Source organism: Dermacentor variabilis, chromosome 2 (genome assembly GCF_050947875.1).
Source record: "Dermacentor variabilis isolate Ectoservices chromosome 2, ASM5094787v1, whole genome shotgun sequence".
NCBI classification, from domain to species: domain Eukaryota; kingdom Metazoa; phylum Arthropoda; class Arachnida; order Ixodida; family Ixodidae; genus Dermacentor; species Dermacentor variabilis.
The window spans coordinates 213,505,950-213,794,307 of record NC_134569.1 but is presented as its reverse complement, the minus strand read 5'-3'; the positions used below and the strand labels follow the sequence as shown (position 1 = coordinate 213,794,307).

Here is a 288,358-nt window from a genome sequence, read left to right as displayed (position 1 = left end):
TGTGAGACGTGACACTGTGTGACGCAATGATTGCACCGTGACACTGCGTAACACTAGGAACGCCTTTGCAGACTGCGTGACAGTGCCTACAGAAACATTTCGTGTGTGCGTGTGTGTGCGTGTGTGTGTGTGTGTGTTTTCATTTTTAATCCTTTTCTCTCTCTCACCTATCGCATCCCTTTGCCCCTCCCCCGGTGCAGGGTAGCCAACCGGGACAATCTCTGGTTAGCCTCCTTGTCTTTCCTTTGCCTTTCTCTCTCTCTCTCTCTCTACTGGATCTGCAATGGATGCCTGCCATATACTTGGATGCGCCCTGTGGCAAAGACAGCCCGCGAAAGTGTACTTATATGCGTGAAATTGGACAATGACCAACCCGAATACTATGGATGATGGATTATAGACAACTACGTTCTGTGAGTCATTGTTGCAGTAGCTGCGTTAAACGGGCCTGGAAGCCTATATTTAGTTTCATACCAAAGTGATGCCATTTGGAAACCAAAGCGACCCCCTCTTCCCCACCCCCCTTCAAAAAACAATGTAAGAATTTTTTTTATTGCGAAGTTTCCTTTCTGAAAAATCCGTGTGGATTTAATCGTAGCTTCGTGCTAGATGAGCATTTTTTTTCATAACCCTTTACCGTGTAGCAGGGTTACAGCAGAGCTGATCTGATTCATATGGCCATGGCAAAATCATTCCGCCACCTTTACGCGGCTCGTCGCCGAGGAAAGAGCAGCCAGAATTGCTAGGATCGCAACTCAAGCCTCATTTTACTAAATCCCCATTGTGGTGGTGTAGCTGGTACACATTGTTTTCCACGTATGCATGAGGTCGCAGGTTTGGTTGGCAGTTTGAGCGAGAACATTCCAATGGAAGGCCGGCGACCAAAAAAAAAAAGAAACAGAGAGAGAGAGAGAGAGAGAGAGAGAGAGAGAGAGAAAAGTAGCTGAAGCGCGAAGCTTTTGGAGCGCGGTAAAGGATCTCTGGTGGTCAAAATTAATCCGGATCTTTTTACTACGGCGTCTATCGAAGCCAGATTGCAATGTTGGAACGCAAAGCCCTTTTAATCCTTCTAATCCGAAAAGACTTCGAAAAGAATTGCACTAGACTGTAAGTTGTTGCGTGGCAGGAAGGCGCGCAAATGCTGCATGCATGGCGAGTCGTTGTACACCTGTGTGTAGTCGAATTGCTCTATATGTAGTTTTTTTCTTGTTATGTTCTGCGTCACTTGTATAGGTTAACGTGGAGATTGCTTCACTGCAGCCTCAACTAGCGCTATACACTCGTTCGTTTATCAAGCGCACTTCACCCAACACCATATCTCGACGAGATATGCGGCTCGCGAGATGGCTTCCAACTTTTGCGCAATAAGACATCGTTTGTCTCCTGATAGCATAGCGCTACTCTCTAATTTGCATATATCGTCGTGCTCTTCGCGCCACACTGCTCACGGCTATCATTCACTTGCGCGCGGCGCGGACAGCCGGTTTCGCGAGACTGTAGCGTAGTTGCATAAGGCGTCTACCGTTTTTCCGCTATTGTTGCGTCAAATCAATGGCGACGAGATCGGGCTGTAAACTCGGTGTGAGTTAAAATGCGACGTCAGTTATTTAGCTGATAACCATTGCTTGTTATTCTACTTTTGTTGGCAAGAAGAGAGTGGCATCCTTTACAATTACGGGAAAAGAAGGCACCCAAAATAATTTTCTGCACGACTGCAGCAGGACGCCACTTACAGGGTGCTCTACTTGCTTTATCGCCGTGGACCGTGGCCGATGCAGCTTCGACATGAAAACACGCACAGCTGGAATAATACTGCTTAACTGGCTTAACAATATCCTCAAAGTTAACTAACAATAATTTTAACAAAAACGCTACGCTAGCTGCTCTAATAATCTGCTTGCCCAGGTGGTTGATGCGCTTTGGCGGATAGAATTTTCGAAATAAATTAGAGTCATCAAGCACTTGATTAACGAAGGCGCGTTAATTAATTTTCTTGCCATCGGAATTGTGGTATACGTTTATGCTTCAAACTTTAAGATGGTCGTATTTGAAGACAACGCCACTCTTTCTATTCTAGAGCAGAGAGCTCGACACAACGTCAAGCCCCCATTGTGACATAGCTCACTGCGCGCGCCATATCGTTTGCAAGCTGGGCGAAGGAGATAACGAGTGCGCTCTTGCTATCGGCTGGCGAAAAGAAGCAGCGACTGACTTTTCTCTCTTTGCGAAATTTGCCGACGGACTGTCAAATTTGATGAATATCTCGGGAGAAAAGCAATCCAGGAGAATCAAAGCGAAGTTGTCTTTAAATAGAATTATCTTGACGTTTCAAATATAAACATTTTACCATAATTGTAATCATAAAAAAGAGAATTAAGATGTCTTTTTGTCAAGTACGCGTTTGACGACGCTAGCTGTTTGCGAGAATTGCGTCCGCCAAAGCGCATAAGCCTCCTGTGCAATGAGAGTAAGCGTAGCTAGCATCGCGTTCTTATTAAAATTGCGATTAGTTTAGCTTTGAAGACCCTTATATGCGACCGTAGACGATTTATGTTAAACTACTCTGGAGTGTGGAAAGAATTAGGCGGGAGCATTGCGAAACACAATTGAAGCCATATATGCTAGTCGGCCCAACACGTGATCGTCACGGCAGAGCCCGCGGTAGGTTTTAGTGCTGCCGCTGTGGAGGCCGGGCAGCCGAACAAGTTCGCATGCATTGAAAACTACCGGGAATCAAACACACTCGGCCAATGCGCCGAGACTTAGAGGTCGCGCGTTGGGCCGACACTCCAAGGAAAAAAAAAAGCGAAGGGAGAGGAGGCTGGTTGCGTGACGCAGTGGTGCGTCCTAATTTACTTCCCCCACGGAAACTACATACTGTCTGGCATGAATTGGCATAAGCATTGGTGCCGTATGTGCCTCCTGCTTCTAGGCAGACCCCCAGTTGTAGGTAAGCTCCATTGAACGGAAGTCATCATTATAATCAACACGTGGCGACCATCTGACAGAGCTAGTTGGTGTTGGCACGAAAGAAATGCACGTGTAGTTGTGGCCTAAGGGTTTGAGCATCGGGGGCTGGGGTGCTGAGGTTCGAATCACGCTGCTTGACGCGCTTCAATTTTTATTTCACGTGAATGCGAATCCACTCGGCGAGAACCCGACCAACGACCGACAGTTAGACCGACCGACATACCGATCGAGGCGAAACCGTAGAATGGTAGACAAAGCAAGCTACGCTTAAAAAATAAGAGACACAAACAAGCGTTCTTTATATTATTATCATTAGTAGTAGCACTAGTAGTAGCAGCAGTTATGTAAACATTGTTAAACAGCAGCCAGAGAGAACGAGAAGGGGGCTTACAAATGTCGCTTAATGCGCATGCAATCACACGCAGAAAAGGAACGAGTTCTTCATGTCCGAGGCTTGAACGAAAACGAAACAACAATGGCTCAAACTGAGCAGTAGCAGCATATGCAATAACTCAAGCACACGCAAATGAACATTCACCCATGCGCACACACATACACACTGACTTCGCTTTTTTCTTCTTCTTTCCTTCTCTATGCTCCGGCGCAGAGCACCAGGCTAAAGCAGTCTGCGCCCTGAGATGGAACTTTCTGTCGTTTGAAAAAAAAAATCTTCCTTATACACATGCTCAGCCCATACACAGATATAGCTATAAAAGTAACAGCGAGAAATCTGCCATCCTTCTTTTAAAAGACGTGGAAGCAAGCTCGAAGTTTCAGAGTCCGTTTGGCAACTTTCTTCGCAATTGACTTGCCCTGAAGTTGGCGAGAGTGTTGATCGTCATTGACGTTCCTTGCTGTTTTCTTCGAGCCCCGATCCTGCACGCCATCGAGCCACCCAGGTGGGGCTCACCGTAAGCCCCCACCGCGATCATGGCGCTGCCCTGGCAGCACGACCCACGTGGCACGCTCGGTCGTCGCAGGGCAACCCGTATACAGTGCACGCACAAACTCTATCGTTCGCCTCCGTTCTGAGCTTCCACACTGAGTACTTAGGTACGTAGCACTTCCAACAACAATTGGTCAAGCCTTCGCTTTCCACCTACTGGCGCTGAATCGAAATGACAGAGCGGTCTTCTGCTACGGAGTGCGAAAAAAAAACGACAAAAAAGCATACGAAGGAACACACAAACACGCTACTCTTAAATATTAACCGATTAGAATCGACGGAGCGAACCCCTGTCGTAGTGACTGCCATCTCGCGGGCGCGGCAGCCACGCCATGATAGGCGGCGTGACACAGTTATCGTTTCCAGCAGAAAACCGATGGCGAACTGAAAGAAAGAAGCGATTCGGCTGCGTCTCGCCGGACAAAGCGTTGTTCGTTCGGCATCGGCTGCAGCTGTCTGGTTTTTGCAACTGCTTCGCGTGGCGGCCACACGCCCGCCGGTAGAGCTGCGCGCGCTCTCGACGCGCCTGCCCGGCCTGTGCGGGCTCTAAATTAAAAATGCGCGACGCGACGCCAGCGCCTGCCAACTTGCGCCCCTGCGTGCCTCGCTACTCTCCTCCTGCTCCTCCTCTCGCTCGAAGCTGCTGCGCGCACAGCACGCCAAGCCCTCGGATCCATACTTTATGAATTGATGATGGCGCAGCGCCGCCGCGACACCCGATTCTGTCTCGGAGAGCCTTCTCTTGGACAGCTTCCCGAACGCCGTCCCTCCGACAAGCGTCTCTCTCTCTGTCCTTCCCTCCCCTCTCTCTAGCTTGGATTGTACGAAGCGAGTAGTGAGTTCTTTTGCGCAGCCATGACGTCACGTCTGTTCTCCGCACGATGTCATCCGCTATGGTGGCTCGAGGGTATCGGAAAAATCTCGCATGCACAGGAAAAAAAAAAAAAAAAAGAGAGAGAGAGAAAAACGCAAAGTCACAGTACGCATTTCTGGCATCTTCTCTTTCGCACGCCTGCGCTCTACTTATAACGATGCAGTAACAACAGGCGCAGTCCTCCACACTTGTAACTTATGAGGGTCACGCTGTTAAATGCTGCTGAGCGCATGTCTGATAAATGGCGGCGCGTGCGTGTGCCACCCAATCTCGGAGACCACGGCACGAAAGCACAGTTCCACTCCCGACTACCACAGCCGCATTCCTATCGGAAGCAAAGCGCATCTGCGTACTCAGGCTTGCGTTGTTCATGCACAACCAAAGACGGTCGAAATTGTTTCTCAGACTTTCACTATTACGTGCCTCTGATCCCAGGTCTAACCCTGAAAGGTCTAAAACAATTGATTGTTGTTATCGTGTTATTAAACGCTCCCGTGCTGTCTCGTCCTTCGCAGTAATGGGCGAAAATCCGTTAATTGTTATGCGTTCATCTACGTGGTGGTACAATGAAGCTTTTTTTTTAAATTGTGAAACTGCCAGCTGTAACCCGGGCTAATGAAATCGGGGGACGAGAGGCACAGTTGACAGCTGTCAATCGTCGTAAACTGTTTTTGCGACTTGTTTCGCTGCGCACGCGACATCGGCAAGGCGTTCTCTTGATCACCAATGAGGCTGGGTGATTCTGTACACGCTCTTCTCCGTCGCGACAGAGATACGGGGTGGAAGGAAATGCAGAGAGAGGTTAACAATCAATTAATCAAGCAATCTTGGTTTTCGCCCTATCCAATCAGCATACAGCGAAAGAAAGTGGCAGGAGAACAAGCTGCTCTACTGCAGCTTGACGGAGCTCCTGTCACGCTTACAGTTGCATTCATTCAGTTAATTAAAACACTCGCATTTTGAACTGCAGTACTTGCAGTAACCGTGCTTGCGATGTTCATTGATCAACAAATATTCAAATAACTATATTCCTGTTATGCATAAAATAAAGATATTTCACTAAAATGGTAGAGAAGCCTAATTACACAAGACATAAAAAATGTGTAATTAACACAGTCACTTCTGCATATGAAACAATGTTGTGATCGGCCGTTCACCCTGCGACAACCTCCGGTCACGGCTAGCGCGATTATCGGGAACGGGACGACGGCCTCGTCAAAATGATTCTCAAAACGAATGATTTATGGCCAACACGGGAGTAGCTCGGTCAGGAGAGGTTGGGGCAAATAGTGCAAGGATACGGTCCATAACCTGTCAGCCAGCCGCCCAAATTGGCACGTCCACGCCGGGGACGGAGTCAGTGTACGAGCGGAGTCAGTGTACGATCCCCCTTCCCCTGTTTGTGCCTAGTGATGTGCGTGTGTTTCCGACAAAGCTCCCTGCCGAGGGAAAGGGCAACAGACCTCCGGATTGGTGGGACCTGATGTCATCGGTATCCTGACGCCGGATTGGGGGAAGGGACTGAACAATGACCACACAGGGCATAAAAAGAGCAACGGACGACGGGAGTGATCGGCTGCTACAACTTCTTGTTGAACTTTTTCTGTGCTACATTGAATTTCCTTGTAAATATGCAAAAATAAGCTTGTTTGTAAAACGCCCTGGATATTGGGCCGAGCCCCACGTTCCCTTACTCCTCCACGAGAAAAGTACATTCGACGTCGTCGCACTCCCAGTCGCAACAACATGTACATTGCACAATGATTCAGTGCGATAGCTATACAGAGCTCCAAGAGCATAGTATACATAAAGCCATAAGGCTGAAAAATAAATAGAATCATGTAAATGGATAAAGAAACATAAACTGCATTCATTTTTCAAATTCAGTTTAGCGCTCTTAGCATCCAAACTCAGATATATGTCTTTTTTAGTGTAAGTATATCTAAACCTCGCTGGTCATATTTATTGAGTACAGATGACACTTTCTGTCACACCCTCTATCTTCCGTAATGTGTACGGGAGAAAGGGATTCGGTGGGGTGTGTTGGAATATTCGGTACTTTCAAATGACGAATCTAATAGTGTCCTATTCGAGTCGGTCCCTGAATCGAATAGTCACTATTTGTAAATGCGAATATTTTTCTAATACTTTTCGAATATTTCGAACGTCATTTGCGCCCAACAAAACATAAAATTGGAGCAAAAGTAACGTAAATTTTTACCCTCACGAGCATAGCATAGACATAGCTAGAACATATGAAGAAAAAAAAAAAGTCGTGCAGGCTACGTCACTTAGGCAGCCATACTCTACAAGCTATACAGAGATCATTGGCATTCTCTGAATAGTCCTGCGCATGGGAAGAAACTACTTGTTTTCTCAGCCGGCCGCGGTGACTTAGCGGCTATATGCTGGTGCGGTTCTAATCACGAGGTCGCGGGATTTAATCCCGGCTGCGGCGGCCGCATTTCGATGGAGGTGAAGCCAAAACGCCCGTGTCCTGTGCGTTGGGGGCACGTTAAAGAACCCCAGGTGGTCAAAATCAGTTAGGAGCCCCGCATTACGGCGTGCCTCAGGATCAAATCGTGGTTTCGGCCCGTAAAACGCCATAAGTTAATTTTTGTTTACTTGTTGGCACCTTGTGCTCCGCTTGCGCTTTTAATAAACAACGCTTCATAACGTACTATGACATCACAGGGACTGGCTAACTTGAAGAATACTAAGATGTGAACATCGTGTTATATTAACTGTGATAACGACTGTCCGTTACTCGAAAACTATTCGATATTCGTTTCGGCCTCAAACATCCCTATTCGCACACTCCTTGATTCGGTATGGCAGCTGGTACGTACAAGGATAACACGCAATATCTAATTTTAAATTTGTTAAATCTAACATTTCAATTTTGCCTTACGTACCGTAAACTTTGTCAGGTTAGTAAATCGGCAGGGGAGGAGGGGAGATTACAAGGAGTGTAAGAGAGAGAGAGAATATTTATGCACGTGCACTGGTTGAGGCATACCGTCAGCCAACGGCCACCATGTCTGAGGCACCTTATAGCCCTGTTCTTGCGACATATATATCACGATCTGGCGGGGCCGCAATCTCGGCTTTGTGTTTCTAGTGTCGGGCATTCGAGTCTTGCCTACAAAAACTGAAAAAAGTGAAGGCGTGCGTTTTTTCCTGGAGAACGAAGGATCAATCGTGAAGAACCATGGATCCGCTTCAGGCAGGTAGCGGTTACCAACTTAGAGCCCCCTTAGGAAACGCTTATTAACACAGTATTAAAATTGCGACTACTGTATTTATGGAACATTCGTGTAAGCGACTACCGTTGTACACAGGACAGATAAAGACAAGAACACCACCAGAGAAACGAGTATCATAAATTTGCTCTGGGCATGAGGTTCAGGGCTTGCTTCGATCCTGCCCATGCCAGCCAAATTCCGACGGAGGCGACATTTAAAAAGAAAAGGACGGAGAAACATCGTGTGGTGTATTTAAAGTTAGGCACGTATATATACAAAAAAAAATCCTCGTTTTCAGAATTCATCCAGAGCATGAACATTCCACGACAGCGCTCGTCAGAGCCACCTGTATAAGTCAGGGAGGTGAAACCCTGTAAGGCAATCACAATATCACTAAATATTGCGCGCAGTCTCACGCTGAGTGAGCAATTTTACTAAAACAGTGAGGGAGGCGAACGTTGGTGCCGATATTGTGATTCGTCACATGTGACGCTGCCGCTCGCGAGACGTACGTCAACTCGAAATGAGACCCACGGATGAGTAAGCTGTCGCGCTAGCTTTAAATCTACCAGCCATACACGAATGCCTCGGCGTACTCGTTCACAGAATGGTGCAGGGTAAAAAAAACTACACTTCCTGCTGTTCGCGGCACTCGTGGAAATCGGCCCAATATCAGCCCACGTTTCATTGACGCCGAGGCTACATTTCCTTCGCAGCTTTACTAAGGTATCTCTAGGGACGGCAGCAAGAGAAACGTATCTCCAAGTCTGTAAATCTCTTACAGCCACGCCGCGTCTGTTGCAGCTCTTGCGTCAGGCTCGAACGTGAAACCGCGAAACCCATTACTAGTCCGTGACGTGACCGCTCCCCCCCCCCTCCACCCCTTTCTTTTTCTTGCTCGCTTCCCTCCCAGAACGAAACCTCGGAACTCAACACAGAAAGAGCTAACGTCAGAGATGCGGATGCTCGACGAAACGAAGACTACCGCGACCCCTTTGCTCGCGCGCTATCCAACGCGCGTTTGGATGAAGGGCCGGTGAAAAAAAAACTGCGATGGCAACCGCGCGTCCTCCGGCGACCGGAGCTGCTAGTCAAGAAGGGGGCAGAAAGACGGAATGGAAAAGAAATAAAGAAGAAAAGCCCCCTCTGTCGCATCATCCCCTGGGAGCAGGCGAGAAGAATAAAGAAATAAGCGAGGAGGAGATAAACTGCCACGAGAAAGAAGAGAAGAAGGTAAAAGGAGAGCAAAGGAGTCGACGACGCGGGACGGCTTCTAGCAGCGGGCAAACATCACGAGCGCGCGGCCCCTTTTCGTATCGTCGTTCTCAGCGCCACCGTGGCGACGCACTCGCTGGGCTGCGCGGGAGGGACAAGACGCGAGACGTCGGACGGGCGGACGCATTTCACGCTCGAGCTTGCAAGCCACCGCCGCTGTCAGCAGCCGCAGGCGCGCGAGAGAGCCGAGAAGCACCGCGCTGTCTCACTCCCCCCCTCCATCACCGCATTACTCCCGCGAGAGGCCGGTGTCCCGCTCCATATCCTGCCTCGCTAATTGAGTGCAGCGCTGCCGAAGCTAAAGCAACGATTTAGGGAACAGGGAGGCGAATTTGAGGACATGGGTCGGCGTACTCTCTCTCGCGACTACACCGACTTACAGTTGCTCCGCACTCATTTCGTGACCGAGGGTGTGACCGGACGTGAGTAGGAATGTGAACGAGTGCCGGCGGATTTCAGTGGCCGTGAGTAGGGAAGGAGTGAGTGCCGGTTAACGTGTGTACGAACGAAGTCGATGACGCTGATTTTGCGTGAGCCTGAGGGAGAGCGTGAGTTTGCGGGTGCGACTGCTGGATGTGAGTTAGTGAGTGCCGGTGAGTTGGAGTGGACGACGCGAGTATGAGCATGATGTAATCAAGGAAGAATGACTCAAAATCTCCGAAAATTCTTCAGTGCATTAGCATTAGGAGTGTCAAATTGACAGTGCGGGAAGCCGGTCACACACACACACACACACACACACACACACACACACACACACACACACACACACACACACACACACACACACACACACATATATTATATAATATATATATATATATATATATATATATATATATATATATATATATATATGGGCGGCGTTTTCCCATCTACTTTCCGGGATGTTTATGCTTATCTGCTAGAACTAACGCTGGGAGTGTTAGGTAGCACCACCATTCACGGTCTTGGCGGCGGCAGGCGTCCCCTCTACGGGAACGTTTTAGCTTAAGGAAATTGGTCAATAAACCCACACATGCTCTCTGAAAGCATAAAAAAAAAGCTGTCGGATTCGAGACCGTCCCTTGTAATGAACGAGAAAAAAGAAGTTATTGCTTGTTGGCTTCTTATGAAATGATTAATAAAGAATCGGTCCCATCGGTTTCCTTTCTTCTTGTTCGTATATATATATACATAGAGCAGACCAACTGACGGTGGCCTGGCCCAGACCACTATCAGTTACGCTTCGCTCCTCGAAAAGGCAGGGGGTGTGTTGATTGAGCTCCTCAACAACCCTTTGCAATGTAGTGAACGCCGTTTAAGTCATACACCCGGGATCGCAAATACGCTAACGCTAACGCATTCATCTAGTACCTACTGCTAAATGGCCATTACTGTTTAATTTTTTTCCCCGCTGTGTTGCGTAGCTAGCCGTTGGGATTGGTCAGCGGCAGCGCAGTTTCGCCGATCGGTCCTTCAAGCTTTCTCAAGTGAGAACACCTCTGCGCGTTTGATTCCCAATGGCTTTGCGTGGTCTAGGCGTCACAACGCTGCACCCTTTTAGTGGGAGAAAGTGCAGCGTTTCTTTTCCTCCATCGGCGCCCCGAGGCGTCGAGAAATAAGGCAGCGGCGCACGCGCGCGGAAGAAAGGAAAAGTTGGGGCTCGGAGTGAACGGCGAAAGGGAAGAAAAAAAAAGTAGGGAAAGAGGGAGACTTGCGAAGTGCGAGGAAAAGAAAAAGAGGACAAAAGTGGTGTGACAACAGCGCGCGCGACGCCGTGGAAGGAAGCTGTTTGGTGGCTCCTTCGTTATTTTTTTTTCTCACAGTGGCGCTCAGCTTCGAGTTGCACCGCTGGAACCTGCGGTAGAGCGACTTCACGAAGGAGACAGTGCGTTGGTGACAAAAGGGAGGAAATAGAGAGGCAAGGGCGCACTTACAACGGAGCGATTTATTTCGGAAAGAAGAATATGGAAATCTCCTTAAAAAAAGAAAAGAAAGAAAACACATATTCGATGAACGATAAAGAAATAGGCAAACTTAAGTTAAAAACAAAGAACTGCGTTCATTTGCAAGTGAGCGCTCGTGTGTCTTTTCTTTCTTTTTCTTTCCGTCCGTAACGTTCCTGCGCGATTTTATTTCACGGCGTATTGTCAACATATGGTAGGTTGCAGCTGAGTTATGGCAGGATGGTTGAGTGCCGTTCTCGGCTCAACGCAGTGATGGGTTCGCAACCCGCTTACAAAAGCTTTTTCGTTGGCGGTTTGCTAAAGCTTCCTGAAAACGCTTCTCAATGGTACAAACGAAAAGTTCACAGGAGCGCCTCTGCCAGCTGTTTAGTGCGAAGGAGGCAATGAATCGGTTCACGCTCTCGATGCATGCAATACACCAGCAACGTTACACCAAGAAAAATGAAGCGCATTTTTCGTTTCTTTTTTTTTTGCTTTATCCAAATCTGAGCGTTGTTAGGAATCTGTCGATCCCAGTGTTGGCCTCAACTGTCGAGAATTGGAAGGTTTTTGACACTCAGGCCGCCTCGACGTCTGGCTGCCACAGTTTCCTTAAGTCCCATGTTGATGTCGCACAACAAGATGGTGAGACGCTTGAGTTGAACTCAAATGATAAGGCGAATACTAAAAGTTAGAAACAACACAACAGGCAAGCTCAGATTCAATCAGTAGGTGAGTGAAGAAAAGTAGGTGCGTTGTTTAGACTAGTCGCGTCACTTCATAGCTGTCTCCTATTATTGTTTCGACGACTTCTTCACGCGCTTTCTTCGCTTCGACGAGCTTCTCTACCGTGAGACCATCATGTGATCAGTGCTTCATTCTCTCTGGTGGGACCAATGCTTCCTTCTTTCCCGCGACGCCATTATGTGACCAATGTCAATAAAAAGTGCTGCTCTCACCATGAAATCACAAGTGAGGGTGCCGTGCTTTCACCGTGAGCATGCCTTTCCTCCAATGCACATGCCTCACTCATTGTGGCACACATCACATAGGGCACTGCGAACCCACAGAATTTTCAGAATTTATTTGCTAAAGGAACACGCAGAGAGAGAGAGAGAGAGAACAACTCGACACACATATATTCACTAAAATCAGACGCTAAGTGACAACATTGGTGATCCCGGCAATGTCAGGTCGTCAATCGCATTTCTTTTCTTTTATATAAACCGTAGTCTGGCTGACGATAACTGTAAAAAATTGCAACTTAGATGAACTTAGATTACACTTGGAGGGCTTCTTTCGAGATTTCTCTGTGTCAAAAAGAATTGGCCAGCTTTCCGCGCTCAGCTATCCACTGCGCATTCTTTGCGCTCTACGATCATTAGCGAACCACGAATTGGACCACGTGTGCCCTTTGGTTTGTGAAGTAGAAACTGCGCCATCATCCTCACTGGCTTCTCTGGTTGTCCTCGAGAGCATCCGTAAACTTTTCAAGTGAAATCACTCTGCGGCACTGACCAACGCTGACCAACGCATGCGTGCGTATAATACTCGCTAAAGGGCGATCGTCCAATCTGGCTTCTCCGCAATAGGAGTCCTTGTGGGGGGAAGCCAACTCACGTGATTATCCTTATCATATAACGGACAGTAGCTTGTACGTATACTTATGAAATTAATGGACAATTTTAGAAAATCGTTTGTTGTCCTACGTAAGCTAAACGCAAGCATCTTTGCGGGACGTTACGGCGCGCGTCCGTTTAAGGCATTTAGATTCACGTACGGGAAATGCAAATGTAAAGAAGACGTTACAAGACAGGGTGCCATCTGGTGCCTCGTGCCAAACATATCCGAGTCAAGGCAATCCATCAGCAACCACCCTGTCGTTTCTATACCGACGCGTCTCGTAAGGGCTATAGAACACCAGAATTACCGAACGATCTCATAGAACACCAGAATCACCGAACGATCTCAAAAATTGACCGCGCTTTGGGCTCATAACTAATATTTCAGGCGAGTTTAAAGGAAGCGAAAGCTCATTTCAGCAGTTACTGGCATTAAACAATAGCGACATTACAAAAACTTAAAGCGTTATAGACACGCAGGACGTAGAAAAAGAAAGACAGCACACGTGTGTTTTTTTTTCTACGTCCTATGTGTTTATAGCGCTCTAAGCTTTTATAATATAGCATTAATCAACCAGCCCATCTATGCAGCCTTTCTATAGCGACTGCGCAGCCATAACGAGAATTCACGCTAAAGCAGGAGCCATAGGTGCCGCCAGTCTCCCACTACAGTGTGCCTCATAATCAGATCGTGGTTTTGGCACGTAAACCACCAGGATTAATTTTTTCTGTACTTGCTTGCTCTTTACGCTTCATTTGCGCTTCTATAAATAACGCTTCATAACGTACTAATTTAATAAAGGGAAAATGAGACATCCACCCAAACGTAACTAAGGGCTACAAAGGAAACCTATATGGGTTCCTCGAAAGAAAAGCTTCGCAGTTGAGGGAAAATTCGTCCTGGCCCGGGACTCGAACCCGGGACCACCGCCTTCCCTGGGCAGCCGCTCTACCGTCTGAGCTAACCAGACAGCTAGCAGATGGCAGGAGAAGTCGAATTTATCAACAACTCAGAAGCAAAGGCAAGAGCTTGACGTAATAGTTCTACGGAAACCAGCAAGGTGGAGAGAAGTAACTTTCTTCAACTGCGAAGCTTTTCTATCGAGGAACCCGCATGGGTTTCCTTTGTAGCACTTAGCTACATTTGGGTGGATGTCTCATTTTCCCTTTATTAATTACTTCATACGTCGGAATCGCCGAAAATGAAGACGCTGATCGGCTCGCTTCAACTTGCGCTCATAACAACTGTGACTGCTCAGAAATTTTTCGCAAGCTTGATGACGTTCGTCTGCTGATTCGTCGCCACCTACTCAAGCAGCATCCAGACCAGCACGTCACAAATGGAACGTTCCCGCCCCGTGTTCGCGGTCGAGGCTTGCTTCGTCGTGCTAGAACCCAACTACTCAAGCTGAGGGTTGACTGCGTGAACGTGCACGAACGTTTATACAGACAAGGACATGTAGCAGGTCCATCGTGTACGTCTTGTGGCTGCTGCGAGACACTGCAGCACCTTATATTTGAGTGTCCCGCTTTCAGTGCACAGAGCATGTAGCTAGCGAGAGACTATCATCTCCTTGGCCTGCGGTGTACGGCACTCGACGAATGTTTGTACCCCAGTGGTTGTGCGTCTAATCATGATTAAGCTCATCGCGCTCTACTTACTTTTCTAGAGTTAACTAACTTCGGTTCACTTTTGTAGCTTCGAAACTATTCTATTCAACATTCTGTAGTAGCATGACCTTTAGTGACTGGCCCTACTGTGTGCGATCTGTACTGTGTTCTACTTTATTCTTTAGATTTGTCTTGTTCCTCTTCCTTTCCTCTTTCCTCCTCTCCTTCCTATCTTCAATTTATGCGTTGCTGTCACCTCCCTTCTGACGAGTAGGCAGGCGTTGTGCCCCTTCCGGTGGCAGTTGCCAGCCTGCTCCTCGCTTTTCCTTTCATGTTAATTATATATGTGTGTTCAAATCAAGTAATAATAATAATAATAATTACTTCTCTCCACCTTGCGGGTTTCCGCAGAACTATTACGTCATAACGTACTATGTAATGACAGAAACTGGCCAACATTGAAAATACTAAGTTTGGAACATCGTTTTTATATAACTTGGCATAACAGCTGTTCGTTATTAGAAAACTATTCGATTCCATTCCCTTTTGGCACTATTCGATTCATATTCAAGTCGGTTTCAAAAATCCGTATTCGAAAACCCCTACTTATTCATAACTTTCCTGCTACGTTATCATCATCATCATCATCATCATCATCATCATCATCATCATCATCATCATCATCATCATCATCATCCTAGTTATGCCCACTGCAGGGCAAAGGCCTCTCCCATACTTCTCCAACTACCCCGGTCATGTACTAATTGTGGCCATGTTGTCCCTGCAAACGTCTTAATGTCATCCGCCCACCTAACTTTCTGCCGCCCCCTGCTACGCATCCCTTCCCTTGGAATCCAGTCCGTAGCCCTTAGTGACCATCGGTTATCTTCCCTCCTCATTACATGTCCTGCCCATGCCCATTTCTTTTTCTTGATTTCAACTAAGATGTCGTTTACCCGCGTTTGTTGCCTCACCCAATCTGCTCTTTTCTTATTCCTTAACGTCACACCCATCATTCTTCTTTCCATAGCTCGTTGCGTCGTCCTCAATTTCAGCAGAACCCTTTTCGTAAGCCTCCAGGTTTCTGCCCCATATGTGAGTACTGGTAACACACAGCTGATATACACTTTCCTTTTGAGGGATAGTGGCAACCTGCTGTTCATGATTTGAGAATGCCTGCCAAACGCACCCCAGCCCATTCTTATTCTTCTGGTTATTTCAGTCTCATGATCCGGATCCGTGGTCACTACCTGCCCTAAGTAGATGTATTCCCTTACCACTTCCAGTGCTTCGCTACCTATCGTAAACTGCTGTTCTCTTCCGAGCCTGTTAAACAATACTTTAGTTTTCTGCAGATTAATTTTCAGACCCACCCTTCTGCTTTGCCTCTCCAGGTCAGTGAGCATGCATTGCAATTGGTCTCCTGAGTTATTAAGTAAGGCAATATCATCAGCGAATCGCAAGTTGCTAAGGTATTCTCCATCAACTTTTATCCCCAATTCTTCCCACTCCAGGCCTCTGAATACCTCCTGTAAACATGCTGTGAATAGCATTGGAGATATCGTATCTACCTGTCTGACGCCTTTCTTTATAGGGATTTTGTTGCTTTCTTTATGGAGGACTACGGTGGCTGTGGATCCGCTATAGATATCTTCCAGTATCTTTACATATGGCTCATCTACACCCTGATTCCGTAATGCCTCCATGACTGCTGAGGTTTCGACTGAATCAAACGCTTTCTCGTAATCAATGAAAGCTATATATAAGGGTTGGTTATATTCTGCACATTTCTCTATCCCTTGATTGATAGTGTGAATATGGTCTATTGTTGAGTAGCCTTTACGGAATCCTGCCTGGTCCTTTGGTTGACAGAAGTCTAAGGTGTTCCTGATTCTATTTGCGATTACCTTAGTAAATACTTTGTAGGCAACGGACAGTAAGCTGATCGGTCTATAGTTTTTCAAGTCTTTGGCGTCCCCTTTCTTATGGATTAGGATTATGTTAGCGTTCTTCCAAGATTCCGGTACGCTCGAGGTTATGAGGCATTGCGTATACAGGGTGGCCAGTTTCTCTAGAACAATCTGACCACCATCCTTCAACAAATCTGCTGTTACCTGATCCTCCCCAGCTGCCTTCCCCCTTTGCACAGCTCCTAAGGCTTTCTTTACTTCTTCTGGCGTTACCTGTGGGATTTCGAATTCCTCTAGGCTATTCTCTCTTCCACTATCGTCGTGGGTGCCACTGGTACTGTATAAATCTCTATAGAACTCCTCAGCCACTTGAACTATCTCATCCATATTAGTAACGATATTGCCGGCTTTGTCTCTTAACGCACACATCTGATTCTTGCCTATTCCTAGTTTCTTCTTCACTGTTTTTAGGCTTCCTCCGTTCCTGAGAGCCTGTTCAATTCTATCCATATTATAGTTCCTGATGTCCGCTGTCTTACGCTTGTTGATTAACTTAGAAAGTTCTGCCAGTTCTATTCTAGCTGTAGGGTTAGAGGCTTTCATACATTGGCGTTTCTTGATCAGATCTTTCGTCTCCTGCGATAGCTTACTGGTTTCCTGTCTAACGGCGTTACCACCGACTTCTATTGCGCACTCCTTAATGATGCCCATGAGATAGTCGTTCATTGCTTCAACACTAAGGTCCTCTTCCTGAGTTAAAGCCGAATACCTGTTCTGTAGCTTGATCCGGAATTCCTCTAGTTTCCCTCTTACCGCTAACTCATTGATTGGCTTCTTGTGTACCAGTTTCTTCCGTTCCTCCTCAAGTCTAGGTCAATTCGAGTTCTTACCATCCTATGGTCACTGCAGCGTACCTTGCCGAGCGCGTCTACATCTTGTATGATGCCAGGGTTCGCGCAGAGTATGAAGTCGATTTCATTTCTAGTCTCACCATTCGGGCTCCTCCACGTCCACCTTCGACTAACCCGCTTGCGGAAAAAGGTGTTCATTATCCGCATATTATTCTGTTCTGAAAACTCTACTAATAATTCTCCTCTGCTATTCCGAGAGCCTATGCCATATTCCCCCACTGACTTGTCTCCAGCCTGCTTCTTGCCTACCCTGGCATTGAAGTCGCCCATCAGTATAGTGTATTTTGTTTTGACTTTACCCATCGTCGATTCCACGTCTTCATAAAAGCTTTCGACTTCCTGGTCATCATGACTGCATGTAGGGGCATAGACTTGTACCACCTTCAATTTGTACCTCTTATTAAGTTTCACAACAAGACCTGCCACCCTCTCGTTAATGCTATAGAATTCCTGTATGTTACCAGCTATTTCCTTATTAATCAGGAATCCGACTCCTAGTTCTCGTCTCTCCGCTAAGCCCCGGTAACACAGTACATGCCCGCTTTTTAGCTCTGTATATGCTTCTTTTGTCCTCCTAACCTCACTGAGCCCTATTATATCCCATTTACTACCCTCTAATTCCTCCAATAACACTGCTAGACTCGCCTCACTAGATAGCGTTCTAACGTTAAACGTTGCCAGGTTCAGATTCCAATGGCGGCCTGCTACGTTATAGCAGTGTTTTAATACTACCGAAACACTGCTATAGCAACGAATACTTTACGACTAAGTACCGTAAATACACACGGTAATAAAATGGCATACACTCTGAGCATTGCTGCATGGAAGTTCTTGAATTTCGGTTAGCCTTCTGAAATATCTCTTTTTTCAAATTCTGCCCATTGAGTTACGTTGGTGCACTGCGGTGAAGTTCGGCAGAAAGCCGAAGGGGCAGTGTTCAAAATTCTTGGGTATAATTACGCATCACTGCCGAAAAGATTAAAAAAACATCTCAAGTGTTGCTACATCAATGAATTCCTTATGTGGCTTTGCTAGATACGTCCAGCAAAAAGGCAGGAGAATATCAAATGTAAGTGGGTCTGTTACACGACGGCGGGTTTATTCTACTCAAAAAGCTTGCAAACTTTGTGATTTGAAATGTACCAGACACTTGGAAGAATGCTAGCCTAACATTAGTCTACAAGAAAGGAATGGCTAAGGACTTTTTGAATATTATGGACCAGTTCGCTTACTGATAGTATCGTAAAAAAATAACTAAGGTTTTTACCAACAGAATTGCGGCTGCCCATGACTTCAATCGGAGCAGAGGACAAGCTGGCATAAGGAAGGAATGCTCAAGAAACGATCACTCATACTCCTGCCAATAGTTACCAAATTGAAAAGTCCGCAGAATACAAACAGCCCATTTCTTACCTTTAAGAACTACGAAAAGTGAGCTACTAGCCCTTAAGGATACGCAAGTAAGTGAAGGAGGGAAGGAAGCATATATATGTTATCTTAAGTGATATTCATACACATTCCAGAGCTATAAAGATGTTTCGCAAGTGGCAGAATACGGATTGAGAAGGATGCCAGGTTAGCAGACACAATGACCGCATTGTTATGGTCACTATATGCCTACAAGAAGTACTGAGTAGCCTCGAATAGAAATAATCAACAGTATTCATCAGCTGGGAATATCCAAATTCCTGCCGTTTTCAAAGTACATTTCCTGTACAGTAACACTACAGGACTTATAACGAATGATTCGGAAGTTGAACCCGCAATGTCTAAGGATGGGGTTGGTTTAGGAATAATACATCATGGTAAGGAAAAAAAAGGAAATGAAGGCAGTTATTTTCATGGTTCCTGTTCCGAAATAAAAAAAGATCCTTCCATGAGGAGCTTTATTCAATGCAAGAACTACACAGGATGATCATATTTAAGTGTTATGGAATTTTTCTGATCGCCTGTGGCGGATAGCACAGTTCTTGTCGTTGAGCTTTATTATTCGAAGAGGTGGTCGTTACTAGTACAAGAAATCGAAACACGTGCCGAACTACTAAATGGAAATGAACTAAATAACATCGTAATTAATTGCTTTACGGCACATACAGAAATATTACCAATTGTAGCCGGTGAGCTTCTAAGACGTATCCTCCTGAAATGAATTTCCAGGATAACGCCAGTTTCAGGATATTATTTCCCAAAGTGTGGAAGAAAATACGTGGCGTTACGTTTCGCCTACAACGCGCGGTATAGACGTCAGACTCTGGAGTTTTGCAAGACGCGTAGCGCCACCTGCCGCTGCGAAGAGAGAGTAATTGAGTAGTGCGAAGCCCGACTCTTTTGCTAAGTTGCCTATGCAGCTAGCGACTGCGAAACAACGATTTAACTAGATTTTGGTCCATATGGGGAGTTTTTTGGTCGTTTAACACCCAGACAGAGAGCTATGAATTTCTACTCTAGTCGGACGTACCGCCGAACTGGCATCAAGCGCTTGCTGGCTCACTCATCAGACTGATGACGGAAACAACGGCAACCGCGATAGCTCCGCGCGCTACGAAGAAACGCCTCAATCGACGCTACTGTTGTGTTGTAAATTGCCATGAACGTGAAGGACGGAATAACAACGTTCAGTTTGACCGATTTCCATCGCGATCGTATGAAGGGGAAAGGCGAGAGCGCTGGAAACGGGCCGTTCAACCTGTTGGGTAATCGGATTACTTGCATTGCCTACAACACAGCGGCTCGCATGAGAAAGTGCGACAACTTTGTTCTTCTGTAATTGTGTTGCGTAGCCCTGACGGAGGACCGTGGTAACCAAGCGAAAACTCAAGAATCTGCAGCCGCCACTTCGTTGGTAACATAAAAACGACGTTGCGAACCATCCTGCTTATATGCCATCGATATCTCTGCCTTTTACCAGACGTCCGCTTCCGCTTGATTCAACAAGTGGAACGGAGAGATTTGGTAGGTAAGCTTAACCAAACATTTTGGTTCGTTTATGAATTCAAGATCCTGCTCTGGAGCATCGTTGTATCGCGAGCTCACTTCTATTTCGGTATTTTGTATGTCCTGCACCGATACAACAAGCACGCTTCGCAATGTGCTGAGCCTTCTCGACTGCGTTTTTCAAATGTGAGCTATAAAGTTGCTGCAGGAGCACTGGATGAGTAATTGCGAAATAACGCACGTGTGTAAAGAAAAAAAAAATGTTGCGTTTATTTACATTTATGCGTGCGCGCTTGCTGCTCGAAGCGTCTGCAAAAAGTTCAAATTAAGGTACTGAGCGATGCTGTAGCTACTGCGAGAAAGAAAGATGCAGCGCGTAGGCACTGAAGGAAGCTTACTTTCGTTATGACCGCACGCTGTTTGCTGCCTTGGAAAACGTTTTCTGTTTGCTGCCCTGGAAAAGGCTATGAAAGGATTTACGCTCTGTAAATAATTGCGAGACAGAACGTTACGATAAAATACATAAAAATATAGGAGATACTTAATAAGTCTTGTGTTCAAGACATATTCAATATGAACCAATTTGAAATGCTTATATTTTTATGCTGATATGCCTATAGACAAACCTGATGCTCTCTCTACTTGCGAGTTGCAGCATGCCGAAATAACACTTGAGACTTTATTTTATATTCTACACGTACTTCGCCCTGTTGAGCTTCCTTTCCGAAGCGTGGATGGGCGGAAGCAGCTTTCCAGGTCCTTGATTTTTAGGAAACCGTGCCTCAACACAAACGAAAGAGAAGGGTCCATTGTGGCCTATGCACCTTCGCTTGCGGACAGCTCTCCTTGCACTACTCAGTTCGCGCCAAGGCTCCGATGGGGGCGCTGGTGACGGGCTTTTTCGCAGCGCCGCCTGGGCAGAGTCTGAGGTCTATAGCCGGCGCGGACGCAACGGACGCCGGGGCTTCGTTCAAAGCGGCGGACATTTTGGCCCGTTCGGCGCCGCTGCTACGCCTCCCCGCCAAGCGCGTCCAGGCATGTTCCAATGCCACGTGTCTTCGTGTGTGCGTGTGTGTGTGTGTGTGCATGTTGGTGCCCACGCTTGTCAAAGCGCGGCAGCCGGGGAGAGGAGCTCCCCCAACTGTGAAGCGAGGAGGTCTGAATGGCGCCGGCCCGGCGGATACGTCACCTACTCGTCTCAACGTGCCCGAGCAGCGCATCACGTGCCCCTCTGACGAGGCGTTCCTTCTTGCCCTCAACTGCGAGAGTATAAAAGCAGCTCCCCCGGACGCCAAGAGAGAGGCTCCGATTTCTTCTGTTGAGTTACGTGCTCTCCCGTCTCTCCACTTCGGTCGACCTGACCGCCCGCTTTTATGCGATGCTAGAATAAACAAGTTGTTCTGTTACCAGTCGACTCATGCTTTGGCGGGACCTACGGATGCTTCCAGTTGTGCCCCAGGCCGCCAGGCCAACGCTACCCTTGGGGCTTGCGACCCATTTGCAACAACGGGTGTCAGCGCCGAGATTACAACAACTGTCTGCCAGCGGTGAGATCGCGACAACGGAGGCCAGCAGCGAAAATATGCGGTTCACTGTATGCTGAGCAGCACAACGACCATCCGGGAGCAGTGCAACGAGCCCTGTGTGATGACTGATTGCCTGCAGCGGAACGACTGCGCTGAATTCTTGGCTGCGAGGTTTGGTGAATGCGGGACTTTCTTCTTCTGAGTTTTGCCAGGCTTTTGTTAGTGTCAGAAACAGAGCTGGTAATTGTGGTTGTCGTTGCTGCCGGGTTAGTTTGCGGCAAGACAATAGTAGGCAGTAGAGAAAGCAGCATTCAGAGCAGCCATGGATTGGAAGTCGTTGCGCAAACCGAAATTGCTGGAGCTTGCAAGAGAGTTGGGTCTGGATGTCTCAGACAAACTCAGAAAACCAGAACTGCTAATGGCTATTCTTGAGTTAGAAGCTGAGGATGACGAGCTGTCGGAATGCCTTGAGACCATTGAGGAGAGGGAGACGGCAAAAAGACAGGAGCGCGAACTTCAAGAGCAAAAAGAGAAACAGGAGCGCGAACTTAAAGAACAGAAAGAGAAAGATGAGCGCGAACGAAAAGAACAGAAAGAGAAAGATGAGCGCGAACGAAAAGAACAAAAAGAGAAAGAAAGAGAGGAGCGCGACCGTCAACACGCTTTGGAAATGAAGCGTCTCGAGGTAGAGATGGAACGCGCTCGTAATGGAAGTCAGGCACACGGTGCAGGAGAACGAGTATCGTTCGAAATGACTTACCTGATGCGGCCGTTTAAGCTTGGAGAGGCCATTGGTTTGTTCCTGGTTAACATTGAGCGAACGTGCGAGAAGCAGGGGTTCTCTCGGGAAACGTGGCCACAGCGCTTGCTCACTTTGTTACCCGGCGAGGCGGCCGACGTAGTCGCTCGCTTGAAGAGAGAGGAGGCAGAGGATTTCGACAAAGTGAAATCGAGTCTGCTAAAAAAGTACAGGCTGTCAGCGGAGGCGTTCCGTCGGAAGTTTCGGGAAAATGAGAAAGGCAGAAGTGAGTCATATACAGAGTTTGCGTACAGGCTTATGTCAAACATGCAGGAGTGGCTCAAAGAAGAGAAAGCGTTTGGTGACCGCGAGAAAGTTCTGCAGTGTTTCGGGCTAGAACAGTTTTATAGTCGGTTACCTGAGAACGTGCGGTACTGGGTCTTGGATAGGCCAGACGTTAGTACAGTGGCTAAAGCCGCTGAGCTAGCCGAGGAGTTTGTGACGCGTCGGGCTCGCGGAGCTAAGGACGGTCAAAAGGGTGAATATGGCTCCAAGTTTGAGAGGCCGAAGTTGACACCCATGAGAGCAAAGGGGAACACACGTAGTGCGGATGCGAGTGAAAGCAGTCCGACCGAACCTATAGAGACGGCGGCAGCCGAAGCCGAACGCAGAAAGCGGTTCGAGACGAGGCAAGCGCGCGTGTGTTATACGTGCCAGAAGCCGGGTCACTTTTCGGCGCAGTGTCCAGAAAGGAAAACAAAAGTCGTGTTTTTGTCATTATGCAGGACTGACGAGAACATGAAGCTTCTCGAGCCTTACATGCGAGACCTCCTCGTTAACGGGAAAGAGTGCCAAGTGCTTCGTGATTCCGCAGCTACAATGGATGTAGTTCACCCCTCTTACGTAGAAACCGATATGTTCACGGGCGAGTGCGCATGGATCAAGCAAGCCGCGGAAGCTCATAGCGTGTGTCTGCCCGTAGCAAAAGTGCTTATTGAAGGACCTTTCGGAGCACTTGAGACGGAGGCCGCAGAGTCATCTATGCTGCCCCCCCAGTACCCGTACCTATTTTCGATCAGGTCCGATCACCTCCTGCGCGAGAAGGGGCTTTTGTTTGGTGAGGCTAGCGTTCAGGCCTTAACCAGATCGAAGGTTCGGGAGCTCGCTGCAAAGGCGGTACTTGCGGGGCCGACGTTGTCGAACACTGAGAAAGGGTCAGAGGCGCAGCAAGCTGATATTCAGAGCACGTCCGAACTGAAAAAAATTGAGCCTGTAGCGTTGAAGGCACCAGATACTGGAGAGGAAATGCCCGATAAGGGAAAGTTAGAAGAGCTATCTGCAGATTTGCTCATCGCGCCTACGTCAGACGGACTTAATAGGTTGCTAAAAGTCAGCCGGTCGGCTTTGATAGCCGAGCAACAAAAGGATGGCAGCCTAGAAAACATACGCTGCATTGTCAAGGAAGGTATCGCCAAGAAAAATGCTCGCTTTGTGGAAAGAGGTGGGGTCCTGTACGGGAAGTATCTAGACCGCAGGGGAGTGGAGTTCGATCAGCTGATCGTTCCTCAGTGCTACCGTCAGGATCTGTTGCGCTTGTCGCACGGGGGTTCGTGGTCCGGACACCTAGGAGTTAAGAAAACTAAGGACCGTCTCTTGCAAGAGTACTATTGGCCAGGGTGTTTGCGGGACGCAGACCACTTTGTGAGGACATGTGACACCTGTCAGCGGGTGGGCAAACCAGAGGACAAATCGAGGGCGCCGTTGAAGTTGGTACCTATCATTACGGAGCCTTTTAGACGACTCGTTATTGATACAATGGGACCTCTGCCGGTAACAGCCACGGGGTACAAACACATTTTGACTGTGATCTGCCCAGCGACAAAGTTCCCTGAAGCAGTGCCGCTTAAAGAACTCAGCTCAGTTGAGACAGTCAATGCACTACTGTCCATATTTGCGCGAGTTGGTTTTCCTGCGGAAATCCAATCAGATCAGGGCACAGTGTTTACTAGCGCTTTGATGACAACTTTTCTCGAAAGGTGTGGGGTAAAGCTGTTACACAGCTCGGTGTACCACCCACAGTCGAATTCCGTTGAGAAGCTCCACTGCGTCATGAAGCGCGTGTTGAGAGCATTGTGGTTTGAACAACAAACTGACTGGGAGCTGTTTCTGCCTGGGGTGAAGTTTACATTAAGGACCGCGCCGCATGCGGCAACGGTGTTTTCGCCAGCTGAGCTAGTGTACGGTCGCTCGCTGCGATCTCCGCTTCGCATGCTTCGAGACGGATCACTGCCCTCTCCAATGGCTGCAGACCATCTCTTCCACAAATGGCCGCCTCCTGCGCTGGAGCCTCGCTTTGCAACAACATTCCTTTGAGGTGCGTTACAAAAAGGGGAGTCTCAACGGTAACGCCGATGGCTTAAGTCGAAGCCCCTAACGTAGGAATCAGCCTCAGAGTTGTTTGTTACTGATGTTTTTCTTCCTGAGGCAGGATTTTTAACATATTGCTTTTGTTTAGTGTTTCAAAATGATGACGTGCTTTCTAGTGCAATTTTCCAATTTGTGGACGCGTTCTGAGTGCTGCTAGACTACTGTAAGGAACTAGGCAGTGGTATAAAAGGGGAAAGAGCCTGGCATGGCTTAGTGAGGGTTGTGCCGTGCTTGCTGACTGAGCGGTTGAGTTTCGGCGTAGTTCTAACGCTAGCTGGGAACGAGAAACAAAAATGGCAACTCTCCCGAAGTCACTTTGCAGTGTCCTGTGTGAACCTGAACGTGAGAATGAGGCCTTCTCGGTGCGCTGCGCTCAAGAAACGCCGAGGGACGACCGACTTTGGTTGCGAGCATCGTCGAGCGACATCCCTCCGGACAGCGGATGCAGTCCCCTGACCATCGGGATCTTCTTCCCCCGGCGGGGCGGTCTGTTACGTTTCGCCTACAACGCGCGGTATAGCCGGCGCGGATGCAACGGACGCCGGGGCTTCGTTCAAAGCGGCGGACATTTTGGCCCGTTCGGCGCCGCTGCTACGCCTCCCCGCCAAGCGCGTCCAGGCATGTTCCAATGCCACGTGTCTTCGTGTGTGCGTGTGTGTGTGTGTGCATGTTGGTGCCCACGCTTGTCAAAGCGCGGCAGCCGGAAAGAGGAGCTCCCCCAACTGTGAAGCGAGGAGGTCTGAACGGCGCCGGCCCGGCGGATGCGTCACCTACTCGTCTCAACGTGCCCGAGCAGCGCATCACGTGCCCCTCTGACGAGGCGTTCCTTCTTGCCCTCAACTGCGAGAGTATAAAAGCAGCTCCCCCGGACGCCAAGAGAGAGGCTCCGATTTCTTCTGTTGTGTTACGTGCTCTCCCGTCTCTCCACTTCGGTCGACCTGACCGCCCGCTCTTATGCGATGCTAGAATAAACAAGTTGTTCTGTTAGCAGTCGACTCATGCTTTGCCGGGACCTTCGGATGCTTCCAGTTGTGCCCCAGGCCGCCAGGCCAACGCTACCCTTGGGGATTGCGACCCATTTGCATCAACGGGTGTCAGCGCCGAGATTACAACAGTGGGCGCTCGAGTTACTTTAGTGCTTCAATGCATAAAAGCGCGGTTTGTTGAAAAAACGTAAGTGGAACAACTCTGCATTTTTACGGAAAGTTTGATGACGCATAGCTCCAAAATGGCGTCATTGTTTTGCCGAGTGCGCCAGCACCAAGACCCACGAGATTGTTCCTGGGCACTTCAATAAACCCCTTTGATTGATTGATTTAATTGATTCTGGAAATTCATTTCAAGTGAATACGCCTTGCAAACTCACCGGCTGCAGTTCGTAAATTGCAATATGTGCGGTAAGGTAACTAAATCAAAAGATGATTCATCATCATCATCATCATCAGCCTGGTTACGCCCACTGCAGGGCAAAGGCCTCTCCCATACTTCTCCAACAACCCCGGTCATGTACTAATTGTGGCCATGCCGTCCCTGCAAACTTCTTAATCTCATCCGCCCACCTAAATTTCTGCCGCCCCCTGCTACGCTTCCCTTCCCTTGGGATCCAGTCCGTAACCCTTAATGACCATCGGTTATCTTCCCTCCTCATTACATGTCCTGCCCATGCCCATTTCTTTTTCTTGATTTCAACTCAGATGTCATTAACTCGCGTTTGTTCCCTCACCCAATCTGCTCTTTTCTTATCCCTTAACGTTACACCTATCATTCTTCTTTCCATAGCTCGTTGTGTCGGCCTCAATTTGAGTAGAACCCTTTTAGTAAGCCTCCAGGTTTCTGCCCCGTAGGTGAGTACTGGTAAGACACAGCTATTATATACTTTTCTCTTGAGGGATAATGGCAACCTGCTGTTCATGATTTGGGAATGCCTGCCAAACGCACCCCAGCCCATTCTTATTCTTCTGATTATTTCCGTCTCATGATCTGGATCCGCCGTCACTACCTGCCCTAAGTATATGTATTCCCTTACGACTTCCAGTGCCTCACTGCCTATTGTAAATTGCTGTTCTCTCCAGAGACTGTTAAGCATTACTTTAGTTCAACACACTAATCAAAAGATGATTAGTGTGTTGTAAATTAGTTGAATATGTATTTGGATTTCTCGTGCAAGTGATCTCCACTTCTCTGAATAATCCAGCTCGAGGACTGGAATTGTGTTATTTGCAACAGGCTATCGTTAAACATTCCATAAAACTTAAAAATGGTCACTCTTTATAGCTAAATAGCAGTGTGTGCACTGCTCACATGTTTGCCAGGATATCTTGTTTCAACAGAAATTACGTGGTCCCTTTTATATCCACCGATAATGTTCTTGATTTATATACAGTTTCTTGACGAGATGGTTAATCGCTGTCTTGAAGATCAGTGAAAGAGAAATCAACGAGGTCTGCCCGGTTATTTAATACGGAAGTCTACCATGCGGCTTAAAAAAGGACGTAAAAGGCAGAATTAAAAATGTGCTTGGATCACCGGCTCCTAAATACAGTGCCGGAAAGAACGGTGCTGCGGTCGGTGTGTGCAGCAATGGAAACCTTGCTGCTGAGCATACACTGTGCAAAGTCGAAAAACGCAACACTAGAGAATACACACAAAAGTAGTTAGAACGCAGAACTACCAACTGTTTTATTGGCAGTTATCGAAGGTTATTGAAGCTTGCAGTCACAATATATCTGTGCAATGGAAAATCACCTGCGCGTGTATCGAAGGATATGAAACCACCGGGCAAAGTTCGCCGAATTTACCGCAGCGACAATCGGCCTATCCTGACGGCCTCCGAGCCCGAGTGTATGGTCGTCCCAACATAACTCGCTTCTCTCCTATAGTGACCGGGATACTTCTATGTTCTCGCAGATAGAGCAGAAGGCAGGCCCGATAAGGCCCACTTTTGGACAAAGACATCAAGGCAACCACAGCCAGAGCGACACACGTTGTCATCCATGAAAGTTACGTCGCCTCTGAGCAGCGAAATGGAAATGCTGCTCGCGCAGGCATTCCCTCTTTCTAACACCTCACAGGCGCAGGTGTTTCTACTCGTTACTCCTTCTAACTTGAATGTTGGTTGATCAGCGTGGAGACAGGGCTGCACGAAGGGGGTAGGACTGCATGCCTGAAGGACAAGACACGTCGTTTGCAAACGACGGAGAGTACGCGTTGAGAGCGGCGGAATACGGAGTATAGTTGGGCGCCCTGTAATGCATAGCCCCTGAAGGTACCAGTGCTTGACTATAGTAACAAGATTCGCACTGTTACATTCCATGTTTCACGCTCATAATGTTACAATTGACGGAGTGACCAGACTGGTTTCCCAGAGAGAAAGATTCGCATTTGTATAAAAATTGGTGCTGGCACGGAGCATTGAACCCGTCTTTCCGGGGCGGGCGCTCTACCGTATATGAGCTTACGGTAGCATATCCCAGCGCGAGGGCGAATTAATAGACAACTCTAAGCGCAGGCGCACTGAAAATGGCAGATCGGTTCTGCGGAAGCTGGTAAGGTGGAGGTGGACCTTGCGGAGTCTGTTTTCTAAATGAAGACAAATATTTATTAATATCATCTTATACATGTAGCGGCGCTGACAAATGGACTTCCAGTCAACCGAGGAGCTTGTAAATGATAAACTACCGACAGGTGATCGCAGTTGGCACGTACACCACGAAAATGACAGTAACAAAATAGAGGAAGATCACGTCAACAGATATTGAAGACGCGATGAGTCATACCACAGCACGGAACACCGTTTTAAAGGGAAACTCACAGGATCGGAAAATTAAGCTAGTTGGTTTACGCTGACCAACCATAACTGAGCAACCTGTTGCAAACGTGGTGCGATTGTCTGAATAATAAATTGTCTTGGCTAAATAAAGGAAACAATTTGTAGGCTGACTAGAGGCGATGCATGCTCATTGCATGTCGGAAAATAGCTGAGCAGAAGTTGGCTGCTCCACGCGCTGGTCCAGCAACTGATGCTTGTCCGCAGCAGCCGCTTCTTGTGTGCAGCTGAATCATTTGGAACTGTCGCCATTTGTACCTGGTTTCTCCGCGTAGACACCAATAAGGGTTCTTATCCCTTTTTATTCGCATGAAAAAGTGCGCTCAACAACTTCGAATAGCAAATTCTCGAATCGAACAGCAAAAGCTTTTCGATTCGCATATGAAATTTAGAATATTTGCGCATTCCCATTGTAATATGTGCAGTGTCATGATTGGCTGACATCTATTCTCGTAATGAACGGCTCAGGAACGTTTTGGTGAACAGCGGACCTAAGCCTTTGCACATCATTAAGGCATATGTTTACCTTCGAACCGACCGTTTCAAAGCCATTGTTGGAAAAACATGGGGACCATCGATGTGTACTATGCTTCAACTGTACAAAGCGGTGTTCATGGATTTCTTGCGTAACAACACTCCGACACTGTCAAGCACCCGCAGGACAAATCTTAGAGTGCTTGAGCGCATGCAAGCTCAAGCACTTAGAAGATGTCTGAGTCTACCGCGATGCGCAATTCAACAGCCGCAACAATTGCCATCGCCAAGGAGCATGCCATCAGTGCCTATATCGTACACAAACACCCTTAGAAATAATCTTCGTCACCTTTCCCGACTACAGTCTGAACGCCTCGCTTCTCTCCCAGAAAGTGGACTAGAGGCAACTTTTTCGGGCACTGTAGCCTCGTACCGATCCTCTCTTCCATCCTATTTCAGGCCTGCAGCAAGATCAGCTTGTCCTTTGTGGTGTCTCACGCAGCCACAAGTGCTGCTTTCCATTCCAGGAGTTGGAAAGAAGTCCGACTTGCCAACTTGTGCCCTGATTCAAGCCGCTCTGCATCTACTGCAGGATTCATACTCCAATCGAGTTCCCGTTTATACAGATGGCTCTTTGACTCTAACCACCTCTACTGGTGCGGTAGTCATCCCGTCGATGTTAGTCTGCAAGAAGTTCAAGATCAGCCACGTCACAACATCGACAGGATCCGAACTTTCCGCCCTCTGAAGCGCAGTGCTATATGTGCAGCAACAATCACTAAATCACTGGGCTATATTCTTTGACTCAGAGACAGCCATCTCCGCGCCGCAGTTCACACGAACGATTGGTAGCAGAGATACGATTACGCTACCCTCAAGCGGGGGACGGAGGCTACGACATTGTATTTCAGTGGCTACCTGGGCATTACAACATTACTGGCAATGGGAGTGCCGACCATTGTCGAGAACGGATGTAACGTGGCACCTCAGCGGTCTTACCCATATTATTACTGTAAGGAAATGCAACACACCGGAGTTCACCAACTGGCGCCTATATGACATGGACCCGTATGCGATATTGCAACTTTACCTGGTGTTACGTTTCGCCTACGACGCGCGGTTTAGCCGGCGCGACTGCAACAAAGCGGCAGACATTTTGGCCCGTTCGGCGTCGCCGCTACGCTCCCCGCCAAACGCGTCCAGGCATGTTCCGATGCCACGTGCCTTCATGTGCGTGTGTGAGTGTATGTGCCATTGTGCCCGACCGGAGGCGCTACGAGAGTAGAAGTCACCTTCTCCTCCCAGCCATTGTGCCCGTCCGGAGGCGCTACGACAGTAGGAGTTACCTTCTCCTCCCAGCCATTGTGCCCGACCAGAGGCGATACGACAGTAGGAGTTACCTTCTCCACCCAGTCTTTGTGCCCGACCGGCGGCGCTACGACAGTATGCGTCACCTTATCCCATTGTACAATCACGTGCTCGTCTATAGAGGGGTTCCTTCTTGCCCTCAACTGCGAGAGTATAAAAACAGCTGCCCCCGGACGCCAAAAGGAGGGCTCCGATTTCTTCTGTTGAGTAAAGTGCTCTCCCGTCTCTCTACTTCGGTCAACTTGACCGCCAACTCTTTGCGATGTTAAAATAAACAAGTTGTTTTGTTGTTACCAGTCGACTCATGCTTTGCCGGGACCTTCGGATGCTTCCAGTTGTACCCCAGGCCGCCAGGCCAACGCTACCCTTGGGGCTTGCGACCCAGGTGCAACAACGGGAGTCAGCGCCGAGTTCCCAACTGGTCGTACCATCGGTGCGACCACAACAACCGTTGCCATCGGTGGGATTCAAACAACTGTCTGCCAGCGGTGAGATCGCGACAACGGAGCCCAGCAGCGAAGATATGCAGATGACTGTATGCTGAGCAGCTCAACGACGATCCGGGAGCAGTGCAACGAGCCCTGTGTGATGACTGGTTGCCTGCAGCGGAACGACTGCGCTGGACTCTTGGCTGCGAGGTTTGGTGAGTGCGGGACTTTCTCCTTCTGAGCTTTGCCAGGCTTTTGTTAGTGTCAGAAACAGAGCTGGTAATTGTGGTTGTCGTTGCTGCCGGGTTAGTTTGCGGCAAGACAATAGTAAGCAGTAGAGAAAGCAGCATTCAGAGCAGCCATGGATTTGAAGTCGTTGCGCAAACCGAAATTGCTGGAGCTTGCAAGAGAGTTGGGTCTGGATGTCTCAGACAAACTCAGAAAACCTGAACTGCTAAAGGCTATTCTTGAGTTAGAAGCTGAGGATGACGAGCTGTCGGAATGCCTTGAGACCACTGAGGAGAGGGAGACTGCAAAAAGACAGGAGCGCGAACTTAAAGAACAAAAAGAGAAAGAAAAAGAAGAGCGCGACCACGCTTTGGAAATGAAGCGTCTCGAGGTAGAGATGGAACGCGCTCGTAATGGAAGTCAGGCACACGGTGCAGGAGAACGCGTATTGTTCAAAATGACTGACCTGATGCGGCCGTTTAAGCTTGGAGAGGACATTGGTTTGTTCCTGGTTAACTTTGAGCGAACGTGCGAGAAGCAGGGGTTCTCTCGGGAAACGTGGCCACAGCGCTTGCTCACTTTGTTACCCGGCGAGGCGGCCGACGTAGTCGCTCGCTTGGATAGAGAGGAGGCAGAGGATTTCGACAAAGTAAAATCGAGTCTGCTAAAAAAGTACAGCCTGTCAGCGGAGGCTTTCCGTCGGAAGTTTCGGGAAAATGAGAAAGGCAAAAGTGAGTCATATACAGAGTTTGCGTACAGGCTTATGTCAAACATGCAGGAGTGGCTCAAAGAAGAGAAAGCGTTTGGTGACCACGATAAAGTTCTGCAGTGTTTCGGGCTAGAACAGTTTTATAGTCGGTTACCTGAGAACGTGCGGTACTGGGTCTTGGATAGGCCAGACGTTTGTACGGTGGCTAAAGCCGCTGAGCTAGCCGAGGAGTTTGTGACGCGTCGGGCTCGCGGAGCTAAGGACGGTCAAAAGGGTGAATTTGGCTCGAAGTTTGAGAGGCCGAAGTTCACACCCATGAGATTAAAGGGGGACACGCGTAGTGAGGATGCGAGTGAAAGCAGTCCGACCAAACGTAAAGAGACGGCGGCAGCCAAACGCAGAAAGCGGTTCGAGATGAGGCGAGCGCGCGTTTGTTATACGTGCCAGAAGCCGGGTCACTTTTCGGCGCAGTGTCCGGAAACAACACCAAAAGTTGTGCTTTTTCATTATGCAGCACTGACGAGAACATGAAGCTTCTCGAGCCTTACATGCGAGACCTCCTCGTGAACGGGAAAGAGTGCCGAGTGCTTCGCGATTCCGCAGCTACGATGGATGTAGTTCACCCCTCTTACGTAGAACCCCATATGTTCACGGGCGAGTGCGCATGGATCAAGCAAGCCGTGGAAGCTCATAGCGTGTGTCTGCCAGTAGCAAAGGTGCTTATTGAAGGACCTTTCGGAGCGCTTGAGACGGAGGCGGCAGTGTCATCTATGCTGCCCCCCCAGTACCCGTACCTATTTTCAAACAGGTCCGATCACCTCCTGCGCGAGAAGGGGCTTTTGTTTGGTGAGGCTAGCGTTCAGGCCTTAACCAGGTCGAAGGTTCGGGAGCTCGCTGCAAAGGCGGTAGTTGCGGGGCCGACGTTATCAAACAATGAAAAAGGGTCAGAGGCGCAGCAAGCCGATATTCAGAGCACGCCCGAACTGAATAAAATTGAGCCGGTAGCGTTGAAGGCGCCAGATACTGGAGAGGAAATGCCCGATAAGGGAAAGTTAGAAGAGCTATCTGCAGATTTGCTCATCGCGCCTACGTCAGACGGACTTGATAGGTTGCTAAAAGTCAGCCGGTCGGCTTTGATAGCCGAGCAAAAGAAGGATGGTAGCCTAGAAAACATACGCTGCAATGTCAAGGAAGGTATCGCCAGGAAAAATGCGCGTTTTGTGGAAAGAGGTGGAGTCCTGTACCGGAAGTATCTAGACCGCAGAGGAGTGGAGTTCGATCAGCTGATCGTTCCTCAATGCTATCGTCAGGATCTGTTGCGCTTGTCGCATGGGGGTTCGTGGTCCGGACACCTTGGAGTTAAGAAAACTAAGGACCGTCTCTTGCAAGAGTACTATTGGCCAGGGTGTTTTCGGGACGCAGACCATTTCGTGAGGACATGTGACACCTGTCAGCGGGTGGGCCAACCAGGGGACAAATCAAGGGCGCCGTTGAAATTGGTACCTATCATTACGGAGCCTTTTAGACGGCTCGTTATTGATACAGTGGGACCTCTGCCGGTAACAGCCACGGGGTACAGACACATTTTGACTGTGATCTGCCCAGCGACAAAGTTCCCTGAAGCAGTGCCGCTTAAAGAACTCAGCTCAGTTGAGATAGTCAATGCACTACTGTCCATATTTGCGCGAGTTGGTTTTCCTGCGGAAATCCAATCAGATCAGGGCACAGTGTTTACTAGCGCTTTGACGACAACTTTTCTCGAAAGGTGTGGGATAAAGCTGCTACACAGCTCAGTGTACCGCCCACAGTCGAATTCCGTTGAGAAGCTCCACTCCGTCATGAAGCGCGTGTTGAGAGCCTTGTGTTTTGAACATCAAACTGACTGGGAGCTGTGTCTGCCTGGGGTGATGTTTGCATTAAGGACCGCGCCGCATGCGGCTACGGGGTTTTCGCCAGCTGAGCTGGTGTACGGTCGCTCGCTTCGGTCTCCGCTTCGCATGCTTCGAGAATCGTGGGAAGGCAGGGGCGACGACCCAGTCGTGGTGGAGTACGTGCTTAAGCTCCTCGAACGCTTAAGAAGGGCACAGGAGTTGTCAGGTGAAGCAATGACAAAGGCCCAGCAGAGGGCCAAGGTTTATTATGATCGGACAGCCAGGGCCCGTCGTTTTGAGGTGGGCGATGAGGTCATGATATTGCGCACATCGCTAAACAACAAACTAGACGTGCAGTGGGAGGGCCCAGCACGAATTGTTCAGAAACTGTCGGACGTTAACTACGTGGTGAGTCTGCCAGGAAAGCGGAAAGCACAGCAAGTTTACCACTGTAATCTGCTCAAACCTTATAGACAAAGGGAAGCAGTGGTGTGCATGATGGTAAACGTTCCTGAAGAGCTTCCGGTCGAGCTTCCGGGACTAGGCTCAGTGACGAACAGGGAAGACACCGGTCAAGTCATTAGTGACTTAGTCAGTGGAGCATCGCTGTCGCGTGAGCAGAAAACCGAACTACACCAGCTATTACAAGAGTTTCAAGGTCTGTTCTCTGAGAGGCCTGGTAGGACTTCTGTCCTTACTCATGACATAGAACTTACCTCCCCAGAGCCAGTACGATCCAAGGCGTACCGGGTGTCACCCCGCCAGAACGATATTATGGAGGCTGAGGTAAAGAAAATGCTACAGCTCGGTGTTATTGAGGCAGGTGAGAGTGATTATACCTCCCCTTTGATTTTAGTTGAGGTACCGGGCAAGGAACCTCGTCCTTGCGTCGACTACCGCAGGCTTAATTCCATCACTAAGGATCAAATTTATCCGATCCCTAACATCGAGGAGCGCCTCGAGAAAGTTAGTAGCGCTCAGTTTATTTCCACCCTCGATCTTGTCAGGGGTTATTGGTAGGTTCCACTTACAGAAGAGGCTAGTAGGTATGCGGCGTTCATTTCACCAATGGGAACATTCCGTCCTAAAGTGTTGAGTTTTGGTTTGAAGAACGCGCCATACTGTTTTTCAAGCCTCATGGATAAAGTGTTGCGGGGACAGCAAGAATTCGCTTTACCGTATCTAGACGACGTAGCGATATTCTCCGCATCCTGGTCTGAGCATATGGCACACTTGCGGGCAGTGCTAACCCGCCTGCGCGAAGCGGGCTTGACAGTCAAGGCTCCTAAGTGCCAGTTAGCACAGGCCGAGGTTGTCTACCTCGGTCACGTGATTCGTCAGGGTCGTCGCCGCCCCTCTGAAATAAAAGTGGCCGCTGTGCGAGACTTTCCGCAACCGCGCACGAAGACCGATATTCGGTCGTTCTTAGGTGTCGCCGGCTACTATTCGAGGTACATCCCCAGGTACTCTGATATCGCGGCTCCCCTGACGGATGCTCTAAGAAAAACAGAGCCTCAAACAGTCGTCTGGGACGAGACAAAGGAAAGAGCTTTTAGCGCCCTAAAGAGTGCCCTAACAAGCCAGCCTGTGCTACGATCGCCAGACTATACAAAAGGGTTCATTGTTCAGTGCGATGCTAGTGAGCGAGGCATGGGCGTTGTACTGTGCCAACGGGAAAATGGAGAAGTAGAACACCCCGTCCTGTATGCTAGTCGTAAGCTGACCAGTCGTGAGCAGGCGTATAGCGCCACCGAGAAAGAGTGTGCATGTCTCGTGTGGGCCGTTCAGAAATTGTCATGCTATCTAGCCGGCTCGAGGTTTATCATTGAGACGGATCACTGCCCTCTCCAATGGCTGCAGACCATCTCTCCCAAAAATGGCCGCCTCCTGCGCTGGAGCCTCGCTTTGCAACAATATTCCTTTGAGGTGCGTTACAAAAAGGGGAGTCTCAACGGTAACGCCGATGGCTTAAGTCGAAGCCCCTAACGTAGGAATCAGCCTCAAAATTGTTTGTTACTGATGTTTTTCTTCCTGAGGCAGGATTTTTTAACATATTGCTTTTGTTTAGTGTTTCAAAGTGATGATATGCTTTCTAGTGCAATTTTCCAATTTGTGGACGCGTTCTGAGTGATGCTAGACTACTGTAAGGAACTAGGCAGGGGTAAAAAAGGGGAAAGAGCCTGGCAGGGCTTAGTGAGGGTTGTGCCGTGCTTGCTGACTGAGCGGTTGAGTTTCAGCGTAGTTCTAACGCTTGCCGGGAACGAGAACAAAGATGTGAACTTTCCCGAAGTCACTTTGCAGTGTCCCGTGCGAACCTGAACGAGAGAACGAGGCCTTCTCTGTGCGCTGCGCTCAAGAAACGTCGAGGGACGCCCGACTTCGGTTATGAGCATCATCGAGCGACATCCCTCCGGACAGCGGATGCAGTCCCCTGTCCATCGGGATCTCCTTCCCGCGGCGGGGCGGTCTGTTACGTTTCGCCTACGACGCGCGGTTTAGCCGGCGCGACTGCAACAAAGCGGCAGACATTTTGGCCCGTTCGGCGTCGCCGCTACGCGCCCCGCCAAGCGCGTCCAGGCATGTTCCGATGCCACGTGCCTTCATGTGCGTGTGTGAGTGTATGTGCCATTGTGCCCGACCGGAGGCGCTACGAGAGTAGAAGTCACCTTCTCCTCCCAGCCATTGTGCCCGTCCGGAGGCGATACGACAGTAGGAGTTACCTTCTCCACCCAGTCTTTGTGCCCGACCGGCGGCGCTACGACAGTATGCGTCACCTTATCCCATTGTACAATCACGTGCTCGTCTATAGAGGGGTTCCTTCTTGCCCTCAACTGCGAGAGTATAAAAACAGCTGCCCCCGGACGCCAAAAGGAGGGCTCCGATTTCTTCTGTTGAGTAAAGTGCTCTCCCGTCCCTCTACTTCGGTCAACTTGACCGCCAACTCTTTGCGATGTTAAAATAAACAAGTTGTTTTGTTGTTACCAGTCGACTCATGCTTTGCCGGGACCTTCGGATGCTTCCAGTTGTACCCCAGGCCGCCAGGCCAACGCTACCCTTGGGGCTTGCGACCCAAGTGCAACAACGGGCGTCAGCGCCGAGTTCCCAACAGGTCGTACCATCGGTGCGACCACAACAACCGTTGCCATCGGTGGGATTCAAACACTGGTTATAACCGACGGGTAGAAACATTACTGTGCCGCTTGCGAGTGGGAGTTTCTTTCACAAACGGCTACTTATTCCTTATTGGAATGGCAGACAGTCCCAATAACAGCCGATGTGGTTTCGAAGAAACGACCAAACATCTCCTGTGTGACTGCCCTACACATGAAGACGAGAGGAGTGCCCTTCGAACAGCTTTGGAGCACTTAGACGACCGTCCGTTCCCAGAGGAGATCTTGGGCCCGTCGTCTCGTGCGTCTGCTATGTGCAAGGCCACAAACGCGCTGGTGCGTTTCTTGGAATGCCCCAGCCTGTACGACTGCCTGTGTCTGACTCAGTGATGAACGCTTGTGTGCGTAGCAGTGCAGACTGTAAACTTCTTTCTTCCTTCTCCTATTTCAATCCCCTTTCCCGATTCCCCAGTTAAGGGTAGCCTATCTGGCTCAGCCTGGTTAACTTCCCTGCCTTTCCCTTATGACTTTCCATCTCTCTCTCTTTCTCTTTCTGCGCGTAGGCTCGCGAGCATGGATCCGCCGCGCTATGACAACTCGACAAACGCACCTACGTTTATGCCTTTATTTTTTCTTATCTTTAATAAAGACGACTGCCGTTTGCACAAAGGGTGCGGCGTGCTATATAGGGTTCGCATGGCAAGCAGGAACGGCTGCGCCGACGACTTTCGGATTCATGCCGAGACCGAGAGCACGAAAAGAAAAAGAACGCAAGAACAGCGTCCGGTTTTTCTAGAAGAGCGGCGCAGTCGAAGGAAGGCGCGCTGAGAACCAAAGAGAGGCTGAGAGAGGAGGAGCAGGAGGAGGAGGGCAACGACGAGTCGGGAGGGCAGCAGAGCCTAGCACTCGGCTGAGAGAGGAGGAGCAGGAGAAGGGTAACGACGAGTCGGGAGGGCAGCAGAGCCTAGCACTCGCGCCGCGCATGCATAAGCGATGCCTCCCGCCGCAAAGTGACGGCTCCGGGGCGCGCTGTCTGTTACTCGCGGCGGGGCCTCGTTACGTGCCCCAGGCGGTGTGTACGCGCCTCGGCGCATGCGAGCCGGCGCTTTCACAGCGCAGCTTTCTCTCCTCCTCGCTGCCATCTCTCGAGATGATGACGAGATGACGAGGGCGTGCGCATCGCCGGCTGCCTGCGAGGGGACTCCGGAGGAACGAATTCTTTGCTAGCGCCGCGGCTGCCCGAAACCCTCCCAGACTCCCGCCAGGTCTGCGGCGGGGAGCCGGCGACGAGGCGCTTCAGATTCCGCACGTGTTGCTGCTCCGTTGAGTCAGCCCGTTGCCTGCGCCCCTGCGCTCTGCCTCTCTCTTCTCCCACCTCTCTCCTCCTGCTCCCTGTTGGTGCACTGTATGCCAGTGTCCACCCAATACTCCGGGGTTTGGAACCTAGCCGCATTGAGTTCGTTCCGCAGAACGTGAATTCGCACGTGCGCGACAGAGGTCCTTGTCACCGCGCGCCGTGCAACGCCAGGCGACGGTGTTCCGGTTCCCTACTTTCCCCTACGGCTCCTTCGACGTCAAGCGTGGGCACAAGGGACTCGAGCGGTCTTTCTCCCTCTAACGTATGCACGCGCCTAGAAGTGCTGCTCGCTGCGGTCGCCTAGTCCTCGTGATTTGCGAAAGGTCACAAAGAGAAGGGACAGGAAAATGTGCTCGCCGCCCGTAGTGTGACCGTCGAGTCAGGGCTGGATTAACGGAATGGAGGGGGCGGGGGCTGGGCGAAGGAGGTTGCAGCCCAGGGGTGGCTTGCACGAACATTTAATAACGAAAATAAAACTCTGGAGGACGCTTACGCTTGGCCTTTCAGAGTGGAACGCGATAGCATTCAAAGTTCGCCAATTGCTTCTCACGCTTCCCGGCAACTGCAGCTTATGTAGCCGTAGTGTTTACCGGGAAACGCTGGCGGCGAACGCTATGCACGAAGGTGAGCTTTCTGGTAGAAACGCGTCATCTTGCGTGGACCATCTGGATGGAGTTGCAAGTCACCGAGCTCGGCGGGCCGTTCTATGAATGGTAGAAACAATGGAAATGGGGTTCATGTTTGAGTTTCCGCGTAACAAAATTATGTTTTCTAGTATATTCAAACTGCAATCCTACGCTACCATGTGTGTAGCTTGTGTCTAAGTCGTGTTTTACGATTTTTTGACGCATTTTACTTTCATAATTTCAATTAGTCCAGTGAAGTCTCTGCGCTATACGGATGACCTGCGTGTTTGGGCATGCGTTGTTCAGGATTAAATATATTTCGCTCTAAGGTGGTCGATGCTGGACGCGGGACGCCGGCGCCTGGTGTTTTTCCGATACGGGGCCATTAACGCTATCCTGTTAACAGGAATATTAATTATGCCTAATTAAACGCTCCCTAGAGGTCAACGTCAAGGTGCATATGAATGAGTCTGTGAAATGGTTTCGCATATGTTGCAATACATTAGGACCTTGCCCTGGTCACAGTACTTTTCATCCATTGAAGCATGTTTTGTTTGGTCAGTTATATTGGGTGAATTATTCTAGACGAATAAAAGTGAAGTCGCTTATGAAACCTCTGTGGCATTGTCATTTGCTTCTATCCTGTTCACTCACCTTCCTATGGAACCTACAGGAGCAGTTGCCCTCAATAACAACGTAATTATTTTCGCTTTAAGAGATACGGCAATCCCATAGTTTAATGACAGGCTGGCACTTCAGCTGAGGCACGTCGCAAGCTAGCTTCAGGCTCAAAATAAAAATAACTGCTGGCGTAGCGGTCGAAATGCCGGACGCTAAAGAAATTCAAACATTCGCTGCAAGCACCATAATATCTTGACGCCACTGCCATTTGCGGTTGGGACGTGACTTATTTAAAATTTTTGCTTGCTGTTAGTTGTTTCCGCGGTACTTAGATGGCGACGGTTGCAAGGAGCCGACCTTTCCTTGATATGTGGGCTTCTATGGAAGCTTCGATACCAGTTTGTATACACCTTGTCAACACCGCTTTGCACCTAGCCAACAGTTCAATATAAAGTTACTGATCGGTAAACTTCACTTAAAAAGGCCGCCTCTTAATGCAGAATATAGCAGAACAAGCTCGGGCAACAAACTTAGAACCAGCCGAGTGAGAATTAAAATAAAACATAAACAAAGCATATTTTGGCGTAAAAAAAATCATTTTAACAATATTTCGGCAGCACATGGTGCGTTTTAATTGCTTCGATAAAGAAACGTCGTTCTTTAGGTGTTATTCGCCTGCGCGGCATTTTTCGACTAGTCAAACAGTACGGTTCTTTCCGAGGCCAGTGACGCTGGGGAATAGCTGGCCCTGTTAACATGAGCGTCAATCGCCGCAATTTGTTCTGTGCCTCGGCGTCCGTTCGCTACACTTGAAGCCCCTACACCGCCGTGAAAAGAAGCGTGAGCTGATCGAGGGGCTTTTGCTACGCTGATGCCAACTGAAAGGCATTCTTTCTATGAACAAAGACTCTGGGATGCTTTCGTAGGACATCATCTCCTTCACGAGAAATTTTCAGGAGAGAAGGACCTTTCCATGCGGCACAGTCGTCGGGTCGCTGAATGTAAACAGAGCGGACGAGAGCTAGACGCGGCGATTCTGTGCGCGGTTTCAGCCTCGTTAGGTGCAAAGGTGACCTGTGAGAAATAAAATTGCAGTGGTGTGTCCATATGTTTATCGCACTGTTCTGACCGGTGACGTGAAGAGTGTTTGAGTTGAAAAGCACCGACAAAACAGCTCAGTGCTACGGTGTTAGCGATAGGCCTACACATTGTGCTTAACGCAGTCGATTGCTTCAAAGTGACTGTGTCGGCTGTATAGACTGACGGAGTTTAATGGGTTCGAGGTCGTGTTACGGTAACGTATAATTCATCTTTACGCTGCAGCGTTCACATACGTGCGGTGCGCGTAAGTATAACTGCATAGTGTATTGCATAAGAGTTGGATGTCGGACACGTGGAATACTTTCTTACGACCCGCGCATTTTACGTTTAAGTGTGTAAAAAACTGTCGACGCGTAACTATACCGTGCATACTCCTCTAAGTAAAAACGTTTGTGCACCGGATTCCCGTCTGCGTCCTTTGCGGCCAAATAAAGACAGCATAGCGAAGATCGCCCACTGTGTTAAGTGGGTGCCTAATATACGGCACTCTTACTTTCTGCAATATTGCTCGTTCAAACAAACAAACAAACAAAAAGCCATTTCGTGGTACATGCACTTTGTTACATTTGGATGCACTGTTGCTTGTCCCGTTCAGATTAAACCGGAATACGCGTCACCCACTTCTTTGCCAAGTAGAACGTGTAGAAATTGCGGGAAGGGAACCACAGTGCCGTCTGTCGTTATAGCAAAAAAAAAAAAAAAAAAGGAATCCCGCATGCCTTGTTACGCACATAGCATACGGTTTTACTATCACAGTGCCAGACGGAGCCATTGATAGCAAATTGCGCACGTTCTGCTATAGGCGCAGCGGTAAGCTATCACCTACAAGCGAGTAATAGACTCGACCGCAGTATCAAAACATGTCCACTACGAAATAATACTGCGAACGATCCATCGGTGTAGCCAGAAGAGACATACGTACCTCGCGTTCCGATTGCCATTTCGATCGAGAGGTCACAGCACTGGTCTACGAAGTGGCCGTCGAGGTGAAGTTGGGGGCTCTGGTCCCTGAAGCCTAGATGCAAGGTTGGAACACTCTAGGGAGCATTTAATAACGCATTATTGAAATCCTTATTATTTTCGTTATTAAACGTTCGTGCAAGCCGCCCCTGTGACTCATTCCGAGAGCAGCGGCAATGAGGCTCATTTATTCTAACTTGCTTAATATTGGAACCACAGATAATGGAACTTGCAGCGACACGTACCTATGAAGCCAGAAAAGCAGAAGTGTGTGTAACTAGTGTAACAACTCTAACGCCTAGTATAACTTCGTTTAGGCCCATCGGCCAGAGGCCGTTTTCCGAGCGGTCAGGTGCCAAGATTGCCACGCGAAGTCATCGCGGTACCACGCTGCGGCCGCTGTATCTAGCTGGCCAGCACTGGAGTGCGCGAATCTCGGAGGTCATGGCAACACTTGGCCTCTAAAACACAAACTGACCTAAACTTACCTTCATATAGCTCCCATAATGCTATTGGCGCCACAGCTGTTCCAAACAGTGGTCCAAACCGTAGTGGTCCGAACAAAGCCAGGTGTTTTCAGAAAAAAAAAAAAAAACAGAATCCAGAAGACTTGAACGCACAAATCAAACATAGTTGTTGGTGTTTACAACAACAAACGTTTGGATCAAATTTTGTTATTTTCCTTATATCAATAATGTTGGTAATTTTTCTTCTTTTTTTACTGTATCACGTTTTTAAAAAAGCAGGCTCTTTGGGTGCTCTGGTGGCCGCTAGGAATCGGAAACACTAGTTACTTAGTTAATAAAGTAATTAACCTAACTTTAATAACCTTCTAATCCTGAACTTTTGGGGCATAATGGAATAGCAGAATTGAAGACCTGCCACCACATACTCACTCGCAACCAAAAAAGAAGAAGAAAGAAACGGGTGAAAGACATCTCACGGGACACTGAAAGCTGATGAAACCCACGTCTTGCAGAGTTTCAGAGCGAAGAGCGTAATGCGGAGCAAATAGGGAAAGAAAAGAAAAAAAAAAGAAATGCAGATTTCTTCTGCCTCCAGGAGCACTGCAATTTGTGTAGCTCGGTTTCTTTCTTTTTCTTGGGATTGATTACGTAGAGCCAAGTCTTAAATTCTGCTATTACAATGTGCCCCAAAAGGGCAGCATATAATGATAATAATATTGACCTTATTAGATTAATGACTTCTTAAAAAGTATTTCTTTTTAATAGTAATCAGGAAGCTATAGCTCAGACTTTTCTAACCTTACAACGGTCATGCAATGAAAAACCCGACTGTCAGTTTGTGTATACGGTGCTAATGAAAGAGCGGAGGTCGGTGCTCGGCCACGTTCGCTCGGCCCACGTGTGCTCCCCCTGACGCTCGGTGCCTGGCCGTGGAACGGACACGTTACTGGCTGCGTCTGTGTCCTGTGTGCGGAAAAAAATAATGCTAACGCATTGCTGTCGCATGAATCACATTGATGGCACTTTATTCTTTTTTTGATTCGGTGCCGTTGAAATGAAGCCTGGGGTTATATTCCAGTAGCGTAGCAGCGCAGTGCAGTAACCGCGTGGAGAGGAACAGGGAGATGGGGCCTACATGAGCATTAGCCCAGGGACCCCATTTTTTTCTTAATCCGGTCCTGCGTCCATTCACAATATGTAGAATGCACGTGCGCCTTACTCCTGAAGAAAGGATTTTGCGAATCAACAAGAGTCACTTCGTAACTTCTTGGGAAAAGCAGGTAAGAAAAACTACAAGTAAGCACGTGGCCAAGGGACACATGGTGCGTAACACACTCGCTGTCTTCTTTTCGGCAGTGTGAACGTCTGCGAAGGAGGTTCTTTCCAAGCATGTGCCTCAGTCCTTTATTGGTTGAAGAGCCTAATTGCCCTAAAGATGGAAGGACAGCGGGGGATGATGTAAATCTGCTGTGTCGAGGCATCGTGGAAATGAAGCAGGTTCATGGTTGCATGCCGAGAGCGGCGCATGCAAAGGACGCACGCTGATGGCTTGAGCTCCCTTGAGGGCATACCGGCCGATCTTTAGATTACACGTCGTCTCTGACAGGTAGGCAATGAAGCCAAGTGTCGCCTGTTATCATCTTCAGTTTTGTTGCGTATCTAGCGTCATGCGTGGAGAACAAGCAGGTAGCGGGTGCAGATAAGGAATACTTGAAGACTTGCAACCACCACCGCTGTGGGTTCGAACTTGTTTTTCTCCCTCCTTGTTTCTCGGTCGTGTGTTCAAGGCGTACAATCTCCTCCTAGAAAACTTATTCGCCTTACAGTTGGTGTTCTACGGCGCAGTAGGGACCATGCGTCAGAGGCTTACGGAAGCAGAGATTTGTCACTAAGAAAAAAAAATGCGTTTAAACAAGATGCCTTCAACTTGGGGGCTTTCGGAGAGTCAAATATTCTCGTACGGATTCAGTAGCGTCGTGCACCGAATACTTTAGTCGGTGTCGACATAAGAATTACAAACAAGCTCCACCCACAAAAACGCAGTGGGCCTGCTTTTCACCTCTGAAAGAGAGCCGTGCCACTTGGAGTCCGCTCGCAGCTTGACGGCTTTAGCTCAGCTAATGTAAATGCCAGGCTAATTGGAAAATAAAAGCTAGTAGTGCAATGCTAAAATGCTGTCCTCAGCTGAGCAGGTCGATGAGGAACCTCCGTGAAATTTGCCTAGACGTATATGTTTCATCCTGAAACCAGTGACACAATGGAAGATCTGTACGGGCGAACACAGCTGTTTTAAACACGCAATAACGCTTGACGTCAGGAAAATAAGCGAACCTTATTGGTTGTATATTGTGTATAATTGGGAGTGGACTCCTGCTTGCGCAGCATTGTTTCATAGGTGAAGGATAGGTACACTGCATTTTTGTGGCCGGAGCTCGTTTGTAATTCTTAGGATGTCGCCGACTATAATGGGGCGAAACAAACACCGTCTCTCTTCAGGCCGCTGGGCCCTGGGACTGAGGCGCCTCTTGCGACTCGGTCAACCTGTGACGTGCGAATACATGGCGGTACTGGGGTTCTGGTGGAAGGAAGCTCAGCCCTCTAAGAACAGGTATGAAAACAAGGAAAGACCGTGTTCGATATTACCTAAACATTGTGATTTGTCTGTTTGTGAAGGCAGAATCGTTTTAACTGGACCTCCCATAAGTTCCCTGTTTTCTCTGACACGATACTCACGCCGCAGCACAGGGACTCATAAGATTCAATTAGGAAGGTTTAAAGAAGTAAGCAAGCATCACGAGGAGTATTAATTTGAGTGCGTTGGTAAGAGCGAACCTTTAATCGCAGCAAGGGCACCACCCACTGGGACACCGGCACACAGCATGCTCTTTCTACATTGCTTTCAGTGTCCTCGTGGATAGTGCCGCGTCTGCGCTGGCTGCCTGCCATGGATTCCGCATGCGTTGCGGAGCCGCCGGTGACGGCAGTAATGGGTGCCCGTTGGTGCGCGTCTGTAGTCTGTGCATAGCGCGAAGGAACACGGACAAAAGATGGAAGGGATGATTGTGTGCGCTCCTCCTAGTTAGCGGGCGATCTTGAATCTTGCTGCTCGTTCTTGTAAGAAGAAGCAAGAACCGAAGCGAGAAACTCCGAAGCTTTCCCTCAGTAGTACCGTCTTTCAGGCTGTTGCTGCAGTGTCCTAACAAAAAGCCGGCGGATATTCTCCCTCATATGCTCTTCGTTTCTTACGTCTGTTACTTAGCAACTCCCAATTCACTTTAATGTTTATGTCGTTTCTTGCTTTACCAAATGTGTCCTGTTTCCACGTTCTTAGTTTGTAAAACCTAACAGTCCTGACCTCATTTCGTTGCTCGTAACAACGTCTACTGCTGCCGTGGCAATGTTCAGCCGTAAGCGAAGGCAGTCTGCCTCATTCCGCTCCGACTGAGCTTCTCGAAGCCGTCTACCACAAATAAAATGCCTCGGGACAGGCGATATCGAGACTGCGCGCTGGCCAGCGACGATGACCGGTGACTCACTTTCGAAGCAATGGACAATCAGGATCCGTTCTCCTTGCAATGGTGTATCGAAATGGCCTAAAAACCTTCTCAATGTTGGATGCTCTAGTCCTCCACAATATTATCATCCATACTCAATTCATATCAAGTACTTTCATCATGTGGTTCATTATCTATATTGTATTCCTAGCCCTTGCGGCTTTAGAAGGCATACAGGAATATTCTTAAGGTAGCTTACGTTTGCTGGCATCGAATACTGGAAAAAAGGAATGTTTCTTTCTTCAATGTCGAGTATGTCGCAAACCAGAGGCGAGGTCGTTACGAGGTCATGTACCAAGCCGAGCTTCCAGGGTCTCAGCGCGAACATTGTCTTCTCTGAGAAAACAATTCCTTACTCAGCAGGTATCTCGTTCTGTAACCACGTCTTACGTATATAGCGTGCAACTTCATCAATTTCATCCTACGGCTCGCATCACAGGCGGTCGTATGCGTAAGGAATCGTTGTTACAGTCACCCATGTACGACAGTGAAGACCTCGGCAAGAGAGGGGGCACTTCTTGCGAACGAAAAAGCGAAGCCGATCCAAGACGCTTGGAGCACGATCCCGTGCGCAATTTCAGGAAAACGGAAGAACCGCACGTATTTAATTCCGTAGGCACGAGGCGCCATCTATCGACTACACTGGCAACTAGTGTTTGCTCTCTTCCTTTCCTTGTCCTCTCTCCGCCAGCTTCCCATTCATAACGACCCGTTCATTCATTGCGATTACTTCGTCGGTCTCCGCTGCACCAAAGGCGAGAAACGGAGCTACGCTCTTATCCGGGCGCTAATGACGCGCCCGGATAAGGTGGGCAACTACTCCAGCTTCACCGCTTGTATCCCAGTGGACCATTGTCGCTGACGTGAGAAGCACACTGCCTCGAGCGGCCAGTCGCGCGGCTGTTTTGCTTGTATTCGCGGGCTTCTTTCAGGCTCGGAAAAACACTTTTACGTAGCACGTATTAAGTAACATAAAGCTGTATATAATAGATTCTGTCAACCTTCTGTCCTTCTGTCGTTCTGGCCAACCTGGTCCTTCTGTCAACCAAAGGACCAGGCAGGATTTCGTAAAGGCAACTCAACAATAAACCATACTTACACTATCAATCAGGTGAAAGGGAAATGTGCGGAATATAACCAACCCTTATATATAGATTTCATTGATTACGAGAAAGCGTTTGCTTCAGCCGAAATCTGACGGAAATTCAGACGGAATCAGGGTGTGGACGAGCCGTATGTAAAAAATACTGGAGGATATCTATAGCGGCTCTACATCCACCGTAGTCCTCCATAGAGAAAGCAACAAAATCCCAATAAAGAAGGTTGTCAGGCAAGGCGATACGATCTCTCCAATGCTATTCACAGCGTGTTTACAGGAGGTATTCATAGACCTGGATTGGGAAGAATTGGGGATAAGAGTTAATGGAGAATACCTTAGTAACTTGCGATTCGCTGATGGTATTGCCTTGCTTAGTATCTCATGGGACCAATTGCAATGCATGCTCACTGACCTGGACAGGCAAAGCAGAAGGGTGGGTCTAAAAAGTAATCTGCAGAAAACTAAAGTAAAGTTTAACAGTCTCGGAAGAGAACAGCAGTTTACGATAGGTAGCGAGGCACTGGAAGTGGTAAGGGAATACATCTACTTAGGACAGGTAGTGACTGCGGATCCGGATCATGAGACTGAAATAATCAGAAGAATAAGAATGGGCTAGGGTGCGTTTGGCAGGCATTCTCAGATCATGAAAAGCAGGTTGCCATTATCCCTCAAGAGAAAAGTGTATAACAGCTGTGTCTTACTAGTACTCACCTACGGGGCCGAAACCTGGAGGCTTACGGAAAGGGTTCTGCTTAAATTGAGGACGACACAACGAGCAATGGAAAGAAGAATGATAGGTGTAAAGTTAAAGGATAAGAAAAGAGCAGATTTGGTGAGGGAACAAACGTGAGTTAAGGACATCTTAGTTGAAATCAAGAAAAAGAAATGGACAGGGCATGTAATGCGGAGAGAAGGTAGCCGATGGTCATTAAGGGTTGCTTACTGATTCCAAGAGAAGGGAAGCGTAGCAGGGGCGGCAGAAAGTTAGGTGGGCGGATGAGATTTAAGAAGTTTGCAGGTCATGGCCCCAATTAGCACATGACCGGGGTAGTTGGAGAAGTACGGGAAAGGCCATTGCCATGCAGTGGTCGTAGCCAGGCTTCTGCTGCTGATGATGATGATGTATATAATATCTCAGAAGTTGATTAACTAAATTATGCTAATTACGTGATTATTCGGAATGAAAGCAAAATACAATCTGAGTATCTCCAAGCGACGGCAAGCAAGATCATCTTGGTTCCATCCAGATTTGTGGCATTTGCATATGTTTAAAACTTGGTGCATGATACTGGGGACACCCCGTATATCACGACCGTATAAAGCCAACATACAATGAAGCCAAGGAAAGCGTAGCGGTTATTAGCTGTGGTTGAAACTGAAATGCAGAAAAAAAAATTGGAAGCTTATCAAGGTTAAGCCCAGTGGATGCGAAGCATCCACTGGGCTTAACCTTAGCGTATCCTTAGCGTTTGGAGGCATCTTGACCGCATACACGCCCGGCGCAAAGACGCTGGCGCGGTTGCGGGCACAGAGACTGACGCGACGGCGGGCGCGCGCGGCTTCATCCCTGGCGTGACGTCACATATCACGTGATGCAGCGATGGTGGCGCCGCCGCCGCGTCGCGCGCGACGGCGCGAACCGAAGCGTGGAGGCCTCCGCCGGGCGACGTCCGACGGCGCGATATGAGGCCCCATCTGCAGCCGGTGTAACGTCATCACGTGACGTCACATCATGTGATCTCACTTCAGGGTCAATGGTGGCCACTGCCGGGAGGCGACCGACGGCGCGATATGAGGCCCCATCTGCAGCCGGTGTGACGTCATCACGTGACGTCATGTCACGTGACCTACTTGAAGGTCACTTGAAGGTCAATGGTGGCCACCGCCGGGAGGCGACCGACGGCGCGATATGAGGCCCCATCTGCAGCCTGTGTGACGTCATCACGTGACGTCATGTCACGTGACCCCCCTTCAGGGTCAATGGTGGCCACCGCCGGGCGTCGCGCGAAGGCCCGAAACCTACGTTAATATGCTTCGCATAAAAAAGGAAATGAATTGGACGGAAAGATAACTTGCAGCCGGTGGGAGCCTAACCCACAATCTCCACCTTATACGCGTGCGTTGCACGTGCAAGGCGGAAGAATCTGTGAACGAACTTGGGTGTTTATTATTACGTTTGTTACGTGACCTAGCCATATATATATATATAAGAGATGAGAGGTAAGCAAGGGGCATGCTCTTTCTATTAATCATATCATGACAAGACAACAAAGACACCAAGGAGAACATGGCGAAAAGTACTTGTACTGACTAATTGAATTAAAGAAATGATAAACAATAGAAATGAAAGTGTGGCTGAAAAGAACACTGGCCGCAGGTGGGATCCAAACCCACGTCTTCGCACTACGTGTCCGATGCTCTTATATATATTGTTATGTTTCGCCTACGACGCGCGGTATAGCCGGCGCGGGTGCAACGGACGCCGGGGCTTCATTTGGCCCGTTCAGCGCTGCCGCAACGCCTCCCCGCCAAGCGCGTCCAGGCATGTTTCAATGCCACGTGTATTCGTGTGTGCGTGTGTGTGTGTATGTTGGTGCCCACGCTTGTCAAAGCGCGGCAGCCGGGGAGAGGAGCTCCCCAAGTGTGAAGCGAGGAGGTCAGAGCGGCGCCAGCCCGGCGGATGCGTCACTACACTCGTCTCAACATGTCTCTCAGCGTGTCCGTGCCCCGCCGTCACGTGCGCCTCTGACGAGGCGTTCCTTCTTGCCCTCGACTCCGAGAGTATAAAATCAGCTGCCCCCGGACGCCAAGAGAGAGGCTCCGATTTCTTCTGTCGAGTAACGTGCTCTCCCGTCTCTCCACTTCGGTCGACCTGACCGGCCGCTCTTTTGCGATGCTAGAATAAACAAGTTGTTCTGTTAGCAGTCGACTCATGCTTTGCCAGGACCTTCGGATGCTTCCAGTTGTGCCCCAGGCCGCCAGGCCAACGCTACCCTTGGGGCTTGCGACCCATTTGCAACAATATATCTTCTTATATGCTCTCTCTCTCTCTCTCTATATATATATATATATATATATATATATATATATATATATATATATATATATATATATATATATATGCGAAATGTACTTGCCCCTAAAGTGAATATGATGAATTTTATTGTACTAAGCAACTAATTTGTACATCGGCGATGGAATGTTAAATAATGATTAAGGTGGTGGTTCGTGAAGTTGGCAGAATGTCGCAGTTCCCACGTACCTTAAATTGCTCTGCGAGGAAAGTGCTGAGGAAAGTGGGCCGGTGCCAGGGTTCGTGCAGTCTCACGCGGCCCCTCAAAGCGCGAGCTGTCACGACAAAATGGGACGAGGAGGTGGCACATGACACACGCGTCGAGTGTTTAAAAGAGCTGGATGCCTTTGAATAAGTATTGCGTGCCTAGCAGTAACGAGAGAAAAAAAGTGCGACGGCAGCCTGGCGATTTTTTCCCTCTATTGCCTGTTTGTGACATGTCACAGGTAAAATATTCTAACGATATCTTTAACACTATCATCGTCCGCGTTAAAGAGCACCAGCCCATCTGGTGCCAATGCGTACATTCTAGACGTGTTCTAGAAGTGTTTATCTCTAAGAGGAGCTCTAAACGAGCTAACTAGTCTGGATCCACTTGGAGCAAGTTTCCTGTTCAACAAAACGTGCCACACTCTCTTCCAAGTATTGACGCCCCGAACGGGCATCCACATCGTCGTGGCGAACGGCCGTCCTGCACCTCCATATGATATGGAGTACGACAAACATTATTAGTTCAAAAGGTGTCCCGTCCTCACTATCTAGAGGGAGATACCAAATACCCGGGGGATCCAAGGGTAATTCTTTTTTAATGGAACGCTGCAGAATGTCGCACAGAAAGAGGGCGTCCCACCAATCGAAGAACACATCCTCTATCGTTTCCTCTTTTCTACATACTCGCGTTTCCCATGGCACGAACGTGCCCTTTTCTGCCAGCCAAGCTTTCACAGCAAGCATACATGTATGTCGTTCGACAAATAATGCTTTCATTGCTGTAGGTACCATCATTTTCTTCACCCTTTCTAGCACATCTTTCCCTCTTCCTACAGGGCACATTGACCTCTACAGAGGTATAGGAAATACAACATTACACAGGTCCTCGTGCAATTTTTTTCGTGTGTCAGCAACCATATAATCAAGGGAGAACAGAGCGGTCAGAAAGTTACAGGTTAAAGCTACTTTTAGAAAGCCATGTATGCCTCCTGGAAAATTATTCGCGGATATGACAATGCACGGCAGCAGTTTGGTTAGACGACGCTACACACTGTGCGTAGAAAAGGATCTTTTACATCAAGTAAGAGAAAAAATGCGAGGACACCACTTCTTACGAGTTGTGAATGCGAAAGCATTAATGTCCAATTGGAACGCCGCTGAGCGGCCCTTCGAGTATAATGAACACCTCGCGAGCGCGTTGAGACGCTTGGCAAGGAAACAGGGCTATTGCATCGGACAACGAATACCAGGTCGTACTGCCTACTTTCCCTACAGGCCGTCTTGTCTTAAACACCGTTTTCCTGCACGGGGACATTATCGCCTTATCGTTATAAGTTATCGCCTTAGGCGCGTACCGCATGAGTCATGTGTGGGCGGTTACATTCAAGGATGCCGACGCCGCGAAGAAGATTCTCAACATCGGCGAGTTGAAAGTAAAAAATGCGAGATATCTCCTGATCGACCCTGCAAACCGGGATGTTCGAATGAAGCTGCACTGGCTCCTTCACAGCGTACCAGACGAGGACGTGCGTCTTGCCTTCTCGCCATTTGGGAAGGTGACGGACGTCTCAAGAGAGCTGTGGCGCGCTCACGGAGTGTCTGATAAGGGGTCAACTAAGAGGATGGTGACCTTGAAGTTGAACGCTGGCGTGAAGCTCGACGACCTGCCGCACCAGGTGAACGTTGCCGGAGAGCTGGCGCTTGTTGTCATATCGGGCAGGCCACCCCTGTGCCTTCGCTGCCGTGGCACAGGTCATATTCGGCGTGACTGTCAAATTCCACGGTGTGGTTCGTGCCGTCGCTTTGGACACGACGAGGGCCACTGCGCACGGACGTACGCCAGCGTCGCCGGGCCAGTGAGCAGTGATGAGACGTCAGCACTTCTCATGGATGAGGCTGACGCGGAGGAGGCATCGAAAGAAGCTAGCGGATCAACGGTGCAGGAGACAACGTTGGCTGCTCCTAGGGCGCATCAGTTGGACACGCAATCCAAGGCTCGCGCATCTCCTGGACAGACGCCTCTACCTCCGGCACAGGACGCCGTGGCGGCGTCAAAGAACGCAGCGGAAACGCCTGACGCGTCTTCGGAGAACGCCACCCAACCGGTGGCGGAGCCCATGGACATTTCCCCTCAGGGGTCCAGCCACATGGCCGGAAAGCGGTCGCACGATGAGGCCGTGAGCAAGGCGTCGCAACCGGATGAAATAGGCGGTGATGAGCCTCCTTTTAAAGCAGCAGGTATGAGGCGAGCGTCCTGGAAACTGCGGCCGAATATTCCGGCCGAATCACGGCAGGCGGGGAAACTGCCTCCGTAGTTTCGTGCTGTAGATACCGAAATGGGGTATGGGGGCGTGCGATGTTGTCGTGAGGGTAGACACCATAAGATAGGGTTTTAACGCGACAGCTTTAAGGAGCTCGTGTCGCAGAAAAGCCGGTGTCGTCGGCGTTGGCCGTGAGCGATAAATCCTAGCAGGCACTTCATGAATAAAAAACAACTTGCAAGATGGGCTGGGTGGGAATCGAACCAGGGTCTCCAGAGTGTGAGACGGAGACGTTGCCACTGAGCCACGAGTTTTTTTTTTCTTTTACACTGAGCCACGAGTTCGATGCTTCAAAGCGGTACAAAAGCGCCTCTAGTGAACGCGGTGTTGCCTTAGAAACGAGCTGTTTCTGAGGCTCAGGCGTGCGTCGCTTGCTCAGGCGCACATTTCGTTGTCGCGCCGAACGCTGCGTTGCTCGACGCTCACCGCGTCCGATGCGGGGCGCGTAGTCGCTGCGCCGTAGCCCATTGTCTTACACCCCTTGGCGGGTCGACGGGAACGCTGTCGCGTTCCACTCTTGAAGGCGAAGCTTAAGCGTCCTCCAATTTTCTTTTCTCTCGATATGACGATCCACCTTCCTGAAGCACTACGTGTAGCGACTCTGAATGTACGAGGTCTTGGAGCAAGAAGGCGACAGTGTCAACTTAGTCGTCTTCTCTTAGAAAACAATCTACACGTGGTGGCAATCCAAGAAACCAAAATTGATAGCCAGGAAGCGACTGATCGAATGGTGTCCACTTTCCGTCAGCATCACGATGTTTGTGTGTGTCATTCTGTCGGTGCCTCTGGTGGTTGTGCCCTTTTCATCCGCAATAGTGTCGGTATAACTGTGCAATCGCTCTTTTCGTGCCAAAGTGGACGCCTCCTGGTTGTCGATTTTTTCCAATACGGTCTGAATTTCCGTCTCATTTGTGCTTACGCTCCAAATGTAGAGGCGGAGAGAAAAGAGTTTTTTTAGCGTTTTCAGATGTATCTCGATTGTAAAAAAGTACTAGTTTTGTTGGGTGACTTCAATTCTGTTTGTCGTTCGGTAGACCGTGTAAAAGGTTTGCCAGTGCGAGATAAGAGTGCAGCGGTCTTGAATGTTGTAGTTCATGACCACAACTTAGAAGATATCGGAAGTGTTGTCACAAATGGTGCGCGTCCGCAATTCACACATTTTCAAGGCGATAGCCATGCACGATTGGACAGGCTGTATGTGTCGCTTGAACTTGTGCCACTATGCACATCGTACGAGGTTAAGCCAGTGTCTTTCAGTGACCATTGGCTAGTTATTGCAACCTTTGGTAAAAAAGAAAACAAAAAGTACTGCAAGTGGGAACTTTGGAAACTTAATGCGAAATTGATGGAGGATCAGGGTTTCGTTAAGGATGTAGATGATAAGCTAAAGAAGCTACTCGCAGTGCAATCTTTAAGTATTGGTGTAGCGTGGGAGGAGTTTAAGCAATTAGTAAAAATGAAAGCCATCGAAAGAAGTAGCACATTGCCTTATGAAGACAAACGAAACGAAACACTGCTTCGTGAGCAACTTGAATTTCTTACGGGTATAGAATGCTCCCAACCAGGTACTTACACCAACGAATTAAGAAACATAAAAATTCAGTTAGAGGGAATTGATGCAGAAAAGTACAGAGCGGCGGTTATCCGTACACGGGCCGAGAAGCTGTGGGCCGCTGAAACGCCCACAAAACGTTCGTTATCGGACGAAAAACAATACGCTTGCAATAAGGAAATACGGCAAATAAGAAACGGTAATGACGTTTCAGAGGACCGCAATGTAATCAAACGCGTCGTCGCTGATCATTTCAAAGAATTGCTCGGTCAACCGCGCACCATTATAGGGGGCTTTAAAGCGGAATTTCTGTCGTTACTGCCAAAGCTGGAAGAAGAAGAAAGAACGCGTTTGGAGCAGCCAATTTCCATGAAAGAAATAGAGGATGCAATAGATGCACTACCTGTCGGCAGGGCACTCGGCCCTGATGGCCTAGGAGTAGCATTTTATAAAACATTCAAACCAATTATAGCCCAGATTCTACTCAAAGTTATCGCCGAATCGTATCAGCAAAAACATATACCACTGTCCTTCACAACTTCGCACATCGTTCTCATCCCGAAAACTGAGGCACCTGAAAAACGTCAGTTGGTGGGGTCTTATCGCCCGATAAGCCTTACCAACGTCGACTACAAGATATTTATGAATTAAGGTATTGGCCAAACGATTGCAGGGTGTGATAACGAGGCTGGTTGGCACGCATCAGACCTGTGGTATAAAGGGTAGAAGCATCGCCACGAACATACACGTGGCTCGAAGTGTGCTAGAATGTTGCGATGTTTTTGGCGATCGAGTGGCTATGATGCAACTAGATCTCGCTAAAGCCTTCGACCGTGTGAACTTTGGAAACTTAATGCGAAATTGATGGAGGATCAGGGTTTCGTTAAGGATGTAGATGAGAAGCTAAAGAAGCTACTCGCAGTGCAATCTTTAAGTATTGGTGTAGAGTGGGAGGAGTTTAAGCAATTAGTAAAAATGAAAGCCATCGAAAGAAGTAGCACATTGCCTTATGAAGACAAACGAAACGAGACACTGCTTCGTGAGCAACTTGAATTGCTTACGGGTATAGAATGCGACCTAGTATCTTCTGTTCAACAGGAAAAGAGACGCCGTCGTCTGGTATGCGCAATATTTCTGGACATCAAAAGTGCCTACGACAACGTCTTCCACCATTCGATTCTTCAGGCGCTTGAGGATATTGGAGTTGGTGGCCGGATGTATGCATGGCTGCAGAGTTACCTCAGTGGCCGCACCATTTTCATGTCCACTTCGGATGGCGAGACTGATAGACATGAAGTTCGCAGGGGTGTTCCGCAGGGTGGTGTCCTTAGCCCAGTATTGTTCAATATGATGCTGGTGGGCCTTGCAGACGAGCTACCTGAAACAGCGCGTATCAGTACGTACGCGGATGATATCTGTATTTGGTAATCCGGGGTCATACGTCCACAAGTGCGTGCAAGGCTTCAACGTGCGGTTACCATAACGGCGAAGTACTTGCGCCGTAGAGGCCTGCAACTCTCAGCAACTAAGTGTGCAGTCATGGCATTTACGCGCAAATCGATGTCAAATTATCCAATCTTTGTCGACGGAACGGCGCTTCCTTTAGTCACCCACCACAGATTTCTTGGCGTGATAATAGACCGCAGTCTTTCTTGGACCAAACATGTTACTGCGCTTAGGGCTAAACTGACTAACTTCATACACGTTCTTCGTGTAATATCAGGACTGAGATGGGGCCCCTCTGAGCGAAGTTTGCTCCAAGTGTACCAGGCACTTTTTGTGGGCTACATACGCTACAGCATGCCTGTGTTATCTAACATGGGGTCATCTTGTATACGCACGCTGGAGAGCCTTCAGGCTCAAGCACTACGGATATGTCTTGGCTTGCCACGCTGCACGTCAACTAAGGGCACAATAGCGGAAGCACGGGCTTGTCCTATCGACATATACAGGTGTTGTGAACCTGTGCGTACCTATCTTCGCCTGCTAACCAGACACTCACACCATCCACTGTCAACGCTTCCAAGCATTAACCTTGACTGTGCTTTTTCTAAAGCTATTTCATGTCACGCAAGCATTGTACCTGCAAGATCCCAGGCAACCGCCATCCCCGCGACACCTCCATGGACATTGCCAAGACCACTAGTGAGGCTTCAGATACCCGGAATTAGGAAGAAATCTCACGTTTCCTCCATTGGCTTGAAGCAGCTCACCCTGTCCCATATATTTACTTTATATAGTGGGACTGTACAAGTATATGCCGATGGTTCGGTCACGCCATGTGCCACAACGGCCGCATTTGTCATCCCACAACTTGGAATTACTCAACGATTTCTATTAGACCACAAATCGACATCTACGGCTGCGGAACTTGCGGGAATACGGGAGGCTGTCCGTTTTATGAGAACGCAGACACCCCATAAATGGACAATATTGTGCGATGCCAAATCAGCGCTACAGGCCCTAAAATACTTTTTAAACAAAGGACCATACTATCTGCTCGTGCTGGAAATCGTCGAACTTTATCACAGTGCCGAGTTAAGTGGCCACGTGATCACCTTTCAATGGGTGCCTAGCCATTGTGGTGTTTTTGGTAATGAACTCGCTGACAGTGAGGCAAGATCGGCCTCCTCTTCCTCTGATGAAGTACGGATTGCCTACTCGCGACCTGACACCAACTCCATGATCAAAGCACTCATGCAGGACCTTACAAAGGCTTACAGAGCCCACTCTGATAACATTCACAGACGTCTACATATGATTGACCCAGACGGTAAATTCTGTTTGCCCCCGAAGCTTACACGGAGCAAAACATCATTGCTACACAGGATTCGGCTCGGCGTTGCTTTCACCCGTCGCTACGCACACCTCATCGGCCAATCGAACAGCCCTGATTGTGTACACTGCCAGATGCCCGAAACACTGCAACACGTACTGTGCGACTGCCCAGCATATATGCTGGAGCGAAGGGCGTTAGACAGTTTCTTAGCCAGCGTTGGCAGGCAACTACTGTCGGAGGAAGCTATCCTCGGCCCATGGCCTAACACTGCAATTTCAATGCCTGCAACAAAAGTATTGTTGGAGTTTCTGCAGGACACCAAGCTCGACAAGCGGCTCTAGCGAGGCAACTGTCTCATGTACATATGCACTCACCACTTCTCTTATCATCATCATCCACTCCAATACTTTCACTCCCCTTCCCTCTTCCCCAGTGCAGAGTAGCAGACTAGAGCGCACTAGCTCAGGTCGACCTCTCTGTCTTTCCTATCAATAAATTCTATTCGTTCATTCGACCGTGTTTCCAACGATGTTCTCTTCGCCATATTAGAGCATTCCAACGTGGGAAGCGTAATAACAGACTGTGTCAAGATGGCGTATGCTAACTGCTCAACTCGGGTCATTGTAAACGGGGACCTGACAGACAGCGTGCAAGTGCTGTCTTCTGTGAGGCAGGGATGTCCGCTGTCGCCCCTGCTATTCGCGGCTTACCTTGAGCCTTTGTGCAAGGCCATCCAAAACAATGAACGGATAACTGGCTTCAGGTTACAGTCCACACAGGTGAAAATATTGGCGTATGCCGATGACATCGCCATATTCAAACTTAACTCAGATAAATCTGTGCTTCTACGTATAACAAACAAAAAACTACCCCTAAAATTTTCTTATTCTATTGGCCAAGATCCCTTGGCCGAAGTGAGCGAGTACAAGTATCTTGGAATTACAATTACTAACAACCTAAATTGGAATAGCCACATTGCTGCTACCGCCTCCGCTGCTTTCAGAAAGTTATGTCTACTTCGCCATAAGCTTAAACATGCATCCCATGAAGTAAAATCCTTAGCCTACACCACACTTATTCGACCCAAATTGGAATACTCGTGCGTTATTTGGGACCCGTTTACCAAAATCAACATTTACGCCCTTGAAAGGATACAGAGAAGAGCCATAAGTTTTATTTTTTCCAAATATGGCCGCGAAGAGTCTGTTTCTGAAATACTGCGGACAAATGGCTTTCACACCCTTCAAACGAGGAGAAAAATAATGCGCCTGCAGTTCCTCTACTCCTTGATAAACCGTAAATTTTCTTTAGATCCTAGTTCATACATAACACTTTCCGCATCCAGGAAAACCCGTCATTCCCACCCCCTCGCTCTCTCCCCTTACGTTGCCAGGACAAACCTCTTTAAGTTTTCATTCTTTCCTCGAACCATAGAAGAATGGAACCTCATCCCTTTCCATCATCTGAACTCACCTGAATCAATTCAAACTCATATTATTAGTATTTCTTAACTAACATTGCTGTTTCGTGTTATATTGTTTCATTTCTTGAATTTCATATTTTTGCAATTCTGCCTTTTATACATGTACTTTTATTTGTTACCATGCCCCTCCTGCTTGGGCCACACGGCCTGCAGTATGCTGTAAATAAATAAATAAATAAAAAAATAGAAATAGTATTTGTGAGGCCGTGGCGGTAGTTGAATCCTTCTGCAAGTGCACCGGGGCGCAAATAAACTGGGAGAAGAGTTATGGGTTTTGGCATGGTGAATGGGAAGAAACGCCAGACTGCTTCGCTCGACTTCGGTGGTCAACCACTGCAACAGCCTACCTAGGCGTGCCTCTCGACTCTTATCGCGACCCTGAGCCGTACTGGAATGAACAAGTGGCGAGAGCCAAGGAAAAGACTAACGCGTGGCAGGGGCGACAGCTGTCAATGTTCTCGCGCGCCACGGTCTGTAACCTATTTCTTACGTCCAAGATATGGTATGTCATGAATGTGCTGTGTGCTTCGCGGATAAACATCCAAAAAATCCACCGTATCTTCGCCGTTTTCATATGGGCATCGACTTGGGAAATGACCAGCCGCACAAACTTGTTCTTGCCAGTAAAGAAAGGGGGCCTTGGGTTGGCACATTTATTTGTGCGACAAGTTGTGTCGCGCTTTATGTACCTTCGCGATCAGAATGATGTGTTCCTTCGCACAGTCATCCAAGTGCTTTTATGTCGTCACCTTCCAGGATTTGTTGTATGCTCGTGTGAAGCAATGCATGGTGCCGTTAAAGGTTACTTGCGAGAAGTCGTACTTGCGTACAGAATGTTGAATGTGCGGTTCTCTGTGCAGTATCTCGCCAATATTACTAGGAAAAAACTGTATAAGGACCTAATTGACACTATGCTCCCTGTACCGATTTACCGTATGTCAAACCGTGGAGGCCCAGGAGATGTCCTCAAAAGGGTTAAAAGAATGCCAGTACCCCCTTCGGTAAAAACTTTTTTCTTTAAACTACACACTAACACCTTATCAGTTAAAACATGGATGCATAACAGGGGTATTTTTGTCCCGTGGTCCATTAACTGCTTCTTATGCAGGAAACCTGAAACGATAGAGCATGCGTTTCTAGATTGCTGGGATCCTATCTTTTTCTGGGATGTGCTACAAAGGACTTTAAAGAAAGAGTTACCTATAGATCCACATGGAATAAGATTCTTACCGCTAGGAAAGGAGGCTTTTCCGTACGACGCTATAATGCTCCTGGTCCACCACAGTTTGTGGAGAGCTAGAACGCAGTTCAACAATGCTGATGTCAATTCGCGACCTACACGTGATCACTTCATTGATTCTGTAGTACGGTTCAGGGATGTCCATCGGGCACTCCCTGAACAGCCAACATAGATTGACATGCTAGATAAACTTGTAGCATTGAAAAAATTTTGATATGTTGTGCCAGCAAAATCCTTGTTGACATGTTTTTCCTTTTTCTGTATTGTTTGTGTATGTCAAAGCCGGCAATAAAGAAAAAAAAAAGGTTTAGCCCAGTGGGTAAGACCCTCGGCTTCTGAGCTTGGAGTAGTAGGTTCGAAACTCCATGCAGCCAACGTTTTTTCTTTCGAATTTATTCTACTTGTTATACATTAATTTTTTCATCCCGATTATCAAAGCGAAGTTGGAACGCAGGCGAGAGATTGCGAGAACAAGGAACGGGCAGATAACACAGCCTTCCGAGAGTGAGAGAAGTGGTTTTTGTGGGGAAGGAGGAAAGGCTAGCGCTATTTTCTGCAACCCATGCGGGAGCACGGCTCAGCGTCAGTAGGGTGGAGGGGATGGGGTTAAAAGAGAGAGAGGGTAGGAGGGAGAAAGGTAGAGGGTCGTTGAGATGGAAGCGAAGTAGTGGCCGATCAGGAAGCCCGAGGTGACGGCCATCCGTCTTTGTAGAGTGAGCGTGACGTGGCGTCACGGCGATGCCCTCTCCCCTGACGCAACACTAGCACGGCAGCAAGTGTTCCCTTCCGCTCACTCTGCTCGGTCGAGGCGCGCACGTGACTTGACGTCACAGCCAGCACTACTCGGCGCTTTTTTTTTCTTGTTTTCTGCTTCTGTTGCTCAATCACGCGCGGTCTTACTGCGGAATCTTTTATTTAATTAAAATGACTTCGAACAATCGTTACACACCTCCATCGAATCTGTGCCACGTGCAATTTCATAAAGTAGACTCAAAGCGCCTTGCAAAATAGGGAATGTTTATTTCGCTTTATATAAATGCTCGTTCAGGGCTTTTTGTGTGTTCATCGAACGTTGTGGCACCAGGTAAGCAGCAACAGCGCCCGTACGAAGCTCCATCGGACGGCATCAGCTGAAAAAAGTAAATTACAAGCATGTGTCATTTAGGTATTTAGACCTTATAGGACTACTGCGTGTAGAGGGGAAACGTGCGAAAGTGGTGAATGGGCGACATTACAAACAAAAGCAATCTGCTTTTACATACATGGCGTCAAAAGCACCCGATACATTCCAAGACGTATTAGAAAGTATGAAGAAATTATGAAGCCGGCGCAAGCAACACACTCCAGTGCTATCACTCTTGGCAATCGCTCGTCGCGTCTTCGACAAGCATGAGTACCGAAAGAAGGTATATGTTGCGGGGCCATAGAAAGCGTCACAAACTTGTCTCACTAAGATTCAAGTACACACCAAACTGTCACCACGGCCGGCTTGCTTTTTTCCTAACTGCGTCACAACGACAGGAGCGGTGAGCGCGCCCCATAAGTATCCCCAAAAGTAATGAATTATAATAATTTTGGGGGTCAGAGGATGCGTCACGAACTTGTCCGAGTAAGATTCAGTACACGTGAAACTAACTGCAGCACACGGCCTAGCTGCTTTTCGCTCTCCGTCACAAAGCCAGGTGCGGCTAGCGTGCCCAAAAGCTACTGAAATAAGTTATAATAATGTTGGGACTCATAGAAACATCTCCCAGTATGAGTCATTAATTCAAATTAACTACGCTAGGACGGCCGAGCTGTTTTTCGCTAACTGCGTCGCAAGTCTTGGTTCCGTGCCGCAAAAGCCAAAATTGCTTGAAATGCGTCGCAGACTGTCAAACAAACTTTCTCACCTTGCCGTAGTCGATTAGTGCAGTGGTGCCGCGTCGAAGTGCAGAAGCAACGCAAGAGTACGCCGGGAGCCCGACAAACACGCTACATCCAAAAGAGACGGGTCGCCGTACAGGCGAACTTCCCGTGCGCAACCGGCCTCGCTGGCTTCGGTGGTCTGTCCGGCGCATGACGCATGCATTTGTTGCGACTGGCGTGCCGTTAGCTTGTCGCTAGGTGACGCAAGAGAAATAAGTCTTAAAGTACAATTTCGTTTATGCGCAAAAATTTTTAGTTTTAGCGGGAAAGAATAAAAAAAATAAAACGTTGTCTGTAAGTTCATCTCACATTCTTTTTTTTCCGATGCTCGCGCCAATTAACGGATGGGATTAACACTAGGCATGACGTGTTTCCTGTTGCCGCTTTTTCGCCGAGTGTCCCCTCTCGTTGAATTTCTTTCTCTATGGCCACGCTATCACCAAAGGTATACATACATACATATCCACTGACAAGGACGCACGTCATCGTTGCCGCTGATACGCTATCTCGCTGTCACTACTCACTCGTTTGCAGTTTTCCTTCCTTAGTTTATCTGTGCTATAGGCTAGAAGTGCATCTTCGCGTTACGAAGGACAGCGGACTTGTGCTACCTCGCAGAATAACAAACCAATTTGCAATATATATATATATATATATATATATATATATATATATATATATATATATATATATATATATATATATATATATATCGCGCAAGGATGAAGCCCGAAACCCGTGAGAGCCGTCTTGCGCGCGACGGCGAAGACCGCCGGCGTCGACCGACCAAACTGCAGACGTAGCGCGAACAGAACGCTCGCTCTCTTCGCTCGTCTGCCGGAAGTGCTATGAACTGAATAGCCAATAGCGCGAAGCCGGAAATGCATGTATGTTAGCCACGTACTTCCGATTATCTCAGGAAACGAAGCTAATTTTGACACATTCAAGGGTGAGAACCTACTGCAAGACCTTCAAAAATATCTAATACTGTTATTTACGGCAAAACACATCAACTCAAATGAAAGAAGCACGCATCACACCAGTCTCGGTGCGTATTTGCTGCCCTCATGCCGACAACACCCGGGAGACGACTTTCAAGGTCGTTGCTCGCGTGGTGTTCGACTTGTAGGCGAGGAGTGAACGCGACAGCGATCTCCATCGCGTCGCTTGTCTCAGTCGCGCGAGAGATCGCTTACATTAGGTTCCCACTGAAGTCAGTGCCGCGCGAGCCAACGTTTACAGCATCTATAAACGTTGGCGCGAGCGACAGCAAATGACGTTTCTTCCAACCTTGGATCTCGCGGGATCTCTCAAAAACCGTCGTCTCAGCAGCTGCTTTAGTGAACAATTATCACGCTGGCACTAGTAAGGGTTCTTCAAGTGAACAAAAAGAATTAGTAGCAAAAAAAAATGAAACATGGCCTGCGCAGGGATCGAACCTACGACCTTCGCGTTATTAGCACGACGCTCTAACCGACTGAGCTAGCAGGCCGACGCGTACGGCATACCGAATACTGCCAATTTATATATATGCTTTAATGAGCACGGGTTTACTGCGTTCAATTGACAGACGGCGTCGGAAGGCCCCTTTCCAGATGACGACATCAGCGCCACTGTAGGTGTGTAGTCGGCAAAGCGACTCAGCGACGGAGAAGTAATCGCACTCCCATCCACTAAAGATTGCTCTGTTATGTTAATGCATGAGGGGCTTCGGAACTGATATTGAAGTACAAGGTATATCGACTGCTACGTTACTCTAAATAATAATAATAACAATAATAATAATAATAATAATCTTTATTGCGAGATTTTAAGTACATGTATTTCTTGCCGGGTCTGCCAAAGTCTTCGGAGGGCTTATATGGCAGGGACCGGACAGTCACGGCAAAATCACATTGACAGGGTCTCAAGCATAACTAATGTTCCAAAATATAAATTGAACCTCTTCATATTCAAGAGCACATACAAAACCAGTTACCAAGAAGTGCAAAAATTCGAGTGACAGAGGTGCTACATGTGAACTTCAAACACGACTGGCCACACTACTACAAAAATATGCACTGAATTGGCCGATGTTTTAAAGAAAAGCCGCGAAATGGACACAGGCACAATGTACAAACCATTCGCAATGCTCACATAAAGACAAATAATAGCTTGATACAAGTGACATGTTTCTTTTTATTTTAATGTCCATTGTTTTAAGGCATTATTTAAGCCCGATAAACTTCGCTGTTCAAGTATTGAGGTGGGAAGAGTATTAAACAAATTAGGAACATAATATTGCCTTTGCCCTTTGCCATAATTAGTTCTTGTTCGAGGAACAACATATTTGGAGGGATTGCGTAGATTCAGGGGCTTTATTGCGGGTATGCGAAAATCCTTCGTTTAATAAATATCGCGGCACAACAACGGAGAGAAACACTGAATCGAAGTCTGGAATTCTCAGAGACTTGAATGCGTTATCTATATTAATGTTTGTGAAATGTTCTGAAACTTTTTGAAATGTTGTGTAATAAACTGTTTACGTTGGATTTCGATAAGCGGCTGCACTTAAAAAAAGAACAGCAGATGCCATATCTTACATGCGACTATGCTAACGCATGCACGATCATTTTCTTTATTTTAACAGGAGCACAGCTTCGAATGCGGTAGAGCAAGCACGCAGCGCGTCGAAGTTTAGCACAACTGGAAGCCATCTGAACATTCCATGATAAATTATTGTTTAAGTGCACTGCTAGATATTTAACAATGTCTACATATTCAATCGGTGTACAGTCGTAATTCAAGCAATCAGAGCCGTGCAATAGGACAAGTAGTGTGGCATCAAAAACTTTTAGAGGATTTCTAAAACAGACTTATTGCATTTTTCGGGCATTAACTCTTATTTGATTACTTTTACACCAGTATGACTTTAACTGCGTCAATTCGAATCAGACCAACAACTCTATCCTATTCCACGTGCCTTGAAACAAGCAACGCATCGCCCGCATAATATAAAACGGTGCTTGTGTCAATTACCTGTCCCATGTCACATACGCGTAAGTTGAATAAAAGCGGTGACAGCACTGAACCTTGCGGCACTCTTGCTGTGAAGTACCGCAGGGTGCTGTGTACATCATTTAGGAAAACAATATGAGACCGATTCATTAAGTAACTATATTGTGCCATAATACCTGGGCACAAAAGGCCTAGGGTGTGTTTTGTGAAAAATGTGAGCTGATGTGCCCACGCCTATTTCTTTCTCTTAAATATTAGCACAGTCCATCGGGTATACTTAACGTGCTAGGGCATCGCATTCAAACACGTGCTGAAGAAAACCAGATTGAACTGGCGTTTTCTCTTATGCGAGGATCGACGACGACCATGATAAACCTTGAAGCATTAACAAAAATTCATTATTCGATACGTTGGTAATCTTCTTTCCCGCAAGTCCTACTCCAAGAAGACATGAAATATAACCAAAAGAATGTTGTCTAAAGCACTGATTATGCCTTGAACCCGTCAGAAAGAGGCATGTACGTATATGTCATAGCTATAATTATCCATTACAGCAAAAAAAGTAGTGCTTAAACGTTGCCAGCCGTGAAATGTAATTGGTCAATTAAAAAATAATGAATAAACAGACTTGATTTTTTAGTTGGCTTTGAGTTCATGTAATGCAACAACATTTACTTTTCGGTGTCTCCTCAGTGGAGCTGCGGCTTAGTACCAAACTTTTGCAATGCTCTGCGACAGAATGAAATCAAATATAATTACGCAGGCAAGTTTTATGCAGATGCTGCGGGAGTGACTTATAAGATGTGACGTCCATAAGCCTTCGGTAATATGACCATGACCGACACGCCTAAGGGCGTGGGTGATTCAGAAAAAGGACAGTGCAGGCTCGTCCACGTGCTTCGAGGCAAGCATTTTTCTTTTCTTCTGCCCACATTCCTCTGGGGCCTTTCTTCTTTTTCATCCCATTCCCTGCATAGCAGCATGTAGGCGTAGATGCGCTGGCTAGACACGCCGCATTTTCGATAAAGAGCTGCAAACTAGCCCAGTTTTAAGCTCTGCGATTGCAAACAGGTTGGTCGGCTCTTAACGTAACAGTCACGAATTTCTTCGCACGTATATCCTCCTTGTCACAGGGCATGTCCAAAGCGTGGCCGACGCGCGTCGGCAGCCGTTGCATGAGCACAGGAGCAATTCGGGCATTCGACATGGTCTTTCACTGGCCGGCACTACTTCCAAATGACGGAAGTAGTGAAGGCGTCCTCAGCACAACGTATCCAGACAGACAGAGAGAGAGAGAGAGAGAGAGAGAGAGAGAGAGAGAGAGAGAGAGAGAGAGGGACTACCTGTATGTCACAGAAAGATTTTGGGGAAAGCAGCAGACCCATTCGCGGACAGAGCATGCGTGTCTCAAAAGGGAGGAGAGATGTTTAACCCATGCGAACTGAACCCTATGAATGCTCTTTTCTTTTTTCTGTCAATGAGGTGTCAGAATTTGCTCGCGTGCTGGCAAACCACTTTCGTAGCTTATTATAGAGCAAGGGGCTGGGAGTGGCGGTACCGGAGAGTACGAACATCTCGCGTCAAACTTGATTGATGAAAGCGGCTAAGAGACAAAATTCGCTCTGTGGTGAGCCGACTCAGTTACAGACGGTACTCGCCGTAATGGTTACTTATATGCGACTCTCGGACACAGACGCTAGTTTTTCATGAGTCGGGTAAAGTGTTATACCTGACGCCCAGTTTGATGCCCAGTGAAATGCCAAAGTGAAAGCGAGCTAGTATTGCGGTTTTACTGCATGATACAGTAAACACTCCGAGGAGTCAAAAGTGATTCCCGATGACACCTCTCTTAGCCAGTGTAGTGTCCATCACCCATCTCCTAGCCTCTCAAACCTTCTTCAAGGCTGGAAAAAAATTTCCCTTGACTACGTCGTTGTACTTGACTGTCAGCTCATATCGGTCGCATCACACTGTGCGCGGGCGACGTGGAGCGGATGCCGAGTGGGCGAGGTGCGAATGTCCCGCAACACCGGCTCTGGTGGAGATCTCGAGCCAGCTGAAATAATCATCGTTCCCTTCGAACGCGTGCCTCGCTTTTACCAATCTTATACTGGATTGAGTCTTCCAGCTTTCAGGGTCCCAATACCGCAAGAAAATAAATTTACAGTGACAGCGAAAGCAATTGTTCATGTACTAATAAAATTAAATTGAGCGTTGCAGTGTTAAATTCTTATTTCTATTTATTTCAGGAGTCCGTTATGTCAAGAAGCAATCGACAATCGCTTTATAATTGTTGTTTACTCGGCAGGATGTTGTGTAAATTGGCTGATCGCACTTGCTGGTGGCGTTAGGGCATTAAGGAACAAGAACAGGTGCACAAACGGCACACTGCTTCTGCACTGCTGAGGCGATGTTGATCCGGCGCTCGCTCTAGGCCCCAAAATGTAGCTGTATCGACGCTGGGATCTCGCCTTCGATAGATCACTTTTACGTGTTTCAAATCAGTGTAAGTGTATGTGACAAAAGTGCCAACACCTCACCCTCATATGTTATTTGCGAGAGAGGTAGGAAGGATGGGCAGGCTTGTCAGTTACATGGATTTCATTAAGACCTGTAAGAAAGAAAAAAAAACACAGCATATGAACATGTATACAGTTGCATGTGTAAACATATGTGCTTCGTTTTGTCCGAGAACACATAAAGAAGTTGACACTTTCACATACAGGTGCACACGTCGTATGTATGCCCATACATAACACATTACTTAAAGATTTGACAACCAAACAAGCATTGACCTACATCGTACAAGTGCCGCTGTCGGCCTTGGGCCAAGTATTTCTCTTTCTTTTAGGCTAAGTCATCGTCGATCTAATAGCATTAAGCCTGCCTTCGAATTTCACCCTCAGTTTCGTGCTTTGTGCAGTCGAGAAGTAGGTGCTGCGCATGCTCGTCTGGGTGTCCAGGGGAGCACTGCTGACTAAGGACACGTTTAATCCTGCACAAGAAATTGCGGTGCATATGCTTTCCCGAATCTTAGGCGGAACAGTAAGGTATAATTTTTTTCTATCTCCGAGTTTTGGCAGAATCGACAATTTTATACATGGGTCTATACTGTTGCGTTCTCCGCCCACGGTTAACTTCTGTCAATGGTTAAAGAAAGATCACTGATCTGTACTTTCCAAAATATACGTAAAGTCAAGTGATATCTTAGTGAAGAAAAGCCGTGCGCTCACCATATGCAGTCATGAATCCTGACACCTTCCTTGCGAACGTTGTCACCAGGACGAAGCGGCCACGATCTCTTAGATGTCGCCCATAGTTGGGGTCTTCAGGGTAGTGTATCCCACCGCTGCCACCAGTTATTGTGTTCGCCAGGGTAGCGTATCCCACGGCAGCTGATTGTTGTTGCGACGCCTGTTTCTCGCAGCTCGACAGGGGTTGTTACTATTGGGTAGCGTGGCGTTGTCGGCGGGCTGCAGGCGTCCGGTAGACCATGGCGATCAGACAGGGGCGAGACAATTTCTAGTACGAAACTTGCACGGTTTATTCAATGGTTGGTGAAAGATGAGAAGAAGAGAATGAAGTGAAAAAAGTTCATTGTGGGGCCCTTTAAATAGGCCCGTCTCGTGACAGGCACCGAGTCTGGTTGTGGATGGGCGGCGGATCCCTTCTACCCGGTGAGCTCGCATCGGCCCGCCTCCGCAGGTGGCAACCCGAAGATCCATGATCGTAGGCGGTTGATTCCTTCTCCCAGGTGACCTTTCACGAGCCCGCCTCCGCAGGTGGCAACCCACGGAGACTTGATCGGGGACAGACGGCGCATCCCTTCTCTTTCGCGCGTCGTTGGTTCACGGAAAGGGCGTCTGGTTGTGGATGGGTGACTGATGCCCTCTCCTAGGTGAGTTTTCGCGAGCTAGCCTCTGCTGGTGGCAACCCGCGGGTACTGAGAATCGATAGCGCTTATCCTTTCTTCTAGGCGACGTTGCTTCGTGGAAGGCGTCTCCCCTAGAATTTGAACAGTTCGTGGAAAGGGTTCTTCTAAAGTCACACACACACGAATGGGCCTGTAAGTACTGCAGGGCACCTGCCAGACCAGTAACCACTCTAGACAACCACAGAAAATTAGGAATACATCCTCCGTTTCTGTGGAGCAGGTCTTTCGAGCATCCTTTTTGCGCGGGGTGGTACACGCCAACCGTAGCAATACATGGGACTCGCAACTCTTAGGCTGTTGATCAAACCATGCATATTTGCTGACACGACCAGATAACAGCCCCAGGAGCCAACAGACTTCACTACGTCAAAGATTTAATATTTCATCGTTATTGTGCGCTCAATTCGCAGTTGCATCCACTGCAGTGTTTTAGCAGGGGCCTGGTATCTACTAAAACATTATAACGCGATTATTCGCACTGGAATTTGTGAGATTTTTCACCGTTTCGTAAATAAATACGTATTCAACAAATATTTGTCTACGATTTTTAGTGATGCGAGTGTGGCTTGATAATAACTAAAAATTACGCATTTTGCTCATGCTCTGTTGATGCTATGAAGCCCAACACCGACAACATGCACGAAATTCAACGACGGTGGAAGGTATCCGTCGGGACAACTTAAGCGTCGTTTGCTTCTATGCCAAATGTAGTATGACGATACTGATGCAGATGAAATATTATGGCACGATCTGTCTGTATACACGTGCATATACTGAGTATAAAAGGTGTAAATCTGGTATTGTGCCAGTTACGCCGTCATGATGAGTATGTCTCTCTTAGCTATTATTCAGTCAACTGATAGTTCAATTTTGGGTGTTGTTAACATCCAAGGAAAATAAGTAATATATGTTTTACAGAATTCAAAGCTAGGTAATAACGTTTTATGTTCCTCAACAACCCTGTGAATGTTGCTTGTGCCTCTTTCCCTGAGGGCCGGGCTTAATGGATGCATCTCAAGTTGCGTTAAAACGCAGTAAGCGTGTCGACAAGTTTAAGCTGCACGTATATGTGTAAAGGGTAGATGACAAGTTTAAACGATAACTAGAGGCCTCCAGGTTGCTTGGGTGACGCCGAGACACACCTAAGTCCTCTCGCAAGTAAACATTGAAGCCGCTCCACATAAGTTTGTGACAAGCCATTAAGGTGCTGTACAAGCAAACTTTTGCTTTATGAGTGCATTACGTACTTGCAATGGTAATAATAAAGCGACTGCCCCCCCCCCCTCAGGTCGCGCCGGCCTGTCATTGAAGTACGCTTATAACAGTGCTGACTTGTTTTTCAATTGCGCATATGTGCAAGGCCTAAGACTGTTATCGCTCGAGAATTACTCCTAAATATTTATGTTCCTTCACGCGCATCTTCAACTGTCGCCAACTGATAGTCAATACAGTTTTCTTAGCGTATTAAATGCCCATGCTCCTTTCCTTCAAGAAGTTGTCGATAACATCAAGACCTTCTCGCAACTTCGTTTGAATCGGACTTATACATGGTCCGTATGCAGGCGTCACCTGCGTGAAGTAAATACTGTAGGTCAGGAGGTAGTTTTCATGGTAATGCCGTCGTTAAAAAATTAATAAGAAACGGGCTAAGAAGCTTGCCCTTGGGGCGTCTTGTGTAACGCTGTGGTAACTGCTTCGCCCTTGGTTTGTTTGCATAAATACTTTCCTTTCAGTCAAAACTTTTGTAATCCATCGCTGTGATCGGTCACATACGCCAAGCTCTCGCATATTAGCAAGCACATATATGTAACTTGCAGTGTCGAATGCTCCCTGAATGTCTCAGAATACTGCGATTGTTATATTAGTACGCAGGCGCTCAGGCTCGACGCATGTAACAATGTCAAACAACGCATCCATAGTACAACGCCGTTGTCGAAACCCTGTCATGTAGTCGGAAAGCACCCCCGTATGTTCACACCACCATTGCAGTCTACTGCCCACCACCTTCTCCATAATCTTACAAAGACAGCTTGTGAGGCTTAGCGTTTGGAAGGAGTCCAGACATGGAGGGGACTTACCAGGTTTAAGGGCTGGAATAACACGGACGGCTTTCCATCAATCCGGAAGAGTCTCTTTCATCCAGATATCATTAAGTTACTCGAGAAGAGGATTTTCGCCTGCTGGTCCGATGTTTTTTAACATAACATACGTAACGTAATCTTGGCCTCCAGCGGTTTTCGTACGGCATACTGCAAGAGCATATTACAGCTTGTCTAAAGGGAACTCACAATGAAGTTGAGGGTGCTGTTACGAAATGCACACTCCAACTTTCTGGTTTGCGGTTGCTACTGAACTTGCAAGCTGTTGGGAATCGATTAATACTCCTGGCCGGTTTGTAGGCCGACCAAAATTCGTCAGCAACGGCTGCTTCTGATACGCTGCGAGCTGTACCAATGGTTCGGAACCATTGAACAATGAACTACATTCGCGGAAATGGTGTGAAAGGAAACAATGTTGCTAAATGTTCCCGCCATAGTCTTCTACTCAATTTCTGCAGGCGGGTACGTGGGCGAGATCTGATGAACTTTTCGCGCATCCTTGTATTCCTCGAGTCGTCCGCTGCGGCGGTACGCTCGTTCCGCCCGCCTTCTAATGGCTCCTAGACGTACGCATTCCCCGTCAAGTGCATCGATTTCATTTGGAGCAGGTACTTGTTCCCGAAAAGAGTCACTCTGGATATTTGCAAAACATTCAAAGTCAGTAATTTTGTCCACCATGCTAGTTATCCAACGAAGAAAATTCTGCCAGTTCGTATAATATGAGTAGCGCCGAGCCTCTGTGTCTTATTGTCTTCTGCATTTAGAAAAATTATAAGTTGCTTCTAAATTTAGGTCAGTAAAGGCAGACAAAGCGTAGTGAATAAAACGACAAGAATGTCTAAAGCTACAATACAAAAATCAGACATATCCATATACTAACCATCATTCCTAAGATGTCTGTATGATCGCAGCACCAGAGTTTTCACTAGTAATTTTAGTAGAAAACTATTGTGCTCGACGCAAGCAAGCCCGTCATTCCAGGGAGGCATTGCGCGGGATGTTAATCTACCTAAAAGTGAAAGCCTTCTTAAGAGTGATCAATAGATAATGTAGCCCTCGGCATGAAAAGCGCGTGTCTGTTATCATAGCATTATGAAAAACAGTGCTTGATATACAGGACCACAGGCAGGCGAACACAGGCGGTCCCCATTGACTGGTGGTTTATTAACAGAAGGGACGTTTATGCCTGTAAAACGCAGGAAGCTGCGTAAGAAATAAAGCCTACACACCAAATAAAATTGCACCCTCAAGAGTGTTTTCTCGTGTCTATAACTCATCCACTTACACCTATCGGAAAGGGTGTTTCGGCGAACTAATGCACCCATTTGAAATGGTTATATTTTGGAATTGACCTCTCCCCCAATGTGTGTGCTGCTAAAATGCGAACTGCATTTTATTTTTGCCAGCGATATCTTTTATTCTGTCACTACCCTAGTCATTCAGACTTCGATCGAAGAAATCCCGAGGTGTTTTCCGATACGTTAATAAAAAGAATAAAGAAAATAAAAGAGCCGCGCTGCCTGCTTACCAACTGCGGTTTTACAGATTGCGAGATGAAACTGTTACCTTTAGACCACTTATTTTTGTGCTTTCATGATATTTATTACAGTGCGCACAGTGTCATGAAGAAGATCAACAGATAAACTATTGACACTGATAATTACAGACGCTATGCCGCAACGATGTCAACACGGCGCATGTGAACTAGTGACATTAACCAGGCACTATTGCACACCCTCAACAGTCACTACAATACACGCAGTTCACATTTACCGGGGGATCCTCAAAATAAAACTTTTCACTAGAAGTTGACAAAGTTAAACACCCCCCTAAGATAGGGTACCAGTTTGGTGTAATGTCACATTCATTATAAATGTATTTTAGAGGGATAGCCATTCGAGCAAAATAAATTCTTAACTATATGATTGGCTCTGCGTTAGGATCTTGCGTACGTTTTTTTTTTCACAACTGGGCATTCTCTTTAGAAAAAAGCATACTCTGCCATCTTGGCACCGAATCACGACGTCTTCTCCTATCTTTTTATAATGCGACGTGGGAGAAAGGAAATGTTCCAGATGGTTGGAAATGCAGTCGCGTTGTAGCGCTGCTTAAACCGGGAAAGCGCCCCAACGAGCTTTCCTCCTACAGACCGATCGCCTTAGCCAGTTGCGTCGGCAAAGTAATGGAAAGAATGGTTTTGTCAAGACTGGAATGGTATCTAGAGAGAAATAATTGCTTTCCTGATTTTATGCACGGATTTAGAAGAGGCCGTTCTTCGATTGACGGAGTTATCGATTTGGTCTCCACTGTTGAACAGGAAAGAAGTCGACGTCGGTTAGTTGGAGCTGTCTTTCTGGATATTAAGGGTGCATACGACAATGTACTCCATTATGCAATCCTTGATGCACTGGAAGATTTAGACATCGGTGGCCGACTATATACATGGGTTGTTAGCTACCTCAGTGGCCGCACGGTGTATATGTCGACAAGTGATGGCGACACCGGACAGTACCATATACATCGAGGTGTTCCACAAGGGGGAGTTCTCAGTCCAACTCTTTTCAATGTTGCATTGATTGGCCTTGCATCCGAACTTCCTAGCACGGTAAAGATTAGCACATATGCCGACGACATATGCATATGGGCATCTGGAGCCACCCGTCCCCAAATGCGTGCTAGGCTTCAACGTGCAGTGACAATCGCAGCTAAGTATCTTCGGCGTCAAGGCCTCCGACTCTCAACTGAAAAATGTTCTGTGATTACGTTCACGCGAAAACGAATGAGCATGTATCCGATCATTGTTGACGGCGTAGCGATACCTACGGTTACACACCACAGATTCCTTGGCTTAGTCATAGACCGGGGATTATCTTGGTCAAGACACGTCGCCGCACTGAAGTCAAAGCTGAAGAGTTTTGTTCACGTCCTTCGCGTCGTGGCAGCAACAAGATGGGGCCCTTCGGAGTCGTCATTACTCCAATTGTACCGAGCACTATTCGTAGGGTATATACGGTACAGCATGCCGGCGCTCTCAAGCATGGGACTTAGTTGTGTGCGCGCGCTGGAGAGCATTCAAGCTCAAGCATTGCGCACATGTTTGGGCCTCCCACGATGCACGTCAACCAATGGAACAATAGCGGAAGCTCGTGCTTGTCCTATTCGGGTGTACTTGCTCTGCGAGCCTCTTCGAATGTACCTCCGCGTGTTGACCCGACACAGGCACCATCCTCTGTCATCGCTCCCTACCACACACCCAGATTCCAGCTTTTCAACGACTATAACGCGGCATCAGAGTGTTTTGCCGACAAGATTCTCTCCCGACTGTATTCCGAGAACACCCCCGTGGGTTCTGCCTAAACCTGTCGTTACATTGCAGATCCCTGGAATTACTAAAAAGTCTTTCGTTCCATCTATTGGCCTCAGGCAACTCACCCTGTTGCACATTTCTACAGAGTACGGAGATACTGTACATGTGTATACCGATGGCTCTGTCACACCATATGCCTCCACTGCGGCCTTCGTCATTCCACATATGATCATCGCTCGCCGGTTTAAACTAGACCATAGCTCAACATCAACTGCCGCAGAACTTGTTGCTATCCGGGAAGCACTTCGATTTCTCTCCGAGGAGCGTCCTCGCGCATGGACGATATTCTGCGATTGCAAGCCAGCTCTGCAAACGATTGACTGTGTCCTCAGACGGGGCCCGTATTATTCTATGGCTATAGAAATTACAGAGTATCTCGACCACGCAACAAGAAATGGCCACAATGTCACCTTTCAGTGGATACCATCACACTGTGGCGTGATAGGGAACGAACAGGCAGACGCTGAAGCAAAAACTGCTTTAGATAATGCTTGTGAAGTACGCATTCCGTTCTCACGAACAGACACAAACGCCCTACTTCGTCGCGTAAACCGCAACTCTACGTTGGAACACTGGGCCCAACCAGATCGACGACACAAGCGATTACGCAAATGGGACCAAGAAATGAGATTTCGTATGCCTCACAAGTTCAATAGAAACCACACGAGCATGGTGCACCGGATTCGCCTTGGTGTCGCATTCACCAACCGTTATAGAAATATGATAGGTGCCAGTGATACTAGCCCAAACTGTGAATGCTGTGAGGTGCCAGAAACACTTGAACATATATTTTGCGTGTGTCCCGCGTACGCGCAAGAACGACAGCAACTTGTCTCTTCCATAGCAAACATCCATGAGAGACCGCTATCGGACGAGTTTCTTTTAGGCCCTTGGCCTAATGGAACCAGCGCAGCCCTGGTAACAAGAGCCGCTGTAGCTTTTCTCCAAGCCACTGGGCTGGACGCACGCCTTTAGAGATACCACAACTCTGTGAATTTGTATATACGCATCTCTTCCTTATACCATCATCATTCATCAGCCCTTTCCCTCCCCGTCCCTTTTCCCCAGAGTAGAGTAGCAGGCCAGAGCAAGTTATAGCTCAGGCCGACCTCTCTGCCTTTCTGTAAATAAATTTCTCTCTCTCTATAATATGGTTCATAATCACAAGAAGTTGGAAACGGGTATCGCACAGTGTGAGGGTTGATGTTGATGTTCTTCTTCAGAGTTCGCTGAAATATATCTTTTAGATTACATTTCTTTCGACCACTCCACGGACATAACTATACAGAATAATACAGGATCTGTTTGCAACTCCGTCTTCCACCAGGGTCACCCCGAGCGGAAGCAACACTTCTGTGCCGCCTGTGCTTCGGCGTGGCATTCACGAACGCCTAGTACTTCGCATTGAAATGGCTGATAGCCCTGCTTGCGACAACTGTGGCTGTGAGGCGACGATCAAGCACCTCCTCTGCGACTGCCCCTGCTACAATGTGGCAAGAAAAGTGCTCGCAACCACGCTCCAAAAACTGGACAATCGCCCCTTTACAGAGGAAGAAGTTCTAGGATACTGGTTCAGACGGGTTCCAGGATTCAAGTTCTTAAGGGCGTGCGAATTGTGCGACCGGCTTCGAAAGTTGTAGCGCGTATCATCGCGCTATTGTTTGAATTTTTCTCACTTTATTTTAACAGCGGAGCGGTTTAAGCTTTTAGTTCCGCCGTAGAGCGTTACCAGAAAACTCAGCCCAGCTGTGCGCCGCCTCGCGTTGCCTAGCCTGCGAGAGCACCGAGCCACGTAACCTCCTCTCACCCCACACGCGTAGGGCGGAGTCGTGACGTCACAGCCTAGTAAAAGTTCGGAACAGCCGGTGCGGCGACACACCTCTCGCCTCCTCTACTCCGTGCGTACGTGCTGTGCTGCTGCCACAGGAAGACCGAAGAAAGTTCGGACGCACGAAGAAGAAGCGACTTACCAGGAAGAGCACCGTACTGCCAAGCGAGAAGCGATGCGTCGCCCCCGACCTGATCCGGAACATCGCGTCGAAGCTGCGGCTGAGAAGAGGCGACGCCGAGTCGGGGATCCCGAGTTTCAGTCCAGGGAACGCGAGAGTCGGCGCCTGAACGCTCGACGTCACCGAGAAAGCGATCCCGACCTGCGACTGCTCGAAAACTTCCAGTGTCAAGCCCGAGAGATAACCTAGCATAACCTCGCGAAACCTAGAAACAATTTCGACCCCCCACCCCAAGCCTACCATAACCTCGCTAAACCTAGAAACGAGTTAGCCAAGCCTACCAACAACTTAGCAAAACCTAGCATAACCTCGCAAAACCTACAAACAACTTAGGCAAGCCACGTAAAAGCTACATGATCACAAGCTCCGCTGTTGACTCCAGCCTTGCGGCACTAGTGCAAGCCGCGCACGTTTTGTTATTTGTTTCTTATTTCACTTTTTATTCCACTTACCCTTTTGCCCAGCACAGTGTAGCCATCCGGTACATACAGCGGCTCACCTCCCTGTCTTTCCTTCCCTTTTGTCTCTCTCTTAAGAGTGCAGTAGTGCCTCTAGCTGCTCTGATAGGCTGACGACACGCTTTTCAGTGCTTCGGTTTATCTATAAAGCAGCACCCAGGTGAAACAATTTAGGCGAAGCTAGAAGCAAGATGTGAAAGGCATGAAGAAGGGAAAAATTTGTCTTTCCACCTCACCACCGGGACGCGCCGCCTGCCCAATAAATGTTTTGTCTTTAGCGGCAGAAGATTGATCCGCCTGCATCTGCGAATATTTATCCTAACCGATACTGCATGAAACAATGCAAGACTCACCGTGCATGATAAAGTGCCAGCCCTGATGCTGAACTACAAAGAACATGCGCCTGAAAGGCTATGATTGGCTAACGCACTGCGATTTGCTTTCGATTAGTAGCTGATCTATAAAACCACACCCAGCTGAAACAATCCAAACGAATCAAGTGGTAAAAACGGAAAGGCGGCGTATGAAATAAAAGAAAAGGCTGTGTGTTTCGCTTCACCACCGGAGACGCCATGTACAGCACAGGAAGTAGCAGGCTGACATCCATATTCTATGGTGACCATTTGACGTGCTAGAACAACGACTTGTGGAAAGAAGATGGAAAATACACACTTATGGCTTTTGACTTGCTTCAAATGTTGACGTGCCCTAGCACCCTTAAATTCTGAAAGGTGTATGTTTTCTTTAACACACCCTTTTAGCCCCACAAAATTAATGAAAGGGTGCACTAACGGTGTTCTGTTGACGAATGCACCCATTTTCGAAAGTTTCAGAGAGTAAGGGTGCAAAATGGTGTTCCGACCTTCAATCCCCCCTCGAAGGTGCAATTTTCCTTAGAAAGTACGCCACACTTTCCTCATTGGCGCACCATTAAGGAAAAGAACGAATCGCGTGATGACGCGCTGGTTATAGTATTGTGACGTACGTAGACTGTCCTTGTTACCCCTAAGGCTTCTTTCCCTTCGTTGTCGTGGTATAAGAAGGATGATATGAGATATGATATGAGATGCGAATAGCTTGGATGCCGGCTCTCCGTTAAAACACCGCTCAGGCGCCCTCCTGAACATTTTTGTTAGTGCTTTCTAAGTGAGAAAAGTTATTCAGGGCGAAATAATTGGTCATCAGAAAATAGAAAGCACAGAACACTTTACAGACGCTGCCTCTTCCCAAAATACAATAAACGGTCACTTTGTTCGTATGTCGTAACATGGTCTGCCAAACCGGTCTCTTGCGCGAAAGAAACAGTTGTTGATAGGATAAAACAATAAATAACGTCGTTTTGTATACCGTTTCTACAACCGTATTCAGCGATGTCAACGAAGTCAACTGCAACTGCCCGTTCTTGTTGCATCGCAGTGCAAGAACTGCACTGCGGCACTTCTTGCACGACGCGGGGTTGGGAGCTTTTATTTAGCTTTATTTTATTCTTTATGACTTGCAACAAATAATCCCGCAAGAAAAACGCGTCTGTGCATGCAAGGCAATGCGCGATGTTTCTATTTTCCTGCTGTCAGTACTGGCTAAGTGTTTGCTTCTATATTTATTTATTTATTTATTTATTTATTTATTTATTTATTTATTTATTTCAAGATCACTGCCAGACTCTGATTAGAGGCCTTAAGCAGGAGTGGTTACATACATGACGAACAATACATTGAGTACAAGGTGCGAAGCGTGAGCAAAATGAAATAGCACTGAACTTGAAAATATGAACAGCGTGTCATTTGCGAAAACATAGCATTTAGTGCTAACAATGTGAAACCATTCCTGAAGAAGAAGATGCAAACTGCTCTTAGCGCTAAGTTGACGAACATTTAAGAGACAGAAAAACAAAACTAGAAGAATATATGTTTACAACGCGTGGCAAACGATTTCAGAACATACATCTTGTCAGACAAACATAATGTAGTAGTGTGTGTCAAAAATATGTAGCAGTGGCAGACGCATCGGAAAGCACGTGCGTTCAATTACGTGGAAGGATAGGCCGAAAGTAAAAAAGAACAAAAAGGAAACGAGGGCAGTCATGTACCCCGCTAACTTATACAATTTCTTTAAGCAGTTTTAAGAATGATTCAATGGTGTCGCAGGCAACCAGCGCAGCAGGAAGTACATTCCATTCTGTTTGGATCCCACCGATGGCATCGGTTGTTGGGAACTCGGCGCTGACGCCCGTGGTTGTACCTGGGTCGCAAGCCCCAAGGGTAGCGTTGGCCTGGCGGCCTGGGGTACAACTGGAAGCATCCGAAGGTCCCGGCAAAGCATGAGTCGACTGGTAACAACAAAACAACTTGTTTATTTTAACATCGCAAAGAGTTGGCGGTCAGGTTGACCGAAGTAGAGAGACGGGAGAGCACTTTACTCAACAGAAGAAATCGGAGCCCTCCTTTTGGCGTCCGGGGGCAGCTGTTTTTATACTCTCGCAGTTGAGGGCAAGAAGGAACCCCTCAATAGACGAGCACGTGATTGTACAATGGGCTAATGGTGACGCACACTGTCGTAGCGCCGCCGGTCGGGCACAAAGACTGGGAGGAGAGGGTGACCCCTGCTGTCGCATCGCCTGGTTCGGGCACAATGACTGGAAGGAGAGGGTGACCCCTGCTGTCGCATCGCCTGGTTCGGGCACAATGACTGGAAGGAGAGGGTGACCCCTGCTGTCGCATCGCCTGGTTCGGGCACAATGGCACATACACTCACACACGCACATGAAGACACGTGGCATCGGAACATGCCTGGAAACGCCTGGCGGGGAGCGTTGCGGCGACGCCGAACGGGCCAAAATGTCTGCCGCCCCGCCGCAGTCGCGCCGGCAAAACCGCGTGTCGCAGGCGAAACGCAACAGACCGCCCCGCCGGGGGAAGGAGATCCCGATGGACAGGGGACTCCATCCGCTGTCCGGAGGGATGTCGCTCGATGATGCTCATAACCGAAGTCGGGCGTCCCTCGACGTTTCTTGAGCGCAGCGCACAGAGAAGGCCTCGTTCTCTCGTTCAGGTTCGCACGGGACACTGCAAAGTGACTTCGGGAGAGTTCACATTTTTGTTCTCGTTCCCGGCAAGCGTTAGAACTACGCTGAAACTCAACCGCTCAGTCAGCAAGCACGGCACAACCCTCACTAAGCCCTGCCAGGCTCTTTCCCCTTTTTATACCACTGCCTAGTTCCTTACAGTAGTCTAGCATCACTCAGAACGCGTCCACAAATTGGAAAATTGCACTAGAAAGCATATCATCACTTTGAAACACTAAACAAAAGCAATATGTTAAAAAAAAATCCTGCCTCAGGAAGAAAAACATCAGTAACCAACAATTTTGAGGCTGATTCCTACGTTAGGGGCTTCGACTTAAGCCATCGGCGTTACCGCTGAGACTCCCCTTTTTGTAACGCACCTCAAAGGAATATTGTTGTAAAGCGAGGCTCCAGCGCAGGAGGCGGCCATTTTTGGGAGAGATGGTCTGCAGCCATTGGAGAGGGCAGTGATCCGTCTCAATGATAAACCTCGAGCCGGCTAGATAGCATGACAATTTCTGAACGGCCCACACGAGACATGCACACTCTTTCTCGGTGGCGCTATACGCCTGCTCACGACTGGTCAGCTTACGACTAGCATACAGGACGGGGTGTTCTACTTCTACCTTTTCCCGTTGGCACAGTACAACGCCCATGCCTCGCTCACTAGCATCGCACTGAACAATGAACCCTTTTGTATAGTCTGGCGATCGTAGCACAGGCTGGTTTGTTAGGGCACTCTTTAGGGCGCTAAAAGCTCTTTCCTTTGTCTCGTCCCAGACGACTGTTTGAGGCTCTGTTTTTCTTAGAGCATCCGTCAGGGGAGCCGCGATATCAGAGTACCTGGGGATGTACCTCTGATAGTAGCCGGCGACACCTAAGAACGACCGAATATCGGTCTTTGTGCGCGGTTGCGGAAAGTCTCGCACAGCGGCCACTTTTATTTCAGAGGGGCGGCGACGACCCTGACCAATCACGTGACCGAGGTAGACAACCTCGGCCTGTGCTAACTGGCACTTAGGAGCCTTTACTGTCAAGCCCGCTTCGCGCAGGCGGGTTAGCACTGCCCGCAAGTGTGCCATATGCTCAGACCAGGATGCGGAGAATATCGCTACGTCGTCTAGATACGGTAAAGCGAATTCTTGCTGTCCCCGCAACACTTTATCCATGAGGCTTGAAAAACAGTATGGCGCGTTCTTCAAACCAAAACTCAACACTTTAGGACGGAATGTTCCCATTGGTGAAATGAACGCCGCATACCTACTAGCCTCTTCGGTAAGTGGAACCTGCCAATAACCCCTGACAAGATCTAGGGTGGAAATAAACTGAGCGCTACTAACTTTCTCAAGGCGCTCCTCGATGTTAGGGATCGGATAAATTTGATCCTTAGTGATGGAATTAAGCCTGCGGTAGTCGACGCAAGGACGAGGTTCCTTGCCCGGTACCTCAACTAAAATCAAAGGGGAGGTATAATCACTCTCACCTGCCTCAATAACACCGAGCTGTAGCATTTTCTTTACCTCAGCCTCCATAATATCGCTCTGGCGGGGTGACACCCGATACGCCTTGGATCGTACTGGCTCTGGGGAGGTAAGTTCTATATCATGAGTAAGTACAGAAGTCCTACCAGGCCTCTCAGAGAACAGACCTTGAAACTCTTGTAATAGCTGGTGTAGTTCGGTTTTCTGCTCGGGCGACAGCGGTGCTTTACTGATAAGGTCACTAATGACTTGACCGGTGTCTTCCCTGTTCGTCACTGAGCCTAGTCCCGGAAGCTCGACCGGAAGCTCTTCAGGAACGTTTACCATCATGCACACCACTGCTTCCCTTTGTCTATAAGGTTTGAGCAGATTACAGTGGTAAACTTGCTGTGCTTTCCGCTTTCCTGGCAGACTTACCACGTAGTTAACGTCCGACAGTTTCTGAACAATTCGTGCTGGGCCCTCCCACTGCACGTCTAGTTTGTTGTTTAGCGATGTGCGCAATATCATGACCTCATCGCCCACCTCAAAACGACGGGCCCTGGCTGTCCGATCATAATAAACCTTGGCCCTCTGCTGGGCCTTTGTCATTGCTTCACCTGACAACTCCTGTGCCCTTCTTAAGCGTTCGAGGAGCTTAAGTACGTACTCCACCACGACTGGGTCGTCGCCCCTACCTTTCCACGATTCTCGAAGCATGCGAAGCGGAGACCGAAGCGAGCGACCGTACACCAGCTCAGCTGGCGAAAACCCGGTAGCCGCATGCGGCGCGGTCCTTAAAGCAAACATCACCCCAGGCAGACACAGCTCCCAGTCAGTTCGATGTTCAAAACACAACGCTCTCAACACGCGCTTCATGACGGAGTGGAGCTTCTCAACGGAATTCGACTGTGGGTGGTACACTGAGCTGTGTAGCAGCTTTACCCCACACCTTTCGAGAAAAGTTGTCGTCAAAGCGCTAGTAAACACTGTGCCCTGATCTGATTGGATTTCCGCAGGAAAACCAACTCGCGCAAATATGGACAGTAGTGCATTAACTATCTCAACTGAGCTGAGTTCTTTAAGCGGCACTGCTTCAGGGAACTTTGTCGCTGGGCAGATCACAGTCAAAATGTGTCTGTACCCCGTGGCTGTTACCGGCAGAGGTCCCACTGTATCAATAACGAGCCGTCTAAAAGGCTCCGTAATGATAGGTACCAATTTCAACGGCGCCCTTGATTTGTCCCCTGGTTTGCCCACCCGCTGACAAGTGTCACATGTCCTCACGAAATGGTCTGCGTCCCGAAAACACCCTGGCCAATAGTACTCTTGCAAGAGACGGTCCTTAGTTTTCTTAACTCCTAGGTGTCCGGACCACGAACCCCCGTGCGACAAGCGCAACAGATCCTGACGATAGCATTGAGGAACGATCAGCTGATCGAGCTCCACTCCTCTGCGGTCTAGATACTTCCGGTACAGGACTCCACCTCTTTCCACAAAACGCGCATTTTTCCTGGCGATACCTTCCTTGACATTGCAGCGTATGTTTTCTAGGCTACCATCCTTCTTTTGCTCGGCTATCAAAGCCGACTGGCTGACTTTTAGCAACCTATCAAGTCCGTCTGACGTAGGCGCGATGAGCAAATCAGTAGATAGCTCTTCTAACTTTCCCGTGTCGGGCGTTTCCTCTCCAGTATCTGGCGCCTTTAACGTTACAGACTCAAGTTTATTCAGTTCGGGCGTGCTCTGAATATCAGCTTGCTGCGCCTCTGACCCTTTTTCGTTGTTTGATAACGTCGGCCCCGCAACTACCGCCTTTGCAGCGAGCTCCCGAACCTTCGATCTGGTTAAGGCCTGAACACTAGCTTCACCAAACAAAAGCCCCTTCTCGCGCAGGAGGTGATCGGACCTGTTTGAAAATAGGTACGGGTACTGGGGGGGCAGCATAGATGACACTGCCGCCTCCGTCTCAAGCGCTCCGAAAGGTCCTTCAATAAGCACTTTTGCTACCGGCAGACACACGCTATGAGCTTCCACGGCTTGCTTGATCCATGCGCACTCGCCCGTGAACATATGGGGTTCTACGTAAGACGGGTGAACTACATCCATCGTAGCTGCGGAATCGCGAAGCACTCGGCACTCTTTCCCGTTCACGAGGAGGTCTCGCATGTAAGGCTCGAGAAGCTTCATGTTCTCGTCAGTGCTGCCTATTGAAAAAAACACAACTTTTGGTGTTGTTTCCGGACACTGCGCCGAAAAGTGACCCGGCTTCTGGCACGTATAACAAACGCGCGCTTGCCTCATCTCGAACCGCTTTCTGCGTTCGGCTTCGGCTGCCGCCGTCTCCTTAGGTTCGGTCGCACTGCTTCCACTCGCATCCGCACTACGTGTGTCCCCCTTTAATCTCATGGGCGTGAACTTCGGCCTCTCAAACTTCAAGCCAAATTCACCCTTTTGACCGTCCTTAGCTCCGCGAGCCCGACGCGTCACAAACTCCTCGGCTAGTTCAGCGGCTTTAGCCACCGTACAAACGTCTGGCCTATCCAAGACCCAGTATCGCACGTTCTCCGGTAACCGACTATAAAACTGTTCTAGCCCGAAGCACTGCAGAACTTTATCGTGGTCACCAAACGCTTTCTCTTCTTTGAGCCACTCCTGCATGTTCGACATAAGCCTATACGCAAACTCTGTATATAACTCACTTTTGCCTTTCTCATTTTCCCGAAACTTCCGACGGAACGCCTCCGCAGACAGCCGGTACTTTTTTAGCAGACTCGATTTCACTTTGTCGAAATCCTCTGCCTCCTCTCTATCCAAGCGAGCGACTACGTCGGCCGCCTCGCCGGGTAACAAAGTGAGCAAGCGCTGTGGCCACGTTTCCCGAGAGAACCCCTGCTTCTCGCATGTTCGCTCAAAGTTAACCAGGAACAAACCAATGTCCTCTCCAAGCTTAAACGGCCGCATCAGGTCAGTCATTTTGAACAATACGCGTTCTCCTGCACCGTGTGCCTGACTTCCATTACGAGCGCGTTCCATCTCTATCTCGAGACGCTTCATTTCCAACGCGTGTTGACGGTCGCGCTCTTCTTTTTTCTCTTGTTGCTCTCGCTCTTTCTGTTCTTTAATTTCGCGCTCCTGTCTTTTTGCAGTCTCCCTTTCCTTAATGGTCTCAAGGCATTCCGACAGCTCGTCATCCTCAGCTTCTAACTCAAGAATAGCCTTTAGCAGTTCCGGTTTTCTGAGTTTGTCTGAGACATCCAGACCCAACTCTCTTGCAAGCTCCAACAATTTCGGTTTGCGCAACGACTTCAAATCCATGGCTGCTCTGAATGCTGCTTTCTCTACTGCTTACTATTGTCTTGCCGCAAACTAACCCGGCAGCAACGACAACCACAAATACCAGCTCTGTTTCTAACACTAACAAAAGCCTGGCAAAGCTCAGAAGAAGAAAGTCCCGCACTCACCAAACCTCGCAGCCAAGAGTCCAGCGCAGTCGTTCCGCTGCAGGCAACCAGTCATCACACAGGGCTCGTTGCACTGCTCCCGGATCGTCGTTGAGCTGCTCAGCATACAGTCAACTGCATCTCTTCGCTGCTGGCCTCCGTTGTCGCGATCTCACCGCTGGCAGACAGTTGTTTGAAGTCGGAGGCGATCCCACCGCTGCCACCAGTTGTTTGGATCCCACCGATGGCATCGGTTGTTGGGAACTCGGCGCTGACGCCCGTGGTTGTACCTGGGTCGCAAGCCCCAAGGTTAGCGTTGGCCTGGCGGCCTGGGGTACAACTGGAAGCATCCGAAGGTCCCGGCAAAGCATGAGTCGACTGGTAACAACAAAACAACTTGTTTATTTTAACATCGCAAAGAGTTGGCGGTCAGGTTGACCGAAGTAGAGAGACGGGAGAGCACTTTACTCAACAGAAGAAATCGGAGCCCTCCTTTTGGCGTCCGGGGGCAGCTGTTTTTATACTCTCGCAGTTGAGGGCAAGAAGGAACCCCTCAATAGACGAGCACGTGATTGTACAATGGGCTAATGGTGACGCACACTGTCGTAGCGCCGCCGGTCGGGCACAAAGACTGGGAGGAGAGGGTGACCCCTGCTGTCGCATCGCCTGGTTCGGGCACAATGACTGGAAGGAGAGGGTGACCCCTGCTGTCGCATCGCCTGGTTCGGGCACAATGACTGGAAGGAGAGGGTGACCCCTGCTGTCGCATCGCCTGGTTCGGGCACAATGGCACATACACTCACACACGCACATGAAGACACGTGGCATCGGAACATGCCTGGAAACGCCTGGCGGGGAGCGTTGCGGCGACGCCGAACGGGCCAAAATGTCTGCCGCCCCGCCGCAGTCGCGCCGGCAAAACCGCGTGTCGCAGGCGAAACGCAACAATTCCCTTATGTTTCGGGGCCTTTTGTTGCCTTTTGTTGTTTCGAACAAATTTTCTCGTATTTCACGTGTGAAAATTAACGCAATTAGGCCTGTTCAGGTGCAATGCATGAAGCCGTATGCATTAATTTAACGAGAATTATGATCTTCATGAATGTAATCAAAATGATCCGTTAATAAACGTTTAAAACTATTAATTTGCTGAAATTGCAAAAATTCAACCGATTGCTTTAGCAGTCATATCTACTCAGCAGAAATCCAAGAATAGCATCATTTTCGATGTATTTGTTTCCAAAATGTGCAATAATATGCATCCGCATTGCAGAAATGTTCCGTACTGTTCGAGGGAGGTTTAACAGGAACGCCAATAAATTTCGTGACACATATTGAACATAGATATAACACAAGTGGCGCTAGTCTAGCTAAGCAGGCCTGACTTCATCGTTACACGTAACATAAACTGAACAATTAAAAAAATAATTAGCCAATATTTTTAATTAGCTACATGGACAATGCGATTTACTGTGGAATTTATTTCAGCATCTTCATAGCATCAAGCTGAAGAAACTGAATGCCCTTTCACAGGCAATACCGAGAAAGAAAGTATTTTATCTGTAGAAAGGAACAAAATATGGTATAACTCAAAAGCGTTTGAACTTGATGTCACTGAAGCAACTTGATGTCGGTAAATCAGCGACAGAAGTTGCAAAATCAAAAGCTGGTAGGACCGAGCACAGTTCTGTCCGCTCTTGTCTCATGTGTTACGCCGTTGTCTTTATTCTTTTTTTTTTTTTGCCATGAACGGGCAGCATGATATATATTTACACCACGCTGTGTGCTTTAGGTGACAACATATGTGTATTTGACAGGAGATAAGAAATTTTTGTTCAGCGAACGTCCTGGGGAGCTGTTGGAAAATATTTTCGTTATGCAGCTATAGAAACGTCGTCGCGCACGGGGCCGTACAAGAGCCCCTCGCAACAAGCCACAATTTCAGGGACTCCTTCGACGCATCAATATTTATCGCAGCTGCACGGCGGACCACAGCGTGGCCATGGCTCAGATGCTCCGTCCACAAAATCCCCCCCCCCCCCCCCATTCCCAGTTTCGCTTCTCGGCTCCCGACGCCGCCAACACGGTCAGCGCGTCGCTGGGCCCACGTGGTCCTTCATACAAAGCCACGGCGACGGCAGCGCCAGCCGTTCGAGTGGTGGCGTTAGACCCCAATAGCTAGTGTTGTTTTAGAGCGAAACTGTTAGTGAGGCTTGATTGAAGCTCTCAGAAACGTTATACGCCTGTTTTCCCTGTTTTCGAAAAGAAAACTATATCACTCACAAAGTTTATATTTTAAAGATACATGTAAAACATTGGGGTAATCTGCAGGAAAAATTTATGTGGGTCAATTAGGGGCTAAATAAAAATTGCTAAACCCTCGTTTTCGGCCGGTTAGAGACGTTATATGAAACGCGCACAAAGTTACCCCGCTGCTCTGGGAGGATCGAAGATGGCAGCAATTTCATATTAAGAGAAACTATGGAGATCATGCTATAAGTGACGTGTACCGAAAATTTTAAGTGAGTAGGTTAATTATTTGCTTTAGAAATAATTGCTGAACACTCATTTCCTTCGCGTTTTCATGCGTTATACGAGGTGCGTAGTTGATCATCCCGGTGACCTTGGTAAACTATGCGAGGCACGTTGTTTATATTTCGCTAAAACAGGAACCCCGTTGTGGAAGACGTACGATAAATCTTTAATATGTGTACCTTAATTACAGCTTTAGTAAAAAAATACCTATTCAAGCATTCCATAGTCTCATACTACCATTACCCGCAGTGTTTACCATAGTCATAAGAGAGAGAGAGAGATTTTATTGAAGGAAAGCCAGAAAGGTCGGCCTGAGCTAGCCTGCTCTCGCCTGCAACTCTGTACAGGGAGAACAGGCGGAAGGGGAAGCGAAGACGGGATGAATGATGATGACGACATTTTAGAGGGGATGCTGTCAATAGCAGTGCGCGATCTCGCAGCACTGCTAATCGCGCAGGCCCACGGCGATGTTGCGGAAATGTTCCATAACATCCCTCAATGAACATTGTTAGATATCTTGTCAAGCGACCACTGACGCTAGGGAAGAAGACCTACCGGAAATCTATGTGCACCAAAAGAATTAACTGCGCGTTGAATGGCAATAACTCACTGGCGCACTAAGGCGCATGAAGCCCGAGCTTCGTAAGCTCTTACAGAAAAGCTGCCATGAGCGGCTCCAGTACTGCAATACCTGCAGAGCAAAGATAGTTGCTCGCGTTTGCGAATCGGAAGGGGAACCACGCGCACAGAGTTCAGAAGACTTTTCAGGATGCTTTAAATCGCCTTTTCGTTGTTATTTTCAGTCCATTTCTGGCTCAGAGCGCCACTAGATTCGTCAGGTTGTTTGTTTTCTTCCTTGCGCAAAGGAGCGATGCGGAGTGGGTTAGTGTGGCGAGTCTGGAAGGCAGCGAAAGCCATTGGCACTTCCGAAGCGGCCGGTTGCGAAGTATGACCACCTTGCTTTGTCGTTGTATAAGGCGGTTTAGGTTTATCTTTTTAACCTCATGGAGGACGGTGGTTGTTGTTCTGCAAGTTAGCACAATAGCCTACTGTCTTTTTCGTAATGTTGGTGCTCACCCGGGAGGAAGACGAAGTGATTCTTTGATAGAACGCTTGTACTTTTGTCTCCGTTTTTTCGCTTTGTTTCCCTGCATTTCTGGGAGCTGCCGCTCCCTCCTTGCGGCAATGGATGAAGAAATATCCGAGGACTTTCCTGATGTGCAGCCGTCAGGTCGGCTAGCGTCCAGGAAACGTGGAAGTGCGTCAAGCGATACAGACAGCGAGGCCACTGATATACGTTCGGACAGCTACGACTCGTCGGACGATGACTTCCAGGTCGTGATGAGTAGATCAGCGAAAAGAAGACTACTGCAGGCATCTTCGTCGCCAAGTGCTTCTACCGTGAAGAGTGCACCGCTGCGCTGGCCGCACACTGTGCTCTTTATGCCCGTGGACCCGGCGACCAATTTGCGGCTCCTCAACAGGCAGGTCCTCTCTTCCTTACTCGAGAGAATCGCACCAAATGAGATTAAAGACGTGCGAATAAACTCGCGGAAAAATGTCCTGGCAGTTGATGTGTTACATCGCAGCGCCCTACAACACCTACGTAATATAACTGATATCGACAATGTAAAGGTGCGATCAATGATCCCTACAGGCGGCGATGGTACTGCGGGCGTCATTTATGACGTCGACGTTGCCATTCCTAATGACGACTTGCCAATGCTGATAAAGCCAACGACAGAAGGCAATTTCATTACAAGGATTTCCAGATTGGGAAACACACGCTGTGTGAAGATTTTGTTTGAAGGATACAGCCTTCCTTCCCACGTCAAAGTAGGACGTGTCCGCCATCCAGTACGACCATTCGTACCGAAGCCCCTCCAGTGTTTCAAGTGTTGCAAGATTGGCCACGTGAAGGGTGTCTGCGTGAACAACGTCGTGTGCTCGCGGTGCTCTGAGTCCCATTCAGAAGACGCCTGCAGCGCACATGTTCTAAAGTGCCCTAACTGCAGTGGTCCTCACAAGGCCTCATCAAAGGATTGCCCGCGGATTCGGAAGGAATTCACGATTCGAAAACGAATGGTGCGGGACAATTCAACGCATCGAGAGCCTGCTACCGCTTTACGGCGACGTCGGCATCGACACAGAAAACGTTCGCGAAATTCCGCAACTGCAGATAGGTACACGCCAGCTACCGTCAGAAGGACTGCCGCATCACCACACTGCGCCACCAAGACAGATACAAGGAAAGCAAACAAAGCGGAGAGGCTCGCCCGTCCTGAAGAATGGCCTGAGCTACCGAGGGCACAACTCCCTGCTAAGTTACCTCAAAACGCACCGACTTCTACGACTTCTGCAACTGTTGAAGCGACGCTGGCTGATGATCTCCAGGTCATCAACATTCTGCAGTCGCTCATGAGTGCCATTCGCGTCATACTCACCAACATGAAGTCTTCATCTGCGCAAAGCGCACTACAGGTGCTGGACACTTTGAGTCCAGTACTTGCAGCTCTTGGTTAAAAATCATGGCTCTCCAAAAGCTGTCGTTTCGGGACGAAGTCCGAAACGCGTGGATATTTCAGTGGAACGCCAGAGGACTGAAGTCACGCATGTCGGACTTTCGACAGTTTGTATTCACGAATAAGTTCCCAGTCATCGTCATCTGCGAGCCCCTATCAGATAACATCAGACTGTCCGGGTATGAGTGTTTCATGTCCGCCACCCACGGAGAATGCAGCAAGATCATCGTATTCATGCGACGTGATCTTACGTATGTCCATCATCCAGTGTCTCCTGACCAAGAAAACCAATACGTATGTCTGACAGTGAAGAAAGGCAAGCTCACTTTCACATTAACTGGAGCCTACATATCGCCCCCAAGTCGGTTGGACTGCGAGAGATTACGGCGAATCACGACAGCGACTCCGCAGCCTTTGGTGATTACTGGAGATTTTAATGCCCACCACCATCTCTGGGGAAGTTCTCAGATAAACTCGAGAGGCAGAAGATTAGTGTCATTTGCCTCCGAACAAGAACTATGCTTGTTAAAGGATGAAAGCCCCACCTTTCTACGTGGAACTGTCTACTGTAGCTGCCTGGACCTGACCTTTGTTTCACACTCCTTCACTAGAAAGGTCAGGTGGTTTCCGGATATTGAAACGCGGGGAAGTGACCACCTACCCACTTATCTTAGGGTTGAAGGGTTGACGGACTCCAAGTTAGCCGCCGTCACACAATGTATAGACTGGACTATGTTCAAGTCAATTGTCGAAGACGGCTGTCGTGATGACTTGTCCTCTAGCCTAGAGGACATAATAAAAGGTGCCCTAGAGGCTGCGAAACATTCGCTTCTGAGAACGTATACACGCACCGAATACGACATTGAGCTAGAGAAGCTTCGTGCAATTCGTCGTCGTGCAGAGCGAAGATACAGGCGCACGAAGTCTGTACATGACTTGAGGTTGGCCAGAAGAGCTCAAAAGGAAATTCAGCGTCGCATGGACGAACTTGCATCGCAAAGATGGAAATCATTCTGCGAATCTTTGGATCCACGAAAACCTTTGTCTCACATATGGAGAACTGTTCGTGGTCTCCGTGGAACCCCTCAGCAGCGCCACCCTTTTAACTCTTTGGCCCTTCACCAACAATGCAGCGAGATTGACGTAGCGGAAGCTTTCTGCAGGAGGATTGCTGGCGAAACTAGTTCCGCTGGAACATCGACGCTACGCCACTCACCGATTTCACGCGACCCCCGCATGGATAGTCACTTCTCCACGGACGATCTCGAAGCTGCACTGGCCTTGTGCAAGCGTTCATCTTCACCAGGACCCGACGGTATAACCTACCGTGCCCTGTGTAATCTTGGCAAAGAGGCTCGAAAAGTGCTCCTGCTCTTGTTCAACAGCTCCTGGCAGACAGGTACGGTTCCCCAGGAATGGAAGACGAGTCACCTAATTCCAGTGCTCAATCCTGGCAAGTCACCTGTAGACATTGCATCATACCGACCAATTGCGCTTGCCAGTTGCATCGGAAAACTAATGGAGAGTATGGTTCTAGCACGGCTAGAATGGTACCTCGAGTATTACCATGTATATCCATATGCAGTGGCCGGTTTCAGGCGTGGCCGTTCTTCCATAGACAACGTTATCGACTTGGTGACGTACGTCGAGCACCAGAAGTCCTGCAAAAGATTATCTGCTGCCCTGTTTCTGGATGTTAAAGGAGCGTACGATAACGTAACGCACGAAGCGATTTTCAACGCGTTATAGGCAGTAGGACTTGGCGGCAAAGTCTATTTCTGGATAAGTAGCTATCTACACAAGAGATCCTTTTTCGTACTTACCGAGGACAGCCCGACCTCCCAGTTATAGTAACCTAACACTCATTGGACTCACCGACATCCTGCCAGGCAACGTTAGGCTCTCCATCTATGCCGACGACATTTGCATTTGGACGTCGACTGTGACGCGACTGCAGCTTCGCGCGCGGCTTCAAAAGTCAGCCACTTTAACATCATCCTACCTTCGAGAACAAGGACTTCGTATATCACACGAAAAGTGCGCAGCAGTGGCATTTACCAGGAAATCAATGTCTCCATACGTGATATCTGTCGACAGACACATGATCTCGTACAGCACGAGTCACATATTTTTAGGGGTGGTCCTTGACAAAAATCTCTCCTGGACCCCTCATGTGACTTATGTGAAAAAACGCCTGACAGGAATTTGCCATATGTTTAAGTTCCTTGCAGGAAAGACCTGGGGAGTGCCAATACACTCTGTGCTGCAACTGTACAGGGTCCTCTTTATTGGATTCCTGCGGTACAGCCTACCAGTCATGTCCAACGCCTGTAGAACTAACCTGAATATAATCCAAAGCATCCAAGCCCAAGCCCTCAAGATATGTCTCGGTCTACCGCGGAGTGCGTCAACGAATGAAGTTATTGCAGTTGCTCAAGATTTCACTATTAGAACGCACATTAGCATTGAAACAATGCGTGTGTACATAAGACACTTCGCCCGGACCCCTACCCACCATGAAACATCGTTCCAGCGCACAATTGAACACGGACGAGAAGAGAAAGACAACACGAACGCCGGACTTCAACTGAATTTTATTCATGGAAAAGAGCGCTTTATGTACACAGGGGGAGGGGGTGGGGGGCTGCTAGTGCGCAGGACCACTCAAAAATATTTCCTTGGTCTAGGGAACAGTCATCAGAGGTGCCAAACCAAAATAAGAAAGAAAGAAAAAAGGAAAAACCTTTCCCTCTCTTTTTTACATCACTCAGTACAATCTTGCTCATCTCCCGCCCTACCTAGCTGATTCGACACACCCGTTTGCTAGGTAGGGCGGGAGATGAGCAAGATTGTACTGAGTGATGTAAAAAAGAGAGGGAAAGGTTTTTCCTTTTTTCTTTCTTTCTTATTTTGGTTTGACACCTCTGATGACTGTTGCCTAGACCAAGGAAATATTTTTGAGTGGTCCTGCGCACTAGCAGCCCCCCACTCCCTCCCCCTGTGTACATAAAGCGCTGTTTTCCATGAATAAAATTCAGTTGAAGTCCGGCGTTCGTGTTGTCTTTCTCTTCTCGTCCGTGTTCAATTGTGCGCTGGAACATTGTTTCATAATGCTAATCATAACCAACTAGCCCAGCTGTCCATCCTTACCCCTACCCACCACCTAGCAAGTCTCCCAGTAGATAGGCCCCACACGACATTCAGTGCGACTGTCTTCGCGCACCGTGCCTCTTTCAGGTCAGGTTACACACCTGCGGCAAGGCCTTCCACTCCTCCATGGTGTATGCGCCGTACTCAAGTGAACCTTACAATCCCAGGACTTCAGAAAAAGTCGGACTTGCCATCATCAGCGCTCAAGCAACTAACTTTACCTCTCTTGTACGAGAAATACAGCGACTGCACACACGTCTACACTGATGGATCAACTACATCAACAAGTTTTGGCGGCGCTGTAGTTATACCAGCAATGAGAATAACCAAGCGGTTCAAGACTTCCCATGTCACTACGTCTACAGCTGCAGAGCTCGCGGCTCTCCGCGACGCGCTTCAAGTGATAAATGCTGAAAGTCCTAGAAAATGGTCAGTCTTCTGCTATTCAAGGCCGGCCTTGCAATGTGTGCTGTCATTTCTCCGACATGGAACTCACGATCAGCTCACGCGCGAAATCGCGGAACTTGTCCATCACTTAAGAGAAAAAGGCCATGATATCTTTTTTCAGTGGATACCAGGTCATTGCGGTATCATTGGAAATGATGACGCCGACAAGGCAGCTCAAACGTCAAACCAATAAGACCGCTGCGTCCCCATTCCTCTCTCAAGGACCGACGCCGCGAGGCAACTTGGCATTCTAGCACTCACGATCTCCTTAGCAGAGTGGAATACCGTACATACAAGGCGCACAAGATTGCACAGACTAAACCCGTCACTTCAACTCAGACCTCCAGCCGGTCTGCACCGGCGTGAAGCGTCTCTTCTGTGTCGGTTATGGCTTGGAGTGGCCTTCACGAATGCCTACTCAGCGCTAATTGGAACGGCTGATAGTCCTGCATGCGATGTTTGCGGATGCGAGGAAAGTATTGACCACTTATTGTGCCATTGTCCTCAATTTCAAGCACAAAGACAGTATTTGTCCAACACATTGAGGAAACTAGATGATCGTCCTCCGAGTGAACAGACAATATTAGAGCACCGTCCCGACCGATCATCGGCTCAGAAGGCAGTGAAGGCACTTTCGTGTTTTCTCAGAACTTCTGGTTTGCTCGAGCGACTTTAACTGAAGTGCTGTCCGTACACGTACCTACACCTCTCTCCCTTCTTTCTCTTCCCCTTCTCCCGTCCCCCAGTGTAGGGTAGCCAACCAGACTACTGACTGGTTAACATCCCTGCTTTCCTGTATTCTTCTCTCTCTCTCTCTCTCTCTCTCTCTCTCTTGGTGCTCACCCAACTAGCATCGTTGGAACTCTTGTATTTTTGCTACATATCGTAAATGAAAGCGCAGACCGCCTTTTCGCCTCTTCGGCGCCATTGAGCTCCTCACCGGTCCGTTCCTTTCGCAAAAGCACGCTGTGTCTTCCTAACTCACCGTCCGTTTGAGACTTCACGGAACTGCAGACTCGCATCGCGTGTGTGTTTTGCTAGCATGACGGAGAACCGTTGCTTCCCCGCCTCGCTTTTACCCTGAGGGTCTCTTTCGGCATGAGCCGCGCGCGAGGTCCCTAAAACAAACACTGCTCGGACGAGGGACCGCCGTTCACTCCATCAACTCCTCAAGACTCGATCGCGCGCTTCGCGAGCGCAGCGGGGCGCCGGGACACCTCGCGATATTGAACGGTATGTGCCTCCAAGCGCCGAGACAAACGCCGACAAAAACAAATAACATCGCAGCAGTATTTCTCGGGGGGGCACAAGCAAAACGGCTTCCAATTATCTCCCGCGCCGCCTTCAAGACGAGTAAGCAACGAGTTTCTGCATTTTGCCGCCCCATAGTTCGCGTTCGTACAACACGTGTGCATCCCTGCGGTCCTTCTGATCTGCGCCGTGCGCGTATAGCCTCCGGAGTTGGAACTCTGTGACCAGGCCGCGATCACTTTGCCGGCCGCGTAGACAATGCTCTTCGGTGTTTCTCTTTCTTTCTTTCTTTCTTTCTTTCTTTCTTTCTTTCTTTCTTTCTTTCTTTCTTTCTTTCCTTCTTTCTTTCTTTCTTTATTTCTTTCACTATTTAAGCAGGCCCCGAGGTCACAGCGCGCACCTTCTCCTCCGCGCCTGTTTGCGCTGGGGCTCAGACCACGAGCGACAGTCGCCGTCACAGCGGGGACGTGGACTTAGGACGGAATTAGGAGCAATGGAGATTAAAGAAAAAAAAAACTAAACGAAACATAAAAGCATCCCCCCAAATAAAGATTCAGATACGAAGCGATCGCAAACACGACGACGGGAAGTCGTCGCGCAAAGGCACGCCGAGGCGCGCAGCGCAGCTTAAGTATAGGAGTAGTGGTGACGTCAGCGCGGAAGCCCTTCGGCGCCAGAATCTTCGCTGCTGCTAACCGTGATTAGCGTCGTTCTCAAGGGTTGCGTGGGCGCGGTCGCGCTTTTACTCGCGCACGGCCCGTGTTGTTTGTCGCACTCTGAAAAGAGAGAGAGAGAAGGAAGGACAAGGATAAAGGCAGCAACGTACAGCAGTTCTGTGCGTCACCAACGCGCGGAACTGCGACCCCTTTTGGCCTTCCCTTGAGAGGCACCAGGGTTACTGCGAGTAATGGAACCAGTATGGGAGATCAAAGGCATCAATACGTAGATTGACTCGAAATCCCGTCCCATCGGAAGTAGATGCTCAGCGAAGCTGTTCCAAAACCACCGCTACGACTGTTATGTAATGAAGTGTGGCGGCCTCACGGTCGCACAGCAGCTGCCAGACACCCTTCCCCTTTTGACTCGATAAAATATTATCGCGGAGTGTGCGGGAAATGGAAGTGGTGCGAGGGTGTACAACCGAGCCGTAGAGGCTGGACCAACACAAAAATAAAGTCAGTTGTTGCTTGTTCTTCAGGGACGCCTCACTCGCTTCTTTCTGCTGATTTCCAGCCGCGCTCGCGTCCCGCCCAACAGAGGTAAGGCATGTTGTTGGGCTAGTCGGTTCATAGATTCAGCAAAATGTTTGCACTGCGCGAAGACGTAAACAAAAACACAGACGCACACACGGCGCTGTCTCTGTGCGTCTGTCTCTGTTCGCGTCTTTTCTTCGCGCAGTGCAAAAGTCTTCCTGAAGGTATGCTTTGCCGTATTGATGGTTCAGATGCTTGTATTAAGTTTGTTATTTATCGAAGCGTATGCTGTTCTGGGACCGTTTCTATTCTTCCAGGAGGGGTGGCAGACCAGCTTTTCGAAACACACACACACACACACACACACACACACACACACACACACACACACACACTATATATATATATATATATATATATATATATATATATATATATATATATATATATATATATATATTGTCACGTATACTTTATTTCTTTTCGGTTGCTTTGGTTCGCTTCCGGCATTCCTTCGGTCACGTCATATTTTCTGTAGCTCACAACGCGACCTTGAAACGGAGATTTAAGGCTTTCGCTTAATAAATCCCACACAAAGGGATGTGCCACAAGCAATACTAGATCACACGCACAAAGCAAAGCACCTTATCATGTGGCAGAAAGATTCTTTGGAGTACATAACTCGCCTCAAAGCAGCTTTTACATCAGTATACCCCGTTGACACGGCTTTAAGAAAATACCAACCTCCTCCTAAACGTTGCCTTCAGCATTATCGATGCTCTTATCAGCATTTCTCAAAATTTTCAGCACCACTGGGTCGCGCAACTGCCCCTAAATTACCAGCCTCCATAGAATGCTGCGGTCCGTCCGCGGGAGCCCAGGAGAAAAATGGTGCCGTGCGCAGCCGGCGGGCGAGGAGAATCGAGGAGGAAAGCGCCGCGAGGAGGAGAGTGTCACTACATTAAAATTATCGGGCTGCAACAGCCCAGGGATCCACCGACCTTCCGTGGATCATCATTTCAAGACCCAGATAACCGGCTGGAAACATATAAAAGGGTCGCTGCATTCAACAACTGGAAGTCCGACGACAAGCTCCAGCATATGTACTTCGCCTTAGCAGGCGTCACCAGGACCTGTTTTGAGAACCGAGAATCAACCCTGACTACATGAGACCTCTTCCGCAATGGCTGCCTGCAGACGTTCCCGAGCGTCCTGCACCAAGAGCGAGCCCAAGCTCTACTGGAAGCCCGCATGCAGCTGCCGAACGAGAACATCGCGATCTTTACGGAGGAGATGAGCCGTCTATTCCTCCACGCCAACCTGGAAATGTCTGAGGAGAAGAACGTGCACCAATTCATGCGTGGTGTGAAAGAGGAACCTCTCGCCGGAATGATATGAAGCCCACCGAAGAGCGCCGACAAGTTTCTTCGCGAGGCCACCAGCATCGAGAAGACACTGGAAATGCAGAACCGGCAATTCAACCGACTCACGAACTAAAAAATTATGGGGTTTTACGTGCCAAATCCACTTTCTGATTATGAGGCACGCCGTAGTGGAGGACTCCGGAAATTTGCACCATCTGGGGTTCTTTAACGTGCACCTAAATCTAAGTACACGGATGTTTTCGCAATTCGCCCCCATCGAAATGCGGCCGCTGTGGCCGGCATTCGATCCCGCGACCTCGTGCTCAGCAGCCCAACACCATAGCCACTGAGCAACCACGGCGAGTCCTCACGAACTCAACAAACTACACCGGAGTTCAATCACTGGTCACCGACGATCTGCGCGAGACTATCAGAGCGGTCGGGCGGGAGGAGCTTCAGTAGCTATTCCCTTCATCACAGCATCAAGTGGCTTCGATTGCCGACGTCGTACGCGGAGAGCTCCAACAATCACTTGGAGTACCTCAATCGTCGCAGTCTCAGCCGGAAACGCTGACGTACGCCGCGGTAGCCCCCCGTCACGTTCCCCCTCCGCGCCTGTGCCAGGACGCAATAACGACGCAGTTGCGCCGTCCGTCACCGCCGCCAACTCGCCCGCCTGTCGTCCAGCGCAGCTACACAAGGAAGACGGACATTTGGCGTGCCCCCGACCACCGTCCTGTCTGCTATCACTGCGGGGAAGCCGGACATGTCTACCGCCGATGCCCATACCGTGAAATGCAACTACGAGGGTTCGCCGTCCACGCTCCGCGCCCTCAGCAAGGTGAACGCCCTCGTGATATCGCTCACTACCTCGCCGCTACTCAGTGGAGCCCTCGACGACCGTCCCGTTCGCCGTCACCCCGCCACTACTTGTCGCCGCAGCGCCGTCCATACACTGGCCCAGCCCGGGGCCGGTCCGTCAGCCCATATCTGTAAAACTAAAAGCAACAACCGAAGTAGGTATGGTTGCTGTTCGTCGAACTGACGAAGATCTTCCGCTACCGACGAAGATGCCGAAGAGACTCTCACGACGGCATAACGACACGCCGCCATTCCGACGAAGCCTCCAAGCAAACAATGCACCGGCTAAAGACCTGACCACACGACGTACCAGCCACACGTAAACACGACCCAGCCGTGATCCGACGCCAAGACGTAACTGCAGCGCAAGATAAAAAGCAAGCGACCTCGATGTGCTTCTCGACGGCAACGCATTCACCGCCTTAGTGGACACAGGAGCCGACTACTCCGTCATCAGTGGATTATTCGCCGCTAAGCTGAAGAAAGTCATGACTGCATGGGACGGACTTCAAATTCGGACAGCTTGAGGACACCTCATAATGCCGACGGGAATCTGCACGGCAAGAAAACAGTTCATGACCGGACCTACCCTGCAACGCTCGTTTTAATCGAACAGCGCTCGTGAGACGTAATTCTTGGCATGGACTTCCTGAACCAACACGGCACCATCATCGACCAGAGGTAGAAGTCGATAACGCTGTCCACAGAGCAACCGATACCGACGGAGAGGCCTTCCAGTCAGCGTGCCTTGAGTGTATTTGAGGACCAAGTCAGCATACCGCGCCTTGCTACAGCATTGTCATTTCCGTCGGCAGCGAAACACCCGCATAAGTTGAAGGCGTCATCCAGGGCGACCAACGTCTACTGCTAGACTGTGAAATGTGCGTCACAAGAGGGATCGATCGACTTCACGGAGGGAAGTCGGAAGTGATGTTAACCAACATCAGCCAGGAGTTCAAGCACATCAACAAAGGCACGACAATCGCGTATATCGAGGAACCTGTGGAAACCAGCAATGCGTTTGTCCTCTCCGATTCTACCGCATCTCAGGAGTCTTCTCCGACGATACAAGGACTGCTTTTCGACGTCATCGAGGATTCGACAAACGCCAGTCGCAAAGCCTCGCATAATAACCGAAGAGTGTGCTCGACCACTCTGCCAGAGCCCATACCGAGTTTCGACGGGAGAACGTGAAGCTATAAGACAAGTTGACGAAATGCTGCGCTACGACATCATCCAGCCGTCTAAAAGCCCATGGCATCTCCTCTTGTCTTGGGGAAGAAAAAGGACGGAACCCTACGTTTCTGCGCTCATTATCGTCAACAGAACAAAATCACTAAAAAGGGCGTATACCCCCTCCCACGGATAGACGTCGCATTGGATCGGCTCTGAACGCTAAATACTTCTCGTCGATGGACCTCAAGTCTGGCTGCTCGCAAATAGAAGTTGACGAAAGAGATCGCGAAAAGACCGCCTTCGTCACGACAGACGGCCTCTACGAGTTCAAGGTCATGCCATTCGGGCTCCTCTCAGCGCCTGCAATGTTCCATCCGTGATGGACACGCTGTTAGCAGGATTGAAGTGCCAGACCTGTCTTGTTTATTTGGATGACGTCGTCGTTTTCGCCGGAAATTTCGACGATCGCCTTTCGACAGTACCAGAGACCATCAAGTCATCAGGGCTCACTCTGAAACCGGAAAAGTGCCGCTTCGCTTACGATGAGCTTCGTTTCCTGAGTCACGTCATCGGCAAATCTGGAGTTCACCCCGATCCCCAGAAGACTGTTGCCATCGCAATGTTCCCGCAGCCCATCGACAAGAAGGCAGTGCGTAGATTCCTTGGCATGTGTGCCTACTGCAAGCGTTTTGTCAAGGACTTTTCACGCATCGCTGAGCCGCTGACACATCTAACTAAATGTGATGTCGAGTTCAAGTGAGAAACGCCGCAGACCGACGCATTTCAGGAACTCAAACTACGCATGTAGTCGCTACCGATACTTGCGCGCTTCGACGAGGACACCGATACAGAAATCCACACTGACGCCAGTAGCCTAGGCCTCGGTGCCGTCCTAGTCCAGACGAAGGACAGACTTGAACAGGTGATAGCTTACGCTAGCCGGTCGCTCTCAAAAGCGGAAGGCAATTATTCTACGACCGAAAAGGAATGCCTCGCCATCATTTGGGCTGCGGTGAAATTCCGCCCTTACCTATGTGGCAGGCCGTTCACAGTCGTCAGCGACCATCGCGCGTTGGATTGGCTAGCTAAATTAGAGGACGCTTCAGGATGCCTGGCCAGGTGGAGCCTCAGACTGCAAGAATATATGACATTACTGCAATCTACAAGTACGGGCGAGAACACTCTGATGCTGATTGCCTATCACGCGCCGCCATTGAGCCGCCGCCGCAAGATGACGAGGATGACGACGCTATTTGGATCCGACCGCTGGTACGATCTGTTGGGAACTCGGCGCTGACGCCCGTGGTTGTACCTGGGTCGCAAGCCCCAAGGGTAGCGTTGGCCTGGCGGCCTGGGGTACAACTCGAAGCATCCGAAGGTCCCGGCAAAGCATGAGTCGACTGGTAACAACGAAACAACTTGTTTATTTTAACATCGCAAAGAGTTGGCGGTCAGGTTTGACCGAAGTAGAGAGACGGGAGAGCACTTCACTCAACTGAAGAAATCGGAGCCCTCCTTTTGGCGTCCGGGGGCAGCTGTTTTTATACTCTCGCAGTTGAGGGCAAGAAGGAACCCCTCAAAAGACGAGCACGTGAATGTACAATGGGCTAATGGTGACGCACACTGTCGTGGCGCTGCGCACGATCTCGTAGCACCCTGTCGTGGCGCTGCGCACGATCTCGTAGCACCCCGTCGTGGCGCTGCGCACGATCTCGTAGCACCCTGTCGTGGCGCTGCCGGTCGGACACAATGACTGTAACGAGAAGATGGTCCCTGCTTTGGCATCGCCTGTTTCGGGCACAATGACTGGAACGAGATCCCTGCTTTGGCATCGCCTGTTTCGGGCCCAATAACTGGAATGAGATCCCTGCTTTGGCATCGCCTGTTTCGGGCACAATGACTGGAACGAGATCCCTAGGCGGTCGCATCGCCGCAGTCGCGCCTGGAAACACCTGGCGATGAGTGTTGCGGCGACGACGATCGGGCCAAAATGTCTGCCGCCCCGCCGCAGTCGCGCCGGCAAAACCACGTGTCGCAGGCGAAACGCAACAGACCGCCCCGCCGGGGGAAGGAGATCCCGATGGACAGGGGACTGCATCCGCTGTCCGGAGGGATGTCGCTCGATGATGCTCATAACCGAAGTCGGGCGTCCCTTGACGTTTCTTGAGCGCAGCGCACAGAGAAGGCCTCGTTCTCTCGTTCAGGTTCGCACGGGACACTGCAAAGTGACTTCGGGAGAGTTCACATTTTTGTTCTCGTTCCCGGCAAGCGTTAGAACTACGCTGAAAACTCAACCGCTCAGTCAGCAAGCACGGCACAACCCTCACTAAGCCCTGCCAGGCTCTTTCCCCTTTTTATACCACTGCCTAGTTCCTTACAGTAGTCTAGCATCACTCAGAACGCGTCCACAAATTGAAAAATTGCACTAGAAAGCATATCATCACTTTGAAACACTAAACAAAAGCAATATGTTAAAAAAAAAAATCCTGCCTCAGGAAGAAAAACATCAGTAACAAACAATTTTGAGGCTGATTCCTACGTTAGGGGCTTCGACTTAAGCCATCGGCGTTACCGTTGAGACTCCCCTTTTTGTAACGCACCTCAAAGGAATATTGTTGTAAAGCGAGGCTCCAGCGCAGGAGGCGGCCATTTTTGGGAGAGATGGTCTGCAGCCATTGGAGAGGGCAGTGATCCGTCTCAATGATAAACCTCGAGCCGGCTAGATAGCATGACAATTTCTGAACGGCCCACACGAGACATGCACACTCTTTCTCGGTGGCGCTATACGCCTGCTCACGACTGGTCAGCTTACGACTAGCATACAGGACGGGGTGTTCTACTTCTCCATTTTCCCGTTGGCACAGTACAACGCCCATGCCTCGCTCACTAGCATCGCACTGAACAATGAACCCTTTTGTATAGTCTGGCGATCGTAGCACAGGCTGGCTTGTTAGGGCACTCTTTAGGGCGCTAAAAGCTCTTTCCTTGGTCTCGTCCCAGACGACTGTTTGAGGCTCTGTCTTTCTTAGAGCATCCGTCAGGGGAGCCGCGATATCAGAGTACCTAGGGATGTACCTCTGATAGTAGCCGGCGACACCCAAGAACGACCGAATATCGGTCTTTGTGCGCGGTTGCGGAAAGTCTCGCACAGCGGCCACTTTTATTTCAGAGGGGCGGCGACGACCCTGACCAATCACGTGACCGAGGTAGACAACCTCGGCCTGTGCTAACTGGCACTTAGGAGCCTTGACTGTCAAGCCCGCTTCGCGCAGGCGGGTTAGCACTGCCCGCAAGTGTGTCATATACTCAGACCAGGATGCGGAGAATATCGCTACGTCGTCTAGATACGGTAAAGCGAATTCTTGCTGTCCCCGCAACACTTTATCCATGAGGCTTGAAAAACAGTATGGCGCGTTCTTCAAACCAAAACTCAACACTTTAGGACGGAATGTTCCCATTGGTGAAATGAACGCCGCATACCTACTAGCCTCTTCTGTAAGTGGAACCTGCCAATAACCCCTGACAAGATCTAGGGTGGAAATAAACTGAGCGCTACTAACTTTCTCAAGGCGCTCCTCGATGTTAGGGATCGGATAAATTTGATCCTTAGTGATGGAATTAAGCCTGCGGTAGTCGACGCAAGGACGAGGTTCCTTGCCCGGTACCTCAACTAAAATCAAAGGGGAGGTATAATCACTCTCACCTTCCTCAATAACACCGAGCTGTAGCATTTTCTTTACCTCAGCCTCCATAATATCGCTCTGGCGGGGTGACACCCGATACGCCTTGGATCGTACTGGCTCTGGGGAGGTAAGTTCAATATCATGAGTAAGTACAGAAGTCCTACCAGGCCTCTCAGAGAACAGACCTTGAAACTCTTGTAATAGCTGGTGTAGTTCGGTTTTCTGCTCAGGCGACAGCGGTGCTTTACTGATAAGGTCACTAATGACTTGACCGGTGTCTTCCCTGTTCGTCACTGAGCCTAGTCCCGGAAGCTCGACTGGAAGCTCTTCAGGAACGTTTACCATCATGCACACCACTGCTTCCCTTTGTCTATAAGGTTTGAGCAGATTACAGTGGTAAACTTGCTGTGCTTTCCGCTTTCCTGGCAGACTTACCACGTAGTTAACGTCCGACAGTTTCTGAACAATTCGTGCTGGGCCCTCCCACTGCACGTCTAGTTTGTTGTTTAGCGATGTGCGCAATATCATGACCTCATCGCCAACCTCAAAACGACGGGCCCTGGCTGTCCGATCATAATAAACCTTGGCCCTCTGCTGGGCCTTTGTCATTGCTTCACCTGACAACTCCTGTGCCCTTCTTAAGCGTTCGAGGAGCTTAAGCACGTACTCCACCACGACTGGGTCGTCGCCCCTACCTTCCCACGATTCCCGAAGCATGCGAAGCGGAGATCGAAGCGAGCGACCGTACACCAGTTCAGCTGGCGAAAACCCCGTAGCCGCATGCGGCGCGGTCCTTAAAGCAAACATCACCCCAGGCAGACACAGCTCCCAGTCAGTTCGATGTTCAAAACACAACGCTCTCAACACGCGCTTCATGACGGAGTGGAGCTTCTCAACGGAATTCGACTGTGGGTGGTACACTGAGCTGTGTAACAGCTTTACCCCACACCTTTCGAGAAAAGTTGTCGTCAAAGCGCTAGTAAACACTGTGCCCTGATCTGATTGGATTTCCGCAGGAAAACCAACTCGCGCAAATATGGACAGTAGTGCATTAACTATCTCAACTGAGCTGAGTTCTTTAAGCGGCACTGCTTCAGGGAACTTTGTCGCTGGGCAGATCACAGTCAAAATGTGTCTGTACCCCGTGGCTGTTACCGGCAGAGGTCCCACAGTATCAATAACGAGCCGTCTAAAAGGCTCCGTTATGATAGGTACCAATTTCAACGGCGCCCTTGATTTGTCCCCTGGTTTGCCCACCCGCTGACAAGTGTCACATGTCCTCACGAAATGGTCTGCGTCCCGAAAACACCCTGGCCAATAGTACTCTTGCAAGAGACGGTCCTTAGTTTTCTTAACTCCTAGGTGTCCGGACCACGAACCCCCATGTGACAAGCGCAACAGATCCTGACGATAGCATTGAGGCACGACCAGCTGATCGAACTCCACTCCTCTTCGGTCTAGATACTTCCGGTACAGGACTCCACCTCTTTCCACAAAACGCGCAGTTTTCCTGGCGATACCTTCTTTGACATTGCAGCGCACGTTTTCCAGGCTGCCATCCTTTTCTTGCTCGGCTATCAAAGCCGTCCGGCTGACTTTTAGCAACCTATCAAGTCCGTCTGACGTAGGCGCGATGAGCAAATCAGTAGATAGCTCTTCTAACTTTCCCGAATCGGGATTTTCCTCTCCAGTATCTGGCGCCTTCAACGCTACAGACTCAATTTTATTCTGTTCGGGCGTGCTCTGAATATCAGCTTGCTGCGCCTCTGACCCTTTTTCGTTGTTTGATAACGTCGGCCCCGCAACTACCGCCTTTGCAGCGAGCTCCCGAACCTTCGATCTGGTTAAGGCCTGAACACTAGCTTCACCAAACAAAAGCCCCTTCTCGCGCAGGAGGTGATCGGACCTGTTTGAAAATAGGTACGGGTACTGGGGTGGCAGCATAGATGACACTGCCGCCTCTGTCTCAAGCGCTCCGAAAGGTCCTTCAATAAGCACCTTTGCTACCGGCAGACACACGCTATGAGCTTCCACGGCTTGCTTGATCCACGCGCACTCGCCCGTGAACATATGGGGTTCTACGTAAGATGGGTGAACTACATCCATCGTAGCTGCGGAATCGCGAAGCACTCGGCACTCTTTCCCGTTCACGAGGAGGTCTCGCATGTAAGGCTCGAGAAGCTTCATGTTCTCGTCAGTGCTGCCTAATGAAAAAAACACAACTTTTGGTGTTGTTTCCGGACACTGCGCCGAAAAGTGACCCGGCTTCTGGCACGTATAACACAAGCGCGCTCGCCTCATCTCGAACCGCTTTCTGCGTTTGGCTGCCGCCGTCTCTTTACGTTTGGTCGGACTGCTTTCGCTCGCATCCGCACTACGCGTGTCCCCCTTTAATCTCATGGGTGTGAACTTTGGCCTCTCAAACTTCGAGCCAAATTCACCCTTTTGACCGTCCTTAGCTCCGCGAGCTCGACGCGTCACAAACTCCTCGGCTAGCTCAGCGGCTCTAGCCACCGTACTCACGTCTGGCCTATCCAAGACCCAGTATCGCACGTTCTCCGGTAACCGACTATAAAACTGTTCTAGCCCGAAACACTGCAGAACTTTATCGTGGTCACCAAACGCTTTCTCTTCTTTGAGCCACTCCTGCATGTTCGACATAAGCCTATACGCAAACTCTGTATATGACTCACTTCTGCCTTTCTCATTTTCCCGAAACTTCCGACGGAACGCCTCCGCAGACAGCCGGTACTTTTTTAGAAGACTCGATTTCACTGTGTCGAAATCCTCTGCCTCCTCTCTATCCAAGCGAGCGACTACGTCGGCCGCCTCGCCGGGTAACAAAGTGAGCAAGCGCTGTGGCCACGTTTCCCGAGAGAACCCCTGCTTCTCGCACGTTCGCTCAAAGTTAACCAGGAACAAACCAATGTCCTCTCCAAGCTTAAACGGCCGCATCAGGTCAGTCATTTTGAACAATACGCGTTCTCCTGCACCGTGTGCCTGACTTCCATTACGAGCGCGTTCCATCTCTACCTCAAGACGCTTCATTTCCAAAGCGTGTTGACGGTCACGCTCTTGTTGCTCTCGCTCTTTCTGTTCTTTACGTTCACGCTCTTCTTTTTCTTTCTGTTCTTTACGTTCACGCTCTTCTTTTTCTTTTTGCTCTTTAAGTTCGCGCTCCTGTCTTTTTGCAGTCTCCCTCTCCTCCATGGTCTCAAGGCATTCCGACAGCTCGTCATCCTCAGCCTCTAACTCAAGAATAGCCTTTAGCAGTTCAGGTTTTCTTAGTTTGTCTGAGACATCCAGACCCAACTCTCTTGCAAGCTCCAACAATTTCGGTTTGCGCAACGACTTCAAATCCATGGCTGCTCTGAATGCTGCTTTCTCTACTGCTTACTATTGTCTTGCCGCAACTAACCCGGCAGCAACGACAACCACAATTACCAGCTCTGTTTCTAACACTAACAAAAGCCTGGCAAAGCTCAGAAGAAGAAAGTCCCGCACTCACCAAACCTCGCAGGCAGGAATTCCGCGCAGTCGTTCCGCTGCAGGCAACCAGTCGTCACACAGGGCTCGTTGCACTGCTCCCGGATCGTCGTTGAGCTGCTCAGCATACTGTCAACTGCATCTCTTTGCTGCTGGCCTCCGTTGTCGCGATCTCGCCGCTGGCAGACCGTTGTTTGAAGTCGTAGGCGATCTCACCGCTGGCAACCAGATATTTGAAGTCGTAGGCGATCTCACCGCTGCCAACCAGATGTTTGGATCCGACCGCTGGTACGATCTGTTGGGAACTCGGCGCTGACGCCCGTGGTTGTACCTGGGTCGCAAGCCCCAAGGGTAGCGTTGGCCTGGCGGCCTGGGGTACAACTCGAAGCATCCGAAGGTCCCGGCAAAGCATGAGTCGACTGGTAACAACGAAATAACTTGTTTATTTTAACATCGCAAAGAGTTGGCGGTCAGGTTTGACCGAAGTAGAGAGACGGGAGAGCACTTCACTCAACTGAAGAAATCGGAGCCCTCCTTTTGGCGTCCGGGGGCAGCTGTTTTTATACTCTCGCAGTTGAGGGCAAGAAGGAACCCCTCAAAAGACGAGCACGTGAATGTACAATGGGCTAATGGTGACGCACACTGTCGTGGCGCTGCGCACGATCTCGTAGCACCCTGTCGTGGCGCTGCGCACGATCTCGTAGCACCCCGTCGTGGCGCTGCGCACGATCTCGTAGCACCCTGTCGTGGCGCTGCCGGTCGGACACAATGACTGTAACGAGAAGATGGTCCCTGCTTTGGCATCGCCTGTTTCGGGCACAATGACTGGAACGAGATCCCTGCTTTGGCATCGCCTGTTTCGGGCCCAATAACTGGAATGAGATCCCTGCTTTGGCATCGCCTGTTTCGGGCACAATGACTGGAACGAGATCCCTAGGCGGTCGCATCGCCGCAGTCGCGCCTGGAAACACCTGGCGATGAGTGTTGCGGCGACGACGATCGGGCCAAAATGTCTGCCGCCCCGCCGCAGTCGCGCCGGCAAAACCACGTGTCGCAGGCGAAACGCAGCAACGCCTTCATTGGAATAATAAGCGCGGATGACTTCGCTGAACAGCAACAAGCAGACCCGTACCTAAAAAGCCTCGTCGAATATTTGGAAGGTGTTGCAAATGGGTCGCAAGCCCCAAGGGTAGCGTTGGCCTGGCGGCCTGGAGCACAGCTGGAAGCATCCGAAGGTCCTGGCAAAGGATGAGTCGACTGCTAGCAGAACAACTTGTTTATTCTAGCATCGCAAAAGAGCGGCCGGTCAGGTCGACCGAAGTGGAGAAACAGGAGACCACGTTACTCGACTGAAGAAATCGAAGCTTCTCTCTTGGCATCCGGGGGGCAGCTGCTTTTACACTCTCGGAGGCGAGGGCAAGAACGAACGGCGCGCAAGAGGCGCACGTGAGGGCGGTGCACGGACACGCTGTGACAAGAAGTGACGTATCCGCCGGGCCGGCGCCGGTCAGACCTCCTCGTTTCACAGTGCATGCGCCTCGTATGGGCTCCGTATATTTCAAACTCTTGTGGCTAAACAATCATAGCTGGACTCAAACTAACGTCGGAACCAGTTTCCGGAAGTGGTCAGCTACCGATCCAGACCAGTCCCGACGCCAGGGACCCAGGACAAGGGTTTCTACGACCACAAGATTGCTAACCCTAACAAGATCTTCAGCTGATCCGTCTGGCCGAGAAACAGGTGCGCCGCAGCTACGAAGGTGCGCGGCGTCGCTGCCGCAGTCCCGGCTCCCGAGGACTTCGCCCAACGACTCGCATCCCCGTGAGATCAAGTAAGCGCAGCCCCTCCCCTCATTATGGAGGTAGTAGAGGTTGAGGGCACGGAAATAGCCCCCGAAGAAGTTACCGTTGAGGCAGGGTGGCTTGTCAGCCACCGTAAGTAACGACAGACTACGCAGGCATCATCCCTACCCATACATGGCTCCCTCCGTGCAACAGCAAGCGCACGCACCAAGAGTACCCAGCAGTCTGCACTACGCCCACGCGCACCACGGCAACCACGACTTCCGAAGAACGATATCAAGATCGTCATACGCCCAAGAGACGGTTTCAACGTGTCCAAACTAGGAGACGCCCAGATACGCGACTCAATACTACAGATCACGGGCATTACAACCAAAGAAGCAGAGGACGACATTTACCGCTCATGCACGGATAATAACGTCATTGTAGTTAGCACGCCAATCATGTCTAACGCCAAAAAATACTGCCGCATCCGCTGCCTCCCCATCGGAGCAGTCCGCTACGCAGCCACAGCATACGTCACACCGCCGGAGGACACAGCCAAAGGAGTCATACATAACATCCCTGCATATGACACAGAAGAAGACATTACCAACAGTCTCGTTTACAAGAAGAACCCTACGATTCTGCAGGCCCGACGAATGGGCAGTACTAATTCAGTGCTCATCGTATTCGACGGAAAGCAAGTACCGTACCATGTCTACTACCGCGGAGCAGAATACAAATGCTATCTACATAAGAAGCGCATCGAGGTCTGCGACATCTGCGGGACCGTCGGCCACAGGGCCGATGTATGCCCCACTCTAACCCAGAAGAAATGCAATAGCTGTGACACAGTAAATCCACCGGCTGATCACCCCTGTCACCCTTGCTGCGCGCTCTGCGGCAAAGGCCACCCGACTGGTGATAAGTCCTGCCATCGCCGCTTCCAGACACCACACCTCCTACTCCAACGACGATGGCAACGCCTACGACTGGGACAGCAAGGAGCGGACCAGGAGACGGGGTCATCGACTTCAGCAAATGGAGACTCAGCTCTGCCAACACCGAAGCCGACACCACAACCGCAGGCTCCCGAACGCAGCAACTCACGCGGACGCAGTCGGTCTCGTGGACGCAGCCGCTCCCGAGGTCGCAGTCAGTCACAAGGACGCAGTCACTCCCGGAGCGGACCGGATTCAACACCACCGCAGCAGCAAGGAAACGCAAGCCCTCGAACGACAACAGTTAAAGTGCAAGACACACCCCCCCAGGGAAGCTGGGCCAGCATTGTCTCCCACACAGGTCACACCTCACAACCTATAGCAACCCCAGTGAACACAGTTAGTGACGGTACCATGCACAGCTTCATGCATGAGCTCCGATCCTTACGTGCTGAGATACAAGACCTCAAGACAGAAAACGCTAAGCTCAAATCACAACTTGCAGACACACAACCCAAACACTTACCATCAAATGCAGACAACCTTCCTGTCCCTGCAGTAGATTGCCGGCAAACCACCCAACAACCAACCCCGCACAAGCGCAAAGCTCTCGAACCAATCGCAACAGCGGCACCACCAGCATACACTTCAGAAGGAAATGTCAACTGTGAGGCCCTCACTGAGCTGCAACAGCGGATAGAACGCAACCTCAACGAAGCAATAGACTGTAAGCTTGCCACGTTGCTCGACGCCTCCATTGCAAATGCTCTCGAACGCGCAATGGACAACCTCCTTACTGCGAAACTAGAAACGCTACTACTGCCCAGAATTGAGCAAGCCTTTGCGGCAAGAGAACAACAGCGACAGGAAAACATGGACGACACGCGCAAAGTGTTTCAAGACATGGTCGCGACTCTGGCTCAAAATCACAACACCCGTTTGACAGAATTGGAAAACACCCTACTCCGTCCCAGAGCAGGTCCCCTAAAGAAGCCGTACTCGCGTCCCGACAAAGATGGCTGCGAGTAATCCAGAACGTGCTACCTACTGCATTTGGCAGTGGAACTGCCGGGGCTTCCGGCGAAAACGAGCACACTTAGAGCAATATATTACCTCTCTCCAACCACATACTGCCCCCGATGTTATCGCATTACAAGAGACCGGAGTAGCGGCTAAGCTGTCGGGATACGCGGCATACACCGCAGTTTGCGATGACAACCGCAGGCCCCAGGTAACCACACTAGTTAAGCGAAACATTCCGGTTAGACAGCATCACACAGGCATTGATACAGCAGCCCACATTTTCCTGGAGATCATCCCGTCTGCAAGGCGCAAGCAGCAGAGTCTCTTCATCCTCAATGTGTACAGCAGCCCCAAACAACAACATAGGTTTCTACGACTTTTCACCAAAGCAGATCAAGTAGCTAGGGGAGCCCCCCTGCTCATCGTAGGGGACCTAAACGCCCCTGCGGTGGCATGGGGATACCCAATGGACCGCCGAAAGGGAAGACAACTATGGCTTGACGGACAGAATCTAGGTCTTACTCTTGTCACGGATCCAACTTGTCCCACCCGTATGGGAAACAGCGTTAGCAGAGACACTACTCCGGACTTAACATTCGCAAAACGAATTCCACAAGCAGACTGGATCAACACACAAGACAACTTGGGCAGCGATCACTATTTAATCCAAACAAAAGTTCGAGCGGGCCCGCGAAAGCCTAAGGGCCGTCAACTCCGCATAGCGAACTGGGACGCTTTCCGGCAGGCCAGAGCCCTCACCTCTTTCTCGGGTACCCAACCCCCTTTCGAAGATTGGGTCGCATCCTTGCTGCAAGACGCGAGCGAAGCCACTAAATTGGTGCCTGAGGAAGCTAATCTGCAGGAGGCAGATAGCAAGTTACTGCATATGTGGGAAGCCCTCGCCAGTCTGCAACGCAGATACAAACACAACAAGCTCAACCGAACGCTCAGGAAACGTATTAGTACTCTCACCCTTCACATCGAAGACTACGCACGACAACTTACTCGTCAAAATTGGCACAGCACATGCGACAGCATGGAGCGGCAACCAAACCTGCCCAAAACGTGGAATATCCTCCGTTACCTCCTCGATCCGGCCAACAGCAAGAACACACAACAGCACAACTTGCAAAAAATTATTCACACCCATCCGGGCACGGACGCACAAGTTCTTCAAGAGCTGATAGACCGATACATAGGACCTCAACCTACTACACCCGCTCCAGCATACACAGGCACCGCTAACGACCACCTGGACGCGCCCATACAAGCAGCAGAAGTGCGGGAAGCCATCCTCGCACTCCGCCCTAACTCGGCCCCGGGACCTGATGGCATTACTAATAAAATGCTTCGCAACCTAGATGAGGATTCTATACTAGCCCTCACAGCTTATTTTAACGCATACTGGGAAACTGGAAACCTCCCCTCACAATGGAAAGAAGCCAAAATTATTATGATTCCCAAACTCGGGAAGCGCCTCCTACTCGAAAACCTACGCCCTATCTCCCTCACTTCATGTGTCGGAAAGGTCCTCGAACACGTCATCCTCACACGCTTACACAGAGATATGAACGACAACGACCTCTTCCCCAATACCATGATTGGCTTCCGCCCGAAACTTTCTCCTCAAGATATCATGATTCAGCTCAAGCACCAAATTATCGATGGCGACAAAAGCTCCAGGCTGGACACCAAAGCCATCTTGGGACTCGACCTAACCAAGGCATTCGATAACGTCACGCATGAGGCCATACTGAACCAACTGGCACAACTTCAGGTTGGCCATCGAGCATATAACTACGTGAAGAATTTTCTTACAGCTCGCACGGCCACCATTACCATCGGAGGGTTGCAGTCGCCAATTATTAACTTCGGCAGCAAAGGCACGCCGCAAGGATCGGTTCTATCCCCTTTTCTGTTCAACGTGGCCTTGCTCGGACTACCGCCTGCATTAGCTAGCATCCCCAACCTGAAGCATAGCCTCTACGCAGACGATATCACCCTGTGGGTCACCGGGGGCAGCGACGGGGACATCCAAAACACGCTGCAGCAAGCCATCAACGAGGTCGTTGCATACGTAGAACCGCGCGGCCTGGCGTGCTCCCCACAGAAATCGGAGCTCCTTCTGTACAAGCCTACTTGGGGAGGTCGACGCCCAGACTCTCACCCGCCCGAGATAGAACTCCACGTGCACCAGCAACGCATACCTACTGTACCTAGCATTCGTATCCTTGGCTTACGCATCCAACATAACGGCAGAAACACGGAGATACTCAAGCAATTAGATAATCATGTACACCAAACCACTCGCCTCATTGCACGCATCGGAAATCGACATCACGGCATGAAAGAAAGCAACCTTATACGCCTGGTAACCGCCTACGCCCTGAGCAGGATCACCTATGTCGCCCCGTACCTTACCCTCAATGCAACTGACAAGCTCAAACTCAACACCATGATCAAGAGGGCCTATAAACAAGCCCTACATCTTCCCATCACCACCTCTAACGAGAAACTGGACGCCCTCGGCATCCATAACACCATAGACGAGCTTATTGAAGCGCAGCGTATTAGCCAATACGAACGACTCGCCAATTCCACCACGGGCAGGCACATTCTAGGCACCCTAGGCGTAACCTACACCACCCAATTCGGACCAAAAGTGCCCATCCCTCCAAACATTCGTGCTCAACTAGTTATCCCACCCATACCTCGCAATATGCACCCTGCACACAATCCGGAGCGACGTGCAGAACGAGCTAAACGACTACAAAAGCGCTACGACCAAGCCGCTGACGTAACCTACGTCGACGCAGCAGAATACCCCAACCAAAATACCATGGCGGTCGTCGCAGTCGCGGGTTCGCAGTACCGCCTCGCCGCGGCCGCATCAATATTCACCACGCAACCCGAAGTAGGAGAAGAAACGGCCATCGCTTTGGCTTACGCGGCTACCAATGCACACTGCATCATAAGCGATTCAAAAACGGCCATTCGTAACTACACAAGAGGACTGATAGCACCCCAAGCACAGAAGATTCTCTCTGGCACTCCTCCCTCAAGGCAACGCCGCGTGCAGATCATCTGGGCCCCTGGTCACTCGGGTCTGGCTGGAAACGAAGCCGCCCACGATGCCGCCCGAGCTCTCGCACACCGGGCGCATCATCCTTCTCCTGCGTCTTCCGATCCCGACCAGCCCTCTGTTCTGCATCGCGGGCACGCGCGGGACCGAATGGTCACGTTGAGAGAAATTCTCCTGCACTACCGCAGGGAGCGGTTACGCTACCCCCCAGCACACAAAACACTGAATAAGTCTCAATCTACCACTTGGCGACTCCTTCAGACACGAACCTTTCCGAACCCCGTGCTTTACAACCGCATGTACCCCGATGCATACTCTCCACTCTGCAAAGCGTGCGAGGCCCGCGCTGACCTCGATCATATTATCTGGCAATGCCCCAAAGCCTCACCCACCAACACCTCCCACACTAACACACGCATAACTACGGCCGGGCAGTGGGAGACATTGCTGCTCAGCTTGGACCCAGAGGAGCAGCTCTGGGCCGTCCGGATGGCCGAAGACGCCGCCAGAAAGCAAGGACTGGCCGCCGTCTGAGGAAGGGGGGACTGGGGGTTAGTCTCCCGACCCCCGCCACCCCTGAACCCCATCAAGGACATAACAAAGTTTTATCTCTCTCTCTCCTCCCCCCGGCTGCCGCGCTTTGACAAGCGTGGGCACCAACATGCACACACACACACACACACACACACACACGAAGACACGTGGCATTGAAACATGCCTGGACGCGCACAGCAGGAGGCGTTCGAACAGCGCTGAACTGGCCAAAATGTCCGCCGCTGTAAACGAAGCCCCGGCGTCCGTTGCATCCGCGCCGGCTATACCACACGTCGGAGGCGAAACGTAACAAAGGGCACACAGACGTTCTCCATAGGGCATTTAAGCGAGGATTGTCGTCGTTCTCGCTTCAGTACAAGCCTACTTGTAAAGAATGACTTATCACAAGTCCGCGCCAACTACCTTCTTGTTGTACCGCGCTGCCTCCAGAAGTACTGCACGCTCTACATGACGATCCGACCGCTGGACACCTCGGATTTTGCCGGACGCTGTCGAGGATGCAGGAAAAGTATTACTGGCCGTGCCTGACCGCCGACATCGCCCGTTACGTCAAGAAATGCCGAAGGTGTCAGCGACTCAAGACACCACCGACAAGGCCAGCACGATTACTACAGCCGATCGAGCCTCTTTGCCGACCATTTCAGCAGGTCGGGATGGATTTGTTGAGACCCTTTCGACGTCAACATCTAAAAATAAGTGGATCGTCGTGGCGACGGACTACCTGACCCGCTTCGCTGAAACGAAAGCACTGCCGAAAGGTAGCGCAGCCGAAGTGGCGAAATTCTTTGTCGAGAACATCCTGCTGCGACATGGCGCCCCAAAAGACCTCCTCACCTACAGAGGAACGGCCTTTACAGTGGAGCTCACCCAAGCCATTCTGCAATACAGTCAGACAAGCCAAAGGAGGATAACTGCCTACCACCCGCAGACGAATGGTCTTACGGAGCGCCTGAATAAGACCTTCGCCGAAATGCTAGCAATGTACGTCGGCGTCAAACATAAGACCTGGGGTGCCGTCCTGTCGTACGTAACGTTCGCTTACAGCACGGCGGTGCAAGAAACAACACAGATCACGCCGTTCAAGCTGGTTTACGGCAGGAGCCCGGCAACGACTCTCGACGCCATGTTGCCGCACGTCTCCGACGAAGAGAATCTTGACGTCACCACCTATCTCCAGCGCGCCGAAGAAGTCCGACGACTCGCCCGTCTGCGGATCAAGAACCAGCAGAGGACCGACAGCCGACACTGCAACTTTCGACGACGCTACGTCGAGTACCATACCGGCGACCGTGTTTTGGTTTGGACCCCAAACGCTGACGAGGCCTTAGCGAGAAGCTTTAACGCCGCAGTTTCGGACCCTACAGGACCATCCGACGCATTGGCGCACTCGACTATGACGTCGTACCAGACGGCATTTCGCTATCACAGCGGAGCCGCTCGCGATCTGAAATAGTCCACGTTGTGTGACTTAAGCCGTTGTACCAGCGCTAATGAACTTTGGCACTTTGCGTAGCTGACCCTTGTAGCATCGGGATGATGCTTTTCTAGAGGGGGGCATCGACATGCGGACTTGTTTATCTTTTTTTGGGTGAGAACTTTTCACCGTCTAACAAATGTTATCGCTCAGCGTGGGACGTGCCTGCATGTATCAGAAGTTTCTGGAATGTTATCGATGGTTCTATCCGCTGTCTGTTGTCACCGAACTTTTTGTAATCCGATTGCATGTATGCGCGACGCGAATGGTGTAGAACTTTCTGGAAGACACGCGGGCACCAGCGGTTACTCTGGACCGTTCGATGGCTCGTCTATAAAAGCCGACGCGCTTGTTCGGGAGATCAGATTTCGACGATCACCGACTGTGTTTGCCGCTATCATTGTACTTCAAGTGTAGCCTGTTTTTGTTGGCACAGGTTTGCCCAATAAAAGTTAGTTTCGTCATTCATAGTATTGCTACTGTGTTCTTTACCATTAATACGTAACATATTTATATATGTATATATGGGGACTCTGACAGGGGCCCTGACATTTTCGGCGGCGCGGAGGACACCGACGTGGAGGACTGGCTGACGACATATGAAAGGGTAAGCGCCCACAACAAATGGGACGATCGCGTAAAGCTATGGAACGGCTGTCGTCAGTCTCTGCTACAACAGCCATGAGACCGATTTTTCGACGTGGTCCTCGTTTAAGATGTATTTAAGAAAGTCAACGTGACGATGTCGGAGTGTGACAAAATCGGAAATGTCATGAAAGGGACAGAGGACGATGCTTTCAACATGATACTTGCCACGAATCCTCAGCCAGTAGCTGACATTGGCACTCTCTTCGAAATCTACGAGGAGCTACGCAGGCAGCGCTCGTTGACACGTCGCCCTTCATGGCGCGACGAACACATTGCTGGTTTGGCTACCATCTCCGACCAGTGGGCATCACACAGGGCTACAGCACCGTTTTCGTTCGTAAAACATTCCCATTCCCTGTGATGCTGCTCTGAGGGGACTGTCTTGGTGATGTAGAAGCCATCGAAGACGTGCAAGTTATGGACGTGCCCGATGACCATTACTGCGCTAGTTCCAGTGCGCTCAGTGCTGTTTCTACGTCTGAGCTGTCGCCCAGTGATGTGTTCGGTTCTTCTATTGTCTGTTACGTTACAGCGGTTCAATCGCCTCAGCTTTTGTGCCTTTTAGGACAATTTCGTTCTTCTTTTGATGTAGGGCAATCTTCCCTGGGCCAGACGTCAACTGTTAGACATTGCATCGAGACTGGCTCACAACCACCATTGCGGCAACGTCCGTATCGTGTACCTTCGCTTCATTCGCAATTTCATCGTCATATCGCCATGACGAAGCTACTTAGAAGCGACAGGTCTCTCACTTCGTGGTCATCCGAGTACGACGAGGCCTTCACAAAGCTCCGTCATTTGCTAACGTCTCCGCCAATCTTACGCCATTACGACCCGACAGCCTCTACCGAGATGTCAGCGGTGTTGGCCTCGGCGCCATTCTTGCCCAGCGCAAACAAGGGTTTCCTGAATATGTCGTGGCTTATGCAAGTCGTACACTTACGAAAGCTGAGACAAATTACACTTGGACAGAAAAACAATGCCTGGGCATCATCTGGACTCTTACTAAGTTCCGGCTTTATTTGTATAACCGTCCATTTGATGTAGTCACGAACCACCATGCACAATAGTGGCTTTCGCCCTTGAAAGATCCCTAAGGCCGTCTTGCGCGATGGGCACTTCGCCTGCAGGACTACGACATCCGCGCGTTGTACCGCTGTGGACGCCAACATTCTGACGGTGACACCCGCTCGTCCTTTCCCTTGCCTGACGACAATGCCCGCTGCCCACTGTTACGGTTGGCGTGTAACACCCCGTGCTGAAAGGATGATCGAAAGACCATGCCTAATCGAAACGGAGGATGGTTCCCTAATTTGCTATTGGTGGCTCGAGTGGTTGCCTGTCTGGCGGGCGAACCGCAGTGATTACGGGCCCCTTTGTGCGTGTGCGTGACAAGAGGGAGGGCCGCCTTCCGCGAACTGTGCGACTCAAGGGGAGACACCTTTCCGGGAACCAAACTGGTCCCACGAGTTGACGCCAGCCAAGGCTACACTTGCAACGTCGCCTAGGAGAGAGGGAGCAGCCGCCCATCACCGACCAGACTCAGTATATGTAACGTGACGTGGACGTGAGCAAAATCCCGCCTACGATTTTAGCGGGCCTATTTAAGCGGCCCCGCAAAGTATTTTTATTATTCTCTTCTTTTATATCCTCCACCTTCGCCCCTGCCTAGTCGCCTTGCTCTACCGATCGCCTGCAGCCTGCCGACAACGCCACGCCACCCAGCAGTAACGTCGGTCGAGGTTCGAGTAACCGGCGTCGCAACAACTGGTTGGGAGCGATGGGATACGCTACCCCAGAGGCCGCAACTTTGGATGACATCTAGGAGATCGTCTCCTCTTTGTCCTAGTGACAACTTTGGAACGAAGGTGTCAGGATTCATGGCTGCATATGGTGAGTGCACGGTTTTTCTTCACTGAGATATCACTTGGCTTTACGTATATTTGGGGGGAAGTACAAAGGAGTGATTTTTCTTTAACCGTTGACGGAAGTTTTAAGTACGTCGAGGTTGTTATAGAGTGAAGATTTAGCAGCACTAAAGGTAGCCATGAACTTGAAGGCACTAAAGAAGCCGGAGTTGTTTAACTTGGCCAGAGAGTTGGGTCTCCAAATTGACAAATCGAAGAGAAAGCCGGAGATCACTTAGGCGATCGAAGCGATCGTGGCAGAGGACGATGAACTGAAGGAATGCCTAGAGAGAAATACGCATAAGGAGGAAGAGTGTAAGCGCCTAGAAGAAAAAGAAGAGCGCGAGCGGGCAGCACGTGAGGCAAAAGAAGAGCGCGACTTCGAAATGAAGCGCCTAGAGATTGAGCTCCTGAAAGCTCAAAATGCTGAAAGACCTAGCACAGAGGCACGAGAAAGCGAGCGCAGAATGACAGTCTTAATGGCATCCTAAGCAGCAGGAGGGCAGGTAGGTCTTTTTCTAGTGCAGTTTGAGCGCGCGTGTGAGAAGGCAAGATTCGCGAGAAACACGTGGCCGCAACGCTTGCTTACGTTGCTGCCACGTGGGGTAGCTGATATCATTGCCCGCATAGGGAAAGAAGAAGCAGAGGACTTCGATAAAGTCAAAGCGAGTCTGCTTAAAAACTATAAATTATCAGCAGAAGCATTCAGGCGAAATTTCAGGGAGGTCGAGAAGACCAAAAGTGAGTCATACTTAGGTTTCGCATACACCTTGGAGGTAAACCTTAAAGAATGGCTCAGAGAAGAGGGTGCACTCGGCGACGCAGAAAAGACAATGCAGTGCGTTGCTTTAGGACAATTCTACCGCCGGCTGCCTGAAAATATCAAGTATTGGGTTCAGGATAGGCAAGGCGTGGACACTATCACGAGAGCGGCCGATCTCCCTCAGGAGTGCGTAACTCGCCGTGAGTTCGAAGGCAAAGAAGATCTTAAGAATGAGATGAATAAATACAGACCCGACAAGCCAGAGCGATGGTCACAGTCGAGTCATTATAAATCCAAGGAAATGTCAGATTCGGTGCAAAATAGGGACGAGAACAGCAAGGGAAAGGAGCAGTCACCCAAACAGAGGGCAGAAAGGCAAAAAAAAAGGCTTTCGAGGAGAAGAAACCAGTAGTTTGCTATAACTGCCAGCAAACGGTGCATATCACCGTGGGGTGCAAAAATCCCAAACTAGTGTTGATGTCACTAACTAATAACGAGGAAAATCTGAAATTGCTAAAACCCTACCTTCGAGACCGCGAGGTAAACGGCAAACAATGTCGGGTGCTTCGCGACTCGGCAGCCACAATGGACGTGGTGCACTCGTCGTACGTGGAGGAATGCCATTTCAGGGGAGAATGTGCTTGGATAAAGCAAGCCGTAGAGCCCTCCAGTGTTTGTCTCCATATGGCAAAGATTCGCATCGAAGACCTTTTCGGACTACTGGACACTGAAGCCGCCGTCTCGGCACATCTCCCGACGTAGTATCCCCATTTATTTTCTAAGAAATCCGATGATTTGCTGCGACGCCGGAGAATCGGGTTCAATGAGAGAATAGTACAAGCCCTAGCTCGTTGCAAGGCAAGGGAGCTCGCGGCAGAGACAGTGTACGAATGTCCAGTGGTGGACGAAACAGGTTGGCGAATCCTCCGTCAACCAGCACCAAACAGAACAGCCCTTGTCTCGACGCCTGTTTCTAGAACCTCGACCGGCGTTACTATTGGGTCGGCGGTTGTCGGCGGGCTGCAGGCGTCCGGTAGACAATGGCGACCGGAAGGGGCGAGACGATTTCTAGTGCGAAACTTGGACTGTTTATTCAATGGTTGGTTAAGGATAAGAAGAAGGGAATGAATGAATTAAAAAGTACATTTCGGGGCCCCTTAAATAGGCCCACAAAAATCTTAGGCGGGATCTTGCTCACGTCAACTTCACGTGGCATGCACTAAGTCGCTTCGGTGCTTGGCGGCTGCTCCGACTTTCCTAGGCAACGTTGCACTTGCTCGCCTCCGCTGGCGACAACCTGCTGGTAGGGGATCGTAGGCGGCTGATCCTTTCTTCTAGGTGACGTTGTTCGGGCTTGCTTCCTCTGGTGGCAATCCGCGCGTCCGGGATCGTAGGCGGCTGATCGCTTCTCTCAGGTGACGTTGCACACACTTGCCTCCTCTGGCGGCAGCCCACATATCTGGTCGTGGATGGGCGGCTGATCCTTTCTTCTAGGCGACCTTGGTTAGTGGAAAGGGCCTCCCCTAGAGTCGGACAGCTCGCGGAAAGGGTCTCTTCTGCATTCGCATACACATAGGGGCCTGTCATCACTGCGGGGCGCCTGCCAGACCGGCAACCACTCGATACAACCATAGCAAATTATGAATCCATCCTCCATTTCGGTTAAGCAGGGTCTTTCGAGGATACTGCAGTTGGTAAAAAATGTTCGGTATTTCTCCTTATTCATCTAAGGAGATGCAATTATTTGAGACGGAAATCAACGAATACTTTTAAACATGAAAGGCTTGTAGATTCCCGCCCCGTTGGTTCTCGCAGAAATTTCGCGACCTAGAATATGCGAAATAATACTGCCAATCATCACATAATCATTTTACCCGCACGTACACCTGACTTCGTCGCCGACGCAGCCTATGCAGAGCCAAGGGCCTTATAGACGTCCGCACGCCAAGTTTCATCCTAGACGACAGTGCTCGTTTCTCACCTGGCCAAACGATTTCACCTCCCACGGGTGTACGTTTCCGCCGCTTTCCTGCCGGCGTTTAGCCATTACCCCCATGAACAGCTTTCAGGCCAGCGCGTCACGTGATGTGACGTCAACGACGTCACTACGCACCGGCTGGGAGGGCCGCGAGCGCTTGCTGCGCGCTCGCCTCGCGAGAACTGATGTCACATACAGGGTCCTCGACCGCCAGGTACTCATGATTTATCTGGGTAATTGCAATAATTAATACTACGAAGGGAATTATACATATTTATTGATCACAGCAGACGCTGTCTGGGAACATATTTGCCACTACACAATGTTCGCGGCTGAAACGGATGACAGCAAACGATATCGCGCTGTAATATAGACACATGTTGTCTTTATGCTGTGTACTATAATATCATAACTGAGAGCCAAAAGAAGTCATTGCACTGATAAGAGGTACGCATAGTAAGTAAACCCGAAAGTGGCCATTTGTTTATTAATATACGCACTAGGAGCTTCAGTATAATGACAGAAAGCAGAACATAGCACACTGCAATGCCAAAGTCATGTCAAAAGTTCGGACACGAAAACCATACTGCCATTTTAATTGTTGGTTAGACAAAAATATTATTTCACTAATTTCTCAGATTGAAAAATGCTGCACTTCAAAGGCATCAAGCACAAGGCATTGCATTTCAGAGTAAAAGACATGCGAAAAACCTTCTGTCCATTAAGCACACTGGTGGCCAAATTGTGTACTATAGTAGGATAAATAAGTGACGCAAAGAACCACTTATTGCACTGCTACAGGTAGAGGCATCCACAAGAAACCCCGACGCACAAACCAAATTGCACAAAATCTCCGTATGCACTCTGCACAAGAAAAGCACACACAGTCACAAGTTATCACAAATAAGTCATTAATCAACCACAGCAAGAACTGTCTAAGGTTTAGTTCAATGAGAAAAAAAAAGAAACATATCGCACTGAGATGTCGAAAACAGTACAATTTCAAATTACAAAACAGCGAACTGAAAGGGGGTTAACCGAGGGGCACAATTTTTATTAGTCATATCATAAGAAGCCAACAAACACTGACACCAAGGACAACATAGGGGAAATTACTTGTGCTTAATAAATGAAATAAAAAAAGATAAATTAATGGAAATTGAAGTGGATGAAAAAACAACTTGCCGAAGTTGGGAACCGAACACACAACCTTCGCATTTCGCGTGCGATGCTCTACCAATTGATCTTCAGCAGCGCCGTTTACCCGTTTACTTTCTTGGGTATTTGTGTGCCCTAGTAGAACCTTGGGAGTGTTAGCCAGCGCCACCCCTCACAGACCTAGGCGGCGGACGTGGAACGTCCCTTATGCCGCAGGCGTCACGAGAACGTGAGTTCTCGTGACGCCTGCTGTGGGTTCGGTTCCCACCTGCGGCAAGTTGTTTTTTCATCCACTTCAATTTCCATTAATTTATCTTTTCTTTATTTCATTTATTACGCGCAAGTAATTTCCCCTATGTTGTCCTTGGTGTCAGTGTTTGTTGGCTTCTTATGATAAAACAACGAACTGCCGTTTAAATCTGGGCAAGAAAATATGCACGACACAAACAAGAAGGCTCAAATTTTTTCCAGTGACTCTAGGCGTGAGTAAGAGTCACTGGAAGAAATTTCAGAGTACCGCAAAGGTCGGGATTGGACTGGCAACACTGAGCGGCCACCGCCATATACCTTCCAAGCCGACTGCGTCGCGGGAAGGCCGCCGTGTTGGAAGAGCTTGATATTCGGTGACACATCGGGTTGAGTGTTTACTGAAGGAGAAATACTTTGTGCCCGGAGATAATGGTTGCTAAGGACGAAAATAAAATGTTATGTTGTGCGAAGTAATGCAGCCGGTGGTTGTTTTGCACGCCGATCGTGTTTACTGCTGGAACTGGGCTACGATTGTGGGCAGCAGCTTAGCGCTGCTATCGGGAGCTTATGCTCGCGGTTTTTTTCCGCTTCCGCGGAGCGAGCTGCGAAGGAAACATTTCGTCACTTCGAGCCGGAATTAGGCAAGCTTGTGCTTTTGGGCATGAACATCTTGGACCACCACCGGCTTCTATTGAATGTTTCCAAGCAGGACGAAACTAACACCTGACAGTGTCACATGTACGTACGTTCATTGCATAATTTCGCAAGCTAAATCGGATACATTTAATTTAGCTTGTAATCGGATACCGCGCGTTCTCGACTCTGCCGGGCGACTTCGTCCGCCGTATACGAACGACACACTGCGACTGCCGTGTGCGCACCGGTGTTTGGCCGTGACCGTAGGACGATCTGTGAATCAACTTCGCTGACCATTTTGCGCACTAACTCTTGTGGAAGGTCAATATGAGCCATTTGCGTGATTACAGTAACGTATATGTACTTCTGTACACTGATAATGAGCGAGAGTTTGCTACATTGCGATTTATGAACGCGGCTGTCTAGTGCGTTCATGAGCGGCTACTCTTCTCAACTTATTTATGACTGTTTTCTTAAACTGCCAAGATTTGCTGCCTGTGTAAAAAAAAAGGCAGGAACGCTCGCTGGTGACGCAGCACTTCTTTTTCTAAGTTACATAGGCGATGTATAAAATTCTGGTGCTTTTAGAGCGGTTTATGTAACATGCATAGTGACAGAGTGAAACTAAAGCTAATGGGTGTTCTGTATTTTTGTATTTCTTGTTATGCATCAAGCACAACATTATTTGGGTATGCATCGTAGCATTTCAACATAAAACATATATGTATGCTGACTTCAGTTCATTGCATGTGCTCGGCTTACAAGCTCAAAATATGAAGCATGTGTTGTGAATATCACCTGGCTGTTGGTTTCAACCTCAAAATGCGTATGTATAAATGAGCAAAGGATAAGTGGAATGCCCATCCACTCTAGGCTTCTCAATGTCTTCAGCACAAAAGTGGCCCTTCAAATGTTTGTTGTATGGTTAGAAGTGTGATGTTGGTCACCCTAACGCTGGGCTGCCCAAGGAGGCTCCCAGGGCTTTTTTGAATGAAGCCCTGTTTCAGACATGTGAAACAAGAAAACACATGGAAGGCAGCTGTAATAATAAGTTGAAAGACCCAACTAAAGAGAGGAAGAATACGTTATAAAGGTTTAGAAGTTCACGCAGTGAGACAATTAAAATAGCTCAGTTGAGATGTAAACGCACATGTGGCCGAAAACACACAGCTTCAAGGATTGGTAACATTTAACCCATTTCTATTTTTAACCAGTGCCAATACAACTGCACAGAAAGTGGCCGTTATGTGGACGCACGACATGCACTGACCATGTTTTTATTGACTGCGATCGTCACAGTCTGTGAAAAACAAGTGCCATATGGGTCGAGTGACTCAAGGCGAGAGCGCGCTCACGTGCGCGGAGAAATCATGCGAGTACCTGGTGCACGTGAGGACGCAGAATTCTCGCGCGACAAGTGAACCTTCGCGTGCCACGAGCACGGAATAACAGCGTGTGTTGAGCAACAAACGAGTACACGTGTACCCGCGTCAAGCGTGCACGACGCGAACGATTCCTGCAATGAAATCCTATTTTCATAGCATCGCTAACATGGCGTGCACTTCGCTTAAATAGAGAGGTTTAGCTTGTCCGGAAAGCCGCCCCGTTAGCGTTGGGGCGTTTTACCGGGTGCGAACTGCGCATGCGCATGACTTTACCGGATACCGTATTGCGTTACCGGATTGCCGGATTCCGGTACCGTCCGCTCCGACCCAGGTGGCCAGATTACCGCGTCTACACCGACGACCAAATAAGCCGAGTCAAGACAAGCCAAAAAAACAAAACAAAGAACTACAAAATGGCTGTCCCTCCTGTCGTTCGGTCGCGTAGGCGATTTATGCCGAGCGATGATATTATTATATTACAAGAAGTGCTAAAACATAACCCGTTCGACGATCCCACGATGTGGGTGAAGATCAGCGAGAAACTTAGCGAACTCACGCAAGTGGTTCGCAATCTCCGCAGCGTGAGAGAACGGCTGGACCTCCTCCTGGCACAGTTCTTGCGGGACGACATAAAAAACAGGAAAAAGTAAGTGTTCCAGACGTTTATTACTCGTCGATATCCTAAGCTAACACGTTTCGGCCAAATTTTCTAAATGCGCCTGTTTGCTTTTCTAGATCAGGGACGGAGGAAGTTTATGAGGTAGTGCACAGGCTGCTACAGCAGGTAGCAGACCTGGCACGCGAGTACAGCTACCGACCACCAAGATCAGCGGTGCGGAGCCACTGCGGCACTAATAAGGGTAGGCCTGTCTGCGCTGCTGCGAGCGCCGCAGGTGCAAAGCAGCGCCAGCCCAGCACCCGCAAGACAGCTGCCATGGAGTGCTTCGCTGCCTCGTCTACTGATTGTGGTAGGAGACTTAATACTTCACTTTTTCTTTTATTCTTCTTTGGGGGGAGGGGGGGGGGGTTGACGTGCATGAGTTGAGATGTTAGCACTCAACTCGATTGCTAAATACAATGCTGCATGCCCTTGTGCCATACCATATGCATTGCTATCATTATTCATTTCACACCTAAGATTGGTCGCTATGTGGCTTCCTGAAAGCTTGCATTCAAGTATGCATACCATGTTCATTTTATTTAGCCGTGTAGCTGCAGTTTTGAATCATGAGAGCCAAGTAATTACTGTAATTACCGTAATCTAAATGCCTCAAGCCTGCAATTTTTATGGGACCGCGTTTTAAAATGTGTAAATTATGTAGAACCGTGCTGCTGCTTCCTCTTGAAAGTGCAGTTTTCTCCCACAAATTCTTTAGGCAAACATTTCACCACGCGCGCCTCCCTATGATTGAACTGTTGGGAACCAGTACAAGGAACCTGCCCTAAGTGTTAGCAAAGCTACTGGTTTTGTTTTAAATTTCATGAAATTTTGTGCTCTTTTCTATCTGTAGGGGAGAACAGCGACGTGCACGTATTCATACCAGAGCCAGAAGAGGAGCCTGACGACCCAGGCAGGTGGGCCTCAAGTGGGTGGCCTGCATCGCCTGAGCCATGTTGTCGTATGTAAAAGTACCTTATTCTCAGTGCATATGATGAAAGCTCAGTAAAATAGTGCCGCTTGTACTCGATTCTTCAAGTAATCTGTTACCTGTTGTCTTGAGGAAGACATTGTTAATGTGCTCATATAATAGGCGCCACTTCGTGGGTTACCGCAGAACTCGTTTACTCTATCAGTATCCTGGTGCTTTGAATTGTCAATTAATTCTTCCTCATCTTGTCTTCTGGTTAGCTCAGGCGGTGGAGGAACTCTCCTGGAAAGGCATTAGTCCAAGATTGAATCCCAAGGCCAGGATGAATTTTCTTGGAACTGTGCAGCTTTCTTTAAAGAAAAAAAAGGAGGGGGGGGGGGTTTCCTAGTCGCTGTAGGCTACTTTCAGATGGATAACACAACTCTTTCCTTTCATGAAACTTCCCCCACATTGCTGATTTCCACAGAACAGTGCATTTGCTCATACTGTGTTCCGAGTTCGTTGGATAGCAGCATTTCTTGAAGCTAGTCTGGATAATCTCCAGACTGACTTTATGGCCTGCGCGTCGAAGGAACTCCATTAGCTCATAAATATTGTTAGCTTTTTCACGAATGTAGATCAAAATTTTTTGCAATGAGTATGAGGCAATAGGTCATTTTGCATACCATTCCAGAAAATAAAGGGTGACCTATATTGAAATAAATACGGTAGTCCTGCATAAATGAGAAAATATTGCCAGACACTGCAATTATTAGCTGTCAGTCAGTAACATAAAACTGCTGATGTGAGTGGCAGATTTAGGACTTCTGAAATATCAGGGAACAATTTTTTTTAGATCCTTAAACATGCAGATAACATTAAAATGTTAAAACACTAAACAATAGAAACAAATAACATCGATTATATTCCTGAATCTATGGAAGCCACATAGAGAGTTTGATTGTACTCTGCAGATTTGTCAATGACCTGATTCGTGTGCAAATCTTATACTCCATTTTTTTTACACCTCAAGGGCAGCCGGCAAGTCCCAGTGACTTCGCACACGAAAACCCCACACAGAGGTCGCCAGTGGGGACAGGTGGTAATGACGCCCGTTTGCCATTGCAAGGTAACTATCTTATTCGTTTCACTCCCTCTTGCACCATAAATAAGGTATATACAGTATATATATACTGTATATACAACTGCTTGTATGTATATACAAGCAGTTGTGTATACAGACTCCCTAAGTGTCGTGAAAGCCTTGTTGTCAATCTGTAAGCATAAAAATCCCGTACTTATTTAGCTCTATTCCGAGCTGTGTAAAGCTTATCTTGCTAACCATCATATCATTATATGCTGTGTACCCAGCCATAGGGGAACCAAGGGTAACATTCTGGCGGACCAGATGGCCACATCAATTGCATAACATGCTGTTAATCCTACCGCTGCTGTCCCTGTCACAGATCCGAAGCCTTTCTTACGAAGGAAACTGCGAAACCACTGGCAATGCATGTGGAACATAGAAACAAATAATAAACTGCAGGTGATAAAGCCACAATTAGGTTCTTGGCCCTCTGCAACAAAAACAGATTTCCTATTCGAACAGATTTCCTATTCTGTCATCTCAGAATAGGACCCACATTTGGAACTCCCCCCCCCCCCCCATAATGTTATACTTTCTAGAAATGAACCTTCAACCTGTTGTAGATGCTGGGAGAGGGTGACCGTCCTCCACATCTTACTTGAGTGTCGGGAAGCCGAAGCTGAGAGAAATAAACATTTTCCTCTGGCATAGCGGTATTGTATCCCGCTTCACCCGGCTATGTTTCTTGGCAAAGTACCGCATTTTAACGCCAAAGCAGTCCTCAGTTTCTTCAATGATGTTGTCCTACATGTTATTAGTCCCATACATTCGTAGCGCTCCCTCTCTTCAGAGGATGCCGCTGTGATAGCAGCATTGCATAACACATGCCTCCAGGACCTTGTGTCTCAAGGGCTCTGGTGAGGCCATAGTGCTGTGGCCAGTCTTTGATTCTGACATGCTTTGTATATCATCATTTTCGAAATGTACTTTAAGGCTGATAGTACACGTCGTTAGCCATCACCATAACCTTACTACATGTAGATTTTACAGCCTTTAGAGCGACTATTTTTTAGGCCCCTTTACAGCCACGTCACATCAACTTAATAGAATGTATCACTCCACTGCGAAATCACTAAACACTGGCATGGCACTCTTTGGCCATACCTGGCCCTTGCGCCAATAAAAACCACACATTCATTCATTCATTTCCCTCTGGCACCACAGACACGCTGTATACATTGTGGTACTAGCAGTGCAGCCAGTAATAGTAAGGCCAGTATTTTATGCTTCAATAATATAACTGATTGGATGCTGCCAACTGCCTACTTAACACATTCCGAATGCTTTCTGTCAGCACTTGCATAAATAATAATCATCAAGTGAGGCCACATTGGTAATGATGGCAGTTTTTAAACACACTATTGGTGTATGTCATATAACTGTCCCCTTGCCTATAAAAGTATTGTCACACCTATATGGTCATACTGTTTGTAGTATGTACAATTCAGCAAAGCTGCATTAGTCCAGTGAATACTGCATGTCTGAAATTCAAGTGAAAAGCCAATTTTCAGCACTGCTTTACTGCAGTTAGTGCCAGTACTGCCTGATGTTACAGAATTCCTAAATGCACACTCAGGCAATATTAAATTTTGCATTTTAAGAGCTTCCTGCAAATGCAACGGGCACCTGCCATGGGACCGTGCATGGCAACAGCAGCAGCAGCAACCGACCATTGCCACCTGCTGCCCCTATACAAGCGACCCCTCGTGTACGAAGGACACCACTGAGAGGTAAATAACTTTCTTCACAAAGAACCTGGTGTCACAAGCGCTTGTCTGCCTTACTGACCAAGTCTGGCAGTAGGGTGCAGTGGAATGCAGTGGAGTGCTTCGTGTTACGCTCATGTATGTTTTGCGCACTGTTGTTACCACAGTCTTCGGTTCCGGTGGTCACTGCAAACTCGTCAGTTGAATTGGCGCATAGCATAGGCTCGTGAATTGCGCAGTTCGGCACTTGTTTGCAGACAGTTGCATATTCCGACCATGGTCGAGCTTGTGGTTCTGCAGTGTTACACCGGGTGCGAACTGCGTGGTGCTTTCTTTTGCTTTCATTGTAGCAAGTGTGAAGTGTTATTCATGTATGAGTGGACAATTCTGAAAATTAGTGTGAATGGTTTGAGGATTGGGCCAGTTCCATGACATGACTGTTTGGTTTTCTGCATGCTGTGCAAGGAGCTGTCACCAAAAAAATTGGGAAGGAGAGCAGGACCGAGCCATGCAGCAAGCAAGGAACATAGAATTACCACGTAGTTAACTTTTGCGACCTTAAGAGGAAGGTTTAGCTCAGGAGCTTCAATCTAAATCCACAGAAAATGAGATATCATTTTTATTAGCAACCATTGCACCGAATTTGATGAAATTTGTTGCATCTCAAAGAAAAAGATTAAATCTAATGACTGTTGGTAGCAAATTTTTTATTTACGCTGTCAATTTTAAAAATAAAAATGGCTTAAAATCCGAAATTTTCTGAAAAGGTTACTGTGAAGTTTACAGCGATGTAGCACAATAAGGAAAAATAATATAACTCCGTGAATTGCATCTAACTGTACATTTAAAGCGGACATAGTTGACATGGTTTGCATGGTTCTGAAATAGACCACTAACATGTGAGTAGGACTTTCGCAATACTCTTATAAACAGTGTAGCAAATCCACGCACAATATAAATTGATGTCGAATTTGTTTTGAGTGCAGTAATGGGCGTAGCTTACAGAACTGCGCATCTGTTCTTGGTGCAGAGCTACAAAGTTGTAAACTTCGTGCTTTTATTTTTTTGCAAACTTACGAAGTTCTCGAAAAAAAAGATTCAGGCCTTAAATCATAGTTTCGCTTCAAACAGTCGCTAGACTTTTTTTCTCTCAAGTGCAACTAACTTCATAAAAATTGGCCTAGTGGCCGATTGTAATACATGGTTTCAATAAGCGTTTCTGCGTTTCACGTTCTGCAATCACGCTAAAACTTCTACTTTACATTTTTGGGTGAGCTAAACAGTGGTTACTGGCCCGTTGTGGCTTCTGATGCATTCAGAAAGGGGTGTTGTATTTAGCATGCGACAGAAGGAGGGTGGTGGGGGTTTGTACACCCAGATCAGGCTGTTCTATTATTTTTTTCGATACGGCCATTTATTTGTTTTTAATGGTACCTTCAACAATGTTGCACGTTGACCCCTTAACGAACTGTACACGAGGCATCAATGTATCTGTTGTGCAGGTGCCAGTATGTTGTGAATATGTCGCACGGGGTACCTGTCGGGCATTGTGACACTGTTCAGTGCTCGATAATACCCGCAAGGACGCCAGTCACCGGATGATTGCTTAGGAACCATGTGAAGGGGAGATGCCCAAGGACTGGAAGATGGTTGGATGACACCCAACTCCAACATATGGTCGAATTCCTGTCGTGCCACCACCAGTTTCTCGGGCGACAATCGACATAGTCGAGCGTAAACCGGTGGTCCAGTAGTGGTGATGTGGTGAAACACGTCGTGTATTACTGGGGATCCCACTTGGCGCTGGTGTGTCTGGTCAGAAAATTGGCTCAGTATGGAAGTGAAACGAAGAGGGCCTGCTGGCTTGATCAGCATAGGGCTGAGCAGCGTATGTCTTGAAGGCTTGCCTTTTACATCGCTTTGTGACACAGGGTCCTGTAACTTCCGGTTATGCACGTCGACTAACAGTCCGAAGTGGCGCAGAAAATCCTCCCTGAGAATGACGAATTTCACATCGGCTACTATGAAAATCCATTGTAGCGTTCTCTGCAGGCCCAGACTGACAGGTAGGGCCTGCCAGACTGACAGATGCACGTTGCAGCAGTCAGTAACCTACTGGAGCAAAGCTTCTTTGAGCTGGGGATAAGCTGCGGTTCGCAACCGCTTTCTCGATGCTTGAAGAATCTGTTCATTTTCACGTATGTTCCCAACGTGCTCTGCTTCACGTTGTACTTGGTCATCATGTGCTGTCGCAATTCGCCATTCTTCAAAGCCTGCAAAATTTCCACCTTAGTCGCCAAGTTGTTGGCTTCGTACTTCTCCCGCTTTGCCGGCGTTGCCATCACCGTAGCACAGGATGGTGGTGGCATGCAAAACATGGTCACAACGAAAAGAGACAACTCCGCAAGAAGAGATGATGCCGACTCGACAACACAAGGAAAAATGGCATCGAAGGCGCAGTGGAGCAAAGAAAGAAGACACTGACATTCGGCGACGCTGCGCTGCTTTACCACACTTTCGTGTAGCGGCAACCGTCAGCATTTGTCTGAATTAAGCTGTGTGGGGCCGAACTCTGACAAATTAACGAAGGTTTGGGCCCATAGACTACCATGCACTTTGGCCGGGACCAATAGAGCCATCCGAATTACCCAAATTTCCAAATTAACGGGTGTCGCATTAATGAGCTTTTACTGTAGTGTCCCTGAGTACAAGACACACGTGTGTGTCCTTGTACTCAATGCTGCGTTTGTCGCCTTCAAAAAAGCACTGCTTGTGCTTCAAAGCATGAAGTTCAGAAACGCTTCATAACATTTCTTATGTTCCTTGTTTGATTTGTGCAGGCACACGAGGGCATAATGAAGCCACCCTGGCGTATCTGGAGGCCCGGTCAGACCAAGAAATGCAGATGCGCATGCTCGGTCATGAACTTGACCGGGAGAGACTGGCCCTCCAGATACGCCAGCACGACGACAAGATGCAGCTCCACATCCACCAGCATGACGACAACGTGAGGCTGAGGGAGCAGGAGCTTGAGCTGCGAAAAACTGAGCTGGCCGCACTTCTTGAGGAACGGCGGAGCAGCCAAGTGTACCAGACTGCCCAGCTGGAGCTGATCAAAGCTTTAACGGAAAAGCTCCAAAAATAGTGTTAATTGTACCTGATGCTCCAGTTTCTTGTTCAGTGCTCTTTTTTCTCTCTTTTCTTACTCTCAATTCACATGCATGATGCTCCCATTTCTTGTTCACTGCTCTTTTTCTTTCTTTTCTTAATCTCGGTACATACAGATCATGGTGCACTATTTTAAAACAATTAAATTAGGGGGTTTTACGTACCAGAATCAATATTTGATAGCGAGGCACGCCGTAGTGTGGGACTCCATAAATTTGCACCACCTGGGATTTTTTAATGTGTACCTAAATTTAAGTACACAGTGTTTTCACATTATGCGCACTGTTTTAGCATGCTCTGATGGGATAGTGAAGGGTACACTACCTTGCACAAGTTGAGGTGTATCTTTGCTGTGAAGTTTTTAAGCCATGAGAATGAATGCTCGGATTTTGTGTTTAATTCATGTGTTCCTCATCAGCAACACTAATTCTGCTTATTTAGCGATTATTTATTAAGTTGCCATAAGTGTTCAATGTTTTGCTCACGCATAGAGGATGCCTTGTCTTCAGAATGCACGATGCCCCAATTTTTATTCAATATTTATTTTCTTTTTCTTTTGTTAGTCAGTTCGTACAGATCATGGTGCACTGCTTTAACTGGTTTAGTTTTAATAGAAATTGTTGATGCGCCACTTTGTCAGACACTTTTCCATAATCTAAGAAAATGGCATCAGTTCGTATGTTGGTGTCAAAGTTCACATGCAAATCATGAATGAAAATGGACAGTTGTCTCGCATAAGAAACCCCTTTTGAAAGCCACGCTGGGATGAATGAAAAGTATTTTTATCGAGAAATTCCACGATATGAGAGTAAATGACATGCTGAATGATTTTGCACGGGACACTTAATGACAATCACCACCATCAATCAGCCTATTTGATGTCCAATACAGGACAAAGGCTTCTTCCTGTGATCTCCAATGACCCCTGTCCTGTGCCAATAGATTCCAGCTATCACCTGCGAATTTCTTTTCATCACCCCACATAGTCTTCTGCCGGCCTCGGCTGCGCTTTCTTTCTCTTGGTGCCCATTCTGTAACCCTAATGGTCCACTGATTACCTAACCAACTCATTATATGGCCTGCCCAGCTCCATTTTTTCTCTTAATGCCAATTAGAGTATTGGCTACCCGTTTGCTCTCTTCCTGTCTCGTAACGTTACACCTAACATTCTTCATTCCATAGCTCTTTGTGCGGTCCTTAACTTGTTTTTGAGCTTCTTTGTCAGTCTCAAGTTTCTGCCTCATATGTCAGCACTGGCAGAATGCACTGATTGTACACCTTTCTTTTTAATGATAATGGTAAGCTTCTAGTCAGTATCTGACAATGCGTGCTGAATGCGCTCCAGCCCATTTTTATTCTTCTATGAATTTCCTTCTCATGATCAGTGTGCCCTGAGTAATTGACCTAGGTGACCATACTCCTTCAGAGACTCGAGAGGCTGACTGGCGATCCTGAACTCTTGTTCCCTTGCCCAACTATTTATGATCATCTTTGTCTTCTGCATATTAATCTTCAGCCCCACTCTTATACTTTCTCTGTTGAGGTCCTAAATTATTTCTTATAACTCGTCCCCAGTGTTGCTGAATGGGACAATGTCATCTGCAAATCGAAGGTTGCTGAGATATTTACCATTGATCCTTGCTTCTAAGCCTTCCTACTTTAATAGGTTGAATACTTCTTCCAAGCACGCAGAAAATAGCAATGGAGAGATTGTGTCTCCTTGTGTGACCCCACTCTTTATAGGTATCTTCCTACTTGTGTAGGATAAGGTAGCTGTGGAATCTCAGTAGATGTTTTCCAAGATATTTACATAAGCGGTCTGTACTCCTTGATTAGGTAATGCCTCTACGACTGCTGGTATCTCTATGGGATCAAACGCCTTTTCTTAATCTATGAAAGCCATATAGAGAAGCTGATAGTGCTCTGCGGATTTAACCTGATTGATGGCATGGATACGATCCAATGTTGAGTATCCTTTCATGGAACCTGCCTGTTCCCTTGGTTGACTGAAGTCCAGTGTTGCCCTTATTCAATTGGAGATTATCTTGGCGATTACAAAATACTGGAAGTAAGCTAATGGGCCTATAATTTTTCAATTCTTTAATGTCTTGTTTTGTGGATTAGTATAACATTGCCATTCCTTCAGTTCTCTGGGACTCTTGAAGTCCATAGACAGTCAGATAAAGGGCCGCTAGTTTTTCAAGCATTATGTCTCCTTTATCGTTGATTAAATCGACTGGTAGTCCATCTTCTGCCGCTTTTCCCTGTTTTATGTCTTGCAAAGGCCTTTTTAACTTCTAATGATATAGGGCAGTACTTTAGTGGGCAATCTTCTTTTGCCAGATTTGAAGATAGGATCGACCTACTGCACTTTCCAATCGTTTGGCATGTGACCTACAGAGAGTGAATGATAAAATAAAATACACAGATATGTAGTAATGGTATGTCTGGTGTCCTTTAACAGCTTGGAATTAATATCAATGGCGCTTGTCGATGAAGAAAGCTTAGTGTTATATAACAAAGATAAATTTCCATCATGAAATATTGTGATAGCAGGCATAGTAGACGGAGTTCTGGCCGGTGGCGTAGGCAAATATGTGCTAAAAACGATGTTAAAGGTGTTATCACATTCGAGATCTCCAGTGGTTTCTCCGAATTCGTTAGAGTGACAACGTGATTCAATAGGGTTGACGACCTTCCAAAATTTCCTCGGTTTATCATTTAACAATTTTGTCAAATCGCAGTCGAAAACTTTGTGCTTATCATTGCGCAGGGCAATCAGGCAGGAATTCTCAGCAGTATAATATCACTGCCACGCATTAGACAAGGCTCTCAGCTTAGCAGCACAAAACAAGCGCTGTTTTTCTGCCTTCTTATCTCTTTAGTGCCTTAGTGTACCGTAGCTTTTGGTGGTTTTCATAGAAAATAAATTGCGGAATGAATTTGTTGGATGCTCACGTGTTGTTAAGGATGCCTAGTCCTCAGAATGCACGATGCCCCAATTTCTTGTTCAATTTTTTTTTCTGAGTCTCAATTCATACGGATCATGATGCACACTTTCAGAATGCATGGACAGGGCAGCAAAGTGTACACTACCTTGCACAGGTTGAGGTACAGTATCATTGCTGTGATGTTTTCAAGCCATGAGAATCAATAGCCACATTTTGTTTAATTCACGTGTTCCTCGTCGACCATGCTATTGTAATTCTGCTTATTTAAAGATTATTTATGAGTCATCGCAAGTGTTCAGTTCTTTGCTCACGTGTTGAGGATGCCTAGTCTTCGGAATGCACGATGCATCAATTTTTCATTCCCTGCTTATTTTTTTCCCCTCTCTTTTTGTAATCTCAGTTCACGCAGATCGTGGTGCACTGCGTTAGAATGTTATGGCAGGTAAGTGCACAATGTGTTGCACAGGTTGAAGTACAATATCTTTGCTGTGATTTTTTCAAGCCATGAGAATGAATAGTCACATTTTATGGTCAATTTCATGTTCATCAACTGTTATTCTAGTTCTGTTTATTTAAGAATTGTTTATTGTGCCGTGTGTCCAGTGCTTTGTCCATGCAAATCATGGTACAATTCTTTAGAAGGCAGGGCAGTGAAGTGTACACTGCATTGCAGTTTGAAGTGCAATATTTTCACTGTTAATTACATCTCTATTAAAATATTTGTCTGAGTATTCTTGTCCGTTGTCGTGCTGCCATGTTGCCAGGAGGCTTAGTTTTCATGATATGCGAAGTCCATCTCTTGTTCTCTGGTTTTTCCCTTTATTTTCAGTTTGTACAACTAAATGTAAAACACTCTAACTTGTAGTCCTTGCATGTCACAGATGTTACTAACATGTGGGGCACAAACGAAGTAGCTCATTAGCGAAAGTCATGTTGGAATCAGTCGTTATATTTTCCTCTGCAGATTAACATGTTACTATGCAGCCTTCTCTGTGTTAACACGCCTGTGAACCTTAATTCTAATCAATTTCTGTGGACACAATACAAGCAACATACGGCATTCAGAACTTTCTTGCTACTTTTGTGTTGCAGATTATGAATGTTTCAGTAACTTGCCGATATTCACTCACCTAAATTCAATTTAGCTTTATTTTCATTTGAGACAAAGGTTTCTGGACTAAAAGCTGCTTTTTAGCAGCTTCACTAGATCCAGAAACACAGGCAATGCACAACACAAACGTCCAAAGAAAAGCCACACAGCAAACAGAGTAACACAAGAAAACATAATACGCAAAGGGTCTCGTGCTATACATGCCGAAGTACATCATACACAAACAACAAAGAAAAAATTGTGCATATTGTTACGAGGTTAAAAGTAGTCAGACGTATGTTTACAGGATATTTACGATAATCGTAGCGGCTGACAAGACGGTAGACAGCGCGCGAAGTCCAGAGCATCGTCTTCCGACCAAGCTGACATCATCATCTTCGTCAGCATGTCACAATATGTATGGTAAACGAACGTATTGACACTTTTCATGGAGCAGTTTGTTGTAGAGAAATGAGATGGCGCACCGCACGTCTCCTCAGTGACAGCACACGAATATGAAACCATTACCGCTTCCACCTTGCTTCTGTACAATCAGCTCTTGGAAATAGAACTGAGTTTTCGCTAGTGCACTGTGCTCCAATCATGTGGATTGAAGACGTACAGTAGTTGGCTGCAAAAGTGGTGGCTGGCATACTAAGGAATGGAATGAATCTGTGCAGCAAAATTAGTGGACTGTTTCTGCAATTGTCCGCACATGTTACCGGCACTTCAAGATGTACGGCTTTCTTCGAGGATACAGAAATTTGCTCATCCACCAGCGTTGTATCGTTAACCTTCAAAGAAAGTGCTTAAGCCCCGGGATGACGGCAAGAGTCAGTATCGCTCGTTAAACACAGACAAAGAGAGTAGCGCCGCTTCGTGTCATAGTACGTTCCTGCACAGTATCTACAAACATCTAACCCAACTGGCACACAATCTTACACCCACTCTATTGCCAACGTGTTAATAAGTGAATGGGCACACACTTGAATATGCATGCCATATACGCACAATAAATAAGGGACTGCAATTATAACACACGAATGGTCGAAGCCGAATGCTTTGTGACGGTCCACAAGAGTAAGCGAGCTGCTAACAATAAGACACCTTTGCTACAAGATATTACAATGTACAAAATGGCCACGTTTCAAGCCTCGCGCGCAGCAAGAACAAATTTGTCGCAAGTGAGCACACCCACAAGTGTTTAGGCAGAAATAATCAGATGGTGGACCGCACCAAGGAAATTTGAGTCAGAAATGTGACAAGCCGCTGGTTCAAAAATTTGCCATATAAAGAACGAAGAGCAAAACACTTATCCTGATTCAATTCATGAACGGAAAGTTTGGATAGCTTGGAATATGTATTTAGCCTTGCTTTTAAAACAAGCACCATATACGCTGTTTGGACATAGCATAATCTACTTCCAAAGCACTTTTGCATGTTCTCCGAAACTGGAGTCAAAGCTTCGTGTCATCCACCCAGTTACCATCTACGACACCTTCCAAAAAAGAGGTTTGCTAAGCCACACCAGCGTCATACACACCCACTGTAAACGCGGAGGCAATGGACGCAGTTGAGGCAAGCAATGGATGCGTCGCCACATGATCAAAACATGGCAGCGGCCACAGGACTGTCATGAAAAGGGTCAATAAAGGAAAGTTGCATCATTTAACATGCGAGCAATGCAACAATGGCAGGCACGTTACGTTTTCAAATTTACAAATATACTGCAGCAGTCATTCATTTGTGAAAACTATTGTGTGATCATACCCAGTCAGAATAAAGGAATATTATGTTTTAGTGACTGAAATTTGCAACTAATTCGAAAGTGGTGAATGAAACACGTTCCTTGTTTATGTGTTCACAATTTACTGCTGTGGTGTTAAATTCAATATGGAAGCTAGGAATTCTATAAATTTGAGTCGCAAAAGAAAAAGTTCGCACAATACGAGAATAGAGAGGTTTAGCTTGTCCGGTATTTGGGTAAATCCATGTGGGCGTTGGGGCGGAGGCGTAAACGTGAGCGGCCTGGACAGTGCAGAGCTCAAACAGACAAAACAGCTAATATTGCCTTAACCAAGTGTATTCCACTTTGCTGCTGGTGTAAATTTTGGGCACTGGCATAACCGTGTTGCTGCCAAAAATTTACACCCGCAACAATGTAAAATACACTTGGTTGCTGCAATATTAACCATTTTCGTCTGTTCGAGCTCTACGCTACCAGGTGGCTACATCATGTAGGCCACTCCTGTTCCCGCCTCCTCGCCAACACTCCGTCCACCTGCGTTTACCCGAATACCAGACAAGCTAAACCTCTCTAATAATATCACTGTTCTATTTTTGTAGAAAAAGAATAATTGTGCACCGACTAAACATGTGGGTAAAAAAAGAAAGGGCGTTGTAAACGCAAGGGAAAATGGCTCGGTGTCTGACTTCTTGTGTCAGCTCAGTTTCCTTATATTTTTGCGGCCGAATACCCCATGCACGACACTACGTTCCTTCACACGATTCAAGGGACCTTACACTCGACCACTTCACACTGTGGGTGAGAGGATCAAGAGACCGACGAACACTCCCAAGCATCACCAAGGAATCCGGACGTCTGTGTACTCACAGCTGAAGAGTTTCACTGATGGACCATCTAAAGAACAAGCGGGCAGCTTGACATGCCCAGAACAGCAAGCAGCTGCAAGGGGGTCCAAGTGCTGCTCAACAACTGCAACACTGACATTGCCAATCTCACACGTATTCTTGACTGCCTGAGTTGCAGCAATCTTGAAATTCAAGTCTTAATGCCAGTATTCAAGGGTACGTTCCAGACGACGAGCTTGAGGCAGAATACAGCACTGCAGCAGATTATGACAATCGGGTCATGGTACGCTGGCCGAATTGCTCTGCCAGACCGCCACTTTGGAACGACTTGAATGCGACCCGCAGTGCAGTTTCTGCTCAACCTTATCTGGCCGCAACTAACATGGCATTGTCGCATTTAGGATTATGACTGCTTAAGCTTAGCATTCCAATTTTTAGAGGAGACGTTCCCCAATTAGCAGAATTTTGGGAACAGTCTGAAGAAAACTGCCCAACGCAGTGCGACACTATTGCACAAGACCAAGCTCCACTACTTGAGGAATTGCCTTGTAGATAAGGCAGCAGCGTCGATTGCTGGTTTACTGACCACAGAATGTTATGTGGATGCCGTCGAGTTTCTTACGTAAAGGTTCGGTGACCAAAAGAAGACTGAACAGTGTCACTTGTCAACCCAAGAAACTTTCCGCATGTCATGTCGGGAACACGATGCAAGGTCTCCAGAAGTTGTATGATGCCACGTAACTGCATATTCATTGCCTTTCTGCATCGAACCTACCAGCCCTTAGTTTTTCGGGAATGCTGGCAGACGTCATGCGGAACGCCTTGTCATGTAACATGTACTTGATCTTGTGCAAGAGAAGTGCAGAGAGGCGCTAAGGGGACTTAGCATTGCCAACCCTCTGGGAAATGTTTCGGGACAAATGGTAGCAGCCAAGTTGAAAGAGCTGCTCAACTTTACCAGGGTAGAATTAGAAAGCCAGGTGAAGTGCTTCACATAAGCGGCATGCGTTCGGAAGGTGTACATACATCGAAAAGTCACGAGACCACAGCACCGCTTTTGCATAATGCGCCTTTGGTGAGAAGTGCATTTCTTCTGCTAATCAAAGAACCATTCCACACGAACCTGTGATGCTAAGCTCTCTCTGGCTGAGAAAAAGGAACAGCTAGATTAGGACAATTGTTGCTTCAGATGTATGTCACGAGTTCACCAGTCAAGATCTTGTCATGTAAAGCTCACTTAGTCTCGCAATAAGGTTACGACCAAAGGTTGTTGGTGAGACAAGAATCGCTTTCAACACAGGTCCGTGCGTTTCAGCACTCCATCAGGCACTGAAAGGCGTAGAATCGTGAAAGTTGCTTTGCATAACTAGTACAATGCCCAAGTCTTCACAGTGCAAGCAATCATGGTGCCATATGCCGCTACATTTCTGCACCATCCATCGACAACAACTTTGTGGGACAAGTAAGACTTAAAGGCAAATTTCTTGCAGATTAGCGGCGTTTCTTTGAAGCAAATGCCAAATCCGGACTTTGTTTGGTCATCGGGTGAGAACATCTCTGGAAGGTATTGACTGGAGAACTTGAATGGAGCACAGATATCTAAGGATTAGTCGCAGTAAATTCCATCATTGGATGGACACTCCAAGGACCAAGTCAAAGCAAAGCATTAATCGAACGCAATACGAACTTGATGGTCTGTGCACTGTAAGTGGCAAGTCTTTCTGATCACAAAATGTTACAGATTTTGCAGCCCTTTTGGTGACTGACTCAAAGCAATGGGTAGCGCTCAGCAAAGCGACTCAATCACTTACAAGTCTCTAGAGCGATTTGAAGAGACTAACAGCAAATCTAATGGCAAATGTATTGTCACGCTACTGTGGGAAGAGGGCAAGCATTTATTCAGAGATAACTGTGATACAGCTCTCACTTGCCTTAGTAAGCTGGTTAAAATGCTAACGCAACGTGACACAACTACAGCTTGGACAAGACCTCACATTGAAGAAAGCAGTACTTTGCGGCAAGCAGTTTGAGGAAGTCCTTAAGCAGCAACCGCACATTCATGCTGCCGGCTCATCGGAAACCATCGATCTTTGCATACAACTCGCCAAACGCGACGTGTCGACAGGAAACGCAACACAGTTGAGCAACCTCAGACAAAGCATTCCTGTCACTGGTGCGGTAGACAAGGAACACACCCCAAATAAGAGTCCAGCATCAAAAGTGCTGCAAAAAGGGACGTTTCACCACTGTATGCTGATCATCACGCATGCTTCATCATCTGAAATTAAAGGGACACTAAAGTTTAGTATTAAGTCAACGTGGACTGTTGAAATACCATCTCAGAAACCTCGAAACGCTTGTTTCGTGCCAAGGAGAAACTTATTTTAAGAGAAAATACGTTCTGAAGCGTCCGCGTACCTCTAGCGCAGTTCAAGTCGCCCGCCCTCCGATCGAGGAGTACTGACATCATGGTCTCTCAGTGACATTGCGCCGTCGGTGAGTAGAACGGCGTCCACAGACGGTGCTACGGCTTTTCTGCGCAAAACGCAAACGCGCGGCCAGAAACAGAGCCAAGGCAGAGCCGACAGCAGAGCGAAAGCGGGAGTATGGCGGCTGGCGGAAGGAGAAACGCGCGACCATAAGCTGGTACTTCATTTTATGACGCAAACTTCGACGCTCGTCGCAATGGACCCTGACAACGACAGATTGTCTCGCGATGCTGGGCTCAACTTCAGCGATTTGAGCACAGACGAGCGCGACCTGCTGCTGAGGGCTCGTGCTGCCAGCGTCGTTGCGTACTACGACGGCGGCCTCGACACCGGCTCTCCGGAGCGGGAAAATAACGAGGGCTTCCCACGACATCACATGGATGTGGCATTCTCGCTGCTTGTTCCAAATGAAAGTTTCGCAAGCCAGCAGAACCCGCACAGCACGACGCGATAACGAAACTACTGAAACTCCAAAGCGTGCGCGGCGCAGAGTCGAGCGAAAACGAAACCTTTCGACCACCCATACTACTGAAGGGCGTCAAAATGTTATTTTTTCTTAGAATCGAATAGACGTAGACAAGTAGCATTTTCTTCCGTCTTATAATCGAATGAAATATTTTTAATACGAGTAGTTGAGTATTAGTAACACAAATTATGAGGAGTGCTTCCGTCATCGGGCTAGTACCGGAATGTCGCTGGGGGTCTCAAATCGCGTCATGCATTTACCTCAATTTCTCGGTTACTAAAGCTCTGTTTGCCATTATAGTGATGCCTTATGCCCCAACCACTGGCACGCGCCGAAAGCTTCGGCGCGCGCTGGCAAGCGAACGCGTCGCTTCGCTTCGGCTGGAGGGAAAGGGCGCGCAACCACTGGAGAAAAGCTCCGACGCGCGCCGAAGCTCGCTCCTCGGCTGCGGCGCACTGTTGCTGGACTATTCCGTCTTCATCCGTCAAAGTCCGGCCTAAAACAGCCTGCTGTAAACTAAGCTTGAAACAATAAGTTAGTGATCTGTATGTGCTTTTAGATATAAAAAACACGTTTGAATAATGAATATACACCTGCCGCAACAGTTTGTTTTTATTTTTGAAGGAACAATAGTGTACAAAATATCGACTTCAGCGCTCGCGCGTCGTCTGTCTGCAAGATCGCTTTGCAAACACCTGCACGACGATGCCATTTCATTCTTTGGTAGCTTATTGCACAGCCAACTATGTAAGAATTAGGCGTGCAATGTATAACTGAAAAAATCTGTGTTGGAAATATTGCCACGTAGTAGTGACGGTAAAAAAATAGTGCCGGCGCAATCGCAACGATAGCGGCGAGCAATGTCGGCAATCGTAGAAAATCTCATCTGCGGGTCAAGCGCGTCGGTTTGCATACGTCAGTCGTCGAAAGTTACAGCCTATTCGCTGGTGCCCGCGCGCCTTCCAGAAACTACAACACAATTCGTGTCGCGTATGCAATCAGATTAGCAAGGTTCGTCGACAACAGACAGAACCATCGATAACATTCGCGAAACTTCCGATACGTTCAGGCGCATCCTGCACCGAGCGATAACATTTAAGATTTTTTAGCCGGTGAAATACGGTAACCGGATACAGATAAAGCATCCGTGTCAATATAATTATGCTTGTTGGTGCATGAGAGAAACGTGAAAAAGTGGGTTCTGAGAAAATCAGCACAACAGAATTGAAACACCTGTAGCACTCACAAAAAAAAAAAAAAAAAACTAGAATAGCTAAAATGTATGTAATTCGTATCTTGTCTCCCCTCAATTCTTGATTCTGCCAAATTTAGCCCATGGAGCACCTCTATTATTCTAGGTTGTTTTGATGCATCAACACCGCATCCGGAGGCCTTCACATTGAGTGTATTGCTACAAAACATTTTCACAGTGTAAGGACCATGTTCTATTGTAACTGGTTTCTACATATCAAGTTTGCCTTTCTTTACATTAATGAAATGACATACCGTCAGATAAGACAAGCTTGAGAATTAGAGGGTTTTAATAGGAGTCTTTCGTTGCCCTTTGCCAAGTCGTACTATTGAAGCACTTATTCGAATGTATGGGAGCAGCTCATTTGCATAGTATAAGAAATATATAAACAGGTTATTTTCACAATTTATACACTTCGTCACCACAAAAAGAAAAATTGCAGTTTATTGTTTTCAGCCTGCAATGATGTTTTGACTGAGAAAGATATATTCAATTTTTTCTGCGAGGCACGGAATAATTGCTGTGGCATATTATTTTATTGCACAACACTGCATACAGTAGCCAGCCATTATTAAAACTCAGAAGAAATCAATAGCACAATGCATATGATCAGGCACATAGCATATTATTGCACTTTCTTAATTCATGCCAGAACGACGACCACAGGCGTCCTTCTCCAACAAGGTCAGCATCCATCGTGCCTCCTTACCATCGGGCTTCACACCCTCAGCACGTTCAACCTCAGCTTTGTGGTTTTTAAAGCAACCTCAAGTGCGTCTTACGGTTCCAGGGATAAGAAAGAAGACTGTCCTGCCTACCTTGGCCTTGAAGCAAGCAGCTCTGGATTGTTTGCACACTTTCTATTTTGATCGAGTCCACATATATACGGATGGTTCTTCCACTCAGACCAGCTCCACCAGCGCAGTGGTTATACCATCATGATCACTAAGCATCCAATACAAGATTTGTCACTTGACAACATCGACCGGTTGGGAGCTTGTTGCCCTCCAAGGTGCCGTTGATTATATTAATAACCAACCGGCTAATCGGTGGGCTATATTCTGCGATTCGAAGGCGGCCTTACAATGTCTTCTGTCATCTCTTCGTCGCGGGTCATGTGAACAACTCGTGTCGGAGATACGAGAAATGCACCATCACGTGATCAAGAAAGGACACGACGTCTTGTTTCAGTGGCTGCCTGGTCATTGCGGTATCTCCGGCAATGACCTCGCTGACGAAGCTGCTAGGAAAGCCCACGAAGGAGCAACCCTTGTTTCTATACCTTTATCGCGGACCGACGCAGCCCAACACTTAGGCAAGCTAGCGCACTTTTTTGACATTGGAGTAGTGGCACACACGTGAATTCACTCAACATCGATTGCATTCCCTCAATCCCTCTATGCAACTGCGGCTGTTACCAGGTCTTCTGCGAAATGAGGAAACAGTGCTGTGCCGCTTACGTTTGGGCGTCGCATTCACCAGTGCCTATGCATTTTTGATTGGAATGGCTGATAGCGCCGAGTGCAATGCCTGCGGTGTCGAGGAAACCATAGAACACCTAATGTGCTACTGCCCATCTTTTGAAGATGAAAGACAAGACCTCTGCAGAGCTCTCAATCAGCTAGATGGAAAGCCGTTCACCTTGAACAAGATCTTGGGAACATGGCCTCGCATATCGCAGCTACAAAAGGCCACAAAAGCGCTGCTGCGATATTTGAAAGATACCGGATTGAGTCAGCGTCTGTGATCCAGACTGAGTGACTGACTGATAACCCCAGTGGACTTCTCTTCTTTTAATCTTTCCATCCCCCTTTCCCTTTCCCCAGTGTAGGGCAGCCAACCGGGCTCAGTCCTGGTTAACCTCCCTACCTTTCATCTATCATTTTCTCACTCTCTTCTTAATTCATGCCCTTTTTTTAATTGCACGAAAGCTACTGCACTAAAATAGTACACTAGTACATACTTAAAAAGCACAATTTTATACTACGATAATAATCAATCATTCAAATGTTTATTGTAGTGCCCAGGAACAGCTAGGAGCCTTTGTACTGGTGCACATAACGAGCACTATGTGAGACAAAATGTAGAGAAAACATGAATGTAGTAGACAAAAAAATGGAAGATAGAGAAACAAATAGGGAAAAACGGAAATGTGGAAAAGTAAAAGGAAGTTAATCCTACGTGAGTATCTACAGATACACAATACACAGGAAATGAACTCTGAAGTATGTTTTGGAGTCGAGTCTTATTAGCACAATCATGTAACAAGCCCAGGCAACGAATGTGGAATGCTACCTGGTATACTGTTGCGGCACAAACAAATGCATATGATCAAGAAGCTTTAAGGAATGTATAATGTCATGGACCACCTTATACAGGAACAAAAGGTGCGATTAATTAAGACTTGAATCTAGAGGTGCGAGTTGAAGTATATTTGAGAAGGCTCAACTGTGGTCGCCAGAATGGCAAAAGTGGTGCTTGAAGATAGACATCAATTTATTCTGGATGCGTTCAATGAGGTCAGAATTAGATTTGCTCATTGCACCCCCCTTCTACAGAGGCATACTCTAGTTGTTGGAGGCACACGGCAGAATTTCAAAAACACAACAGGTAAGTGGAAATCATGCAATATACGGCATGCAATTCCAAGAGCGTGAAGGGCATCTTGTGTAATTATCTATGTGAAGAGAAGCTTAGCATTTTGTCGAAGTACGCACCAAGATCTTTCATTTCATCGACCCTAAGGAGTGGAGCATCATGTAGGGTGTATCAAAATTTCACATGGTGCGTTTTGTGCATATAACTTAATGCCATAGTGTTGGAAGCATTTAAGAGTCCTGCTGTGCCCAATTGTGTAGACAGCGTCTCAAAGGGTTAAGCTCTGTGGAGGAAATACCATCAACACCACAAGAAAGGGAAAGTTTAAGGCACTTCATATACTTGGAAACGAGGTTTTCATTGACTGTTAGCATACACTGCGCCAGACTGAGAAGGAAGGTTACTTGAAGCATAGTTCACACCATATAGCAAACAGAAATGTTCTGCAAAGGCATCAGCAGTGTTCGAGACAACACCACTATGTTCATGAAGAAGACGTACATCTTTGGCACTCCTTTTAGAAGAGAGAGCCCACAAAGCTCCAGAAATATTTTGAATTATGTGTCACGCTGGCTTCAACACAATCAATGTGGTCAAAGTGATGATTCTAATAATAATAACAATAATAATAATAATAATATTAGTGGTAACTTGGCACACTAGACTAAAAAGAAGGCTGATGCCTGTATGTTAGAGCATCTGATAACCACCCATCTAAAGCAGGAATTTGCAGGATGCAGAAGACACTTCCTTCCCCTCCACGTGCACACACACTTGTTCAATAACACAGCACGGCACACACGCACACATTCGACAGGTGCACAACACACAGGAGTGCCAATGAAGTCTGGTTCCAAGGAAGGAGAATCCAAATCGCCAGGGGGGTGGAGAGAAAGCTCTGCATGCCAGATATAATCATGGAGTTGTGGTGTCGGGCCATAGAGGCGTGATGAGGGCTCAGGCTGTGCTGACCACTTGTTCAGACAAACTGAAGAAAGATTAGTGCTGTCCAGAGAGACGTCAAACACCCTGCAGTATAGACTAGTGCAATGTTGCGTTGGTGTTGCAGGGTGTGCTACTTGAGGGGTTTGAGGCAATCCTCGAAGGCTGGCATGAGCTTGTGACAACCGAAAACACGGGAGTAAAGGGTGCGTATTGTCCGGCGCTGAACAAGCTTAAGCTTGTTAGCGTCACGAGTTTGGTACGGGAACTATACTGATGAGCAGTACTCAAGTCGTGACAGAATGATAGAAGTGTAGAGTGCTCGGAAAACCTTAGGTCATCAGGGAAGGGAGACACGGGACACAAACCCAAGAAAGGGCCGGTGCTTACATACAGTGCTGGTGACATATGCGGAAAAGTTGGGAGAACAGCTAAATGCTACACCCAGAATGGGAAGGGCCCGAACAGTCTTTATAGAAGTGCCTCCAAGGAAGAAGGTTGGACGTGCAGCACTTTCGTTGTAGCTGATACGCATGGCAGCCCTTTTTACAGTGCTACTACAAAGTTTGATATTGTAGGCCCAGTCGTTCACCTTTACGGAATGTATTTATTGTAAGCACATATGCTGTGCATCGGCATATTGTTGTTGTGGAAGCGTTAACTTGTTCATCAAACACATTCTCCGCAGATGCATTAGTAACTTGGCTTTGAGTAGATCTTTGTCCTGACTACAATTTATAGTATCGCAGCAAGAAACATTTTAGTAGAGGCTGAAGGGATTCCAGCAGTTTAAGCATACTGACTGCACAAAACACTGATGACACCTTTTCACCTTCCCCACAATGCACTCACACCATCTACACTTTCCATAAGCAAAAAGTGAGATAAAAAATCAATTACAGTTTCATTGACTCAGTACTTGCTGCTTCTGAAGAGGGCATCGAAGCAATCGTGGTATACGCTGCTACATGCATAGGTCTTGCATGATGCAGGTCCTGCTATGCACTGCACACAGGGCACACATTGCAAACAGATAATTTCTTTTTGCAGTGCTCAACTATAACGACACACTGACTCAAACATGACTGCGTTGTCACGTATGCTTCAGTGCGTCAGTGTTCTTGATTGCTTCACGAGCGATTTATGCCCGACTAGCCCAAAAGATGGACGCACTAGAAAGAAGTGAGTGAATGAGTACAGTGAACTTGTACTGAACTGGATTCACATGCCGAATAGAAGAGCGCAGTGTCAGCTGAAACAGGCGGCACGGCTGATTATGTAAGTACTTCCAATAGTTCGGCTACTAGTGTATTTCGCTTTCGGAAGTTATCTTTACCACTGGAAACAGCGCAGAGCTTGCCCGTTAAACTTGAGTCAACCGACACCTCACGAAACACGCCGCGGTTGACCGACCCAACTTCGACACGGTTCATTCACCACATCACAGGTCACACGAAGTCAAGAGTGCCATATTTTAAATCACTGCAGCACCAAACAGACCTGAAAATTCATTTCCTTCGACAGAGTTTCTCAGGTGAGTTCGTTCACTCGCCAGTTACGAACTCGATGGACGCGCTAGGCCTACGCGTAACGTAAACAACATCGGCGATAGGCGAGTGTTGATTATCCAGACTTCGGAGCTCGTAAACGTGTTTCCATTCGTTTTGAGCACAACAATATGCACATACAACAAGCACAGACGTTGCGGCAATCGTGATTCGGTTGGCTGTTTTAGCAGACGATCGTACCGAGCCCGGCGGAACCCAGAGGGCAGGTTGGATTAGTCGGCGTCGTTCGAAGTCGCTTCGGATCCACGTCGCACTGCCACAACCCACGGTCGTCGGTCGGTTGATCGTGTCGTTGTCGGCCTACTATTACAACACTCTTTCAGGAACACTGTCGCGCGCGTCGTGTGTCCAAAAAACTCGGACGATCGTTGGTGCCGGCGTCTCCGCACGGTCGGCCATTACAGGCCTAGCAGCCGGAGGCTCCGCAGCCTCCGATTGGTTGACGCCTGCGAGGCGTCGCAGCCTCTCATTGGTGCACGCTGGCGCAGCTTCGCCGCGCGTCGGCAAACTTCTAGCATCGGTAGTAGACATAATCGCTGCGCGACGTTCCGCTTCACCGAGTTCCCGACCGACGCTTTGACGCATTTGACCCTTCGGCGCGCGCCGAAGCTTTCCGGCGCGTGCCCTTAGACGTTCTAGAACATTGCTCTACCACTTTAACTTGACTTTCTGGTAACCTTTAGTGTCCCTTTAAGCACATCTCCGGAAAGTACAAGCTTCCTGGGAGCGATCACAGACGGCGCAACAACTCCGTGGACATAGAAGCCATCGCTAAAATGACATGAAATGATAGAGCTCAAGCACTTCCAGAGGAGGACCGACTTCGTATTGGTTCATTCCAAACTTCTGTGACACCGCACACCCGCTGATGGAGCGCTTGCATAAATCCAACTCGCATTTCATTTGGGATGCCACTCAAAAGCAGGCTTTTCAACAAATTAAGAAAGCCTTGACTTCACAACCTGTCTTAGCTCTCTATGACTCAAGGTGTTAACTAGACTAGACTTTGCAGGACCGCTCCACATAAAGCAAACAGATCATCAGCGCAAAGGATGACACACACTACAGAGCGCTACTTGTAACTATTGTTTTATTCCCTTGTCAATGGAATAAATGGGGCAAGATACTGGGGGGAGGTGGGGTAGTGACTAAAAACAAATAAACAAAAAAATTTTACAAACATGGCCATCTACCAATGCCAAGCCGGCTTTGTCATGTGATAATTTTTTCTGCAGTCAACATCCCAATAAAGGAACCAGGATACAAAATTTCAGATTAGCGCGTGAGGAAATCTATTTCCTTTGCGCTAAGGGAGGCTGATGGCATGCTCACGCACATACTTCCCAAACGCACAATCTCAGCAGCTTTGATTATCTCTTGCGTCATTTGGCTGCCATCTTTGCTCACAATCTTGCATTTCTTAAAGAATGGCCGACATCCGCAGTCTCTACAATGTATCCCAAGGTGTCTGGCGACTGCTTTTGAACGAAAGATTAAAAGAGCATGATTATAACTTTTCAAAAGCAGTCGCCAGACACCTTGGGATACATTGTAGAGACTGCGGATGTCGGCCATTCTTTAAGAAATGCAAGATTGTGAGCAAAGATGGCAGCCAAATGACGCAAAAGATAATCAAAGCTGCTGACATTGTGCGTTTGGGAAGTATGTGCGTGAGCATGCCATCAGCCTCCCTTAGTGCTAAGGAAATAGATTTCCTCACGCGCTAATCTGAAATTTTGTATCCTGGTTCCTTTATTGGGATGTTGACTGCAGAAAAAATTATCACATGACAAAGCCGGCTTGGCATTGGTAGATGGCCATGTTTGTAAAATTTTTTTGTTTATCTGTTTTTAGTCGCTACCCCACCTCCCCCCAGTATCTTGCCCCATTTATTCCATTGACAAGGGAATAAAACAACAGGTGCAAGTAGCGCTCTGTAGTGTGTTTCTCTTCTGTGTGTGCCGTCAAAATGTTGCGCAATAGAACCTGTAATACACTACCTCGGGCAACTTATTCGGAAGGTACCAGATATTCTCTGAAAGAGGGTGGTGCGATGCCAAAGTATGTAGACACTTGACTGCCATACATTCAAGTACGGCAGTTGGACAGCAGTGTTGCAACTTTATACATTCGCCCCACCCTCTGCTGAGTCATTTTTTTATTTTTGTGGAAATCAACGAATGCGAAGTCCGCTGCCACCTTGCCAAACCCCCATTCCACAGCCTGCCGCACAGTGCTCATGCGCTTGTTGAAATGAGCCTCGTAGGGCTGCAATGATGCACCTCCAAAAGGCTTAAGGAGCAGGGGCCGGAGTGGATAGGCTGGGTCGCCATAGATAACATATTCATGGCCTTGGGCGACTTTCTCCAAGTTCCTGTAGAGGGCCGTCTTCTTCAAAATTCCTGAAATAAAGTTACAGATCTTGTGAGAGTAGAAGAAAAAGACTCATGCAAATGCACTTGTTTTGCACAAACAGAAGCAGTGCGTGAGATAAAGAAAAGTTAAGGGACCTTATTAGGGTATACATTTTCACCATTAAGCATGCAAGGTGCTGGTAGCTTTGAAATGGGTGAGCAGAAGGCCTCTGTTCGAAAACAATTTGTTTGTGAAAAAGGTAACCTTGCAACCTTGTGAACTTCATGCGTCGTCCATGACTGAAAAATTTAGCTGAAATGTTCAGAGGAGTGTATGCTATCCGCTGAATGTGTTTTTTTCACAATGCGCGAGGGGTGGTTCACGACCTCTTTAATTCTCGGTCAGACATACCTAAGTAAGCAAGAAAATCAAACAACACAAACATGTATAGTTTGATATTTGGTGGAAGTCGTCCTGTAAGTGTAAAGTGGTTCTGAAAATATGGAACACGCCAGGGCAGGACATGCATAGGCAGCTTGGTAGCAATTATAACATTGAATATTGCCATACTAGATTAGGTATTTGAGTTATTGAAGCTAATCGCCATGGCGCATTAGAGAAGCATTTAGAGGCAACCTCACGCACCAGCATCGTGGCGCCGACCATGAAATGGTCCATCCATTTTGGCATATCAAGCCATTGGGGCACATCACGGCTTGATATTTTTGCACGTGATGCCGTTTGTGGCCAGAGAAGTGATCCTGCTGTCCAACTGATGGCCTGCAAATTCGGCGCGCTGTGCCATCAACGAAACCCCAGCAGTTCTTCAGTGGAGCGCCTTTCCTGTGAATGGCCTGATAAAAAAAGAAAAAGAAACAGCGGTAAACAGCTATCTATAGCAAGAAACTCTTAACGTATTGAGAAAAAGATCATAATAGGATTAGACTACAGTGTATGATACACTCTTTAGGTGTGGACATCGTGCCTTGCAGGAAGAGCTAATTATGTCCCTGTTTCGAAATCGTGCCAGAAGATGTATCTCTGACTGTACGTGTGTCACGTCGGAGGTGGCAATTCTTGTATAGTAGAAATGTCCGCTGTTGTGGCGTCGTTTCATGCATGCACTTGTGTGCAACAAACAAATTTACTTGACTGTTCTTTTGCCAAATCTTCGTCATCTGCACATGGTTACGTGCGAAGTACAAAAAGAACTATTTTAGAAGGTAATGAAACGACACACTTCTTCATAACTATTACACACAGCGTGCACTAAAAAACACGGATGAAGAATAGACAAACATGAGCGCTGACTCACAACTAAAAGTTTGTTGCATTTAAACACGTGAATATCTTCTTGGCTCACTATTTTGTTTTCCACAAGTAATGAATGCCACCCTGCCACTGACCAGGCAGAAATATCCACGTTGGTCCTGTGCGTGATAAGAGAGCGGACTGTGTACCAGTTACCATGGCAACAAGACCATTTCCTTTCATTCTTCTTTTTGCTTGTGCAATGTACCGGTTTCTCCCCGGATGATGCTTTGACCGGTATGCACAAGCGCAACATGAAGGTACATTAGCTGGGAGCGCTCGTGACTACATTCCTTGTCATGTGCACACACCTAAAGAGTGTACATATGCCTTACAGCATGGATTAGACTTCATTGCTCAGCCAGCCCTGCTGCTCAAGATGCAACAAGCATACCTCACTGCCTGCACTTTTGACATGACTTAAAACTCTAGCACCACTACAACAGAATAAAGCAAGGTTCTCCCTCGCTCTCTAAGACACAAACCCATACAAGCACACAACATAGGTGAAAAAGCATGCATATCCCACATGCTATGGCAATCAGTTGAAGCAAAGCTTCCTTTAATTCGGGCACTGCCTGACCATTAATTAGTGCCGAATTTTTATGTTCACAGTTTTGTGAAGTATGACAGTGTTGAAATGATATTAACCATTATCTTGGGTGCAAAATGTGTTTGTCTACGCAGTACAAAGAATACACATTGGGATGTTTTATTACGGTTTGTCCTGCACAATTTTTATTCAGTGGGAAGTTGTGTACTGTCACCACCTCACACAGCGCACTGCATCGTGGCACAACTGTTTATGTGCTGGACTGCACCTTGCACATTAGTGTCACCTTGATATCACGGTCTGGTTGTGAGCAAGGGCTGTGTAATGGAAAAGTATGGAAGATACTGTGTGAGGTTTAGCATTTAAGTACCCTTTGTGAAAACAATGATCGTTACCACCACTAGCTCTGAATTTAGGCAAAGGCATGTTCAAGTGTCAGCGCACAATGTTTACACCAGTGGCCTCGTCCATAAAATTCGGCAGCCAGGACATTTCGGCTTTCCTTAAATACAATTTCCTTGCCGTACATTAAGTTAGCACTGCCCAGTGCGCATCTTAAAATTAATACTCTCACAGCTCTCATTTCCGATGAAATGAGAGCTGCGTCGAATTCTGAAATTCCATAAAGCACCTCCAGATAACACCCACATTCACTTGCTTTGAAGCATTCATACATTTGTAGTTTCGCCTTGCAAACTGCCATGAGCAAAGAGCAAAGAGGCTGTTCACTCATTTCATTACTACATAGTTGAAAGTGAGGACCACACTGATTACGTGGTGTGCCTGTTCGCGCCATAGTACGACACGTGTTAGCAACGGTGACAGGACAAGCGTAAGACACACACTGTTCACCTGCAGCGGTCTCATACGGCTGGTTAAATCCTGTATGGAGGCAAAAGCTGTAGTGCAATGTTCTTTGGGATTACTACAGCGAAATTTAGAACAAGGCTTTCCTTTACATCTATAAGCTATCAGGTTCCTTCTGAGAAAGAACATGGCATACCTTATGAAGCTGTAATTTTTCTAGTTCTATATGGCATGTGGACAAGCCGCATTGTGCACTGGCACGACGACGTCGACTCGCGATGTATGCAGGCATACTTCTGCTCGTCGACAGCGAATTCGTCAAACCATAAAGCCTTCAGCCATATGTTCCCGAGTTGCTTGCTTCGAGAAGCTACCGCGTTGCATTTTCCAATGTTGTTGATTAGGTCATTTCGTTACCCGTTTTCAGAGAGTAAAAAAAAAAATGCGTCGCTGGCTTAACTGAACATGCATTTTTCCCCCCCCCTTTAACTGAAGAGACCCCAAACAGGGCATGCTTCCTGGCGTCGCCTTTGCCCCTCTAGCCTGCTGCTCATGTGTAGTCTGCACGCTCTCGGCTATCCCCGCGGGAATGTCGAAGGAAGAGCAAAGGTGGTTTCGCTTAAATGAAAAGAAAAAAGTACGCACAAAGGAAAGTGGGGGTGGGGGAACAGGATGGATGTGTATTTTACACTTCTGCTGAAAGCGTGCTCTTACCTGGGAAAACAGCTCCAGGTTTTGTAGGTTGAGCCACCTGTGCTTCGTGAGGTCCGCTAGGAGGTGTCCAAAGTAGTATTCAATGTGAGACAAAACTTTAGACACCACACTCGATATCACCGAACTGTGGCGGCTGAAGAACACTTCAAGATCACACAAGCGGTTCGGATAGGCGAGACGCCGCAGTGTCATGCACAGTGCCTCGCGGCCTGGAACTCGAACCCGTTGAGCGCTCTCTACCTCTTCTGGAATCAGGAGGCCGGTCAGAAGATCGTCGAGGTCCGATTTCTCGAACCTGAACGACCGGTAGAACAACGTGCTGTCCATGGCATCCAAATTAAGCAGGCCATGCTTCCGAAGATCGCGCCGTGGTTCCACTGGGAGCAAGTGCACATCTTCTAATTCGTCCCAGTGCAGAGATCGCAGCAGCAGTTCGTCGTGAAGCACGCTATACGGCATCGCTGATGAACGCAGACACAATTGTGCGCACAATTCAAAGGCAAATTACTGAGAGTGCTTGCTTATAGCCTGCGTAAGTCACAAAGGAGCGATCAGCGTCCAGACGTGGCTCAGGCTTGTCTTGGCAAGGCTTCATGTTGGCTACTTTGGCGCGTAGCAAACGCTAGACAAATGTTTGTTTATTGCTTCGTTCAAATAATAAAGCAAGCAAATTACTTACTTCATAAAGAAAAAAAAACACGACTTAGCATGGCTCATTGAGTGTCAGTTTTTGGCAGTAAATGTGAGCTAGGAACGTAGCTACGCGGGCGTTGGGGGCGTGCGGGCGTACGGAAAGCATGCTAAAACTCGATTGCTCGCTTTCATCCGGCAACCCGGTAAAACGGTAACCGGGAATCCGGTAATACGCCCACGGGGCGGCTTTCCGGACAAGCTAAACCTCTCTAATATCTTCTAAAGCAGTGCCGAAAAGCACAAGCGAGATGTACTTATAACTCGTACACGCGGGTGTTTTTTGTAGGCTTGAAGTTCTCCCGGCCGATTCTGTGTAACCACACAGAACGACGCTCTCGGTCATTTATCCCGGTCGGAATCGAATAAAATTAGGGACTTTTAGCGGTGCTACGGAAAGTACGGCATAGGGTACGGTAAATGCGTAATACCGTACCGGTCGAGGACTGCGCATGCGCGAACTTTACCGTACGGAATGACTTTCCGTACGGCATACCAGACGGTAAGGATTCGGTAAGGCTCGGCTAGCACCGTGTGTCGCGAGCCGAGCTGCACCAAGCCAAAACAGTGAGAAGCTGATGTCGGCCACAGAGTCCACGTCTCGCGTGCTTTTTTTTTTTACCATGATAATACCAAGGCAAGAGTTTACTTTAAACCACCTTCTTCGGAGCGACGAAGTAACAACAAGTAAACAGTGATATAAAAAAAAAACAGGTAGGTGGCGCCATCTAGTGATGCAGAGTTTACTTAGAGGGGACGCAGAGTTTTTATTGCAGTATAACTATATTCTACTTATCTGCTGGTGTAAATTGTCAGAAGCGGTGCAATTTACAAGAAACAAACCCTTTTTTATGTATTGATTAGATAAGAACACCTATGTAACAAAAGGTTTCACGTGTTGCAGGACGAAGTGTCACAAGATGTCGCTACCGGCCCTGTGAATGGCATCTAAGTTAGCCGTAGCCGGGCCCTTCTGTAAATAATAGAGAGTTTTAAAATAGGGGCCCCAAACGTTTTGGGGCCCCAAAGAAATAGCGTCGAAGCCACTGCGCATGCGCAAGACGCAAACTGCCTTTGGGTTTTGCGTTGGGAACGCTATTTCACCGATTTAGCGGGAGCCCAAATAGAGGCCCCAAAAGTTTTGCGTCGGCAAACATGGCGGCACCCATCGAAGCGACGGCTCTAACCTAGCACCAAACTGGGTTCGATTCGCGGTAACGCGTGAAGTTCGCAAGCTAGGATAAGTGACTGAGGTTATCGCTTTCTCTCAACTAGCGTGTGTTATGAAGATTGACTCATTAGACGCCGCTGATATTGAATTCGATTGTGGATTTTATGGCTCGTAGGCCTAACACGGCTAAGCTTGGCTGGTGAAGGCTAGTAAAGTTGGTTTGCTCAAAACTAAGCGCAACTAATTGTTTGCTGCTAACAGAATAACCTCTAAATTGTAATTAAAGGCGAAGACACGAAACCCAAAATTTTTATTCCTATCATAAAATCGTATACTTTATTTAATTATTTCTAATAGCTTTTCTTTGACGCCGTAGTGGCGCTGTCAGCGCAAGACGCTATCCGCAAACGCAAAACCCTATTCTAAAACTCTTCACACCTACGTGCTCCAACGCTAACACCCGCAAAGCTCTTTGGGGCCCCAAACCATTGGGGCCCCTATTCTAAAACTCCCTAATGTATGGACAAGCTAAAGCTTTCTAGTATTCGAAATGAAATGAATATTTCGCGCTCAGCGCATAGTTATTGAATTCTGCAAAGCCACAATGTTAGCCGCTATCATCATTATCACATTGCCGTACGCATCGAGCGGCACACGCAGCTAAAACGTCTTCGGTCATCGCGGTAAGTTAGTACGGAGCGGTAATACCGTACCGTATACCGCACTTACCGTACCGTAATACGGCACTGCTAAAACTCTCTAATGTCTTTCCAGACTCGGTTCGGTTGCTGCATCCAAAGGCGCAACAGCCAGGCATAATTTCCTTGCAGTCAAAAGCGAGCGCGACAATCGGAACAAAAAAAAAATAAATAAATACAGCAACGTAGGGAACCTGCGCTGCCTGCGCTCTAACTCAGCCGGCGCGCCCGGCGCTTGGAAGGTATATGGCACCCCAATGTCACTTGGTACGGTTGGGCCAATGAACGCGCCGGCGGCGCGGGGAAAGCGAATGCGGTACTCTGAATTTTTTTCCAGTGACTCTACTCACACCTGCGCGACAGCGTCACTCGGCTGTGCCGTTCTTGTCTATGTGTGTTGCATTTCGGTCGTTTTTTTTTTTTTAAAGTCAGCTTCGGCGCAGTATAATAATGTTATGCAGTAAATCATACACAAAGTTTTGCGGTGAAGCATATTGTAAAATGAAGCATAGCAAGAGTGGAACGGGGGCACTCTCACGGGGACTATAGTACGTATTTCTTAATTATACGCGCGAGCGTTCGCGTCAACTCCGCTAACAGTACGAGCACAGAGATGTCTAATAAGTGTACTGGTACGTCTTCGGAGCTGTTTCTTATTCGGCGGTGGCGATCTAAGGCCTTGTTTTTGGCCGATAGCTCGCCCCTATATCCAAGGTGCGAACATTGAGAAATCGCGGTCGGACACTATGGCACGAACTTAAAAAATAGAGAGAGGAAACAAATGGAAACGAGTGGCAGTGGTGACGCGTGCAAAGTCTTCATACGGGGTTCTTCCGTGAAATGGCTTCAGGAAGGCGGATCGCGGCATCGTTCATGAATCTTAATCAACAGCCACCAGATCCAAGTGAGGTGTGATTCCAGTAGCATTTCGGACACTTTCTGACCATTTCTCAGAACACGAAGTTCCATTTTCTATCAACAGCTTTGTCTATCCTGGGTGTGGGAGCCCAGAATATTGAAAGAAGAAGCATGCGCGTGTGTATAATAAAGGAACGCGTTCCAGTAGCGGTTATATTCCGTTTTTTCTACGCACGAAATGTTTAAGTTTCATAAATTTGCAAAAAAAGGGGGAAAGCATCATAAAGCAACCGTATAGTAGCTGACAAAGAAGAAGACTAGAATAAGCACCAAGTGGTATAGGAAACCGCGGGAGAAAACAAAAACGGCAGAAAACACTACGTTTCTGTCCTGCCCAGCATCCTTCAGTCCCTTTCATTTTTTTTTGTTTTAGCTTATCTTTGCACAATCGATCACTCTTAGCGACTACGCATGCGACGGATACGAACCAGTATGTCACTGCTTCATTCCATTGCAATCAGGAACTGATTCAATGCCTTCAGTTATTTACACGTTGCGCGCGCACTCATCTGTTGTTTAAATCGGTATCATAAGTCGCGTTACTAATGCTGATCCAGCGTTGCGACGTATGCACTGGCGTCGTGCACACAAGCCCGTTGCGCGTTACGGTCCGCTGTGCATCAAGCGCTTTTTCCCGTTACGAAAACGCTCTCACGCTGCCAGCGGCGCTTACGTGAGCGACACGAAAGCGCCGACAGGATTTTTCCATCAAGGCTAAGGCAATCGAACTCGTCGTTCTATAGAGGTTCTCTCTCTCTCTCTCTCTCTCTCTCTCTCTCTCTCTCTCTCTGTCTGACCTGCCTTTTGGTCTCGCTTTCCCGCACACCCCGAACTAGTGCTGCGTTTACGTAAACGTAGTCTATGTAACGCGAAGACGCCGCACGCTGCATGGAGCCGGGAAGGAAAGAAGCGCACACAGACATAAAATGACCGTGCGACGGCCCTCCTGCCCGACCGCGTGCGCACGCACGAACCTCGCAGTACGGAACACAATGCGAGGCGCGGAGTTTGCGCGCGAGGCCCCACCGGAAGGAAGTAGGAGCGGCGTACGGGCGGAACTCCGGGGCGAGGTCGGCTGAGGACGAAGCGAAGCCACGTGGGAATGCGAAGGGGAGAGGGGGCTCCGCGCAACGCGCACGGTCTCTCGCGAGTCCCCCGCCGGCGCGACGTGCTCGGGCGATAATCGAATCTGCCTAGCCCCGAACCGTCGCCCGAGGCCGGAGTCCGGCGGGCGAGTGTAACCACCCTTTTTCTCCCCGCTGCTTCCTTTCGGCCTACGCCGCGGCTGCTACTTCCCGGCGGCCGCGCGCGCGCGGAGGCGGAGCGCGTGCGGATGCTAGGGGAGCATCTGCGCTGGCGCTTCCTCGTACCGCTCGCTCATCCTCCCAACACAAGCGCGCCGCTAGCCGAGGAACGCGCGCGCCCGCTTGCGCGGGACCTCCTAGCGAGTCCTGACGGGAGGGGAAAAACGTGGAACTCGCGCGCTTGGCATCGGCGAGCCGGCGATTCGTGGCGCGTGCGGTTCGGGAGCGTCACGTTCGGGCCACAGCGTACGCGAGTGAGAGATCGATGGGTTGCCCTCGAGAGGCGTCTTTCCTCTGCTTGAAAAACCATTCTCGAGCACGCGCGCGTTCCCGTTTGGGAGACGGGTCCGCCGTGTTGCGCCCAGCGGCAGCGGATGCGCTTATGCAGATTAGGAAACGGGCCGGAGCGCTTTACATGTGCTTTACAGAAAAAGAAAAGAAACGTGAGCGAAGAAAATATTGAGAAGGGCTATAAAGAAAGAAATGAAGAGGGTTGGAAGGCAAACAAGAACAAACGGGGCAATGTGTTTCTAGCTTGTGGTTGTTGCAGGGCACACTGTTTGACGGCATTCCAGCTCTTCCAGGAGACAGAAATGGTCTCAAGGAAGCGGTGCCCAGTTACGTTGAAAATGCCAAAGTGGAGTCATTGCGTTGGTTCGGCTCGACAGCTAAAGGTCTACCACCAGCGAAGGCGCTGGCACTGCCTTGTTTGTGATGTGCGACATGACAAATGCGCTGATGAGAGTATAGCCTGCATACAAAGACGTAATTACCGGGCAGGGTGATGGCAGAGGCTGCACTTGACCCCTCCCCCCCCCCACACACACTTTTGAAGCAAGGTGTGAGACCTGGCTAGTTGGTATTCAATGATAATATAACTAACGCCAGAGTTGACACGGAGCACACTTCTCACGGCAGGATTCCTTGTTCGAATCCTGCCATCGGGAAATTTTAATGATGGTTATTTAATTGTTCATTAAGCAGCACACTGTTGAAAATGACGAGTTTACAAAGTCGCAAAACCGCTTGAAGCCAAAAACACGAAGTTTAGGCAAATCCATGTACTTCCCATAATTCCCATGCTGGGACAACCGCTCCCATTGCAGCTCCCGTAGACACTAGCGCCAGAGTTCCCTCCAGTACTTTTTGTAGGAAACTCTTACAGCGACAATCCGCCTCTTTCATGTTCCTGTGCTGCCCTCTGACCCACGCCGCTAGAAACGCTTTGGAAGGGTGTCGGCGATTTCGCCGGTTGATTTGTGTACCTGCGCCCATGTTGAGTGTGCGTCGGTTGTGCGGTTCGTGGATCGCGATTAATTATTCATCGTTTCTCCGGGGCAGCATGTCGTTCACCCATCGAGTATAGTTGGGGAACAAGCCCGAGTGTGCTGTTGGGGTAACAGCGCGGCCGATAAAGGCACGCTGAGTTCCATGTGCCGACGTGGCTGCCTTGAGTTCGTTGTCGCTGATGTCTGCGATTGCACATCGCTTTTTGTATTCCTTTTACACATTCACTAAACATTTAGCCTATTCAAGAAGGCTTCGAGCGCAGCCTTCCACGTGGGATTTGCCAAAGCGGTGCATTTCTTTACCTCTACAGTTTCAGATCGCTGTTAGCTTCGGTTATTGTAGAAACGGCGCATCGCTGATGTGAAGTAATCTCAAAACGCAGTAAAACATACAGACGAGTCAGTATGAGCGGCCGAGTCCCTTAAATTGCAACTGTGATCCAGACACATATATATTACGGGCTGTTACTACTGATTCTCGCTTTTGTTTAACTTCATCGTACTTACACTTTGCGCGTGCTATAAAGCACTATCAGAGACAACTGTGCTCGGCATAAGTCCCCACTTATATGCCGTGTAGTTCTCTCGCGAAAAGGCGGATGCCATCGCTGACACCGTTGGCAACTGAGCGAGTTTATGCTGCTGTGTCGAATTCACTGTCTCTTTTTTCCCGTTTGACGCAGAGGTAAACAATGATTCTTTGGAATTAAGAAATGTCAGCAGAACAACACGCGCAGACCCACCATCTACGGGAATGCGAGCGGCAGCGTTCGGGAACGGTGACGCAGCGCTGTGTCGCCGCTTACCGCTTATTATGTGCGTGCCATGCGAAGTGAAGCGTAGTTATCAAATCGCTATAGGGCCGCAACCTAACTGTATGAGTGGTTTCCTTCGTCCCGACTGCTTATTTTTTAAGTCCAGCTCCATCGGCAGCGGGTGCACGAACTCGACGGGGTCAGGCCTAACTCAAACTTCGCTACACAGGATCAACATTGACTCAAACTTGACGTGCACGGCTTGAGATGGCTGAAGCTCGTGCATTTCAACTTCGAAGGCGTGTCGATGCATCTTGAGCGCGAATGATTATATTTACAAGTGAATGAGCTGCAGCTATCGCGTTGTCGGTTGGACGGCTGATCACGTAGGGTTCGGTCAAGCTATCGCGGTCGGCACGCTGATTTTGTCGGTGCTGTCGACACGAGAACCCGTCGTGCTATATGACAACTCGCACCCGTCGGTTGCGTCGTTGTCGGTCTATTACGATCAAATGATCTCAGCGACACTTGCTGAATAGTCGGCCAATCGTCGGCATCAGCGTCTTGTCGGTCTCGTATATCGACCAAATGTTACCACGCCTTAAAACAGTACATGAAGTCAGGCACGCGCTGCCACCACCGATAACAGTGGGCCAACGCTGCAAGAAGACTGCTTCAGCAACGTGTTTTTGAGTGTCGCCCAAGTGTAACGCAGGGTTTTATCGATAAATTTGACAGCCGTCAATGCAAGGCGGCAATTACGTGGTTCACGGCGCAGTCCGGACCAAGCCCTGGCCCTTTTCTGTTTTAAAGTGGAGTTGCAGTCTTACGCACATTTTCGGCACCGCACCGACGTCGAGCTACCAGTAGAGTTTCAACGCGGTACATGGCACGAGCGTTTGCAACAGCGCGCGTCCGGGCTACTAGTACACTTTACCCGGGCACTTTTTTTTTTTCCGGGGTACCTTTCCCCGATATCTGGCCGCGCTGCCGCGCGCGCGTCCCTTCCAAAACGTTTTGCGACTAAACCACTAGGGCAGGGCGCATGCGCCGTGAAGCCGCGAAAGAGGCGGATTAACAATTCGACCGGTACGAAGTGGTGAAGTGACCAGGTGTGTGCAAATGAGTACAAATGGTCGGGCTCATTCGATGACAATTCGCTACTCCACTACGAGCTGCACAGGTTAAGAGAGTTAAATGCACTCTTCCTTGATCTCAAGCCAGCACGTTGTGGCAGCGCAGCAAGGTAGTATTGATTGCAGCACATCGATGTTCGAGCGCTGTCGTTAAAAGCTACATCAAGCGATCAGGGCAGGAGCTTCGCGCTGCAGCGCGATTCACACGTACGTTACTGGGAGCTCATATGCATAGCATCAGTTATTTATCAGTTGCTAAAGGGACAGATGACCGCTACTACAGTGCAGGTATAACTACTTGTCTAGCGGCATGCAGTCAACAAAGATTGCAGGAGGCCCGCCGTTTCGCGGCATGTCGAAAGACCGCTGCCGTCGCGGCGCGTACGATCGTGCGCTCGAGCAGTTCGTACACATGATGTCTGCTTATCGCTGCTGTGAATTCATTTATAGCAAGCATTTCCTCGCGATTGTGCTCCTGAATCTAGCAGCGTGCAAACCTTAGCTGAAGGTCAACTTCGTACGCGACTCGCTTCACTTGACACCGCGCTAAAACTTCGCCGCTTATTTCTTGAACGACATACACGTATTCGGCGTTGCATAATTTATTGCCTTTACGCAGCGTGCCACTCCTGAAAAAATTTTCGGCGCCCGATATTCGCTGCAAGCCGTGGTACAACAAAACCGAAAGTGGCGGGTCCATATTGTAAACGTGCTTTCCGAAGCAGACGACCGAGCTTGGTACTACCCAGTTCAAGACAGAGGGCGCTTTTTAGCGCCATTTTCGCAGCGCCCCCTGGGCAATGCAAGAGCCCCATTGAGCTATGGGCGTCTTGCGCTGGAGTTTGAGGTATTGGCCTCGAGCTCCACCAATGGAAAAGCTGGCGCCACCGTCGGCGTGACGTGCTAGGAGGGATCACGTGGACATAGCGGCCGCGTCGGCTGCTTCGGGCGCGCCGAAGCGAGCTGAAAACGAGAGTTTAAATTCCCTCGTACGCTGCGGTCCTCATTTAGTGGCGAGATTTGCCCGCTTCGAGTGTCTCCTTTACAACGCTTGAAATCACTACAATAGGTAGTGGCTGCCTTTGAAGGCGCACAACATGGTAGGCTACTGCTCGGTGCCGCAATGCCGGACGCACGCAACGGAGCACGGTGTCAGCGTTATTCACACGTAGCCGCAGGACAAGAAGCTGTGTGAAGCTTGGCTCGCGAAACATAAAACCGGCAAACAGTCATCGGCTACAACTCGGGTATGCAGCAAGCACAGACGCGAGGAAGATTTCTGCTACGGCGCCCCGTCTGCAATGTCCTGAAAACGCGCACTGAGACGCTCGCCCGAGTCCGCTGCCCGACTAATGTCATGACAGTTTGGTCTATGAACTTGTCGATGCTATAGATACTGGCAAGTTCAGTGGAGTGGAAAGGCAGCGGTAAGAAGCACATTTAAAAAAAGCATGGCATATGGTCATGTTTGTGTTATGAATTAATGCACTGGATTACAAAAAAGGAGCAGCGGGGAATTACACGCTGAGAACACCGATAAACATACAGTGCGACGCAACTCGAGAAATAGTATTGAAAGGTCAAAGAATTTAGTAGAACAAAAAGATTGAATCGTCGCGACGGCACATCACAGTCCCCGTAGGCGTCGAAGTCTCTACACTGAAATTATTTTTGAACAGCTCTGATAGCGCCCACGCAACAATGGTTGCTTGTATACTGTCGAATGCTCATATTCTGCGGCCTAAAGCTCATGGCACGGTGCGAAAACGCGCGCGCGGACAAGCATGCAGACGCGCAGTCGGTCGCTGCGAATCTGCGCGATCGCTTCATTGAGGCTTCATTCTATTACGCTCCATTTAGTTATACAAACACTATAAGAACATATTTCAGATAGTTAGCTCTCAGCGTTTACCTACCTTTCACGCAAGAAGCCGGTTCGGGAGACTCCATCGCGGCGACCGCGCGCAGTGGCGTTCACTGTACGTATTCGGTAAAGAGATAGCGTCTGTAAACGATTGTGTGCTTTCAGTTTGCCCAAGATTATTATTTAGACAGTAAGAAACTTCTCTCGTTTCGAAAGTACTTACAGAAATGTCCGGGAGAGCTCGCGCGTGGTGTTTTCAGTGAGCGCTGACAGGAAAACCTATGAGGAGCGCGCCACGTGATCCCTCATACTACGCCAGCGAGGCGCTTCCGATAGATGGCGACTCCGTAACTCCTCGCAGCCAATAGTAGCGGCGCCTGGTGGCGGCGCGGAAAACGACATCTGGCTCGTACCAGCTTGGGTCGTATTGAGCCATGGCTGTGGCGAAGCCCGTTTCTGACGTTTCTAGGCAGAGTTTTGCGTCGTTTCGCATTTTTTTCTGCCCTGTTGCAAGTGCGAAAAGGCTCGTCACTTCTCACAGACCATGCCGACCACGCTGGGAGCTCGCCGCAGCCCATACTTTAACGAAAACGGACTCTCCGTGTGCCGTGGGACGTAATGCTGGGAGCAGAAGGAATCGGTGACGCCGATCCGGAGAGACCTAGCCCAACCTCGAAAAGGCGTCACCGTCATTACTTCTGCGTCTTGGGCTGCCACGAACAAGAAGGCCTGAATCCCAACATCGGATTCTACCGTTTTCCTTCAAGGCCTCACGAAGTGGAGCGTCGGGCGCAGTTCGTCGCGCTGAGTAAGCGAAACTTCGCGCCATGCTGACTGCTTCGCCTGTCTTGAAGCTTGCTTGGTTATCTGCGTTCTAAATTTCGGACTTTTGCACCAGCAAACCGACATAGCAGCAGGCATGGCTGGTAATTCACGATTCGAGACCCGGCCACAGCGACAATTAACAATTGGACCGATGCGAAGTGGTGAAGTGACCAGACATGTGCAAATGACCACAAATGGCCGGGCTGATTCGGTGACAATTCACTACCACACTACGAGCAGCACAGGTTAGAGAGTTAAATGTGCTCATACTTGACCTCAAGCCAGCATGTTGAGGCAGCGCAGCAAGGTAGTATTGCTTACAGCAGATCGATGGTCGAGCGCTGTCATTAAAAGCTACGTCAAGCGAGTAGCGCACGAACTCGCGCTGCAGCGCGATTCGCACGTACGTGCGAGCTCATGTGCATTGCATCAGTTATTACCAGTTACTAAAAGGGACAGATGGCCGCTACTGCAACGCAGGCATAACTACATGTTTAGCGGCATGCCGTCAACAAAGATTGCAGGAGGCCCGCCGTTTCGCGGCATGTCGAAAGACCGCTGCCGTCACGGCGCGTACGATCGTGCGCTCGAGCAGTTCGTACATCGCGGCGCGTACCGTCGTGGGCTCGAGCAGTTGCGTACACATGATGTCTGCTTATCGCTGCTGTGGATTCATTTATAGCAAGCATTTCCTCGCGTTTGTGCGCCTTAATCTAGCAGCGTGCAAACCTTACCTGAAGTTCCACTTCGTACGCGACTCGCTTCAGTTGCGATTGACACCGCGCTAAAACTTCGCCGCTTAATTATTGAACGGCGTACAGGTATTCGGCACTGCATAATTTCTTGCCTTCACGCAGCGTGCCACCCCTGAACAAAATCTTCGGCGCCCGATATTCGCTGCAGGCCGTGATACAACACAACCGAAAGTGGCGGGTCCATAGTGTAAGAGTGCTTTCCGAAGCAGACGACCGAGCTTGGTACGACCCATTTTAGGACAGAGGGCGCTTTTTAGCACCTTTTTCTAGGGGCTTTACCTTTTTCGCAACGCCCCCTGGGCAGTGCAAGAGCCCCATTGACTGCGCTCAAGATACGCAAGTTGGAAGTGGCACGAGCACATCGAAATTGGATTTCACCGCTCTTTCTGCGCACGCGCGAGGAGCAGTAGTTGCGAGAGAGAAATGTGGGGACTTTTGGTGCTCAAAATTTCTCTTCGCCTAGGTACTACGGGGAAGAAAACAGTTTGCTCCGTTTGTCCCTAGCCGAGCTTGCAGCACAGAATCGACAGGATGCGTGGGCGGCAAGACCAGAAAGCCGCGTCCGAGGTGAGTTTGTTGCTATTTTGTTGCAACGGCAGCATATTAAATTTTGTAGTCGCAGGGGATACGTTTGGAAGTGAGGTGTCTTCTCGAATGACTTTAGTGGCAAAGTATTACGTCGTGCCGATGCATTGTTCATTAGTGTCGTTGATCAAGGTCAGCATACCACGCACTTCAGGGGAATCGCGGGAACGGAAACAGTTTATGAATTAACTGCCGTGCCGATGCATTAGTTCTTAATGTAACTGAGCATACAACACACTTGGAGATTCGTGGGAATGGAAATTTTGTACTCTGTATGTGTATGTGTGTACTTGCGTCGCCATGCGATCGAGCCGTAGATCGTTGTGAGAGCTGTACAGCCACACTGGCAAAACACTACGCCCTGCGGATGAATACGGAAGAAATGTATGCTAAAGAAAAATGGTCGTCATGCAACTTCATAGCAGTAGACCTTTGTGAAAGCTGTACAGTAACACTGATATTGGCTAGTACATAATCCAGGCTGTTACAATGTCTAGCTCATATAAGGGGCGCTCTATGTCGACGAAACAAGGGCTCAGATCGCTACAACCGCATGCGAAATACTCTGAATGCCTGCCAGTACACTTGTTCGGCGTCTCCGTGCTTGTACTGCGGCAGGAGACGTGACGGCAAGTGGGCGCGTATATCACAGTGGCCGCTTTCCACTCTTGGTATACTTTGCCGCAATACAATGCGCATGCTTCATTGCGCGACACTGGTGCCCTGCAGCGAAGCTGGCTTTAGGCAAACGGCATTATGCAACGCTCGAGCCATCTTGTCCGTCACTGCGGATAGAAAACGCATACACGTTCAACCTATTTGAGCTGCATCATTTTGTCGATGTTTACCCCTCTATACTAAATGAAGAGGATAACGTACGCCAGTGTGGGTGATTTAAAAGATTAATAAAAAGCCCGGTAACATATGTGCTGTCAGTGAAAAAACACTATTAATGCAGGTCTCCACGCTCCTGTAAAGAAAAAAAAAGATGCAATTCAGTGGTGACCCTCTGGAGGTGGATCCGTACCTATCTAAGCCCAGCCGGCTCATTAGTCACAAAGTAGGAGCTGAAGAGAACTTTTTAATGCTCATTAGACTACATTGACAGCGATTATTTGTGGTCGGCAGTGACAAATGCATTGCACCAAACAGTGAGACTTCGTCTTAATCCGCAATGCTTACGTGGCGAACAGGAGAGCAAAAGGTGAAAACAATGTTTTCATACAAGGCAAGTCATCCATGTAGTGGAATTGCATTTATCGTTGGTGTAGTGTTGATGCACTTTCTGAAGTCCAACCTTTAATGCAGCTTAGTTTCCGTTGGTGCAAGTGCTTCTACTGGAAACATCCAAAATATGATTTATCAAATCAGGTTGCCGTCTTGTAATTTTTGAAATTTTCCTCTGGTCTTAAGTCTTTTCTGAATCTGGAAGAGCTGGCTGATTGTACATTTCATCTCGAGATAGTTTACACACTTCCAGCAACACAGGTTACCACACTTTGTTGAGTGCAGATGAGCACTGCAAATTCTATCATTTTGATGAGGCACCGATCTAATGCCACTCACTCTTGCCACAACGCTTTCTCAACTTGTACTGTACTTGTTTCTTCCACCTTCCATTTGCAGCACCAGGGCTAAGGCACAACAGCAATAACATTTCTAGCAGAAAATGCTTGCTCCTTGGCATCTGATCCCCCGTTCATTTGCTACTTTCTTCCAATTTTTTTTAATGTGATGCTCCTGCCTTCACACACTGTCAGACTGTTCTCCTTCATGCGTTTCCTTGTACTCTTTCTGTCCGCTTCTTGCTCAACATACCGTGCATGCCTTCAGTCTTGTCCTTTTCTATCTCTCCTCCAGAACCTGCAACTTTCAACAACCTGGCATTATTTTGCTTCTTTTTGTGATAGTGCCTGGCTATCTGTTGCTGATGCCACACATTCACTTTGCAATGGTTTATTAGACCACATACATAAATTAATAGCTGTATAAAACCTTGACCCTCCAGCACTTCCACAAAATTCATGCAGAAGTGGAAACAAAGATTACTTAATTCCTCACCACACGTTACTATGTCTGCATCAAAGCTTGATATTACCAACATGTGTGCAGTGTCGTTGCCCATGCTTCCTGGACAGGAAAGCCAGTTGCTCCAGTTCACAAGGCTAGAACAACTGCGAAGTGATTGAGCTATCTGCTTGTGCTGCATTTTTTTGCCACAAGCTGTACAAGGTCATGGCTTGTGCTGCAGAAACCGCATCTTTTTGCCTGCTGCATTCCTTTGTGATGCATTGAATGTGTCTGCTTCTGTTTCCCCTGCTATTTTTACAGAGAAGCTGTATATGGCTAGGTTCTGACCATGACCAATAGTGCATACATCGACAGGGTGTGTAGAAAAAAGTTGCGTCGACAAAATTGAATCCACAGTAGCCTGCTGTGCGCCAGCAGTGCTCAGTGGCTCCGGAGTGCATGGCAGAATAATAAAACGTCATTGTGTACCCACCAATGTCTGTGCCTCGTTTTCTTGTGAAGTCGACATCGCTCTAGCGACGTTATCAGCAGTTTTACTTTGGTCCTGCTATGGCCAGGACGCGTCTAGTTCGTACTGAAGAACAACAATGTGCATGTTAAGAGCACCGGTGTGAGCAACAGCGTGAAGGCAACGGGCAGTTGCTATAGCCAGACCCGCCTTGTCTGCAGATCCGTAATGTCGGCTAGCTGCTCTGTGACCGATGAAGAACAGCGTGCCCGTGAGGATCACCTTTGCAAACAGAAGCGGGAGTGGGCACGAAAGCATCGGCGACCAATTGCAGTATATCACAGTGACCACAAAGCAATGGTTACCATGGTGACAAAGTAAATAGAAGATCAAAGATAACGAAGTTGTGTGTATGTTTCTTTATTTAATCAATATAGCAATTAACCATATATAACTCAATATACTTGTCAACAAGTACAGCTTCAGCTGGTCTTCCATCTTCACATAGTGGAAGGGCTCTGAATTGTATTTTTTTTTATCATTTGTCATCAAACTTGTGCATTTTCTTTTTGTAATGCTACAGCCTGTTTCGTGCCTACTGTTTTCTCTGCTTTTGCCTATTCTGCAGCAGTTGCTGGCATTGTCTCTTGCCTAGGTGTTGGTCCGCACAACATGCTAGAGATGCCATAGACAGTTTAATCACAGGGTGTTCAATGTAAGAGAAGGTCAAAATTACTGGTGTTTCTAATTTTTTAAGCAGCGATTTTTGAACTCTTGTGTGATAAAATCTCGCTTTGTTGATAAACAAGTGATTATCTTTGACAAGTTGTTTCCTATGACAACATTTTTTCTGCGTCGAAAGTTCACACATTTGCCAACAAGGTGCACACACGAGTCAAAGAACTTTGAAACTTTATAGGTCTTGCTTCATGCTTTGTCACTTGGTTTGACATTTTATTCTCATTTTTGATCTCATTAACCTGGCTGCTGTGTGGGAATACTGAACTTGCTACTTAGTACTCAGCATGAAACAATGCTTTAAAACCACTGTGTTGTCCACTGGCCTCACCATGCCACTGTGTGGTTTTGATCAGAATTTTCCATCATAAGTACACCGTTACAAACTTGCACATGACAAGTATGTTACCCTATATGCAAGCAATGCACTGTTTAAAGCCGAGCTAAATACTTCACCAAAAGAACTGCTTTCACCTCCAGTCCACTCTTTTTAGTCTGTTGTCTAAACATCCTGCCAAATACTGTCATTGCTATTGCGTCCTGCTGCAAATGTTCATTGTCAGTATACCTTAATTGTGTTGCCTGCTAGCGCAAGTAATATGCCTGAAAATGTACTATGGTGGTGTCCTGTCCTCTTAAGGATGACCAATTTTCCTGGAAACCATAGTAGCCAGAAGAATGGTATTTAAAATGTGCATCACCAAGCTCTGCAGAAGAGCAGAGCTCAGTGTTTGAGCTTTGACATCACTCCATAGAATACCTGCATATAATTTGTGCTCAATTAACCTTGCTGCAAGACTTTTTCCAAGGGCAAGGCCTAGAATTTTAGTCAATTTTTGATGCTCTGACCTAGTTTGATGTGATTTTCTGTGACATTTTTCTCTATTCCTTTCTTGATTATCTTGGATAGTGGCCTTCTTAGGAGCTATTGCTTCATTAGATGTTTCCTAGGAAGGAAAATCTTGGAAGCCATTATACCACACTAGTGCGCATCATCTGTAAGGAAACAAAGCACTGCATGAGCAGAGGTCTGTCTGCGGCAGCTGCTGTGAATTGCGCCCACGCATCACCCATGTGCTGCTCTCGTGGTCTTCCAATTAGCAACGCAGTTGCACCACACCTTGCTTTGTTTGCGAAGTGCCACACGAGATAGATTGTCCATGCTAGCCAATATATTGCGAAATGGAAACCTGTATAGAGCTGCACTCAAATTTCGCATTAGGCAGTAGGCGAAATATTTTGTAAAAGTAACAATTATATAAATACCATGCAATGAAACCAATCAATATGTACTGAACCAAACTTGTCACCTAATCGCACTGCAGGGAACCCCTGATCATTCTAAGTTACACCAAAGGCTTGTCATATTTAAATAGTCTCTTGTGCACGCAGTGTATGAATGGGATATCATTGAAAAATATGTGAATGCCTAACGGAGTGTAATCAGGACTGGCACTTTTTCACTGTAACTGTCAGTTCCCTATATGTTGCTTTGCTATAGGGAGGTTATGCTCTAATAGAAACAGTTGGAAGACGGTTCTGTCCACATTGTCACTTCCATCTATATTTGTGCATTCGTTTAAGACCCATCAACTAGCCCAAATTAATTTACATATCTCATAAAAGCAAGTGCACTGCAGTTGGAGCTTTGGAAATAGGCCTGTGTTTAAAACAGATTCGAGTGGTCGACACATGAAGTGGGCTCGTTCATGCGAGTACCCATGTCAGTGCTGTATTGTCTTTTTTTGAAGAGGATCGATCTATTGTTCCTGCTTTAGATAAAGTCTACTGATCTAGAGAGCATATTTTAAAAGGCTGATGAAAAGGGGAACACTTTTGGATTTTGCGTGCTAACTACTATCTTGTCAGCTGCTACAGTTTTTGTAAATATTCAGTAAATATATTTGGTGCATCTCTTTTCCTCTGTAACACTTTCATGGAGGTTGCGGACGCTTCCAGACGCAAGACTGATTTATGCAGCAGGTGCTCCTTGGCTGCATCTGCAATGCTAGCTCAAGGCGAGAATGCTTTGGCCACGTTGCCATCTGCATCCACAGTCATCCTGGCACAACCGCCATGGTATGTTGGCCACAGAAACGTCACGTGGGTTGACAATATGTGTAGGCTGCTGTGAACACAGTTGGCAGGTGGGCTTTGCTTGCCTTGCATGGTTTAGATTCCAGCTTATGATCTTGAAAATCTCACCTTGTGCTTCTATTGAAGCATTACAAGCAATGGTGTCTGTCCTTTGGCATCATTATCTAAAACTTTTCACCTGTGTTGCCATCTGTTTACAGCAATGTTTCTCTAACTTATCTTATGTTCAAGTGCCATTGTAAGTTAATTCTGGTTCACACATTTGACCCATCCTGTCATGTCTCGGCACCAAATGTTACGGAACCTGTATCTGTGAAAATAGAGGGTTTTCACACCATTTTCTCCTCTAACACAGGATACTGATGATGTTTATAGCATCAGCAAATGTCGATAGCGTCTTGTTTCTGCAGAGAAATCGGCAAGGAAATGCTCTGTCCTGACAGACGCATGTACCGTGATGGGGCCGATAACACCTGTGTGAATCAGGCCTTTGTGAGGAACATAGTTGTCAATTTACCTTTTGACTAGTCTGGCCATGTCAAGAATTGCTGGATAAAACATACTTCTCTCTTTCAGAAAGATAATTGAAGTGTTTTGGAGGTTTTCCTAATTTCCTGCCTCTGGCTTGAGCAGGTGTGCAAGATGCAAGCATTAGGTCCATAGAATTGACTGCACCATTTGAAGGTGCACCACTGTAAATGTTCGGTTTGCCTGCGAGACTGTGAAACATGCTTTGTTAAGAGTCTTGTGGCTTTGGTAAATATTACATCTCAATGTGCAGAAATACGTCTCAAGATGTTGAACTTTAAAGGGGTACTTACATGATATTTTTGACTATTCATTTCTTGCGTTAAATCAAGGTCCTAGACTTCTAAACTCTAGAAAAAATTGTGACAAGCTTCAGAGCGCAGTTAGTAATTAGTAGTACTGACTTTTCTACAGCCAATTTCAGTGTCGTTTTTTTATACAGTGGAACCTCGATACGATTCTGCTTAATACGTTTTTCGAAATGTTGTTTTTTTTTTTTCTTGAAAATCCGATTTGGTTGAATATGTTGGATGATATGATTTTCCTATGGTACACTTTATTTTCCAGTTCCTGTGAAGATCGTATCAATGAGGTTCTACTGTATTTCAGTTTTTAATTTATTTCTCATTAACCCTTATTGACAATTGTTGCCTACAGGCAACATACCAGAAAAAAGAATGTTTGTCTTGCGTAGTTTCATTATTCAGTACCAAGTTTCTGGCTAGGTGTCTTTGGCCAACACTGAATGAGAGGCAACAACTGTCATTTGTTAGTTCAGAGCAGACGAGGAAGAAGTTTGGCATGTGACTCACTGTCTTTAAAAAGTAAGGTCAGAGGATACAGGCCGATGTAAGATATCCAACTGCGGTGGTGTCACACATCTGAAGTAAAGCAAAAGAAATGTACACCTATGGTTCATATGTGACGAGAGCTGTCTATACAAATTGAAAACAAAGCCTCAGGTGACTTGGGGTGAGGCCCACTTCCAGATTCCTGCCTGGGGCTATTGTATTATTATCATAAATATTTACCCCTTCATATCAGTAAAATCATAAAACTTTCCACATATTTATTCATGAGGTGGAAATGTGCACATCAGCTGCTGTGAAATATAACCTCACCGAGCATTCGACCTCAGTCAACCTCAAATTTGTCCATGAGGTTGCCACTGCCATAGCTAAAAAATTTTAACAGCCAACCAATGTCGCATCACTTAGGGAGGTTGAGATCAGCTTAGGTTGACTTCATTACGTCAGCCGTGTGAACCTTGTGAGGTTGGCCATCTTTGCATGGAAGCCTACATTCTATGGCCCCCTGTAGAATCCTGGGATGCTATAACATAAAATGATTCCAAACTTTTCTATTCCAATTCTGCAATCAGCCCACCACGATTGGTCAAAACTTTTTCAGGCCACTCCAAACTTCACCCGTCTGTCACGAAAACCGTGATGGCTCTCCATCTGCTATACATGTACACACTGAGTATGAATGATTAAACTGCACAAAAGAAAAATAATTATTCCTGATTCAACGCCTTTTCACCATTGGCCCTCTGCTATTGGTTCAATGTTTTTGGGTAACACCCACCTCGCCTGTCTGTCACGCGACCTCACAAAACCACAAAAACTGACTGCATCAAAGTGACGTGTACGTGGAAAAAAAATGCATTAATATGCTGAACAAAACTGAAAATTTTTCTGAATAGCCAGAGACTGCCCCGTTCTGAAAGGAATAGAAGATGGCTGCCCGCCGATTGCTCAGGCCCTCGCTACTCACACCTGCCGGTCAGCATGTATTTGCACATTATAAACCTTTTTGCACGGCAGTAAAACGTTATCGAGCCCTTGCGGCATGTATACAGCATCGCTCTGCCAACTCTTCCTTGCTGAGGATTTGTTTTAGCGGCATTCTTATCCTTCTGTTGCAAGCCGCCGCGATTTTCGACCAGCCACCGCAAGCTAAATAAGGTGAAGCGGACCATTCGGAGAAGCCAGCACCACCCTCTTCATGCGGTTATCTATTTTCACTGTGCTGGCTCGGCCCCATCGAAACCCTCTCCACTAGACCGTACACCTCGCCTCTTGTCAGCTAATTAGATAAGAAAAACCGCTGAGTGTAGGCAATGTTATTGGTTTTGGAAGTGAACAAAGGTGACCTCCTATAAACGAGGAGAGTGTTTGGTTGGGTTGCTCAGACAACGCTGCAAGTCACTGCCCGATGCTTGCGCCGGTGGTTACATAAATTTGATGTCAGGAGATTGGAATCAAAACAGTTTGAAATCATTTTATGTTATAGCACCCCTGAATGTGCTTTACTTTAGGTGCGTTCAATTCGCCTGCACCGCCTGAACCAGTTCACAAGGTGTTGCACCCTGCCATTCGTTCCAGTGGTGCAGCAATGGCACCCGCTGAACCACTCCGTTCGTTTCAAAAGGTGCAGGGCTGGTTCATGATTTTGCTGCACCTACTCCGCTGTCGGTGCCGACTTGGTGCAGGCGTACAGGTGCGACGCAGCAGTGCAGCAGACAATCCAGCACATGGGTGCAAGCACCATTAAAAGCCCGCTTACACACGTCTGATGTGTCTACAAGTGTGGTTTGTAGTTAGGCCCACAAGCTGATAATTCTTGTAGTTCACAATCTTTCAAATGTACGCACTCTGTGCACATTAATCGGGCATAACATAACACCTGCACCGCATCTGCACCTTGGCATTTGTTTCGAGTGTTGCGCTGTGCCTGCACCGCAGAAACAAGCTGCACAATTTCTGAACTTCTCGTGAACCTCCGTTAACTGGTTCACAGTTGTGCAGGTGAATTGAGCAGACCTTTTAAGTGCTTCCACATGAAGCTCTTATTTGCCCTTACGTTGCTTGGTGGCCTGATGGCTGCTTCAGGTATTGTACAAAATGTTCGATTCAACATTGAAAGAAAATTCAAGGATATGAATGCTCATGAAGGCCAAAATTCAGTGACATACAAATGCATTAATTCTGCACATAAACTAAAAATTGTCAAATTTCCTTCTTCCTAGCTGCATTCAGTTAAGCATGCTACTAAGTTGGAATTGCTGGAAAAGTGTAAAAAAAGGCAATTCTCTTTTATAGTGTAGAGTGTCGACTGATAACTGGCCTTACGGCCAGAAATGATGTGCTTACCTTGAGGAGGATGCTCTAGTTCAGTGCCAACTCTAATCTCTTCATTCAAATACATGTAAAATGCAGAAATGCTTTTGAGACTACTGGAATAATTTCAATGAAATTTGTTGCATTTGAGAGAAAAAGTTAAATTTTAGTCATTCTAGGCTGCATAATTTTGATTTAGGACCTTGAATATTTAGGAAAAATTGCTGAGAGTCAGTAAGCTTACAAATATAAGCACAAAGTTTACAATTTCATAGCTTTTGTATCAAGTTGTAAACTTCATACGGAAGTCTTTTTAATTTCACAATTTTCAAAATTTCCTGCCACAGAAAATTGCCCCCTAAAACAGTCTCTACATTTCAGCTTTTTTTTTTTTTACATGTAACCAACCTCATCGAATTCTGCTGCTGGCTTCAGAGAAAAACTATTTCTCTGTTCCCATGTATTCAGATAGGAGCTCCCAAGATAAAACTGCCTCCAAGTCAGGTAAACCATTGTATTAAAGAATATTATAAGGAAGAGGAGGAGAAGGAAAAACATTTATTAAAAGAAAGAAAGGAAAAGCAGGTGTCTTTCTGCTTGTGTGGGAGGCGCCCTTAGTCCAGGACTCCTGCGGCTCTTGCTGTCTCCCGGGCTTGCCACACCTGGTGTAACAAGAATTGTGTTCTCATTTGAATTACTGGAGTATACTTTTTCCTTTGTCATAGGTGGAAAAGTAAAGTATCAGCAACGTTCTCACACCTACACTGTCCTTATTGGTATGTAGTGTGACTAAATTCTGCTTTTGCATTAGTTGTGTTGATAGCATGCTTGTTCCAAATTCTTATTTGTTCCTTTTGCAAATTTTCATTTTGTTCAAGGAACTTTCCAAAAGGGGAACGTATCCAATAAAATAAAGCACTATTTTACTTTCATGCTGAAGATTCATAACTCTTACAAATTGATGTGGTTTCTACCTGGTGATCTTCACTAAAGAGTTATGAGCTAGGTACTAGGGTATCCCAGCAACATCATGAGCAAGCAACACCATCTTCTCTCATCTCTTAGAGAAAAAAAAAAAATCGTTATAACTTTACTTCACTCTGCAAAATATCACTCGTTTTTTTTATTTTTACATGTTATAGTACACAAGCGCCTATTAAACAATGAACAGTACACCTCATTGTCTTCTCCCATCCAGTCATCCCTGGCCCAAGACTAAGCGACTGCCAGGTCAGCAAGCCAAATTAAAGAAAGTGTACCACACATGAAATAGGACGCTGAAAAACTTTTAGATAAATTGTGTTGTAGTTTAACCTAACCCCTCCTCCTACATGACAAAAACTTGTTTGCATGTCAAGGTAGCATCAGAAAATACTAAATTTCTTTTCTGATTGAAATTAAACCTGGAAAGTATTCTATCAAGTGCAGAGGGCAGAAGGGCATTAGCAAATAGCATAGCTTTCAAGATTTTTCACGCAGTGCCTATAGGTTGCCTTGATGCTGCCTCCAATCTCCCTTGTACTGAAGCATGCACACACACATTATACCTCCATTGATACCGAAGTCCCACTCAAAAGTCTCTGGCCAACGCAAATCATCCTGCATGTACCGCTGACGAGGTGTACATCTTTGGCGAAGTTATTTCCGATTCAAACATCTGATGGGCCAGAAAACTATAAATTTCGTTATGTCACCATTAACCAAAACACGAATTAATATTCCTGCTTGCAGGGACACAAACTGACTGCTGTTACTGAACAGCGCTCCGTGGCATTCAAGTGAAGAATGATCTTGATCGTCACTTATACGAATAATCATTCGGTTTTATGGCTGGGATTCCTAGGTCATGTGAATTGTAGTGGAGCTGCTTAGTGTAGTGACTGATTTGGGGCTGCTCAATATTTTTTTTTTTTTTTTGATGCCACTCTAATGTCCGCCAAATAAAAGAAAATGTTTCTTTCTACATTGTGTCTTATCATTGCTTTGCAATTTGCAAGCACAGTACAGCAAAAAAGGGGCTTTGCCTTACATTGGTTCTATTTGAAATAGGCTGTTTATTTCGGCATACATGCTGCAGCTTGTGCTCTCCAGGTCTCCAAGCATGAGTACCTGCTTCTGAGAAGATGACAGCTGTAAGAAACAAATGACTCTGTGTCACACAATTACAAAAACATGAAAGTGCCTGCTTTATGATAGATACAAAAAAATGACAACTCAGGCAGACTGGCAGAGCAGTCATCAATAATAAAACAAGACATTGCACAGTTTATTTGCCTAAGAAATGAGGTCTGCACATCAAGCTTAGCAATTCTCGGCAGCTTGCTCGCTTTATACAATCAGTCCACATTGTTAGCTCAACATATCCGTTTGATGGATTTCACAGTTCTCTTTAACACTCTGCCTGTCCCTTACTTCACCAAATCTGTTGTTGCTGTGAGCACCGCTGAAATTACAGCGGAATCTCATTGATAAGTGTCCAGGAAATTGTAGCTGTCATTCGTTTTAACATCTATTTCAACAAACCAGTTGGGCAAGGGCCTAAAAACCAGCAATTTGGAACCATCAAGTTACAGTGCACAGGGCTGGGCAAACACTTTGAAATTGGGTGCCAACAGCACAGAAGGTTGCACTACCCGCCGTGGTTGCTCAGTGGCTATGGTGTTAAGCTGCTGAGCACGAGGTAGCGGGATCGAATCCCGGCCACGGCGGCCGCATTTCGATGGGGGCGAAATGCGAAAACACCCGTGTACTTAGATTTAGGTGCACGTTAAAGAACCCCAGGTGGTCGAAATTTCCAAAGTCCTCCACTACGGCATGCCTCATAATCAGAAAGTGGTTTTGGCACGTAAAACCCCACAATTTAATTTAATTTTAATGTTTGCACTAACTTTCCAAATGCAGGCAGATTTAGGTGAACAATCACATTTAAGGTGGAGGTTATGTGCTGCTGATCTATGGTGTAAAAACACACATCTTGCTTTTACGTTGGCCTTGTTAATCAAAGAAACATATGTGCCATAGAATCTTGACTGTGGGTAATATTAGTGATAGCCACATTAGACAACTGCACCCGTCCTTCTGGGGAGCTTCTTTGCATTCTTATGAGAGGAACTTTTGAAGTTTAACCATGTTATAGTGCTGCACAGCGAGGGCAATTTCGTTTCAAGGCCAATGAACCAGGAATGCAAAACATTTCTCTATGGAGTGAACAGCGTACCCTACTTTTTTAAACTTACCAAGCTGATTGAGCGTATTTTTTCTGTCCATATCACCAACAGAAATCTGCCAATATCCAGAACGAAGATCAATAGAAGAGAAATAGCTGGAACCATGGAGGCAGTGAAGGACATCGTCTATATTTGGGAGCAGGTAGACTTCCTTCTTAGTAATTTTGTTCAGATGACGGTAGTCTACACAGAAGCGCCACGTGGCGTCCTTCTTAACCAAAACCACAGGTGACGCCCAGGGACTTGAAGAAAGCTTAACGATGTTTTTATCTAGCATTTTGTTCACTTCACTTAGAATTACTCGGCGTTCCGATGCAGAAATTTGATATGGTCATCGGTGAGTAGGCGTAGCATCGCCAGTAGAAATCCGATGCTGGACCGCGAGCGTCTGGCCTAAAGGGTGATCCTTTGAAGTAAAAAATATCTCGGTAGGAGGATAATACGTGGCAAAGGTTGTCAGCCTGCGCAGAGAACAGGTCCACCGCAACCATTTTCTTTATGTTGGCATCGGTGCCCGAGGCTGGTGCAACGGGCTTGCTAAGCTCAGAAGAACCATCGGTTGATAAAGCTGCTACGTGATAGTCGCCGAGACAATCAACGTTGACAAGGCAAATACCTTGCAGTAGGATTTGCTTTCCCAATCAAAAGTTAAAGATAGGCATGCGAGTATGGTTAGCAGTAACAGTCAGAATGCTGTGAGGCACGGTGATGTCATACTGTGGTGGAATGTTGGGCAGAGGAGTGACGAGGTACTCGCCATCAAGAACAGGTGGGCAACACAACAGTTTAATATAGGCTATTGACTTCGGTGGCAGGCGAATAAAGCAGGTGAGGCGTAAGCGACACTGGGGTGCGTTAGAAGGTTCTACGAGAATCGGCAACTCAAGGCAAAGGGTACTGGCAGAGCAGTCAATAAGAGCAGAATGCGCAGAGAGAAAATAGAGTCCGAGAATTAGGCCATGGGGCAATGAGCAATCACGGTGAAGAGGGCAGGAGTGTGGCGGCCGGCGATGCTCACACATGCCGTACATATGCTGATGATAGGCAGAGTACCGCCATCCGCAACGCAACCAACGTGTGCAGACACTGGGGTGAAGTGCTTTTTCAGTCGTCGTCGGAAGGCAGCACTCATAATAGAAAGATGTGCTCCTGCATCGATGAGTGCAGTGACAGGTGTAATGGTTGGAGTCGGGCATGAAATAGATGGTAGCTGGCCCATGCAGTCATCGAACTTATCCACGCTGAGGACGTTGTTGAAGGGAGAGACTTGTTCTCATCAAGAATGAGGAATCTGGGATTTATTTACAGTATCTGCATGAGAATGTGACAGTTCATCAGTCTAACATGACTGAAAAAGGAATGCACCCTGAGGAGCCGCCAACGGCTCCTTAAATACACTGTCCTCCCGAAATCCCTAGGTGAGGGAAAACGGCAGTTCACCGCCGACTAATTCGGAGCGTCCAAAGTCATCGTAACCAACCCGCCTTTGAGGGGGAGGGTTTATGCACTCACTTCTGCACAGGTTGCACTGACCACACCAAGGTGAGAGGGTTTTCGCAGACACTGTGCTTGACCCGAGCAGGCGCCTCTTTATTCCAGAGTTGACCCTGCAGTCAGTGGCCGCCGCATCTGTCCATTGATTGATGCGTGAGACGGGTTCTAAGCTGCCTGAGACGGCACCGCAAAATATCTTCCAGGAGCTCCCCTGCTCCAAGCAGACCTTGACGGTGAACACACTAACAATACTTGCTCCGTCCACTGTGTCTAGCCATCTCGGCACCCTTCCGTTGGAAACGAGGCGCATTGTCCTCCTTACAAAACCAGTCGCCGCCACAGCCATGGTAGCGCCGATGGGCTGGGGACTGATGTCTGGTCGTCCTTTCAAAGCGAGTCGTCACAGCAGACCTGGTGGCGCCTTTCCGTCGGTCCCTTCCTCGAAGATCGCCAGCACCTGCTGGTCGAACGTAGTAACACAGGATACCCGTCAACGTCAAGAAAGTTTTGGTTCGTAGGTAACATGAGCAGAGAATTTGAGGGCAGGGTCGACAACACAGCTTCACCTCCAGAAGCTGTGGTGCCTAGTTTTTTGGCTGCATCCAGGAGGCAATAGGCGGCGAGGAGAAGCGACAGGCCTTGGGTGTACGAGACTAATGGCATTGAGATGAGGGCGAGTGGCTGTAGCGAAGGTTCGGAGGTGGGGCATCAGCGGCAGTGGGTTCTAGGCGGGTGGCATAGGGAACAGTAGGTCCAAAGGTGCAGGAATAAGCGCAGGCGTATGTCCGAGGAGGTGGTGGCCATTGGTTGCGGCAGTGACAAGCGACGTGGTCGATGCGACAGCAGTGGAAGCAGATCGGCTTGTCATCAGGGGTACGCCATTTGGACGGGTTGCGATATGTGGCAGAAAAAGAGTGCCGGGGATGAGGAGGGCCGCTGGAGAACGAGGGAACGCTGGGTTGAGACGTGCAACACACGGAGTTCAGACCCATGTTCTCAAATTCCTGTCTGACGACGGCCTGAATCCTGGCAATTGTGGTTGCTGGCGGGTCGGGAGGTGTTGCAGAGAAGGCTGGCCAACAGGTGGCCTCGAGCTGGCGGCGAACAATACGGGTTCGGTCATCACAGGTGGTCGCCTGATGTGGTCGACCCTCACATGTCGACGTAGCAGCAGTGTTGGGTAGCTGCGTGATGTGGTGTGTGATACGGCGGCTTTTAGCTTGTTCAAGGCGACGGTATTAATTTGTCATGGCGCCGATAGGAAAGACGTTGCCGAAAACAAGAAAATTGAAAGCGTCGTAGGCGATGCCTTTTAGCCACCTTATCTGCTTCAGACATAGTATGGTGGGCTTTGTGGCAAAGAGCCAAGACGTCTAGGATGTATCAAACGTATGGCTCTGTAGATGTCTGGTCACGAGGCGCAAGAGCCTTTCTCGCGGCAACCTTGCACCCAGTCGCTAAACAGTTCTCGTAGCTTTACTTTGAAACTGTCCCAGCTTATTATCTCGTCATGCGTTCAGAGTCGCATGCGTGGGGTGCCACCGAGATAAAAGATTACATTAGCAAGCATAATTGTTGGATTTCACCTGTTATTAGCACTGGCGCATTCATAGAGCTTGAGCCAATCATCAACGTCCTGTCCCTCCAGGCCACAGAAGAGACCAGGGTCACGATGTTGGGCAACCATGACGATAAGAGCAGTCGGACAAGCTGAAGCCATTGCAGATGCGGTCTCGTCAATGGGAGGTACGGTGACAAGCTCGATGTACCGACCACTTTGGAGTGCCGTGACGAGGACGGGGATCGCTAACCTCCACCAGAATGTTGCACAGACACAGACGAAATACACAGATGAAAGAGGCTATTTACATGCTATTTACACTGGAGCCAGACAGCCAGGCCGACACTCGCTCACGCCATGAGCCCAGACACACTTCATCTCTTCCTCGCGGCGGCTCATCTCTTGAGCATCTCTCGATGAGATCGTAATAATATGAATGTCTGTACTACATAGTGTGGTGTGTAGTGTGTGACACTGTGCAGCAGATGGAGAGAGACAATAAGCAGACGAGAAAGAATGTGCGCGCAGAGGCGAATTCCGTACTGGATGGAAGACAACGTTGAAGAGCGTCCGGCACGTGAGCACGCAGCACAAGAAAAAAAAATGAAAATGCATCCAATCAGAAGAAAACACAGAGCTTCCAGGGGCCAATCAGGAAACGAAAAATCGACGAGAGCAGCAGAAAAGCGAGGTGCGCTGGCAGAAGGGAGAGTTCTAGGAAGCGACGCCAAGAGAAGGTCGGTTACCGGACTGGGAGTTCAAGACCGACCGGCAGGTTGCGGACCCGAGCCACCAGGACTTCACCCAACTGGGACCTCCTGCCAACCCGTTCCTGGGCTTCACCACTCTACCCGATCGTGAACGGCTGCTCGAAACCGGCGAGTTTCTGCGCCCATGAGCAGAACGAGAGCAGTCGGGCTATGGGCCCGAGTTCTACGCCCAGCTGCCTGGCCAGAACGCCATCACCATCTGCCGCCGCCTGCCTTCCCTCTTCAAACCGGAGCCACCACACTCTGGTCGCCTGTTCATCCACCAATCCCATCGACATTGTGGTGAGACATTACATTCTTTTCTGTTTTTCAAATCCCCTTCACCAATGAGAAATTTCGCAGCATCCCCCCTTCAAGTATTTATTGAAGAAAACTTTCAATCAAGAATTCATTCATGCTGATGTAATTATGCAATGAATTACACAACTTCATTCAACTTGCTTGAACAATGAATAAAGAAATTAAATGGAAATCATTAGTCGGTTGGACTACACCTTAACGTGCAACATAATTGGTGAATGCATATCCATAATTTATTTCCTTCCATGTCAATTCATTGCTCTGAGAAATTTTCTAATTTTTTTTGTGCTTGCATTACTATGACCACAGCTAAAGTAATGCAAGGTGGCAAATTATTCACTGCTGCCAAAAATTAAAAAAAATTTTTTTTTTTTTTGCCACTTGTCGGCAGCAATGCAAGTGGAAAACTGCTTAGCAAGATTTGTATCTAGCAAATACGTATGCAGTTGGCATCTTCATAACAACAGAGAGGTGGATCATGCTACACTGAGGCTGAAGGGCTAACAGGACAAACCTAGCTGAGCTAGACAAGGGTGGACCAGTGCATGGCACTGGCTCAGGTCAGGCCAGGGAAAAGTGTCCATGCAGTGCTCTACTTTTATGCACTGTTTTCAAGTACTGAAATTTCATCCTTAAAATATTTCTAGGTATTGCAAGCATACTATGCTCTTCTATATCCATCACAGCTGCCTCTCATTTTCACAACTACCTAAGCTTTATAGCTCAGAATAGCTTTAAAAATAAGGTATACTGAAGCGTAATGTTTTGTTTACGTGTTCCTGTCGTATGTTGAAAGGCAGCGTTTTGGTTGCAAGGTGACTTTCAGTTGTGTTTTGCCTCGGCACCATGACCATGACGTATTGTCAAAAATTCATTCAACATGAGAGATAGCAGTTGATGCCATAACGTCACGCTTACTTTTTAAGTAGCCGGAACACATTTTTACACAAGATGAATTCGCTCAAGGCGCACGATCACCAGGTCACTACAGATGTTGGTAAAGCACTATTTATTTCACACAACTGTTGCACCTTCCTTGCAACTGTTGCATCTTCCTTTCCTTAAATTCTTTTCTTTTTCACACGGAAGGGGTGGTTTGCATAAAATTAAAATATCCGGATACACAAAAATACGGAGCAGTAAAGGTAAAGCGGCAGATGAGCAATATTCTCACACCAACGTAGTGACAAATGAGCTGCTGCAAATGCTTCTTAACAGTCATGCTTTAACGGTGCGAGTGGTGCCTGCATTATGTTTAGAAAAAATTTACGATGCACTACCGAGGTTTTGCTTCGTTTAACATGTTAAAGGTAAACAGCGGGACTCCGCTGTTATACTCTGCGTCGTCGCAAACTACTGAAAGGCGTCACAACGCATCTACAGCGCGTAAATGGATAAAGTAAGGCTATCAAAAGCTCGCCTTAAATGCAAATCGGAGCGCCGAACCTACGCGTCCTGTTGGAAAGACGAAGCGAGTGCTCTTCAAAACGCAATAAACAACGGCCACACATCGATTTATCAATAAAGATCGTTATAAAACGATTCTGTGTACTGGCGGTGCAAGAAATACTAGCTGTTTGAAGAATTTAAACCATTTAAACTGGGACTGAATCCTTCAATGACACGGACGTCCTGCAACAAACCAATAGAATAACTTATAACTTCCGAGCACTGAGAACAAGATTAACGCTTACAAAAAAAAAAAGAAAGATTGGCTTTGCTAGTTTCTGTTTCGGTTTCTGATGCATGAAGCGCCACCTGCTTCCTGAAAAAAGTGCCATGGCAGCTTCCTGTTTACTTTTCGAAGTTGGCGTAACTAACGCAGCTGAGTGTGGCTGAGTCTCGAAGCTTTCGTGTGCCGTTATGCATAACGCAATCTCATTGAATAGATGCTGTGAGTATTTGTGGAGCCTCTAGAAAGTCCTGCATCGATACGTGTGTGTCTTTGTATACGCGCCATCTCTGGAGGTAAGCAAACCCTCTCAGCCAGCTTGCGCAGACCTTCGTTGCAAGGGCAATATTTGTAATTTAATACATGCTTTATCGGTATACGGCTGCATCTGACCGCCACTTTCTTATAGGCCTGATGAAAAGTGGTATTGAAACCACTACATGGGTACTACCGTAACCGTAATCTCTACCGTAATCTACCGTAATCTTAACCTGCGTTTTCATTTGCTTCAGTTCTAGTTCGATTTCAAAACAAAATCCCATTAGTTGGTACTCATCGTACATTATATGCTTAGCATGTTGGCTTCGCCCGATTTGTCCAGAATAATATATATATCATCGCCTTATAACAGACACGTCGGTATCGGAGAAGCTCGCAGGTGGGTGTGCCGTTTTTACTGCCTAAAGTACGTATGAACGACGTAGATAATGACACCTAGTGATTCCTAAATAACCTAGAGTAAAGAAATGCTGTGTTGCTGCGAAATTTTAGTAATAAAGCAAAGATACGCCTGAAATGTTTTTCAGTGAAGTATTCGTGCACATACTTGGGGACGTATTCTGAAACGTTCCACTTCGGCGATAGTTTGCCTAGGCAACAATTTCGCCTTCAGGCGCGCGCTGAGATGCTAAAATTGCATAACAAAATACAAATTGCATAGCAAAATACAGTGGTGACTACCAGCTGATGCTTTTTGCGGGAATTACCAATATATGTAGCAATCAAAATGCAAGAAAAAGTAGCAACAGAAGAAAAAAAATTAAACACCTGTGAGTTTATTCAACCATACACTTGTGCATATATATGTGCTCACAGGTAGTTCTAGCTTTCTTTTATTGTGTGCGTGTTTTGCTGCACTACCCAGATACCATTCCATGATGACCGACCAACAAGCCCATATTGACACCCTTGTCAATTTCATTTCTAGTACAACAGGCTTTTTTCAATATGTTCCTCGGGATTTTGGGCATACTGTTGCCCTCATTGCCACGGCTGCTAGCAGCACGTGTGTCCTAAGGTTCCGTATTCATAACAAGCAGCTTCCACAGGATATAAAATCGTTGTTTACTGGTTTCGTGCTATTCGAATGTCGGTCACGGAAAAAGAATTTTGAAGATTGTATGTGCTAAACGACTTCAGCAGGCATGTCTCCACAGAGATTACCTCAGCGTGCAGATGTTTGATCAGTATGAGCTGTGCGTCGCAAGGAATCTTCTGTGGAGGCACCTGCACTTAGCTGATCAGGCCACCAAGTTCCTTTGGCAACCTCAAATAAAACTACTACGGGCTCACGTGGACAAGAATTGACAGAAAGCAACAAGTGATGTCTACGTTTCTGAAGGTTTCATCCTTCCCAACAGTGTGTGCAAAGTTCTTGGCCTCAGTCCAAAATTTGCCCAAGCTACCAGCTGGACTAAACCGGAACTTCCCTGTCCATCATAAGTAAAGTGTCCAGAAGAGCCCCGCAAGAAGATGGTGTGAGGATGAACTCGGAAGGTTTAGATGCCCTGTTACGATGTAAGCCCCAACCTTCTAAGTTACCTGTAAAATGTGTAGTGTTACCTGAAGAATAATTCATTGTGTGTTATACCAGCTGACAAAGAGGGTGGTTTTGCAGTTTTTTCCTTTAAATGTTTCTTGGAAAAAGCCAGTCAAGCAATTTCTGCAGTGTTGAATGAGCGCAAGCATGTATCACTTATGAAAGCAGCAGCGAAACCAAGTGAAATTTACAGAAAGTTTAATCTCGATAAACTAAGGAAAAGTTCAGAGATGTAATTTTTAGTAAGTGCACAAGGAGGATGTTCCTTTTCAGGTCATAATTTTCAAAAGGAGTACCTGGCAGAAGCAAGCTGCCCTGTACCTGGTTTCAAAGCTGAACGTTAGATTGATGACCAGTTTCTTGTAAAAGGTTCTGACAAATCCTTGATTTTGTTAGGTTTCACGGTAAAAAGGGCTTCAAGGCCTTCTCAGCTAAGGTCAGAGAATTATATTATTCTATCCTGCTCAATGACCTTATTCAATGTGTCGAGGATTGTATTGACAAATATGGTGCCGTAAGGCTTTCACAGGAAGCAGGTTGTTTCAGTAGAAGGGTATTTAGAATTATGGTGTTTTTACATGTCGTCAACATTTGCACAGTGGAACAATAGGCTGCATCTGCAGAAGAAAGGCATTTGCATAGGGTTGTGTCTGGCTCCTGTCTTTAGCAACCTATATTTAGCACAATTAGATAGGCACATATATGACCACCTCACGGAACTAACAGTTTTTCAGCGAGCTTTTAGATTTGTCAACAATTTTTTAGTGTATCTGGATTTCCCTAGTAATAGTTTTCTAGAAAAATGTCCTGATGTCTAAGATTTTTTGCGAGTGTTTGAGACCTCTTGAAGTGCAATACGTTTCAGTTTCTTGACTTTCAGTTCATCTCTACTGATAGTAGGACTTGCTGGGCTTACAGTCCATGAGCTAAGAAACCCCTTCTCCAATTTCGTTCAGCCCATTTGAATTTGGTGAATAGGGGCATAACTAACTAATAGGGATGGCTTTCTGCCCACTGCTGCGCATGTGGATGTAGGCCGAAATTCAAAACATGTTTTATCGTTGCAAAACACAGAGACCATGTTACACGTGAGATAATCAAAGCGGGAGAAATTCTACGTTTACAGAATGGTTGAATCAGCACCCCTCTATTGCTCTCACTGACGAGGAGATCAGACACCTCGGGCTATCACCACGTTGAATTTTGTGTGGCTTTGTCGTGGCGTTCTAAATATGGTTGGTGGGCTATTGTGTGACTATAAATAGCGATGCTTTCTGAAAAGAAAATAAACAGTTGGAAGTTCAGCACTCCGTTCTCTCTTCTATCCCTTCTGGTGGCTTTGCGCTGTTAACCTGAGTTTGAAGCATAATTTATCAACAAGCCCAATCTTAAACCCTTCGTAACTAACATGTGTTTCAAAAATATCCTGATGAAAACCAGTTTCCAGCAACAGGCTGCAAGTCTTAAGGAGGCTGGTTACCCTAACCATGTGTTGGTGTCAATGGCAGAAAGGCTGCTCAAACAGGAACGTTCGAGACGATGCCTCCGTGCAAATGCAAGAGCTAGCAGCCGTGACCAGGTGAAAACCGCTGTGATTCCGTATATACACCAGATATCACATAGCCTGAAAAAGATAGGAAGCCAAGGTAACGTGCGGGTGTTTTTTCAGCTCCAAATAAGCTAAGCACCTTGTGTAAAACCACTAACCCAATAAGGACAAAAAAGCCGGTTTGCGGTAGAATCGCAAAGATGAGTTCGTCGGATGCGCTGTAGGAGTGGTCTATCATATTCCACTGTCATGCGGTAGATGCTACATAGGCCAAACCGGAAGATGCATTAATGAGCACTTAAGAGAGCACAGAAATATAGTGTATCAGGTGATGATTTTCTTGCTTTGCATTGCAATACATGTCCATGTCGCCCTCTTCTAAATGACACCGCTGTTATATACAGGGATAAGCACAAGTGTGTAAAATTAATAGTAGAAACTGGGCAAATCCTCTCGGCCGCTGACCAATGTATCAGCGAACTATCACTATCATTGTCCGTGAGAAAGTTAGATTATTTGCGCATGCCATGAAAGTTGACTGCATTTGCAATGGATCATTTAGGTTTCTTGGTGTTTTCTTGTTGTACCGGTTTTAGACAGTGGTGGCTCTACTCATGAGCCATATATACAATCGACTTCCATTAATTTGATCACCTCTCTGGGGTTTTACTTGCCAAAACCAGTTCTGATTATGAGGCATGCCCGTTAATTGATCCTGACGGGACCATTGAGACTGGTTGAATTGAACAAAAGGCATAAAAGAACATTGAAACATGCCATTGCTTCACTTTACAGTATTTGCCTTTAAAATTAACTTTGGCCGCGTTTCAGTTTAGCGCTACACCTGCAACCATCAACAGCTACCAACTCGCCTAGTTTACTACTTTTCTTAATTTTAGCTTCACTGCAATACAGCCATGTTATGCATAGAACCATACCAAGCAGGGAAAGATGCCATTGTTGCAAGACAGCACGTGTTCCCTAGTTTACGTACATGCACATGTGCAGTCTCCAGTCACAGTATGAGCACCAAGACGCCTAATAGGTGTATGGGCAGGCCTTCAGAGTTTGATATATTCACACTCTTTTGTTGGCTTTTAACATCTCCTCGGCTTATCGCAGTTTTTTCAACTTACTGCCTTCCTTTTTGCTAGCTTTCCCAAAACACATGATTGTTTTCCACTTCTCTGTGCACGGCACATTTACTTAAAGAACACATACTAGGCCTCATTAATGGTCTCATATACGAGACATGCATGGAAGGTGAAAAAAGGACTGAAATCACCACTGAAACGTAAGAAACAGCTCTGAATGGCTGCCAGTATGCTTATTAGGTGGCTAGGTGCTCCTACTGTGACAGGAGACTGCATGCCTGTATAATCAAGGAACACGTGCTATGTCCTGTGACAGTGGCCCTTTTCCATTCTTGGTATGCTTCACCACAGTAAGTTGCATATGCTTCAGCGCTTAACACAGCTGTATTTGGGCGAATCTGACCAGTGAGGTTCGAATTATCTGACGAAGGCCAATTTTGAGATTGAAATAACAGAAGTTTGGGCTAACAGAAACATATTTCATTAAATAAAAAATCAACAAAACTTTACTTAAAAGGGGTGACTGACTACTTCTATATCATTAATATATATTAAAAATGACAAGAGGCCAAGCATGCTGCTTTGAGGAACACTGGAAGTAACTAGCACTTCATGGGAAGGGCAATCGCTTATGCTGACAAATTGTTTGTGCTTAGTTAAGTATGCAGAGATTCAGCCAATTAAGTATGGCAGAAGATTTGTGATTTCGAGCTTCTCAATTAGTTTTGAGTGTCAAACAAGCTCAAATGCTTTTCTGTCTGCAATACAGGAATATAGCATCAATCTGGCCAGGTTTATCAAGAATGCTAGCAAATGCTTGCATGTATAAACCCGTGATCCAACTTCCAATAAATCGTTGAAAGTACCACTTGTGTGTGGTCTCTTCTCTCGTCTGTCTTGTGTATGGTTTCTGCGCTAAGCACTAAAAAAATGTTGTACCAACAATGTTAAAAGTCCACCCTTGCAATGTAAAGTTTCTTTTTTTTTTTCAAAAATATTCCACACTTCTCTGAAATGTGAACATATTTGTTATTCAATATTCAATAGGTCAGTTTCGTCAAATATCCATATTTAATTCTATCCAGAAATATCAGAATATGAAAACCCCTACTACACATGGGCCTTGAGTGGAGCAGTATGGCCTTAAATGCGTGTAATCAATGCTACTTACAGGGGACACAAGAGGTGAGTCTGGGGTTTTATGTGCAAAAACCACGACATGATTATGAGACACACAATAGTGGGGGACTCCGGATTAATTTTGACCACCTGGAATTCTTCAATGTGCACTCAATGCATGGTAAACAGGTGTTCTTGCATTTCTTCCCCGTGGAAATGCAGCTGCTGCAGTCGGAATTTGATTCCGCGCCCTTGGGATTAGCAGCACACAATGCCAAAGGCATTATGGCGGGTTTTGAAACTCGAGAGGTGGAAAAGAAACCGCGGAAAGCTTTAGAAGAGATGTTTTTTAGATTGTTTGACACATGTAATGCCAGTCACAACCAGGCTTCTGGTCAACTGATAAGTTTGTAAATGAGAGTGACTGAAAGGTAATAGTATCTGCCGCACCAAGAGGACATCAGGAACATGTTCACATTGTCCAAATGATAATTTTTACAGCCTCAATTGAGAAAACAAATCTGTTGGTTGCCTAAAGGCGAGGCATCCCTACTGCGCGACTAGAAATTACTAAGCAAAGCAAAAAAGTACCTGCTCTATATGTCCACTCAGGAACTGCAGTTCCCTTTGAGAATGGTCACCACATGCACCTGACTTTCTCCCTAAAGATTCTAGTGTGTGTAATTATTGACAGAAAGGAAGATTTGATAACTTCTAATTGCGTGTTCTCCAATTGAATACAAGTCCAAATGGTCAACAACTATTTGATTTACATTTGACATTTTGAACATTCGCACAGCACAAGCCATACTCGAGAAGAACACCATCAGTGCAGATTGTGAAACACCTGACGAGTAGGGAAAAGAAAGCTTCGTTTTCAGGGCTCTGAAATTATTTTGAGTTTTGTGCAAGTGCACCGTCAGTAGCGTACCTTCTGGTGATCATCAAGGGTTCAGCATTTAATATATCTGCTCTTACCAACACTAACAATACGAGACATTCCTCTAACAATTCTTTCCTTCCTCAAATAAACACTAATTGTCAATGTTTACTGCTCTTTTATGGTGATTAAACACTAAATTAAACCACCCCCTATTAAAGCCTGCCGCACAACATTAACATTCAAGAGAGATATGAAGAAATATTTACTATCGACACTACTGGCTACAGACTCATTACTACGAACATATATTATATACAAATTTATTTTACCACTTTCAGTGCTTCTGTACTTGCCTAATGTATCGCTTTTATTCTCTATATCCCATTGTCTTTATTTTTTCCTTCCATATTTTTAGAAATTTTAAGTTTTTTGTCGCACAATATATATTTCACTTGTACTTTGCATATTGTAAGCATATTTTTGTTTCTAATTATCTCGTACATTAACCCTGTGTTCTTTGATATGTGTCATCCCTATGTTTCCATAACGTGCCAATTACTACATTTTTATTTATTCATACACATAATCTATTTCATTTGCTTGCATTTGTAAGCACCTTCCTTGTATTTGATTACTTGCTTCATTAACTTCGTGTATTCTGATGTGTATCACTGCTATGTTGCCATAATGTATTCATTACTATATTAACTACTAATAGGTCCCACTGACAGTTTTTGTAACTCTGGGACCTCCATCTGTACTAATGATGAATGATGAAATAAAATTTAGGTATTCGGCATAAATTGTGTAATTATTGGGTATTAAACATCACCATTGCTAGATGTCACAGCGGCACCACTTCCCAGGTTTTGAGCCACCTCTAGTAGAACGAACAAGTGATCTTTTTTCATGAAGTGTATTGGCTTCCCACATGACATCATTAAGAATACGCAAAGCAAGCCTCCTCATTAAGCTTATTTTTAGTAGGATATGAAGGCACAGTAATTGATGTACCTGTAAAAGTAAACACACTAATGTAAGACATGTAGATGTTTCTTGAGTCCAATGGTAGACTTGCCTGAGATAGCAGATTGTCTGCCACTGTTGTCTACACACATACTATTGACTAAGAAAGTTTACGGACCACGGGATCTCAGAAAACGCTAAATATCCGAGCAGCCTTTAAAAGTAGCCAGTAAAACCGTACATCACAATGTTCGCATATACTAGTAGAGGCTGGAAATGGGAATACCAGGCTTCGTTTTGAGGCTGCGGAGATATTCAGCTTTTTGTGAGATCCCTCCATTCGTTAACTTTTTGGGTCGATAGTACATTTGTATGTGTGTGGTAGGGAAGGTATGAATTAGAAAGTTTCCCCAAAAAATCAGGGCTTTGCTATAGATGTGCCAGGCTGTAGATGTGCAGGCAAAAAGTGAAAAAGAATGCAATAATGTTTAACAATAGCACAGTGACAACAGCAACCAAAGCAAAGCAGCAGAGGGGTACATGTGGTGGCAGAAACTTGCACTGTATCTATTGCACTTATATTCTTGTACTGCAGGTGAGTGCAGAGAGTAAGTTACCGCGACTGCACACTGTACAAAACATAAGCGCTCTATGTAAACTTCGTTTTGAGGCCTTCATCACCACAATAACAAAAAAAAGCTGCATCTCTAAGTGACACAGGAACACACTAGGTTCAAGTAAACTGCAAGTAGCCAACACTACTGTCATTGTACGATGTTGTGTCCAATGAGGCAGGACATAGCCAAGGCCACATAGAATAAAAGTGACATTGGAGAGGAAAGGCTTTAGAGGAGGGTAATTTTTAACCACTTGCAGCTCTTTATATAGCATGGTGACATGAAGCTTTTTTGAGTAACCATTCGAGGAGAGATACTGTGTACGTGTAGGTAACACACAACTAAAATAGTTTCAGGGACCCTTTGGGTGATGAGGTTAACATTTAGTCTTTTTTTCTTTATGCACCCACAAGGTTCTGTTACACATGTACAGTTTTTCCGTGAACATTTTTTTTCCTTATCAATTTGTGTTGTACCTGTTTTTTCACCAATAAACTTCCAGTTGTGAATAGGTGCTCGTGTGTGTTCCTTACTTTCCTTGTACGATTTTGTTCTGTTTTCTTTAACTTCAGTCTTTCCTCAGCGGCAATGCTGATGTCATTGTTATTGATTTCTAGTGCTTTAAGCTAATATGGCCAGTCCTACACAATAGAGAAAAAGTGAAATAAAGAAATGCGCAAGATATGCAGGCTGGGATGTGAAGTGATTGCTTACGATGGGGCAGGGTGGACACCTTAGGGAATGATGGCTGGAACAATGTTATAATTATTTTCTTTTTCACACTTTCTCATTGGTCTCAGCAGCATTCTGCTTACATTATCATCAGCAGGTCTACCAGTAAATGATAAACAAATTCTGACATTATACCAGCTAATAACTGCCTTGCTCAAGATGGACAACTGAGCTATTTCATGATAGGAGTGTTTGAAAACTTGCATCAATACTGACTGAACGAAATGCTATTTTGCTTCAGCTACCTAGAAAGAACTAGCATTATTGGGGTTGATCTCTTGATATGTCTTATGGTAAATGAATGGAGGTGCATTTGCCCATTTAGAATGAGAATAGTGGAAATTAATGGGACATTGAAAAGACACTTCAATATTCCGACGGTTGTTACAATTATGAAGGGGATGACAGTTCCCGTAGCATTACTGTTCTGCTTACCATTTAAAAGTTACCAGCTTACTGCTGTGGTTTGGACATTAAACTCTACATTCGACCTCACATTGGGTGTTGTTGTTGCACCTGCCTTGAACCCCACCCTTTCCATGCATATGAGGTGTGTTGAAAAAGAAACCGAACTTTTGCTATAACAGCTTTGCTGCTTATGGTACATCTTCAGTGCTGTCCCCTTCAAAGTAGTCCCCTCTACTGGCAATGCACTCTTCCCATCTTTTCTTCCATTTTTTGGAAAGCCTCCTGGAATGCAATTTCTGGAATGGCATGCAGGTCTCTTCTCGCATTGTCCTGGATCTCCTCTAGGATTTGGAAAGGGTCTAGGTCCGGAGAATATGGTGGGTGGGGCACAAAAGGAGTGTGATGTTTCGCTAAGTAGCTGCAGACAAGGAGCCACATGTGAGCCAGGGCATTGTCATGATGCAACATTCAAGCCTGATTTTCCCACAATTCAGGCCTCCTACTGCACACACAATCTCTCAAACATGTTAGGGTTCCCTGGCAAACTTCTTTGTTTACCATCTAACCATGTGGCACAAATTCCTGATGGGCAATGCCTTTGCAGTCAAAAAACACAACCAACATCACTTTCATTTTTGACCGACTCATGCGTGCTTTTTTTGGACGAACAGAACCTTTGGCCACCCACTGCGACGACTGCACTTTCGTTTCAACATTGTAGGCATAAACCCATGTCTCATCGCCTGTTATGATGTTCTTAAGAAAGTTTTCATCGTCATTGGCAGCGGCAAGCATTTCCTGGCTTATTTCAACACGGGTCTGCTTCTGTGCACCAGACAACAAACGTGGCACAAATTTTGCACTGACACGACGCATCCCAAGTTTGTCACTCAAAATTTCATGACATGATCCTACGCTAATACCCACGTCATCAGCGGCTTTTCAAACAGTCAAACAACGATTTCCACGAATCATAATTCGAACTCTCTCGATGTGGTCATCATCTGTGGATGTGGAAGGTTGTCCAGGCTTGGGATCGTTACCGACCAACATTCTTCCCTCTTCAAAACGCTTGAACCAATCATAGCACTGCGTGCGACTCATATAGTCCTCCCCGTATGCTTGGCTAAGCAACTGAAATGTCTCTGTGAAAGTTTTCCCAAGTTTATAGCAGAACTTCACACACACACACTGTTCTTCCAATTCCTTCATTGTCACTTTGGCACCAATCCGAAGAGCAGCTTGTTCATGTGCTCACTTCAGCGGCTGTAGCTCGCCAAATAACAGCCAGAGCGAAACGCGGCGAATGGCAGTTTGTTGTCTAAACCTGCCGCTACATGCGCTCAGTAGCCGCAGCGCGCTCCCTCTGCTGATTGACACGCTATTTCAAAAGTTCGGTTTCTTTTTGAACCCACCTTGTATATATTACTGTACACACACACACACACACAAAAACCTTGAGTCGTAAGTGAGCACTGTGTCTGTCCCCTTTCCTTTTCCAATCAGTTGACACTGTTTTTGTTCTAAATACCTTCTAGGTAGTAGGCCATCAAGAAACTGTCTTGAAAGTGCCCTATATTATCTGTGTTGTAGAGTCCAGTTTGTCAGTCCACCTAAATTTAGCATTGTTTATAAATTCTGCTTAAGTGCTTCAAGATTTTATGTATTCTGTACACTTCTGCAGGTCAACACGACCACATATTTCATGTAAGTAAAAGTTACTATGCAGAAAATGCTTGTTTTATTTGAAGACTAAGCAGTTTAAGTGATAATGCATGTCCTGACTAGGTAAAGTTAATGGAAAGTGACCAAACATATTTTTCATGAAAGAAAGGCTATGTATATGTACTACAGGTAATACAAACCTCTATTTGCATGCCGCTGCTATAGCTCCCATGACCAGTGTGACTTGCTTTCTGTAAGCAGTACAGGCTGTACAGAGCTGTCAAGTCAGCTAGTCTTTAGCCTATCTAGCTTGCTTTCCTGGTGCTTTCATGTATACAAACCAGAAGGCCGCCTTCTACAGCATTATGCTGAAGATTATAAACGGTTGCCTGACACTTTGCCTTGCAATGTTCACAGGCATTCGGCTTACCAGGAGGCATCATTTGTGTTGGCAACAGTAGGTGAGAGGTAAATAAAAAGTAAAGTACACATTAATTTAAAAGCCTTCATCTTCACTACATTGTGCAACATGATGCCTTTCCAAAGGAATGTAGCCAGTGCCATCTGCAAGCACATTGCTCACCAGCTGCAGTGGCTTCATATCGACACAGGTGACACGCAAAGACATCATTGTGCTTGAAGTGAGGTGCATGTAAAGCACCACAATCCAATAAAACTGCTCATCTTTTATACATGTACTGCGTTTTTGCTCCCACTTTGAGGATGACATGATGAGCCTGAATGCCATCAGCCATCCCATACAAAAACTGTCCCAACTTTCATTCAAATGACTCAACCTAACTGTGATAGGCTAGCAATTTTCTTGTTTGGATATGCTGTTCAGTTTGTGCATGTTATAGTGCAGGCATACCACCAATTGAGTTAAGCATTGTGAAAATCAAGTACACTACATTGCCTGCTTAAGCACATGAACATTAAGCAACAAAATCTTTTTCTGCTCATGCAGTGACCTACAGCTGCAAAGGAAGACACAAAGACAGTGCAGACGTGTAGGTAATATCAAGTTTTGATGCAGACATAGTAAGCTGTGGTGAAGAATGAAGTGTAATCTGTGTTTCCACTTCTGCATGAATTTTGTGGAATAAACCATTGCAAAATGAATGTGTGGCATCAGCAACAGATAGCCAGGCACCATCACAAAAAGAAGCAAAATAATGCTGGGGAGTGGTTGTCGAAAGTTGCAGGTTCTGGAGGAGAGAGACAAAAGGACAAGACTGCATCGATCAATTGGACATGACTGAAGGCATGCACGGTATGTCGAGCAAGAAGCGGATAGAAGGAGTATTAAGGAAACGCATGAAGGAGAAGTCTGACAGTGTGTGAAGGCAAGAGCATCACATAAAAAGAAAAATTTGAAGAAAGTAGCAAATGAATAAGGAGATCGGATGCCAAGGAGCAAGCATTTTCTGCTAGAAATGTTATTGCTCTCCTGTTCGCCACATAAGCATTGCGGATTAAACGAAGTCTCACTGTTTCGTGCAATGCGTTTGTCACTGGCTGACCACAAATGAATCGCTGTGTAATGAGCATTAAAAATTTCTTTTCAGCTCCTACTTTGTGATTGATGAGCCGGCTGTGTTTATATAGGTGCGGATCCACCTGCAGAGGGTCATCACTGAATTGCATTTTTTTTACAGGAGCGTGGACGCCTGCATAAATAGTGTTTTTTGACTGACTGCACATGTTACCAGGCTTTTTATCAATCTTTTAAATCACCCACACAAGCGTACGTTATGCTCTTCATTTAGTACAGAGGGTTAAACATCGAAAAAATGATGCAGCTCAAATAGGTTGAACGTGTATGCGTTTTCTATCCGCAGTGACGGACAACATGGCTCGAGCGTTGCATAATACCGTTTGCCTAAAGCCAGCTTCGAAGCCAGCAATGAAGCATGCGCATTGTATTGCGGCAAAGTATACCAAGAGTGAAAGCGGCCACTATGATATACGTGCCCACTTGCCGTCACGTCTCCTGCCGCAGTACAAGCACGGAGACGCCGAACAAGTGTACTGGCAGGCATTCAGAGTATTTCGCATGCGGTTGTAGCGATCTGAGCCCTTGTTTCGTCCACACAGAGCGCCCCGTATATGAGCTAGACATCGTAACAGCCGGGATTATTCAACGATCTACGGCTCAGATTGCATGGCGACGCAAGTACACACATACACATACAGAGTACAAAATTTTTATTCCCACGAATCTCCAAGTGTGTTGTATGCTCAGTTACATTAAGAACTAATGCATCGGCACGGCAGTTAATTCATAAACTGTTTCCGTTCCCGCAATTCCCCTGCAGTGTGTGGTATGCTGACCTTGATCAACGACGCTAATGAACAATGCATCGGCACGACGTAATGCTTTGCCACTAAAGTCATCCGAGAAGACACCTCACTTCCAAACGTATCCCCTTGCGACTACAAAATTTAATATGCTACCGTCGCAACAAAATAGCAACAAACTCACCTCGGACGCGGCTTTTTCGCCTTGCCGGTCACGCATCCTGTCGATTCTCTGCAGCAAGCTCGGCTAGGGACAAACGGAGCAAACGGTTTTCTTCCCCGTAGTACCTAAATGACGAGAAATTTTGAGCACCTAAAGTCCCCACATTTCTCTCTCGCAACCACTGCTCCTCGCGCGTGCGCAGAAAGAGCGGTGAAATCCAATTTCGATGTGCTCGTGGAAGTGGCTACTATGCGTCAGTCAAGCTGGTGCTGAACAAATCCGGTCCGCGCCTAGTACGGCCAGACTGGAGCATATGAGTTCGAGCGCGCCCTCAAGCCTTGTCGTGCACGAAGCTAACGCTGCACATACGCACTGCAGTTGCACGTAGCTGCGGTCTGCTACGTACGCTACGTAGCGTAGATACCGTGGCCGCCGCGACGAGTCCGTTGGCTTAGTTGGCTGAGCGCGCTGCGGCTCGCTAACCTCATGCCCCGCAATTTTCCAAAAGATCTGTCCGCCACCCCTCTCTCCCCGGCGTTTCCTCGTCCACGCCTCCTGTCGCCCCAGCTTCCTCCGCTCCCCCATTAATTGGCCAATCTGTATCACGTGGAAGCATGCGTCGCGCTTTTGTATATTTTTTTTTCTTTCCAACGCGCTCCGGCCGCCATTGCTGGCCCAGTGCTACGAAAGTTCGCGCAGACGGATTAATCGCGGGCGGTAGCGGGATCAAATCGCGACCGCGGCGACCACATTTTCGACAGGGGCGATATAAAACACGCCAGTTTCCCGTCCAGTGAGGGCACGTTAAAGAACTCCAGCTGGTCAAAATTAATTCGGAGTCCCCCATTACGGCGTGCCTATAATCAGATCGTGGTTTTGGCGCGTAAAACCCAAGAATTAATTTTTTTTTGTCTCTGTCTTTTGTGCCTTGAGCGTTCCAGCTAAAGCAACACTGCTTCCCTGCGAAAACTTACAACGCAAAAGAATACAGAAGCACGTAGTATACACATATAAAATAAGCACTTCAATAAAAGTGTTGCTGATGCTAATGTGGGAGGGGGATAATTATTTTCGGAACATCTGTCCAGTTGTCCCAACAAGTTCGTTCTTGCTATCAAATTCCAATTACTTGCACTGTAATAAATAAATAGAAAAACGATTTCATGTGCTGGTACGTTGTTCAAATTATCCATACCGTCTACGTGTGAAAACGTCGCTCATGGCTGCCACTACCCGTGCATGAGCTACACACATCTGCAAAAGGTGCGGAGCAGAAGCGGCCCTGTTGCTAGGCATTGCTGGCCCCAGACAGTTGGCATCTCTCACGCGCCGGCCGAACAAAAGTATCCTGCAGGTACGTAAATGAACCAACGAAACCACGTGCACATACCTTCACGCAGTCAAAACCTAAAACTGAGGCAATTATGCGCGTTTGAGCACACCGTGCGCATGCGTTGTGTTTCAGCAACACGAACGCTCAACGTTCTCAACACGAACGCTCTGGGGTAGGACCCCCCTCGAACCCCCAGAATCCTGACTACGCCCGTGGCTCAAACAGCTCGAAAGTTCGCGTGCATACACGCGGTACCTTCCAACAAAAAGCGATGCAATATTTTTCAGCATGCACATGAAGTTTTCTCGCCGGGGCCGGAAGGCAAGAAATGTTTTAAAGGGTGTTTTAAAAAAAAGCTTCATAGACGGGAGGTGAATAATTATGTGAGCGCATTTTGGCTGCCGAAACCTGCCAATTAACGATCGTCGCCAAGCGAACTGTCCTGCTTGCAGTTACGTCAGTGACCGTTAACAGAGTGTCATTTGTCACTAACTGTCGTCCACAGCGGCGGCACGTTTTTGATATATGAGGTGCAGACACGTCGGTTTAAACGCATTCCAAATGTTCGCATACGCACATTTTATGCAGTGCTTATTTTTACGATTTATTCATACCGCAGACTTACCAGCTGCTACGTAGCAGCAAGTCTTCAAGTGGAAAAAGATTAAAGATGGACGGGCCTCTAGAACAAATTTATTTCGTACAAGGGAATGAATGACCAATGGCTGCAAGCAGGCACAAGGGCAAGCGTGCTGGTTCTTGGAGTCTTGGGGGCAGAATTCAAAGCAACTGGAAAGGAAAAAAGTCATTAAGAGTAACAATAGGTTATTTTTGTTACACTAGTCCCATCAAGACGGCAGATTTCCTAACGAATGATTCCCACTTTGCAAACCCTAATATGAGAACACATGTTTCTTGACCTCTTCGTACTACTCAGGTCAATTTACCATAACACAGCGCTTATTAAAAATACAGGCAGAATTTTACATTCCTCGTGTCGACTAAGGCCGATCGAACCAGCAAGATGCTGCGGGCGGTAAATGCTGAAGCTATCACAAGCTGTCTCATAAGCAGGCGCGCGCGAGGTTTTCGCTTACCACATAACAATGAACACTAGCACATCAATCAACGTTAGATGAAAATTAAAATGCCGAAAAAAAAACTAAAAAAAAGAACAGAGGAGAGAAAAGCCAGCGCGCAACGGGCAAACTGTATCTGCTAGCATTTACTGTGTTTTGAACATGCTGTTATAGACCAGCGTAGTCAGAATAATCGTAGAAGCAACACGGCGAATTGGGTGAGCTGGTAGGTTAACAATTCTTGGCGTATATGTGCAGCGCGACACAGACGTGTTCCTCCTTTGTCTCGCGTCTGTGTCGCGCTGCACAAATGCGCGAAAAAAATGCGCAAGTGAACAACCTCCCATGCCAGGCGTACGCATCTCCGCGTTAACAGGGGTGTTACTCGAGATAATGTTGCTTTATTGTAAATAGGGCGAACGCACGTCGCATATGCTGGTCCCTTTCAGAGCCGGCCGGTCTCGGTCCATACGCAGTAAGCCATAACAGTCGCCGGCGCACGTCTGTCCGTGCGCGCGGCACCGCGCAAAAAGCTTTGCCACCCGCCCTGCGGTCTGTGCAGTTTGGTGCGCCGTACCGCGCGTCACATTGGAATACAAGTGACAATATACTGTGCTTCGTATCACTTCACCAAAATCATCGACTCGTCGAATACCGTACCTGCAACGCGCTACCGATGAATGCAGCGCACGCTCGACGGTCCGCTGATTGCAATGTCGATGGCACCGACAAAAACGACGAGTCGGTGTCGCGCCCGTGAAGTTGGCTTCGCAGCGGCGCAGTTGAACATTTGACGTCATTTTGCACCACGTGATAACACTCGGCGAATAGCGGTGCGAGCGGCGCCGGTAAAGTTATGCTACAGGAACATTACGTACTGGCGCGCCGTAGGCGCCAGGCGTAGTGCTCCTGTATAAACAAATGACGACATAAATCAAAAATTCGAAACCGACAGTCACCAGACTAAGTTTTTATTTTGAGTGCAACCAACCTCGTCAAATTTGGTGCAGTGGTTGCCGAGAGAAACGAATTCTCCTTTTACATGTATTCAGATTAGAGCACCCAAGCTAAAGCTGCCTCTTAAAATAAAATCTTAAGATCTAGTGACTGTTGGTTTCGAATTTTTGATTTAGGTGGTCATTTTATAAAAAATTTGAAAAAATATCGCAAATTTCAAGAAAACGAAACTATCAAGTTTATAACTCTGTAACTCAGCAACAAAAATAATATCACAATTATGTGAATTACATCTAATAGTACATCTAAAGCGGACAAAATTGATATGTTATTCATAAATCTTTAAAAAATTTTAGTAGTATGGAAATGCAACTTTTTCGGAACCCTTGTGCACAATGTAATGAATTCATGTAAGATATAAATTGACCTATCGACTTTGTCTGCCTTGAAAGATCTAATGGATGCCATTTACAGAACCGCGATATCTCTTCTTGATGCAAAGCTATTTATTTGTAAACTTCCTGCTTCTATCTTTTTCAAGCTTTCTAATTTTTGAAAATTCTTTCATTTATTTATTTCTATTTGTACATATTGCAGCCTGGTCAGGCTATTGCAGGAGTGGGCGTGATAGGCAGAGCAATAACAAATAATAAATAATACAGGCAATACGAACAATACAAACCAAAACTATTGAATGGCCACCAAGAATAAGTTTAAAGGAAGAGAACGAGCAGGACCAGGCAAAGAATTCCAGTATTCGATTACACAGGGAAATAAACTGTATTTAAAAGTGTCCGTATGGGCAAAATAAGGTGCGATGCTTGGGTGATGGTGACTTCTAATAGATGGTTTTGCAGGAGTCTGAAGGTACATGGCAAGAGGAGTTAATAATGCAATGCAAAAACTTCAGTGATTCCATTCATCAGCATTCTCAGAGCGGTTGTAAGCCTAGGGATGAAAGCGCTGTATAAGGTGAAAAATCCCTGATACCTACGGCATATGAAGCGGCATATGATACAGGATTCAGGCCCTAAATCGAAATTCCGCTTCCAACAGTCACTAGAATTTAACTTTCTCTCTCAAATCCAACAGATTTCATTAAAGTAGGACCAGAGATCGTCCTGGAAAGGATGTGCTCTGTCTGCCACAGATGTGAGACTGCGTCTCGGAGTAACTCAGGGCCTGTCAGCGATCGTACAGCAGTGTGCATGTAAATGCGCAACTTGAGAACTTCAGATACTTGCCCACCACCTAAAATTATCAACATTAACAGCCTTCAAGACTTATTTCTACTTCAAGTATTCACGATACAATAGCTAAATAGATGCCTGAAATAAATAAGAGCATCAACGCTACACATACTGAGGTGGCACTGGTAGGACATGAATGTCAGCGTTCCCTCATAATTTACGGTACGCTATAATCACGAGTAACTGCACCTCTGACGACGGCTCCCAAACTCGGATATCTGCTAGCAACAACTAGCAACAAGCAATTCACCATGTACAGACCAAAAGGTTCACAGAAGTGGGAGAATCAACCCATTGTTCCAAGTTCTTTTGTCCGCTTGACGCAATTCGCAATATGGCGGGCAGCACTCGGGCAGCTCTTGGCGTTCCGTGCTGCAACTGTCTTGAGGACCTCGACCCTCTTAACAGATGCGGAGAAAGGTTGACTCCGCCATAAAAAGAAAAAAAGAAAAACCAGCATTCCCGCTAAAAACATGGTTTTAAGGCGCTCTCGAGAAGATAATCGAGAGTTTTAGATTAGGGGGATGCAAGGCTGGGGCCCCCTTGCGCTTAAGGCGACGGTACTGCGCATGTGCAGTACCGTCGCCCCAGACGCTAGGGGGCCCCAATGCTTGCCTTCCCCTAATCTAAAGCTCTCCAATGATATAAATAGTCTTTTTGAAAATGTTTTGTAATCAATTTTAATGATGAAACAGTCTGACTAGTCCGAGGCGTCTTTAAGATGTCAAAAAGGTCAGAAATCCGTTTGTCTGGTGTATCCCTGAAATCGACGTGTTTAAGACTGTGTGCTACCTGGGTTGAGGCGCTGCCCTCAGTGGCGCAACAACACTTTGCCTACTTCAGCCATCTTGAACCCACCCTCTCACCCACTCAACCTCGTCCGTCCGTCCGTCCATCCATCCATCCATCCATCCATCCATCCATCCATCCATCCATCCATCCATCCATCCATCCATGCAAACCGAGTGGGCCAAGTTGTCTACCAGCTTTTGTAGTCAAACACTTGTCATCATCCCATTGTCCTCATACCTTTGTCATGCTATCGTCTTGATTGTGTCATCGTCATGCTTACATTGTCATACCGTCTTTATGATGCCGTCGTGGTCCTTCCATTGTTGTCATTCTAACTTCGTCATGCCATCGTCGTCATGCTGTCACTTTACCATCGTCATCACTTAAGTAAAACAACATCCCATTGTTTTCATGCCTCGTCGTCTTACCACCTTCGTCAATCCATCGGTGTCATTCCTTGTTCACCATTCTATCGTAATCATACTGTCGTCATTCAGTTGTGATTATGCCACCACTGTCATGCAATCATTGTCAGAGTTACTATCATGCATCTGTTGTCATACTGTCACCCTCATGCCATCATGGTTGTGCTGTCGTAATTCCAGCTTCATCATCTGGTTGTCATCACACACCCATCCTCATCCCATTGCCTTGTTGTATTCACATCATCACCAGCATTATCATTTAAAGATTGACATCTCATTGTCATCATGCCATCCTCATTATACTGCACTTGTTGTTCCATTGGTGTCATTTCTTCTTCGCCATTCCATTGTCGTCGCTGCATTGGCATCATACAGTCATCGACATGCCGCCACCGCCATGCTTATGGGTCGACCTAGGCAAGTGAGTGGCATAGCAAAGTGGGATGATACTGGAGTATGTCACGTATAACCGAAGCAATGGAAGTCTCAGAATAACCACTATAAATGTAAAGTAAGTGCAACTTCAAGAATTCGGTGGGTCACTATATTCCTCGAATGCTAATTGCATTACTGTCGACAGTCATCGTGAGATGAGTTCTTTCATAATTTTTTTTTGTCTTGATACACTCATTCAATGTATGGTGCATGCTGCTTGGATAAACTTTTCATGTCCCATAGGTCCATAGGACCATAGGTCGGCAACATATCTCGCAACTCACTAAGACTGACTCATAAAACTTATTTTTTGCTTAAGGCTTACTCGGACTCGGACTCACTAAAATTCTTAGCAGGGCTCAATCAGACTCAGACTCACCAAATTCTACTCAGACGGGCTTCCCTGAGACTCAGACACACCAAAATTTAATTAGTCAGACTCATTCACTCACTAAAATTCTACTCAGCCAGACTCACTCAGACTTATGGTTCAGTCTGTGTGTGTCAACTCACGAGTCTGCCGACCTATGATCATAAGCAAACTTGTAAGGTCCATGTGCTGGAAGACCTGGTGTCCTTAATTACAAAATGAGCATGAATACAGAACAGTTTTGGGGTTTTAGATGCCAAAATCAAAATCTGATTGTGGGGCAGACTGTAGCGGTGAACTTCAGGTTAGTTCTCACAATCTGAGGTTATTTAATGTGCATCCAATGCCTGGTACAGGAGTACTTTTGCGTTCTATTTCCATTGAAATGCAACTATTCTTGTATAAGGCCAATGCACTGGTATGGTATAAGATTTTAATGTAATGACTTGGCTATGAGGGATGCTGTAAAGGAGGGCTTCAGATTAATTTTGACCACATATGTTTCCCAATTGTCCACAAATTAGAAAAAAATGTGGGGTGAAAGACAGCTTTGGTTTTAACATATATTAATTGAGGCAGGATAACATAGAAAGGCAAAAAATTAAATAACAGTGTGCATTGTGCAGTCAAAGTTTGGGGTGAACACTTGCCTTTTATTAAATAGCGCATGTACTGACCACGAAGGCAGGCGAATCTATTAAGCAAGTAGAATCCATTAGAGTCTTAGGGTTATTCCTGGAGGCAAACGGGGCAAATGGAAGAACAATACGACACATCACAAGCAAGACTGTGGAGGTAATAAGACTGCTAAGGAGAATCACTAACAGACACAGAGGGCTGGGAGAGGAGAGCGCCATGAGACTGGTCCACGCTTTCGCCTTGTGTCACTTCTCATATGTAGCTGGGATGCTCACTTGGACACAGACAGAGATAAACAAGTTGAACAGATTAATTAAAAGGCTAGTCAAAACAACAGTGGGGTTACCGATTAACACTCCGGATAACAAATTAATGAAACTCGGGCTCCACAACACAATAGCCGAGATAATTGAAGCTCAGCAAATTGCCCACAGAGAGAGGCTCTCTGGAACAAGGCCAGGTAGAGCAATACTAGAAGAGGTAGGATGGTGCCCAACCGAATCCAAAATTTCAGGTGAAGGCACAGTAGAACTAAAAGATAGCATAAGAAAGGTAATCAAGACGACTCCTTTCCCCAGAAATATGCACCCGGTGCACAACCTGGAAAGACGAAAGGCAAGGGCCAAAGCTCTCCTGCAAGAGATAGAACACGACAGAGAATATGCGGCATTTGTAGATGTTGCGTGGGTCAGAGGAAAGAAAGCCTTTACGGCAGTAGTAGTAGATGCAGATGGTCTCACTCGGGATGCTATTACAATCATGACTAAAGACACGACAGACGCGGAACAAGTAGCGATAGCATTGGCTTTAAGGAATAATAAGTGGACGAAGATTTACAGTGACTCTAAGATGGCTATTAGACACTTTACCAATGGCTTTGTAACCAAAAGGGCTGCCCAGCTGATCGGTGAGTTGGACAGCCAAGAGATCGAAATCCGCTGGTTTCCTGCGCACATGGGGTCTGTCGATCCATCTCGGAAGAATTTAAACGAGATGGCTAACGCAGCTGCACGAGGACTTACTATCCGTGCACTACGCGACCAGAACCTTAATAATATACAGGAGGAGAACAGGGACCAATTACTAACATATAATGAAATCACGAGGCATTATTACATCAACAGAAGGGAATTCCCAGTGCCACACGCTAAGCTCAATAGAGCTCAAGCGGTGACTCTGAGATTGTTGCAAACAGGAACTTATCCAAGTCCAAACTTTATTAACAAGATATATCCTGAAAGAGAGATACCAATCAATTGTGAGAAGTGTAATGGCATCATTACTCTGGATCACATGCTTTGGCAGTGTCCTGTGACTTTCACAGACTGTGACAAGGAGAGAGACTGGTGGCAGCGAGTCCTACACAGTGGAGGTCTTTTCGATCAAGTACAGGCCGTCCAGAAGGCCCATGATACGGCGGTAAAGTTAAACCTTACTGTCCCGACGTGGGAGCCGCCTGCGTCAACCTAAGGGTTGATCTTCAGGACATTAAATAAAGTTCATCATACCATACCATATGACAGCACAACAACATACATAAAAGCTTACAGAAGAAAATGCACTATTTTCACATATGTGCTTGATGTCACTGCATGGTTCTTTTATTATGTTTTTCAGTGCTACCTGTCTCATTAAAAAAATATTTCAAAGCCTTCCGATAAAGAACACATTTATTGCCTGGTTCCGACAATACAAGAGGCTAAAACATGAAAAATTCACGTTACAAAGAATGATTGGTAACTGTGATACAACGTTACAATAATAAGCATTTGAAGAGCTCACTAAACTTCAACTGCTAAGGAATTGTTAACATCCATACGTAATGACAACCTAAGAATGCTGTGGCAAGTGAGCCTTAAAGAAAGACGTGCTAGCAAATCACTTTCACTACCTTGTCCTCCTTTTGTGCTACACCTGTTCACCTTTGTGACACTGTGCAGTGGCTTGAGCATTTCCTACGAAAGAAGCATGCAACTCAACCCAACTAGTTGTGTTATTTTTCCATCACCTCTCCTTGAAAGGAGGTAACAGCCACCACATTCCTTATGAATGCGAGCAGCTGCCTTACAACAGGATGGACAGGGAAGCAAAGCAATTGGCCAGTCCATGATATTTGAGGAATTTCCCTGAACTCTTGACCTTTCGTTGATAGAGATTGCACGCAAGCAAAAATGCAAGTTCTTCATAAGCGGAGAGCTCAGAAGCAAGCAATAAAACAGCCCTCATGAAAGGCCGAGCTGCAAAAATAGCATTTACTATCACATTGTTCAACATGTTGAGCATGCTCCAGGGTATCTGTGTTGTAAGTACATTGAAAAACATTGTAAGGCATGCCCTACATGTCCTTGCCAATGCGATGCTTTGTGTTCTTGGTGCTCCTGTTTTGGCAGACTGTTTTTTGCCCTTTCTTGTATGGTGGCCTGATGATCTTAATTAAACAATTCTCACAAGCTTCTTGCACAAATAGTCCGGGCTGAACATCAGCTATCACCAGCATTAGTTAGAACAGGTCTAAGTCTCCACTTTTCTCAAATATAGCTGTGCCTGGTAACCTACCATATGTTTTACTTGCAAGTGCAGCAAGACTTCCCATGATATGCTTTACTTAAAAAAGCCATTACACCATCAGGACCGAGTGTTATGCTAATCATAAATTGGCATGTGAAACATTTTCTTTATTAAAATGAGTAAGTCTGCAAACCACATGACAGGCATTTTGATTTTGAAACTGGAATTTCTGTGTTTTTGTGCGCAAACAGGCATGTCCTTGTGGTGGAACTTCTGTGCAATCCACCACCAAGCATGCCTTTTGGTACACTTGAATATGGATGGTCATGTTCTAAAGAACCAGATATTCTGGAGGCAAAGCTATAACAGTTGGACACACTTTAGCCAGAACTTCCGTTTTGTTCAAAATTAGTCTGGTACATGTGGCAAGAGAACAAGATAAGCTTTTCATGGAAGTTGCCCCCACATTGTGCTTGTACTTCATCATTGTCAAGGCTATTCTCTCATTCATTGCAAGTGTATGCTTGAGTGATTCAGAATTCTCTCATGGCATATCACGTGCATAAAGAAGATGTGATGAAAATCCAGTTGGTGAGTTCATGTTTTCGCTGATTAACGAAGCTGCTTGCAAAGTCACCCGAGGTAATTTGCATTAGTCTTTTCAGTAGCTCCGCTGGGTGGAGTTCATGTTGGCCAGGATTTCTGCCACTTCTTCTTCATTTCCAGTGTACGCGTTCACCACAAGCTCCTCACTCTTACACTTGAGATACTCTCGGGGCGTCTCCTGCAGTAAGAAAATCAGTACAGCAAGCATGTCTCTGAAAGCAGATGTTCATTTTAGCTAAACCGCAACTTATTCTATATTATAGTGATTAAAATGAGTTGTAGTGCCAAAAGGAGGATTCAGCAAGTACACTGAAGCACAGAAAAAGGAAATCAACAACAACAAAAAACAAGGTAATTATGGTAAAAAAATGCTACATTAGAAGCAGCAGTGTAAATACAAAAATATCTAATGTTACACTGTGACCTCTATGGTAGTGCTGAAATAAGCACACTGTTAGTTACCAGTATGAAAAGTATGATAATGGTGGCCTTATTCGTGGCCTCAACACAACAAACCACAAGTATGCTCATGTGTCATAACACACACATGTGAGCCACTTTACATAAATATAGTTAATATTACAAACGAGTTAAAGCTTATCATATATTCTTTCACCACCAGTCTTTTCACAGCATCTGATAGACCTGAAAACATATTTTCAAAAAGTGCTGCACTCAAAAGAATCATGAAATGTACTTATAATATATTCTTAAAGATGCATAGTGCTGAAACAAACTGCTTCGTTCAAAAATTTTCAAAAACGAGACAACTATATAATGGCGGACGTCTCAAAGATCTAAGCCTACATAAGTGGAGTGATGGTCAAGGCCCTTCACATTTCAGCGGTGCACAGCATGCTTCACCGATGCTGTTTTTGTGAAAGAAACTGCTTTGTGAAAAGAAAGACTGTATGCAGAAACAGTGCAGAAGGGAACCACAGAATATGTCATTGAAAGAAAAGTATAGCATGATTCGAGAGAAGGTAATGTCAAACCTGAGATCAGTAAAGAAACAATACTTTAGTAAAGAACTTTCAGAGAAAAAAATGAATGTAAGGAAAACGTGGGAGATACTGAATGAGCTAATGAATAAACAGGGGAAGCTGACAACTGACGAAAAACTGAAAGTAAACTTCAAAGACAGAGATTCGCATGACCTAGCAGCTGAGTTCATCAAGCACTTTTTAAAGGTGGTAGGATATTTGCGAAACTCTTCAGTGTACGACAGCACTAGTGACGAGAATGCCAATGTTGCATCTTGTTTACATATCGTGTTTCTCCTACCAATGACTGAGAATGATATTAGGAACATATTGAGCTCAATGCCCATCACTAAGCCAGTTAGGGGGCGTGAATGGTATTAAGCCTTCAGACATACACAAACATATGAAACTCAGAGATGATACTGCATATCATAAAGAAGGCCTTTGTGACTGGTATATTGCAAGAAAGTTTTAAGTATCTGTTATTAGGCCTGTGTACACTAAAGCATAGAAGGTGATGTTATGAACTGCAAACCAATATCATTGCTTCCAGTAATATCAAATATCATATAGAGTCTTTCGCCAAAATTATTACAACATTCTGTGAAAAAAAAAAAAGGTCTGCTAGTGACATGTCAACATGGATTCAAGAAAGGACAAAGCACAATTGCACCACTTGAAAGCTTCTGTGACATTGTTAATTCATGGATTGATCACAATGAGATACCACTCATGCTGTTTATAGATCTTTTTAGAAAGCATTTGGTACATCTTTACTGTGGTATTCTTATCTTATTCTTATTCAAAATCTGGGATTTCACAGTCAATTTGTGAAGTGGTTTCAGAGCAACTATTGAAATCATAAACCATAAGAATTGGCGATGAGTTTAGTGAATTACTGAGCATGCATGCCATGTTGATGACCTAAAAAAGCTATTCCTTCATTTATAATTAAAGGTGCATGCAATTAAAATATGCATGCGTTGTCTGGGACCCATTTAATAAACACAATATCACCCGCCTAGAAGAGGTACAGTGTTTCAGAGGTACAGTGAGGTACAGCTGTAAGGTTTATTTACTCTAAATTTTCCCGGTATGACTCACCCTCTGAATTAATGCAGATGAACGGTATACAATGTCTTTCACAACGAAGAAAAAATTTACGTTTGCAATTTCTTTTCTTGCTTTGGAATCAAGAACTAGCTATTAACCCTTCTCCATATCTGTCACTTTCAACGTCAAGGCATACACACCACCATCATCCTAATTCCCTGACGCCGTATTTTGCGCGAACAGATTTATTCAAGTTTTCATTTTTCCCTCGCACGGTAACCGACTGGAATGATTCCTTATTGCCTTTCGCCACACTGATGTTTTTTTTTTAACTTTGTTATTATTGTTTATTGTTTTGTTGTCATTTGACCCACCCTGCTTGGACCTGTACAAGGTTTGCAGTATTGAATAAAGAAAGAAAAAGAAAGAGAGAATTATTTAAGTTTTCTGACAACATGTCACTGGCAATGGCACACGAAAGCTTACAAGCAGCTAATTATTTGCTGTGTGATGTACATAACATATTGCAATGGTTTCAAAAACGCCACATTTTTGTTAGTACAACAAAGACTAAGACTGCTTTGTCTTCATAATAATAGTGAGAAACTAAACATGACATTACCTCTGTACTTGCATGTGACATATTGTTATAACTGTACATGTACACTGCTCAAAAACAGCAAACATGCAAGGTACTTAGCCATAGAACTTGGCAGCACTATGTTATGGCATGTCCATGTTGATTAGCTATGCAAAAAATTGCAAACAGTCACTTCGCAGCTACATCACATCAAAAGCTGTACTCCTTTGCACTGATGAAGGCTAATGTGTTTCCGCAGGAATGTCAGTCCTAGGATACAGAACTACATTGTGTGGATTCTCTATAAATACCTAAAGTTTTTGATGAATGCTAATATATGAGTTCCTAGGAATGTCCATCCTAGGATATGGCATTACACTGCATGGGATTCCATGCAAATAGCTAAAAATTACTAAACAAGTGAATCAAGTTATAAATAAATTGCAGTCAATATCGGTTACGGCATCTATTCTGATACGGTGGAAAAGGGAGACATTCAGGAAGTTTTGGGCATATTCAATGTAGACCAATTACATAATTTTGCAATATACTGGGTGATTATTCTTAAGTTTTACAGAATTTAAAAGAATCGTGTGGGGTAGATAGCATAATTCTTGTTCTTGAGCTGCATCATTCAAGGAGGTGGACATTACTTGCATGGGAATTCGAAGCACACGCCCTGAAAGCATCAGTCATGAGGCGGATACCTAAATAGTGAACAGGGTTTAGGATTTTAACGTGAGAGCATTAAGGGCCCTGTGTCGCCGAAAATCTGGTGTTGGTGTCTGCATCCGTCATCGGCGATGTTGTTCATCAGAAAAAATCATCCCAACCCACAACAATGCAGACTCTTCATGTGGCACACAAGCGTTACTGAACTATAAGTGAATTTCCCAAAGTAAAATGCATCAGAACGTTCACAAAGTACAACTTATGCACAACCTACAGACATGATAGCATTGCATTGTAATTGATCACACAAGAAAACATAATTCCGTTACGCAGAAACTCCCACACAAACCCCTTTTTGGTTGAGATGAGTCACTGCTTGTAGTGTCTGCCTTATGGGGGTATGAGCTGTGTCCCGCACAGCACAACACTGTTTTCTGTCGACATTACACCACAAAGAAATCCCGGGATCCTAACAGCTGCACTGGAAAGATTAATGGAACTGGGCAGGCCATGTAATGCGTAGGGCAAATGACTGGTGGGCCATTAGAGTTACGGAATGGATGCCAAGGGAAGGGAAGAGAAGCACATTCGACAACAGCAGAAAGTTAGGTGGGGGGATGACATGAGGTAATTTGCAAGCTCTAGTTGGAATCAGCTAGCGCAAGACTATCGCGTTCCACTCTTAAAGGCAAAGCTTAAGCTTCCTCTAAGTTCTTAGTGTGCTTGGCATTGCAGAGTGCTAGATTATAGCACTATAGTCAAGGCAAGAGGAGACAAGGCTCCTGTACAAGTGCAGAAGGAATTTTCAATCACTACTCAAGTTGTGCTTGATAGAGTTTTAAGAGGTTCATTGTGCTTATATGTTTTGTCATCAGGTATTTAATATGGGAATAAGCTTAAGTAAGCTTTGAGTGTATAAACGATTCCTAGGAATTTATGTTAGTTGCTCACAGAGAGTTGATCTTTCTTGATCGCAATACTTGGTACTGATGTTAGGCCATTCTTTTTTAAGAAGAGTATGCAAGTACTTTTCTGGGTATTTAATTCAAGCCCATTTTGATCTGCAAATTTGGACAATTTGTTTATTCCAAATTGCACTTGTCATTCGCAGATGGCAATATTGCATGATTTGAAGCCTATCTGCACATCATCGGCATAAACAGAATAAAACTTTGTGTGCATATTGACTGCATGCTGGGAATTTATTTTTGCAATGAACAGTGTGCAACTAAGCACGGAGCCTTGCGGCACGCTAGTCTCTTGGGTGAATGGCTTAGATAAAGCTCTGCCCACTCTGACGCAAAATGTGTGCGGTTAGACAGATAACTTTTGATTGTGTTTAACATGTTGCCACAGGCAACCATCGTGGAAAGATCTCCAAGAATTTTGAAGCGCCATGTCGTATCATAAGCTTTCTCTGGGTCTAGAAACACTGAGAGACAGAACTGCTTATGTACAAAAGCATCTATAACGTATGCCTCAATGTGAACAAGCTTGTCTATTGTGGATATGCCTTCCCTGAAACCAGATTGGAGGGAGTCTAGGATTTTGTTAATTTCCAGGACACAGCTCAAGCACCAGTTTACCACTTTTTCAAATAATCTGCAAAGACAGCTTGTCAGTGCTATTGGCCTATTACTGCTGGCTAATGATGGGACTTTGCCTAGTTTGAGTATGGGGATAACAATACTTTCCTTCCAAGAGGATGGAATTTAGCCAGCTTCCCACATGGCATTGCAAGCACTTAAGAGCTTATTTAGAGTATCAGGGTGTAGATGCCTAATCATTTCATACATTATACAATCGCCACCTGGTGCCGAGTTGTTGCAACAGTTGAGAGATGCCTGAAGTTCAGCAAGACTAAATGGTCAATTGTATGCCTTGTTTCGTGCACATTTGCGTTTGAGGGGCTGTCACTCTGCATATTCTTTGAACTCCAGGAAAGATTTGGTGTAGTGTGATGAACTTGGTATATATTCACAGTGTTCACCCAGAAAGTCTGCCTGATCTTCCAGGCTATCACAAAAGAGGAAATTTGCTATTAGATGTCCTATTCCATTGCAACGGGGAAGGATGTATATAGAGTTGATAGTGACTAACTTATGAAACGACACTGCTTGGACAGCAACTGCCTCTAGGAGCGTACAGAGTTTTAGTTCCTGACAGGAAACGCCTCTTTCTACTATGAAAGTCACACCACCGGATGGCACGGCAGTGTCACTGCACTCTTTATGAAAAAATAGCATATAGTCAAGAAAATGTGTTTGTTTCTTGAACACAGAGCACCCTGGGACTAAATGTGCAAAGGAGCTCTTTAACGTCATCAAGTTTATGAAAACGGCCTCTGATGTACCAATGAATTATTTGAGTGTCCATATGAAAAAAGAGTTTTGTACTCTGTGTTTAAGAGAAGAAAGCTTACAGAGCACTTTTCGGGCCCTGTGATGCAGGGTTTATCTTTTTTGGAGCAGTCAAGAGATTCTTGCCAATCCTTAGGTATTGGCTGTGCTGTCTGGTTGGGAGCCGTGTCCATTGCCTTTTGCAGGGCACTGGACAGCCACTTCTGCAAAGAATGGGTAAGGCCTTGTCTCTAGAGATGAAATCCTGGAGGCCACGAGCCCGGAGTTTGATTGGCCTCTTTTGGATGGCGGATCAGTGTTAAATCAGTGCAACTGCCGAGGGGCTGGTTAGCGTTGCTGCTCATTCGCTGAGAGCGGGCCAGACAGCTGCCGAAAGTCATTATGATGCTGCTCCTTGACGCGTCACTTCGACAAATCTGTTTTTTTGGCAGGTAGGACACTCACCTGCATGTCTCTTTAAACGATGTGTTCTCTTTGACTTTCAGTGCATGAATTTCTTTTTCTTTTTACTATGTAGGGTGTATGATGACTGCAAGTATGCAGCACACTCCTCATCACAGTCCACACAGTGTAGGTCATTCTCGCATGTTTCAGGTGGGTGTCGTATGCACTGCGTTTATTAGCACAGGCCCCTCGACCTCGGCAGTTATGGGAACTACGGCCGAATCTTTGGCATCTGAAGCATCTAAGAGGGTTTGGCACTCATGGCCTTACACGGATCTTTGCATACCCGGCCTCAATGGCCTTGGGTAGCACACCTTATCCAAAGGTAAGAATTCAATGTTTCGTCTAAATTTATTTTACATTTTGCCTGTTCTTAATTAATCTGTTTTAAGTTAACCACATTTTGTTCTTTCCATGCTTCCAAAAGCTCTTCCTCAGTGTTCTCTATCAAGTCGTCTGAGCTGAAACTTCAGATGGTTTTCATGGTACGGTGAGGGGTGACTGTAACTGGGATCTCTCCGGAAGACACTAGGTTAGGTAGCTTTTCGTACTGCATTTTATCATGGAGGTCCAAGAGGAGAAAGAGGAGAAAGAGAAATGATAAGTTAATGAAAATGGAAGTGGACGAAAAAACAACTGGCTGCAGGTGGGGCACGAACCCATGTCTTTGCATTACACGTGCAGTGCTCTTATCAGCTCAGCTACTGCAGCACTGTCTTCCCCTCCACTTTCTGGGGTATTTATGTTTATCTACTAGAACTAAGCCTGGGAGTGTTAGCCAGCGCCACACTTCCCGGCCTTGACAGTGGATGTGGAACATCTTCTTTTGGCTGCAGGCATCCCGTGCACATGATCATTTTGGGTGAAGGCAACTGGTTAATAAATACACACATGCTACCTGAAGGCATCAATGCTGCGGAATTCGAGGCCTCGCTGTGTAATGAACAAGCAGAAAGGAAACCAAGGGCCCTATTTTTATTAGTCATATCATAAGAAGCCAACAAAGACACCAACGACAGCACAGGGGAAATTACATGGATTTATTAACTGAATTAAAGAAATTATAAGATCATGAAAATGAAAGTAGATGAAGAAACGCCTGGCCGGAGATGAGGCACGAACACACGTCTTCGCACTTCGTAGAGTTGTAGCCTCAGCCTATAGCTTCTGTCATACATTTGGAAACGAAAAACAGTGAGATGACTCTCAGTGTCTTCTCTGGTCTCTCACTGTGTATTCTCTATTTGGAGGCCAAGAAACTTGAAAACGTCAGTGCGCCCTGTTTGTGTGTGCGACCTAGGAGTTGGCGGAAGGAACTAGCCATGAAGGTATTCTTATTTTGGCAGTAACACCAGCCACCAACCATGGAGCCCAAAGAGGAGACGCTGCAGAACGTGCAAAACAGGTCCTGCAAATGCCAGTTGTGCATTACTACTATAACCTAGCATGGTACAACCTAGATTGGTTACGTCATCCATGGTTAATCCTTGCTGCCTAGAAAATCACAAGTTAAATGAAGTGAAGAGCAGAAAGGAGAGATGGAAAGTGATCGAGAAGGATGAGTATTGGAGAGGAAGACAAGAAAAGGCAACTACCGATTTTCCCCACAATGGGTCAGTCTGGTGGTGCTGTTTACGTGAAGCTGAGGTTCAGGCCAAAGAAATGTGTTGCCTTGACCGAGGAGCCATAAAGGTCCAAACACTCAGCATCGGCTCAACCTCCAGTATCCCCTTTTCCTCAGACACGGCCAAGCCGCGCATGGCTAGACTTAGGAGAGTCCAAATCCCCATGTGCTCTGGTTCCTGGTGTCACAACACACCAAACACCTGCTGATGCAGACGCTCCTGCGGGCTAAAGTCTTATTCTGGCTGTACAGCATACCCTACATAAGCCTTAATTACTATTTGATGCGCATTAAAGAGTGATTGCAATCGTTAATTTGGAAAGCGCTTACTGTCCTCAGAGAAATGTAGCGCAGTCTCTGTGTTACTCAACTAAAGAGCACCCTCACTGCAGCACAGCTTGTTCATGGCGATGTCTTAATCTGAAGGAACACAACATAGAAACTGTATCACTCGGGTCTCGGGCACATGAAATGCCACCTAGATAACAAAGTGATTGCAGCTTGTGCGTCAAAGTTTCACTTTCATGCACACATGATCCACCTGCTTTCATGAGCACCTGTGCGTTAGTAATGCACATACTCACCTCCAGTATGTCTGGCTTTATATACCTCTCATTTGGGCTTCCAGGAGTGCCAGAGGTAGATGATCCGGCACCACTTGTGGCTTTCTGCATTGACATGAGGGAAGATACATTTACAAACTTGCTTTTATGATGACACAATAATTAGCAATTATTACCTCTTAGTAGCCAGAGTGTATAAGAAACAACAGTAAAAGAATGTATGGTTGCAGACAGTTTCTCAACATCAGCATTAACAATTTCAAAGTTTTCTTATGTTCTTCAGTGTTCTGTAAGTGAATGAGAAAGCACACAACTTCAATGTCAACATAAAGCCTTTATAAAATGCTGAGCTCGAATGACTAAACACTCAGTACTGTCAGAACAGTTTGCAGCAAGGTAATGCAGTGCAATAATAATCAACTTCAATTGTGTTTACATAAAGAATGGAGAAAAATCACAACAGAAAGAAAAAAAAAACTTCCCACTTGACAGAGATTTCAGTACCCAGTGCGAAGGAAACATGCAGCAAGTAGACCAATGTCAGACACAATACACTTTCAAACACATTGCAAAAAGTAAGTCGGATATTTGCGCATGCCTCGTATCTATGCAGTAATCAAAGTCTGACAGATCGCTTAGCAAGCACTTAAAGCAGTGCTGCTATCACTTGCTGTGGACATAAATATATGAATGATGCCCGCAGGTTCAGCGTGTGTGATGGTGGTACAGGTAAATAAAATGGCACACCTTTCATACACAGTCATTTCAAGTTTTTACAGGCACAGCATCCAAATACCTGCAAGTAGCCTGCAAATATTTGCTTCTTGCTTGAAGATTAATATGCAGAAGACAAAGATAATGGTGAATAGATCGGCAAGTGATAAAGAGTTCAGGATCGTCAGTCAGCTTCTAGATCTGTGAAGGAGTACGTTTACCTGGGTCAACTAATCACAGGGAACCGTGATCATGAGAAGGAAATTCACAGAAGAATAAAAATGGGTTGGATCGCATGCGGCAGACATTGTCAGCTCGTGACTGGAAGCTTACCATTATTATTGAAAAGGAAGGTGTACAATAAGTGCATTTTACCAGTGCCGACATACGGGGCAGAGACTTGGAGACTGACAAAGAAGCTTGAGAACAAGTTAAGGACCGCGCAAAAGCTGATGGAACGAAGATTGCTAGGCATAACGTCAAGAGACATGGATCAGAGAGCAAACGGGTATAGCCGATATTCTAATTGACATTAAGAGAAAAAAAATGGAACTGGGCAGGTCATGTAATGCACAGGTTAGATAACCGTTGGACCATTTGTGTTACAGAATGGGTACCAAAAGAAGGGAAATGTAGTCGAGGACAGCAGAAGACTAGGTTGAGGGATGAAATTAGGAAAGTTGCGGGCACTAGTTGGAATCAGTTGGCGCAGGACAGGGTTAATTGGAGATCGCAGGGAGAGGCCATTATCCGACAGTGGACATAAAATAGGCTGGTGCTGATGATGATGAATGTATGGGGCCTTAAATACAAAGCAGAAACCTTTTGTTGCTGTATGACACTACACCTTTGAACGATGCTGCCTCCTGCGAAGCCTCTCTTCATCCCGCTGCTGGCATCTTGCTGCCTTTGAAGCATCAAAAGTACTGGACTGAGGTAAATTCCGGCTAGGCACCGCTGTTTTCTTGAGCACACGGCGGGCGCAATAGATTCCTGAAAAAAATTGAAACAATGGCAGACATTACCATTGCATTCCCAACAATTGATATACCCAATAAGTCCAATTAAAAGGCCATAAATAATACTATCATATATGTAACACTGTGATCAAGACAGCATAAAGGTGTTACTGGGTCAAACTAAACAGCTACTGTCCAGGCGCACTAGCTGCTTCAAGCAAAATACCATTTGCAAATTAACACACCTCATTCTAGTTAAAACGCAATATTAATGCAACAATCTTTGAACCAAAGTGATTCCTCCTCGTTTTCCTGTTCTCTGCTATAACAAACCGTGCAATCAGTAGATCAGATCTAATTGATCCGAGCTTATCGTAACATGCCACTCTGTGTATATATGCGGTTGTCCGCATGATGCATGCAATTAGCAAAGTTTGCGGGCAACGTTACTATAGGAACGTGAAAAACACACTGAAGAACGCTTTAAGCAAGTATGCTACACATGCATGCAGCGCTTTTCGAACAATCCAAGGATTGTTATCACTAGCTGAAACACCTACCACCACTCCATTAATCGCAGAGCAAGTTAGATGCTGAATACTATGGCTGATTCCATCAGAAGCCACTTCAGTGTGAAAGAAGAGTGACCCTAGCGAAAGATTGCCAAGCTAGTGACAAAAGCATCAGCTTGTGATTCACGGTGAATAGCAAAATGATTGTATACTTCTGACTGGAGCAATGTAGGTAACTGTGCAAAGCAAAGTATTTAGCTTTAGCAAACATATTTAACTGTGCAAACAAACGATTTTAGAGGGAGCAAACAATTGGATAGGCGCAGACTTGTAATTTTTATTCCTCATGGACAACATATAAGTACATCCAAAAAATACACAACTGCACGTGGTGTAAAAACAGAATCACGCAAAGACACACACACACACACACACACACACACACACACACACACACACACACACACACACACACACACACACACACACACACACACACACACACACACACACACACACACACACACCTTGCTGTTCATGAAATACGCAACATAACTACGCTCATCAATAAACCTCATCTCCCTGTTGTGCAGATAAACAGGTGTCGCCGACACAATAATCTTCCTGCTTATATCATACACTAGCTCGTGAGAGAGTTACGCGAGGGACATGATTGTGTCATGATAAGAAAGAAGGGACATGATTGTGTCGGCGAAATTCAGTTTATCTGCACAACAGTGAGATGAGGTTTACTAATGAGCCTAGTCAGGTTGCGTATTGCATGAACAAAAAGATATCTTCTTAATTTTTTTAAATTTTGTTTTTGCCGCGCACGCGCAGTGGTGTATATTTCTGGGTTGTACTTTGTGGAAAAAAAAAATAGTTGCAAGACTCCACCTGTCCTTGTTTCCTTTCTCTGTGGTCGTTTATTCGCGCTGTTAAAAGATGTTTGCTCGCCCAACAACAAGTTCTTCTAAACTAGTAAGCTTTAGCTGTAGATCGATTTAGTTAAAGCAAGCAAGCAAACAATCAAACAAACAAACAAACAAACAAAAACAAACAAACGCAACATCAAGTAAGTTCTCTTACCTGGGAAGAAGTAGTCATCTGGCTGAAAATGCCGCGAGCATACAACCATCGTTGGCGTTACGGGCTTACCCATCCGTAGTTTCTGGATCCATAGCTGCCTTCTCTTCGCCTCGTTGGCTTTTGGGAAACGATGGAATGACAACTCATGACTTTTCCATCTTGTAGACGTGCAGTACGGCACGCTGCAATGCTCTTTAGACTTCCTTTTGCAAGGTTGCTCCGCCGACGACGTCGAAAGTAAGGTATCCATAAACGTTGATCGAAAGAGAGCTTGACAAGCGACCGTGATTACGGCATTCACTCGTACGGAGCGCACGCATCCCAGATAGAGTGCTTCGCGGCGCGGCCGCGCTGTGGCGTGTTTGGTGAAAATTGAGATAATTGGCGATATTTTCATGGTTCTTCTTCTCAGAACATGCACCGTATACATTGTTTGCGTCCTGAAGACCATTAAAGCTTAATTAAAAGTTGTAAACTCCGTCTCATGTAAATTAATAATGTGGAAAACATGCGGAATCTTAATTCGCAATCACTTCTAGCGCATGCAGCTCCTAAAAGCATAGCCTTTGAGATTCGCTATTGTTTTTTGGAGGCAATTGTAGCTAGAATTTAGATTTGGACACCACCTATAAAATTAAAGATATAAATTTAAGACTTATCTATGAGCCGAAGCACTTATTTTTTATTTTGATAAGTCCATAACGAAGCAAACATATACTTTGTATGCTTAGCAGACAAGAGAACTGGCGCGCCATGAACAATTTTACGGAGAACGTAGTTTCATGACCATCGGCAGAGCGCGCTGCCGTGTTTTTGACAGCGTCGCCATCTGTTAGCCGAGTTCAGAAATTGCAGCGTCTTACTTCGTCTGTGGTCGGTGTGTCTGCTTGCCATAGGTGCTGGTTGCAAAGTGGTCGCTCAAATGCAGCTTTCAACGCTAGTATTCCTAGGTACGTTCGGCCAACATCGTTGTTGAATTTTTCTAATAGATCTTTTGAAACAAAGTCTTAAAAGCGAACTTTGGAAGCGCAGTCGGGGGCAGCCCTGTGAAGGCGGTAGTAAATACAGCGCCCAGGCGCTTCGCGTCACATGATTGTTTCGCTTACGGCCGGTGAAGCTTTCTTCGTACCTTTTACGCTAATTCTCAATCATTTCATTACAACCTTTAAATTTTTTTCGAGATGCTCACGCAAAATTTTTACTCCGGCTTACCTTTACTAATAGGAATAACACACGCTCACCATCGTTTATCAAATTTAATTCATTGAGTTGTTTGCCATAAAGGCGGCCGGCGCTATGATAAGCACGATAGTGTTGTCTCATGTAATCGTGCATGTAACTGCAGTTAGAATGGAATAAGGGCGATCTGCAAGCATTGCAGCTGTTAGTGAATCTAGGGGAAGCCGAAAATGTTAACGTGTAAAGTGCGGCGTGATTTGATTCAGTCCATGTAAACGTGAACTGCTTGATGGGACCGTTCTGTGGGCGCAGGGCTCTTCTGGCCACTCCGTTGAGGTGTCGCTCCGTCTCTCTTGCAGGTTTAGTGGGCGCAGCATGTGCGACCGAAAGGGTCTTCATTCCGCTCGCTCCTCAGGCGGTGAAATTCGTGGCCAGCGAGACCATCAAGTCGTCGCAGATCGGCGATGTCCTGTCGAGCATTCTTGGTTTTACCGTTAAACCGGTAAGCACACTGTCTCCATGGTCTTCGCTTGGGCTTTTAAGCCCGAGAGGAAATGTCCGCCAGAGAGTTGATCTGAAATAGGACCTAAATAGGACCCTGCAAACGTAGGAAAGACTTGTTCTTTCTTGTGGAAATAGCCTACTTCAAAAATATTCCTGTCCGACGACAGCCCATTTTGATACATGTGTTGTCTCTCCATGACCTCTTCAGTTGCCCGTGTCCTTTCATAATAACTAGACATGTGGTAGCACAGGGATTTTGTTTTCAGAAACAGAAAAAAATCTGTTTCAAGAGAAGAAATTAGCATGTATTTAGTCCTCAGTATTCACAATAAAATGATGGCAGAAACATTAAGTGAAGTTGTGCTCTCGGTGGATGGATGCAGGGATTCATAAACATGATTCCCACAAACTGCCTCATGACATCAATGAAATACTTATATCAGGTCTTTGTTTTCTCATCTAAAGCTTAAACTAATATGCATGAAAATATGGGACTTTTTTTCAGAAACACTCTTACATCTGCATGCTTTGCCTCCATAGCTTCCCCTTCCTTGCCACAGAAAGTTGTCTGTTAGTATAGTAACAAACACTCGACGCTTGTTTATCTTGTTGTCTACTGGCCTCTTGAAAAAGCATGCTCTGTGCTTCAATACGTCATACAGGCAGAATGCATTTGCGACTTATGCCATGCTAATAGATTTTCAAGGTATGCCTTGAAGGGTTCTTCATGGTGATATAACTTCAATCCACCTGCTGCAGTGACTTGGTAGAAGTGGCATTCTGTTACTGACAAGGTTGTGGGATTTAATTCCAACCATGGCATCTGCATTTCAGTTGGGGCAGAAACAGTGCATACCGATTTAGATGCATCATCATCATCAGCCTGTTTTATGTCCACTGCAGGACGAAGGCATCACCCTGCGATCTCCAATTACCCCTGTCCTGTGCGAACCAATTCCAACTAGTGCCCGCAAATTTCCTAATTTCATCGCTCCGCCTAGTCTTTTGTAGTCCTCGATTGCGTTTTCCTTCTCTTTGTCCCCATTCTGTAATCCTAATGGTAGAACGGTTATCTAACCGGCGCATTACATAACCTGCCCTGCTCCATTTTTTCCTCTTGGTGTCAATTAGGATATCGTCTATACCCGTTCGCTCTCTAATCCAAACTGCTCTCTTTCTGTCTCTTAACGTTATGCCTAGAAATCTTCGTTCCATCGCTCTTTGCACAGTTCTTAACTTGTTCTCAAGCTTCTTTGTCAGTCTCCAAGTCTCTGCCCCATATGTCAGCACTGGTAAAATGCACTGATTGTACACCTTCCTTTTCAATGATTATGCTAAGCTTCCAGTAAGAAGCTGGCAATGTCTGCCATATGCTATCCAACCCATTTTTTTTCTTCTGTGAATTTCCTTCTCATGATCAGGGTTCCCTGTGATTAATTGACCTAGGTAAACGTACTTATTCACAGACTCTAGAGGCCGACTGGCAATCTTGAACTCTTGTTCCTTTGCCTGGCTATTTATCATTATTTTTATCTTCTGCATATTAATCCTCAACCCCACTCTTACACGCTCTCTGTTAAGGTCGTCAATCATATTTTGTAACTCGTCTGCATTGTTGCTGAATAGAACAATGTCATCAGCAAACCAAAGGTTGCTGAGATATTCGCCATCGATCTTTACTCCTAAGCCTTCTCAGTTTAATAGCTTGAATACTTCTAAGCACGCAGTGAATAGTATTGGAGAGATTGTGTCTCCCTGTCTGACCCCTTTCTTTATAGGTATCTTCATGCTTTTCTTATGTAGAATTGAGGTAGCTGTAGGTGCATGTTAGATTCATGATTTAGATGCATGTTAGTAGTACATGTAATAGCAATTTATTGTACTGTAACATTGGTGGTCCAAATTAATCTAGAGCCCTTAGCTATCGCATCCCTCATAACCCTCTGTGCAACTTTGGCACATAGCTTCACTGAACTTTCAAAGCTGCTGGCACCTTGCATGATTCCCATAGATTGGCAAAAAGCTGACATAAATCAAGAAGGGTGTTTGGATCATTGCGCTTCTTCCTACTATTACTGTGTAATACAAGTAAGATTACTTTGTAATAATTAATGATAATTGATGCAATTAACTAAACAAGCTGAAGTAAGCAAAAATCTGCGCAATAAATTTAAATAAGAATTATGCACTACTGGAAGAAGCCGACTATCGATAGCCTGTCCACACTCGGCCTCATCTGCCCACGTAGAAATGAAACTTTGGCCACACTGCTTATCAGTGTCGTAGCCATTGGGTCTCGCTAATTTTAATTAGTTTTGAACGCTCAACTTGCCTTGAACCACGGGAAACTTGAGCCCGGACCACATGCCTGCTGCGCCTCATGAAGAATGGCGGTTAGCATCTACAAGTGACGCATGCCAGGGTGCATTCACTCCTGGCCAACATTACTCCTGGCTAAACACCTTGGCAGACATCGCTTCATATTTAGCTATTGATAACACTTCAAAGTACTCAATTTAGATTGTCTACTGTCCCTGCAGGACAAGGCTGATCCGCACTGCCAGACTGGAGCATACAACTGCCCACTCCAGCCCTGCTGTTCACATAATAAACTCACTACAGTTGCTCAGCTGCATGTGCTGCCTACCGTAGATACAGCGACCACCGCAGAGTGCTGTCACTAGACCTCTTGCCGTCGAGATATGCCGAGAACTGCGTGATTCGATTGGTTTCTCTGATTGACAAGCCTTAGGGGCCAGCCTGAGTGCCCGCATCTGACTAGGACAGGTCATCTGCTTCCCAAGTTGCACACCATTGAGTTGTGCCACTTCATGGTCAAAGCTCGTTACGTTAGGAATCCTTTCAACGCTAGTTTGGAGCACAGCATCCATCACTGAGCTGATGTGTGCGCTGGTGGAATACTTGCACGAGCAAAGACAATGTTTCGTTCAAACCTCAAAAATTATGTGATTGCCATAGAGATTTGTGTGAAAGGAAGTGTGCTACCCACGCCTTCTAGTATGGGAAGAAAACAGCCGTGGGCCGCTATCTTGTACACTGCAGCACAGTGAAGTGATGACTGACGTTACTATAGTACTAACAGTGACTGAAAATATGTGTTGCCAACAGCGGCCGCCAGTTTCCGCTGAAAGAAGTACAGCTTTGTGATGAAACAGAAGAAACACAACAGGTGACTTAACTTAGCACCGTAGGTGGGGCACCTCAGCCAGTGCCGCTTTGTTCCTTCAGAACGGAGGACATTGAGGAGGAATGAGACGGATAAATACTGCGCTCATAGTACCTACACTCGTACTGGCCATTTTGAAAAAATTATTCGCTAGTGTATTCCTGGGAGACACAATCTTGTTCCAAGGTGTTTTTGAGAGTCCAAAGAAAAGTGGTTCAGGACACCTTTAAAGGGATCATGTGGTGCTACGATAAGAATTATATAAGGTTTGGTGCTTCTCATCGTCTCCAATCTGTAAAACAATCAATACTTGTTTCTTGTGGCATCAACAAACCATCAGAACATTTACAAGAAGTGTTTTTTTTTTGGATGCGAGGCTTGACATCATATGGCTCGGCTGGAATGTGTCCAGCGGCTCTCAGAAAGAGCCAATGTTGTGCAGAGAGTCTATGAAGTCCAAGGCACCATATTATGTGTGAAAATACAATAGTTAAACTCAAGGTTGACTGGGGATACATGTATGGATGTCACTGCTTACAGCGGAATTTCAAGCTTGCTTGAACAGTGCATCAAATAAAGCTTTACTATCATGCCGATTTGGTCAGCCTAGCTGTATATATACAAGCTCCTATTACACAATGTCACATTTCGGCACATTTAACGTCGCCCAACGCTTTCTTAAAAACAACCACTGCAATAGTTTAGTACTAGGCTATGGCATTGTGATGCCAAGCTCAAGGTCGCGGGTTCGATCCTGGCTGTCATGGCCACATTTTGATGGAGGTGAAAAGAAAAAAAAACTACGCTTGTGTACTTAAATTCGGGTGCACGTTAAAAAGAACCCAGGTAGTCAACATTAATCCGGAGTCCCCTACTATGGTTTGCTTCATAATTACATTGTGGTTTTGGCACACAAGACCCCAGAATTTAATTAATTTTTAATTAAATTGCTTAAAAGCAGCTTGGTTGTTGTTGCTGAAGTGCTTCAGTGCTTCACAACAAAGCAGGGGCTATGACGTACTGCTGCTAGACATTAGGTCATTAGTTTGATGCCCAGCTGCAGTGGCAGCATTTTGATGAGGTTGGAATGGAAGAACGCTCCTGTACTGTCCATTGGGTGGGTGTTAAGGAGGTGGTCAAAACTAAGCCCTCCTCTACAGGGCTTCTCATAACCCCGTGTGCGGTTTCAGGATCTCAAGACCTGATGATTTTTAAAGTTTTACAATTTGCACAGCTGGCACAGTTCGACGTGGACAGCAAATATGGGTAGCTCGGCAAGGTTTGAGTGCCCAGAGTAATTAAGACATGAAAGATATTTTACGTATTGAATAAAAAGTGCCAGCATTCTCTGAATCAAAAAAAAAAAAAGTGAGCCGTAGCCTTTGAGTGAGCTGGCAAATTGATTATAGTTACTTATTCTTTTTTTTTTTTGCTGCTGTGCCAGTTTGTTGAAAAGGAAAATGGGCCGCCATTGGTGGCCACACTTGTAGCTTTCGTAGGCCTAGTGTGCACATGCATGTCTCATGGCTGCTGACCTCGGCAGCACACCGGTGAAGAGTGTCATGAAACACTTTGACATGCTTGGTACCTGGAGTGAGAGCTTTGGACGCACTATGTCATTTTTTTCTGCTCATGTGGTAGTGTTGTAGAACATAAGTGTAGAAGCGCCTTTGATGGCATTATGTTCCTGTTAATATTTTTCTGGTCATCTCCTGCCTCGAAAATGTCTTGTTGTAGCTTGAAGAGAATACAAAGCACTTCAAATATCGGCTGTTAAGGCAAGATGGCCCTTCAAAATATATAGGTACCGGTAATGTAAGCACATTGATGGAAATCTATACTATTAGAGAAATGTGGTCTTGCCAGTGCAAAATATAATGCATGTTATGACATTTGGCACCCAGTATAAGCACTTTGTTTACAAATAATGAAGATTGCAGCATCCATTGTACATGTGCAATTAATGACATTGCGTCTGCTGATATATCTCCATGTTCTGCAGTCTGACCCCTGGAACAGCCTAGCACCTGTGAACCCTTTCAAGGTCCCTAAAACAACCCTCGTGCTGGATTTTGATGGCTTTGATGGTGACACAACATTGGATGTCTCGGGAAAAAACTTTCCTCTCGAAAACGTACGTACGCTTGCATTTGCACCACTTGTGCTAGAATTTGAAGCTCGCTGTGCATGTAATCATGAATTAAGGTGGGTTGTATGGTCATTACTAGTGCTGAAGGCTTTTCACAGCTCTGAAGAGATAAAAAAAAAAAGCAATTCTTTTCGGAGAGCTGCCAATAGTTCGGGAGGCCGAATGTACTGCCGAGCAAAGCTTGCATTGGCATGTGAAGGGACCCGCCGTGTTGGCTCAGCATGCATGGTGTTCTGCTGCTGAGCACAAGGTTGAGGGTTCGATTCTAAGCCACAGTATTCCAGTAATGGCGGATTATGAAAAAAGAAAGTGTCTGCTTCATCCTAAGGTGAGAGCAATAGCAAGGTTTAGTGTTCCACTGAACGTGTCTTGAAATGTTCGTGCGGTGAGGAACGTGCCAGCGGTGCTGCAGGTTTTGCTTCTCAATGGCGCAAAAAATGGGACCAAAGGAACACCGTCCGTGTTGTTCGCTGTCCAAAGAAAGGATAACGTAAATTTAGCTCGACGTTTGCCACGATGTGGTACGCACGCAGCTGCTCAGAAGAAACGTTAATGTATCTGCATGCACACAATGCTCACGTCAGCACTGGGAACCAGAATGCTGCCCTGGCTCCGGTAAAACTAGTTGAGCGAAGTGCAATTGTTTCCACTTCGCTTCGTCACTTCTAAAGCCAGAGGCTTTCCACATCCCTGGAGGCCTCGTAGTCCTCCATGTGCAGACCACACGTGCGTTGTTAGCAGGACACCACAACAACATTGATGGTGCAGATGTGCCTCAAACGTCCATGTACCTAATTGCTATCGCAATAAAACACTTGTGTACTGGTTTAGGCGTGTGTTAGAAAAACCTGGGAAACCTCTCCTATTGCTTGCATCTCTTGCAGCCTCTGTGTGTTTCTTTGGTACGTCAATACCACAATTTGATTCGACACATGAAGTGGTCCTTATGAACTTTTGAAATAAAGAGCTCATTTTCGAAACAATAAGCTGCTAGTATACCTGCATGTAACTGTTACGTCTGCCTGCTTACATTCGTTAAGCTAGTAGGCATGACAGAAGAACAGCATTGGCCTCTACTGCATCCATTGGCATACATCATCCTGGCTAAGGTTGCTTAGTCAGTCAGTGGCTGATAATAAAAATCTAATTACTGCAATTGAAGAAGTGTGCCACGCTGGACTGGTTGGTTCGATATGGCTTTTGAAAGTAAACAACCCAGAAAACGAAGACAGAATGAAAGGACATGTTCATTTTTTGTGCTGTTTACCTTGGTGAGCCATTGCACTTGAAGACAAAAGACTCACAGTTTGACTGCTGTTATTAGGCGTTTCTACAAATGAACTTGCCCATCCCTTGATACTGTTTTCCCAACAAAATTTTTGGCGCACGGCATGCTCTGTTTCGATCTTGAAATTACCATTGTGTGAACTAACCTTGTATGGGGTTGACTATCTCGGATGTCATGGAGAGGCTGCAAGGTCACAACCCATTCATGGGCTTTTGCAAGCAATTTAGAATGTTTTCTTCTGCTTTTTTTTCTTTGATATTTTGCTCTTCTCTAAGAACAGAACAATTGCTTGCAGATTTTAACGACTGTAAGGAAGGGTTGCACAACACTTAGCCTGTTGGGTGCATGCAGCCCATAGTTACATATTTAGTGGCATCTGGCTGAGTTCGGACTTCTATGGTGCACTGGTTCTCCAATCAGCAAATGGCCATACGATGAAAAAGCTACAATTTTGGCTGTGTTCCAATAGTCGCCATAGATGGCAAAGTATACGGCTGAGTGGACAGCGGTCACCTTAAGCCTTGTTCCAATTCTGACGAAGCCATCAAAGTGGGCAGTTTTGCGAAGACAGCATCGAAGTAAAAAGTGATGCGGGGTACTTTGCTGTCCAAACAAGATGGCTGATGAGCATGTTTGAGAACTCGGTGGGAAAGTCGTCTTAAAGAAAACAGTGGTCACATTTTCTCACGTGCTTAAATATAAGCAGGATTGCAACTGTTGCTCACTAGTTCATTTGTTCATTCGTTTGTTCATTTGTTTGTTTGTATGTGCTATTCATTTACATTAACAATCATTGCGAATGTCTTCTGCATAATATTTTAGACACTTGAACGAACATGGCTTTTTTTTTAGTAATTGCTAGCATCAGACATTTTATGATTAGAAAATAAACTTTCATGCATGGGGAAGGGAAAGGGCGACACTGTAACTTCTGAGCATGTTGAGAACCTTTTGGCGCAGTTTCAGCAATGCCTCAATTCATTTGGAGATGGAAAACAGAGTGACCATCTGTTTGTCAGCCATTTCCCGGTGACACAGGAAGACTGCAGCTCCTCAGTGGAGCTAGAGGTCATCAACCTACAGTGTTAGCTAGAGCTGAAAGGCATAAAGAGGGAGTGGCACCTTGTTTCGTTTTATAAAAACCTTGTTAAGAACAAATACGGAAACGTAGCTAACAGTACCTTGAAACTGCTAGCTATGTTTCCGTATTTGTTCTTATCAAGGTTTCTATAAAACCGAAGGAGGGACTGCTCCTTGTGGCAGCACTCTCTGTGGAAGCCCTATATCTGTGAATGGGAGCTCTGTTTGATGTATCTCAACAAGAGCCATCTTCTGGATTCTATTTCCGACGGGACAGGACAAGAAGTGTTGATGTCTGCAAACACAGACAGCCTTGACTGCTCCCAAAGCCTGACTTTGCTTCTTGCTTATTGCATTTTTTGGATGAATGTGCACGCTGTGCAATGCCAGCTGTACTGAATATTGATGCCTCACAATTAGATTCATGCACTGTTTTTGAAGTAACACACATACACGGAGGTGCCTTTTGATGGTACACACTTTAATTACTTGAGCTGCAGTTTACTTACGGTGAAATTGGGCTACTGATTTGAAAGTGCAGATGGTTTTTGTCATTGTAAAACTGGGCCACCAGCTTGGTTCCGTTAGCCACTGGCAAAAGGTTGAAAAGCATTTTGTTGCCGTGATTGTTTAGGAGAACTTGCACTTGCTGGACCGGGGTCCAACTGGTCCAAATGTTCCAACTACTATTGTGTAGACATTGCCGAGTGTCTTATTCATGCCTTCATTTTGTAGGATGCAAGCCTTCAGCAGCAACTGGAGCTGCTTTCTGAGAGAACACTGGAGAGGTTTGCAGAGCAAGAACCTGTGGTCCTCTACATGAAGACAGGTGAAAAGGTGCGTCCAATGATATCTGTTACTGTACGTTGTTATTTGCACTTCAGAGGGAAACAAGGAATGCGTAATGAAATGTTACACGTAGGTGGGAACAGATAGTTTTTGTATGCTTCACAGGGGCTCTTTTCCTTGTTGCTCAAGTTGATGGCCCTTGAGATTCCTTTAATTGAAGGAGTTCGTCGTTGCTATGTAGCATATTAGTGTGAACATACTGTGGACAAGGGTACTTTTTCATACCATCCAAGGTGCAGCTCGGCCCACATTTAAAGGGTACATGGGAGCGCAGAGCAAGTGCAGGATTTTTTCTCTGGCGAGTGTACAACCACCTGGCTTCGTAGCAGATGACGTGCAGTTGGTAGTGCTGGCGCCTGTCTACACCTCTGTGACATAGTGTTGGCCCGTTGTTGCAGCAAGAGCGCCAGCAAAGTGATAGCCACACGTTAGAGTGTTCCCTTTAAAGTGGGATTGACCTGTAAATTGAGTGCTTTCGAGATTCGCACCACCGAGTCAGTATCCTATCGGTCGACTCAATAACCTATCTTGATTACTTTTTAAGGTTGCCCAGTTATACTCGTAGTAGAACCCTATTGATATGTTTCTCACTATTTACAAAGGAAATCATAAGAGCCAAGCAAAGGTAAGAATGAGGAAACTACCAAAATAAATGAAGGCAGTGTGGTTTTACCTTTAAACTGTCATTTGCGGGAACTTGCTGTTAAAGGCTCAAAGAAATCAAGAATTAGTGCCTGCCATTTCTCTTGGCCATTCGTCCATGCCACGCATTCTCGAGCATTTGAAGAGCCACACTGCATTGAGAAGCCACATACCTTCGCAAAAAATTTAGCGTCATGAATCTGCTTAGCTTTTGCACTGAAGAGTGTGGAATTTGCTTCGAAACAGCGCTGTTAAGTGTCAGAGGTTGCAGCCCCAGCTCCATTGCAGTGAGGATTTCCTTCCTCATTGGCTGGTTGTCAGATGTGCAGAGTTCTTGGAGTTAGTGCATTTTGCATTAGACTTGGATAACCACTGTAACTATTCGTTATGAGCTGCCATTTTCGCTTTAAAATCTTCTTGGGGCAGGCAAAAAATAGACGTTTTCAAAGGGAGAAGACATATGTTCCGATGCATTCACTGTAAGTGCTGCCAAAACAGATGCTGCTGCTACAGGTGGTGTCCAAAACGTGGTGTCTGTGACACGTTTATAGCTCCGCAATTGCTTCCTGCACATGCTGTCGGCAAAAGTATGGCCTTCGAGATCGGCTTCTTTTACCCAAAGAGAGCCATTACAGGGATGTGACTTGGACACTACCCATAAGTCACCGCTGCGGTCACTTTTGTGGTTGGGTGCACGCATTATGAACAGCCAAGTTTAAATTACCCGGCGACGACTAATTTTGGGATTCAAATAATGAAAGTTTGGTCCCATAGGTATGTATGGGCACCATCCGGAATATTTGGTCGGGATTGAAGTACAGTAGGCAGATATTGTACGCAAATGTAACATTGGACGCACTTCGTCCCAATTTTTGTTATCCTTAGCGGCATATATAGAAAGCTCATGTGCAATTTATTTTTTTATTCGTTTAGTTAGACCATTGCTTGGCAGGTGGTATGCATTAGCTATACGGTGTGAGGCACCACTGAGTTGTAGGATCTTTTGGAGCAGCTGTGCTGTCACCACTGTGCCACGATCTGTTGTGACAAGAGCTGAAGCACCCTGGCAGAGGAAAATGTTTTTAATAAAGTAAGTCAAGCTGGAAGTGGTAGCTTGCTGAAGGTCTTGGGTTTCACAGTACCTTGTCAAGTCATCGGTGGCAGCAACAATTGAACATTTATCAGCCAAAGAGCTTGAAGAACCTGCCAAGTAAATCCATAGCGACCTATTCAAAGGGTGCACGAAGGAGACTTATGGGCTGGAGAGATCGGCTGGCCTCATGGGGGGGAACCTTGTGATGTTGGCAGTTGTGGACAGTTTTGATACTGTGCTTTACATTTTTGTTTTTAGCCAGGCTTAGCAGTGCTTGATCTGTGCCATAGCACGTGTGAAACCAAGAGCTTGTGCTCATCGTGGCATGTACTCATTGAGTGTAGTCAGCACAACCACCAAGTAAGCTGTTTCTGTAGGCTGAAGAGTTTCCCCTTCTAGAGCAAGTCATTGTGGATGCAAAAAGATGACAATTGACGTGTGAGCAGTTGCAGGGGTTGCAGTCGATCTCCTTCCAGGTATTCAATCAGTGCTCGCAGCTTTAAATCGTCACATTACTGTTGACAGAGGTTGGAAGATGCAAGGTCAACAAATAATTCCACAGTCGTCCTCAGGATTTTGTGGAGTGGTTTTGACGGGTGCGCAGGAAAGACAGTCGATGTCAGTGTGTTTCTGGCTGAACTTGTGCATAATCATGACATCGAATTACTTACTGCAATCAAACCCTCCATAATGCAAGAGGCCCAGAAAGATCCTTGAAATCAGTTTAGTGAATTTTGCAGTGGTAGGCTGATTATTAGAACACAAAGTGAAGGTCAGAGTTCCAGTTTCTAAATTTTGCGCCGAAACTCCAGAGCCGGTATGCCAGTGTGTTGTTACAAATTTTGGAGTATTTTTTGCATTTAAGGGTAGTTATGGCTTCGTAAATTTTCTTGAAACTTGCTCAATTTGGTCTTTCACTCTTCTAAATTGCAACGCAATCCATAATAACTAGGCCCAAGCAGATCGTGTCAAATCAATGATGTCACGATGAGCTGGTGCGGGAACTTAAAGCGGATGCCACTGCCCACCTTTAGTTTTAAATTTTTTTCTGGCTTACCGAGCCTCTTCCCACAGTAAGAATGGCTTTAATTTAACAATCTCAAAGTATTTTGTGCTTTAGTTTCTCTTGCATGACGAATTCTATTCCTTGCTGTCTTAATTCGTACACCTCAATGATTTCCATCTGTGTACTTTTACCAAGTGAATGACTCGTTTCTGCTCCCTGTGGTTGCAGCTGTATGGTGCCAAGATGGCCTATCCTGAACTGCTGCTGACCGTCTCGCCGGAGGTGGACAGCCGCCTGAAGGAGGCCGTCAAGGACGTCGAGCTGTCAAAGGTGCTCCGCGATGGCACGTTCAACGTGTCCCTGCCCGGAGATGACCAGTTTGCTGTCGAGCTGCACACTGCTAAGCTCATGCTGGAGCAGGTATGCGAGTGCGTTTTGTGCCAAGTGATAGCATTGTAAGAGAGGGTTGCCGCTATAAAACGTTCGCTGAAAAAAAAAAAGTAAGCAATGTGCGCGTGTCGACATTGGGTATCGGGAAAAGAGCACAGGAGGCAAATTTGGCATTTGTGCCTGCGTAAGCACCTCACGTGATGGTTCGTCCAACATATGAATACATTCAACTTCTGTTAATTTGACTGTGATGGGACTGGCGAAATTGATCGAATTATTTGGCTGGTCGAATGAATTGAATAGGCAGAAGAAATGACCAAGTTGCTTCATTTGGAAAGATTTGCCCAGTTATAACATCCTTCTGATTCTGCTGTGCACCCAGTTTTTATGGTTTCATCATAAAAGAAAAACTCAGTGCCCTTCCACTCTGTGAAGAAGGATAACCAGTGAAGCTGTGTATGTGGGGCCCTTGATGGTGAACTGCACCTCCACTGCAATAAAAGCTTGTTAATTCAAAACTCGTTAATTTGACATTTCAGATAATTAAAAGTAGCAGCCACAAACCGTCCAGCAATGTATTGAAAGCAATATGTAGCACATCCCGCTAATTCACACTGCAATCTGCACCCCCACCGATAATTCGAACTCCATGCCATCATGGATGGGGAGAATGCTATTGCGCGGCAGCTTGTTGGCGACACTGGCATCCCCGCACAGGCTGCACAGCTTTGCTTTTTCCATGAGTGGCAAGGACAATAACACCCTCGCCGTGCGCCATGTTCTTTGTGTATGAGCAAAAGCGTGCGAGGGTGAGCCGGCGAACGCGGCTCAATCTCGCATGTGCAAGCAAGGAAGGCGGGGCTGAGCGCACCCTCTCCTGTCGCGCACGAGGCACGGGTGTGAGGGAGGGGACATTCTTCTCCGGCGGCTGCTGCTTATGGTGTGGCCATGCGGGCACCGTACCTTGAAAGCAATCTGCGACGTGGCCAAAGTACGCGCCTGCGTGGGCCTCATCTTCAAAGCGATCTGCGAGGTTTGCAGAGTGTGCGTAGTGATGTTAGTTTTTTATGCAATGTGCTTGCTATGTTTCGTTCGCATTGAAGTGAGAGCTGTACAAAAATCAATCCGCTCGCTGCAACTGCCGCGTTTTCTCACTCCAGCGTTTTTCACCGAGTTTCCGGGGTCATCGAGCGAGATGTGTTCATGCTTACCTGTGCACGTGACACCATGCTTGTTAATATAGTTAGTACCATATTTACATGATTATATGATTATAAGTCGACTTAACTTTATAAATTTGAAAATCTGAAAAGGGGGGGGGGGGGGAGGTCGACTTACAATCGAAACCAAAACATGGCACTGCCAAAAAAGCGAGACCAATGGGAGCTACAACGTAGTTACAATTTTATGTTTGCTCTATGGCCCTACCCGTAGTTTTTCACTATCCTGCGAGTTTGTTCGCTTTTCGGAAGGGTTTTTCAACATTTTTGACAGTATTTCAGTGCACACAAAACTCATAAGGGGGATGTCGATAGTTGATGGAAGCGCCGCTGTACCATTCGCAGCGGCACCCTCAGAACGGCGGTGCTTGCGGAGAGTATCGGTAGTTCATGGAAGAGCAGACACCGCTCGCGTGTTTCTCTTTCCCTGTAGCTCTACGCCTGTAGCTCTTAGCTTTCTCTATGCTCTTAGTTTGACCAAGGGCATTGGCTTCACGCGTTCGACTTGACTGCCGGCTATGTGCTGCTTCCATGCTTCCTCAGTCATCATGAGTGCTGCAGGCCCACTAATCATTTGGCACTCGTTCACAGCAGCGTTCAAGAGGGCTGCCATCCTTTACGCTGAAGAAACAAATCACTGCACAGCGGGCTGCAAGTTCGATGTTTCTGAACGGGTGGTGCGAGAGTGGCCACTGCAGCGAAGTGAAATTTTCACCTGTGACGGCAAGTGAGGAATTTCCCACGTGCCGAAGTCTCTGGACACTTTCTGAAGCTGTAGGCCAAGCTTTCGGCGTATGTCGCTGAAATTCATGATCGGTCCCTGCCAGTGAAGTGCAACATGGTCATGAAACAAGCCTGGATCTTCGCCTTTTAAGGGCTTGCTCCACTGTGAGTACGAGTGGCTGCCGGCAGAAGGCCGCAAACTTATGCCAACTGGACCTGTCAGAAGAGCCTCCCTGATGGCTGCGTGTGGTTGGGTGCTTTCGGCGTGGGCTGCTGTTCCACAAGGTGCCGTGGTGCGGTCGTTTGCCAAATGGGGAATTTTGTTGGATGACGACGCGCTGTGGGACCGTAGCAGCCATGACGATGGCAGCACTAGTGAAGACTTAGTCCAGTGACCATGTCAGCTACTAATAAATTTTTGTTATTGAATGCACCCTCGGGTATGCTCTTCTTTTTTTTTCCCTTGTCGCACGCGATATGGGGGGGTCAACTTACATTCGAGTCAACTTATAATCAGGCAAATACGGTAAGCGAATGCGGCCGGTAAAATTACTATCCTTACTTTGTATAGCTGTCCACTAATTGGCTATTGCAATCGATGCTTCACTTTTTGGGCGCAACTGCAACATTTTTTTTTCTCCATGCCAGTCAGCGCAACGAACATGCAGATGCAGCAAGAGCCACCTTGACGTCGGGCACATCGGATCGTGTGGGCCGCGTCCGGTTGCGTTGGCTGCGCCAGTGATTCGAAGTGTAGACGTTGTTCACGCCAACGTGACATAGTGTGTGTTTGCGCGTGCTTACGCCATGTCGGACTATATGTGCGCCTTAATCGAGCAATTTTTTTCTCTGACTTTCATTAGTTTGAATTTTATATAATTCGAATTTTCGTGGCATTGCCACGAAATTCAAATTTGCGAGCTTTTACTGTATCTTTGGAATCGGCTCATGTATGGGGACTGCTTAACGCCTGCGTCACCTCTGCCATGGGTTGGCCCGGCATTGCACTATCTTTGGGATTTTTTTTCTACATGCGGACATGATAGTGGGAAAAGTAGCCCCTAACAGCTTTGTTGTAAAAACAATGTGCAGTCAATACTAAAGTGCACCTTATCTTGTTGCACAATATATGTAGCACTGGAAGTCAGAAATCACAAGAAACTTGCAGAATTTAGCTTCATACAATGAAAATTTATTTACAACCAGTGTACATCATATTCAAGTCTCGAACAACTCTTTATTGCTTTCTACGGACCACAGCATGTCACCTTCTTTGCGGTCCACTATGTTTGATACTCCAAATTTCTCAAAACACCCCACTACAATTGGTAACGACACACTGACCCTCACCTGGACTAACTGCTTCGGAAGTTTGTCCTGTGATGCATGCAAGTCTGTACCGGCAAAAACATGTGACTCAGTTCTGTTGCTGCTAGCTTAATATGTAACAGAACTTAACTTTTAAATGAGCTTTTATAATTAAAGTGGGGAAGCAGTGAGCTGTAGTCGTGATCCTACAAGAAAACTTGTTCTGTCACCGTGTTGTGATGACACTAGTCTTGTGACAATGGTAGTCGAAGTTGTTGCATGTTCATGCTGTGTCTGTTCAGTAACAATGGGATTGACAACTAGCGTGAAAATTATCTTTAACTTGCATTAGAATTTCCACTCGTATGTCACTGCGGTCACTGTGACTTCTTGTATTGACTTCCCTGAAGGTAATTTGTCATTCACCTCATTTCAGAAAATATATTGGGGTAACTTGTAATAAGGAAAAAAGTATTTAATCCTGGTGAGTGTAAACTTTTGCCCGTTGAGCCCTTCATTGTCTCATTCTGTCACCATTGTGGTGGTAGTTTCTGTCAAGTGAGAAGTTTTGCTGTTCGATTCTTCCTGACAGAGGCTGCTATGAGTTTCTATGCTAGCACATTTACAAAATTGCACCCTGTCAAGGACTGAATTGAATGGTGCTCTCAATATATTTTGGGTCCTTGCTCATGCTGGTTGCCAGCTGTTGATATAAATGGCAGTGCTTGTCCGGGCTGTTTTCTGTGCCCTTTGTCTACGTCTTTTTGCAGTGCTTGGAGCTTTCATAAATACAAATGACTAATTGCCTTGCTTTTGCCCTTTTCATTCCACGGATGAGTATCTTATGTGCAGGATTTTTGTCCCATGTATCCCAGTGACAAGTCTCTCTTGTCCAGGGATTTCCTTTCATCCATGGAGTGCCGCAAGCGAGTGGCAGTTGTTTTATCATTTTGGTGTGGATGCTGCACTGCTAGACGTTAAAGCTTCCCAGAAAGTCAAAACCTAAAGGACCTGCGTCCACAGTAGCTTTCTGAATAAGATTTCACCCAACAAACGAGTCAGCAATGTCTGATTTTTTCAGCTATTTTTTTCAGGTATTCAGGGATTTTTTCAATGTGATTTTTCAGGTCAGGTACAATGCAGTTTCTCATTCCTTCTGTTAGACTGTGACAACATCAAAAGACAGCAACTGCTGCTTTACTCGTCACGGACAAACTTTCAGTCATTGCAGTGTTTTCATGCACATCTGAGTAAATAAAGCTTTCTGTTATCTATTTTGATTTTGATTCTTCGTTTGTCCTAGGGCAAAGTACTGTATTCGCTTGTGTTCCTGGACACTCCTAGGGCAAAGTACTGTATTCGCTTATTTCTCCTGGACACTTTACAGAATGTGAGCCTTCCACAAGGCAGGCTTATGGCTGCTCACTGAAGCCTCGAGCTGCACTCAGGCTGCTATGCAGAATAATGCAACTGCTTGCAGCCAACATTCAATTGTCCTCATTGTTGCCACTGCCCTTGTCGTTTGATGTGATCGCCTCATTGGCACCGTCCCAAGGCTGGTCGTCCTCTGTGCCACACATTACTGCTCGAGATACTTGAGATACCCGTCACGTTGAAGCTCTTGACAGCAGTCTTGAGCAAAACTTCATGCCTTGCATTCGAAATCCACGTGCACGCTTCTCGCAGTCTTAATGTGCCTAGAGCAATGACGCAGCTGTATCTGATAATTAACTCTCCTCAGCGCACAGCTAGTTGGGCAAGTTGGTTGAGCAATGCGAGCATGTCAATGCTTGCATTGCAAAAGAAAAGGTGAGACATACATAGATGGTGCACGTGTGCTCATGGTGCGCACGATGCGCTATGTGTGCCACATCTCTTGAGTGCACCGATGCACTCGCAAGCCTGAGTACAGCCTCTGGCACTGCGAATACTGTTGAAACATGCTGGATCTATTCTGCGCGATCATGATGCAATGGATATGGCGATGATGACAATGCCATCGTCAGCAGGACAGTAACTAATGCTGTCTAGTAGTGGCTTGTAGAAGTTAAACAGCCCTTGGTGTGACCTCCAAGATTGTAGTGTTGCAATGGTACAATCACTGAAAACACGCATGCAGTACTATGCACATGATGATTAGTGAAACTTTTATTTTCCCTTAATTTTTGTGCTCAAAGTGGTGGTGCGTGGCTTACATGAAGGTGAGCCTTGTCCAAAGCACCTTCAGAGAATGGCACATTTTCAGAGAAAGTAAGTGTTACTGGAAGCTGCAGTGATGAGCTAGCAAATTGACTGACCGTGTTCGTTCATAAATTTGTTTGTCATAGGTTTAGGTGGGGTATAGGGCGGTGGGGAAAAGTGATATCTGACCTGGAATTTAAGAGGCAGCTTTAGTTCGCGCCCAGCTCCAATGCTGTCTATTTAAATACATGTAAAATGCAGAAACACTCTTCTGAGATAACCACTATGCTGATTTTAATAAAATTTGTTGCATTTGAGAGGGAAAATTAAATTCTGGTGACTGTTGGAAGCAGAATTTTGATTTATGGCCTGAATTATCTGAAATCGTTTTCACAAATTGGTACACTTGAAAAAAAAATAGAAGCACAATGTTTACAAATTTGTAGCTCTGCACCAAGAACCGATATCACAGTTCTGGAAAATGCATCTGTTTGTTAGTGGTCAAAGCAAATAAATTTGATATATCAATTTATCTCCTATGTGAATTAGTTACATTGCTTACAAGGGTTTTGCAAAGGTCATAAAAAATTAGTGGTATACTTGAGAGCCCTGTATAATACATTAATTTTGTCCGCTTTGGATGTACTGTTAGCTGAAATTTACAGAAAAGTGATGTTGCTTTTCATTGCCGAGTTATAGGAGTTTTAAATTCGATAGTTTTGTCTTGTGAATAATTGCAGTTTTCAACAATTTTCATTAAGAAAGTGACTGCCCGTATCGAAAATTTACTATCAACAGTCATTAGAGCTTAACTTTTTCATTTAAATGCAGCAGACCTCATCAAATCTTATGCAGTGGTTGCCAAGAAAAACTATTTCTCCTTTCCCATGTATTTAGATAGGAGCCCCTCCGCTAAAGCTTCCTTTTAACTAATGATCTTGTGTTTTCAATCCCAGAATTCTAAACACTATGGCATGCCGACTTTGTGCATGTGAACAGGTAATACAGTCGAGGCTTGATAATTTGAACTCGAAGGGGCCTGATAATTTGTTCAAATAAAAAGAAGTTCGAATTAAAGGAAGCTAGTTGAATGGAGGACTTACCTGCAGTGGCGCATGCACCGAGCTAACACACGAGTGGGAAATTCCGCAAGATTTATTCACACGTAGTTACAAATTAGCCAGTTATTAGGCACATCGATGCTAATACTGTGATAGGAGGCGGCAGGTGCACGCGTGTACAATTAAAGGAAACACACCATGTCCCGTTACAATTGCCCCTTTGAACTTTTGGTATGCGTCACTGTGTAAGATGGCTGTATTGGGGCGAAGTTGACTTTTGGGAACTGACATTATGCAATGCGCCATGCTTTCTACGCTCCAAAGCCAATGGCGAGGATTACAAAGGTGGAGTCAGTGCCATTGCTAACAGCAGCGAATTGTTTTAATGAAAAACACGGCACCGAGCAGCAAGAAGCTTGGTAGCGAATGTTGAAGTAGCAAGGCCTAGCGTTGCCACGGTGTGGCTGTGGCTGCCAGCGGTGTGGCTGTGGCTGCCAGTGGATCTGCTTGCGAGAGTGCCGGCTCGAGGTGGCACGACAATAAAAATAGTAGTAGTGGTGGTTTCGATCAATGCTGTTTCGGACCTGTGGTCATGGCAAAAATCGGACGGCGGAGGTTTCTTGCTTTCCAAATGTCAGACGTTCTTGTACATTAACATATTAACTCTATGGGGTATATGGCGGTGCCGCAACACTAACAGAAGTCACTAACTCATCACTAACGATGTAATCGGTCACGTGCGCCTGCACACGCCTACGCACAAATTTCCGCCACATTTTTTTTTTCTTCGTACACAATGTTGAGGAGTCTCTCCTAAGCTCCTCCTCTGGCAGGGTTAGAGCAACGCTGGTCGGAGGTGCTGCCACATGATTCGGCGTGCTGCTGAGAGCGTTGTCAGAGTGCAGTATGTTTGAATTCACTATCGTAAATGCTTGCATGTTTGAATTTCACCAATTAGAATACACATAACTTTGACGGGACTACAGCGTCAGTTCGAATAAACCTAATGTTCGAATGAAGCTTGTTTGAATTAACGAGATTCGACTGTACGTTCACTGGGGGCTGACAGAAGTGTACAGTTTTTCGGTAGTCTCTCTTCATGCAATGTGCTACAGCACTTGACTATGTACTGTATTGATCAAGATGCAGTGGTACGCACACATTGCGACATCTGAATTTTTTGTCACGTGCGCTTTCTGCAAAATGTGCTGGTTCATGAAGCAAGCAAAAAAAGGAAAAAACTTGTTGAGTGATTGAGTGAAAACCAAGAAAACAATAAGCAAATGCTTGCTGTGTTAACACAACATGAGTATGTTCACTGACGAAACCCGCAAACGTAATTTCTGTTTTCCATAAATTGGCACAGAAGCTGGGGTTACTTCCGGCCCTTGCGCCAAGAAACTCCAATAATCATCATCATCAGAAGATGTAGGTCTCGTCATATCGTGACTGATAAGTATCGGCAGCAGTACAGAATGCATGGCTTCATTTTAGTACTGTCTCAGACTGATAATTCGGACATGCCTGATTATTTGGACAGCTTTGCGAAATCACCACTGGCCCCATAGACCTAATGCATAAGAAAAACCGGAATTTCGGATCATGGCCGCCGGCCATATCGCCGGTGCCTCCTCGAAACCGGAGCTAGTGAAGGCTAGGTGATCTAGCAGCTGCCGGCAATGCCCGAACAAAACAAGCCAAGCCACTAACCACTGTCGCTGTCGTGCGAGGGGTATGAGTTCCACGCATCCGGCATTTGTGACTTGTGGGAATTCTTTTCCTACTGTGGGGATAGCACCTGCTTTTTACAGGTTACACTAGAGTTCTTTTCCTGAAGGAGCTATTACACTAAAAATAAATTCAATACATGAAAACAAACCAAAATAAATATGCATTTTAGACATAGAAGTTTTAGGCATAGAACATAACATCTTAATTGCCATAAACCATATTATAGAATAAAATTGAACCAGGCTCATTCAAGTATGCTTATATGTAAAAAGAAAGAAAAAACATGCTAAGAAGATTGTGAAATATGCAAATTCTTCTCTTAAGCAGTACTCCCATTACACAGAAACTTAATCAGAAGGCCTATAGTTGTGCGTTCCATGTGGCAAAGCAGTTCCTTGATGTAAACAACTAGGGAATGTTGCAAGTCTTGCAGTAAATTGTTTTATTTTTCTTACTGCGATTTATTGTTGCATTTCTTGAAATTCGCATATGTATCCATTTTGTGCTGAATAGCTTGAGCAGGTGAAGGAGTTCGAATATGCAAGGCATTTGCAGTCGGCGCTCTCCTAGTTAAATTCAGGTGAAAGAGCAGTGCCCTCTCACTTGCTGCTGTAGCAGCAACAAGTACCAGGCAACCTAGCAAGCCGTAGTGAATGTCAAAATGTCACATTGTCCTGCTTCCACATGACCACGTACTGTATCATGTCATGTCATAGTAGAAGCGAAGCCAAAAGAGACTGTAGAAAAGCATTTATGCCTAAATTATTTGGGATGCTCCGAGGCTTCCCACTATCTTGGGGGGGGGGGGAGGCTTAGAAATCTAAGGCCATCATTTATGGCAAAAAAAAAGGTACTTTATGGTCGGAAATGTCATGTCAGTACTCCTCTGAGAGCAATATGTTGTGCATTGAAACTTAATTCCATTGAGTAGCACTGTTTGGCTGACAGCTCTCGTTTGCCCCACAGCTGTCACGACAGGCAACCAAGAGCGCCACGGCTCCGAGCGTGGTGTGGCTGCGGCTGAGCGGCCTTCGTCATGTTGTGGATCGTTATACGGAGGAATCGTACCAAGCCTCTCATGCCTTGCGGCTCATCCGCGAATTCGTTGACAAGGTCAGTATTGACTGTGTTACAATGATAGTTCTTAGTCATATCATGAGAAGCCTGCAAACACTGACACTAAGGACAACATAGGGGAAATTACTTGTGCTTGATAAATGAAATAAAGAAACGATAAATTAATGGAAATTAAAGTGGATGAAAATACAACTTGCCGCAGGTGGGGACCGAACCCACAACCTTTGCGAAATTGTTTCTTTATTTCATTTATCAAGCACAAGTAATTTCCCCTATGTTCTCCTTGGTGTCACTATTTGTTGGCTTCTCATGATATGACTAATAAAAATCGGGCCCCTCGGTTAACCTCCTTTCTTCTCGTTTAAGGATAGTTCTTAATAATTTAAGGATGTATGTGTTGATACATCCATCCTAAGGCCATACAGCGAAACTAGCTACCTTATGAGACCTCCGTATTTGTTTCAGGTGCCTGCATTGAAGTTTTTTAACTGTTTGTTAAGCACCGATGACAGTCTCAAAGTATCGACATTGGTAATGAAAGATTCTAGTGCAAAAATATCTCTTTTAATCTAGTATCACCTGAACTGCGAAGCTTTGTTTTGTTTCAATATTGTGAGCAGTATCAGCATGGTAAAATTCACCTGCAGTGGACTGCCACTGGGCATCTGTGAGGCATAATAAGACCAGAAGGTGATTTCAAAATGAAGAAAGTTATGTGCCCATCTTTTAGACAAAGGTCTGATAAGGGAGCTTGGAGACAAAACAAAGACTGGGCGAGACACCTTAAAATTGTATCTAGGATTTAGGGAAAACAAGGGGAAGGCGGGAGATGGAAATTCAAGACGACGAGCAAAATGAGAACAAGGTGGAAGCGGGAGCCAACGTTTCGACAAGTGGACTTGTCTTTTCGTTGCCTTGTCTTATTATGTAGGCTTGAAAAATACAAGTCCACTTGAAACGTTGGCTCCCGCTTTCACCTTGTTCTCGTTTTGCTCATTATCTAGGATATAGACACACAATACCCATAAAAATTGTGTTTCAGATACAATTACTGTGGGGTGATCTCAAGCACTCTAGGAGCAAGGAACGCATTACACAGTAGTGCAGAGAAGCAAAAGGGCATTTATCGCACATGGTTTCAGTTAGCCAGCTGGCCGACACACAATGTATGTAGCATGCCAATGGAACTGTCTTGGGAATCAAGGAAATTCAACTCACTGTGCAAGGATATCAAGAAATATGTTTGCCCCATGCAGGACAGCAATGCCCGAGTTGTTTGCAGGTGCAGTCACATGAAATAAGACGTGTTTGGGCGATCGGGAAGGCCTCTGCGGGTCAGTTCTGCAGAGCAGACGGACAAATGTGCAATCAGTCCACATGCTATAACATCCTGCAGCCAAAGAGGTGGAAGCGGGCTTTTCTGGCATCCACGTATCCACACCATCAGTTGGCTCTAGCATCAGAATACTCTGGCTGTCTCTCGTCATGCAGCACTACACAGACTTGTGCCGTCGCATGTGCTATTCAGGAAAGCCAGATTCCAGGAGACACATCGGGGAATGTGAGAGTCAAGTGACCCCACAATGCAAAATACAGACTCATAATTTGTACTTGATGCAAGTACTTGCTCTTGTATCTTAGATATAAGAGCCAGTATTTGAAATGAGAGCAGATGTCATTGCAGGAATATTGTTAGGGCTGCTAAAAGCTACCATCTTGATTGGGTACAAATTACTGAATGTTGATTATCATACAGCATTGCTCCTGGTCTTTCAAATAAAAGAAAGATATGTAAATGGCTTAAGCAGATTACTCTCACTTTATGTCTTTTTTGTCAGTGCATGTGCAGAACCAACATAAGTTAACTGCTGGAGCAACATGAATTGGTTTTTGTTCTGATCACATAGTTTAATGTTCAGGCATAAATTTCGAGGTTTTTCTTTTATTTTAAGTAGCCCACATCAGGGTTGGCCATTGCAAACACAGAAGCACTTTGCATAGATTATGCACTGACAATCGTGTCTTCAAAGTATCAAACTGCTCCATTCTTGGGCAGCACACATAAAAACAAAACACGAGAAAGAATACAGGACAAGCATCGTTTTTTAACATTGTCACACGCAAGATAGCCAGAAGGAGTAGCACTGAACTGCAGAAGGATTGAAAAGCAAGGCAAGTTGGAACCTATTTATTCATGGACAGCACACATAAAAACAAAACATAAAAAAGAAAAAGGACAAGTGCTGGCACGAGAAAGAATACAAGACAAGCGTTGGTTTTTGGCCTTGTCACACAAAAAAGAGCCAGGAGGAGTAACACTGAACTGCAGAAGGATTTAAAAGCAAGGCAAGTTGGAACCTATTCATTCTTGGGCAGCACACATACAAACTCACACCGCTCCATGGCGTGAAAACAGGTGCAACTTTGAACAAAGGCCGACGCACCCTTCCTCTCGAAGGAGCCCCACCTCCTGCTGGAGAATTAAGGTCACACCCACAAATCCCTATGCATAAGATTCACTGCCTGCAACGTCACCGACTAGGGCATGTGACTTCAGTAAATAACGTAATGTAGAAATCACAAGATCACCACTGGAAGTGCGCTGTACAAAATGAAAACAAAAATGAGAAGGAGGTGGGACTTGTCACGTGGATGTGGCATAGTCCCTGGGCTCCCGTATGAGAGGAGGTAGGGAATGGATGTCACTTCCAGATGCTAGTTGAGGCAAAGCAAGAGAGTATCTCCGTCGGCAGCTTCACTGCCGACAGAGTTTTGATGTAAAAATATATCAGGACTGTGAACTTCAGAATACCGAACTTTTTATAATGACGATCATTATTCAGTTTCTGTGTCACGTTAACAATGCCTCAGTGCTACGAACTAATATTCCAAAATCTAGGAATTCATAGATCTCTGTGTGTCCTTTATGGTAGCCAGAATGGTAGGCTAGCAGACGACAAGGCTCAGAAAGCTGATGCTGTGAACATGGGTTTGGAAAACCCGAGATGGCGCCGGAGGAAGAAAATGCTGGAAGAGAATCTTTTTCTTTTTTTCTGTGCTGGAGGCGACGACGCATTGGGTTTTGCGAGCGCATGCTCCGCCCCAACAACTGTTGCCTAGCAACCAAGGCATGTCTCTTTCTTCTTTCGCCTTTCTTACTGCACAAGTCTCTTCTTTCTTTCGTACTTCTTTCTGCTGTTGTACCAGCTACGCGCGAAGAAATGTAACCTCCGTGTTCGCGGTGATGCCATGCACTTGCACTTTCCAGATGGTGTTTTTTACAGGCGCTTAAACTTTGCAGTAGTTCAGCTGTCCACCTCGAGTGAGACAGTTGCAGTGTTCACAACAAGCAATGTGAAAAGCAAAGAAACAAAAAGAAATATCAAGCTCTATAGGCGACATGGAGCTCCTTCTTTGTTGGTGCTTTTCTTGGCATTAGCGTCTTTTTTTATGTGCGCCACTCTATACATGGTGCTACAGTGGTGTGTGGCGGCCGAATTTATGGCAAATCGCAACAGCACAGGCCAAGAGCCAACAGCGATGTTTTCGTGGAATGCTCAAACGGTGACAACTGATAAACTAATGGGTTGATGGTCGAAATGGTTAATTTTGGGGCTTTCACTATGATGACCTTTCATGCTAACGAACTATTTGCTGTGATCCCCTGAAGTTTGTTATATAGAGATTTTACTGTGAAACCAAACTTTCCTATTGGGCCTTGTGAGGGGTCCTTTAATCGTGCTGCATGTGAATCAATTCCCCGCTCCACAGAGCGCACAATGAAACGTGCCAATCAGCTTCCTCAAACATCCTGTTTACTCTGACGGAAATTGAAATGCATGGGGGGGGGGGTGCATATTTGTAACCGCAAGCATTAACTTGATGAGAATAGAAAACTGGGCAAGTTGCTATTACTTTACAGCTAGTGACAACAATTCACTGACAATGAAGATGAAGAAATGCACGAAGTCAATAAAAGCGCTGACTACCAACTGGAAAACTTAAGGAGGGAATGGGTTCATGTACACATCGACTGTCCATGAATCAGCAAGACACCGAAAGACATTGTGGGTAGATCAGTTAAAGCTTTTCTTATGCTGTCTAGTCACACTAGATGTTATACGTGTTTTGACGCTCATTCAACTTGCCTCATTCTATTTTATTCGAGAAAATAATATTAATTTCACAAAGCAGGGGTATAGTGGGTTGTGTTCCTTAAAAATCTTAATTATATCTGCAGATTCAAAGCAACATCTTTAGTAATTGAGTCTGTATGTGCCTAAGAAACAGTACTTGGCACATATATATGCCCTAAATGACAGCTTTAGTATCTGTTATAGGCCCCTAAAACGTACGTTTTTAGGGCTTCCAGTCTTTACTTGTTAGTGTTGACTGAGTGCTGCATGTTTCTGCCAAAGTTCGTGTTTACATGGCTGCGTGGTTTCCCTTCCAGGCCAAAAGCACCCTCAAGAAAGCGTATGGCGACAAGGCCCTTCTGGTGGTCATCACGCAGAACGACAAGACGACGGGTCCCGTCCGCAAGGCTCGCTCTCTCCTTGCAGCTGAAGACGTAAGTCCTTGTTGCACACAATTGCAGCACATCGCTTTAACATATGAAGCCAAGAAGAGCATAGGGCAATTACAAGTTGTTTAACTGAAATGTAGAAGTAATAACTAGGGTTGTGTGAATAAAGAATCATAGATTTCAATTTGAATATCGAGTATCAAGAAATTTAACACAGACTTTTATGCTTACAGATTTTGTCCAAGAAACGCAGCGCTGCACAAGCTCACGAGGCTAATCACATTACTTAATAAGAATCTTGCGAGCTACAAGTAACTTGGGTACCTATGAATCGAGATGCGCTCTATTCTTAATGAGGGAACAGCAAAATAGTGTGCCAGCACTGATAACAACTCAGTAAATGAAGGTCTGGAAAATAGTTTTCATTGATAAAATATCTGTCAAATAGAATTAAGTGCATTTGTCCTCTGAAGCTGAACAAATAGCAAAGTTGTCCCAAGTACCAGTGGGGCTTTCAGTTTAATACTGGGCCCGGCTGTGCTTACTGCTTTTCAGTTTTTCTTCTAGAAAACAGGACGGTTTATCATTTTTATGGCAGGTGGTTTCTGTTGGTTATCGCCAGCTCATCATAAGGCCAATCTGCGTGACAGACAAAAGCAGGGAATGCGCACCGCATCACTCGGCACACCGTTCTGCATTGTCGTCGGTGCTGACCGTAAAGAGTTCTGAAATTGGGAGGCCCACAGCAAGTTCGCATGACTCCCCTCCCCCCCCCATTTTTTTTTTGTCGGCATCTGCCATCTGTGTAAATGCGCTTGCAGCCGGGAATCAATACACTGTCACGTAATATTTTCGAGGCAACCATGTAAATCCGAACCTAGTCTCATGACGGGTCACTCGAAGGTACGAAAAGAGACCATTGTGTGCTACAAACGGTGTTCGGAGTGAGGGCTGTATGGCATTTCACAAAGGCGGCGAGTGTGAACATGCAGTGGCCATCCGGGGCACCTGCTTTCTTTGGCGAGGCGGTTTGTCAGCTTTCTGAGAGTCGTGTGCCTCACCGATGCGGCACAGTTGCTGACCAATAGTTCGGACACCCTACGGTGTGCCACTTGAGTTTCAGACTGTGTCCTTCTCCGCCTGCACGACCACGTGCCAATTTGACCACCGAGTTGACAGTCTGCTTAGTTGCCTAGTTGATTCACTCGTAGTCAACCAAGGCACAAGCCAATCGAAGACCAATTCAATCTAAGAGGGAAAGCAATATAACAGGAATTGCACAAACATAAGCACACGAAATGCATACACACATAGAGTCCCTTGATCTTGGAGTCTGCTTTTGATGCAGTATCGCATGAAAACTGAGCCTTTTCAGCAGGTCAGTGTACACAGAATGAAAATAGTGAACACATACTTATTATTTTATACTGCACAATAAATATACATATGAACAGCTATACATTTTTAATTGTAATAGGTACGAAAGCCAATGCTCCTCAGGTGTAATTACAGCAGTTAAAAAAGGTTTGCAGTCACTGACCAAATCCAAAAAGAAAAAGACGTTTCGGAACCCGTACGGGTTCCAAAACGTCTTTCTTTCCATTGGGCTTGGTCAGTGACTGCAAATTTATTTTTACTTCAATGCCTGATCAGATGAATTTTCACAAAACCTTGACTAAATTACTGCAGTTGCAATATATACAAGTAACGATGAAGCAGTGTATCAGTTTACAAGTGAAAACTTTGGGATTATTATTCCTCCTTGGCGTCATGCAAAGCTCAAAAATACCCCGTCTTCTTATATTGTACTTGCGAGTGCGCTCACAACCTGCATTCCAATCTGCTCAGTGCGTGAAAACAAGCGGCGCACTTAGGGGAATGGTAGAGCACCGTGCACAGAACACCGAGGTGTGCATTGCTCATTTCAGAATTGCAGTCGAACCCACTTATAATGATACTAGTTTTAACAATATATCGGTTATACCGTATTTACACGATTGTAAGTCGACTCGAATGTAAGTCGACCCCCCCATATCGCTTGACCGAAAAAAAAAAAAAACCCTGAGGGCGCATTCGATAACGAAAATTTATTAGTAGCTGACATGTTCATTTGACTACTCGAATTCACTAGTGCTGCCATCGTCATCGTTGCTGCGGTCCCACAGCGCGTCGTGGTCCAGCGAAATTTCAAATTTGGCAAACGACCGCACCAGGACATCTTGCAGAACAGCAGCCCACGCCAAATGCACCCAACCACACGCAGCCGTCAGGGAGGCTCTTTTGACAGGTCTGGTTGGCGTAATTTCGCAGTCTTCTGCCGCCAGCCACTCGTTATGTACTCACGGCGGAGCAGAACCTTAAAATTAAGGCAGAGGTCCGGGCTTATTTCATGACCACGTCGCACTTCACTGGCAGGGACCGATCACGCATTTCAGCGACGTACGCCGCAAGCTTAGCCTACAGCTCCGGAAAGCGTCCATACTTCGGCACGTGGGAAATTTCTCACTTGCCGCCACACAGGTGAAAATTTCGCTTCGCTGCAGTCGCCACTCTCGCACCACCCGTTTAGAAACATCGAAATTGCGGCCCGCTGCGCAGTGATTTCTTCGGCGTAAAGGATGGCAGCCCTCTTGAACGCTGCTGTGAACGAGTGCCGAACGATTAGTGGGCCTGGAGCACTCATGACGACTGGGGAAGCATAGAAGTAGCACGTAGCCGGCAGTCAAGTGGAACGCGTCAAACCAATACCAATGCCTTTAAACAGAGAAAGAGAAACTCGCGAGCGGTGTCTGCTCTTCCATGAACTACCGATACTCCCCGCAAGCACCGCCGTTCTGAGGGTGCCGCCGCAAATGAGAACAGCGGCGCTTCCATCAACTATCGACACTTCCCCATGAGTGTTGCATGCACTGTAAGACTCTCGAAAATGTTAAAAAACCCTTCCGAAAAGTGTTCAAACACGCGGAATATCGAAAAGATACGGGTAGGGCTGTAGAGTAAACATAAAATTGTAACTACGTTGTAGCTCTCGTTGGTATGGCTTTTTTTTTCTGGGCCATGTTTTGGTTTCGATTGTAAGTCGACCCCCCAACTTCAGACTTTCAAATTTTAAAAAAGGGGTTGACTTACAATCGTGTAAATACGGTAGCTATGAGAAGCTGCTGCACCGTCAACTTTTGTATATTTTCCATGGTGAAATAACCCGCTTACTACAATGCCCCAGTGCCGCTTATCGGTTATAACAATTAAGTCTGGCTGCTGTGTGTCCGAGCCGAATGGGAGTGAAATGAGAAATCCTTGAAAATAAAGAAAGGAAACGAGAAGTTTGAGCGACTGCACGATGGGCTGATGCTTCTACAGCTGCCGCGTGCTCATTTTCCAACCATCAACGCTCGCCTCTCACCCATCGCCCTTCCACCCCTCCGAACATGAATGGGCTGTGCCCACAGCTCTAAGCCGCTTCACCCTCTGAAACACGAATGGACCACACCAACTGCGCTGCTCGCAGGTTGCTCACATGTTGCTCACTGGCACCTCATTCATTGCAGTTCTGCAAACAGCTTAATCAGTCGCGTTCGTCTTTGTTGGTTGCGTCGAAATCGTTCCTGGCCGCGCAGTTTCTCAGCCTCGTTTGACCAACAGTTGGTTTGACTTGCCGCCGAATTGGAAGATGGCTGATGCGCCCATGCATGATGTTGCCGGTGAAAAGAAAGCCTTAGTGCTTCTAACCGATGAGGTGATCGTCTCGAACATGCTTGTATCTGATAGCGACGGCGACGATGGCAGTGATGACGCGGTAGGGCAGGCTGTCTCAACGTTGTCCTCACAGGAGGCGTTTTCGCTAGGAACCTTCTGCTGCACTAAGTGGAGCACCTTAATGCCTTGTAGAAGGATGTCAGCAAGCTTCAGATAAAGCATGCAAGGCTGACAGAAGGGGTTTTCTCATTCAAGCCAGTGAGAAATAAGTGGCGAGATGCTTGTGGCAATCTCACCTTGGCGTTTCTTCTGGATTTCTCAAGCTGACAGGTTGCCGTGGCAGACTTCTCGCAATTTTTAAAAGGCCCCTTTTGGGGCCACCACAGCAACGCCTTGGTGGTGCTCGTATATCGCTTGCTGCCCGTCACCCCTCTTTGCAGTTGTTATAGCAGTGCCATTCTTCAGCGCCAACAGCCGCGGCTTGCTACACGCGATCGGAGTGCCTAGGAAGCAGTTAAACGAGTGAACACAATCAGCAGCCGAATGGAGGAAGGTGGTAGAGAGGGGCACTGGCCTCCCCACTGGTATAGTTTCTTCACATCAGCTCGGCCATTCCCCTATTTTGATTTTTTTCATGCAATCCAGTTATAACAATTATCGGTTATAACAATGGAATTTTCGTGGCACTTGAACATTGTTATAAGTGGGGTCGACTGTATTGTTTATGAGAACGAGTTTGTTCAGGGCAATGCCACTTCATCATGCTGCTCTAAACGGTCTGGACTCACATCCAAGAATTCAAGGCAGAGGTAACAAGCAGAGAGAGAGAAAAGGAGTGAGATGGATGTCTGCACATAGTCATGCAGTTGCACCATATTTCAAAGCGGTTGTTCGCTCAGTAGCCCTGGTGACAAATCTTTTGATCACGTCTTCTAGGTTGAGCATGCCGGTCCTTCCCTTATGAACGCGCAAAGTTCATAAGCAAACTGGGTTAGCCTCTTCTGCATCATGTGGTTCTGCGAATAAGCTTTTCTTCGGCGTAAAGCGCTGAATGAGCATTCTGCTCAAGCTACAGATGCAAGTACAGAAAGAAGTTGCGTGTGTTCGATGACTTGGTCTAGCAGCTCGTGGACTTGTTTAGATTTTGCTGGCAGAGTCTTCGAAATGCTTATAATTGATAAAGACTCAACATCGGACAAAATAGAAGGGAAAAGTAAGCACTGCACCAAGAGACTGCTTAGATCGAATTCAGCTGCGTGCCTGCCTAATGCTGCGTTTAGAACGTCAGCCAAGAATTGTCTTCCTCTGGTGGCGTCAATCAGTGTGCCTTATAATCTCACCAGCTGCTTCATGCCAGACTGACCAAAGCACTGCCGCGTTTCGCTCATAATGCAGTCAATTGCCTTAAAGTATCCTTTGTGCTGTGTTGCTTTGGGATCGAGCGCAACTGGCGGGAGAGATGTGCTGGACATTTCAAACCTCTTTGGCGAATTTGTTGGCTCCTTCAGCTAGCTGAGTTGCAACAGTGCTCGTGCCAGTACCATGACTTCTGAAACACGGTTTCAGACCGCAGGCAGGACATTGCCTTGCACAGAGTCTCTGCAGCTTCGTTTCAAACCTGCAGCACGAAATGTTGAGCGTTGGAGGACCCTTGCTAGTTCCTCACACGGGCCAAACAGCTGTGCAGATATTTATTCCCAACCAACAACATTTTAAACTTGTCCAGGAATGTTTCATATGACTTCATAATGGCATTGCTGCCATTGCTATGACTTCCATCGAGCCTCTTCCTTGAAGGCTCTTGCTCAGTGTTTCTTGGACCCTGGCGTGGTTCTCACTGAACCTTTTCATCGACTTTACCTTGACTGTCCACCTTGTCGGGCACAGTGGCAAAAGGCTATTTGACATTGACTCTGGCTTATCCGTTGGATCCCCTGCTGAGGAAAGAGCAGTAGACGAGTAAAGATTTTTGCACTTGTTTGATTAAAGAATGACTTCGAAACATACTTTTATGGTACTCGAAGCATCACCAATTATATCGCAGCTCTTACTATTTTTCTGCAATACAAGATCTAGGCAATGATTACTACCATGCACAAGTGCCCCATAAAGTAGGTAAATGGAGCACGCGAGTGGTAGATGAACTGCATCTTTGTGCACTGGTGTCGGCAGCACATCGTACAGAGCATGCAAAAGTAAACAGTGGTGGCCGTTAAGTACACATTTGACCACTGCCTTATTGACAGCTCAAACGAAAGTGCTCTGCTTCCAACGGTCAACGCTAGGGGAGCTTTTTGCACTTGCAGTGCCCATTTGTTGATGAAGCAGCTCTTGTCAGAATTTGCTTTTTGTGCAATCGACTAGCACCACTGGCCGAGCCTTGTTTCTTGAAGCATGTAACAATCTCTATTTTCTCCCCATTGCCGGGAACAAACTTGGTGGTCATGCCATAGTTTGGTGATTAATAAACACGATAGACTACTGCTACATGTTAGCATGCTTTATTCAAGGAGTAAAAAATTGATTTTTCCAAAAAGCTGACAATGCGTTTATTTCTTCCAAAAGAGACAAAAGCTCAACGAGAGGTGCTCAGCACACACGCAGGAAGCAAATGCTTCTGGCAAGAGCTGCTAGCTGCTGATAAATGGCTGCCACAAGTGCAAAGAGCTCCCCTGGCAGCATCCATGTGAATTAGCTCTCCTTCGCCTGAGCCGTCGATGAGACAACGGTGAAAAGCGCATCGCACGGCTACTGCAGATTACTTTTGTGGATGTGTTGTAGTGCACACTGTTGCTGCTAGCGCACGGAGATGCAGTTCAGCTGCTGCTTGCGTGCTCCGTTTACTTTCTGAGCACTTGTGCGTACAAAGATCTCAGCTCAGAATTGCTAATCTTTTTTTGGACTCCTGCAAAATGGCTGGACATGTCAGTTGCCCCGTCATAACAGTGGCCACGAATGTGGTGGAAACCAAGGCCAAGGCACAAAATCATATCTTTGATGGCCATGTACACTGTGTCAGGCTTGCTATCTGGCTTGTACAGGCCAATATAGTTTTTATGGACACTGAGTGCCTTCCGAACCAACGTATGCAGATGGCAAACTGCTCTTCACCTGTCACATAACTTGTTCCATCAGCTGTTATACTGTAGAACAAGCTACGAACTGCATCTCTAACAATTTCTCGCTGTATCATATAGGACGTCATCTCAATTAACTTGTTCTGCATGTCACTGCTTATTCATTTGGCCCTTTTTGCCATCCATATCCTGAATGCTTGAACATCCCCTGACGTTTCATCAAGGAAATCGACTAGATTTCCATCTTATTTAGTGTGCCCAATCAGAGCTTGGCCTGTGTGACGCAGGTAGTGGATGGAGCTGACAATGACACATAGCACCATCCTGGCTCCCTCCTGCTGCTTGCTATACCGCCGTGTTGGGAGCTGTGTTGCACTGGCACCCCTCCACCTTGCCAGGTTGTAGTTCAAAGGATCTAAGTGAAACTGGCATTTTTCATGCCGTTGGAACCTCTCTATAGCTTTTTTCCTGTTACTAAAACCAGTCTTCACAAAAGGTGGTTCTGCTGCTCCAGGCCTGCAACCCTTTCCACTGGAAAATTAAACGCACTCGTGACAAAGCACTACATCACTTTTGCTGTCGTAAGGTAGGCATGCGAATTTTTCAAACCAATCCCACTGGCAGGACCTGTTACTGTTCTTTACTGGGAAATGTGTAGCTTTGGGCAGGAAACGAGCGAAGGCCGGATGGAACTGACTCGTCCTGACTTGGTTTGCTCCACATTGAACCCCCTCCGCCAAGCAAGTGCGTGCTGTTGCCTTGGTCAAGTCCACTCTTCTTCCGGTTTAGTCAACTGGCCCAGATGTCACAGGGTTTTCTACAAGAAGAAATTAAGCTTTTACTTTAGCCCGTGTGGTCATTTGGCAGACCTGTAATGGCTCTATGCAGATAATGAGAGCCCACCCTCCTTTTAAACTTGTGGGGCATGCATTATGGCCTCCACACTAGAGACAGTTTACCTGCAGAACAGTCTCTGGATGATGGCGATGGCTGGCAAGACTGGATGGAATCAGGCTGTAGTCCGCTGTCTGCAATATCTATGGCTGTCACAAGTTCCGACAGGGCTCCTGCAAAAGTTGCAAGATTTAAGTTCCTTCCATAGGCTGCTATTTAAAATGCAGTTTTATTTGACAAACCTTACCATCAGAGCATGCTTGTATAATGTGGCTGCATTGCTGGGACGGGGACCCGGGACAGGCGCCTACCACTGACAACGCAAAGTGAGAAAGTGAATTAAAGCGATAAAATTTACACATGCACTCAAGAAGTGTAAAGGAACACATGCAGGTGTGAGATGCAATACCTTGTGGAATTTCGGTTCTTGCATGTAAGCGTATTGGTGCTGTCAGAAACTGCCTATCTTCTGTTGAGAAACCGGCATCATGGCGCACATACAACTTGCATGCACCACGATGCCTCAGAGATGAGGCGGAGTAGTGTGGACTGATACAAAATAGGCGTTAGAAAGCTTGACAAGACTTTGCACAGTTTATTTATATATTTATTTATTTATTTATTTATTTATTTATTTATTTATTTATTTATTTATTGTGGATACTTTCAGGACCTGAAGGCAGCACAGAAAGGAGTGGTATAGACACAAATGTTTGCAGTGATATAACAGAAAAAAAAATGTTACAAGGCATTTTCCGAGGCGATCTTGGATTGTTGTCGCTGCCAGTAAATTATGTAAAGATGATTCGTTAACAAAAGTTTGTAGCCTTGATGAGCATGTATCCTTTTATCCTTTCCCAGATTTTTTTTTATCGCATCGAAGATAGCGCAATGTGAAATGTGAAGGTGACATGTCTAGGCAGGGGCTGCCAAGCGCACCGAATGCAAGTGGCTGGCAGACACTAGATTGGGCAAGACTCTTTACGCCGGCTTATTTTAATCGCTTGGCATTTAGATGTGCGACGAATGCACCAGTCAAACTGTATACATATTTGTGATGTGATAAGCATGTATAGGCATATACAGTGCACGGCCTATATATATATATATATATAGGCATATACAGTGCACGTTGCACATATATGTGTATAGTATGCATTTGCAGTCACGAAAGAGTGCGAATAAAAGAAAAGATAGAAGATAATTGTCACGACATGAGGTTTCCTTGTAGTAATTGAGGTTGCTCGTTGCGGTGGAGGTTTGATCAGGTAGACGGCCGTATGGCTGCCGCAATCTCGTGTTACATACTGCGCCGAGCAAATGGATACTTTCATTCTACATGTCTATTCTAGTTATTTGCGCATGTTGTTGGCGGTGCATGCCCCATGCGGACCTTAAGACACCTTGCATTCCAGTATTATACTCCAGCGAACTTTGGGGAGTTGGGTGCGGTGCGGTGCTTCCACAATACTCGGCTCGTTACTTGTTTACATGTCAATTTGGCGCTGCCCTTGTAAGCGTGTTGCACATTTTTTTGCCAGCCCAGAAACAGTTAGAAGAAAGTTGTTTGAAGAAAAGGTTTAAGGAACTGAGTGGTGCTGCTTAGTGAAAACTTGGGCTTCAAGTGGGGCAGCTCTGCATGTGGGGTCCTCACTAAATTTTGTCCCCGGCATGTCTGAGTGTAGGCCAGACACCACTTTTTGCCCATTTGACCCACTGGCATCTTCAGAGAAGGGGCAAATAACATGAGAGACATGGTGAGGGAGGAATTGATGACCAACTTTTTGTTTATTCGACATGCCGGCAACAAGCAGTAGAGCAAGCAGCAGCACGCAGTAGCAGTAGGGAGGGGGGGGGGGTGAGGGCTGAGCCCTGTAAAAGAAAAGTCTGGGAGGGCTCAAGGCCCCCCTTACCTTGCCTGGTTCCGGAGTCCCTGGCCAGGGCTTCGCCCTGATGTATTCTCGACTGTGCAGCTTCCAGCGTGCTAGCGGAGACGAAAAGGGAGAGAGTGCCAACTTATACAGTAAAAAGCTTATTCATTCAAATCCCACGGGGATGCTACGAAGATTCGAATTATACAAAATTTGAACTAATGAAAGTCAGAGAAAAAAAAAATCGCTCGGTTAAGGTGCTGTTGGAATCTCAGTGCTGACGCCCGTTGTTGCAGCTGGGTCGCAAGCCCCAAGGGTAGCGTTGGCCTGGCGGCCTGGGGCACAACTGGAAGCATCCGAAGGTCCGAGCAAAGCATGAGTCGACTGCTAACAGAACAACTTGTTTATTCTATCATCGCATAAGAGCGGGCGGTCAGGTCGACCGAAGTGGAGAGACGGGAGTGCACGTTACTCAACAGAAGAAATCGGAGCCTCTCTCTTGGCGTCCGGGGGCAGCTGCTTTTATACTCTCGCAGTTGAGGGCAAGAAGGAACGCCTCGTCATGAGGCCACGTGATGGCGGTGCTCGGGCACGTTGAGACGAGTAGGTGACGCATCCGCCGGGCCGGCGCCGGTCAGACCTCCTCGCTTCACAGTTGGGGGAGCTCCTCTCCCCGGCTGCCGCGCTTTGACAAGCGTGGGCACCAATATGCACACACACACACGCGCGCACACGAAGACACGTGGCATTGGAACATGCCTGGACGCGCTTGGCGGGGAGGCGTAGCAGCGGCGCCGAACGGGCCAAAATGTCCGCCGCTTTGAACGAAGCCCCGGCGTCCGTTGCATCCGCGCCGGCTATACCGCGCGTTGTAGGCGAAACGTAACAGACCGCCCCGCCGGGGGAAGGAGATCCCGATGGTCAGGGGACTGCATCCGCTGTCCGGAGGGATGTCGCTCGATGATGCTCATAACCGAAGTCGGGCGTCCTTCGGCGTTTCTTGAGCGCAGCGCACAGAGAAGGCCTCGTTCTCTCGTTCAGGTTCACACAGGACACTGCAAAGTGACTTCGGGAGAGTTGCCATTTTTGTTCTCGTTCCCGGCAAGCGTTAGAACTACGCCGAAACTCAACCGCTCAGTCAGCAAGCACGGCACAACCCTCACTAAGCCCTGCCAGGCTCTTTCCCCTTTTATACCACTGCCTAGTTCCTTACAGTAGTCTAGCATCACTCAGAACGCGTCCACAAATTGGAAAATTGCACTAGAAAGCACGTCATCACTTTGAAACACTAAACAAAAGCAATATGTTAAAAATCCTGCCTCAGGAAGAAAAACATCAGTAACAAACAACTCTGAGGCTGATTCCTACGTTAGGGGCTTCGACTTAAGCCATCGGCGTTACCGTTGAGACTCCCCTTTTTGTAACGCACCTCAAAGGAATATTGTTGCAAAGCGAGGCTCCAGCGCAGGAGGCGGCCATTTGTGAAAGAGATGGTCTGCAGCCATTGGAGAGGGCAGTGATCCGTCTCGAAGCATGCGAAGCGGAGATCGCAGCGAGCGACCGTACACTAGCTGAACTGGCGAAAACCTCGTAGCCGCATGCGGCGCGGTCTTTAATGCCAACGTCACCCCAGGCAGACACAGCTCCCAGTCAGTTTGATGTTCAAAGCACAATGCTCTCAACACGCGCTTCATGACGGAGTGGAGCTTCTCAACGGAATTCGACTGTGGGTGGTACACTGAGCTGTGTAACAGCTTTACCCCGCACCTTTCGAGAAAGGCTGTCGTCAAAGCGCTAGTAAACACTGTGCCCTGATCTGACTGTATTTCCGCAGGAAAACCAACTCGCGCAAATATGGACAGTAGTCCATTGACTATCTCAACTGAGCTGAGTTCTTTAAGCGGCACTGCTTCAGGGAACTTTGTCGCTGGGCAGATCACAGTCAAAATGTGTCTGTACCCCGTGGCTGTTACCGGCAGAGGTCCCACTGTATCAATAACGAGCCGTCTAAAAGGCTCCGTAATGATAGGTACCAACTTCAACGGCGCCCTCGATTTGTCCCCTGGTTTGCCCACCCGCTGACAGGTGTCACATGTCTTCACAAAGTGGTCTGCGTCCCGAAAACACCCTGGCCAATAGTACTCTTGCAAGAGACGGTCCTTAGTTTTTTTTTTTTTTTTTTCCCCATACATACTGCTAGCCTCCATTTTGAGGCTGTTGCAGGACATGGGAAGATACATTGCATCAAAATAAGAATGACAAACTTATACACTTGTTAGTATTGTAGTTTACAAGTAGACGTAGTTGAGTAATACAACAAAGGGTGTGACCTTCCTGAGTCAGGCCTTAAAGGTTAATGAACAGAAATACAGAAGCATAAGATAAACAACAAAAAAGTACATCAAAACCAATTAGAGACAAAATGCGGGGTCTGCAGGCGATATTGGTAAATCAAGATGCGCATTCATAGACATATTTTTCCAGCATAGGAAGGAAATCGTCAGGTGAGCAAATTATGATATCACTAGGCAATGAATTCCAGTCTCTGATTGTCTGGGGAAAGAAAGAATACCTGAATGTGTCTGTGTGGAACCTGTATTCAATTAAATGTTTATGATGTTTAGTTCTAGTGTTTCGCTGTTCAGTGAAAGATACATATGCACCACTGTTTAATTTGTAGACCCCGTTAAGGAGGTGGAACAGAAACTTGAGGCGTAACTATTTCGCACGCTTGTAAATAGTCGGGAGACAAGCTTTATCAAGGAGTTCTGTCGGAGAATCATTACGGTTGTACCTATTATAAATGAATCTGATGGCTTTTCTCTGTATTGTTTCTAGGCGTTTTATGCACTGTTTGGTATGTGGAGACCAGCAGGTAATACCATATTCTAGTATAGGACGAACGAATGAGGTGTAGGCTAGCATCTTAGTGTCTGGTGAGGCAGATTTTAAAGAGCGTTTAAGCGAACAAAGTGTTGTAAATGCCTTAGAAGATATGTGTGACACATGCTTGTCCCATTTCATATCAGATGATAGGACAATGCCCAAATATTTATAATCATCGACTATCTTTAATTTTTGCTGTTCGATCGTGTAGGTGAATTCTAGTGGGGTTCTTTTTCGGCTTACTCTCATAAAAACAGTCTTGTCTAAATTAATCTTCATTTGCCATGCCTGACACCAATTTGCTACTTGCGCAAGCTCGTGATTTAGTATTACTTGATCATTATGGTTCCTAATCTCCCTATATATAATGCAATCATCTGCAAACATGCGCATCGTTGATTTTATGTTATCTGCCATGTCATTGATGTATAGTAAAAAAAGAATTGGTGCTAAGATTGTTCCTTGTGGTACTCCGGATGACACTTCTACCCAATCAGATTGCTGACTTTCGATTTCTACGTACTGTTGCCGACCTGCAAGATAAGCTTTTATCCAGTTTATTATGCTGCCAGATCCGAGAATGTGTTGTAGTTTGCCCAGGAGTTTAGGATGGGATACCCGGTCGAAGGCCTTCGATAGATCTAAGAATATTATGTCAGTCTGCCCGCGGTTATCAATTGTTAGAGCGAGATCATGCACAGTTTGTGTCAGTTGCGTAACAGTAGACAGTCCTTTTCTGAAACCATGTTGGTTGATGCTAAGCAAGTTATTATCTTCCGCAAAGGTTACGATGTGTTTTAGTATGATGTGTTCGAGAATTTTGCAAGATGTGCAGGTTAGCGAAATCGGTCTATAATTTGATGGGCTTGTTGCGTCACCTGATTTGAGAATCGGGACAATCTTTGCTATTTTCCAGTCTTTGGGCACGTCAGACGATTCTAGAGATTTTTTAAAGATAAGTAAGAGGTATTTAGAGACCCATTCTGCGTATCTCTTGAGGAAAGTATTGGGGATCCCATCTTGGCCACAAGATTTTTTAATGTCGATGTTAAGCAGCAGTGAAAGTATACCTGATTCTGTTATCTCTATATCACCAAGTATGTCGCCGGTTCCCCTCGGCTGATGGTTTAAATCTGGTGAAATTCCGTTGTCTTGTGTAAAAACGGATTTAAAAAAGTTATTAAACTGATTTGCTCTTTGGAAAGCATCCTTCTGCGGCAAATTGCTTTGCTTATGCACGTTCGCGTTAAAATATCTCCAAAATTTTTGAGGAGCCGTCTTGGTGAAGTTGCTAAGTGTGACGTTCATGTACGTATGTTTTGCTTGCTTTATCACTACTTTCAACTCATGTGCCAATTTTCTAATTTTGTCAGAGAAACAGGGATTTGATGTCTTACCCTTAAGTTTCCTCAGCCTTGACATTTTACGTTTCATATGTATTATATTCCTTGTGATCCAAGGGTTTCTTTTGTGCACTTTCTTTTTTTTCATGGGTACGAAGTTTGATAAACATTCGTGTACATAGGTCTTAAATTTCGCCCATAATTCATCTACTGTCACAGAATTATCATGGAAAAGACAAGAAAAATTGGGGTAGTGATAATCAAAAAAGTCAAGAATGCCGACATCATCTACGTTTTTCCAATCATATATTCGTGTGATCAATTTTTCTGAGCGTGCTGACGACGGTAGTGATAGACAACATTTGGTTGCCTTGTGGTCCGAAATTCCGTCAATTATTTCCCATGATATGTCCTCTACAGGAATGTTTTCACTCACAAAAGTTAGATCAAGAATTGTGCTGCTCGACAAAGTGACACGTGTGGGTTGCTGAATGATTTGCTTTAAACCACTATTGAAGGCCATATCAAGTATCGCCTCAGCGCTGTCCTTATCGATAACACCAGCATCGTACGAATCCCATCTTATACCTGGTAGATTGTAATCCCCCGTAAGGACAACCTTTTTGTCCCCTTGAAGGTGACGCTGCATGTAGTCAGACAAGATATGTAATGGCTCCGGGCCAGAATTCGGTGCTCTGTACATTGTACCAACATAAAGGGAATATACGCCGATCATGATCCTACAAAACAGTGCTTCTGCGCCGGTAATGTTAGGTAGCGGTGTGGTCTGAATGTCGTCTTTCACTAAAATCGCGACGCCACCGCCACGTGTACATCTATCCTGACGAAGAACTATATAACCTGGGGGAAATATATTGTTGGTCAAGATACATGATGACAGCCAAGTTTCACTAATGGTTATGATATCAGGTTCATGTTCAAGAGACAAGGCCTCAAGTTCTACCGTCTTATTAACTATACTCCTGGCGTTGATATTAAGAATAGTTAGTTTTTTCTTAACTTAGCAGGTTGCCGTTTGGCAATTCGAGGAGACACTTTTTTTACTGGTATTTTCTCGCCTAATTCTTCATCCCATGCAAAGAGTTCATCATTTACTTTGATCTTATCGTAAACGAGTCTGACCTTTTCATGCTTTTCTCTATTAAGTTTGCAACTATCCCAAAGTTTTTTTCTTATATTGCGTACCGCCAGAGAAAAATCATATCAATCAATCAATATCGCCAGAGAAATTTCTTAACTCCTAGGTGTCCGGACCACGAACCCCCATGCGACAAGCGCAACAGATCCTGACGATAGCATTGAGGCACGATCAGCTGATCGAACTCCACTCCCCTGCGGTCTAGATACTTCCGGTACAGGACCCCACCTCTTTCCACAAAGCGAGCATTTTTCTTGGCGATACCTCCCTTGACAATGCAGCGTATGTTTTCTAGGCTGCCATCCTTCTTTTGCTCGGCTATCAAAGCCGACCGGCTGACTTTTAGCAACCTATTAAGTCCGTCTGACGTAGGCGCGATGAGCAAATCTGCAGATAGCTCTTCTAACTTTTCCCGTGTTGGGCATTTCCTCTCCAGTATCTGGTGCCTTCAACGCTACAGGCTCAATTTTATTCAGTTCGGACGTGCTCTGAATATCCGCTTGCTGCGCCTCTGACCCTTTTTCATTGTTTGACAACGTCGGCCCCGTAACTACCGCCTTTGCAGCGAGCTCTCGAACCTTCGATCTGGTTAAGGCCTGAACGCTAGCCTCACCAAACAAAAGCCCCTTCTCGCGCAGGAGGTGATCGGACCTGTTCGAAAATAGGTACGGGTACTGGGGGGGCAGCATAGATGACACTGCCGCCTCCGTCTCAAGTGCTCCGAAAGGTCCTTCAATAAGCACTTTTGCTACGGGCAGACACACGCTATGAGCTTCCACAGCTTGCTTGATCCATGCGCACTCGCCCGTGAACATATCGGGTTCTACGTAAGAGGGGTGAACTACATCCATTGTAGCTGCGGAATGGCGAAGCACTCTGCACTCTTTCCCGTTCACGAGGAGGTCTCGCATGTAAGGCTCGAGAAGCTTCATGTTCTCGTCAGTGCTGCATAATGACAAAAACACGACTTTTGTTTTTGTTTCTGGACACTGCGCCGAAAAGTGACCCGGCTTCTGGCACGTATAACAAACGCGCGCTTGCCTCGTCACGAACCGCTTTCTGCGTTCGGCTTCGGCTGCCGCCGTCTCCTTACGTTCTGTCGGACTGCTTTCACTCGCATCCGCACTACGTGTGTCGCCCCTTGCTCTCATGGGTGTGAACTTTGGCCTCTCAAACTTGGAGCCAAATTCACCCTTTTGACCGTCCTTAGCTCCGCGAGCCCGACGCGTCACAAACTCCTCGGCTAGCTCGGCGGCTTTAGCCACCGTACAAACGTCTGGCCTATCCAAGACCCAGTACCGCACGTTCTCAGGTAACCGACTATAAAACTGTTCCAGCCCGAAACACTGCAGAACTTTCTCGTGGTCACCAAACGCTTTCTCTTCTTTGAGCCACTCCTGCATGTTTGACATTAGCCTGTAGGCAAACTCTGTATATGACTCACTTTTGCCTTTCTCATTTTCCCGAAACTTCCGACGGAACGCCTCCACTGACAGCCTATACTTTTTTAGCAGACTTGATTTCACTTTGTCGAAATCCTCTGCCTCCTCTCTCTTCAAGCGAGCAACTACGTCGGCCGCCTCGCCGGGTAACAAAGTGAGCAAGCGCTGTGGCCACGTTTCCCGAGAGAACCCCTGCTTCTCGCACGTTCGCTCAAAGTTAACCAGGAACAAACCAATGTCCTCTCCAAGCTTAAACGGCCGCATCAGGTCAGTCATTTTGAACAATACGCGTTCTCCTGCACCGTGTGCCTGACTTCCATTACGAGCGCGTTCCATCTCTACCTCGAGACGCTTCATTTCCAAAGCGTGTTGACGGTCGCGCTCTTGTTGCTCTCGCTCTTTCTGTTCTTTACGTTCACGCTCTTCTTTTTCTTTCTGTTCTTTTCGTTCACGCTCTTCTTTTTCTTTCTGTTCTTTAAGTTCGCGCTCCTGTTTCTCTTCTTGCTCTTTAAGTTCGCGCTCCTGTCTTTTTGCCGTCTCCCTCTCCTCAATGGTCTCAAGGCATTCCGACAGCTCGTCATCCTCAGCTTCTAACTCAAGAATAGCCCTTAGCAGTTCTGGTTTTCTGAGTTTGTCTGAGACATCCAGACCCAACTCTCTTGCAAGCTCCAGCAATTTCGGTTTGCGCAACGACTTCAAATCCATGGCTGCTCTGAATGCTGCTTTCTCTACTGACTACTATTGTCTTGCTGCAAACTAACCCGGCAGCAACGACAACCACAATTACCAGCTCTGTTTCTGACACTAACAAAAGCCTGGCAAAACTCAGAAGAAGAAAGTCCCGCACTCACCAAACCTCGCAGCCAAGAATTCAGCGCAGTCGTTCCGCTGCAGGCAACCAGTCATCCCACACGGCTCGTTGCACTGCTCCCGGATGGTCGTTGTGCTGCTCAGCATACAGTCAACTGCATATCTTCGCTGCTGGCCTCCGTTGTCGCGATCTCACCGCTGGCAGACAGTTGTTGGAATCTCAGTGCTGACGCCCGTTGTTGCAGCTGGGTCGCAAGCCCCAAGGGTAGCGTTGGCCTGGCGGCCTGGGGCACAACTGGAAGCATCCGAAGGTCCGAGCAAAGCATGAGTCGACTGCTAACAGAACAACTTGTTTATTCTATCATCGCATAAGAGCGGGCGGTCAGGTCGACCGAAGTGGAGAGACGGGAGTGCACGTTACTCAACAGAAGAAATCGGAGCCTCTCTCTTGGCGTCCGGGGGCAGCTGCTTTTATACTCTCACAGTTGAGGGCAAGAAGGAACGCCTCGTCATGAGGCCACGTGATGGCGGTGCTTGGGCACGTTGAGACGAGTAGGTGACGCATCCGCCGGGCCGGCGCCGGTCAGACCTCCTCGCTTCACAGTTGGGGGAGCTCCTCTCCCCGGCTGCCGCGCTTTGACAAGCGTGGGCACCAACATGCACACACACACACGCGCGCACACGAAGACACGTGGCATTGGAACATGCCTGGACGCGCTTGGCGGGGAGGCGTAGCAGCGGCGCCGAACGGGCCAAAATGTCCGCCGCTTTGAACGAAGCCCCGGCGTCCGTTGCATCCGCGCCGGCTATACCGCGCGTTGTAGGCGAAACGTAACAGTGCGTATATAGTCCGACGTGGCATGAACAACATCTATACTTTGAAGCACTGGCGCAGCCAACATAACCAGACGCGGCCAACGCAGTCCAACATGCCGGACGTCGAGATGGCTTTTTGCTCTGTCCACGCATTTGTCGCACTGACTGGTGCGGAGAAAAAAAACGTTTCGCAGTTTCGTCTGAAAAAGCGAAGCATCGATTTTGATAGCAAATTAGTAGATAGCTATACGAAGTAAAGATATTAGTTTTATCGGCCGTATAAACTTGTAAACATTCGCTTACTAACTAAATTAACAAGCACGGTGTCACGCATGCACAGGTAAACATGAACACATCTCACTCTTTGACTGCGGAAACTCGCAGAAAAAACACTGGAATGAGGAAACGCGGCAGTAGCAGCAAGCGAGTTCACCTTTGTACGGCTCTCACTTCAACGCGAACAAAACATAGAAAGCACATCACGTACGAAGCTACCGGCACTACGTGCACTCTGCAAACATCGCAGATCACTTCGAAGATGAGGCCCACACATGCGCGCATGCACTTTTGCCACATTGCAGATCGCTTTCAAGATATGACGCCCGTGTGGCTGTGCCGTAAATGGCAGCCGCCGGAGAAGAACGTCCCCCGTTCCCTCCCTCGCCTCACCTCCACGCCTCGCGTGTGACAGGAGAGGGCGCGCTCTCCACCACGCCCTGCCTTCCTCGCTCACGCACGCGACATTTATCCGCATTTGGCAGCTTGCCCTTGCACGCTTTCGCTCGTGCACAAAGAACACAATGTGCTCCCACGCACTAGCACTCTCCCCAGCCACGATGGCGCGGAGTTCGAATTATCGGTGGCGGTGCAGATTTCAGTATGAATTAGCGGGATGTGTTACATGTTCCTTTCAACACATTGCTGGACGGACCGCGGCGGCTACTTCAAATTATCCAGAATTTTGTATGAACGAGTTGTGAATTAATGAGCTTTTACTGTGGTTGAAGGATTCAAAAATGTTTGCAGCTTAACATCCATGCGATGATGTCCTTTAACAGTCAGGTCATTCTATGACTAGTTAGAGAAGTGTTACAGGGCCCCTTTAAACTTCCGTCCTAACGGAATCATAGTGGCTGATACAGAGTCCATAATGGCAAAGCGGCAGTTTATACCTATTAAAGAGTATTTATCCTCTGTCGTGTAGTATAGCTTGGCTGGGGACAATCGGGGCAGAGTGTGTCCTTTTCCATAGTACCTAGACATGGGCGGATTTCAGGAAGTGAAAGTCCTGACATCTGTCGCACAACTCCTGCATGCGCATGACGGTCGGGCAAATACAAGATAGGAGCTTTCATTTAAAGGGCTACATTCGCGGTTTGTTGTGGGAATTCTGCTCATCCATACCTGTTCCTTTACGTGTGAAATTACAACACAATGCTTGACTGCTAATGTGAAGTTTTGTTAGTCACAATCATCAAGCAGCTTCAAATGGTGCCAGCTCCATCCTTAATGTCTCCATTGAAGTCGGCAGTGATTAAGTGAGGGTTCAACGTGAAGTGCAGACCCTGGTGGGGTGTCTTTAAGCAAGCTTTGAAAAAGGCCCTCGGAACTAGCTGCATTAATTTCTATGAAATGGCAACAATGCTGATGGAAGTTTAAGCTGTGCTAAATTCACGTCACCTCACCTATGTTCACGCCAAGCCCAACGAGTCCGAACCACTCTGTCCAGGATTGTTCCTTACAGAAAGACGGTGAACAGCATTGCCTGTCTTTCCATGCTGGCATATCAACGCATTGTCATGTGCAAATTTGAGGCAACCGATCTCTAAAAGAGAGAAGCTTTATGCAGATTTCTGGAGCTGGTGGGCTGACGGAGCTCCATGTGATCCACACAACGCCAGGTAAATGCCTAAAGGGAGTAAGCGTCGCCATATGTTGTTACTGAAACAGACAATGGAACCAAGACAGTTGTTGAAAATGGGTATTATCGAAAAGGCACTCACTGACACAGATTGCATCGTGATGGCCTTTGAAGTGCATATGCACAGGGGATCAACACTTTGTAGGCCGATCCAGCTGTTTGTTTGCTTCAATACAAGGCGTAGACAAGAAAAATGACTCCAAGGGACGCGAACATGTTGTGTTGTTCCTCGGAAGGAGCACACATACGTGGTCCTTCCGAGAAAGGACGGCTCCTGTCCACAGCTGCAAGACCTTAGGTCGTTTTCTTGGCATATCCCAAAACTGAGCTCCACTTGGGGGCTAGGTCAGAAAAGCCACTGTGAGCTGTGCCAGCATGACTACCTGGTCTGACACCAGAGGTGGGAGGAAGAGACGGCTGCGAGTGGAAAGGAGGAATGCGGATATGGAGGAATGGTGCAGAAAACGGCCGGTTGCCAATTGAACTTTGAGTAGGAGGAAACTGTTTGAGCTGGTTGTTGTCAAAAAAGCTGTGTATGTTTAATTAAACCACTTCATTATTAATAAAATCACCGGACCCTGTCTTTTATTTGCCTTCGCTCACACATAATGCTGTCATTGTTGATGACCATTCTGGGACACCTTCGTTGTGAAAATACAGTGTTTCCTATCATGGTCCACCATTTAGTTTTGCTGCCTCATCGAAATTGTGCTTGCACTGATTCCCACAGTGCGTGGGATCTGCTTGTTTTTTTTCTATAGACGGCGCACCTTCCGATTCCACTACCCGGTTAGAATGTTATACAGCACACAACCCTGGCGTGACCTTGGCTGTTTGAGACAGTGGAATTCACTCGCGTCAGTGGTGTCATCATCATCATCAGCAGCCTGGTTACGCCCACTGCAGGGCAAAGGCCTCTCCCATACTTCTCCAACTACCGCGGTCATGTACTAATTGTGGCCATGTTATCCCTGTAAACTTCTTAATCTCATCCGCCCACCTAACTTTCTGCCGCCCCCTGCTACGCTTCCCTTCCCTTGGAATCCAGTCCGCAACCCTTAATGACCATCGGTTATCTTCCCTTCTCATTACATGTCCTGCCCATGCCCATTTCTTTTTCTTGATTTCAACTAAGATGTCATTAACTCGCATTTGTTCCCGCACCCAATCTGCTCATTTATTATCCCTTAACATTACACCCATCATTATTCTTTCCATAGCTCGTTGCGTCGTCCTCAATTTAAGTAGAACCCTTGTCGTAAGCCTCCAGGTTTCTGCACCGTACACGACTACTGGTAAGACACAGTTGTCATACTTTTCTCTTGAGGGATAATGGCAACCTGCTGTTCATGATCTGAGAATGCCTGCCAAACGCAGCCCAGCCCATTCTTATTCTTCTGATTATTTCAGTCTCATGATCTGGATCCGCCGTCACTACCTGCCCTAAGTAGATGTATTCCCTTACCACTTCCAGTGCCTCGCTACCTATTGTAGATTGCTGTTCTCTTCCGAGACTGTTAACCATTACTTTAGTTTTCTGTAGAATAACTTTAAGACCCACTCTTCTGCTTTGCCTCTCCAGGTCAGTGAGCATGCATTGCAATTGGTCCCCTGAGTTACTAAGCAAGGCAATATCATCAGCGAATCGTAAGTTACTAAGGTGTTCTCCATTAATTCTAATCCCCAATTATTCCCAATCCAGATCTCTGAATACCTCCTGTAAGCACGCTGTGAATAGCATTGGAGAGGTCGTATCTCCCTGCCTGATGCCTTTCTTTATTGGGATTTTGTTGCTTTCTTTATGGAGGACCATGGTGGCTGTGGAGCCCCTATATATATCTTTCAGTATTTTTACATACGGCTCATCTATACCCTGATTTCGTAATGCCTCCATGACTGCTGAGATTTTGACTGAATCAAACGCTTTCTCGTAATCAATGAAAGCTACATATATGGTTTGGTTATATTCCGCACATTTCTTTATCACCTGATTGATAGTGTGAATATGGTCTATTGTTGAGTAGCCTTTACGAAATCCTGCCTGGTCCTTTGGTTGACGAAAGCCTAAGGTGTTCCTGATTCTATTTGCAATTACCTTAGTGAATACTTTATAGGCAACTGACAGTAAGCTGATCGGTCTCTAATTTTCAAGTCCTTGGTGTCCCCTTTCTTGTGGATTAGGATTATGTTAGCGTTCTTCCAAGATTCCCGTGCGCACGAAGTCACGAGGCATTGCGTATACAGGGTGGCCAATTTTTCTAGAGCAATCTGCCCACCATCCTTCAACAAATCTGCTGTTACCTGATCCTCCCCAGCTGCCTTCCCCCTTTGCATATCTCCCAAGGCTTTCTTTACTTCTTCCAGCGTTACCTGTGGGGTTTCAAATTCCTCTAGACTATTCTCTCTTCCATTATCGTCGTAGGTGCCACTGGTACTGTACAAATCTCTACAGAACTCCTCAGCCACTTGAACTGTCTCATCCATATTAGTAATGATATTGCCGGCTTTGTCTCTTAACGTATATATATGGTTCTTGCGTATTCCTAGCTTCTTCTTCACTGCTTTTAGGCTTCCTCCACTCCTGAGGGCATGTTCAATTCTATCCATATTATACTTCCTTATGTCAGCTGTCTTACGCGTGTTGACTAACTTGGAAAGTTCTTCCAGTTCTATTCTATCTGTAGGGTTAGAGGCTTTCATACATTGGTGTTTCTTGATCAGATCTTTCATCTCCTGCGATAGCTTACTGGCATCCTGTCTAACGGAGTTACCACCGACTTCTATTGCACACTCCTTAATGATGCCCATAATATTGTCGTTCATTGCTTCAACACTAAGGTCCTCTTCCTGAGTTAAGGCCGACTACCTGTTCTGTAGCTTGATCCAGAATTCCTCTATTTTGCCTCTTACCGCTAACTCATTGATTGGCTTCTTGTGTACGAGTTTCTTCCGTACCGTCCTTAGGTCTAGGCTTATTCGAGTTCTTACCATCCTATGGTCACTGCAGTGCACCTTGCCGAGCAAGTCCACATCTTGTATGATGCCAGGGTTAGCGCAGAGTATAAGGTCTATTTCATTTATAGTCTCGCCATTCGGGCTCCTCCACATCCACTTTCGGCTATACCACTTGCGGAAGAAGGTATTCATTATCCGCATATTATTCTGTTCCGCAAAATTTACTAATAACTCTCCCCTGCTATTCCTAGAGCCTATGCCATATGCCCCCACTGACTTGTCTCCAGTCTGCTTCTTGCCTACCTTGGCATTGAAGTCGCCCATCAGTATATTGTATTTTGTTTTGACCTTACCCATCACCGATTCCACGTCTTCATAGAAGCTTTAGTCTTCCTGGTCATCATGACTGGATGTAGGGGCGTAGACTTGTATGACCTTCAATTTGTACCTCTTATTAAGTTTCACAACAAGACCTGCCAGCCTCTTGTTAATACTATAGAATTCCTGTTGTTACGAGCTATATTCTTATTAATCAGGAATCAGACTCCTAGTTCTCGTCTCTCTGCTAAGCCCCAGTAGCACAGGACGTGCTTGCTTTTCAGCACTGTATATGCATCTTTCATCCTCCTAATTTCACTGAGCCATATTATATCCCATTTACTGCCCTCTAATTCCTTTTATAGCACTGCTAGACTCGCCTCACTAGATAATGTTCTAGCGTTAAACATTGCCAGGTTCAGATTACAATGGTGGCCTGTCCTTTGGTTCTTAACATTGGTGTCTTTCCCAGGCATTGGTTTTCCAATGTCCATCCATGAGCACAATTTTTTTTCTTCTCTTAATGACTGCTGCTGGTGCATGTTATTGGTGTACTAGTTTCTGTGGTTGAGTCTTTGTTTTAATAGCTCCTGTTTGATTTGTCCAATTCAGTACAAAAGGATATTTTCTCAAGGCTCTGAAATCGTCCATTAACTTTATATGTTAGGTGGCATCACCACATCTGTCATTGCAAGGATTGCAGCTGAAGTGCCTTTAATTTTAAACTGAAGATTTTTGCAGAGTGGGGCGGATTTCGATGCCGCGGTAGTTTGACTTCGAAGAGGAGGTAATGTGTAGGTGGGTAAAAGGATGTTATCTGTAGGGCTTGGCGTTGATTGGTTGTGTCAGTGGTGACGTCATCCCCACTGCCCTGTATGTGCGCCGGTACCTGGTCACAGAAGGAGCATGCTTTTGTGGCTTGTGGTACTGCGGAGCTGTAGGTTGGTATGTTTCATAACACTATAGAAGTGGTTCCAAACAGAGTGGCAGAAAGGTGAAAACGAACTGGGTAAACGATGCTGGTGCAGCTGAGAGACGAGAAGCTTCATACCGTGAGACGCCACCAGGACAGGTAACTTGGGGAATTCTCTTTGATGGTACCCATATTATTTTTTTCATTCTTGTCAAGAGTCTGTCCTGACCTGCATGCACGTAATGTTATGCATACCATAATAGTATGCTTGGGTGGCGTTTTATCTGTGGAAAGAAATCTTTTTTGTTTTACCCACTGTAACTGAGAATAAAATTATTTTTGATTCCCTAGGCTACCCTAGATCAGTGAACTGTTCCATTCTGAACAAGTCCCCATTACTAAGTTTACCTACTGTGATGGCTGAGTGGTTATGGTATTCTGGTGCTGAACACAACGTCTGGGGTTCTACTCTTCACCATGGCAACCGGATTCTATGGTGGAGGAAAGCAAAAATGCTCGTACGCCAAGCTGTGGGTGCACATTAGAAAACTCCTCGTGGTCAACATCAGTTCAAATGCCTCCACTATGGCATTTCTCATAGTCCTGTTGCTTTCAGGCATTAAAGCCTATTAATGAATCACTCAATAATTATTATTTTCTTTAGGCTTGGTTCAGGTTCTTTTAACATTCGAACAGCATCAGTCCTGATTTCTGTTCAGCTACGGCTGAAATTCTAGTTCAGGTATGGTTTTTGTTTCAATGAAGTTGGCTCGGCAGGAAGTGCTCGTTGTTCAATTTAAGCAAGTTAAGTTAAAGGAACTGGTTGGTGCTGACAGAGTGACTCTTCTTTTATTAGTGGCATATGCCAGAATATTTCACTTCTGCCAACACACGATTCCTTGGAATGAGATGAATTTTGTTGTTTTTCTTGCGTGTATAATTTTACGTGCAAAAAAAAAAAATACTGGACAACACTGCTGCCAAGGGCACACCAGGCATTGGTATTACAAATCACTGTTTCTCGGAATGTGTGTTTCATGTCAGATGAGCTGGAAAGGAGAGTAGTTAAGGCAGGTGAGTAAACCATGGAGATTCAAACATTAGTGTTAGTTAAACGTAAACAAGAAATGATGTGCATAAATTCAGATGGTGCTTATTCCAACTAAATTATTATGGACCTTGGGATTTAGTCAGTGCAAAGCAGACGTTGTACGATCAGTGATAATAGCAGTGCAACACACTTCAGCGATTCTTCAAACTATAACTTTTACTGCTACAGTGAAGAGTTTGCTATTGAAACAAGCCACATGCCCTATATTCAACAATTTCATGTGAACATATGGGAATCTCATGTAAAAACCATTGTGTGTTATACTATACGGAACACGGTGTTAGAAAGACATATTCCTTGTAACCCCCCATATCTAGTATGAACATATGGGATCCCCAGATGTTCATACTAGATAAGGGAGATGCCCCGTATGATATATGGGAACATGGCATACCCATATCTTCATATGGTATTACTTGATACTGGGCATATATGGGTTTTTTTTTATAGGGAATTCTTACAGCAGTTGCCCTCCCCTTGGCTACACCCCTGGGGGATCTGTATAAATTTTTTTGTGTGATATTGTATTTGCTCTTATACTGCAGTTGATTGGGCTGCCGTTTTTCATGTGTCAGATGTCCTTGGTTTATTCATTCGTCTGGCATCCGTCTGACCCGCCGTGGTTGCTTAGTGGCTATAGTGTTTGGCTGCTAAGCACGAGATTGCGGGATCGTATCCCGGCCACTGTGGCCGCATTTCGTTGGGGGCGAAATGTGAAAACACCCATGTGCTTAGATTTAGGTGCACATTAAAGAAACCCACGTGGTCCAAATTTCTAAAGTCCCCCGTTACGGCATGCCTCATAATAATATTGTGGTTTTGGCACATCAAACCCCATAATTTAATTCTTTTTTTTGGCATCTGTCTGCTGTGTGTGTTAACTGTTTTGTCTGTTGTGCCTGCTACCTTCTTAATGCCTTATAGGTCAATTAAGGCATGCTAACGAAATAAAAAACAAACGTCTCAAACATGCAGGAGAAGGAGGCGGCACAGAGCGGCGGGGGCACCACAATGCCCTCTGGTGCAGCAGCCCCACTAGCCAAGGACGGTAACAGCTGGAACCTGGCAACTCCATGGGACCATGAGGCGCATGTGGCCTTCGTGCTGATTGGCTTTGTGCTGTTGCTTTTGGCGCTCGCCCTTTTCGGCATCTCGGTGGGCTTGTGGTTCATGGACCCTGGTCGAGACTCCATCATCTACCGAATGACCACACAGCGAATGAAGAGAGACTAGTGTCTGTTGTCAGTGCTTGGTATGCAAACATGAGGGGAAGGGGCACATTGGTAGTTGGGGAAGGGGTTAGGGGAAAGCCTTTATAATGAGGCACATTGTTTGCACCTGCTGATTGGACAACCAGGAGAAAGGGGTGGGGGAGAGGGCATTCACACACTTTGGATGGAGTCAGGGATTTCCAAGCTGTTTGTGGCCTCAAAGTGTCTTGAAAAGCGGCAAGAAATTCCCTGCTGCTGAAAAAAATCCTCATGCATTCTTGTAATTCCATCTGTTTTCTCCAGAATTTATAGGAAAAACATTCTAATTAATATTGAGTGTGCATGATTCCATTTGCAAATAGTGCGGAAAACATTTGGCATTATGAGAGTGCATACCAATTTTTTTTTTGCGGGGTTATGACGGCCTTCTCATTGGCAATATCAATGGGAAAGGCTGATGACAAATGGCTATTTGGGAGATATCGGCACACACAAGATCAAATGCTTGCATGAGGTACAGTGTGCTGAAGTAAATATGAAATCAGGTTTCATGTTGATGTTAAGGGTAAGGTGAATCACTGCTTGGTTGGCTGCAGTGAAGGAAAAAAAAAAACTGTGATAGGAGGGCACTAGCATTGCTGTCTGCGGTATCATACAAAAAAAAGAAAAAGAAAGGAAGAAACACTGTTTGGGAACCCCTGAATCAACTAATGTGCTGATGACTGGAGCTAGTAAATGGCTTACTCTGGAGTATCGAAGCTGCATCTCAGTTGCCTATTTGTCTGCTGGCCTTCGTACTGGTGACTTAAAACTTGGCCTGTCTTCAGCTATGACTGAATATGCTTTCGGGCAAACCATAATAGAAAGTGTGAGGATGTAAGCTGTAGTCGCCAACTTTTTAATGACCTTAATTGTACAATAAATGACATCTGATGTGTTATTTTCTGTGTTCCTTTTACCCATGTTGCAAAGAAACACATTCTCTCTTTTTTTTTTAACCTATTTCTAACCAAGTTTCTCTTTTTAATCACTTCCTTTAAGAAAACATTGACACAGTGTGGAAAAAGTAGTGATCAAAGTTCGTGTGCCATGTTTTCTGTTGCATTGAAATCGTTCTTGTGTTTTGTTTGGCTGGATGTGTAGCATAATAGGAATACGAGTAAATACTGCTAAGGAAAAAACCTTTGTGTTTTTATTCAGGTAAAACAGACTTATTCCTTGTTCGCAGAGTGAACTTGCTTTTCAAGATATTCTGTGCATTGAATCTTCTGTTTTGTGAAGTAATCGAACCCAGCTGGCAAAAACAAGATAGCAGCACGCGTGAATTATGACTTATTCATATTCAATGACATCATTTCTATTTTCATTCTAGCTGGTTTCAAGCATACTACTACTAATATAATCTCGACTACTTCCTGCTTCATGAATCACTGCCGCTAAAGCAGTTGATGTGAAGGTGGCTCTGTTTTATGCAACCAGTATTCATTTTAGTTTACCCTGTGTTGGTAGATAAGGTATTAATGATTTTCATTTTTCACTGTAATAAGAATCATTTTATCTACCAGTGGTGTGTAGACAATGTAGATTGTAATTTAGTGCCGAGAACATTTGTTTTGCTCCTGAACTGTAAATAGGGATGAGACATCTGGATGTTGCAGGGGACTTTCTTAATCTTGTAGTCGTGTGTAGACAACACCGCCAAGATTTTGGGCTGGCACTGTTTTTGCCCCTTCATTTATGATCACCCCAAGTGTACATACCCGTCTACATGTGGAAAGCTCTCAATGCTGCTTCTGCGAACTTGAAAAGTGTTCTGTAGTGTTTATTCTGCACTCCCAATATGCGCCTTTTGCTTGCTTTTTACATGCTTCTTGCTACTTCGGTTGAAACGGGATAAAACCATATAAGTTGATGTCTGATAAGAACTTAAGTGCATCTAGTCGTCGAGGTAGTTACAATGTTAAAAGGGAATGTAAAATTAGTAGCACTGTGCCAGTTAATGTAATTAGCCTAACCTATTATATTGAGTGGTATGATGGCGTGGCAGGGCTGCAGGATTGAAGGCTAGGCAGGCTGATACAATGTGGCATCACTAGCAGCTGTCCGTCATATTCAATAACCTGATTTCCTCTAGGCTGGCGCAGAATGGATATTTAGCAGTTACCCCGTTTTTTGTGTGTGTGATTAAACATAGTGAACAGCATTGTAAGCACCCATTTATTTCGGAACTGCTTGCGGTGGTTGCAAGTTGTCTGCATCAACCAAAGACGTGTAGGTCTGTCTAGCTGGGCTTGTGCTCCAAGCTAGTATTCACATTCCATATTTGGAAGTGGTTCTGTCGCTCACATGTTCTGACATGATAAATGGCTGTCTAGTAAAAACTTGAGTTATGTTGTTTCTGTCTCTCTTATTTTTGTAAATTTGAAGCGTGTGGTCTCTGGCTCTGAAAAAAAAAAAAAAGAAGAACTATCATATAGGCTGTGGCAGGCATACGCCATGGTGGTGTACAGGAAGGGTCTTGTGCGCATTGCTGACGGTGTATGACGGGTGCAGAAATGGCATCGCCAAATACACAAGTGACGTTCATTCACACATTACGAAAGCATACATGCTGAACTTATGGTACAGCTAGTAGGGGTACTACAGTCTAATTTTGAAATTGTGCTCACTACTTGTTCGTAGTGGGCTTGTTATGGTCTAAGGTGTTGAGTGCAAATGGCATCCCCCTTTTTTGCTACCAAAGTCTTTTCACGCTCTTTCTGGGCCCTACAGTGTTAAACGTAAGGGCTCAATTGCCAACCAGTCATCAAATTTATACAACAAATTGCACACTTGTAAGCCTAGTAATTCCTGATAAGCACGGGTTTGAGTTTGATGGATTATATGTATTATGGCAAAGGGAGCTCTCTCAAATACAGCCATGCTCGCTCACATTGACAAACTTATTGCCAAGCTATGTCCCTCTGAATGCCGAGTGAGTGGCTAAATGTAACTGCGATTGCGTCATGCGTGGCATGACAACTGTACCATCCGTTTACATGATACATGCATGATCAAGTAATGGCTTCTCTCCTCTACACAATGTAGCAGGTAGTACGTTTGTAAAGATATAAGTGATAGTAGTACATATTACATGATTTGGTTTCATGCGGTTTTAGCAGGCGGCACACTGAACTGAACCATGTTTCATGTCAAAATATTCCATAGCTTTTATGAAGGTAACGAGCTTCTAAGGCGTAGCAACCACTTTGGATATAGTACTACATATATGTGTCCCAACTAACGCAAGCCAAGCTATTTAAAAAAAAGGAGTTATGTACTTGCAATGTGCCCAGCTATTTCTTGCCTCAAGGCCCACCACAGTTTGATTCAGCAAACCTTTATTACAAGTCGCACATGAAACTTTGTGTGACCTCAAAGAAGTGATGGGCTTAAATGAGTATTTACAACAGCAGCTGTATTCTCATAGAGGTGAAGTGCAAAAAACAATGCTGTACTTTATTTATTTGCATATACTGTTGGCCTTTCAGCTGTTACAGGGTGGGTAGAGGAGCATGTGCAATAACAATACAATTTGTAAGTAACACAATAATAGTAGTTACAAACATAAAAAAATAAATATGCAATACATAAATAAGGAAAGATACATTAAAGAATCATGCAATGCAGTGAGCATACATATACAGGGTGTCCCAGCTAACTTTAGCCAGAGTTTAAAAGTGTGCAAACACCACGCAGCTGAACAGAACGAAGGTAATGTTGTTTGCCATCGCTTGGAGACATGATTTTTCTTTCATTTTGCCTAATTAGATAAATAGGGTTAATTAATCAACTTCTCAAATATTATGAGATTAAAAGTTAATGAGAAAATTGTAGAGCGACATGAAAAACTCCCGATACAGCTTTCTGTTGCTTAATACATGCTACATAAAAATGTTTTTCCACATGTGAAAGAAGCCTACGAATACATGCCAAGTGATTCGACTGGCCAGTCTGCGGCAATTTTGTGTGCATTCGCGGGCCTCTTTCAGGCTCCGAAAAAAATTTTATGTAGCACATATGGAGCAACATATATATATGTGTGTGTGTGTGTGTGTGTGTGTGTGTGTGTGTGTGTGTGTGTGTGTGTGTGTGTGTGTGTGTGTGTGTGTGTGTGTGTGTGTGTGTGTGTGTGTGTGTAACCTTTATTACGAGTCGCACATGAAACTTTGTGTGACCTCAAAGAAGTGATGGGCTTAAATGAGTATTTACAAGACTTCACAGTAGGAGCCAGTTCAATTTCACAGCCCGAGTCCCCTTGCACCACCCAAGAGACTGGTGTCTCTCAGACGAGCCATACGACAAGCGGATTTAATTAAACACATTAGGGAGATGTAGGTTTTGTGCGCACTAAGTTGGGGCCCAAATACACATCAATAAAAAAAGCCGTGTACTGCCTTGCGAGAGTTTTAATACAGCAAGATACAATCGAGAAATTTTTTCCTGACGAAAGGGTAATTGAGAAGATAGGACATAACATATATAAATATTACAAAATGAAAATGTAACAATTTCTGAACACAGTTTATAATGAATTATTAGCATTGTACATTAGGGGATCCCAAAATCTCAAGTTTGTTCACCCCCAAATTCCAAGTTGGCTCAACACCACATTCAAGTTGTGCCAACTACTAATTTAATATAGGCCCTCGCCCCAAAATTGAAGTTGGACCACCCCCAAATTTCAGTTGAGCCCCAAACTTTAATTTGACTAGTCCCTAAACTTCAGTTTGCCCACTCCCAAATTTTATTTGGCCCACTTCAAGATTCTAACTTGGACTATCCCCAAATTTCTAGTTTGCCCACTCCAAATTTATGTTGGCCCACTCCTAAGCTTAAGTTGGGCCACCCTCAAATTTCAAGTTGGCCCACCCCCAAATTAAATTTGGCCCATGTCCAAATTTAAAGTTCGGCCACACCCAAATTTAAGTTGGCCCACTGCCAAATTTCGAGGTCACCCAACCACAAATTTCAAGTTGGCCCACACCCAAATTTCAGTCGGCCCATTTCCAAATTTCAAGGTGAGCCCAACTCCAAATTGACCCATCCCCAACCCATCCCTAAATTTCACCTGGCCCAACCCCACTGTAAGCTTCCCCATGCATTTTCTAAAGAGTCTTGTGTAACTCTATGGGTATGTTCTTTTTATTTTATATCTCTTGCTTTAAATTGTTCGTTATCGCTTAAAAGCTTCCAATCATCTAAATTTACATTACCATAACGATTAAATGTCTGCAAATTACGCATTTTTGTGCGAATACAAGGCATTATAGTTCTTGAGTGACAGGGCTGGGAAGCTTGCCAAGAAATGCTTACTCATTAAAAGTAAAGATACCATGTTTCGTGAATATCATTTATTTAACTGAAAAATATTCAACGCATATTAATAACAGAGAAACGATTAGAATTTAGTGGCACTGTTACCGTTTATATTCCAAACGCTCACTCACTATGCCTTTGACATTTTCCAATAGCACAAGAATAAAAGCTAGGTACGGTGAAGCTGCAAACATAATCACAGAATGTCGCACATCGTAAAATGTGCCGCAGTGACACCAGTTTGTGTTGGCCACCGTCGGATGCATATGTCACGCAGACGGTTGCTGTGTGTTTCGTGGCAACAGGCAAAACACGTGGCTCAGGAATGTATGAAAACCTACCAAGAAATAGATTTTTTTGGGAACTGGCGATTTTTTCATGGCAATATTATATATTATGAGAACAAAGAAGAACACCGTACGCTTCTAGACTTAATATTATATATGCATGTAACAACCTTTCATGCACCAGTTCGTGGTGTCATAGGATGGGATCAGATTGTTTAACAGAAGATTTAAAAGGTACAATGTAGCATACAATGCATGGTCACTGACATCAGTTAAAACACCTCTGCCAAAGAAATGAAGTTACAGGTGACTTGATGCCGCCTGACTAAACTTCATCCCTCCATGCTGCACACAGCAGCCAACAGCACATGGGTATTATACTTAAATACATATTATTTTCGCAGTGATCCCGTGGATGCTGCCAAGTTTGATGATGTGGCGACACGTCCATTGCTTACCTCAATTACCTTCGTTGTCTCCATGTTTACAATGGATTTGCATGATGCCGGTGAGGCTTAGCCAACCTCTGTTTCGGGAGATATCTTACAGATGGTGACTGGGTGGACGACACAAAGCTTTGGCCACAGCTTCAGAGAACATGCAAAAGCGCTTTCGGAGCTGATTAAGCTGTGTCCAAACGGTGCGAGCAGCGTATAGGGTGCCTGTTAGAAAAGCAGGGCTAAATATGTATTACAAGCCCTCCAAATTTCCGTTCATGGAATGAATCGGGATTAGCGTGCTTTGCTCTTCATTCTTTATTTGGCAAGTGTTTTGAAGCGGTGGCTTGTCACGTTTCTTACTCAATAAAGACGATGTGATTATTTACTGCCTAATCACTCGTCGGTGTGCTCGGTTCCAAGAGCTTTGTTCTTGCTGCATACCAGGCTTGAAACGTAGCTGTTCTGCACATTATTACGTTCTAGCAAAGATGTATTAATATTATTGATAGTGACTCACTCTTGTGGACCATCACGGGACGTTCAGCTTCGACCATTCATGCGCTATCGGTGTAGTCCATCATTTATTGTGCGTATATAGTATGCATATACCTATTCAAGTGTGCAGCCATTCATTTATTCTTGATAAGTTGGTGATAGAGTGGGAGTAAGTTTCCGTGCCGTTTGGGGTACATGTGCGTAGATACTGTGTGCGAAAATTACTATTGGTCAGGAAGCAGCGCTACTCCATTTGTCCTTGCTTAACGATCGCTATACTAACTCTTGCCGATGCTCCGAGCCTGAAGCCCTTATTTTGAATGTCAACGATACAACGTTGGCGGACGGCCAAATTTCTGTATCCTTGAGGAAAGCTGCATATCTCGAAGTGCTGGAAACATGTACAGACACTTGCAGCAGCGGTCCACGAATTAGGCCACACAGATTCATTCCATTCCCTAATATGCCAATCACTACTTTTGCAGCCAACTACTGCACACGTCTTCAATCCACATGATTTAATCCAGCATGACTGGAGCACAGTGTGTTAGCGAAAGCTCAATTGCATTTCCGACAGCTCATCGCACAGAAGCAAAGTAGAATCGGTAATAGTTTCGTATTTGTGGGCTGTCGCTGAGGCCATGTGCGACGCGCCGCCGAAAGCGCCGTGTCGTTTCTTTAAAACAAACTGCTCTGTGGAAAAGGTCAATAAATAAACATATATCCACACATATACACAGATACATATATGCGTATACAGTGTGTTTCACATAACTTGAACCAAGGATTTGAAAAAAAGTGGCTAAAGGGCCCCTGAAACGGTTTGCACAAATTTTATAGACGCGTAGGGTACAGCTTAAGTAGAATATTCGCACCACAATTTAAGTGAAGCGTTAGATATTAATGGAGCTACAAGCGATTACAAGTTACCCTCCTAACTAGCCATGCTTTTCCTCCTCAACTCGTTCTTCGAGCGATCTGGGCTAAGCTCCGCCTTCGCTGGTTCTGCGTCACGATGCGACGTCACATCGTCCACTTCCGGTTGTTTTGGTGCCCGCTCCCGCCCGCGCGAAACCTCTCCGCTAGCCGCTTCGTCGTCAACTTCAAGCGAGAGCTATCGAAGCAGCGTGCGTTGCCAGCATTCTGTCGCAGCGCCGAACGTGTCCGGTATTCCGGTAACCGCAAACTAGCTGAACGTTTAGACGGAACGGTGGAGGCATAAACTCTAGCTGATGAAAGAACTTTAGCGTAGACGTACGTGAGCTGCCTGATCAGTCTACGGTCCAGCCACCCGTTGGCGCGGAGCTTAACCAGCCAAAAAAAAAAAGAGCTAATATTGCTCTAATCAAGTGTAAAACATTTTAAACATTTACAAAAACAAAGTGTTAACAATTACCCTCCTGCGAAAAATTTACACCAGCAGCAAAGAAGAACACGTTTTGTTACTGTTTGTTACTGCTACTGCGTCTGGTTGAGCTCTATGCCACCAGGTGGCTGCACCATGCAGACCACCTTATCGCTTCTGTTCATCCCATGAAATGACCCGCAAGGGAACACGGTCAGGCCCGGTCCCCTTGCGCTTGCGTTTACCCCATACCGGACTCGCGAAACGCTATTGCGTTAGTAATCTTCCGCTGTAAAGTGACGGCCGCAATCGCGCAAATCCTGGCGCCGATCGGATAGCGGCAGTCCGATGCGCTGCAGCCAGTCCGCTCGTCTGCTGGCTTGCAGAGGGGCACGATATCGCAGCTTGACATATTGCCAGTCGCTACGTTTGCAGCCCACAGCGCAACAAGGTCAAATCATAGTGCTCGCGAAAAGACCGAGACTGACTCTGACCGCCGAGCTCTCGTCGAAATGGAGCACGTTGTAACACAAGCAGACGACGCTTGCTGTGTGCTGGAAGTACGTAAGTGTAGTGAAAAATTATTCTTTTTTATGTTACTTTCATTATGTTACTTTATTTTTATAAAAACAAGTTAACTAACATACCAACTATTACGAACATCATTTGTTTACTATAAATTTGGAAAAATTATCCACCACGCGCTCTGGTCAGCCACTCGGATAGCGCGCCCCACTGACGTCATATGGGTAATTTTCGTCATACAGGTAGGGACGGCTTAAAATTCTGCCGCGCAGTGTGCTGCGATCGGCAGCGATATGCATTTTTAAATCCTTATAATAAATTACATGCTTTACGCGGAGCGCTTAGATGCGTCAATTAATGATCAGTAGGACCTACTCTAACGACTCAGTGCGTTTGTAGAAAATCGTCAAAATCGTTTCAGGGTCCCTTTAAAACCCATGCTCCTGCAGTACCCCGCGCTACGGGGCGACGAAGACATTATGTCGTCGAAGTGGGAGGCTGCCCTACGCACTCCCGATCATGAAGCCCAGCTATGGGCAGTTCAACGGGCCCGCGACGTGGCGGAAAGGCTAAGCCTTTCTGTCCCAACGCCGAAGCAGCCCACCACGTGCTAGTGCACGTTCCAATGGACCTCACTAATGTTTTTCTATCCATTGATCTTAGTTAATTAAATAGTTAAGCGGAATATAAAAACAATGCTCTAAGGAGCGCTATTTGACGGCAAGGCGTGACGACGCCGGATTGACGATAATCAGATCACGAAACTGGAATGGCGACAATGGAACGACCACGATAACATCTATACTCACGACATGACTGGCTTCCGTGCTGGCCTCTCGTCGCAGGACGCCATGAAGATGATCAAGGAGCAAATCATCGACGGCAGTACCAGGGACACCAGGGCCCTGCTCGGACTCGACCTCGAGAAAGCGTTTGACAACGTTCTCCACGAATACCTTCTGGCCTCCGTCGCAGACCTCGAGCTGTGCCCCAGACTATATAACTATGTCCGTTCGTTCCTGACGGGGAGGAAAGTGAAGCTGCGGATCGGCGACTTTGTCTCCAACGAAGTGCTCCTGGGCCAACGGGGCACGCTGCAAGGCTCGCCCATTTCGCCTGCTCTCTTCAGCATCGGCATGGTCGGCCTCTCGAGGTATCTGCCCCAAGTTGAAGGTATCAAATACACAATCTACGCCGACGACATCACGATCTGGTGCACCGGCGGTAGCGAAGGGCAGGTGGAAAGCGTCATGCAAGGGGCGGTAGACGTGACGGAGCAGTACCTGCTACCCACCGGTCTGAGATGCTCCCCGACCAAATCTGAGCTTCTGCTTTATAGAAAAGAAAAAAGGTGGCAGACCCAAGGGCTAGAAACCGATCTCGGAAAGTGACATTCACCTGTGCACCCGGAGCGGTGACCCAATACCCAGGGTCGACACCATCAGAGTCCTGGGTATGCTCACCGAACAGGTGGCGGCAATGGCACTGCGTTGCGCAAGATCATTGCGAAGACCGACAATGCTTTTCGCGTCGTGCGAAGGATCACGAACAGACATCGTGGCTTCAAGGACGACAACCTGCTTCAGCTCATCAACGTCTTTGTGCTGTGGCACATCACCTACACGGTGGCCATGCACAACTGGCTCAGAGCCGAGCGGGAAAAGCTTAATGCCTTCATTAGAAACTTCGTCAAGAGAGCCCTCGGGCTGCCCGTCAGAACGCATACTGAGGACCTCCGTCGGCTTGGCACACACAACACCATGGAGGAGACAGCCGAGGCTCAGGAATGGGCCCAGCTAACTCGGCTGTCCACTACGCAGGCCGGCAGGCGTATCCTCGAGGAGATCGGACTCGCACCCACCAAGAACTTGGCTGAAAACACCCAAATCCCCAGAGAAATAGGGGAGAAGATCGTGGTCGCCCCTTTGCCCCGCAACGTTCATCCCGTTCACAACGCAGGCCGTCGCAAGGCAAGAGCATTGAATATACTGAAGCAAATAAACAAGGACAAGATCGAAGCAAGCTTCGTGGACGCAGCTGCATACCGAGACGCAAAGGCTTTTGCGATTTCCGTCGTGGACACGCTGGGCAAAGTCATCAACTCTGCTTCCGTCCCGACGACGAACCCCGAGGTGGCCGAGCAAGTTGCCATTGCACTCGCCATGCAAGACGGTCGGAGAGACAGGGTGTATAGCGATTCGAAAGCCGCCATCAGGGCATTCCAGAAAGGCCGGGTAGCCCGGCAGGTAGCTCAAATTCTGAAAGGCGCCAAACAGGGCAACACCTCCATGCACTCGATCCTTTGGTTCCCTGCACACGTCGGGGCGATTGAGGGGGTTCCTCTGAACCTCAACGAGTCTGCCCACGAGGCTGCGCGTGGCTTTACCGACTGCGCTGCCCTCGGATCGGGCGACTCTCTCCCCGGACTCAGAGACGCTCCTATGACGCACAGTGAACTTACTAAATTCTTTACTTAGAGAGAAGGGCTTTCCCGCCGCCTCACTCCAAGCTAAGCAGGCCGCAGGCAGTCACGCTCAGACTCTTGCAAACGAACTCCTACACAAATCCGGCGTCTATTAACAGCATATATCCCGAGATTTGTCCGAATTGTTCTTGCGTAGCCTGTGGTGAGGTTGCTACTTTGCCCCATATGCTCTGGGAGTGCGGGTCGCTGGGCCCGAAGTTCACCAAGGAAGAGTGGGACGCGCTCCTGCGAAGTCCCGTCTTTGAGGACCAAATCCTGGCCGTCCAGCGCGCCCGCGATCGGGCCGGCAGACTAGATCTGTCAGTCCCGTCGCGGGATTAGCCGGGTGCGCGTTTTATCGCGTTTTGCTGGACCCAATAAAAGTTTATTCCCTCACTCACTAACAACCACGTGCATATACCTAGCAGCCCAAGCTACTGGACAACTTGGACCACTGGCTCGGCACAAGCAGCGCGTAGTAAGGGGGGGGGGGGCTAAGGGGGCTGCAGTCCAGGGCCTCACCTCGGACAGTAGGAGAAGGGGGCCCATTTATTTTAACCTGCTTAGTATATGGAACCATGGGCAACGGAACTTCGAGCGACATGTATGAAGCGAGAAAACCAGAATGAGCAGACTGGGCCCCCCGCCTAACGTAACAGCATGCGTTTAACCTGATCATTTGGGGAGAGCTTGTCGAGCTGCAAAAACAGGAATCCCCCGCCACCCCGGCGGGGCCCTCTTTCTTACGAAGCGAGGTGCGTTTGCTTGGAAGAGTTTTCGTGGTTTCCTGTCAGTCCGTCTATCCAGTGCTGTCTGGAGAGGAGGGGCAAGGGGAAACTAGAGTCACTGGAAAAAAATTCAGAGTACCGCAAAGCTCGGGATTTGACTGGCAACACTGAGCGGCCACCGCCATATACCTTCCAAGCCTACTGCGTCGCGGGAAGGCCGCCGTGTTGGAAGAGCTTTGATATTCGGTGCCACATCGGGTTGAGTGTTTACTGAAGTACAAATACATTGTGCCCGGATATAATGGTTTCTAAGAACGAAAATAAAATGTTATTTTGTGCGAAGTAATGCAGCCGGTGGTTGTTTTGCACGCCGATCGTGTTTACTGCTGGAACTGTGCTACGATTGTGGGCAGCAGCTTAGCGCTGCTATCGGGAGCTTATGCTCGCGTTTTTTTCCCCCTTCCGCGGAGCGAGCTGCGAAGGAAACATTTCGTCACTTCGAGCCAGAATGTGACAAGCTTGTGCTTTTGGGCATGAACATTGTGGACCGCCGTCGGCTTCTATTGAATGTTTCCAAGCAGGACGAAACTAACACCTGACAGTGTCACAGGCACGTATGTACGTTCGTTGTATAATTTCACAAGCTAAGTCGGATACATTTAATTTAGTTTGTAAACTTATACCGCGCGTTCTTGACTCTGCCGGGCGACATCGTCCGCCGTATACGAACGACACACATGCGACTGTCGTGTGCGCACCGGTGTTTGACCGTGATCGTAAGACGATCTGTGAACAAACTTCGATGACCATTTTGCGCACTAAATCTTGTGGAAGGCCAATATCAGCCATTTGCGTGATTACAGCAACGTATATGTACTTCTGTACACTGATAATGAGCGAGAGTTTGCTACATTGCGATTTATGAACGCGGCTGTCTAGTGCGTTCCATGAGAGGCTACTCTTCTCAACTTATTTATGGCTGTTTTCTTAGACTGCCAAGATTTGCTGCATGTGTAAAAAAGAAAAAAAAAGCAGAAACGCCCGCTGGTGACGCAGCACTTTTTTTCTAAGTTACATAGGCGATGTATAAAATTATTGTGCTTTTAGAGCGGTTTATGTAACATGCATAGTGACAGAGTGAAACTAAAGCTACTGGGTGTTCTGTTGTTTTGTATTTCTTGTTATGCATCAAGCACAACATTATTTGGGTATGCACCGTAGCATTTCAGCATAAAACATGATATGTATGCTGACTTCAGTTCATTGCATGTGCTCGGCTTACAAGCTCAAAATTTGAAGCATATGTTGTGAATATCACCTGGCCATTGGTTTCAAGTTCGAAATGCGTATGTATATATGAGCAAAGGATAAGTGGAAAAGAGGAAGTATCATGGGCCTCGTATTGGCCATGCTTTTATTGACTGCGATCGCCAAGATCTGCGAAAAACAAGTGTCATGCGGGTCGAGTGACTCGAGGCGAGAGCGCGCTCACGTGCGCGGAGAAATCGTGCGAGTATCTGGTGCACGTGAGGACGCGGAATTCTCGCGCGACAAGTGTGCATTCACGTGCCACGAGCACGAAATAACCGCGTGTGTTGAGCAACAAACTTGTACACGTGTACCCGCGTCAAGCGTGCAAGACGCGAACGATCCCTGCAATGAACTCCTATTTTCGTAGCATCGCTAACACCGCGTGCACTTCGCTTAAATATCTTCTAAAACAGTGCCGAAAAGCACAAGCAAGGTGTACTTATACCTCGCACACGCGGGTGTTTTTTGTAGGCTTGAAGTTCTCCCGGCCGATTCTGTGTAACCGCGCAGAACGACGCTCTCGGTCATTTTTCCCGGTCGGAGTCTAGAAAAAAAAAATATTTTCAGACTCAGTTCGGTTGCTGCATCCGAAGGCGGAGCAGCCAGGCATGATTTCCTTGCAGTCAAATGCGAGCGCGACAATCGGGACACAAAAAAATTACCGACGATTACGTTACTTCCTAATGCGAAATTTGAGCGCAGCAAATAAGCTGTTTCACCTTTTCGATAGATTGAGGCAAAGAAATCGAGCAACACATGTATGCGCTATCACAGAATTTTTTTTTATTTTTCACACGTATTCCTTTAACAAAGACTCCACTAACAGTTCTTGACAGTCATGAAGGAAGCTTTGTGGTCGGAGAAATAGACTGATATATGTTCGACTTGGTACACCAATGCTTGATTCTCAAAGACGAGATCTATACAAGTGCCTCGCGAGGTTGTCAGAGCCGTGGGACGCGTTACGAGCGAGAGGAACGGGATGTTCTCCCGCATAAGTGTTAGGAAATTGCTGTTTGTCTTTATGTCAAGCCGCCACCGATCTGGCTCTCTGATTGCCACCGCACAGGGCGAACGGCAGCGGCAATTTCGGCTCGGGCGGTGCACATATACAGATCCGCCGCCACCGATCTGGCTCTCTGATTGCCACCGCACAGGGGTTGCATTGGAGGAGGAGCGAAGAAAGGAATTAAGTTCGAGCCGGCGCTTTGACAACCGGACACTCGCAGGAAGAGGGGGGAGGGGGGCGGCGTGTACACCCAGCGGCAAACGATGGGGGCAGAAGCGCGCGCAGCAAGCGGACAACACGATAAAGGGAGGAGGGAAGAGATAGCAGCGACTGACTGATGCCGCTGACGCCGATAGTGAGTCAACCCCAGCTGCGGAGTTGGTTTCAGGGACAACGCCGCCGATGCCGACACAAACAATATGATACCCTCGCTTCCGCAGCGCTAAGAACCAGGTCTAGCCGTGGGAAGGTGGTCACGTATTCGTCGACGTGCCGGGGCCTACGTGAAATAACCGGTGCGTCGGCAACTGAAGAGCACCCTGTCCGCCACACAAGAACAGGGGGGGGGACCCTTTCCTTCTCTTTCTGCATGGCGGCGACGGTGTTCTATGCAGTCACGTTATCTTGACTCTCTAGCGGCGTCAGCGGCATCCAGCGGTATCAGTCGGTCGCTGCTAGCGCTGGGGGGATGAAAGGGGGGCGGAGCTGGTTACGAGGCTGACGACAACGCCGACGACGACGCGAAACCCAGGAACGGACGCCAAAGAGCTGCGCTCTAAAAACGTAGGGAACCTGCGCTGCCTGCGCTCTAACTCCGCCGGCCCGCCCGGCGCTTGGAAGGTATATGGCGCCCCAAAGTCACGTGGTACAGTTGGACCAATGAACGCGTCGGCGGCGCGGGGAAAGCGAATGCGGTACTCTGAAATTTTTTCCAGTGACTCTAGGGGAAACACCTAAAACATGTAATGTGGGATGAGGACCTAAATCTCCCTCGCCCCTCGTCACCACCACGCCACCCTCCACCTCTCAAATAGTTCCGCCGCTGTCCTTCTCATAGAAAGGATGTGCTGCAGTACCCAACAGTGCCTCCCATTCGACTTTTCTTTGCCGTGACGGTAATTTGGGCGGGGGAGGATGAGTGCGATAGCAGATGATGATGAGTCTGATGGCGGAGTCTAGACAGGAAATGAAAGAAGACGTCACACGTGCTTTTGTCCGCGTGCCGTGGGGCATGGAATGTTCACTGTTCGGGCTAGGGCTGCGGAAGAGTGAAGGGGGAAGTTGGAGAGCTGGACACAAAGGCCTGTCTCCAGGGCCCATTCCTGCCTAGTGGCTGCACACCCTCGCGCGCGCTCGATGGAAGAAGTAGGTCAAACTGGCCGCCGAACTTTCGAGAAAGAAGTAGAAAAAGATGACTCAGAGGCGACGGAGGGCGCGTAACTTCGCCCGCGCTAGGAGCCGCCCTCTCCCCTTAGTTCTCGCGCTCGGCGTCGACGGGGCGAAAGAAAAATCGAGAACCTCCCAGAACAGACGATAGCTCCTAGCCAATAGGAAGACGAGACCGGAACGGGAGAAGGAGCGAGTTTGTACGGAGAAGGAGGGAATTGGTGCAAGGAACTCTATGCGTATGTGAACGCCTGCTTTTGCACTAGTAACAGACAGAGGCGGCGCGCGTCTATAAAAGAAAGTTGATCGCGGGCTGTGATTCAGCCCCGAGCCGCCGGTTAAGCTTGCATAAGCCTGCCAGCTGAGGAGCTCCCTGGGGACGCACCACTCTCGGCCAGCCACGGACCATCCAGGCAGCGTGCGCCAGTCATCGGGACTGGCACCGTTGGACACCTGCGGTGGCGTCGGACTGACGAAGTGCCCGGTGAACAATTAGCATCCATTCATGCGAAAGTTCTCGGTCGGAAGCATCACAGTGGTGCGTCTAAACGAAAGGCGAAGTTAGAAAGAGAATAGCATGAAAAGAAGCTACCAAAGATGACAAAGTACCTACTGAATGCAGCTTCCGCGGAGCAGTATGATCGCTCTACCCAGAATCCGTGTCAAACTCCCGATAGTACCGACTGTGCTTCTGTGGAGGACTTGCCAACACCATCACCACGGTTTTCTGGCAAGAAGCAAGGTTTGGCTCATCTTGGTTGTCTGGATCCTTTGAAAACGGTGCCAACCTCTGTCGTCCATATTTCTGAGCAACCGACGCTAACCGAGCCCTGTCGTGTTTCTGAGTCAGCAACGTCTATGCTACTCGGCCGGGCCCCTGCCAGAGGGCTCCAGGTGTCCGGTCCGCCACGCCCGATTTATGCTACTGCTGATCAACAGGTGCCAAACCTCCCCGATGAGCCTCCTTCTACTGACGAGCGCCAGGAAACAGCGCTCCAAGAACCGACTCAGTTGTTTCCTGTTAGTTTGGCTTCAAATAATCATGTTGCCACCATCAAAGTGTGCTTCGAGAGTACGAATGAGACGGCTTCTCGTTGCGGCAACAGAGAAGTACAGACACCCCCGCAGCAAGAGGTACGTTGCGAGATTCTCCGAAGTGACCCTGCTAAGTGGCCGGATGTTATTACTGACAGCTTTCGGAGTGTATGCCTTGAGAAAGGGCCATTGTATTTTCAAAATCGGGCAGAAAATTTTCCGTCTTCCGAAAGGCAATACAAAACTCAGAAACGCTATATGTCACCTCATCTTTTCGTGCGGAAGGCTGTAAATGGGGAGGCGCACGAGCGACACTGGTTAATGTACTTGGAGTCCAAGGGTTCGGTTTACTGTTTCATGTGCAAGCTATTTTCGATTTCAAGCAAACCCAGTGCTTTCACCACGCACGGCTTTTCTGATCGAAAAAAAAAAGCAGAAGAAAAGGTTTGCGCACACGACAATAGCGTCGAGCACCGGA

General features: G+C 46.8%; 3 protein-coding genes, 1 non-coding gene and 2 pseudogenes across 20 annotated transcripts; 3 read left to right on the top strand and 3 right to left on the bottom strand.

Annotated features, from left to right (window-relative positions):
* Nucleotides 1-62,701: 62,701 nt before the first annotated feature.
* On the bottom strand, nucleotides 62,702-62,775 carry TRNAI-AAU (transfer RNA isoleucine (anticodon AAU)). The gene has a single exon. It is a non-coding gene; the product is annotated as a tRNA-Ile (tRNA).
* Nucleotides 62,776-107,635: 44,860 nt separating this feature from the next.
* On the top strand, nucleotides 107,636-109,534 carry LOC142570680 (uncharacterized; annotated as a pseudogene).
* Nucleotides 109,535-148,910: 39,376 nt separating this feature from the next.
* On the bottom strand, nucleotides 148,911-153,234 carry LOC142570679 (uncharacterized; annotated as a pseudogene).
* Nucleotides 153,235-164,515: 11,281 nt separating this feature from the next.
* LOC142573093 (uncharacterized) lies at nucleotides 164,516-195,103 on the top strand. 17 transcript variants are annotated; one of them, XR_012826218.1, is made up of 7 exons: nucleotides 164,526-164,612; nucleotides 167,331-167,519; nucleotides 169,807-169,926; nucleotides 174,030-174,098; nucleotides 174,320-174,370; nucleotides 176,873-176,963; nucleotides 179,964-181,477. XR_012826218.1 is itself a non-coding variant. In XM_075682609.1 (6 exons), the coding sequence occupies exons 2-5, from the start codon at nucleotides 169,872-169,874 to the stop codon at nucleotides 176,914-176,916; spliced, it is 219 nt and encodes a 72-aa protein (XP_075538724.1). In that variant the 5' UTR covers nucleotides 164,516-164,612; nucleotides 169,790-169,871; the 3' UTR covers nucleotides 176,917-176,963; nucleotides 179,964-180,005. The 17 variants fall into 17 exon arrangements, 9 of the variants coding, with proteins under 9 accessions (XP_075538724.1, XP_075538727.1, XP_075538722.1 ...); XR_012826216.1 differs by having other exon boundaries at nucleotides 169,790-169,926; XM_075682609.1 differs by lacking the exon at nucleotides 167,331-167,519 and having other exon boundaries at nucleotides 164,516-164,612; nucleotides 169,790-169,926; nucleotides 179,964-180,005.
* A 9,763-nt stretch (nucleotides 195,104-204,866) lies between these two features.
* LOC142573092 (uncharacterized) lies at nucleotides 204,867-218,223 on the bottom strand. The gene is made up of 4 exons (XM_075682604.1): nucleotides 217,882-218,223; nucleotides 216,169-216,314; nucleotides 214,629-214,712; nucleotides 204,867-206,506 (listed from the first exon to the last, which is right to left on the bottom strand). Exons 1-4 carry the CDS (start codon nucleotides 218,129-218,131, stop codon nucleotides 206,384-206,386), a joined length of 603 nt encoding a protein of 200 aa, XP_075538719.1. The 5' UTR covers nucleotides 218,132-218,223; the 3' UTR covers nucleotides 204,867-206,383.
* Nucleotides 218,224-218,701: 478 nt separating this feature from the next.
* Nucleotides 218,702-273,894, top strand: ATP6AP2 (ATPase H(+)-transporting accessory protein 2). Its single transcript, XM_075682603.1, has 8 exons — nucleotides 218,702-218,831; nucleotides 219,420-219,562; nucleotides 224,754-224,885; nucleotides 228,004-228,105; nucleotides 231,087-231,278; nucleotides 240,439-240,585; nucleotides 245,003-245,119; nucleotides 271,262-273,894. Exons 1-8 carry the CDS (start codon nucleotides 218,804-218,806, stop codon nucleotides 271,517-271,519), a joined length of 1,119 nt encoding a protein of 372 aa, XP_075538718.1. The 5' UTR covers nucleotides 218,702-218,803; the 3' UTR covers nucleotides 271,520-273,894.
* Nucleotides 273,895-288,358: the final 14,464 nt, after the last annotated feature.

Coding starts and splice junctions, on each gene's coding strand:
- LOC142573092 (XM_075682604.1), bottom strand. CDS start 218,131: ATGGATACCTTACTTTCGACGTCGTCGGCGGAGCAACCTTGCAAAAGG. Junction 214,713..216,168: donor GGAGGCAGCATCGTTCAAAG/GTGTAGTGTCAT, acceptor ATGTCAATGCAG/AAAGCCACAAGTGGTGCCGG. Junction 206,507..214,628: donor TAAAGCCAGACATACTGGAG/GTGAGTATGTGC, acceptor TTCTTACTGCAG/GAGACGCCCCGAGAGTATCT.
- ATP6AP2 (XM_075682603.1), top strand. CDS start 218,804: ATGCAGCTTTCAACGCTAGTATTCCTAG. Junction 228,106..231,086: donor ACATGAAGACAGGTGAAAAG/GTGCGTCCAATG, acceptor CTGTGGTTGCAG/CTGTATGGTGCCAAGATGGC. Junction 240,586..245,002: donor TCCGCGAATTCGTTGACAAG/GTCAGTATTGAC, acceptor TTTCCCTTCCAG/GCCAAAAGCACCCTCAAGAA.
- LOC142573093 (XM_075682605.1), top strand. CDS start 164,577: ATGCGTGGGCGGCAAGACCAGAAAGCCGCGTCCGAG. Junction 164,613..169,789: donor ACCAGAAAGCCGCGTCCGAG/GTGAGTTTGTTG, acceptor ACTTTCATGGAG/GTTGCGGACGCTTCCAGACG. Junction 169,927..179,963: donor ATCCTGGCACAACCGCCATG/GTATGTTGGCCA, acceptor CTGTCCCTCCAG/GCCACAGAAGAGACCAGGGT.